This window comes from Camelina sativa, chromosome 9, assembly GCF_030686135.1.
Source record: "Camelina sativa cultivar CO46 ecotype springtype chromosome 9, ASM3068613v1".
Taxonomy (NCBI): Eukaryota; Viridiplantae; Streptophyta; class Magnoliopsida; order Brassicales; family Brassicaceae; genus Camelina; species Camelina sativa.
This window is the reverse complement of record NC_141888.1, coordinates 26,899,745-27,149,884: the sequence shown is the minus strand read 5'-3', so window position 1 is coordinate 27,149,884 and position 250,140 is coordinate 26,899,745. Positions and strand designations below refer to the sequence as shown.

The 250,140-nt window shown below is 34.8% G+C and overlaps 41 protein-coding genes, 6 long non-coding RNA genes and 6 pseudogenes across 78 annotated transcripts; 41 read left to right on the top strand and 12 right to left on the bottom strand.

The window, feature by feature from the left end:
* Nucleotides 1-9,121: 9,121 nt before the first annotated feature.
* On the top strand, nt 9,122-10,246 carry LOC104711564 (uncharacterized). The gene is made up of 4 exons (XR_015567188.1): nt 9,122-9,479; nt 9,559-9,681; nt 9,795-9,861; nt 10,201-10,246. It is a non-coding gene; the product is annotated as an uncharacterized LOC104711564 (long non-coding RNA).
* Nucleotides 10,247-23,455: 13,209 nt separating this feature from the next.
* On the top strand, nt 23,456-25,047 carry LOC104711563 (putative acetyltransferase At3g50280 pseudogene; annotated as a pseudogene). Its single transcript, XR_015565191.1, has one exon. The product of XR_015565191.1 is annotated as a putative acetyltransferase At3g50280 pseudogene (transcript).
* Nucleotides 25,048-34,237: 9,190 nt separating this feature from the next.
* On the top strand, nt 34,238-38,514 carry LOC147938843 (uncharacterized). The gene is made up of 4 exons (XM_087465779.1): nt 34,238-35,243; nt 36,299-37,057; nt 37,217-38,119; nt 38,231-38,514. The coding sequence occupies exons 1-4, from the start codon at nt 34,238-34,240 to the stop codon at nt 38,512-38,514; spliced, it is 2,952 nt and encodes a 983-aa protein (XP_087321905.1).
* A 9,577-nt stretch (nt 38,515-48,091) lies between these two features.
* Nucleotides 48,092-49,711, top strand: LOC104711562 (putative acetyltransferase At3g50280). 4 transcript variants are annotated; one of them, XM_087464267.1, is made up of 3 exons: nt 48,092-48,369; nt 48,445-49,231; nt 49,595-49,711. In XM_087464267.1, exons 1-3 carry the CDS (start codon nt 48,153-48,155, stop codon nt 49,617-49,619), a joined length of 1,029 nt encoding a protein of 342 aa, XP_087320393.1. In that variant the 5' UTR covers nt 48,092-48,152; the 3' UTR covers nt 49,620-49,711. The 4 variants fall into 4 exon arrangements, with proteins under 4 accessions (XP_087320393.1, XP_087320391.1, XP_087320392.1 ...); XM_087464265.1 differs by having other exon boundaries at nt 48,096-48,369; nt 48,445-49,711; XM_087464266.1 differs by having other exon boundaries at nt 48,098-49,231.
* A 3,961-nt stretch (nt 49,712-53,672) lies between these two features.
* On the bottom strand, nt 53,673-54,965 carry LOC104715499 (uncharacterized). The gene is made up of 3 exons (XM_019230010.2): nt 54,456-54,965; nt 54,006-54,216; nt 53,673-53,909 (listed from the first exon to the last, which is right to left on the bottom strand). The coding sequence occupies exons 1-2, from the start codon at nt 54,963-54,965 to the stop codon at nt 54,190-54,192; spliced, it is 537 nt and encodes a 178-aa protein (XP_019085555.1). The 3' UTR covers nt 53,673-53,909; nt 54,006-54,189.
* Nucleotides 54,966-56,049: 1,084 nt separating this feature from the next.
* On the top strand, nt 56,050-57,898 carry LOC147938842 (uncharacterized). The gene is made up of 3 exons (XR_015565791.1): nt 56,050-56,296; nt 56,875-56,937; nt 57,230-57,898. It is a non-coding gene; the product is annotated as an uncharacterized LOC147938842 (long non-coding RNA).
* Nucleotides 57,899-65,896: 7,998 nt separating this feature from the next.
* On the top strand, nt 65,897-72,092 carry LOC104711560 (kinesin-like protein KIN-4B). 2 transcript variants are annotated; one of them, XM_010428266.3, is made up of 23 exons: nt 65,897-66,395; nt 66,793-66,939; nt 67,033-67,182; nt 67,320-67,564; nt 67,792-67,979; nt 68,070-68,194; nt 68,340-68,376; nt 68,468-68,559; nt 68,732-68,839; nt 68,915-69,028; nt 69,118-69,208; nt 69,301-69,410; nt 69,501-69,596; nt 69,675-69,905; nt 70,009-70,089; nt 70,188-70,259; nt 70,377-70,470; nt 70,545-70,576; nt 70,655-70,752; nt 70,847-70,936; nt 71,036-71,251; nt 71,335-71,497; nt 71,593-72,092. In XM_010428266.3, exons 1-23 carry the CDS (start codon nt 66,216-66,218, stop codon nt 71,977-71,979), a joined length of 3,147 nt encoding a protein of 1,048 aa, XP_010426568.2. In that variant the 5' UTR covers nt 65,897-66,215; the 3' UTR covers nt 71,980-72,092. The 2 variants fall into 2 exon arrangements, with proteins under 2 accessions (XP_010426568.2, XP_087320351.1); XM_087464225.1 differs by having other exon boundaries at nt 70,545-70,752.
* On the bottom strand, nt 72,066-74,462 carry LOC104711559 (protein BRASSINOSTEROID INSENSITIVE 1 pseudogene; annotated as a pseudogene). The gene has a single exon (XR_015565586.1). The product of XR_015565586.1 is annotated as a protein BRASSINOSTEROID INSENSITIVE 1 pseudogene (transcript).
* Nucleotides 74,463-75,349: 887 nt separating this feature from the next.
* Nucleotides 75,350-78,076, bottom strand: LOC104711558 (putative inactive receptor kinase At5g67200). The gene is made up of 2 exons (XM_010428264.3): nt 76,553-78,076; nt 75,350-76,038 (listed from the first exon to the last, which is right to left on the bottom strand). Exons 1-2 carry the CDS (start codon nt 78,021-78,023, stop codon nt 75,467-75,469), a joined length of 2,043 nt encoding a protein of 680 aa, XP_010426566.3. The 5' UTR covers nt 78,024-78,076; the 3' UTR covers nt 75,350-75,466.
* A 6,862-nt stretch (nt 78,077-84,938) lies between these two features.
* On the top strand, nt 84,939-86,149 carry LOC104711557 (protein IRREGULAR XYLEM 15). The gene has a single exon (XM_010428263.3). It carries the CDS (start codon nt 85,028-85,030, stop codon nt 85,988-85,990), a length of 963 nt encoding a protein of 320 aa, XP_010426565.1. The 5' UTR covers nt 84,939-85,027; the 3' UTR covers nt 85,991-86,149.
* Nucleotides 86,150-86,256: 107 nt separating this feature from the next.
* LOC104711556 (homoarginine-6-hydroxylase 2-ODD-C23.1) lies at nt 86,257-88,505 on the top strand. Of its 2 annotated transcripts, XM_010428260.3 has the most exons (12): nt 86,257-86,413; nt 86,494-86,609; nt 86,706-86,824; nt 86,915-86,978; nt 87,056-87,123; nt 87,194-87,252; nt 87,356-87,515; nt 87,621-87,640; nt 87,728-87,774; nt 87,858-87,938; nt 88,014-88,103; nt 88,194-88,505. In XM_010428260.3, the coding sequence occupies exons 1-12, from the start codon at nt 86,380-86,382 to the stop codon at nt 88,332-88,334; spliced, it is 999 nt and encodes a 332-aa protein (XP_010426562.1). In that variant the 5' UTR covers nt 86,257-86,379; the 3' UTR covers nt 88,335-88,505. The 2 variants fall into 2 exon arrangements, with proteins under 2 accessions (XP_010426562.1, XP_087320350.1); XM_087464224.1 differs by lacking the exon at nt 87,858-87,938.
* An 820-nt stretch (nt 88,506-89,325) lies between these two features.
* On the top strand, nt 89,326-91,480 carry LOC104715498 (UPF0481 protein At3g47200; the record flags this gene model as incomplete). Its single annotated transcript, XM_010432899.3, is given in 5 exon segments — nt 89,326-89,829; nt 89,832-90,163; nt 90,274-90,737; nt 91,037-91,086; nt 91,088-91,480. Coding segments are annotated over 5 exon segments (1,743 nt in total), but the record flags the coding sequence as incomplete, so codon positions are not given.
* Nucleotides 91,481-93,453: 1,973 nt separating this feature from the next.
* LOC104711555 (UPF0481 protein At3g47200-like) lies at nt 93,454-95,718 on the top strand. Its single transcript, XM_010428259.3, has 3 exons — nt 93,454-94,152; nt 94,255-94,796; nt 95,165-95,718. Exons 1-3 carry the CDS (start codon nt 93,542-93,544, stop codon nt 95,605-95,607), a joined length of 1,596 nt encoding a protein of 531 aa, XP_010426561.1. The 5' UTR covers nt 93,454-93,541; the 3' UTR covers nt 95,608-95,718.
* Nucleotides 95,719-96,380: 662 nt separating this feature from the next.
* LOC104711553 (UPF0481 protein At3g47200-like) lies at nt 96,381-98,520 on the top strand. The gene is made up of 3 exons (XM_010428258.3): nt 96,381-97,194; nt 97,299-97,822; nt 97,911-98,520. The coding sequence occupies exons 1-3, from the start codon at nt 96,524-96,526 to the stop codon at nt 98,339-98,341; spliced, it is 1,626 nt and encodes a 541-aa protein (XP_010426560.1). The 5' UTR covers nt 96,381-96,523; the 3' UTR covers nt 98,342-98,520.
* A 4,242-nt stretch (nt 98,521-102,762) lies between these two features.
* On the bottom strand, nt 102,763-106,207 carry LOC109126177 (uncharacterized). 15 transcript variants are annotated; one of them, XM_087467327.1, is made up of 8 exons: nt 105,813-106,116; nt 105,257-105,699; nt 104,722-105,100; nt 104,354-104,531; nt 104,177-104,232; nt 103,877-104,047; nt 103,727-103,791; nt 102,763-103,347 (listed from the first exon to the last, which is right to left on the bottom strand). In XM_087467327.1, exons 3-4 carry the CDS (start codon nt 104,992-104,994, stop codon nt 104,361-104,363), a joined length of 444 nt encoding a protein of 147 aa, XP_087323453.1. In that variant the 5' UTR covers nt 104,995-105,100; nt 105,257-105,699; nt 105,813-106,116; the 3' UTR covers nt 102,763-103,347; nt 103,727-103,791; nt 103,877-104,047; nt 104,177-104,232; nt 104,354-104,360. The 15 variants fall into 15 exon arrangements, with proteins under 15 accessions (XP_087323453.1, XP_087323447.1, XP_087323444.1 ...); XM_087467321.1 differs by having other exon boundaries at nt 104,722-105,151; nt 105,257-106,116; XM_087467318.1 differs by having other exon boundaries at nt 103,727-104,047; nt 104,722-105,151.
* Nucleotides 103,071-104,068, bottom strand: LOC147938841 (uncharacterized). The gene is made up of 3 exons (XM_087465778.1): nt 103,727-104,068; nt 103,451-103,512; nt 103,071-103,347 (listed from the first exon to the last, which is right to left on the bottom strand). Exons 1-3 carry the CDS (start codon nt 104,066-104,068, stop codon nt 103,071-103,073), a joined length of 681 nt encoding a protein of 226 aa, XP_087321904.1.
* Nucleotides 106,208-106,626: 419 nt separating the features above from the next.
* LOC104711551 (UPF0481 protein At3g47200-like) lies at nt 106,627-108,570 on the top strand. Its single transcript, XM_010428257.2, has 3 exons — nt 106,627-107,343; nt 107,453-107,970; nt 108,073-108,570. The coding sequence occupies exons 1-3, from the start codon at nt 106,739-106,741 to the stop codon at nt 108,495-108,497; spliced, it is 1,548 nt and encodes a 515-aa protein (XP_010426559.2). The 5' UTR covers nt 106,627-106,738; the 3' UTR covers nt 108,498-108,570.
* An 8,073-nt stretch (nt 108,571-116,643) lies between these two features.
* LOC104715497 (UPF0481 protein At3g47200) lies at nt 116,644-117,892 on the top strand. Its single transcript, XM_087465777.1, has 2 exons — nt 116,644-117,164; nt 117,465-117,892. Exons 1-2 carry the CDS (start codon nt 116,672-116,674, stop codon nt 117,890-117,892), a joined length of 921 nt encoding a protein of 306 aa, XP_087321903.1. The 5' UTR covers nt 116,644-116,671.
* Nucleotides 117,893-118,347: 455 nt separating this feature from the next.
* On the top strand, nt 118,348-120,410 carry LOC104711549 (uncharacterized). Of its 3 annotated transcripts, none has more exons than XR_755319.3 (4): nt 118,348-118,845; nt 119,000-119,079; nt 119,432-119,587; nt 119,975-120,410. It is a non-coding gene; the product is annotated as an uncharacterized LOC104711549 (long non-coding RNA). The 3 variants fall into 3 exon arrangements; XR_015565350.1 differs by having other exon boundaries at nt 118,357-118,640; XR_755320.3 differs by having other exon boundaries at nt 118,422-118,924.
* Nucleotides 120,411-128,557: 8,147 nt separating this feature from the next.
* LOC104711548 (UPF0481 protein At3g47200) lies at nt 128,558-132,248 on the top strand. The gene is made up of 3 exons (XM_010428253.2): nt 128,558-129,331; nt 129,438-129,973; nt 131,695-132,248. Exons 1-3 carry the CDS (start codon nt 128,634-128,636, stop codon nt 132,117-132,119), a joined length of 1,659 nt encoding a protein of 552 aa, XP_010426555.1. The 5' UTR covers nt 128,558-128,633; the 3' UTR covers nt 132,120-132,248.
* A 2,107-nt stretch (nt 132,249-134,355) lies between these two features.
* LOC104711547 (UPF0481 protein At3g47200) lies at nt 134,356-136,768 on the top strand. The gene is made up of 3 exons (XM_010428252.2): nt 134,356-135,114; nt 135,189-135,718; nt 136,301-136,768. Exons 1-3 carry the CDS (start codon nt 134,471-134,473, stop codon nt 136,723-136,725), a joined length of 1,599 nt encoding a protein of 532 aa, XP_010426554.1. The 5' UTR covers nt 134,356-134,470; the 3' UTR covers nt 136,726-136,768.
* Nucleotides 136,769-137,016: 248 nt separating this feature from the next.
* Nucleotides 137,017-140,953, top strand: LOC104715496 (phosphatidylinositol 3,4,5-trisphosphate 3-phosphatase and protein-tyrosine-phosphatase PTEN2B). Its single transcript, XM_087464101.1, is given in 13 exon segments — nt 137,017-137,152; nt 137,526-138,150; nt 138,416-138,517; nt 138,614-138,670; nt 138,841-138,906; nt 139,053-139,229; nt 139,323-139,409; nt 139,496-139,560; nt 139,649-139,744; nt 139,746-139,848; nt 139,968-140,098; nt 140,173-140,242; nt 140,329-140,953. Coding segments are annotated over 12 exon segments (1,989 nt in total). The 5' UTR covers nt 137,017-137,152; nt 137,526-137,571; the 3' UTR covers nt 140,785-140,953.
* Nucleotides 140,954-141,095: 142 nt separating this feature from the next.
* Nucleotides 141,096-143,746, bottom strand: LOC104711546 (small RNA degrading nuclease 1-like). Of its 2 annotated transcripts, XM_010428251.3 has the most exons (12): nt 143,432-143,746; nt 143,152-143,331; nt 142,955-143,032; nt 142,810-142,878; nt 142,585-142,728; nt 142,369-142,485; nt 142,221-142,290; nt 142,044-142,144; nt 141,811-141,942; nt 141,626-141,733; nt 141,433-141,534; nt 141,096-141,347 (listed from the first exon to the last, which is right to left on the bottom strand). In XM_010428251.3, the coding sequence occupies exons 1-12, from the start codon at nt 143,462-143,464 to the stop codon at nt 141,252-141,254; spliced, it is 1,230 nt and encodes a 409-aa protein (XP_010426553.1). In that variant the 5' UTR covers nt 143,465-143,746; the 3' UTR covers nt 141,096-141,251. The 2 variants fall into 2 exon arrangements, with proteins under 2 accessions (XP_010426553.1, XP_019085699.1); XM_019230154.2 differs by lacking the exons at nt 143,152-143,331; nt 143,432-143,746 and having other exon boundaries at nt 142,810-142,883.
* Nucleotides 143,747-144,113: 367 nt separating this feature from the next.
* LOC104715495 (small RNA degrading nuclease 1-like) lies at nt 144,114-145,569 on the bottom strand. Its single transcript, XM_019230008.1, has 9 exons — nt 145,566-145,569; nt 145,472-145,506; nt 145,274-145,390; nt 145,123-145,192; nt 144,940-145,040; nt 144,720-144,851; nt 144,515-144,637; nt 144,323-144,424; nt 144,114-144,200 (listed from the first exon to the last, which is right to left on the bottom strand). Exons 1-9 carry the CDS (start codon nt 145,567-145,569, stop codon nt 144,114-144,116), a joined length of 771 nt encoding a protein of 256 aa, XP_019085553.1.
* An 814-nt stretch (nt 145,570-146,383) lies between these two features.
* Nucleotides 146,384-148,705, bottom strand: LOC104715494 (putative small RNA degrading nuclease 4). Its single transcript, XM_087467459.1, has 12 exons — nt 148,640-148,705; nt 148,422-148,468; nt 148,259-148,333; nt 148,087-148,155; nt 147,861-148,004; nt 147,654-147,758; nt 147,506-147,575; nt 147,306-147,406; nt 147,097-147,228; nt 146,896-147,018; nt 146,705-146,806; nt 146,384-146,601 (listed from the first exon to the last, which is right to left on the bottom strand). Exons 2-12 carry the CDS (start codon nt 148,434-148,436, stop codon nt 146,524-146,526), a joined length of 1,014 nt encoding a protein of 337 aa, XP_087323585.1. The 5' UTR covers nt 148,437-148,468; nt 148,640-148,705; the 3' UTR covers nt 146,384-146,523.
* A 902-nt stretch (nt 148,706-149,607) lies between these two features.
* On the bottom strand, nt 149,608-151,419 carry LOC104711544 (F-box/LRR-repeat protein 16). Its single transcript, XM_010428250.3, has one exon. It carries the CDS (start codon nt 151,311-151,313, stop codon nt 149,745-149,747), a length of 1,569 nt encoding a protein of 522 aa, XP_010426552.1. The 5' UTR covers nt 151,314-151,419; the 3' UTR covers nt 149,608-149,744.
* Nucleotides 151,420-158,012: 6,593 nt separating this feature from the next.
* On the top strand, nt 158,013-159,760 carry LOC104711543 (cyclin-D3-3). Of its 2 annotated transcripts, none has more exons than XM_010428249.3 (4): nt 158,013-158,676; nt 158,769-158,940; nt 159,044-159,174; nt 159,290-159,760. In XM_010428249.3, exons 1-4 carry the CDS (start codon nt 158,158-158,160, stop codon nt 159,572-159,574), a joined length of 1,107 nt encoding a protein of 368 aa, XP_010426551.2. In that variant the 5' UTR covers nt 158,013-158,157; the 3' UTR covers nt 159,575-159,760. The 2 variants fall into 2 exon arrangements, with proteins under 2 accessions (XP_010426551.2, XP_010426550.2); XM_010428248.3 differs by having other exon boundaries at nt 158,769-158,970.
* Nucleotides 159,761-162,940: 3,180 nt separating this feature from the next.
* On the top strand, nt 162,941-164,541 carry LOC104711542 (transcription factor MYB77). Its single transcript, XM_010428247.3, has one exon. The coding sequence runs from the start codon at nt 163,443-163,445 to the stop codon at nt 164,376-164,378; it is 936 nt and encodes a 311-aa protein (XP_010426549.1). The 5' UTR covers nt 162,941-163,442; the 3' UTR covers nt 164,379-164,541.
* Nucleotides 164,542-166,302: 1,761 nt separating this feature from the next.
* LOC104711541 (aspartic proteinase 36) lies at nt 166,303-169,681 on the top strand. Its single transcript, XM_010428246.3, has 12 exons — nt 166,303-166,756; nt 166,844-166,964; nt 167,050-167,477; nt 167,609-167,765; nt 167,852-167,934; nt 168,023-168,122; nt 168,299-168,371; nt 168,468-168,644; nt 168,752-168,876; nt 168,974-169,075; nt 169,159-169,256; nt 169,348-169,681. The coding sequence occupies exons 1-12, from the start codon at nt 166,488-166,490 to the stop codon at nt 169,532-169,534; spliced, it is 1,920 nt and encodes a 639-aa protein (XP_010426548.1). The 5' UTR covers nt 166,303-166,487; the 3' UTR covers nt 169,535-169,681.
* Nucleotides 169,682-170,097: 416 nt separating this feature from the next.
* Nucleotides 170,098-172,551, top strand: LOC104711540 (uncharacterized). Of its 5 annotated transcripts, none has more exons than XM_010428242.2 (5): nt 170,098-170,304; nt 170,694-171,343; nt 171,440-171,484; nt 171,578-172,008; nt 172,097-172,551. In XM_010428242.2, exons 2-5 carry the CDS (start codon nt 170,704-170,706, stop codon nt 172,265-172,267), a joined length of 1,287 nt encoding a protein of 428 aa, XP_010426544.1. In that variant the 5' UTR covers nt 170,098-170,304; nt 170,694-170,703; the 3' UTR covers nt 172,268-172,551. The 5 variants fall into 5 exon arrangements, with proteins under 5 accessions (XP_010426544.1, XP_010426545.1, XP_010426547.1 ...); XM_010428243.3 differs by having other exon boundaries at nt 170,187-170,304; nt 170,663-171,343; XM_010428245.2 differs by having other exon boundaries at nt 170,277-170,454.
* Nucleotides 172,552-173,632: 1,081 nt separating this feature from the next.
* On the top strand, nt 173,633-175,536 carry LOC104711539 (uncharacterized). Its single transcript, XM_010428237.3, has one exon. It carries the CDS (start codon nt 173,723-173,725, stop codon nt 175,352-175,354), a length of 1,632 nt encoding a protein of 543 aa, XP_010426539.1. The 5' UTR covers nt 173,633-173,722; the 3' UTR covers nt 175,355-175,536.
* Nucleotides 175,537-180,762: 5,226 nt separating this feature from the next.
* Nucleotides 180,763-181,439, top strand: LOC147938840 (uncharacterized). Its single transcript, XM_087465776.1, has 2 exons — nt 180,763-180,982; nt 181,048-181,439. The coding sequence occupies exons 1-2, from the start codon at nt 180,763-180,765 to the stop codon at nt 181,437-181,439; spliced, it is 612 nt and encodes a 203-aa protein (XP_087321902.1).
* A 1,427-nt stretch (nt 181,440-182,866) lies between these two features.
* On the top strand, nt 182,867-184,228 carry LOC147938839 (uncharacterized). Its single transcript, XR_015565264.1, has 2 exons — nt 182,867-183,644; nt 183,741-184,228. It is a non-coding gene; the product is annotated as an uncharacterized LOC147938839 (long non-coding RNA).
* A 3,128-nt stretch (nt 184,229-187,356) lies between these two features.
* LOC147938838 (inhibitor of trypsin and hageman factor-like) lies at nt 187,357-187,714 on the top strand (the record flags this gene model as incomplete). Its single annotated transcript, XM_087465775.1, has 1 exon — nt 187,357-187,714. A coding segment is annotated over one exon (228 nt), but the record flags the coding sequence as incomplete, so codon positions are not given.
* A 921-nt stretch (nt 187,715-188,635) lies between these two features.
* On the top strand, nt 188,636-189,939 carry LOC147938837 (uncharacterized). Its single transcript, XR_015565017.1, has 4 exons — nt 188,636-188,958; nt 189,042-189,196; nt 189,296-189,371; nt 189,579-189,939. It is a non-coding gene; the product is annotated as an uncharacterized LOC147938837 (long non-coding RNA).
* Nucleotides 189,940-196,249: 6,310 nt separating this feature from the next.
* On the top strand, nt 196,250-196,994 carry LOC147938836 (inhibitor of trypsin and hageman factor-like). The gene is made up of 2 exons (XM_087467718.1): nt 196,250-196,346; nt 196,710-196,994. The coding sequence occupies exons 1-2, from the start codon at nt 196,265-196,267 to the stop codon at nt 196,916-196,918; spliced, it is 291 nt and encodes a 96-aa protein (XP_087323844.1). The 5' UTR covers nt 196,250-196,264; the 3' UTR covers nt 196,919-196,994.
* Nucleotides 196,995-198,109: 1,115 nt separating this feature from the next.
* On the top strand, nt 198,110-198,870 carry LOC147938835 (inhibitor of trypsin and hageman factor-like). The gene is made up of 2 exons (XM_087463718.1): nt 198,110-198,241; nt 198,502-198,870. The coding sequence occupies exons 1-2, from the start codon at nt 198,160-198,162 to the stop codon at nt 198,708-198,710; spliced, it is 291 nt and encodes a 96-aa protein (XP_087319844.1). The 5' UTR covers nt 198,110-198,159; the 3' UTR covers nt 198,711-198,870.
* A 1,616-nt stretch (nt 198,871-200,486) lies between these two features.
* On the top strand, nt 200,487-201,355 carry LOC104711536 (inhibitor of trypsin and hageman factor-like). The gene is made up of 2 exons (XM_010428235.2): nt 200,487-200,625; nt 200,987-201,355. The coding sequence occupies exons 1-2, from the start codon at nt 200,544-200,546 to the stop codon at nt 201,193-201,195; spliced, it is 291 nt and encodes a 96-aa protein (XP_010426537.1). The 5' UTR covers nt 200,487-200,543; the 3' UTR covers nt 201,196-201,355.
* Nucleotides 201,356-202,414: 1,059 nt separating this feature from the next.
* Nucleotides 202,415-203,284, top strand: LOC104711535 (inhibitor of trypsin and hageman factor-like). Its single transcript, XM_010428234.2, has 2 exons — nt 202,415-202,554; nt 202,916-203,284. Exons 1-2 carry the CDS (start codon nt 202,473-202,475, stop codon nt 203,122-203,124), a joined length of 291 nt encoding a protein of 96 aa, XP_010426536.2. The 5' UTR covers nt 202,415-202,472; the 3' UTR covers nt 203,125-203,284.
* Nucleotides 203,285-204,400: 1,116 nt separating this feature from the next.
* On the top strand, nt 204,401-205,206 carry LOC147938834 (inhibitor of trypsin and hageman factor-like; annotated as a pseudogene). Its single transcript, XR_015566261.1, has 2 exons — nt 204,401-204,482; nt 204,844-205,206. The product of XR_015566261.1 is annotated as an inhibitor of trypsin and hageman factor-like (transcript).
* A 1,065-nt stretch (nt 205,207-206,271) lies between these two features.
* Nucleotides 206,272-207,149, top strand: LOC104711534 (inhibitor of trypsin and hageman factor-like). Its single transcript, XM_010428233.2, has 2 exons — nt 206,272-206,410; nt 206,771-207,149. Exons 1-2 carry the CDS (start codon nt 206,329-206,331, stop codon nt 206,977-206,979), a joined length of 291 nt encoding a protein of 96 aa, XP_010426535.1. The 5' UTR covers nt 206,272-206,328; the 3' UTR covers nt 206,980-207,149.
* Nucleotides 207,150-208,188: 1,039 nt separating this feature from the next.
* On the top strand, nt 208,189-209,057 carry LOC104711533 (inhibitor of trypsin and hageman factor-like). Its single transcript, XM_010428232.2, has 2 exons — nt 208,189-208,327; nt 208,689-209,057. Exons 1-2 carry the CDS (start codon nt 208,246-208,248, stop codon nt 208,895-208,897), a joined length of 291 nt encoding a protein of 96 aa, XP_010426534.1. The 5' UTR covers nt 208,189-208,245; the 3' UTR covers nt 208,898-209,057.
* A 1,055-nt stretch (nt 209,058-210,112) lies between these two features.
* LOC104711532 (inhibitor of trypsin and hageman factor-like) lies at nt 210,113-210,986 on the top strand. Its single transcript, XM_010428231.3, has 2 exons — nt 210,113-210,254; nt 210,618-210,986. The coding sequence occupies exons 1-2, from the start codon at nt 210,173-210,175 to the stop codon at nt 210,824-210,826; spliced, it is 291 nt and encodes a 96-aa protein (XP_010426533.1). The 5' UTR covers nt 210,113-210,172; the 3' UTR covers nt 210,827-210,986.
* Nucleotides 210,987-211,874: 888 nt separating this feature from the next.
* Nucleotides 211,875-212,755, top strand: LOC104711531 (inhibitor of trypsin and hageman factor-like). Its single transcript, XM_010428230.2, has 2 exons — nt 211,875-212,026; nt 212,387-212,755. Exons 1-2 carry the CDS (start codon nt 211,945-211,947, stop codon nt 212,593-212,595), a joined length of 291 nt encoding a protein of 96 aa, XP_010426532.1. The 5' UTR covers nt 211,875-211,944; the 3' UTR covers nt 212,596-212,755.
* A 3,852-nt stretch (nt 212,756-216,607) lies between these two features.
* Nucleotides 216,608-217,810, top strand: LOC104711530 (uncharacterized). The gene is made up of 2 exons (XR_755318.3): nt 216,608-216,876; nt 217,525-217,810. It is a non-coding gene; the product is annotated as an uncharacterized LOC104711530 (long non-coding RNA).
* A 264-nt stretch (nt 217,811-218,074) lies between these two features.
* On the bottom strand, nt 218,075-220,387 carry LOC104715493 (subtilisin-like protease SBT1.7 pseudogene; annotated as a pseudogene). The gene has a single exon (XR_015566312.1). The product of XR_015566312.1 is annotated as a subtilisin-like protease SBT1.7 pseudogene (transcript).
* Nucleotides 220,388-223,872: 3,485 nt separating this feature from the next.
* Nucleotides 223,873-226,653, bottom strand: LOC104711529 (casein kinase II subunit alpha-2). The gene is made up of 10 exons (XM_010428228.3): nt 226,250-226,653; nt 225,774-225,903; nt 225,363-225,557; nt 225,096-225,253; nt 224,887-224,977; nt 224,733-224,798; nt 224,561-224,643; nt 224,414-224,477; nt 224,246-224,314; nt 223,873-224,120 (listed from the first exon to the last, which is right to left on the bottom strand). Exons 1-10 carry the CDS (start codon nt 226,555-226,557, stop codon nt 224,061-224,063), a joined length of 1,224 nt encoding a protein of 407 aa, XP_010426530.1. The 5' UTR covers nt 226,558-226,653; the 3' UTR covers nt 223,873-224,060.
* Nucleotides 226,609-228,779, top strand: LOC104711526 (uncharacterized). The gene is made up of 2 exons (XM_010428227.3): nt 226,609-226,837; nt 227,049-228,779. Exon 2 carries the CDS (start codon nt 227,085-227,087, stop codon nt 228,606-228,608), a length of 1,524 nt encoding a protein of 507 aa, XP_010426529.2. The 5' UTR covers nt 226,609-226,837; nt 227,049-227,084; the 3' UTR covers nt 228,609-228,779.
* Nucleotides 228,780-228,993: 214 nt separating this feature from the next.
* On the top strand, nt 228,994-230,388 carry LOC104715492 (putative F-box protein At3g49980 pseudogene; annotated as a pseudogene).
* Nucleotides 230,389-231,195: 807 nt separating this feature from the next.
* LOC104715491 (putative F-box protein At3g49980) lies at nt 231,196-232,545 on the top strand (annotated as a pseudogene).
* Nucleotides 232,546-235,265: 2,720 nt separating this feature from the next.
* LOC104711525 (putative BTB/POZ domain-containing protein At3g49970) lies at nt 235,266-237,787 on the top strand. Its single transcript, XM_010428226.3, has 5 exons — nt 235,266-235,577; nt 235,684-235,753; nt 235,837-236,394; nt 236,481-236,984; nt 237,090-237,787. The coding sequence occupies exons 1-5, from the start codon at nt 235,522-235,524 to the stop codon at nt 237,615-237,617; spliced, it is 1,716 nt and encodes a 571-aa protein (XP_010426528.1). The 5' UTR covers nt 235,266-235,521; the 3' UTR covers nt 237,618-237,787.
* Nucleotides 237,788-243,318: 5,531 nt separating this feature from the next.
* LOC104711524 (peroxidase 35-like) lies at nt 243,319-244,858 on the top strand. Its single transcript, XM_010428225.2, has 4 exons — nt 243,319-243,634; nt 243,731-243,925; nt 244,067-244,232; nt 244,326-244,858. The coding sequence occupies exons 1-4, from the start codon at nt 243,419-243,421 to the stop codon at nt 244,730-244,732; spliced, it is 984 nt and encodes a 327-aa protein (XP_010426527.2). The 5' UTR covers nt 243,319-243,418; the 3' UTR covers nt 244,733-244,858.
* Nucleotides 244,859-245,718: 860 nt separating this feature from the next.
* LOC104711523 (scarecrow-like protein 32) lies at nt 245,719-247,198 on the bottom strand. The gene has a single exon (XM_010428224.3). The coding sequence runs from the start codon at nt 247,111-247,113 to the stop codon at nt 245,884-245,886; it is 1,230 nt and encodes a 409-aa protein (XP_010426526.1). The 5' UTR covers nt 247,114-247,198; the 3' UTR covers nt 245,719-245,883.
* Nucleotides 247,199-250,140: the final 2,942 nt, after the last annotated feature.

Below are 250,140 nucleotides of genomic sequence, written 5' to 3'. Positions count from 1 at the left end.
AACTATGGCAGAGCTTACCATGGCAACGACGAAACCAAAGGAAGTAGGAGGATCTTCTTCCATTACATGTCTGATGTTAAATACAAACAATTATACTGCATAGGCGATGAAGATGAAGATCGCGTTGAAAGTCCATAAAGTATGGGAGATTGTTGAAGCTGTTACAGACGATCTCGATGGCGAGAAGAACAACATGGCTATTGCCTTGTTGTTTCAATCAATACCAGAGAGTCTCATCTTACAAGTTAGAGAGCTTGATTCAGCAAAGAAAGTATGGGAAACCATTAGAGCTCAACATGTGGCAGCAGAGAGGGTTTGAGAGGCTAGATTACAAACCCTAATGGCTGATTTGATCGACTAAAGATGAACGACTCTAAGACAATTGATGATTTCGTGGGAAAGTTGTCTGAAATCTCTTCGAAGTCAACTGCTTTGGGTGCAAACATAGAAGAATCGAAGATAGTTAAAAGGTTTCTCAAGTGTCTTCCTCGAAGAAAATATATACACATAGTGGCGTCTCTATAACAAGTTCTAGATCTTAACACCACAGGCTTTGAAGATATTGTGGGGTGAATGAAAACCTATGAAGAACAAATCTTTGAAGAAGAAGAAGCACATAAAGATCAAAGTAAGTTAATGTATACAAGTACAGAAACTCAGATGGTTCAACCAAATTGAGATTTCAACGGAGATTACAGAGGAAGAGGTCGTGGACGCTACAGAGGAAGAGATTTATCACAAATCACATGTTTTAGGTGTGACAAGATGGGTCAATATGATTCACATTGTCCAAACCGATTGCTTAAGCTTCAAGAGACGCAAGAAGGTGATAACAAAATACACAAGATGCAGACAAACTTATGATGCATGAAGTATTCTACTTGAAAGAGAAGTGTTGCGTGCCCAATAAGTTTGAGACAAACACAGTTGAAGATAATATTTGGTATCTTGAAAATGGAGTTAGCAATCACATGACCGGAGGTATACAATATTTTACCAAGCTTGACCACTCTGTTACTAGAAAAGTGAGATTTGGAGACGATTCACATATTCATATTAAAGGAAGAGGGACAATAGCTTTCATTGATATGAATGGAAAGCCAAGAGTAATGTCAGATGTGTATTTTATCCTTGATTTAAAAAGCAACATCATAAGTCTTAGGCATGCTACAGATTCGGGCTGTGACATATGGTTAAAGGGAGAATATCTAACGATGTGTGATCGTGATGGAAATATATTAGTAAAAACAGAGAAATCCAAGAATCGTTTATACAAGGTTCAAATGGGACTACAAGATAATGAATGTCTTCAACTTTCTGCTACAAGTGAGTCAAGTAAGTGGCATGTGAATTTTGTGACTCTAGCCTCAATGACAGATAGAGATCTCGTTTTAGGAGTGCCAAAAATTTCTTTTGAAAAAGAAATTTGCAGTTCATATCTACTTGGAAAACAAACTCGGCATATGTTTCCCTAACCAACTACTTTCCAGGTAACAAAGAAGCTTGAACTCATCCATGCAGATATTTGCGGTCCTATAAGGCCAAGTACAAGTGCTGGTAGCAGATATGTTTTTGTTCTCATTAATGATTTCTCTTGTTACATGTGGACAATTCTGTTGAAAGAAAAAGGAGAAACTTTTGATAAATTCCAAATTTTCAAAACCATGGTGGAGAAAGAAACAGAGAAAGGAATACAAACTTTTAAAATGGACAGAAGATGAGAGTTTGTGTCTTTTGAATTTAATTATTTTTGTGAAGCTTCCGGCATTAGAAGGCACCTAATGGCACCATACACTCCACAACAAAACGGAGTAGTAGAAAGACGCAACATGACCTTGATGGAGATGGCCAGAAGCATACTAAAGCATAGGCATATGCCTAACTATATTTGGAGAGAAGCTTTAAGACATTCAACCTATCTTTTGAACAAAGTGGCGACAAAAGTTTTGAAGGACAAAACTCCATACGAGTGTTTTCGTTGATGGAGATGGCGAGAAGCATACTAAAGCATAGGCATATGCCTAACTATCTTTGGAGAGAAGCTTTAAGACATTCAACCTATCTTTTGAACAGAGTGGCGACAAAAGTTTTGAAGGACAAAACTCCATACGAGTGTTTTAGGGACAAGAAACATCAATCGAGCATTTAAGTATTTTTGGTTGCATTGGATATGCAAAAATAGACAAGAACTTAGCAACATATGGAGATGGAAGTTTTAAATTTTTGATTGATGATTTTGGAAATCATGGTTTACAAAAAAAGCGAAGAGAATGATGAAACCAGACAGAACAATGACGATAAGGTGTCTTCTAATGTTTTTGGAGATAACAAAGATAATGATCAATCTGAATCAGGGAATGAACAAGAATTAGAAGACGAGTCTGCAGTTTCACCTGCAGTTGCGTCTGCAGTACCTTTAAGAAGAACTGAAGGATAGAGATTTAAGCCTAAATATCTGCAAGATTATGTTTTACTTGCTGAATAAATAGGGGAGACCTTGCTATTATGGCTGAATAATGAACCAAGAACTTTTTATGAAGCAAAAGATTCTAAAGAATGGACACAAGCTTGTGAAGAAGAAATTGGTTCTATAGAGAAGCTTAGAACATGTGATCTTGTAGACTTATCGATCGGAGCAAAACCAATAGGTTTGAAGTGGGTGTTCAAGCTGAAAAGAAACTCAAATGGGAGTAAAAATAAATATAAAGCTCGACTTGTTGCTAAGGGATATGTGAAAAATATGGTGTTTATTTGGACAAAGTTTTTGCTCTAGTAGCTAGGATTGAAACTATAAGGCTACTTGTTGATCTTGCGGCTTCATATGGATGAGAAATACATCATCTTGATGTCAAAATAGCTTTTTTCTGAAACTTCAGTTTCTTAAATGTTCAAAGTAACCTTCTATCTATCGAAAGGAAGCTAGTAAGGATATTCTGATTGTAGGAGTATATGTTGATGATCTGTTTGTCACAGGAACAAGCTTGAATGTCATTAACAAATATAAAAAGGATATGGCCTCTAAATTTGAAATGAGTGATCTTGGGAGATTGACATATTATCTTGGAATTCAAGTGAATCAGCATCATAACAGGATAATACTAAGTCAAGAATGCCATGCTCATAAGATCTTGGAGGAAGCTGAAATGCAAAGATGTAATTCAATTCATGCACTGAACTTAAAATGTCAAAAGCTGAGAATGAAAAGGAGATTGATGCAATGAGTTACAGAAAGAAGGTAGGATACCTCTGGTATTTGTCGCATACTAGACCAGACCTGTCTTACTGCATGGGAATGCTGAGCCGGTACATGCAGAGTCCAAGAGAATCACATGGAGTAGTAATAAAACAAGTCTTGAGATACTTGAAAGGTACAACTACTCTTGGTCTGTCTTATGAAAGATCGATTTCGGTACCTAAGTTGGTTGGTTACAGTGACAGCAGTCACAATGTTGACCCGGATGATGGGAAAAGTACTTCAGGGCACATCTTCTATTTCGGAGAAAGTCCAATTACTTGGTGTTCACAAAAACAAGATGTTGTAACTATGTCCTCGTGTGAAGCAGAGTTTGTTGCAGGAACTAAAGCAGCAAAACAAGCAATTTGTTATTTGAGCTTACATGATCTTCAAGTGAGAAAATAACTATTCGAATTGACAATCAATCGGCCATTGCTCTCACCAAGAATCCAGTTTTTCATGGTAGAAGCAAGCATATACACAGACGCTATCACTTCATAAGAGAGTGTGTGGAAAGTGGACAAATAGAGGTAGAACATGTTTCGAGAAGTGAGCAAAAGGCGGACATTCTTCCAAAGCCTTTGGGAAGACTCGAGTTCAGAGAAATGAGGGAGCTAATGGGAGTACAATATCTGGCAAAGTTGGATTTCAAGCTTAAAGGAGACATTTTTGGAGTAAGCTTGAAGAAAGTTTAAAATAGAAGTTATCCTAATCCTATTGAGATATGGACTTAGGATTAGTCGGTTTGATAATATGTTAAGTTGCCTATTTGAATTAGGAAATTTTCTAGGTCTTTCTCTATATAAGAAGGTGCAAGATTGTTGCACAACTTATGAGTTTTGAGAAAGAGTTTGAGAGCTTTAGTTTTGAGTAATTTTCTAAAGCTAATAAAAGAGAGATATTCTTTTATAAACTTGTTTTCTCTCTTATCTTTCAATGCTAGAGTTAGAAGTTTAACCCTACTATCATGTGACATATTACAAAAAATATCATTATATTTTAATTAATTTAATAACTAACAAAATAAAATATTATATTTGTTTATAAAATAAAAAACAATATTTTCGAAATGATTTAGTGAAATTATTTAATAGATTCCATCTATTGTTTCAAAAATTTTAGTAAACAATAACAAACTATTTAGAACAATTATAAAACATAATTTTATTTATAAAAATAAGATTAAATATGTATATATATATATAATGACATATATATTTTAAAACTAAGATATAACATTGCTTATATTTAAAAATAAAATATTATATATAATTTATTTAATATTTTTGTGCACTTCTCATCGATGCATTAACATTTTATTAAAATCTAAAAATCACAAATGTTATATTTTATTCAATATAATATATACAACTAAAAAAGATAAACCAAAAAGTTAAATCGAGATTTCTAAACACGACCACTTCAATCCGAGTTTTGTTTTATTTTCTGGATTTTACCAAATTTATATGATTCACAGATTTGAAATTTGTATCATGTACCGAAGACAGGTTGAAATCAGAATATGAACCTAAATAAATTAAATGTAAAAGATTATAAAATGTATAGAGTAAATCAATAAAACTTCACTATTATTTTATAACCAACAAATTCTAATAAATATTACGCAAACTTTTTTTGTGTTGTACAGCACGGGTAAGTTCTAAGTTCTATCCATTAATTCTTTAAAAAAATATTCAATATATTTAAACCCCAATAAAAAAAGAAACGTGTGTGAGGATTTTTTTTTTCTTACATGTCACGAGAATTATTTTTGGCATTTTTTTGCAAGTAAACTTTGTAATTTTGGTATTTTTTATACAATATACATAGCTTAAAGCCTTAAATAGAATGAAAAACTTCACAAATCCTTTATACTATAAATTACAAGTTATCTGGCCAATTAAAATCTGTACATATATATTTTATTTTAAAAATTTATATAATAATTAATAAGAACAGTAAACAATTTTTTTCTGGTTTGGTTAACCAATCAAAGAATTTTATTTTAATTATTGTTAGGTTGAAAAAAACGTAAAATAACTTTTTGGTTTGTTCCAACTGCACATATATCTCCCCCCACCTTCCCACCTTTCTCTACGGTTTTTTTTTTTTTTTTTTGTCAACCATTGGGCCACAACAGACCGGTCCATTAGCCTAATCCCTACATTCGTAGGGAACGGGATTCGATCCTTGGTATGATGGTGTCTTGTGCATTAAAGACTTATCTTTGGCCACTGCACTAAGGTCACTTCACTACGGTTTTCTTCTTTAATAACTAAAGATTAAATCATTTGTCTCAAAACCAATAGATATTTAGGATCTGAATAGTGATAGCGGTTCCATCAGCGGTTTAGTCCGTTCTAAAAACAAGACGGACAAAAGACCGCTGCGGACCAACGTTATTTGTATACAAAAATAGTTCGCAGTTAGTCTACAGTGATTTTCTTTCTGTATCTTTTAGACCGCACCACTGCGGACTAAACTTGATGGTAATTAAAAAACAGTTTAATGCGCTGACTTATTTGTCCGCTTTGACTGCTGTCACCATTCAAACCTTTAAAAAGATTTTTCTCACCCTGTACATTTTGTCGCTTCATTGGAATTTGGAAAAAGGTTAAATATTTAATTTTTTGTGCAATGTGCAATTCTGGAAGAAAGTTATGCTTATGCCAAAGAAAAATGTATTTAGTTCAATTTTTTTTGGCATACTTCTTTGATTCCATTGCATTTTCTTAGTTTGGCTGTAAAACTAATACTATTGTTTTCGAAACTTGGTGAGTTCTTTAGTTACATGTCATCCATAAAAGCCTTAGCAAGACCACATAAATTGAGCCCTCTCAATATCTTTCATTTACCCCAGTTCAATTGTAAGAAAAAAGTATTTTGGGATTGCATTGAGCAAAATTTCTTCTCCTAGAAGTTAATTTTCAAATAAAGTTTGGCTAAAAACACTTCTCCATATATAACATGATACTTCGAGAGCATAAATATAGATTTAAAAATATTTTTGTTTGGAGAAAAAAAAAAAATTTATGTAGCGTTAGTACATGTCAAACTGAAAATGTAAACTTTATTTAATTTAATATTTAAGTGATTCTTAAACCGTAGTACGGGTAATAATACTAGTCTTCTAATATAGGCACTGTACACTTTTCGGAGGAAGAGATCAAACTAATTAACGTGGACTATATACAATTTAAGACTAGAATTATTTAAAATTTGGGTAAATTTCATAAAATAGCAACTGTTCATGTTTTTTATTCACTTTAAGTCAAAGTGAAAAACATTTTTCATATGTTAGCCACCTCCATAATTCTAGACAACTATACCCTTCAAATAAAGAAATTGAAAGCTTGTAGTTACTTTTTTTTTTTTTTCACAAGTATTATCTTTATTGATTGATCCAAGCAAGTTTACAAGCCCAAAATCAAGGCCCAAGAGATTACGTCAAAGAAAAAAGAAGATAACTCTTGCGCTTCTAACGTGTCAATAACAGAAACACGTGGTGTAACCATGTTGCAAGAGAAGCGATAGAACTTTCCGTCATCCTTTACCGTTGAAAACTCCGATACCGGTGAACACTATTGACGCTGGAAAATGTGTGAAGCATCAATTTTTGGTTGTTTCTCACCGGAGACTACAAAAACAGATAGAATGGATCCAAATACAGGGATTTCAACCCATCTAATTTTCCAAATCATCAAACAATGAGATCTGGTAAAATCAGATAAAGGAAAGAAATTTGATTGATCCACCAAAGCTTGTTCGATCGAAGCTCCATATACATCTAGAAAACGGCTACAGGCAATCCAAATATGCTGGAAATACGTCTTCTTTCCATTACCTTTTTGTCATAATCATATATGATGATTTGTTGTAAACCACAGATCTTAAGAAACAAAACCGGCGTGAGAACATCCGGCAAAGCCCGAGTCACTCGGGACAGCTAACTAACAGACAACACCGGCAAGGAAGCGCCGACAACAAACACGGCAAGGAAGCGCCGATAGTAAACACGGCAAAGAAGCGCCGACAGCAAACACGGCAAGGAAGCGCCGTTACCAACACGGCAAGGAAGCGCCGTTACCAACACGGCAAGGAAGCGCCGTTACCAAACCGATCATTGTTGCTTTGTAAGCCAATCAATATCGGACGAGACATCGACGTTCTCCCTCTTAGGCACATCTCTCTTTCTTAGTTTCATGCTGGCCTAAGAGGGGATAGACGGATAGACCAGCCCTTCTTTCTTTCGGGTACTCTTTCAAGGGTGGCTGCTTCTAGGCAAACCTCCTTCGCCTTGAAAGCCAGTAAATACTTGAGCCAATAAAACGGTAGCTAAGCTGTATTTCTAAGCTGGGAATGTTGGGTAAGAGTCCGCCTCTTTCCTTGCATTTATGCCGGGGACGTCGCCAGTGCGGAGGGCTTTGGTTGAAGATCTAGTGGTGCTACCCCAAGACTGGTCCCGTGGTTCCTATGCCGCCGCGTTTCCCTATCTGAGTTCACAGGTTTAGTTGCCTGTACTTTTTTTTGAATCGCAACCCGGAAATCATAGCCAGGAAGGGGATCCCTGGAAAATAAGTAAGATTCAGGGACTTCCGGCGCAGAAGCTCATTCTGAACCGCGGGAACCGCGGGAACCTTCGTCTCAATCTTCGCAAAGCTTCTACTTTGCTTGCACGAAAGTGCTTTTCGCTAGGTTACTAAAGTACCTCTCCAATCCTCGATCAAACTTGCCTCAAAAGAATCTACTCCTTACTCAAGTTCTCAATGAAGACCAAGGATCCCTCTGTGCTGTTCAAGGAATGAAGCAGCCATGGCTTCGTAGCTCTGTGCTGTGTTCTCATTTTCCAGAATAAAATTCTCTTTAGAGTTACTTAAGTCAGTTAAAATTGTTTCCCTTTGAGTGACTAAATGAATAAAATCTGGTTGCTACAGTAACCACATAAGGAAAAGAAAAAAATTATATTAGTCCGTTGCTATAGGACTCCCACAAAACAATTAAAAAATATTAAAAACAATTATATTATTTTAGTTTCTATTTCTTTTTGTTTTCATATTTTCTCTCTTTTCACTTTCCTAATTATTTTTTAGTTTTTAATTTTGAATTCTAATTATTTTTCTACATCTTTCAAGATCCATTTTACTATATTACTTTTTTATTTTGATTTATTATTCTATTTTTTTTCTTTAACTTTGAATCTTATTATGTTATTGAAGAAGACAATTTCATATTAATATTACTATGTACATGGTAATACACTGTGTTTTTATGTGTACGTACACATTTGAAATAATTTCTATGCATATAAAACCTTATTTGCAGCATGTATTTTACAAATATACCATCAAAAAATTTTCAATAATACGTTTATAAATTAAATCATCATTGTATTGAATATACCTCATGTACGCCTATCACTAAGTTATATATGGGCCCTGTTCTTTTCACGATCGCCACACCTCCGGCGACCAACAAATTACACTGACTTTCTCTTTTCCAGTCGCTGGTTTCTTTTTCATTATTTGCTTCTCTATTTTCCTTTGTTCATTTCATTTGCTGTCGCTGGTGTCACTCGTTTTCCCAGTGACTGTTGGAAAGACTAAAAATCACTACAAGAAATTTGGGCATTGGTAGCAGATCACGGTAGCGCTAATTCAACAACTGCTACTAAAAGTGTCAAAATTGAATGTCCAGTTATACGATAGCATTAAATTCGTGCTAGGAAAGATTTTCGTTAACCCGGGAAAAAAATTCGCTATTATAGTTGAAAATTCGTTTTGGAGGCAATACACTAACCCAATTTTTTTGTTTTTTCATGACGAGAGAAAAAACAGTCCTTTTCCGTCTTAAGTCTTAAAAACAAAAAAGTTCTTCCTCTCATCCATTAACCCTAAATCTTAAAATTCCCAAAAATAAATGTTAAAGCCGCAAACTCTTCTCACACAAATCCTAAGGCTTCTCCTTCTTCCCAAATTCCTCTATCTCTCTCTGTTTTTCTCTCTCTATCTCTTTTGAAGAATATGAATTCGGCATCTTTAGATGAAGTTGAGATCTGCTGGAGCAAGAGAACCCAAGCTTCCCGTCGAAGCTCCTTCCTCTTCGGGTATCACAATCGATGTTATAGGAAAAACCACCAACGACGCTTCCGCTTCCCTCCGATTCAAATTCTGGATCTGAGATTGATTACGACTCTGAGCGAGCTTGGTGGTGGTGGGTTTGAGACCAAAGATTTCTCTAATTAATGGTATCTAAAATCTTCTTTCTCTTTTAGTTTACTTTGGATTTTTATCCAGCGAACGCTTAGTATCAGCGGCGATTTATAGGAAGCCAAGTAGTCACCCTTGGTGTATCAAGATCTTGGTTTCGGACTATATACCAACTTACCAAGTGTTCCCATCTGTTGGAGCTTGTTGAAGAATAATAAATCCTGCTGATTTTGATCCAAGGTAAAAAAGTGTTTTTATTTCTTTTAAAGTTAAGATATTTAGGTGAAGTTAGTTTTTTTCTGGGATCTCATTGTAGATTGTTAGGTCTGCTAATTCGCATATTACCAATTCAGTGACTCTTGGTTCCAAATTCGTTTTGGTGGTCATAGTCTTCTTTAGTCATGGTTTGGTTCTAAGCGAGTAAGAATCTCTTTCCAATCTTCTCTGTTTTCTCTCTTGTGGTTATGTACCTCTTCACATCTGGAGTTTAGTTAGCTTTGTAGGAATCTGTACTCACATGTGATTTTTGTTCTTTGGATGTGTTTTGCAGTGTTCTTCACGAAGTGGTCAACAGAGCAGACGATGGTGGTATCACACCTCTTCATAATGAATGTAGAGATTCTCTAACTGAAAAAATTAATTATGTAGTTTTGTTTTCGCTTTGGCGCTTTGGTTATACATTGTAGGTGCTGGGGGAATCACGTAGTGTTTTGTTTCATTTGGATCATATATGAATTCATTTGGCATTTGTTTTCACAGCTATTGATCGATAAGGGGGCCTGTTTTAGCTGCCATGAACTCCAACGAGTTTGTTCTTCTCTCTATTTCTCCGCCTGTAAGATGGCTGCAAGATAGGAAGCCAAAATCACATCTGCTTTGAAGTCCCAGATTGAATAGCTACAACAGGAGAGGGATGGATTTCAAAGGATGGTGATTGGAAACCAAGTTTGTAAACACTTTAAATCCATTTTCCTGTTCTTCATATCTCTTGTTTAATCCTTTGTAACATTTGCGAATTCACCAACCTTAGGAAAGTAAGAGTTTTACCATTGCTTATGACCGATTCAATTTTATTATGCTGACACTCTTTTATTTTTCCCACTTACAGTTACTATAAGGTGATCTGCTGATGGTATGAGTGGAGATCTACTAGGGCTGCTTCGGTTTCTTTATTACTTGGTTTGGTGAAGAAATGTACCTTCTTTTTCTTTATGACTTGGTTGGTGATTCAAGCACTTGTATCTTTTGGGTATTTGATAGAATGATTCTATGTAAAATGTATGTTTTATAAATTTAATGTAGTATTAATTTTATTTATGAATCAATTTGCAATTTATATTTTATGCATTATAGGTTTCAAATAATTGAAATATAGAACATAATAATATACATTACAACAACATTATCAAAATGAACAAAACAATATTTTACAGCACGAAATGTTTGCTATAAAAACAAACATAATAGCACGAACTAAGCGCTAGTTAATAATATTAAATAGCGGAGTATTAGCGCTATAATAGGTCAATCTACCATAGCGCGTAAAAACTGCTACAGTAGGAGGGGGTCTATTATAACTCCTCATTATACAGTGTTTTCAAATGCGCTATGAAAGCCCTTTAGTAGCATTTTCCGTGTGCTAATAATGTCCATATTTCTTGTAGTGAATTGTCGTTGTGACTGCTTTTACGGTGTTGCCGGTGTACTCCTGCTAACTTGGATCTCAAGTTACTTGTAGTTTTTGGTCTCTGCCCGCTAATCCAGCGATCGTGAAAAGAACATGCACTACTAACTGTGTACATGAAGAATTATCTGAAAGAGAATCTTTTACGTAAACGATCACAAAAAGTATGGTATAGGTGAAGTGAATAGTTTAGGGTAAGGTTTGGAGGGTCATCAAAGAGGTTTTACATGTAAAATAAAGTTCTTAGAAAATTTAAGATAAAACATAGGTAAAGTATGGTTTCACGTCGAGAAAATGATTCAACAACATGTGGTTTCACTTGGTATAAAAGTGGATTTGACTTGTAACAAGTGATACAGATTCGAAGTCAATGCCATTCACTATTGCCTAACTGGTATGTAGTTAATCTAAAGGTTGCTAGGTTTAGGCTAGCTAGTTAAGTGTGAAAATAGTAAAAACGATATAATGTATTATACAAAAGAATAATCAAATTAGTTTATACAAAAAATATTATACGACCTAGATATATTAGAGAGTATATATACACCCTTTAAAGAAACAACATGGAGAACATGTACTTTTGAATCCAATATGATCTGTACGTATACAGTTTATGGTTTAATTTTTAGTGGTTATGTACTTTTAAGTCAGATGACCGTGTAACGTGTAGGGTTAATTTATTTAAGTTTTGTGTACATTTAAGTCAATATGAACATGTGCATAAACAGTTTAAGGTTTAAATGTAAATTTAAAATTTTTACCTAAACAATGAAAAATAAAGATACGTACATGAGTGATTGTGTACGTAAGGCCAATTAGTCAAACAATCATACACGAACAGATACGTACAATAATGATTATAAGTGAAGGTTACAATATCATATTTTCTCTCCCCACTCTCATGATACATGCTACGGTGGTTTGGTTTTATTTGATTTAATACTTTAAGTCAATATGATTGTGTACATATACCGTTTAATGATATTTTATTTATTTATTTATTTATTGAGAGCTTGTGTACGTTTTAATCAATATGATCGTTTACGTATATGATGTACCTAATTTCTAGGGGTTGTTAATGTTTAAGTCAATATGTTCGTTTACGTATACGGTTTAAGATTTTATTTTAGGGTTTATTTAGGGGTTGTATACATTTCAGTCAATATCATGTATGTTTACGGTTTAATTTTAGGGTTTGTTTAGGGGTTATGCCTGAGAGTTACAGAAAAGGAGAAAAAGTGTTAGAAAGTGTTCTTGAGAGATTTTTGGAGATTCTTGGCTTGTGTGGTGAGATCTGTCTCTGAGGAGTAGAGATCTAGTGCTAGGAATGAAGAAGAAGCCTTCTAAGGTGTTGGATTCGTAATTTTGGGGTCAGAAACTTCCTGCAAAAAGAGGTGAGTGCATGACCTCTTTTTGCAGGAAAAGTGTTAGAGAGTGTTCTTGAGAGATTTTTGGAGATTCTTGGCTTGTGTGGTGAGATCTGTCCCTGAGGAGTAGAGATCTAGTGCTAGGAATGAAGAAGAAGCCTTCTAAGATGTTGGATTCGTAATTTTGGGGTCAGAAACTTCCTTCAAAACGAGGTGAGTGTATGACCATGGCTGATCTAAGCCTGAGAATCCTTTTTTTTGCTTGTTTTGTGGCTGTTTCATATATTATTACTACCATGTACGTACATAGTAACAATTTGTGTCTTTATATATACGCACATATATATATATATATATACGTACACACATATATATACATACATATATAAATAATTTGTATTTATATTAAACAATTTTTGTAACATGCTTGTTTAGAGTTTTTATATGATTATATACATTTAAGTCAATTTTGTGTGTGCATATGATTTAAAGTTTATTTCTAGAAGTTGTGTACATTTGAGTCAATATGGTCGTGAATTGACATGTGAGCTAAGAAGATGACACTAGTGGGTTTATGGTGCCGGTAATCGTCTTATTAAACCCACCAATGAATGTAATTATAGAGATGTAGAAATTAACAACTTAAAAACCTTTGAAAATATTTGTAAACCTAGGGATTGTGTATATTTAAGTCAATAGGATCATCATGTACGTATACAATTTATGGTTGAATTTCCATAATTTATTTAGGGGATACGTACATTTAAGCCAATATAATCATGTACGTGTGTGATTTAGGGTTTAATTTGTATACTTGTTGGCAGGTGTAATATAATATCGTATACGTACACAGTTTAGGGTTTAATGTTTAGGAGTTGTTGTAGATATAATTCAATACAAAAGTTGTGTACATATCTTTTTGTCAAAGAGCTACGACTGTGTATGTATTTAGTCTAGGGTTTTATGTAGGCGTTGTGTACGTAATTATTCTTATTATGAATTGTTTCTTTATATACGATTTCAAATATTAACATAATAATGTATGTACATAATAATAATTTGTATGCTTTGTTTACATACACATTTAAATAGTTTTCTTCATTTTAATCAATTTTTGATGTAACATCCAAGAAAAAAACATTTAAAACATGTATGTACATTAGTTAAAATGGACGTGAGAGACGAGATAACGATCATGATAGGAAAAAGATTCATTAAATCTTGTGTGCGGCCAATTAGAGAGGTTAGTCAAACAATCATACACAAACATATATGTACACTATTGAGTAGTGCCGCATAGCCGGTCCCAACCACAAGCTGGTGAAGCATGTGTTTGCGGCCGTGAAATAATATCTAGATTTTCGGCCTTTTATTTCATAAAAGTTTCATTAGTGTAGTGGTTGAAGTTAAATAGAAAGCAAAGGAGGACATGTGTTCGAGCCTCATCAACAACTTTTTTAACAATTTTTTTTCTTCTTTCCTTTGGTTCACTAGAAAATCAGCCTTAAAATGATGTTGGGCTTGTGGCCTCAATATATTGTGCGACGGCTCTGAGTAGTGGCTATAAGTGAAGGTTATGTACGTTAGAACAATATATATATATATATATATACTAGCAATTAATCCGCGCTACGCGCGGTAGTTAGATTCAGGTGTATTTTGGGTTTTGTTGTGTATTTTATGAAGTGATTGATATAGCAAGCCAATCTATAGGTTGTGTATTTAGATTTCCTCCAAGAGTGTGTTTTGGGGTTTTTTTGTATATTATTTATTTGTTATGTTAATTTATCTTCCTGTTTGGTTTTCTGCTTTTTTTTTTTGTTTGTTTTGTTGATTTTTTTGGTTACTTTTAAAAAAACAATTCCTCGTCTTTGCATTAAGTACATTATAGTGAGATTTTTAAAAATATAATTTTAAATCATGTTGTGTTTCTTTACAAAATTGGTTTAGTTTTTGCTTTAATTTAATTCCATAAGTTTATATTCTATAGTGTATGTTCATTTGTGGCTATAGTTGTTTTTGGTCCATTTTTAAAAATTTCCCGTCATCCGTTAGTTAGATTGTTTATTGCATTTTTCTATACGTGGTTGTAGTTCTTTGTTTTTTTTTGGGTAGCTATTTAATAAAACGTGTGAGGATTGTTTGTGAATGCTTTATTGATTGTGCTACATTATTATTGGGTGAGTAATTTGCTTCAAAGTTTTAAAATTACTTATATTTGGTTGTTTATTGTGTTAATTTTGTGTGACATAGTGGAATTTAATTGAGTTGGGATTGTATTACTCATGTTTGAAAATGGCATGTGTCTTGTAACTGGTTGTCTTCTTCTTTGTCGTCGATCTCTTCCTGAACGGATAAGAGATAATCATTCTTTGGATCTACGGGACAGTAGAAGGCTTTTAAGCTTTTTTTTTTATGCTCGCACTCTGTTTTCAATTATCCATCGCATTGATGCTGATCATTTTAATTTTTCCCCCGTGTTTGGGTGATTTCGTCTTGGCTTCACATCCCTAGTGGGTAATTGGTTCTCCCTGGTTATTTCGTTGAGCATAAGTGTTAATTGGATTTCTATTTTTAACAAATTTAAATATGTAGTCTTCCTTTGATTCTCTGATTGATTAATCGATTCTTTTTTTGGTTGCTGTAATTTTAGATTCGTAAGGCCCATGTGTGCTTTTGTTTGGATTGAATGTGATTTGTGTTGTGCTCTATTTTAATTTTTAGTTTTTTTTTTTTGGTTTTGTTTGCGTTGGTGTTGATTTTCAAATTGTAAATATTGTTGCTCTTATTTAAATGTTTTGGGGAGGTTTTGTTCGGCTCGATTTGATTTACAGACATTGATTTTCTAGGGTGAACTAAATGTAGAACTCTAATTTGAGCATCAGTTTGGTGTAGTAACATTGTCAGCATCTCTTACCTTCTTTATGTTTGGTGCTGTTTGTATCAACGGTCGCCAAATTAAGATTAATTTTGTTTTAGTTTTATTACCTTGTGCGTGTGTTTTGGTTCTTTTTTTTCACTGTTTTGATCGGTATTTCCTTCTGTATTTTTGTATCCCTGCTTTTCTTAGCTGTTTTTTTCTTTGAATTTCTTTTTCCTGCATAACAATTTAATTTTTTAAAGGTATTTTTGTGACCACAAGAAGATTGTGCACTCCGGCTCACGGTGTAGTCCAAGAAGGACATGTGTATTGGTGTAGTGAAAGCATATAACCATTGTCTCATTTCTTGAAGGTAAAGACCACTTTGCTAATATCTTTCTCCTGGTGGTCATAATTGTTCCAATTCTCTGTTCGAGTTGTTTTGTGGCAAAATTCTAGAACATATTTCGATCTTCTTGTGATGCTACGCTTGGGTTTTGTTATAATTTTTTCCCATCTTTGATTTTTTTTCAAGACTTTTAGTTAGGACCCATCCATAAATAAAAAGAAATAGAACTGGTAAACAACTCGAACATTGTAAATATAGAAAGCATGATAACATTGGGAAACCTTATTGTTAGTCTTTAAAGCTAAAAGAAAAAGACAAACTTGATCATTTGTTTGAAGTAGTAGCAGTGTCTGCATCTATTTTCCATGTCATTGATGCTACAGATGATGTTTGATTGAGCTTCTGCCAATGTATGTAGTAGCATTTTAGTTTTGGTACATTGACTCAGAGTAACTACTTCTTGTTATCTTTCCAGCATTGATCACCCTTTGCTTTGTTTTCTTTCCAGCCTTGTTTATCCAGCCACAATTTTCCTTCCACTGTGTCACCCCTGCACCACTTCACAATTCCGTAAAGGTAAATACCATTTTCGTAACTACCTTCTGCTGTCTTTTTCAAGTGTTCCAACCCTTGTTCTGTGTTGTTCTTGTGAAAATACTCCTGGATTCCTTTGATGTAGTGTGCCTACACATTTCCACTTGCAATACATTTTTCCATGAGGTCTTGGTATTTGCTTATTGCTGCTAGTGGATTCATGGCTAGTGGCCTTAGGTTGATGTTCTTGTAAATTCGATGATCTTGTATTGCCTTTGCTAGGTCGGGTGATGCTTGCATAAGATGTGTGATTGTTGTGCGTGAAATCCGAGCTACTCGTGAGAATATATCTCCGAGCACATCGTTTGGTAGTTCTTTAAGGGAGTAGGGTGTGTTTCGTTGCATTTTTGCGAAGTTGGAGAGTATATTTTTTGTGTTTTCTGTAGCGTGCTTTATAGTGCGGACGTGTGTTACGTTTATGGGTGTTTAAAATATAACTCTTGGCCTCCCATTATTTAGTTTTAACTGGACCTTTGATGTAGAGGTGGTAATGAGTTTTGTCCGTTACCTTCTTAATCATTAATTTAAGACATCATTGTTTGAGTTATATTGCTGAGTGGGGATTGTTTTTAATTTTGGTGTCCTATATTTTGTAACATTTTTTAAATTATGAACAATTAGAAGGTTTATTTTAAAAATTTGAATGGTAAGACATATTTCGTACAGGTGGAACCCACTTTTTCTAGATTTGTTATCTATATGTATGATAAGAAAGGGCTGTAACTGAATAATTATTTTGATTGTTATAAACATTAATAAAGTTGTCAAGCGGCCGCTCCGACAATAATGATATATCTGCAACCTACAGTTAGAGGATACAACAATTTCCAACCGTATTTCATGTGTGGATCAAGATTGCCAAACAGTTTCCCTCCAATGCCTATCCCTAATTTCATGGTGCCACAACCATTTCGTCCAGCACTATACCCATCTGCTCCTCCTGTCGGCCTCCACCCTAGTTATAGTTGATGACGAAACAACGTTTGGTGGTGATAGGTTATTAAATCGAGTATGTAAATCATGAAACCTACGTTCCTCTTTACATTGTGCCAAAGAAACATAGATAGGTTTGTTTCCCACCATCTTCCCATCCATCTTGAGCATCTATGTTAAAAAAAAGAACGAAGATAATAATAATTAGACGTGAGTTTCTTGATTGAAAAGGCAACACTAAAAAACCATGTTTACAAACTTACAGCGAGAAGCTTCCTCGCTCGTTGAGAACTCAACAAACCCAACACCTTTGCTCATTCGATTGAAATGGACCATGACCTACAAAATTCATATGTTAAATTCATAAGTCAAATAAGAAAATTTACTAAGAGATTGCATACGTACCTTGCAGGAAGTGATGGTTCCAAACTCATAAAATAATTCTTGAAGCTTTTTGTTACCAACAGAATCCTTAAGATTCATCACCTGAAGATTCAACTCTTTACTGTTCTCACACACTACAAGAAAGCACGTCGATTTCAGACGAATTTTCTGACAGAAAAAATCCGTAGGAAATTTCTGACAGATTTGCGAGAGATTTCCGACATGTTTTCGAGGAAATTCTGAGGAAAAAAATTCTCTCATAAAATCCTCGGAAATATGTTAATCCGTCTGTAATTGCTTGGAAATTTTCGATGAAAACCAGGTCGTCAGAATATTCTCGGAAAATTTTTAACATTTCCGACGCATTTCTGAGGGACCAAGACCGTTGGTTTTTTCTAAGAGATATCTGACAGATTAGTGAGAACTTTGCCATTATATCCGTTGCGATTATAATATAAATATATGTAATATATAATACAAATACATATCATATATATATAAAAAACATCAGTCTCGGTATTACAGACGGATAACCAAGGAAACTAACATAGCGTCGCAAATCCGTCGGACATTCCCTTGGAAATCCGTCAGAAATTTCAGAGGGCTGCCCGAGGGAAGACGAATGTGGTCAGATTAAGAAAAAAAACTTGTTTCATAGGAAAACCCGTGGAAATTTCCGATGAATTACCGAGGCTTAAACCGTGTTCTCTGAAATCTGTCGGACAACTCCTCCGGGTCCTCTGAAATTCGTCGGAAACTTTTGACGGAATTCCAAGTGATTTTTATTTATTAAAGAATTTATAAGTTTTGACACATCTAATATGTTGTCTAATATTACAATAAGCCATATTTGATAATAAATAAGATTATAAAACATTGTACCACAAAAAAATATAACATTTGGAAGATTACATTATCTACACACTTAAGTGTTTAGAAGATGATATTAGAGATGTAGTTGTAATTTAGTGAGAGTTAATTGATTTTAAAAAACTATGTGATATTTTATCTATTATGATCCTAAATGTAATTGTGTTGACAATATGTCTTAGTCTAGTGTTAAACAACTCTTAAGATTAATCAATTTTTATAAAATTGTCATAAAAAATAATATCCGTCTGAAATCCTTTGGAAATTTCCGACGGATAACCAAGGGAGACTAAACTATCCGACGGAATTCCAAGGGATTTGGACTGTTCATATAAATGTGTTTTCTTCGGTTAAATAAATGGTATTTCAGAGGGATTTCCGAGGGAAGCCAAAATATTTTAGACGGGTTTCCGACGGAAGGTGAATTTCCGACGGGTTTGCGAGGCGATATTAAATACCCGCCTATTATTTCATTCACGCGGCAAAACCTAATTTTTTTCTAGGGATTTCCGACGGTTTAGTCCTCTGAAAATGTTTATATATCCATGTTCAAAGAATTTTTTTCCCATCGACAACTCTGAAAAACTGCTGAAATCGAAGGACAATCTCTTTCCTCCCCTGCTCCGCCGGTCTTTCCTTCCCTCCCCTGCTCCCAACGCCGCCGGCCATCTCTTCCCTCCCCTGGTCATCTCTTCCCTCCGCCGGTCATCTCTTCCCTCCGCCGGTCAGATCTGCTTTCTTCCGCCGGTCAGCTCCGTTTCCCTTCCCCCAGTCCGCTCCGCTTCCCTCCGCCGGTCAGCTCCTTCCCACCGCCGGTCACCATCTTCAAACATGTAAGTTTGATTTGTGATTTTTGGTTTTGTTTGTTAGAATTAGGTTTTTGAATATATTTATTTCAAGTAGGTTGGATTTGTTATTGAATTAGGGATTTGATATAGATTTAGACTGTAATTTTAAAAAGCATTTCTTTGTCTAAATAATTTTAGAAAGAATCTATTTTAGAATTAATTTATTTTAAGTAGATTGGATTTGTTATTGAATTAGGGATTTGATATATGTTTAGATTGTAATTTTAGAAACCATTTATTTGTGTAAATAATTTTAGAAAGTATTTATTTTAGAATTAATTTATTTTAAGTAGATTGGATTTGTTATTGAATTAGAGATTTGATATACTCTAGGTATGTTTAAATATATTGTTTTGTCTTTTTATTTATTTCTAATCATTAATTATTTTTTATTCTTCTAACTTAGGAAATTCCTTTAATCAAAGGTCAGAGACCCGGTTTAGGAAATCTTGTGTCACGAGATGGGAATGTCTCTTCAGTTTTTCCTCGGGACAATCAACTTGTTCAACAAGTTCAAGATCTAACCGGATAATGAAAGAAAAAGACGCGACGGTCGAGGAACTGAAGCAAGAAAATCTCATGATTAAAGAATTATTTTTTTTTTCTAAACTATTTTAATTTTATGAGAATTTTTATTTAGTTTGATAATTATGCATTGGGGTTTATATATTTTGTATTAGGATATGTATATATTTATTTTCAGCTTTTTGATATATTAGTTTTTATTTATTATTGAAGAATTTTTATTTTATATAAATTTATTTGTTTTTATTTCCCTTGCAAAGTTCTCGGGAACTCTGTAGTCGTCGGAAAATCCTCGCAATTATTTTCCTTCGGAAATTCCTCTGAAATCTTACCTCTTGGAATTCCGTCGGAAAAGATGTTTCCCTCTAAAATTCCTTGGTAATTTTGCGTCTTTGGAAATCCCTTGGAAATTGTACACCCTTGGAAATCCGTCGGAAATTTCCAACGGATTTCAGACGATTTCTAATTTCCGACAAGCGGTTTCTGAGGACTTTTATTCCTCGGTAATTTGTCGGAAAAAGGCTGTTTCCGAGGGATTACTGACGATTCCTTCTCTCGAAAACTGGCTGTTTTCTTGTAGTGACATCCCGTTATCTTTTCTCTACTTTGAATCTGACTTTCAAATCCTCAACTCTATTATTTTTCCTCTGAGCCCTCCTTCCCTCCCTCCCTTCCATTTCGATATGCTTTGGTGGAACATACTTGGCCCATGACATCTAATGTGCGACCAACAACAGGTGTCAACAGAAAATCATTAGGCTTAAAGATCTAAATTGATAAGAATAACTACTACGTTAATTTATTTCTAATACAAAAGGAGAAGGCGTACGACTATAAACTAATGTAGGCTTGCATTTGAAACTACCTTATCTAACTGGTGTTCAAAATAGATGCAGGCAAATCATGTTTTCAGATTTTTTTTTCCGAAAATTGACATCATTTTTTCCAAAATAAAACAACTTATCGGAGATAGTTTATGAAATTAAAACTTTAGAGAGATGGACTAAATATTGAAAGAGTGAAATACAGAAGGAGTTAAAAACGTGGATAAACCTGGGAGCTCTGTATTGGTGTTTGCAGGGAGATCAACTGATCATGAGTCCGAAACCAAAAAAACTCATTCGGAAAAAGACCGAGAGACTCGTCAACCTCATCTAAAACAGTGGAATGTGTGAAGTGTATAGAGAAAGGGGAATCAATGAGCTTTAAACGGGCATTGCTTCTTGTGACTTCAAAGTCCGATATTGCCCCTTCAAGCAGAGAATTCTCGAATTTGGGAAGGTGGGTGACTTTGATCGACCCTTGCATGACCCTTGCATGACCGTACTCTAGAGAACAACTTTAAATTATATTAAGTAAATAAGGTAGAATAATGGAAGAGGGAAATTGAGATGTTTAGTACCTTCTCATCAATGAGAGTAGGAAATCGACGCCAATGAGTTGGCCTCCGACGTTGCGGGCAGGCCATTGACGGAACATTCTTTCGACGATCTGTTGGTGAAGACAGTGGAATTCATGTTAGTCAGAGAAGAATTCAAAAACCAAGTTAAATCTAAGCAGCATGAAATTGCAGGAGATAAGATTATATAAGCCTGCAACTTACGCGAATTGAAGAAAGGGTAGTGGGTCGTGAATTAAAAGAGAGAACATTGAACGGCATGAATTTCCGTTATAGACTGAGCTGTTACTATGGAGATGGAAGACAGGGAAGGCAATGAGAAGGAGTGGCGGAGTGGCGTTTCTATGCATTAGAGCTTTAGTAAGTAAAACGGGAAGAACAAAGAATGAAGAAGGGGAAGACGGTTGGAGTCGGCGATCGTAAGACGGCGGAGTGGAGTTTGGGAAAGGGTATGCTTATTAGGCCAAATACAATATCTGTAAATTTTAAAGAGATTTGGGCCTTCAAAGAGATTTGGGCCAACTAAAATAGGAAATGGTTAGTGGATAATTTCGAAAATATGGCATAATTAAATAGAAAGATATGCTGACGACCTGACGTGGCTGCACAAGAAAAGAGAAAAAGGTAACTTTATATATATAGATTTATTTAATTGCTAAGTCAAAGTTATACTTATATTTTATATAATTTTATTTGGTTCACTTGATAGTTTGAAATTGAGTTAACATTAAAATATTTGTCGACAATGAAATAAAAAACAAAACAAAAAAGAGATATTTATGAATATGAGCAATTCCACTTTCTGTATCATCATCACCAATTTCATGTTAACATATCATATTCTTTCGTAGGAGTAGACATGGGTAAAATATCCAAACCCCATGATCCAATCCGAACCTGAATCTATAATTTTAAAATCTCAAACGGATTCAAAATCTCTAGACTCGAAAACCCAAATCCGGATCCGATCTATAACTTAAGTTTTTGTTGTATATACATAGCATCGTAAAAATTCTAACATACGTACACAACAATAAATACAATGACACAAAATAATTGGTGTACTAGATTTCCAATTTATCACCACATAATAAATCCATAAACACTTAGGGTTAATTTTACTCTTTTTCCAGCCATAGATGTCTTACAGAAATCATCAAGTTCTTAAACCTTTGGTGGAAACTTGGTTTTCCATTGATAATTGCTACAACAGTACATCCTTATGGTGTGGATCAACACCCTCAACCAGAAACTTGTTCACATGCGTAACATCTAGGAAGATGACATTGGTAGGTTCGTTGTGCATTTAACATTTCTATATATCTAGTTGCATAATACAAAATATTACATTCTATATATATATATATATATATATATAGGTAATATAAAATGACAAGATATTTAGCGCTTTTATTTTGCAAGACTTGGTATGAATGTGTACGTTTGAATCAACATAATCATGTACATATATGATGTATAGTTCGTTTTTAGTTGTTCTATATATGTTTAAGTCAATATAGTCATATACGTACATAATGTTTTTTGTGTCCGTACATAATATTTTTTTGTGTACGTCCATAAGTCTACAACGAATGAAGGGTATAATTGTAATTTTTAGTCATCTTCAACCTAAGCTCTCTCTTCTACACCCTAATTTTGCTGCCCTCATTTTCAGTTTTTTCATAATCCTTTGTTTTCTTTACTTTTTAATATTTTTTACACAAAAATCATGTAAATCTAACATATTTTAACATATTTTAAGTTTGATAAGCTTATAATTTTAAGTTTTTTGTTAATTATTAGGATGTTTAAGTCAATTACATAGGTCTAAATATGAATGAACTTTAACACTCCGACTAGAACTCTACTCGCCCATGAACAATTTCTGGTTTCCACTTCTCTCTATGATGAAGAACAATTGGTTTTTCACCACAAAATATCTCGACCTTTTGTTTTTTCTCCTCAATTTTTTTTAACTTGTTTATGTATAATTAAAAAAAACCAGCTAAAATAAAATTACATTACATTTGGAAAAGAAAACAAACTAATATAGTTTGGTTATATGGACATTATTGTCAAGAAATGACCTTGTGGCTATTTCATGAAAAGTGTAATTGACTTTGTCAAACCATGAAAAAAATGTTTTTTTGTGTGTTCGGAATAAGATAACTCTGTAGTTTTTTTTTATAAACAACAATATAAATAATAATATATACATTCGATAAGATTTGCTTTCTGCTTTTGGCATGTGGGTAGTAATTTTATAGATTGGCCATGTTAAACTATTTTTTTCCTTCAGAGCTTCACATTATATTACAGGCTAAAAATGGCAGGAGAGGTAGTTTTAGTGTCGTCGAGCATTGTTCGACCCGTAAACAGCAACCAAACCGGTCGAACTAAGATCCATCTTACTCCATTTGACTTCAGTCTTCTTCAATTCAGTAGTCCTCAAAGAGGTCTTCTCTTTCCAAAACCCGATCCCAGTTTCCATCTCATCTCTCAGCTAATGGCCTCTCTCTCTCTTGCCTTAGATATATACTTCCCTTTCGCGGGTCGTCTCGTGAAGACGGAGAATCTTGAAGACAATACGGTGTCGTTATTTGTAGACTGTGATGACTCTGGCGCTAGACTTCTCCACGCCGAAGCTAAATCTGTCTCGGTGAGTGATATTCTTCAACCTGATGGTTCTGTGCCTTGTGTCCTAGATGATTTCTTTCCCCGCAACGGTTTAAAAAACTGTGACGGCGCACCCGAGCCCGTGCTTGTTGTACAAGTCACCGAGATGAAGGATGGAGTGTTCATCGGTTACAGTTACAACCACTTGGTTGGAGATGGGGTTTCAATGTGGGATTTTTTTCATACTTGGTCCAAGATTTGCTCGAGTGGTGGTTCCGAATTCAAACGTAAGCCTCTTGTTCTCAAAGGATGGTTTCTCGAGGGGATCGGTTACCCGATCCATATTCCGGTTTCAATGACGGAGAGGCCGCCACCACCAAGCCGTGAATCTTCTTTGGTGCACAGTACGAAACATTGGATGCTTCACTTCACAAAGAAGAATATCTCAGATCTCAAAGCTAAAGCTAACAGCGAGGTCTCCAGTGACCTGGTAATTTCATCTCTTCAAGCGGTTTCAGCACATATGTGGCGATCAATCATCAGACACAGTGGTTTGAGCCAAGAACGAGAGACACAATTAGAACTAGTGGTTGACTTAAGGCAGAGGATAAATCCTTCGCTTGAGAAAGATTGCTTTGGGAATATGGTCTATCTTGCAACAGCCGTAACCACCGTGGAAGAGCTGTTGGATCGTGGCTTGGGTTGGGCTGCTCTGGAAATAAGAAAATTAGTGAGCTCGCAAATGAATGAAAACTGTAAAAGTTTTGCAGATGACTGGGTTAGAAATGTTAAAAACCTAAAATTAGGCACTGACAGTAAAGTAGACGGTGATACTATAGTTATCGCAAGCTCTCCCCGGTTCGAAATGTACAACAAAGATTTTGGTTGGGGAAAACCTATTGCAGCTCGATCTGGACCGTCGAGTAGTTTCAATGGAAAGCTTACACTTTTTCCAGGAATCAATGAAGGAAGTATTGATGTTCAGGCTACCTTACGATCGGATGTACTAGTGAACCTACTAGCTGATATGGAATTTTTAGAGCATGTTCGATTGATTTAGGGACATGTATACTCTTTGGCTTCCACATTTACCTCTTTTGTTGTATAACGTATGGTTCTGGCTAAGGTTATGGTCTTGATCATTGCTATTTGAAATGCATTTTATTGATATCCAAAACGGAAAGTAAACAGGACAAGATGAAACTGCCGACAATTCCATATGTCCACCCCATGTTCCACCATATTCTTCTATCAAAAATCGAACATTTCGCTTACCTAAAGAGTAAAGATCAAAGCCATACCATATAAGGTACATTAGGCTGGATCGGATTTTACCCAATACGCTTGAATAGCTGTTTACACGTGTCTGGACATGTTGCCACATCTCATTGGAATTGGGTCAACGATCGCTCTCCATCGATGTTCACATGTTAAATACGACAAAAGAAAAAAAAACAGAAAAAAACTATTGAAAGGTAGAAGTCGGAAAATTATTTGAATTGGTGGACAACATGCAATCGATTTATTTAAAATATTGCACGACCGACGACGCTCACATGATTACTGATTGAGCAGGTTAAAAAAACAACTTTTAATGTGAGTCTGTGACCAAAAAGAAAACACTTCCGTCAATGTCGTAATCCGAAACCTAAATGGACCGTTTTATCAATTCCTACGCCAACACTAAAGAAAACACTACCGTATAATGTTGGTGTAAGAATTGACACCCACAACATATAGGCATGTTAATTAGGACCAAAATCCGCAGCCTATCCCGGTCCGGCTATGAAAAGTAGTGGGTTTAGGATTAAATATATATGTCCAGAAAAAAATTGAGCCTTTTGAACTCAATCCGTTTGGGCATAGGGTTTTTCGGGTTTAGTCCGACCAGGTTCGGGCCAATCCGAAAAGTCCTTTAACAAATATATTTGTACTTTTTGTTAACATTTTTGTTTGATTGCAATATTTGATTAATAATTTATTGTAATTAAATTTTTAAACTCTAATCCTAGTTTTTATATTTACTTAATAACCATACTTAATACTTTAAAAAAATTTATCTATGATATTTTATATGAATTATATATTAGTTTATTTGGTTAAAGTATCAAAATTTTGTTTAGTCTTAAACTTTTTATATTAAATTAAGTTGATTGTAATGAATATAAATAAGTTATTAAATTTTTGATTGATTTTTTTTATAGTGCACCTTCAAACATTGTTTTTTAAGGCTTATCAGTTTGAATTTTTAATTGGTAAGATAAGTCCAAAAAGGCCCGAAAAGCCCTGTAGCCCTGTTAGAGTCGGGCTCGAGTTTTGAAATATAGACTCGGAAATATTTTGGACCGGGCTCAAATATATGCGGGCTTTACGAGTTTCGGGCTGGGCCGGGCCGGACTAGCCCGATTGACATCCCTAACAATATATCGACTTTAAACTACAATAAACCGAATAATCTTAAATTGGGAGATATCGGATAAGGCCTGATAATGGGTTTGTCGACAAGTCCATAAAAGCCGTCAAACCGACCTCATCTTCAAACCGATTTCCTACACAAAAAAAATGAAAATACACAAGATCGAACAAAAGAGGAAGATTTCTTTTTATGGCCTAAGAAAGTTTTAATTATCTTGTGACCCTAATCTATATAATAATAACAATCCGAATAAATGCGACCAACAGTTGTGTTTTTTCAATCGTACCTTTTGGATATTTTCTAAAAAGTCATGATGAATCATTAAAACGGTTATTTATGAAAAGTTACAACTGTTCACTGTAAAGTTATGTTGATTGGAACATTCATATCTTTTCAAATATATATATATATATATATATATATGTGTGTGTGTTTGAACTGTTTTCATTTTTTTGCCATGACACAAAATAATATAAAATTTTAATCTCAATAGTTTTTACAGCTTTCTAAATTATTTTCTAATATTCGTTTTTTTTTGTTTTGTCAACCATTGGGCCACAACTGGTCGGCCCATTAGCCAAATTCCTACATTCGTAGGAGCCGGGACTCGATCCCGGATGTGATGGTGTCTTCTACAAATGGACTTACCTCCTTCCACTGCACTAAGCTCACTTCACAGTATTCATTCTTTTATAAGTAAAGAAAATTTTTCAAAGATTTAACAAAAATGACTTTTCAATATGGTAATAAAGATGTCTTCTATTTAAAAACAGTTTATATAGGTGAAATCAAGTGCAGACACAACAGTTGTTATTTTTTGTAGTACATTTTCGTTATTTCATTTATATATTTTCATCACAACTTTTTGTTCTAATAGGTGTGTCAATTTAAATAGTCATGTCTTTTGAACTCTCTTTATATTTGTCTCTTCATCAGTAACTGAAAGTTCGTTGAAACAAATTTTTCATTTTATGTTGAATTTAACTGATTGAATATTACTGTCTAATATTCACCGTAATTCTATAATCTAACTAAATGATTATAGCAATAGAGAAATTTAAGACAACTTAATATAGAATTTACAGTTGCGTCTATTTATTGTAATGTTTAATTGAAAAAATAGTTTAATATTTAAAAATAATAATAACAATCTGAATAAATACAAACAACAGTTGCGACTTAGTATTTTTTTTGTAAAAAACATGTTTTTATTTTGTGTTTTAAACTCAAGCAGTTTTATCAATTCATTATAGAGTTGTGTCTTTTCACTATATTTTATTCAAATTTTTTCATCACAACTTTTCGTTCTAATAGGTCTGTCTATTTAAATAGTTATGTCTTTTAAACTTTCTATATATTTGTCTCTTCATCAATAACTATCAAATTCGTTGTAAATAAATTTTACGTTTTATGTTGAATCTAAATAATTTGAATATTAATATCTAATATTCAACGTTTGTAACACCCGCAAACCAATTTTTGGTAAATTGGTGGGGGTGTCGATCCACACCACAGGAGGTGTCGATTGACAGTGTTTGTTTTCCGGTTCGATCGGTTCGATTTAATTATCGATATTTGGTCGGTTTGGTTTGAGGAGAACCATTAAACCGTGATATTTAAGTGGGGGAACGACCTAGATCGTGTATTGTGGTTGTCCAGCCGCTGAAAACAAAGAGAAAGAGGAGAAAACATCGTTCTTGAGTTTTTGGGAGTTTTTGGGAGTTTTTGTGAGATTTCAAGGCTTTGTGGGTGAGATCTTGCTGTGGGAGTGAGGATTCAAGGCTAGGAACGTGTGGGAAGCTTGCTGGGAGTGTGGATTCGTCCATTGTTGGTCAGAAACTTCCTGCAAAGAGGTGAGTGCATGATCATGGCTAATCTAAGCCTTTGATTCCCTTGTTCTTGCTTGTTTGTTGCTTGTTTGTGTGTTTTCTTGCTGGGATTGGTTAATACAAGTTCCTACGGATGTATAAGGCTTGGGTTTCGAGTATTGGACGATTTGGAGGAGATTTGGGAGTGAGATTCGACTCTCGACTTTGCGCGGATTACAGTTGCAGAAGGAGTGTCGGTCGACACCACTTGGTGTCGGTCGACACCAGCAAATTGGGCATCGATCGACACCGTGGGGTAGTGTCGGTCGACACCAAGGCCAGTGTCGGTCGACACTAGGCTGGTGTCGGTCGACACCTCCTTTCCAGCGAGACGATGTTTGGTTTCCTGGTTTGTTTGTTTGTTTGTTGTTTGTTTTGGAACATTGGAATCATTGTTGCTTGTGTGTATACCCCAGTAGATGGGAGGATTGCCTCACTGAGTGTTTATCAAATACTCATGCATCTCAATTTGTGTTTGTGGTGCAGGTAAAGGCAAAGTGTGATCGTGGAATCAAGGCAATGAAGAGGAGGATGTTCTAGGGACTCGATTGGATGTTGTCTGGCATTGCTAGGTTGCTAGAGTTGAGTCATTAGAAACATTGCTAGGTTGCTGGTTCCTTGTTTCTTGTTGTTTGGTATTTGGTTATTGCTTATGCTATGATACTGGATTGTTATTGGATTATTATTGGTTTATTATTGGATATTGGTTTTCGTTATTCCGCTGTTAATTGTGAATGTGGTTAGGTAGCTAGTGGGTATGGGACCACTAGTTGTAGTATATATATATATATATTATTTATTATTTATTAAAAAAGAAGGTCGGTCGTTTCATTTTGGTATCAGAGCCCTTACGGTTCTAGGTTTGGGTTCACTAGGTTTCTGTTGTGATGTTTGGGATTGCATGTCTTGATTGATTATGTGAGTTAGTCAATTGTGTGTGGCATGGAGTCTCAGAACATCCTCTTCGAGCCGACTGTGTGATTCCACAGTGAGTTTATGTTTCTGTGCTGTATTAGAAATTGTTTGCTTAGTCTTCTGTTCATGGTAGTGCAGATTGCTATAGAGGATGCTGTGGCTGGTCGAGGTCGTGGACGCGGACGTGGTCGTGGACGCGGACGTGGTCGTGGTAGGGGCAGGGTCCCAGTGGTGAGTGAGACTGAGGACTAGAGTGTGACAGCTGATGGTGTTGGTGAGTCGCAGGGTGTTCCGGGGGATTCCGTGAGTGTGGCAGGAGGGGGCGGTGTTGATGCTCCAGTGGCCGGTGATGCTAGGGTCCCGGGTGTGGGAGTCCCAGCGGGTGGAGTCCCTGGTACTGACGTTGCGGCTATGCTAGCAGAGGTGTTAGCGCGGTTACCACCAATGGTACCGGCTCAGGCTCAGGTAGTGCCACCAGTGGTGGCGGAGGAGCGGCAACCAGTGGTTGCGGATGTGGGAGCACATGGACGTTATTTGTCTATGCTCAAGGAGATGAAGGATCTGTTCACTGAGAGGTTTTCGGGTGGTACAGATCCTACTGTTGCGGATGCGTGGAGGACGAGTGTGGAACGTAACTTCCATACTCTGAGATGTCCTGAGGAGTTTTGGGTGGACATAGGGGTCTACTATTTGAGTGGTGATGCTGAGTTGTGGTGGAGATCAGTGTCTGCTAGGAGCGTGCAGCGGGAGATGACTTGGGCTGACTTCGTCTTGGAGTTCAACCGCAAGTATTTTCCTAGAGAGGCATTAGATCGGTTGGAGGTGCAGTTCCTTAAGTTGTCTTAGGGGACACGGTCAGTGCGGGAGCTGGACTTGGAGTTCAGTCCACTTTTTTGTTATGGGGGTCGGGCTTTGGAGTCTGAGGAGGCTCAGATCAGGAGGTTTTTGAGGGCTCCACATGATGATTTGAGAGTTCACTATAGAGGGCGGAGTTATGCTATGCGTGCAGAGCTGGTTGAGACTGCAGCAGAGATTGAGGAGGATATCCGGGCACAGTCAGTGGCGGTAGCTCCAACAGTTCAGCCTAGTAAGGCTCAGCAGCAGGGTTGTTCAAGTAGGGGTGGTAGGCCTGCACAGGGAACCAAGAGGAGGTGGGATGCTACGTAGAAGCCGAGTGGTGCGAGTTACTTCGGTTGTGGGAGCAAGGATCACAGGGTTGCTAGTTGTCCCAAGAGGAGTGCTCCGACAGCAGGGCCTCGGGTATGTTATCATTGTAGGGAGACAGGGCACATCAGGCCTTTTTGTCCCAAGTTGCAGCCGGCAGCAGTGGCAGCGTTGCAGCAGGTGCAGCCTGGGGGTCAGCAGGTGGCACGGATTGAGCAGGCGCCACGGGTTTACACGACAGCAGAGACTGGTGGAACCAGTGCTGGGGCGATCACAGTTATATTTTCTGGTACTTAAACTTTGTGGATTTAGTAGGTTCAGATTGTATATGTTTCCTGTGATAAAGTGTTAGGTTCTCAACACATGAGGTTTGTGTAAGGACCTTGTTGGTGGGTGGGTTTAAGTCCATGTTATGTTTGATTCTGGAGCTTCTCATAGCTTCATTACTCCGGAGTGTGCAGAGTGTGCGGGGATCAGCGGGGATCCTGGAGAGCGTTCAGGAGTTGTCAGAGTTGCGGGAGGCGAGTTCCTGAGAGTGATTGGACAAGCTAGAGGAGTTGATATTCAGATCGCAGGGGAGTCATGGCCAGCGGATTTGCTTATCAGTCCAGTGGAATTATATGATGTTATTCTCGGGATGGATTGGTTGCATCGGCATATGGTGCATTTGGATTGCCATCGAGGTAGAGTGGAGTCTGAGCGTCCAGGAGGGAAGTTGGTTTTTCAGGATATTAGACCGACTTTGAGGAGTCATTGGTCGTTCAGCCATTCAGGCTGGGAAGATGATCGAGAAGGGCCGTGAGGCTTATTTAGTTACTATATCTATGCCAGAGTCAGTGGGAAAGTCTACGGTTAGCGGTATTCCGGTCGTGGAAGAGTTTGAGGATGTGTTTCAGTCTTTGCAGGGATTACCACCATCTCGGTCGGATCCTTTTCCCATTGAACTGGAACCGGGGACGATGCCGTTATCCAAGGCTCCTTAGAGGATGGCTCCAGCAGAGATGGCAGAGCTGAAGAAGCAGCTAGAGAACTTGTTAAGTAAGGGATTCATCCGTCCTAGTGTATCACCGTGGGGAGCGCCGGTGTTGTTTGTGAAGAAGAAGGATGAGAGTTTCAGGTTGTGCATTGATTATCGGGGTTTGAACCGGGTCACTGTGAAGAAAAAGTACCCTCTTCCTAGGATCGATTAGTTGTTGGATCAGTTGAGGGGTACTACTTGGTTCTCCAAGGTAGATCTGGCGTCGGGTTATCATCAGATACCGATAGATGAGGCAGATGTGAGGAAGACTGCTTTCAGGACGAGGTATGGGCATTATGAGTTTGTGGTGATGCCTTTCAGGTTGACTAACGCGCCAGCAGCATTTATGAGATTGATGAACAGCGTGTTTCAGGAGTTTATGGATGTGTCTGTCATCATTTTCATCGACGATATCCTGGTTTATTCTAAGAGTCATGAGGAGCATGTAGTGCATTTGAGGGCAGTTATGGAGAAGCTGCGGGAGCAGAAGTTGTTTGCCAAGTTGAGCAAGTGTAGTTTTTGGCAGCGTGAGATGGGCTTTCTGGGTCACATTGTTTCTGCAGAGGGGGTTTCTGTAGATCCAGAGAAGATTCAGGCTATCAGAGATTGGCCTAGACCGCAGAATGCCACAGAGATCAGGAGTTTCCTTGGATTGGCAGGATACTACAGGAGATTTGTGCAGGGGTTTGCGAGCAGAGCACGTCCTATGACTAAGTTGACAGGGAAGGATGTTCCTTTTGTTTGGTCAGAAGAGTGTGAGGAAGGTTTTGCAAGCCTGAAGGAGATGTTGACTAGTGCGCCAGTGTTGGCTTTGCCTGAGCAGGGAGAACCCTATTTAGTTTATACAGATGCATATAGAGTTGGTTTGGGGTGTGTTATGATGCAGCATGGGAAGGTGATTGCCTACGCTTCGCGGCAGTTGTGGGTGCATGAAGGCAACTATCCTACTCATGATTTGGAGATGGGTGCTGTAGTTTTTGCCCTAAAGATTTGGAGATCTTATCTTTATGGTGCAAAGGTACAGGTGTTTACAGATCATAAGAGTCTGAAGTATATATTCACTCAGCCTGAGCTGAATTTGAGACAGAGGCGGTGGATGGAGCTTGTGGCAGATTATGATTTGGAGATAGCCTATCACCCTGGTAAGGCTAACACGGTTGCAGATGCTCTGAGTCGGAAGAGGGTAGCTTCGGCTCAGGAGCAGGAGATGGAGTCTCTGGTAGGGGAGATCAGTGCTTTGAGCTTGTGTGCTGTTTCACAGGAACCGTTGGGTTTGGAAGCAGTTGATAGAGCAAATCTTCTGAGTAGGGTGCGATTGGCTCAGGAGAAGGATTTGGGGCTGGTGAATGCCTCTAAGGATGTGGATTCAGAGTATCAGGTCTCAGATAATGATACTATCTTGGTGCATGGTCGGGTTTGTGTGCCCAAGAATGAGGAGTTGAGGCAGGAGATTCTAAGAGAGGCTCATGCGAGCAAGTTGTCTATTCATCCAGGAGCGACTAAGATGTACCGTGACCTCAAGAGGTATTATCATTGGGTCGAGATGAAGAAGGATGTGGCTATTTGGGTTTTGAGATGCGATGTGTGTCAGCTAGTGAAGGCTGAGCATCAGGTTCCTGGCGGTTTACTGAGGAGTTTACCCATTCCTGAGTGGAAGTGGGATATGATCACCATGGATTTTGTGGTCGGATTGCCAGTGTCACAGACTTTTGATGCTATTTGGGTCATCGTGGACCGGTTGATTAAGTCAGCACATTTTCTAGCCATTAAGAAGACTGATAGAGCAGCGGTCTTGGCTAAGAAGTATGTGAGAGAGATAGTCAGGCTGCATGGGGTGCCAGCGAGCATTGTGTCTGACAGGGATTCTAAGTTTACTTCGGTGTTCTGGAAGGCATTTCAGGCAGAGATGGGCACTAAGGTGCATATGAGTACAGCTTATCATCCCCAGACTGATGGACAATCAGAGAGGACGATCCAGACGCTGGAGGATTTTCTGAGGATGTGTGTGTTGGATTGGGGTGGCCATTGGGCAGATCATCTGAACCTGGTAGAGTTTGCTTACAACAACAGTTAAGATGGCTCCTTATGAGGCTTTGTATGGGAGACCATGTCGTACACCATTATGCTGAACTCAGGTGGGGGAGAGGAGCATGTTTGGTGCTAGTTTTATTCAGGAGATCTCAGAGAAGATTCGGGTTCTCTAGCTGAACATGAAGGAGGCTCAGGATAGGCAGAGGAGTTATGCCGATAGTAGGAGGAGAGATCTTGAGTTTCAGGTAGGAGACAGAGTGTACCTCAAGATGGCCATGTTGCGGGGTCCGAACAGGTCATTGTCAGAGACTAAGTTGAGTCCGAGGTATATGGGTCCATTCAGAGTGATTGAGTATTGACAAGTGATCATGCTAGTCCGAACAAGTAGTGGTCGTCCGTACAAACTATGCTAAGGGCGTCCGTACAATTATGCTATGAGGCCGAGTCATCTACGAATATATGGAGTAGTGATGAGGCCTGGTTGCATTAAAGCCCATGAGAAGGTTCGAGATCCTCCTTGTAGCCGTTAGAGAAGAAGAGAGAGAGGAGTCACGGGTTGTGCTTCGTTTAAGGAAACAAGGAGGGGTCGCTTTCACTCTTGGGAAGAACCAATTCTCTTTCCTTATCTCTTATACGATCGGGTGTAAAGGGTGTAGCCCTAGTTTCTCTTAGTATAAATAACCTTTTGTAAACCTTTGTAAGATATACTTATGGAATATAACTTTCTCTCATTCTTCTTGCCGATAATTCTCTTCTTCCTCTCAACCTCTTGTGCTTAAATCCCAACATGGTATCAGAGCAGTCTTTCGATCTTTGATTCTCTAAACCTACTCTTATTCTCTCTTATATTCTACCCTCTTCAATCCTTCTCTCTATTCTCGGTTTACTTGTGTTCTATACTCGCTACTCGACATTCTTAGTTATCATTTCTCTCTATCTCTCGCGAATCTCGCTCATGGACACTACCAAACCTATTGTTACACCGGTGGTCTTAAAATGGGCCAACTATTTGTTGTGGAAAAGAACCACAAAGACCGCGTTGAGTGGCCGGGGACTATGGATTCACGTTGAAACAGACCAGTTTCCCAAGAAAGTCACCAAGAACGACGGTAAAGAAGGAAAGGAAGAAGACAAGGAGGCTGAACTCGATAAGGAAATCAAATGGTTCCAAGAAGATCAGACCGTGCTTGCCATTCTTCAAAACTCGCTTGATGCACCAATCTTTGAAGCATACTCTTATTGTGAGATGGCCAAGGAGTTATGGGAGACACTTGCGAACGTATATGGAAACGTAACCAACTTGACCAGGGTGTTTGAAGTCAGAAAGGCTATCAACTGTCTTCACCAAGAAGACTTGGAGTTCACAAAGCACTTTGGCAAGTTTAGGTCTCTTTGGGCCGAACTTGAGATGCTTCGGCCGACCACCATAGATCCGGCCATCCTTAACGAAAGAAAGGAACAAGACAAGGTCTTCGGTCTCCTTCTCACTCTGAATCCAGCGTTCAACGACCTTATCAAGCACATCCTTCGTGGTGACAAGCTTCCAACACTTGAAGATGTGTGTTCTCAAGTTCAAAAAGAGCAAGGGTCGCTAGGCTTGTTTAGCGGTAAGGAGGACTTGGCTACGGCTAACAAGGGAGTGTACAAGCACGAGGACCGAAAAGCAATGGTATGCGACCATTGTAAGAATAGGGGTCATCTGAAAGACAAATGTTGGATCCTTCACCCGCATCTCAAGCCGGCAAAGTTCAAGGCGAACTTATTGCAAGGAGGACCAAGCGGTCAAGGCACCGGAGCAGCAAATCAAGGAGACACAGCAGCCACGGCCATGGCAGCTTCCCTTGGAGAACTGGTGAGAAAGTCGGACCTAGAGGCCCTCATCAAGTCTATTGCCGCACTAAAGGACTCCTGTACCACTTTCTTTGCTTCAAAACCTAGTACCTCACTTGTTGTAGACTCAGGTGCTTCTCACCATATGATTAGTAACCCTAGTCTTATACACAACATAAAACCGGCACTAGGTAATGTTATTATTGCTAATGGAGATAGAGAATAGGTTAAAGGAATAGGAGAACTAAAATTGTTTGATAAAAGTTCTAAAGCCTTCTTTATGCCTTCATTTACTTCGAATCTCTTATCGGTAAAGAAAGCTACTACAGATTTGAATTGTTATGCGATTTTTGGACCTGACAGTGTACATTTTCAGGATATTGAGAGTGGAAAGGTTCTTGGAGAAGGAGATGGTAGAGGAGATCTCTATGTCCTAGAGAAAGCTTCAAGTCCTTCTAATTCGTTTTCTTTTGCTTCAAATCTTAGTAGTAGTTTAAGTGATGTGTGGCATGCTAGACTAGGCCATCCTCATTCTCGTGCATTTGAATTAATGTTGCCTAATGTTTCGTTTGATAACTCCACTTGTGAGTCTTGTATTCTTGGTAAACACTCCAAGACTATTTTCCCTAAATCAAGTACTATTTATGAACATTGCTTTGATTTAGTACACTCTGATGTGTGGACATCTTCTTGCCTATCTAGGGATAATAACAAGTATTTTGTGACCTTTATTGATGAGAAATCTAAATATACTTGGCTCACCTTGTTACCAGCTAAAGATAGAGTCTATGATGCCTTTGTCAATTTTCAGAATATGTTACTAATCAATTTAATGCAAAAATAAAGGTACTAAGATCGGATAATGGAGGTGAATATACAAGCCACAAACTCAAAGAGCACCTAGCTAAGCATGGAATCTTTCAACAGACCAGCTGTCCATACACGCCTTAACAAAATGGAGTGGCCGAGAGGAAAAATCGATACTTAATGGAGGTGGCTTGGTCAATGATGTTTCATTCGAATGTCACTAAGCGGTTTTGGGGTGATACGGTCATGACGGCGTGCTACTTGATCAAATGGACACCAACAAAAGTCTTAAATGACATATCACCCTATGAGGTACTAAACAAAGTTAAACCTTCTCTTGATCACTTACGCGTGTTCGGGTGTGTTTGTTTTGTTTTAGTGCCCGGAGAACAAAGGAATAAACTTGAGGCCAAAAGCACTAGAAGTATGTTCATTGGCTACTCAATAAGTCAGAAGGGGAACAAGTGTTACGATCCGATCACTGGCCACACACTAGTCTCTAGAGATGTGAAGTTTCTTGAACAACAAGGGTATTATGATAAGAAGGACTGGGAAGGCCTCAAAGACTTATCTCAATCCAATACTGACCGGGCGACCAACTTGCGGTTCCTCCTTGACCATTTGGGCGTCACCAAACCATCATATCCCGAGGCGTCTCTACCAAAACCACCCTTCGATGGGCCTACAATATTACCAGAATCTCCGGGAACTCATGATGCTTCTCCTTCCCGTACGGAGAACAATATTCAAGAGACAAGACAGACACAATCCGAAGAAGCCTTGACTACACCACCTGATCTATCACCTGACGATAGTACAGCTGAGACAGGCCAGCCCACACCATCTCTACCACTACTTCGGCGCAGTGAACGTTTGAAACAACCGCGGCGTAGTGAAAGGTTAAAGAATCAACGAGTCTACTACAACAATCAGGTTGTCACCCACCCTATTCAGGCCGTGTGTTCGCTTGACCTTATCTCCTCGGATCACTCTACCTTCCTCGGTAAGCTTGATGAGCACTTTGTTCCTCAAACCTACGAGGAAGCTAAGCAAAATAAGGAGTGCCTTGATGCGGTGGACGATGAAACGACGGCTATGATCCGGAATCGAACTTGGGACGAGGCTGATCTCCCTAAAGGTAAAAAGGCTGTCAGCTCCAAGTGGGTGTTCACTATTAAATATATGAGCACTGGAGAGATCGAGCGCTACAAAGCCCGCTTGGTCGCACGCGGCTTCACTCAAACCTATGGACTTGACTATACGGACACCTTTGCTCCGGTGGCCAAACTCTATACAGTCCGGGTCGTCTTGTCCTTGGCCACTAACCTCTCTTGGGAGCTTTGTCAAATGGACGTCAAGAACGCCTTTCTTCAGGGGGAGCTGACAGAGGAAGTCTACATGCATCCTCCACCGGGTTTAGAGCACATTGTTGCTCCGGATAAAGTTCTCCGGCTCCACAAGGCGATCTACGGTCACCAGCAATCTCCGAGGGCGTGGTACCACAAGCTTAGCTCTACCATACGCATGAATGGTTTCAAGCGCTCTGAGGCTGATCATACGTTGTTCACTCTCCGCACCAACGGTGGCCGAGTCGTCGTCCTCGTCTATATCGATGACATTATTATCACCGGTGATGATAAGGAGGGTATTTGTGCCACTAAGGCTCTTCTTAACTCTACCTTTGATATTAAAGATTTGGGTGAACTTAAATACTTCCTTGGGATAGAAATCTCTCGCTCTCCGGAGGGATTGTTTCTTTCTCAAAAGAAGTATACACTTGACCTTTTACATGAGACAGGTAAGGTGGGAGCCAAACCGGTGTCGACTCCACTTGAGGAAGGTTACCAGGTCAAGCAAAAGGGGGAGAAGCCAACACCCGGTGCTCCAGTTAACAAGTCACACGAGCCATATGAAGATGTGGGACGCTACCGTAGGTTGGTGGGCAAACTTATCTATCTCATGATCACAAGGCCGGACATATGCTATGCGGTGAACCAAGTTAGCCAACACATGAAGGCTCCAACAAACTTTGACTGGCAAACACTCGAGCGGATCCTATGTTATCTCAAGGGCAGTCCGGGGCGAGGCATTTGGATGGGAAAGAATGATAACACTGAACTTGTGGGTTACTGTGATGCAGACTATGCAGGTGATACAATTGATAGGAGGTCCACAACAGGGTATTGCACATTTGTTGGAGGCAACCTAGTAACCTGGAAATCAAAGAAACATAAGTTTGTATCTCAATCAAGTGCCGAGTCAGAATATAGGGCTATGAAGAAGCTAACCAATGAGCTCACATGGCTCAAAGGCCTCCTCAAGGATCTTGGAGTGGAGTCTGATCAACCAATCACTATGCATTGTGACAATAAGGCAGCGATTCACATAGCAACCAACTCGGTCTTCCATGAAAGGACGAAACACATTGAGGTAGATTGCCATAAAGTGCGAGAAAAGATTGAAGAAGGTGTAGTCTTGCCGTGTTACACTCCAAGCGAAGACCAACTGGCGGACATCTTCACCAAAGCTACTAGTCCTCAGATTTGCGAATACATTTCCAGCAAGCTTGGACTAGTAGATCCAACACATCCGTGAGAAACTCCTCTAACCTATGGAGATCACACTCTTTTCCTTAGCATAGTTTTGTCCCATGTGGTTTTCTATGTTAAGGTTTTTAATGAGGTGATCTCTCATGCGTTCCAATCCTAGCCGCTTCACCTAGCTAAGCTTGAGGGGGAGTATTGACAAGTGATCATGCTAGTCCGAACAAGTAGTGGTTGTCCGTACAAACTATGCTAAGGGCGTCCGTACAATTATGCTATGAGGCCGAGTCATCTACAAATATATGGAGTAGTGAGGAGACCTGGTTGCATTAAAGCCATGAGAAGGTTCGAGATCCTCCTTGTAACCGTTAGAGAAGAAGAGAGAGAGGAGTCACAGGTTGTGCTTCGTTTAAGGAAACAAGGAGGGGTCGCTTTCACTCTTGGGAAGAACCAATTCTCTTTCCTTATCTCTTATGCGATCGGCTGTAAAGGGTGTAGCCCTAATTTCTCTTAGTATAAATAACCTTTTGTAAACCTTTGTAAGATATACTTATGGAATATAACTTTCTCTCATTCTTCTTGCCGACAATTCTCTTCTTCCTCTCAACCTCTTCCGCTTAAATCCCAACATTGAGCGGGTTGGACCAGTGGCATATAGACTGGAGTTACCCGAGGTTATGCGTGCATTCCATAAGGTTTTCCATGTGTCTATGTTGCGGAAGTGTCTCCGTGAGGGTGATCGAGTGTTGGCTAAGATTCCTGAGGATCTTCAGCCTAACATGACTTTGGAAGCGAGACCAGTGAGGGTTCTCGAGAGGAGGATCAAGGAACTTCGGAAGAAGAAGATTCCTTTGATGAGAGTCCTGTGGGACTGTGATGGTGTTGAGGAGCAGACTTGGGAGCCTGAGGCAAAGATGAAAGCGAGGTTCAAGAAGTGGTATGAGAAGCAAGCCGCAACTTGAGCTTGTTTAACCTGGTTCCATCTGTAATCTGTGGCTGGAGCGGGAATGGAGTATTCCAGCCCATCTCTCTTGTTACTCGGTCGCTTGGGGTGGTTGGTTGTGCGACTCAGTAACAAGATGAGGTGGTGTTCGGGGTACAAAGTTTCTGTGAGGCGGGGCTTTTGGAGGAAAGTTTTCCTGAAATAGAAGTTTCCAAAAGTGGAAAGTTTCCAAAAATGAAAAGTGCTAAATATGGAAAGTTTTACGGGAGTTAGAATTTGTCCATTTTAGCGGTGGAGAGCCTTGGAGGGGCTTGTGTGTGCCCTTAGTGGCGGACTTTCGAGTCAGTGTGCCCGTTTGTGGCGTTCTTTTTAAACATTGTGTGGCCTTTGTGGCGGGCTGTTTAGCCGTGTGTGGCCTTTGTGGCGGGCTGTTTAGCCAATTGCGTGGCCTTTGTGGCGGACTGTTTAGCCAGAGTGTCTTTGTGACGGTCCTTTGGGACAGATGGTCTTTGTGATGGTCTTTCGGGACGAGTGGCCTTGGTGGCGGTCCTCTTTAGGACATTTGTTTGGCCTTGGTGGCGGTCCTCTTTAGGACATTTGTTTGGCCTTGGTGGCGGTCCTCTTTAGGACATTTTGTTTAGCCTTGGTGGCGGTCCTCTTTAGGATATTTTGTTTGGCCTTGGTGGCGGCCCTTGTGGCATGTATATGATCCTTGTGTGGTCATGAGATATTCCAGTGAGGGGATATGTGGTTGGTAGGACATTGAGATGTTTTACGCGAGCCACGGGAAGGAAACCTGGATAGGGATAGGACTCAGACGTGTTCAGAATCATTTGCTCGCGACTCTTGGGGGACTTTGGTTCTCCTAGTACTGCCATATTCGGAGACTTTGTGACTTGGGAGTATGGTTGGTATATCGACTTCGGATGATGGTCTGGAGGCGCGCTGTAGGGTGACGACACGAGAGACGAGTTGGATTTTTCCTTATATATTATGGCATGTTGACGAGCCAACATTTGGCATGCAGACTTAGGTCTGATGAGGAGCCAATAAAACTCAAGGTTTAGGCCTACGAGTAAAGAAAAGTCCAAAAGTCGAGAGCAAATGACGCCTGGAGCGCGAGTCTATCGCCTAGAGGTGACCTTCTGTAGATTAGTCGGAGAAGTGCGGGCCGTGGAAACGGATGGTTGCACGGGAGTCCTTGGCTGATGGTCGTTTGAGATTCGAGGACGAATCTAGATTGGTGGGGGAGAATTGTAACACCCGCAAACTAATTTTTGGTAAATTGGTGGGGGTGTCGATCGACACCACAGGAGGTGTCGATCGACACTGTTTGTTTTCCGGTTCGACCGGTTCGATTTAATTATCGATTTTTGGTCGGTTTGGTTTGAGGAGAACCATTAAACCATGATATTTAAGTGGGGGAACGACCTAGGTCGTGTTTTGTGGTTGTCCAGCTGCTGAAAACAAAGAAAAAGAGGAGAAAACATCGTTCTTGAGTTTTTGGGAGTTTTTGTGAGATTTCAAGGCTTTGTGGGTGAGATCTTGTTGTGGGAGTGAGGATTCAAGGCTAGGAACGTGTGGGAAGCTTGCTGGGAGTGTGGATTCGTCCATTGTTGGTCAGAAACTTCCTGCAAAGAGGTGAGTGCATGACCATGGCTAATCTAAGCCTTTGATTCCCTTTTTCTTGCTTGTTTGTTGCTTGTTTGTGTGTTTTCTTGCTGGGATTGGTTGATACAGGTTCCTACGGATGTATAAGGCTTGGGTTTCGAGTATTGGATGATTTGGAGGAGATTTGGGAGTGAGATTTGACTCTCGACTTCGCGTGGATGGCAGTTGCAGAAGGAGTGTCAATCGACACCACTTGGTGTCGGTCGACACCAGCAAATTGGGCATCAATCGACACTGTGGGGTAGTGTTGGTCGACACCAAGGCCAGTGTCGGTCGACACTAGGCTGGTGTCGGTCGACACCTCCCTTCCAGCGAGACGATGTTTGGTTTCCTGGTTTGTTTGTTTGTTTGTTGTTTGTTTTGGAACATTGGAATCATTGTTGCTTGTGTGTATAGCCCAGTAGATGGGAGGATTGTCTCACTGAGTGTTTATCAAATACTCATGCATCTCAATTTGGGTTTGTGGTGCAGGTAAAGGCAAAGTGTGATCGTGGAATCAAGGCAATGAAGAGGAGGATGTTCTAGGGACTCGATTGGATGTTGTCTGGCATTGCTAGGTTTCTAGAGTTGATTCATTAGAAACATTGCTAGGTTGCTGGTTCCTTGTTTCTTGTTGTTTGGTATTTGGTTATTGCTTATGCTATGATATTGGATTGTTATTGGATTATTATTGGTTTATTATTGGATATTGGTTTTTGTTATTCCGCTGTTGATTGTGAATGTGGTTAGGTGGCTACTGGGTATGAACTTAATATATGTTATGAACTATATCATAACATATATTAAGAAATTGAATAAAACTTAATATATGTTATATTAAGAAATTGAATAAAACTTAATATATGTTATGAACTATATGTTATGAACATATATTGAATAAAACTTAATATATGTTATGAACTATATCATAAGCTTGGAGGTAATAAGATGATTATTATGAGAAGGATCAAAAGAGAAGAGATCTAGAGAATGAGTGTATGGACTTTAGAGAGAAGTTAGAGGGAAACTAGATAAAAAACTTAGAGAGATAATAAGATTTCTCTTCTCTTCTTCTTATTATATCTACATCTCTCTCATTTTTCTCACATACATAAGCTCTATATATACTATTGATAAGATTATGATGACTCATGCACTACACAAGGTAACAAAGACAAGTGTACAAATATGAAAGACAAGTGGTGAACAAGTGTTACACCAAGCAAAGGCATATGTGTCATTAAGATGGAAGACACATGTGGTGATGGATAATCACACTTATTTCATAACACTCCCCCTTGAGTATCCATCACCAATAATGAGTTATGCACTGCCTCATTAAAAACCTTGTCACGGAAAAACCCGTTAGGATCAAAACCATGACGAGGGAAAAAGAGTACAATGACATAAGCTCCCCCTCGAAAAGACTTCAAAGACCTCGTAGATGACGCATTCCAATACTGTGAATATGCTTTCTCAATATTGAAGTAGGAAATGATTTTGTAGATATGCTTCGTAGTTTTCAACGAATAGTGATGCAATCTCCACCTTCATCATTGACATTCTCATTCAAGGTCGATCTTTTGCGTGTTATTTGCTGCCTCGTTAAAAACCTTGTCATGGAAAAACCCAGTGGGATAAAAACCATGATAAGGGAAAAAGAGTGCAGCCACGCGAATCATCATATTCTCCCCCTGAAAGTATTATCTTCAAACGATGCATTTTGATCTCTGAATATGCATTCTGAATGAGGTATTCAGAAGCATCTTTGTAAATAACTCTGCTACATTGTTACTTGAATTGATGGACTGGCTATCAACTTCCTTATTCTTCTCGAAGTCTTGAGTGTAAGAGAGGAATATGTCTTGTCTTGGCATTCTTGGTGTAGCTTCCTTTGATTTGGGGGACATATGCAACAGAGTCTTCAAACAGAGTTGTTGCCTCTCCATTGCTTCTTGTTAATGGGTCTCAACAATCATTAACTAGTTGATGCTGATCGAACCCTCAGTTCAAAGTTCTTCGCCAACATGTTACGAGGCTCCCGTCTTCAGCGGGTAACTATTGGTTGACGTTCGAGCATCATCTGAGCCATTATGGATTCTCGATTGGCATATGAAGCACAATTATTTTGGCATGACTTGAACAAGCAATGGCCAAAGTCTATCACTGAAACGTCGTGAAGTCGTTGTTTTGCGATATATCTTTATATTGATCCGATATAAATCTTCCATCTGCAAAACCAACTAAACCAAACTTGGGAGTTCCAAAATATATTAAGCCCAAGTTAATCATACCTTTGCAATAGGAGATACGTTTTAACTCATACTCAAAATCTACTCATAGAGAATGAGTTTTATGCTGCAAAGAGATTAGTAGAAAATGCTATGCACAATTCATAAGATACATAAATGCTCGTCAGCATTTATACATGATATTATATGACTATATATATATATATGACTTCTATTAGAATTGATTATTATAGCATCTATTTCAGAAGATGTTTCCAAGATCTTTTCTTGCAAATAACCTTTAAAGGTTTTGATGATCATCAATGAGTTCTCGAGAACATAATTATGATATTATATATCTTTCGGGATAAGCTTTAAGCATCCCATGAGATGTATTTCAAGTCATCCATATAGCATCCATTTTGTTTGATAAGGTATTTTAACAAAATATGGCGCGACACACCATTTTGTTATATATAATTATACCCTTCTGATGCTTGGACCAATAGTCCAAAAATTACTCGTTTTCATACGAGTTTATATAGACTTGATTACCTCTTTATTGGCCAATATATATCTTTATACGCTCACAGAGCGGAGATTTATGATCCTCATTAATCACATTGCGCCATATAATAATTTTATTGTTGACATTATGTCTTTGGTTCCATATTTCCCGTAATGACATGGTTAAACGAGATCTCTTTAATCATTATATAAATGACTTTATACAGGTACCTGATTTCATTATTAATCATATCAATTGGTTTCTCTACTCCTTTTGAGAAATATCTTGCTCCTCTTTAGGAGTCTATGTGCTCCTCTCTGGGAGTCTATTAGCTCTTCTTAAAGAGTCTATCTACTCCTCTTTAAGAGTTTATTTGCTCCTCTTTTGAGAGTATAATCCTCTTTTTAATTTGCTCCTTTTTCTTTTCGAGGATATTATATATCTTAGGAACCAAAGTAGTCTATCATGTTTCTTATGTGTCATAGACTTAGTATGTCATCCACCAGAGACATATTTTTATTGGAGCATTTTTAGCTAGGATGTGAGATTTTTTAGAACTTCAAGTTCATATTTATTTATGTGAGGATCAATAATTATATGAAATCTCATCCATCAGCTTATTGCATTTGGTTTGCAATATATGTTTTGAATAGTGATCTGTTGAACTTTTGAACTTTCAAGTTCATATTCATTGTATTCATTTGTTCAAAGATTCAAACTATTCAATGATTCTCCCATAATGAAGGGAAACTTTTATCATCCAACTTGATGATATGCAAATCTTACAATACGCACATCTCTCATAAGATGGCTCTATATTATTAGACCGGAGAGTCATCTCTGCATCTATATATTTAATCATCTTAAGATGATACTTTTATACGGCGTGGAGGAGTATTTACAACATATATCACACACGCATAAGATTCAACATGAAAAATATTTAATCTCCAACCATGAATATATAACATGGGAGAAATTTTTCTTATGAACCGTTGGCCTCATATATAATATATTTTACATGCAAAGTTGCATGTTCCATGTAAAAACATAGAGACTACATCACCATGAATCATTTTGCAATCTCTTGGAGTTGCACTATAAACAATTCATTATAGCTCATTTTGAGAGTAAACATCATGGATGTTATACTTTATCACATGTGACATATATATGATAAATTATGGGATATGACTTCACCAAAGTTATATCGCTATGGGTGTCAAATTCACCAAAATTTATCAACATATTGTCAATTTGGGATTCTTTAATTCTCTCCCTCGAGATGATAACTCTTGGAGTTCATTCATCTCGTACTGAATCCCACATTAGGATCAACAACATACCGATTTTGGTCATTTGTATTATCTTAGATCCTTATAAAGATGTGGGTATAGTATCATCCCCTCTCAAGATGATGACTTGTCATGACTATTCATCTTGCACCGAATCTTACTTTTAGATCGGTTGTATTCGGGGTTTAGTATGGGGAGTAGAAAAGAAATGAACCATCATATATATTATGAGCTTGTTTAAAAAATGGTGATTTTGGCCAAGATTATATGACTATTGAGGCATAGCCTACCAAATTATTAAGGAGGAAGTATACAACCATCGACTCCATAAATATAAATAAATTTAGATAAACAAATAAAAATTCAACATAAATTAGATGTTACCTGAAATATGAATGAAGTGGTGTGCTTACAACTTCATGGAGGCATGCAATACTTTTAAAACAACTTTTGTTTCTCAAAAAAAATTCACAATGATTTTTAATATCATTGATTGACCGGGATGGCTTGACCGGTAACACAATGCTTGAAGCATTAGAGAATATCATATTTATTGTCATTTTGCCATCTTTGTTTTTGCATGATATAATTATATATACATGTGTGTCTCCAATATGGTCAAACATGCGATACCATATTTATTTATAGTCTCAACTTAATAATTTTATTAAGACAGAATGTCTTTGAAACTTCATGAGTTTATTTGAGACTTTAGAGAACACTAGACATCGATAATTATAAATCTGATGCCTTTGGAAGTCGAGAGACTAACTCATCTATACCTTCCAATTAGTTTTGCACTGTCTAAAATATATTGACATGTGCTTAATATATTCTCACAAGAAAAATGTATTTTTGATCTTAAAGACATCTCATTAAATCTCATATAAAATATATTTATCATTTAGCGAATAAAATAAATAGATGGAAAATTTTTAAAAAATAAAAAAGAAATCATAGCTTCCCATGTAAGGATTCAAGAGGCCTCATTTTCATTTTAGTGAGGCAAAGACAAAGCCTTTTATTTGATCATAGATTAGGCAGAGCCTATATATGTATAATGATCAATCCGGAATTTATATAGCTTTATATTTGATCGTATATGAGGCAGAGCCTGTCATATAAAACAAACTTTCCGGAAAAGACATAGCTTTTTATTAATCGTGAAGGAGGCAGAGCCTACCATATATAACGATCAATCCAGAAAAGACAAGCCTTTTTTTTATCGTGAAGGAGGCAGAGCCTACCATATATCTCACAATCGGTCCGGAAATCACTTAGCTATATATTTGATTGTAAAAGAGGCAAAGCCTACTACTTATAACAATCAATCCGGAAAAATGCATAATCTCATGATTTCTATAATATTTATGTTCTATAAACATAAATTGAAACAATATAAACTTACTTACCTTATAAAAGCTCCAACAGTAAAGACATCGTGCTGATAACGTGTTATGAACTATATCATAAGCTTGGAGGTAATAAGATGATTATTATGAGAAGGATCAAAAGAGAAGAGATCTAGAGAATGAGTGTATGGACTTTAGAGAGAAGTTAGAGGGAAACTAGATAAAAAACTTAGAGAGATAATAAGATTTCTCTTCTCTTCTTCTTATTATATCTACATCTCTCTCATTTTTTTTTTTTTTTTTTTTTTTAGATAGAAAACTTAGAGAGATAATAAGATTTCTCTTATCTTCTTCTTATTATATCTACATCTCTCTCATTTTTCTCACATACATAAGCTCTATATATACTATTGATAAGATTATGATGACTTATGCACTACACAAAGTAACAAAGACAAGTGTACAAATATGAAAGACAAGTGGTGAACAAGTGTTACACCAAGCAAAGGCATATGTGTCATTAAGATGGAAGACACATGTGGTGATGGATAATCACACTTATTTCATAACAATATAGAATTTAAAGTTGCATCTATTTATCGTAATTTTTCGTTAAAAACTATTTTAATATTTAAAATTTATATTATTTTGTTTTTAATTACAATTATTTAATAGAAAATTACATTTACTCATTACAACCATTAGTTCAATATTCTCAGTTAGGATCACTTTGTCATAATGATTTTTTTAATTGTAGATTTACCATAATTCTTCATAAAATATCTTTTATTTAAAATACTTTAAACAATATTTTTTTGAAAATTTGCATCTATTCTACATAATATTTTTTGTTATAAGTTTTTATTTTGATGGTTGTGTTTTTAGTAACAGTTTATGTTTAATGTTTGTGTATTCAAACTATTCTATTACATTCAAATGTTTTTATAATGTATAATTTTAAATTTTATTTACTTTTTCTAAAATATTAAAATGATAAAATGATAATTAAACAAACAAAAACATAAAATGAATAATAAATTAAAATGAATTTGAAATTTGAAAACCTGTTTATCAATGCACAAATAGAACTTTCTTATCGCATATATCCAACGACTCGTATTTTAAATCCGAATACTTTTCTCGGCTTGGATCCGGTCTACTTCACATCTCCACTTATGGCTCTAGACTCTAGTTCATATAATGATATAAATAGAGAAACTTGTTCCTTGTAAAGAGGATCCGAACATTAATATTAAAAACTCTAGTTTTTCACTTGTTTTTTAGAGAAACCTACTTTATTCTTCAAAAGATTTCAAATTCTTTTCTATTCAAGCTTTGAATTTTGTTATCAAAAGAGATTGTTAAGTGAATTTGTTTTCACAAGTTCATTGTGTGAATCCTTAATTCTATTTACGTCATGTTAGGTCACAGGCTCACAGCACTCATCTGCCTTTCAATAATTGACATTTTTAAACACGTTTTTCATGTACAATACGCACTTCACACATAGAAAAAGACAGCAACAACGACAAAAATTGTTAAAGGGCGCATAAGTCGTTAAATTATATAAAATAAATCGAATCTTGTAAGTTGTTGGTTGTTTACTGATTGAGCCAGGTTAGAAAAACTTTACATAAATGACAATTATTAAACAAAAAATGTACTATCCCCATGCTGAAAAGCCTGAAATAGACAAAAAATTCTATGATAAATGATGGTGATGGTGTCAAATTACATTAATATTCTACGTTTTCACATTATATACAGTACTAATCTTGAGCTTTGGGATTACAGACCAAAAATGGCAGCCGTAACTCTTATTTCCTCGAACATTGTTCGACCTCAAATCATAAACCAAGAGGGTAGTGAAAAGATCCATCTAACTCCATTTGATCTTAATCTTCTCTATGTTGATTATACTCAAAGAGGTATTCTCTTCCCCAAACCCGACCCGGAAACCCATTTCATCTCTCGGTTAAAAACGTCTCTTTCTTCTGCTCTAGATATTTACTTCCCGTTCGCTGGTCGTCTTAGCAAAGTGGAAAATCATGAAGACGATACGGTGTCGTTTCACATCGATTGCAACGGCTGTGGTGCTAGTTTCATTCATGCCGTAGCTGAATCTGTCACGGTAAGCGATCTTCTCCCACCCGATGGCTCTGTTCCTGATTTTTTCAAGCTTTTATATCCCATGAACGGTGTCAAGAGCATCGATGGCGTCTCTGAGCCTTTGCTTGCTTTACAAGTTACCGAGATGATAGATGGAGTCTTCATCGGTTTTGGTTACAATCACATGGTCGCCGACGGTGCTTCGATCTGGAACTTCTTCAGCACTTGGTCGAAGATTTGCTCTAATAATGGTCAACGGGAGAATCTTGATCAGCCTCTAGCCCTCAAAGGATGGTTCTTGGACGCAATGGATTACCCTATCCATATTCCGGTTTCAGAGACAGAGACGCCACCACTACCAAGCCGTGAAGTTTCTCCGACGTTCACAGAGAGAGTTTTTCACTTCACAAAGAGGAATATTTCTCATCTCAAAGCTAAAGTCAACTGCGAGATTGGCTCGAGTGACCATATAGTCTCGTCCTTGCAAGCGGTCTCGGCGCATATGTGGCGATCAATCATTAGACACAGTGGTGTAAACCGAGAAGAAAAGACGCGTTGCGTTGTAGCAGTGGATCTAAGGCAGAGGCTAAACCCTCCGCTCGTGAAAGAGTGTTTTGGTCATGTGATCTATAACGCGTTAGCTACTACCACAGTTGGGGAGTTGCAGGATCATGGTCTCGGGTGGGCTTTTTTGCAAATAAATAATATGTTGAGATCTTTGACGAATGAAGACTATACAACTTATGCAGATGATTGGGTTAGAGAAATGAAGATCCAAAAATTAGGTCTTGGAAGTAAAATGACTAGGGATTCTGTAATTGTCTCAAGCTCTCCCCGGTTTGAAGTGTACGATTGCGATTTCGGTTGGGGCAAACCGATCGCAGTTCGTGCTGGACCGAGCAATATGTTTAGTGGCAAACTCGTGCTTTTCCGTGGGATCGAAGAAGGCAGTATTGATATTCATGCGTTTCTATTGTCCGACATACTTGTCAAACTACTAGCCGACGTGGAATTCCTGGCTAATCTATGATTTGATTGGTCGAGAAATAAAAACGAATCTTTTGTTTAGTTTTTGAATTTAATTATATATTTTTTTACTTATTTATTTTGTTGTCACCTGTTTTTACTTAATTAGTGCGTATATATATTCAAGTTTTGTCATGTGACTGTGCATGTCTTCTCCTCAAATCCTTCAATAATTAACTTTATGTAAATACGATACGCACATGTTGACAGAGAAAAAGAAAATGGATACAACTCCCATCCCATGAATATGATGGTCAATCCTCATATGTTACGAAAGAGGTTTGGACTCCCAAAGTGGAGTGAACTAAAGGTGACTGGAAATCAATAGGCTTCTTTTGTATTATCAAATATATTTTATGATTGAAGACCCTTTATCAAAGATAATTAATTTGGTCGCGAAATAAAATAGATAATTCGGACATACTTATTCTTGAAATGCATCCTATGTAAATGCAAAGTGTTTTGTGACAAAGAGAAGCTGCCTGTAATTCCATGTGTCCATCGTCTTGTTTGATTAAAAGGCTCCAACGTTTCACAATCTTTTGGTTTACCTGAAGATCAAAACATCATCAACATGAGATATCATAATCCTTTCCTAGCTTTTTCACCGAAGAGCCGAAGAAACCACAAAAAAACTACATTTTCCATTACCGGGAGGACGCATCACAAATTTCAGTGTATTATAAGAGCAAATCATATATCACACGACCGTGGATATGTATTAGATAAAATCAGTAACCTTACGACTAATTCAACGGAATAGATTAACAAATAGTACCTTAAATTTCAACGTTTTTTTTTTATATATATTTTTTTAAGTTCTAACGTTTTATTCATATAGAAAAAAGATTCTCATGCTCTGTTTTGTTACACTCATGACTCATACGATCATACCATCTCCAATGGTTTAGACCACCCCATAAGGGAGTCGTCTAACCATATTTATTATTGAAAAAAAATGTAAAATCAAAAATTTAGAAAATTGTCTCATTTTTGACATAGTCCAAATGGTAGAACAATTAGTGGGGTTCTAAAAGTTTAAATTTTACAAAACTTATGTATAAGTAAAACTCACAAAACTTGACATACACGACACACATACGTACATGCATCTATTCATTTTTTTCTTTTTTCCTTTCCCCTCTGCTTCTTATGCTTATTGTGCTTATTTCTTTTCCCCTCTGCTTCTTATGCTTATTGTGCTTGCGTCTTGTTTTGTACTTGCATGCTTCTTTTATTGTTGACATATACAAAACGTACGTACATACAAGTCATTTAGTATAGTCTAGGGAGATTTTTAGAAATAGCACCAATTTATGTATTTGTTCCAAAACTAGCACACGATCTTAATTATGGGGGAAATTACCTAAATAAATTAAAAAAATATATAATAAAAAAAAATAAAGGAAAGGGAAAACACAGTAATCGTCTATGCACAAAACCTAAAACTCCAGTTGAATTAGAGAGGCTTGGAGGAGGAGGAGACATCGAATGAAATCGGTTTGATTTTGAGGAATGATGCAGCGAATGAAATCAGAGATGATGATGCCACCAACGTTTCTCTCTCGCTGTAATGCTTTTCAATCTCAAATGATGTTTTATACCATGTGTGGCGTTTGTTCACTTGTAGTAACTTTGTAGAGATGCGGATTTGGTCAGAAGAATTGTAGCTGCAACAACACTCCAAGAGAGTAAGGACGAGCTGCAATAACACTCCAAGAAATTTAGAAAGGATGTCTCGAATTTAAGGAAGCCTTTCATTAAAAGGAATAAACAAAGAAAACAGAGCATACACGCCACCCTATTGAGTTTTGTTGATAGCTCGCAGAATTCTTTTGCATGTTCTTGTAACAATAAAAATCAGCACCCAACATCCAACATCAAACACTCCTTTGAAATTCAGGAAGGGTTCCACGGAATTCAGAAAATATTTATTGAACTTCAGGATGACCTTTATAAAAAGTTTGGATTTCATGATGAACTTTTAAGGTTGACCTTCATAAAAGCTTAGATATTGGTAAATATCCAGATATGTACAAGAATGATATCATTACCCCTCACCAATAGAGTATTCTTTCATATATTGAGGCATGTGTGGACAATTATGTTCAGTTTTACTTTCTCTGTGTTTAGACATGTTTGTAAAACTTTTTTAGATTGCTTTGGTAACTGTATGATGTATCTGCATCATATGTTTCTGTTAGCAATTTATTTTAACTGTGACTAAACTTCATGAAGGATTGTGTGAAATTCGGGAAAGATTTTATGCAATTCAGGAAGATTTCCTTGAATTGGACCAACCAATTTGATTCTCCTTGATGAATATGAATACATTGATCTATGTGAATTCAATATTAATCAAATCATGAACAATAGCCTAATTCTGTAATCATTGAATCATCAAATCAGATTTGTTTTGCTTTTACTTTTGATAACATAATTTGGAGTGATAGATTTTGTCTCCGACGAGATCTGAGTTTTATCCTTCATGGTGGTGTCGCTCTCTGGAGAAAAAAGCCACTATCTAATTCCGGTTACATGTCTGCCTCCACTGCCGCTTCTGGTAAATAAAGGTGTGTTTAATTTCATTCATTGCCTTTCAGAATCGAGAAGACGGTTGCTGGAGGAAGACGATGACGGAGGCTATGATTGTTGGAGATACCGGAGACTAGGCCTGGGCATAAAATCCGAACCGAAAAAATCGGATAAAAACTGAATCAATATTGAGGAAATAACTGATCGATTTTTGTTTTCATTACTTTTGGATATCGGATTTAAACCGATCCGAACCGATATCCGAATATAACCGAAAATATAAAAAACAACTTTATAAAGATAAATGTATACGTAACTATATACGATATACATGAATCGTAGATATAGATATACGCACCTAACTATATACAATATACACGAATTGTAGATATACTCCTATATCTACGTTATTGTTTACTTTGGTTTTTATTTTTTATCATTGACACGGTCTTATGTCTTCACTTTGGATGTTAGTACGTCGCAGTTTTATGTATTGTATAATTTTATGTTAGTTTGAACTTTAAACTTGTTATTTGTTTCATTTCTATTTTTTCACATACTCGGTTAGTATGGGTTTTTGGATACAATCGGATTAAAAAATATCCGAATAAAACCTTATCCAATAAATTTGATTTAATTTTAGTTATCGACAATATATCTGAACCGATCTGAAATTTAAATGATGATGCCAGGAGAAGATAAAAACGATATTATCATAACTATACGGAGAAGAAGACAAATAAAAAAAAGATATTTATTAATTTAATTTTAGAGAAAAACCTAAAATAGTGCTATTCTAGGGTATTTCTCTTTAGTCTATATATATATATATATATATATATATATATATATATCTTTTACTTCTTGACTATACCTATTCTCTTTAATTGTATAGCATGTTCTTCTTGCTTTTTTTGATTTTTGATTCCTCAAATACATGTTTAACTTATTCTGATTGGCTACATGCAAAAATTGCAAATACATTTTAATTCCTCCAAAATGAGGAAACACAAATAACACAAAAAAAAAATACAAATTAGGTAGATACATGCAGAAATTGCAAATACATTTTTTTTTTAAAAACGTATCAGCATAACAACATTCCTATTTCGCTTGATAAACAAATGACAACTTGAGAAGTTCTATATAATGATTTAAAATTATCTATAACAATGGAAAAACTCGACAAATCAGTACACTAAAAACACAATGTGTTTCTCTGCGGGTGATGACACATCAGTTTTTTGGAGTGTTTTGGGAGTGACATATCATTAAAATTGACATCCAATAAGAACATTTTAATTAATACAACTCATATCTCTCAATCAAGCCCGGCTTAGCATATGTGCTGAGGGTGCAAGAGCATAAGAGCATGTTTATCGGTGGGTTTGAGTAAGGTGAGTTCTTAAATTTTTTATGAATTAATTGTGTACTGTTTGGAATATAAGAACCCATGATATCTTAGATAAAATTTTCTCATTTATTGGTAGGTTCTTATTTTAAGTATCTTATTTTTGAAATATTGTTTTTTAAAATTTAAAAATTTTAAATAGAATAGAAGTGGTATAAATGTGTAAACATACAAAATTAGAAAATATTGCATTTTAATTAATTTCAAACATACAAAACATAATACAAATATTAATACATATTACAATAGAAGTGCAAGTTATGAAGTCAAAAACTATCATTTGAATCTCTTTCACTATTTTCCACCATTGATTCCCTTGGTTCTCTGCATCGACATCTTCATTTTCATTTGCTCGTTTCCCGTTATCAGCTTGATTCTCTTGTCCCTCTAAGCAAAAAAATAGAAACAAATTGGTTCAGCATGTGTTGTTTTTGTGATGCCCTCAGTTAACCCCATGACAAAGAGGTATAAAAAGCAATATACCTGGAAAGCAATATAAAAAGCAATGGCGATAAGCCAGATTGGTTTTTGCAAGGTCATGAGAACATTGTCGTCGACAGTGTTTCCAAAAATATAGTAGCAAACAAATGCAACGGGAAAGTAGCAGATGGCGACGACAATGTAGGCAACTACTACTCCTTTCCACATTGCTATGCTACCATCACCCTCATTCTCTGCTTCTTTCTCCTGTCGACTGCAACAAAAATTAGTACACATTATTGATAGAACATTCAACGTAATTTGTTCCATCCATCTGATCAAGCCATCTTTCAAAGTAACAACTATGTCTAGGTTCTAATCAAGATTTTTCCATAGTTAAAGATCACCTCCATAGTTAAAGACTAACACCACCAGGTCCAGCAAGGCGCAAGCAGAGCAACAAAAATACGTTTTTGGAACCTCAGGACAGAAGAAGATATATTAGTAACTTACCATTGGATCAAACTGCTTCCCGACTGTCTCCACATGGATAACACCAAGTGAGCCCAGAATTTCAACAAACTGTTTGTATATACTCTGATAACTATTAGTGACTCTCTCTTCTCCCTCAGTCTCCACCTTAATTTGGGATTTAGCTCTCTCGAAATTATCCAAAACAGCCAACAGATTCTCAACAACCTCTCCCTGAGCATTTGAAACAAGGTTTAGCCATTCCCTCTCTGTCCTCTTCCTGAAGTTGTCGAAATCTGCACTGATTCTTATGAGCCGATCCCTCTCCACTGATAAATCATTGGATAAAGACGCTACTTTATCCTCAAGCAGAAATTTTGCATCTTCTATAGATTTTAAAGATGCTTCTATCTCAGCGATCTTCCCATCATTGTTGTCTGCTAAAGCTTCTTTATATGAACTCAGCAACGCTGTGATAACAGCCGCTTCTTCTTCATCAGCTCCGACATTTTCACTCTCGACACCAACAGCACCATCCGTCTCCTGCTCCATGATTTCACAAGGAAGACAGAATCAGATGAAAGCAATACAGACATTTTCACATCAATTGCTGATAAAAACTGAGACAGAACAGAATATAATCTTAAAAACAAACACCAACACCTACACAATCAGAATTAACACCAAAAATATTCAGGACATTCTCTATGAACCCTCATACAAGAATCAAAGAGTCAATTCCATTTTGATAGTACACACCATGGTCCTAAAATGCTTGTGAAACTCCTTCATTTTGGGAATAGCCAAAGAATCTAAAACCCACCATTCATCAGACCTGATGTATCCTTAGAAACGTTAACAATCACCATTTACGAATCCTACTCATTACTCTTACTCATGTGAAACGTTACTTAAAGAGGAAAAACAAAATTAACCAAAAGCTTTAAACTTTACGCAAAGAACTAGCAAATTCTGCATTACCATATCAAAAATTCTCAAAATTTCATCATAAGATTCTAATTAAGTACATGAGACTCCCAATTTCGAAACCCTAAAACCTAACCCCTCCAGTAAACAGAAGTTAGCCAAAATTGAAAAACCAGGACTTCAGGTTTGTGATCTAAAATCAAAGAACCCTAATCATAAAACAATATGCGATTTCATAATATTCTACTGACAGACTTACCTTGTGATTCCAGATCCTTCGATTCCAAACCCTTCCTCTGATTCCAGATCCTTCGATTCCAATTCCTTTGTTGTTTCGGGAATTCGATCGCGAGAGAAAGAGAGAGAGGAAAAGAAATCAAATCGAGCTTCGCCAATTTTTTTTTTCTTTTGTATTATTTTATCGTCCAACAGAAAAACAATACGTATGAGTCTCTTACAACAAAATCGGGTTACTATATAACAACCTCCCTTAGCTTTTTTTTTAGTTTTGATTTATTTTATTCTTACAAAAGCCTATGAACATCTGTAAGAACTGACCACTAAACAAGGTCTAAGACCTTGTTTATCGGAGGTTGTAAGCGAGTTTTAAGAGGGGTTTTAAGGAAAAATAGGAAAAAAAATAAATCAGAAAGAAAAAAAAGAAAGAAGAGCTCCTCTTATATATAGTATACTCATTTTCATTGTCAACGCGTGGATGGGTAAAGAGTTTTATCGAGAGCAAAAAAAAATTTTCGACCGTGTTCTTTCTCTTCCTCTCTCTCTCGCTCTCTATTGCGAACCTCTCAATCCGGGGAGATTGAATCGGTCGGAATCGTTGGAGATGGAATCGGAGGAGTCTGAAGGAGATTGAACTTGGACGAGATTGAATTTGGAGTCTAATCAATCGGAGGAGATTGAATCGATTGAATCGGAGGAGCTTGAACCTATCTCTAATGGTAAGTTTCTCATTCTGATAGTAAGAATTCGCGACAGATTGAGGCTTTAAACGTTATTTTTCTTTTGTGTTATTTTGAGAAATATATTTGTTCTGTTTTGTAATCGTTGAATTATCAAACTTAGCTTAAGGTTCTCTCTCTCTTGGTTTGAAATGTGGTTCTGAATATGAAAGAAAGGATTTTGATTTTGATTTAGTAATTGATTATTGATATTAGTGAATCCTAATCATTAAACATTTTGATTTTGATTTTGATTTAGTAATTGATGATTGATATTAGTGAATCCTAATCATTAAACATTTTGATTTTGATTTAGCTTGCATCCTAATTGGACATTAGTGAATCCCTTGCCTAAGTAGCTTGCATCTTAATTGAACATGCTCCTCAGTTTCTGAACTGATTATCTTAGTCGATGTAAGTTTCGTATTAGGAACATGAAATGGAATGCTTAATTCTTGCGTTGAGCTTGTTGTGTGTTTTGCATTTAATTGAATAGTGCATTTGTTTGTTTTGATTGTAGTGTAGATTTCTCACAAAGTTTCTATCATCATTGAGTTCTAACTTATGTTCATCAACAGGTTGCTCGACACCCTGAAGCTGTAACTCTTGTTACCGGAATAGTTGGTTGTGCTGGCTTAAAGGTATATATATATATAGTCTACTTCTTCTTTTGTTATCAAACCCAATTAATTTCTGATTCAGTTAGTTGGTTCTTAATTTCTGTATCTCTCTATGTCGCATTAGAATGTTGGGTTTTAAGTGTTCTTGCATACAAAGAGGGCTTAGATTTAGGTGTCTTATTAATTATTACTTTCTTCTGGTTTTAAGATGCTTCAAAGTTTAGCCCTCTTTAAACTTTTATATTCTGCAGGAACCCTAGAGGAGTTAGTTGTCTTCTCAGTTGCTAATCGTTCCTTTGTTTTTTGATGATAGATACCATACCACTTCAAACAAGCTTCTTAGAAGGAAAGCTGTTTCAAAGACTTTGTTGACAGACTTTTTCCTCTGATGATGATACTGCATTTTCTTCAGCTTGTGCTGTTGTGAGTGTTGGTGAGAAGAGAAAGAGGAACAAATATGGTGCAAGTAGCAATCCTGGAAATCACGGTGTTTTACATAAGAATAGATTAGGGTCAAGTGATAATGGAGATGCAGGCAGGGTCATATGAATGAAATCATATTAACACTGATGTTATTTTTGGTAGACATGGTTAAGGGTTTCTCAGAAGCTTCACACGACAAGGACTGATGTTTGCTTATAGTCCCTCAGCCATCTACCTTGGTGACTTGTGAAGTCACACACACGGTTCTGATCATTTTAGTTTGCCTTCCTATATTGTTGTTTTGAATTTGGTTTTATATCCTTCAAGGAAACAAACTGCTTTTAAGGCGATCCATTATATTGTTGGTTCTGCTAGCACTTTGATCTCTTCTCTTATACTTCTCTACTCTCTCTTCCACAATTAGTTGATCTTTCTCCTATCAATTTGCTTCTGTAGATAGTAACTCTTGAAGATGTATTTGAGTTTTTTATTTTTAATATGTTTTTTGTATGTTTAAAATTAATCATTCTCTCCATTTATAAATTGCACTTCTGTTGTAATATGTATTAATGTTTTTATTATGTTTTGTATGTATGAAAATTAATAAAAATGGAATATTGTCTAATTTTATAAAATCTTAAATGTTTATACATTTATACCACTTCTATTCTATTTAAAATTTTTAAATTTTTTAAAACAATATTTTCAAAAATAAGAGACCCAAGAACCTACCAATAAAAGAAAAAATTTCTAAGAGATAATGAGTTCTTATATTTCAAACAGTACTCAATTAATTCATAAAAAAATTAAGAACTCCCCTTCTAATAACCCACCGATAAATATGCTCTAAGCTCCAACGGTCCAAAAAAAATTTTACATGTTAATTTTTTTTAATTAGCGTATATTTTGGTTTTTTTTATAAAATAGTACTGGGTCTACAGAAATTTTGAGTCGGGCCTACTCTCAACCAATTATAAATATTTCATGTTCAACATCAGTATTTCTGGATTTTAAGAAACTAGCACATAATTTATATTGTGTAACCAATCAAATTATAAGAAATAATACATATCATATCAATATTTTTTAAAAAAATGTTTAATTTATAGCTTAAATTTAAACTAAAATAATAAATCATACACAATATGTTTCTCTCCAAGTAATGACACATCAGCTTTTTGGAGTATTTTGGGAGTGACACATCATTTAAATTGACATCAAATAAGAATATTTCTATCAATACAACTAAATCACTCAACCAAAAATAATTATTTCATGTTCAACATCAACATTTCTGTATTTTAAGAAACTAACACATCATTTAAATTGAGTAACCAATCAAATTATAAGAAATAATACACATCACATCGATATTTTTCAAAAAAAAACAAATGTTTAAATTTATAGCTTAAATTTAAACTAAATTAATAAATCATTTACAATTTTTTAAAATTTAATAATATCAACCAAGTATATTAATCATTTTATGTCATATCAATATTTTCCAAAAACATAGGTTGAAATTTTAGCTTAAATATAAAATAAATTGATAAATCATTTACAACTTTAAAACATAGGTATAACAATACATCAATACAACATGCGTATCATATTAGTAAAATATAAATATAGAAAAATAAAAGATAAATCAAGATCAGCCAAAAACAACACAAATTCAACCTAAATATGTATGTGTATATTGACTTAAATATAATTATTATCAAATAAAACAAAACAATTAGACTTTACAAAAATAACAAAATAGAAATAAATAACTTCTTTGACAACAAAAAACTATAGAAAAATTAGGTGATTAAATTTGTATAAATCACAAAAATAATACACCATAATATCAAGCTACACTAATATATCTAGCTCTCATAACAAGTAAGAAATATAGAATTTGAGATTAATGTTGATAGTGATTTTATATATTAGAACATCAACTAATGACAAATTGAACAATATTTAAGTTCCAAAATTGAAGGTTTTATATTATAGTTTAAAACAGTGAAAACTAATTAATCATCTACAACTTAAAAGTTACTTTAAAAATTAACCTAATCCCTATGCTAAAGTTTTGATGTTTGCAAATATCATTCCATAGTTTGAAACTTCGAAGCGAGAGGATTCTCATTGTATCCATCAACTCATGCACCATACATCCATAAATGACCACAGTCAATAAATTTGCAAATGGTATGTAATTTTACTGCTTGCCCCCACCCTAACAACAAATTTACATTCATTTTGCGTAAAATCACATTTTCTGTGTTTGCACTTGAAGGTAACAAGATATCCCTTTGTAATGAAGATATGGATACTCTCAATGCACACACTAAATTTTTTTTTGATGATCATTACTATGGTGCTTCGATAAAGCTTTGTGTTATAAGTGGAGGTTAGTATTCTATATTTTTTATAATACTTTTTTACGTGCTAAATTTTTTAAGATATATTTTTTATTTAGAGAATAATGTAATATCGATTTAATGCAGATTCTCTTTTGTTCCTTGAAAATTGGGTGAGGAAACAGTTTAGTGGTGTTAAAAAATGACCAAAAGGTATTCATACGATCAACCCACCAAAGCCCATCTGGGATGCTAGTATTTATAAGGCATTGATTAAATTAATGGTATAGAGATATTTAAACTGAAATATTTTATTATATGAAGATAATAAGATATCGGTTAATGAATTTCTGTTACTTATTTTGTAAAAATATATTAATGTAAGAGATTTCACCATAAAATTGTAGGACATGTTTAGAAAATCAAAATTAGGTAATAGTAATGTTTTGGATGTATATACCATCAATTTTGCAATCTTTTGGACATATAATATTTAGCAATTGATAATAATAGTTGAACTGTACAAATTTTGTTTACTTATTTAAATTCATTTTTAAAAATGACATTCATTAATTTGAGGTAAGGGCATCTTTATAGGGGGAACTATTTTCGGTGTTCTTAGAGTAAATATATTATGAAAATAATGTAAGATCAGTAGTTAAGATCTTTTGTTAAAAAGTTAGTTATTGGGAGAACATGTTTAAGATCATAAAATTTAATAATATAGTATTCTTAAACATATTACAATTATAAAAACTTATGAAATAACATTTAAATTGCAAATTTATAAAACTTTTACTAAAATTCAAAATACAATACCAAATTTTTATGAAACAAAAAAACATTAAAGATAAAAACAAATAAGCAAACAAACATATTACTTAATTAAAGCACACAAACATTTTATTTAATTAATACATAGTTTAATGTCCAAATTTATTCCATATATTCTCAATCAAATCCTCTTTTAATTTGTGAAAAATTGTTTGCAAAAAATTGTATTCATTCACAGCTTGCCACGTTAGCTTAGAACTAGACCAATATCAGTTCTACATCAAGAACTGATCTTGGTGTTCTTATGCCACTATTCCTTATATTTATAATTTTAAAGGGTTAAGAACACCCCTCATATTCTCCTTATAAAGATGGCCTAATGACTGGTGATCTTATTGTAAGAAAACTAATATCAATAGTCTCTTTTTACTATCCAAGCTAAAAAGATATATGTTCATAGATTACAAACATATAGTTTATTGAGCTTATACTCAGAAGACTTAAAAATTAAGAATATAAATATAGTCATATAATTTTTGTATAATTAGTTTTCTTTCAATTTGGAGTAAAATACCCTTCTGCATGTAACAAATGGTTTACCGACATAATAAAATAGATATCTATGTTTTAATCTGATTTTAACAATTTATTCATTGCATATTTTAATAAAAGCATATTATTAGTTAGATGACTATATTAAGTGAACATGTTAACAATATATATATATATAGAGAGAGAGAGAGAGCAATAAATAGAAATCTATCGTTGTTAAATCATATTGTATTGTTATAATTGTTTATAATTTATATGATAAATTCATAATTATCATGTTAATTATGTATATGATATTCCTTTGCTAACATGGTTATTGGTTACCTATTTAGTTGTGTACGAAAACAAATAACAATAAAAAAAAGTTTTTCAATATTATATACCGAATACACTGTTCATTCGGATTCCAAAAACACTGTTTAAGAACACAATTTATCACCAAAACACAATTAGAAAATAGTAATCTGTGTGAATATTTATTTGATTAACAATAGAAAACATATTATATCATGATAAGTTATGTATATATAATGTTATGTTAGAGGTTATTAGTTATGTTATGTATATATAATATCTCATGCCAGATTGTCGAGAGTTCTTGAGGAAAAAACTGGTAACCGCTTGCTTCAGTGGAAGACATGGGTGAATTTTCCTATAGTTATTTCTTATGTAATTTTTTTCCCATTTAGAGAAACACCTTCGTTTCTATTCACAGGTTTATCATTTTATGGAGAGAGAGAATATTAATGAAAATGAGAAAAATATGTTAGAGGTTATTAGGACATTGTCTTATATATGTGTAAATCTATGTTAAATAGTGCCCATGAGAGGGAACTAATTTTTAAGTTTTCGATGACTCTTTCGAAATATATTTGTCCGGTTGTGTTTCCTCGTGCAAATGGCTCAACTATATGGGACTTTGAAAGAAAAAGATACATCGATTTTCTTGCAGCTTCTTCCGCAGTTATTCAGGTAAAATCATAGTTCCAAAAGCACCTTGCTTCACTTAAAAGATACAAAATGTGGAAAGTTTCATAGTTCTTCAATTCATTGTTTTTTTTTGTTTCAGTGTGAGACTTTATGTTTTTTTTTTTAATACCATTGCAGGGATATTGCCGTCCTAAGATCATGAAGGCATTGCAAGAACAAGTGGAGAAACTCACTCAGTGTTTGCAGAGTGTCTCACAAATAGATTTAGTTATGATATGGTGCTTCCTATGAACATTGATACTGAAGATGTAAAAAATTGCTCTGCATTATCACCTAATAGAAAGTGACTTTCTTAAAGAAGGAAACTGTTGCAAGGTTGGTAGTTTACCTTGTCTCTGTTATATACTTCTATGGTTTTCTTATTTGGATTGTGGTGATATTATGGTATGAAACTAACAAGAGATCGATGGGAAATATATTCCTTCTTACGCAGGCGTTTCAAGTTCACCACAGAGGGACCAGAAAGAGGTTGCACAGACAACCAAAGAAGAAAACGTGAGAGAGACAATTCACGGACTAGAAAAAGAAGAAAAAAAACGATTAAGGACAATCGAACGATTCGCTTGTTCCAGGAATCTTCCAAATCACATGACGTAGCCGAACGCAACACATGCAAAAAGCACTTACACATACATACATGCATGCATGCATGATGCATCTAACCATATACATACATGCATCTATTCATTCTTCTTATTTTCATGCATGTATACATACATACATACCATATGACATACATACATCTCTCTCTCCTCTCTCTCTCCCTCTCCATCCCATTTTTTTTAATTATAAATTTTTATTGGTCTCATACTTACTAACAACCTAGCAACATTTAACATCAGCGGATAACATAATCAATACCACATAATTCAACAAATAATTTCATTAACAAATAATCCAACTCCAACAAAGTCAAGAAGCAATCACCAGCATCCTACGATATTCTAATGACTCAACTCTAGCAATCTAACAATAGTTAGACCACAATCAATCAAGCCTCTAGAACATCCTTCTCTGTACTGCCCTGATTCCACGATCACATTTTGCATTTCCCTGCGTCACAACACAAAAGAGAGGCATAAGTATTAGCAGAAATGCTTAGTGAGGCAATCCTCACATATACTGGGCTATACACACAAGTAATAAGAACTCCAAACACAAACAACAATCACAATAAAACATAATCAACCAAACCACAAAGCATCGTCGGTTGAGCACTGCAACGACCGACAAACGCCTTGTGCCGACCGATGCACGTTTTGGACATTCCCTAAATCACAGAGAAACGCAAAAAAACTCAAAGATCTCATGCTCATATAAGCCATGGTCATACACTCACCTTTATCAAAAAGATTTTGACTCTAGAACCAGAAAAATCAACACCACAGCAAGCCCAACACGTCCTCAAACCCATATCTCCACTCCCACAAACAGATCTCTCGAGAAACAACACCAAATCTCACAAAACTCTATGGCAAACCTTTCTCTCCTTCTTTAACTCTCAAGAACGGCCAAAAACCCTTATGGACATCGACTCTCGACCTTAAATACTCGGCTCTGAAGTTTCCCAACACAACTGGACTAACTAGAGTACATCAACAATATATTGTAATGTCCGCGAACCGGAATCCCGGTCTAGAGGTGCATCGGTCGATGCAAAGTTCGGTTTGTGCGGAACGTTTAAATGAAACGCTCGTTTTTGTTGTTACGAAGAGATGATTGATGTAATGATGTGTAATTTACATCTAGTCTTCTATGAAAAACTATGTAAGTTAAAATCGTATCAATGTTATGTTAATTTTAAAAAAATTGCAAGTTTTTGTATCAACTAGGAGATATCCCGTGCTGTACAGCACGTATCAATATATTTTTAAAAAATAATAATATAATAATAATAAACTTATCGTTATATTTTTAAAAAAAAAATTATTTCGTTTGAGGTAGTATTTATTTTTAATATTGTAATTGTTCGGTAAATCTATATATATTTTTTGAATACTAATTGTTTTAGAATATTATAGTTTTTAATTTGTTTGATGTATAATATAATTTTATATTGCTTGTTTGTATTATTTGCATCATTATTTTGTGAAATATTTTGAAGTAGTAATTATAATATTGTAATTATGAGTAAATAAAATTTATAAATTTATCAGCCACATAAATTTAGTTTTACCAATCCACAAATGTGAAAAATTAAAATACACATTTTTCTCATAGATTGAGTAATATATCTTTGATTTTAAAAATTCAAATCACAACATATGCAGAAATTTTACATATTTATTAATGATAAGTATTATATGATAATTCAAAACAATTTGTAAATAAAATAAAAGAAAGATGATAGGAGAACTATAATTTAAAATCTTAATTAAATCTTCCAAATCTAGTTATTGAAAATAATCGAATTATCTACTTGGATATAAAATTTTTTAGTTTTAAAAATTCTGATTGGTTATATATTTTTAAAAATAAATAATAATTTTCGTCCATAATTATAATTAGAAAAAACAATTTTTTTAAAAAATTAATAATTATTTAAAAAAAATTATTAGAAAATTCTGATATATTGTTTATATTTGGTCAAAGTATTTATTATATTTATTAAATTAAGTAATTAATCTTTATTAAATATTTTTATTGGCATTTAGATGTAATTTTTTACACTTTTTAAAGTTAGTTTCATATTTGTACTTCTCAATTAATATAGTAGGATGTTATGTTTATTTTTAAATTTACAAATAAGAAGAGCCCGAGGTTGAAGAGACAAAAACAGGTAAAAAAATACCACAAAGAAAAACAACACAAATACTATAAAATTAGGTACTGCTACATACATGCAAAACTGCAAATATTATATATATATATATATATATATTAAACGTATCAGAATGAAAACATTCTTATTTCGCTCAATCGCTCGATAAACAAATGGACAACTTGAGAAGTTATCAGACGAAAACCAACATTAGAAGCTATATAGACGTCTGGTGGCTGGTGCAAATTGCTTTAGCATCAAATGATGTAATACATAACAATTAAAATTATATAGAATTACGGAAAAAACTCTACAAATTTAAGAAGAACAACAACAACCACCCATGACCCATGACATCAAAAAAAAAAAAATTCCTTCAATATCAAGGAACTAACATTTATTTAAACAAAAATAGAACTTCTATTTTTTTTTAAAAATGGAACGTTTTTAGTGAATTCACCTTTAACAAGGAAGTTAAAGGCCACTTTAGTGGACGGGGACAAATAAAAAAAAGTGAAAAGATAGCCATGTGTTTCAAAGCGATCATGATTAATATAATTATGGTTTCAAGCAGAAATGGGTAGAGTTAGCTTTATTACTCAACAACTTAAAAAGCCACTGCAAAAATACGTATATTATTTCGTCTAAAAAGACCAAAAAAAAAAATGGATAAAGTGATGCAAACCAAGTAATGAGACTTGCAGAAAGACATGTGAGGTAGGGCCTGATAAAGGCCCAAATGGAGCGTACTGCGGTCCCTACATTTTTTGTACTTAATTAAGTTTTTTTTTTAATATATTTGTGTATTCTACTGTTGGGATTTTCCCGCGCAGAAGAAGAAGGACCAGAAAACGAATGTCTCTTGACTCCTTCCTAATTTATTAGTTTTTGTCTTTTAACCAAAGAGACGCGATGCAACAAAAATTAAAAAACTACCAAAAAGCTTTGGAACCATCGACTTTGACATACACCCAGTTGTCTCGATTACACGCACCACACCAACACCATAATTAAAATTTATTTAATTTAACTCGTCTAAATTTAGTTTTTGCAACAACATTATTATATGAATAAAAGTGTGGTAGACAGATCTGAATAAATAAAATCTGATTTTTTTTTTTTTGTTTTCAATACACACGGACCAGTGGATTATAAAAATAGAACAAGTCAAATAATAGAAGAAGAAGAAGAAGCTGACGTGGAGGGCAATAAAGGTAATATTAGATTTCTGTAAAGGGTAGAAAAGGAAATATAAAGATACCTCGTATACCCACAAACCAGAAAGAGAGAGCAGTGTGAGAAAAAAAGAGAGAGTAAAAGCTTCTTCTTCACTTTTTCTTCTCCGTTTCTTCTTCCCGAGGAAACGACGACTGACTTCGTCTCGTTGTTTCAATTGAAGAAGACGAAATCGAGACTCGATTTCAACGAAGAAGAGTGGAGCTTTCTCGATGGAATCACATTCGTCCTCGTTATCGTCGTCCTCTTCTCCTTCTTCTTCTTCTCCTCCACCGTCGTCATCGTCGGAGAGTTGCTGTGTAAAAGTGGCGGTTAACGTTCGTCCTTTGATCGGAGACGAGATAAATCAAGGTTGTAGGGAATGTGTTTCCGTTTCTCCGATTACGCCTCAGGTGAGTTTTTTTTTTTTTGGTTTTGGAGTCAGTTTCGTCTCTGCTCCTCCGTCGTTTTAAGTTTATTTTTATTTTTGCCGATGGTGTTTAAATGCGACCGTCGTTGTTCACCACTATTCATGGATCCGGGATCAAATCTCTGTTCTCTAACTCTGACACATTCATTTAATTTTGTGTTTTTCTTATAAAACAGTGTCAAATTTTTATTTTATTTTTACTATATAAAATAGATAAGGGTATATAATGCTACTACTGTATTGTTGTGATTGATAAGTCAATGAGCATTGTTTAATAATGTATTAAAATACCATATTTTTTTTAATGGGATTTTGATTGAACCCAAAGATTATAGCTTTATTGATTTCTTGTTTGAAATGAGTGTTTCTTGATGGTGCAGGTGCAAATGGGAACACATTCTTTCACATTTGATCATGTATATGGAAGTAATGGTTCTCCATCTTCATTGATGTTTGATGAATGTGTTGCTCCTCTTGTTGATGGTTTGTTTCATGGTTACAACGCTACTGTTCTGGCTTATGGTCAGGTACATATTTGTTTCTCAAATTTTTGGATTAAGAATTGGTATTAGCTGCTTTTTGTTATTTTTTTTTCCATTTGAGTTACACACCTTATGCAGACAGGATCTGGAAAAACATACACTATGGGGACTGCTTTTAGAAATGGTACAAGCAATGGGTTGATTCCTCAAGTTATGAGTACTTTGTTCAACAAAATTGATTCAGTGAAGCATCAAATGGGGTTTCAGTTACATGTCTCTTTTATCGAGGTATCATCCGTTTGGTTGGTCATCATAGACATCCTTCAAACTCTTATTCTCTTCACGTTCTAACTCATAAGACATGAACAAGTGTAGAACTCATTCTGCCTTTGCATGGATATTAACTGAATGATCTTCATATGTAGATTTTGAAAGAAGAAGTTCTGGATTTGCTGGACAGTGTGCCATTAAACAGGCTGGCCAATGGAACCCCTGGAAAGGTTGTTCTTAGTAAATCACCTGTGCAAATTCGTGAATCACCTAATGGGGTCATAACACTATCCGGTGCAACCGAAGTTCCTATAACTACTAGAGAAGAAATGGCTTCCTGTCTAGAGCAAGGATCTCTAACCAGGGCAACTGGGAGCACAAATATGAATAATGAATCGAGGTGAGAATATTTATATCACGCTCCATAAGAAGCAATACGTTGCTTAACTTACAGTTACAGTTAATGATGCTTAGCCGGTAGTAAAATGTGGGTTATATTGAACATTACCATAAGTGAACATTTGTGGGAAAGTTAGAAATGGTATAAAGAGGCATCTTAATTAGTTCTTCTTCCAGTAATTTTTGCGTTTCTATATCCATGATAGAGTAAAACTTCTTCTTATACAGTCGGTCACATGCCATCTTCACGATCACCTTAGAACAGATGCGCAAAATCTCTTCGACTTCAGTGGTTAAAGACACAGTAGATGAAGATATGGGTGAGGAATATTTTTGTGCCAAGCTTCACCTGGTAGATCTTGCAGGATCTGAAAGAGCTAAACGAACAGGTTCAGGCGGTGTTCGATTAAAAGAAGGTTGGAAAAACTGACATCCCATCTTACATCCTTTTGAGAACGTTGACTTACATTTTATATAACGCAATTCTTCTCTGTTCTCTGAGACAGGAATTCACATCAATAGGGGGCTTCTTGCACTCGGTAATGTTATCAGTGCTCTTGGCGATGAGAAAAAACGAAAAGAAGGTGCTCATGTTCCTTACCGTGATAGTAAACTTACTCGGTTATTGCAGGTTCATTTCTATCTTTGCACTTCTAGATCCTAATATGTGTAGCTACTTATTATCACTATAGGTAAAATTTGTAATTGTATTATCTTTATTGGCATGTAACTTTAAGTGTAAAATTTCCATTAAAGATGTCCTTACATTACTGCAGGATTCTCTTGGTGGAAATAGTAAAACAGTCATGATAGGTAAACTTCTACGTTGTATGAGTTAATTTCCTGAAAATCTCATATCAGTTCACAAATTCAACTTTCCTCTGTGTTTGTGTTACTCTTGTAGCTTGCATTAGTCCTGCTGACATCAATGCTGAGGAAACTCTTAACACTCTCAAATATGCAAATCGTGCTAGGAATATCCAGAACAAACCTGTTGTAAGTACTGAGGAACTATCTTAGATGAGCTTTCAATTTTTTTCTGCCGACAAAGCTCCACTATCAGCTAACAACACACTTTGAAGTACATGAGGCCAAAAAAAAATTAAAAGAGGACTAAGATTGTTCACTTGGGAGCTCTAACAGGAGAGGCTTCTTTATTTTGGTGCAGGCGAATAAAGACTTAATATGTTCTGAGATGCAAAAGATGCGTCAACAGCTACAGTATCTACAAGCTGCAGTTTGTGCTCGTGAGGAAACCCCAACAGAAGAAATGCAGGTATATCTTCTGCTGATATCCCTCAGAAGGTTTATAAACTTCTCATCAATAATAGTATATAGTTCCATTTTCAAGGTTATGCGAGAGAAAATCATGAAGCTAGAGTCTGCCAATGAAGAGCTTTCTCGAGAACTTCACATCTATCGCAGAAAGAGAGCTACTCTTGATTATTGCAATCTTGATGCACAGGTAATTTCTGTATACAATAGGCAATCACAATAGATTTTATTTGGCACATTTCTTTACTGCTTTTTACAAGAGTTGTTCTTTTACCTCAGGAAAATGGTGTAATTTTTCCAAAAGATGATGGCCTTAAAAGGGCTTTTGAAAGCATGGATTCAGATTATGAAATGAGTGAAGCAACATCAGGTTTTGGACACTGGCTTCTCTAAAAACTTGTTTCATGAAACGCATCTGCATTCTCCTACCCTTACTTAGCTTAAAATCTTATCTCATTCAAGGTGGAATTTCTGAAGATCTTGGTGCAGCAGAAGAGTGGGAACATACACTTAGGCAGAATAGCATGGGCAAGGAATTAAATGAACTAAGTAAACGTCTGGAGGAGAAAGAGGTTTAGTCATTACTCATATGAAGTTTCCTGTACCTATTAATTAGGATTGGATTATTTTGAGAATCTTATGATATATTTTTATATTTGCAGTCTGAGATGAAAACATGTGGGCTTGGAACTGAAACTATCAGACAACACTTCGAGAAGAAAATGATGGAACTTGAGAAAGAGAAAAGAACTGTACAGGTGAGACAAAACATTCTAAATTCTCTTGTTAATATTTTATGTAAATTTTAAAACCCGAGTCATGAGTAACTTTTACAGGTTGAGAGAGATCTATTGTTGGCTGAAGTTGAGGAACTTGCTGCTAGTTCCGATAGACAAGCACAAGTTGCAAGAGATAACCATGCACAAAAACTAAAAGCACTCGAGACACAGATTTCAAATCTTAAGAAGAAACAAGAAAATCAAGTTGAGGTCTTGAAACAAAAGCAAAAAAGTGAAGACGCAGCGAAGCGTTTGAAAGCTGAAATACAATACATCAAGGCTCAGAAGGTTGCGCCTTGTTCAGCTGTGTTATCGGATTCCTTTTCTATATTACTAGTTCACATAATCTAGCTGTACATTTTGACTTTTATTCTGTTTTTTTGTTATCCAGGTTCAACTACAACAAAAGATGAAACAAGAAGCTGAACAATTCCGGCAATGGAAAGCTTCTCAAGAGAAAGAGTTGTTGCAGGTACTTTATCTATATCCACTTCATCACCTCTTTATTGTCCGTCGAATCTTTAAAGTTGAACTGATCTCATGTTGCACGTTTTAATTGTTTTTGCATAGCTTAAGAAAGAAGGAAGAAAAACTGAGCATGAAAGACTTAAACTTGAAGCTCTCAATCGACGTCAGAAAATGGTAAGAATCTTATGAAATATTTTTCTCTTTCCTGCTTGAGAGAATCACTTACTAGAATTATCCAATCCTAGTAAAGATAAAGAATCTCAAGAGAATATGTATCTTGATGTCTTGCAGGTTCTTCAGAGAAAAACAGAGGAAGCAGCAATGGTTACCAAAAGACTTAAAGAGCTGCTAGAAGCCCGCAAGTCTTCACCACGTAATATATCAGGTAACTTATGCCAAAACATAATCTTTTCTTGTTTTGTTCTTGTTTCGATCGTAATCTTTTTCCTTTCCTTCCAGTGACTACCAATGGTCAACCACCAACTAGACAGGTATCAAGAACTCCTAATTTAGATATGGATTTGTCATCTTGCACAAGTATCAACTGTTTCTTTTCTTACCCTTTGCAGATGAACGAAAAAAATCTTCGGAAATGGATTGATAACGAGCTAGAGGTTGTGACAAAAGTACATCAAGTTCGTTTTCAATATGAAAAGCAAATTCAAGTGTGCGTCTTCAAAAACTCTGTTTCAGTCATGTTGTTAACTGCAAACTTTCTCCCAGAGTTTTTCTAATCAATAATCTACTCTTGTTGCATATAGCCGAGCTGCATTGGCTGAAGAATTAACCTCGTTGAAACAAGAGATGGAGTTTCCTTCAAGTCCCCATCAAGAGATAAATGGACAGTTCAGGTACAACTATGAACATGCCTCAGTAGCGTAAACTACGAAGTTGCTTGGCAGTGAATTGATTCACTCTATGACCTGTTTATCTTTTTCTTGATGCGTCAGATTTTTATCACCAAACACAAGATTGGAGAGAATAGCTTCTCTTGAGAATATGTTGGATGTTTCTTCAAATGCTCTCACAGCCATGGCCTCTCAGCTCTCAGAAGCAGAGGAAAGAGAGCATAGCCTACATGCTAAGACTCGGTGGAACCACGTTCAGTCCATGACTGATGCCAAGTATTTGCTTCAATATGTGTTTGATTCTGCTGCTGAGGCAAGGTAAATAACTCTTAAACCCGAACAGGACCTAAACTATGCTTCTTTCCCACACATGGGAGGTTGATTTTGTCCTACTTAAACAGGTGCAAAATCTGGGAGAAAGACAGAGACATCAAAGAGAAGAAAGAACAACTCAATGACCTCCTTTGCTTATTACAGCTATCCGAAGTCCAGAACAGAGAAATCATTAAAGAGAAAAAGACAAGGGAACAAACAGTTTCCATTGCGCTGGCTTCATCATACTCGGTTTTTAAACTTAATTCTTATTTCCAAACTAAATTCAAAAACTCTTTATAAGGAATTTCTCCTTTTAAAAGTATGCAAAATTTTACTTCTTGCAGGGAAGTTCAAGAAGCTCATCAAAGCACTATGGAGATAATAATGCTAGTGACCCATCATCTCCATCTTGTTATCATCGAGCAACAAAGCATCTCAAATACGCTGGGCCAGGTATAGTCAATGTCTCAGTGAGAGAATCAGAAGCTTTATTAGAAGAGACGAGGAAGATGAAAGCAATGAAGAAAATGGGACAGAGTGGGAAGCTATGGAAGTGGAAGAGAAGTCACCATCAATGGCTGCTTCAGTTTAAATGGAAATGGCAGAAACCATGGAAACTCTCAGAGTGGATAAAGCATAACGATGAGACCTCTATGCTCTTCATGTCTAAGACTCATGATGACGATGATGATCACTCGTGGAACCGACACTCAATGTTTAAAGGTGCTTAAACATGACCCTTTAGTTTTTTTCTGTCAACAGATTTAGATTTGGTCCATGTGGGTTGTTATACCGAAGCTTAAGAACATTGTTATACTTTCAATACAAAAATTCGTTGATATTATGATTGACTAGTACAGAGATTAACGATTTGCAATCAATGGCTGGAGTAGAGTGCAAGGATATGAATGTAACTGTGTTTGATAGTTTTCTGAAAATGTTAATAGAAACTCTAGAGTGTTAATTCCTCGATCCCAACCATATCTTCATTATTTCTATATCTTGATTAGTTGTCTCCACCGTTCAATCTTGATCTCATCGATATTCCAGTACCACCAAGTTAATCCTAACGGTTTCTGCTCTTTCTAAGGCCAAAAATTTTGAAGAACCACTCCGGCTTGTATGAAGCAATGACTTGTGCTATTGCCAATCCAAACAACACCCCAAGAGCATATCCTATAGCCACTGCTTTCCAGCTCAACACCTCTCCTTCTTCTTCTTCTTCTTCTTCTTCTTGCGCGTATCCGTTTGCGTTCACGAGATCACACCGTGGAAGTGGATAACCGCAAAGACCAGAATTGTTCAAGAACTTCTCCCGCGGAAAAGTCTCGAATTGACCAACCTCAGGAATCTGACCAGAAAGATTATTGTTGGACAAATCGATTTCCATAAGCATAGTAAGCGCTGACATCGCCAGAGGGATGGTCCCGTCGAGCTTATTGCTTGAAAGATCAAGAATGTTTAAACCTCTCAGATCACCTACCTCGTCAGGAATCGAACCAGATATAAAGTTATGACCCAAATTGAGGACAAACAGGTAACGCATCGAACCAAACTCCTTTGGTATGTAACCAGACAACATGTTATAAGACATGTCCAAAAACATCATCGAACCGTCGTTATCAAACATGGGCGAAGTATGACCTCCATAGACTCTGGTGAAATTACAAGGGCTCCTCTTTGAAACCCGGTTAAGTTGCTCTGGTCTAATTACTTGGAACTCAAGCAACTTACCAGCTCCGTGACACTGTTTCGTCACCCCAACGTTTTTGATGTAAACGTACCTCTTACCCGCCATAAGATTCGCAACGATTCTCCCGGATTGTTTGAACATTTCAGCCGGGATCGTACCGTCGAAGGAATTGGTGTTGAGATCGAGCCAGACTAAGCTTTTGCAGTCACCGAGCTCAGCAGGAATGTTCCCGTGTAACGTATTGATGCTTAGATTGAGGATGGCGAGATTCTCTAACCGGCCGATCCAGCTTGGAATCTGACCGGTTAAGCGGTTATTCGACAGAGAAACCCAGATCAGTTTGGTACAGTAACTTAAACCGGAAGGGATTTCACCGGTTAAGTAGTTGAAATCGAGAATCAGAGTCTCTAAAGTCTTGACATACATGAGCTCCTGAGGGATCTCACCTTCTAACATATTCATCCATAGCTTCAGATCTCGAAGCTTTAACAAAGAGCCTAAGCTCGACGGGATTGTCCCGGAGAGGTAATTGAAGCTTAGGTGAAGCGAAACGAGGTCAGTACAGTTGCTTAAACTTGGTGGAATCTTCCCGGTGAAGCCATTGTTCTGTAGGTGAAGCTCTTGGAGAGTGTTTTTAGGGTTCTGGCAGAGATTTGAGAGTATCGTACCGGAGAAATTGGTGGAGCTTAGATCTAACGTTAGCAACGAAGCTGATAGATTCGTCAGAGATTCCGGTAATTCGCCGGAAAACTCGTTGAAAGACAGATCGAGTACCTTGAGACCTCTCATCTTCAGTAACGTATCAATCGGTAACGTGCCGGAGAAGTTGTTACTAGACAGCACGAGTGATTTCAGGAGAGAACAAGAACCAAGGCTAGTTACAGGACCCGAAAGAGAGTTTCTTGATAGATCCAAGGTGGTTAAAGAAGCAGAGCACTTGAAGGCAGAAATGGAGCCATTGATGTTTGAGTTTGAGAGAAACAGAGACTCTAATCCGGCGAGAGTCATTAGAAATGCAGCCACAGCACTGAATTCTACGTTGAGAGGCTTAGAACTGAGATCAATGGAAGTAACCTTGTCGTCTCTGCAAGTAACGCCATCGAAGGTACACGGGTTTTTGTTGGAAGACCAGTCTGGGAGAAGAGTCTTGTCATAAACAGCGTTTTTGAAGTTTATAAGCTGATGGACTTCTCTGTACAGAGACTGTGATGGTGAAGCTTGAAATGAAAGAGAGAAGGAGACGAAGTAAAGAGTTGTTACAGAGAGAAAGAAGCTTGAAAAAGTCTTCATTCTCTAAGAGTTTGTTTTAGAGAGAAAGGTGTGGAAGTAGAGAAGATGAAAGGGGGAATCTAGGGTTTTTTTGGTTCGACCATTAGAAGAGGAAGTGGAAGCTCTAGAGAGAGAGATTTAGAAAAGCTTAAAGAGAGTAGTAGAGAAGACAGTCAATAGACAGAAAAAGGAAGATAAAAGAAGGTATTTTATCAAATGGTGAAGAGAAGATTGGTCAAAGCTTCTCGGTGCACTCACACCTGCCATGTTACCTCTTCTTCTGATTATTATAAAGATATTGATTACAACATGTTTTCAAACAAACAAAAAATAATGCAAGATGATACAGGTAATAAATAATCGCATAAGTTTAGTTTGAAAAGTGAGGTCTTTGTCCATGAGAGGTGTTTTTTACATTTAATTAACGTGAGATTAGGCCGGATGGAAATCAAGTCTTCCTATTTACCCTTTTGAAACTCATTAGACTTTTATTGAATTATTTGTATATATTTTACCCAACCACCTATATATCTCTTCTCATATCACAATATACAAGTCTAATTTGCTATATGGTTGTTGGTGCAGTTTTTATTTTTTCCTATAAGCATATATTTTTTAGCTAATCTTACAGTTTTGGTGTCACATATTATTACATCGTATATAAACTTCAACTACAGAAAGAAGAAAAAGAAAAAAAAAGTAAAGTAGAGTGGGTTCCGGATGATCACTTGATGGTGGTGGAACTAGTGAAAATTATTGGATCAAAAGTTAAGTTCAAATGATTATCATAAATCCGAGGCTTTTGAGATTCTGTCCTCATATACTTACTTATTTTAAGACTGAGTTTGATATACACTTCCACTATGATTGGTAGGCAAAATAAACTATGATTGATCTTTGAAATGATTTGCAACCAAGTGTATTTTATTTTCTATTGATCCCCTTTAGTACATTAAAGTGTAGCAGCGTTTAATCTATTTTTAAATAGCTGAATAAATCTAGATTCCCTAACCAAATGATATCTGACCTGTAGAGAAGTCCATTAGCTTTGGCGCCGAATATAAAACAAATCTCAACTTGGTTTACCATGTTCGTGGTTTACGTTAGCTCCACCGCCCAAAATTTGAGTTCTTTCCAAGTTTCTTAAACAAACATAACCTTTCTAAATTTAAGAATATTCCCTCCCCATCTTAAGAAAATTTACACTTTTACTATTCTCCCAAGTTTGGAACCTTTGAAAAACACACATACATGTATCAGAGGAATTTATCGTTATCTTCACTCATCACAACGCTCTCCTTAATCTCTTGAATCATTTTGATCACTTTTTTCATCGTCGGCCTTTGCTCCGGCGATGTCACTCGACAAAGACAAGCCGTTTGAGTCATCATCTCAAGCCCATTCTCTTCTTTTGACCTTTCCTCTTCTTGCCTCATTGCTCTAACCCAATCCAACATATCTTCTGGCTCCATAAACGGTTGCCTTGAAGCGGTTTTACCAGTCAAGAGCTCTAAGAGAAAGACCCCGAACGAGTATACATCGCATTTGGACGTGGGACGACGACTATCTGTTGATTTCCTTATCTCTGGTGCTTTGTATGAAGAGAGATCCGGGTCATTAGGAAGGACTGATGAGTCTGTTAAGACACTTAGACAATAATCTGTGAGACAAGCTTCGAAGTCATGACCAAGGAGGATATTTGTGGACTTGAGGTTTCCATGAAATTGTGCAGGTGATTGGTGGATGTAATGTAATGCTTGAGCTACATCTTCTGCTATCTTCAAACATGATGTCCAATGTAATGGCTTTGCCTTGGATGTTCTTGAACCTGGAATTTTAAGGGATAAAACAGTAATTTAGTTATATACACTTCCAATGGTATATGAGACCAAGAAGCTATTTCGAACTCAAGTCCTAGCTAAGACAAACACACCAAATTCCTGACAAGTGACAAATGACTGGAGTTTCACGTGAAAATAGCACAGATATCTAACAGATTCCTCTGTCTTATATATCTACAGTTGTTCAACTTGGGAAAAGACAAAACATATTTTAATTATAAACTCGGCCATTGTCTCTATGTGGTTTAAGTCTAACTAGAGTTCCTTCAAATGATAAAGCTGCACCAAAACCCATCAACGAGACATATCTACACACACAAAAAGTCTCTAGCTGATTTATACTAATAGAGATTAAGTGTCTCTACACCTCAGTTTGATTAAAACCAACAGAGTAATTGTTCAATTAGACCTAAAAAGCAACAACTCAGAGGTGACTTAGTGTATTCAATTAAAACCCTACCAAAAAAAAAAAAAGATAGAGAAGATTAAGATTATTATTACCGTGAATGAGATTGAAGAGACTACCATTAGGTTGGTAATCGTAGATGACAAGTCTCTCTCCATTAGACTGGAAATAAGCTTTAACCGGCACAAGATTCGGATGCCTTAGTCCACCAACTATCTCCATCTGATTCTCAAACGCTAAATCACTAGTAATCGCTGTTTTAGACGGAGCAAATCTCTTAACCGTAACGATCAGTTGATTAACCATCACAGCCTTATACGTAGTCCCTACTGAACCTCTACCTAGTAGCTCCGCCGAAGCTCTCATCAGCTGGTCAAGTGTGTACATAGCTTCTCCTCCTCCTTCATCCTCACCGCAGAAAATCAAATCTCCGCGTCTAAGGATTCGCTTTTGCGGCGAGGACTCTTGGATTTGGATTTTGATTTCTTTGTTTTCCTCTTCACGTTTCTGAGATTTGAGAGGTTCTGTAACTGTTGACGGTTGCGTAGTCATCACGTCATCGTCTTCGTCTCTCCGGTTCTTGATAACTAACGAGAACATGACGAGGCAGAGACCTAGAACTATCAAAGAAGCGAGAACAATGGTGAAACCGAGAACTAACCAACCATTTTTAACCTTTTTAACCACCGGTGGAGGATTAGTCATCGTTGCTTCACCGTTCTGTTCAGTTTGACTAACCGGTGCTTGAGACGAAGAAGAAGAAGATGATGACGACGATGTGGCGTTCGGTTTAGTTGAACCAAAGAACGGAGAAGAAGAACGTGAACCGCAGGATTTGTTAATGATCTCACCGCAGAGACCAGGGTTTGACGAGAAAGAAGACTCGTTGAATCGTAACAGAGTCGGTGTGACCGGAACTAAACCAGTGAGATTGTTACCGGAAACGTTAAACGACGTCAAAGAAGAATGATTTAACGGCGGGAGAGTACCGTTGAATCGATTATATTCGAGATGTAAAGAACTGAGTCGACTCAGAGCATTGATCTCCGACGGAATCTCACCGGAGAAGTTGTTATACGACAGATCGAGTTCGACTAACCGACGAAGAGAGAGTATCGAACCAGAGAGCGTACCGGAGAACTCGTTCTTGCTTAGGGTTAAGGATTTGAGATTGGTTAAAGGAGATAGATCAGGGATTGAACCAGAGATTGAGTTATTCTCAAGGTTAAGAACGCGAAGCTGGTCAAGACGAGTAAGAGTCTCCGGAGAGAAACGTCCTCTGAGACCAACGCCGTCGAGAAGAAGACGAACGACGCGATCTTGAGAGCACTCTACGCCGCGCCATTGACAGTAATCGTAAGGCTCGGTGAGAGAGTAAAGAAGCTTGTTGTCGAGATCTGCGGTGGATTTGAAAGAGAGAAGGGCCACGGCGTCGGTTGGTAAGAAGGAGTCGAAGTAGTTCGTCGCCGGGGAAGGGTATGCGGCGGAGATACGGAGGAGGATGAAGAGAAGAGAGTAGAAGAAGAGTGTCATCTTGTGTGTGTTTTGTTTTACGGAGCAGAGCATCTGTGTCAGTTATTATTCTAAAAAGAATATGTATTCTTGTGGCACGCGTGTGTATGTAATGTATGTGTTAATGTATATATGTACGCGTCGGACTATTTTTTTTTTTTTTCTTTCAATAATTTTACTGTGTTTAAAAGCAAAAAAAAACTAAGTGAAAACAATTTGTTCTCTTGTAAGTTATATAATAGATACCATCTATATATAATAGCAAACCCACTTTTTTGTATCAACTTTTAATCCAACGGATGAGATTGATTCCAGTTTTAATCCAACGGTTTAAAATTATTAATCGTGTCTTTTCGTCGCACCTCCCATCTTTCAAAAATCACACCTCTTAGTCTTTGCATCTCTTTGTTGTACCTCCTGGTTTCAAAAATCACATCCATACATTTTTACACCTTTTAAATCACACATCTTAGTCTTTGCACCTCTTTGTTGTACCTCCTAGTTTCAAAAATCACATCCATTCATTTTTACACCTTTTAAATCACACCTCTTAGTCTTTGCATCTCTTTGTTGTACCTTCTGGTTTCAAAAATCACATCCATTAATTTTTACACCTTTTAATTTCACACCTCTATGTGTTACACCTCTTTGTTGTACCTCCATGTTTCACATCTATTAATTTTTACACCTTTACATTTCACACCTCTATGTCTTACACCTCTTTGTTTATTATATATAAACTTTTTTTGACTACATAAACAAGTTTTGAAAAATTGTTTTATGAGTATTAAAGAATTGTATTATTGAAGTGTTTTTTAACTTTCAAGCATCAATCTCTAATTCAAGGTAATTTAATTTTTTTCTGCGAATGACCTGTAGTGTTTCTCTGTTAGATTATTATTACTGTTAGTCGACACTATTAAGTTCATACATTAATCTTAGTTTTGTTAACTTTAGTCTCTTCAAAAATTTTAGCCTTTCCGGTTTTCATGTTTTTGTATGGCTAATGTTATTAAGTACGTGTGCCATATTTTTTGCATGGCTAATGTTTTTGATTCTCAATGTGCAAGTTTTTTTACTTTCTGGAAAAACCTATTTATTTTTTCTAACAAACATGGTATAAATGTTAATTTTTTTTTGTAGGATGTCCATTAGATGTTCATGATCCAGGTTAGTTTATATTTTTTGTAAATTCAGTTTTTAAAAAATTTAGTTGAATTATAATTTCTTATACTTTCTGGGTTTCAAACATTTTGATAATATATAGAAATATTACAAATGAACATGGAAATAGAGAGTGCCGAAGAAAAAGCCAGACATACTTATGACAACACAAAATCAAAATCTAGAAAGCGTAAACAAGACCAAATGACAAGTCAAGTTAGAAAGAAAAGATCTACTAAAGGTAACTTATTTAGTCTTTGATGACTTTCTAATTTGTATATACAACTTTTAAAAAACATAATGTATAACAGTCACTTTTAGAGTGATCTAGAATCAGCCAAAAAAAAAAAAAAAAACAAGAAATATATAAAACTAGTGTTTAACTCAGAGAAGAGAACATCAAAAGGTGAGATATTATTATCACTTGTTTCACCACATCGACTTCGTTTTCGCTGTCGTTTATTGAAGAACATGATGGTACCGATTCATAGACATAAGTGGGAATTCAATTCCTAATATATGGTTGATATACGGAAATAAACTACTCACTACTACAGAGCTAAAGTTCTCCATAAGAGCTCTCCGCTTTGTCTCTCTCTCTCTCTTAATTTTTTTTGTCCAATAATCTTGTTTCTTCGTCGTACCCCCATCTTTTAAAAATCGCACCTATTAAACCATTTGTTAATGATCTCAAAAGTTGTAATGTTTCGGTCTAACAATTGCGTTTCTTCATTGCACCCCCAGCTTTCCATGTTGGCACCCGTTAATTTTCACACCTTTTTGTTTTACACCTCTTTGTTTATATAAAGTTGCAATGTTTTGATATAACAATTGTGTTTCTTCGTTGTACCCCTAGCTTTTAATGGTTGCACTTGTTAGTTTTCGCACCTTTTTGTTTCACACCTCTTTGTTTTCACACTCTTTGTTTTTATATATATACAGAATTTTATGGACTTTGAAAAGAGTTTTTCTTCTTTGAGTATTACTAATGATCTCACCCTTTGTTAATGATTTCAAAGTTGCAAAGTTTTTGTCCAAAAATTGTGTTTCTTCGCTGCACCCCCAACTTTCCATGTTAGCACCCATTAGTTTTCACACCCTTTTGTTTTACACCTCTTTGTTTATATAAAGTTGCAATGTTTTGATCCAACAATTGTGTTTCTTCGTTGTACCCTTAGCTTTCAATGGTTGTACTTGTTAGTTTTCGCACCTTTTTGTTTCACACCTCTTTGTTTTCACACTCTTTGTTTTCTCTATATAATAGCAAACCCACTTTTGGGGGTCAACTTTAATCTAATGGATGAGATTGTTTCTATTATCTCATCAAACGGTTTAAAATTATTTACGATCCCAACAGTTGCAAGTTTTTTTTCCAATAATCGTGTTTCTTCGTCGTACCCCCATATTTTAAAAATCGCACCTATTAAACCCTTTGTTAATGATCTCAAAAGTTGCAATGTTTCGGTCCAACAATTGTGCTTCATCGTTGCACCCCCAGCTTTCCATGTTGGCACCCGTTAGTTTTCACACCCTTTTGTTTTACACCTCTTTGTTTATATAAAGTTGCAATGTTTTGATCCAACAATTGTGTTTCTTCTTCGTACCTCTAGCTTTCAATGGTTGCACTTGTTAGTTTTCACATCTTTTTGTTTCACACCTTTTTGTTTCACACCTCTTTGTTTTCACACTCTTTGTTTTTATATATATACAGATTTTTACGGATTTTGAAAAGAGTTTTTGTTCTTTGAGTATTATTAATGATCTCACCCTTTGTTAATGATCTCAAAGTTGCAAAGTTTTGGTCCAATAATTGTGTTTCTTCGTTGCACTCCCAGCTTTCCATGTTGGTACCCGTTAGTTTTCACACCCTTCTGTTTTACACCTCTTGTTTATATAAAGTTGCAATGTTTTGATCCAACAATTTTGTTTCTTCATTTTACCCCTAGCTTTCAATGGTTGAAGTTGTTAGTTTTTGCACCTTTTTGTTTCACACATTTCTATTTTCACACTCTTTGTTTTTATATATATACATATTTTTGTGGACTTTGAAAATAGTTTTTGTTCTTTGAGTATGATTAATGATCTCACCCTTTGTTAATGATCTCAAAAGTTGCAAAGTTTCGGTCCAACAATTGTGTTTCTTCGTTGCACCTTCAGCTTTCTATGTTAGCACCGTTAGTTTTCACACCTTTTTGATTTACACCTCTTTGTTTATATAAAGTTGCAATGTTTGATCCAACAATTGTGTTTCTTTGTTTTACCCCTAGCTTTCAATGGTTGCACTTGTTATTTTCAACTCTTTTTGTTTCACACTTTTGTTTCACACCTCTTTGTTTTCACACCTTTTTGTTTTTATATATATACAAAATTTTATGGATTTTGAAAAGAGTTTTTGTTATTTAAGTATTATTAATGATCTCACCCTTTGTTAATGATCTCAAAAGTTTCAAAAACTCGATCCAACAATTGTGTTTCTTCGTCGCATCCCCAACTTTTCATGTAGGCACCCGTTAGTTTTCATATCTTTTTGTTTTACACCTCTTTATTTATATAAAGTTTCAGTGTTTTGATCCAACAATTATGTTTCTTCGTTGTACCCCTTGATTTCAATGTTTGCACTTGTTAGTTTTTGTATCTTTTTGTTTCACACCTTTTTGTTTCACATGTCTTTATTTTCATATTTTTGCATCTCTTTGTTGTATTCCCATCTTTCAAAAATCGCACCTATTAATTCTTTCACATTTTTTTCACACCTCTATGTTTCAAAAATCGCACTTTTTTGTTTTATACCTTTATTATTTTTATAAATTTTGATAGAATAATGATTTAATTTTTATTCTATGTGAATATCTTTTAAAATTGATTATCTGAGTATAATTCAGTAAGCCTAGATTTATATATCTTTAACATTATTATCTTATTGTCACTGAATCGATTTTTCATTTTTATATATATAACAAATATTGAGGAAAAAATAATATATATATAACAAATATTTTAACTAATTTAGTTAATTCATCTTAGTCATTATTTATGACTTTTATATTATACAGTTAAAAAATTACCAAAAAATTTTTACTCGAAATATGAAATTAACAATGTTAATCATTTCAAGTTTTCACTTTTCCGTGCGGTAACGCACGGGCCAACATCCTAGTTTTCATAATTGCAATTTTGGAGTAGCCTTTTTTACGAACAATAAATACATTATGATATTAGAGAAATGAACTCAATAACTAAATTATACGTAAAAGAACCCTAATAGATTCATAAATTAAACAAACAGCCCTTAATGTTGTTTCAGAACCGTCCATGTGTAACGTGTTAATACGATATGATTTGTTGTTGTACGTAGACCATAGACATATTTAAATAGACGATGAGAAAGAAAAAAAAAATTACACGAAAACGAGATAGAAGCATAGCTTGTTTTGCAAATTATACCTAACAAAATTGGATTGTAGTTGTATAATTTTTGTATTGGTACAACGAAAAGGACATCGTACGTTCATATCCGTTCTTTCTCAACACATTGCTATAGTTTTTCCTAACCATCAGTTCATCGTACATAATAATCACGAAAGTATAAATTATTCTGCCATTACAATTATATGATGGGTTGCACTTGGGCTTGTTACTATACACGGTTGTGAGGTGATTGGGTTTTTTAGACCTCAAAATTCTGAACAGGCCAAATCTTGTTTTTGGTCAACAGAATAGGTCCACTCCGATAATGGGATTCTTGTTTAATGCATTTCATTAGAGCAGGCGCTTTAGTCCAAACTCCAAAGGCATAAATAACCCCACCCCACATACGATATGTGGTTCGTTTCCTATAGAATGCGAATTGTGCAGTCTATCGTCAGTCGTGAGTGTAGTGTACGCACGTAGTGCTGTATTGTATAGAATTAGTTTTGCTCATTGCGAATTAGAAAATCATTTTATCAAAAAAAAAAAATTAGAAAATCATCATTTTCAATTGATAGAATATAATTAAGATACTGATTTAGTGATGACATAATATATTAGACGATAATAACAAAAAAAAAAACTACTGTTTATTTTCATATGTGTAAGGGAATTCAACTTCTTGTAACTAAAATATGATACTTATCAGTAAGTGTTCAAATAATTAAGATTATGACCCACTTGATTTTTTTTGTATGAATAAATACATACTAGATTAGGACCCGTGCTAGATCACGGGTTAAAATTCTTTTTATTTATATTATAATTTTAGAATAAAATATAATTTATATGATTGTTCTTAAAAGTTTTTTTGGATAAACATTATTCAATAAAATCATATGCTAAATATGATAGCTTGAAAAAACATATATTTTGTAAGTTTTGTATTGTTAATTTTGTAATTTATGTATGAGAAATAGTTATGTTTGTTGTTTGTTTTTATTTTAATTTTTGAACATGTTTGGTGAAAGTTTTTTAATATGATCCGTGCTTATGTAAGATTTTATTTTCAACTGCACAATAAGATCTCAGAATTACGATTAAGTGTGATAAATTGCCAAGATTTTATTCCTTTTTACGCCTAACAGTATATTTTTATGCTTAAAAGTATATATTTTGTAACAATACATGGAATACCAAAGATTTTATTTTGAAAATTGTATAAATCATTGGAATATTTTTTTTAAAATAATTTTTTGGGATATTCTTAAGTGTATTCATATAGCCTACAGATTGACCAATTAATCTATAATATTTTCTTGTAACCAACCTATATTTAATCAATAACTTATTTTGTAACCAACTTATAAAAATTATATATTTTACAAAAAATGTTGTGTACTCCCATTTTATTATATAGGGGATTATATTTTTTCTTATAACGTAAAACAAAATAAAGAACAAAACTCTTTTTTCTTTAGTTCCTTTAGAACTTGTAAGATATCTTTTTCGAACATTTTTTGAGTTAAAATTTACGAACAAAATCATTTGCTGTTTATTGAAATGAACTCAATGTCCCAATCCAAAGGTTAGTCAAAGAAAACGAAATGATTTATTATTATTTAGATTCAATATTAAATTGTTTCTATCTTATGTGCGTGTGTGTATCTCGTTGTTTTGGGCTGTTTCCTTAAGAACTAAACCAAAGCAATAACGGACAGAGACTTTTGGTCTGTAATCAGATCTTGGGTCTCTCGCAATGACCAAAAACTCGTACACATATGCATACAACAACCACCTCACACATCCTCTTTTATATATTTTAATACCCTTAAACTATTGCAGTTAATTATTTTTTCACATAACAAATAATATTTTTGGTTTGGTTAAAATATAAACTTATAAACTCAAGAAGTAAGATTTGTACACTATTTGGAAATTTACTACTAGTTATATTGAAATACAATTAAATGCAAAAAATGTCATTAATGGACTAAACAAATTTTTTTGGAAATCATAACTGTGTAACTAAAAAATAACTAGAGACTGAATTTTTAATTATCCCACCTGTTTTGATATGTTGGGTTTATATAAATAAAAATAATAATTTTAGAAAAAATGATTTCCAAGTAAACACATCCGCACTATGTTATTTACCTAAACAATTGTCTCATTAAAGCTAATCTTTTAAAGTTGTCTCAAAATTGGTTATTTGAGTTAATCTTTTATAGTTGTTGAAAAAAGAAAGGTAAATAAATTCAAAGATTTGAGTTATTTGAGTTAATCTAGAACGCTAAAATAAAAATAAATACATCATAATGTTTTATTCGTTGCTCTGTTAGGTTACTACAAATTTTTGCTTATAATATACATTTCATGAGACAGCTTTGCATTCACTTCCTTTTAAATCAATCCCATCTTTTCATCCTCTATTCCTCTTCTTAAGAAAAGGCAGAGAAAAAAAGTAATAAGAAGAAAAGTACACAATGAAGAACGGGTCAAGTAACACAAACACAAAGCTCATCCTTCTTCATCCTTACATCCAAAAACAAACGAGCACGACTCGTTTATGGCTTCTTGCTTTCATCTCATTCTTCACCATCGTGTTCCTCCTCACTCTCCTCTACACAAGAGACACAATACCTTCCAAAAACACATCCGTTGCAGCCGCTGTAGCCGCCGTCGTCACTGGAGGATCATCATCATCAACTCCGATCTCCAACACCAATCTACCAACGAGTGCAATCAACACATTGCTTCACTACGCGTCAAGATCCAACGACAGTTTCCACATGTCTTACGGTGAGATGAAATCTATCTCCGACGTCCTCCGCCGTTGCGCTCCGCCGTGTAACCTCCTCGTCTTCGGCCTTACGCACGAGACTCTCCTCTGGAAATCTTTAAACCACAACGGTAGAACAGTCTTCGTCGAGGAGAATCGTTATTACGCAGCTTACTTCGAAGAGATCCACCCGGAGATAGACGTGTTCGACGTTCAATACACGACGAAAGCTCACGAGGCCGGAGAACTCGTCTCCGCGGCTAAAGAAGCCGCCGGAAACGAGTGCCGTCCCGTGCAAAATCTTCTCTTCTCAGATTGCAAGCTCGGTCTCAATGATTTGCCTAACCACGTCTACGATGTTGATTGGGACGTAATCTTTGTGGACGGGCCACGTGGCGACGCTCACGAAGGACCCGGGAGGATGTCGTCTATTTTCACGGCGGCGGTTCTTGCTCGGAGCAAAAAAGGCGGGAACCCGAAGACGCATGTGTTTGTGCATGACAATTACAGAGACGTTGAGAGGCTTTGTGGCGATGAGTTCTTGTGCCGTGAGAACCTTGTCGAGTCTAATGACTTGCTTGCGCACTACGTGTTGGATAAAATGGATAAAAACAGCACGCAGTTTTGCAGTGGTCGTAAGAAACGTTCGATTTCTTCCTTGTCTTAGAAGTGACGTGAGAAGACGTTATATAACGTCATATACTGTAAAAAATAAAAAGTTTTTTTTTTTTCCCTTCAAGGTTTGATTTTTGTGCTGTTGTAAAATTTCCAATCTTGGATATATTGACGACTTTAGTTTAATCAAAATCGTTTATTTCCCTTTTAAGGTTTGAGTTTTTAAAATCTTGATTAGTATAGATAACCAAAAGTATCCGACTAGTGGTCTAATAATAGTGAGTTCATCCAAATAAAGAAAGCCTAAAAAATTCACGAAGTTTTTTTCTATTATTATTTTTTGTTGTTGTTGTTGACTTGCTTGTTGTTAAACAGAGATAAGATTCCCCAATTTCAAAAAAAAAAAAAAATTATTCTCAAGATTCTCAAGGACAGAGAAAAATGGCGACGGACTTCAAATCTTTACCAGTCATCGGTAGTAACGAAACCCTAAATTAGATTATCTTTACTCTGATCAAGCTTCACTCAAATTTGATGATGATGATGTTATTGCAGACATATCTCCTCTACTGCTCAAGTGTGATGATCCCGACATGGCAGAGGATGCTGGCGTGGCAGAGGTTGTCCGGCAACTTGATAGAGCTTGTCGGGATGCCGGATTCTTCTACGTGGTACGGAACTGTGTTTAGTTTGTTATTAGCTTTAATTATGTTCCAAACTGAGTTCATTTTCGAGGGTTTGATAAAAAAATCTGATTATTTAAGCAGATAGGTCATGGGATCTCAGAGGATCTTATCAATAGAGTGAGAGAGATCACGCGTGAGTTCTTTAAGCTTCCTTATGAAGAGAAACTTAAAATCAAGATGACTCCAGCTGCTGGCTACAGGTTTGACTTTTTACAAGGAAAACAACACTCTTTTTCCAAATTTGAATCAGTTAAAGAGATGTGGTTCATAGATCAATGTTGTGTGAACAGAGGATATCAGAGAATTGGAGAAAATGTAACTAAGGGAGTACCAGATATCCACGAAGCCATTGATGTAAGTGTTTGTGTTTGTGTCTTCATTAAGCATTAGCCATGTGATTCTCCTCATGTGCTTTATTCTCTTATGGACAGTGTTACAAAGAGTTAAAGCAGGGAGAGTATGGTGATACAGGAAAGGTTATGGAAGGTCCAAACCAGTGGTAATCTATAACTGGATTTCATTTCTTATTCAGTTTATGTTGCTTCTCTCCTTCTGACCATTTCTTGAAGGCCAGAGAACCCTCAAGAGTTTAAAGATTTGATGGAAGAGTATATAAAGCTCTGTATAGGTGTGTTTTACCATTTCTCTCTGTTTCTTACTATATGTGTGTTATGTTTCCGAGAGTGTTGTTTCTCGGAAATATTCTTAGTCATTTCATTTCATGGTTTCAGATCTTTCTAGAAAGATCTTGAGAGGAATCTCCATAGCTCTTTGCGGATCACCTTATGAGTTTGAAGGAAAGATGGCTGGTGATCCTTTTTGGGTGATGCGTCTTATTGGCTATCCAGGTGCTCCTTTCACAAATGGCAAACCCGAAAATGATATCGGATGGTAACGTTCTGCTACTTCTCATTCTGATTACTACTATCCCGTTTCCGCTTATCGGCTAACTCACTTTTTCTGAATAACTTCTGGCTTACGACGCTCTGGTTATAGTGGAGCTCACACTGACTATGGTAATTAAGTTTAACCAAATCATGTTGAACTTCTGATTCTATGTTCATTGTTCTGTCTCAATAGGAAACATTTTTTTTTCTATGCAGGCTTGTTAACTCTTGTGAATCAAGATGATGACAAAACTGCTCTTCAGGTTAATATTTTTATGATGATCCTCCTTTGATTTTATGTTTATGTAGTGAATAAGTGGTCTTGGCTCTAAAATCTTTTGAAAAGGTGAAAAACTTGAGTGGTGATTGGATATCAGCAATTCCAATCCCTGGATCATTTGTTTGCAACATCGGTGACATGTTAAAGGTTTTGCTCTTCCCACTCTCGCCATCTCTTTCTCGAATAGCCGTTGATGAGAACCTGGTTTGGAATCATATGCAGATACTTTCAAACGGAATATACGAATCTACACTTCATAGAGTGATCAATAGCTCTCCTAAATATCGTGTCTGTGTCGCATTCTTCTACGAGGTTGTTATAAACTTATAACACTCTTGTGTGTCTTTCCACATTTGGATTTGAAAATAAGGTTTTTAAACAAAAAACATCTTGAATGAGCAGACTAACTTCGACGCGGTGGTGGAGCCATTGGATGTATGTAAACAGAAGTACCCTGCTGGGAGAAAAGGATCCCAAGTTTTCAAAAGAGCTGTCTATGGAGAGCATCTGGTAAGCAAAGTCCAGACCAACTTTGCTATGTAATGTGAAGATAGATCGTCTCACCTTCTTTGTACACTTCTGTGTAATAATAAAAAGTTTGATTTGTAATAATAGTAAGGTGCTTCTTCACTTCTGTGTTATCAATCGATACACATGTTGATCTGTTCAAAAAAACAAAAAGGTTGTTTATAATATCAGTTTCATAGTTGATCCTTTGAATATCTCGAAAAATAATACATAAACTTGTTATTTCTAAAAAAGAACAATCATATAAGTAAAAGGTAAAAAGATGATTTTGCATTCATTTGTTTGGATGAGAGAGTATGGGTGCTTGAACAACAACAACAGTTACTTGAGTCTTTTTCTAAAAGAGCATAAACAACAACATTTATTTGAGTCTTTTTCTAATAGAGTTTTGTAACTTCAAAATACAGGCAACACACATGGCCAAATCAGAGCTTTTTATTTGCTTTGACATTTCAAAAGCTTTAACCAGCAAAAAACAGTTGTTCATGTGTCATTGATGGTCAACCACATGTGTTCATATTGATGGTCAACCAATTTTCATCAGCAACGACATATTATAATTGCAATTTAGTTTTCGACAATGCTATAAGATTAGTATACTCTTGCCATATTTTTATATCTTGGTATACAGTTTATGGTGGGATATTTCGATCTAGTATATAACAAGAACTTGTTAATTGAAGTTTACGCTTCGTCAGTCTCAATTGTCAAATATAAGTTTTATACAATCATTAATGATGAGAGTCATTTTATAAGAACGTAGTCTTTTATAAGTGTTTTGTAGTAAATTTTTCCTTCCAAAAAAATATAATAACAGATTATGGCCAGCTTGTAGCTTTAAATCGTTGACAAAACAAGATTTGTCACTATATAAATCAGTTACGTCGTTGGTTGAGGTTCAGCCAAGTATCTATTAGTACTCGCTTCCTCTCGGTGAAGCTTTTAACCAACAAAATGGAAAACCTTCCGCCACCACCGCCGCCGCCGCCACCACCACCATCAATACCACGGAGACGAAGACTACGAGTACGACCACGAACGACCACAACTATTACCACCAACGCGGCCACCACCACCGCCCCCACCACCACCACCACCACAACAACTAGGACCATTTCGCCTAGTAGGACGAAAACGACTTCGACCGTCACTACCGCTACCTGAAACACTGCCACGACCATCACGAGCGATTCCTTGGCTTACTTGGCATGATGTCAAAAAAGGAAAATCGTACGACAAGTTGAGAATATACCTTGAAAAAGTCCTTAAACAAAACCAAGAATCCGAATTGGCTACTCAAGATCAAGAAGTCCTTGTATTACCTAAAAGTATTAGTCCCTCTCAAGACGAAAACCTACAAAACCACCAACACACTCGTTCCGATCCTGGAGTAAAGGAGATGGCCGAAGGGAGCGGGACCACACGACATGATTGGGTGATCTCGATAAAAGACAAGCTCGAGCAAGCAAATAGAGAAGATGACACAACTAGCTGGGGCAAGCTCTCTATGACTCTATATACAAAGTTCCACGTCACCTGCATGGAAACGACACGAAGTCGTATTTCCCTCAGACAGTCTCGCTTGGTCCGTACCACCATGGGGTACAGCAAACGCGGTCTATGGAGTGCCACAAATGGCGTGCCGTCAATATGGTCTTGAAACGTACGAACCAAGGCATTGAAACGTTTATCGATGCCATGGCAGAGCTCGAGGAGAAGGCTCGTGATTGCTACGAAGGTCCCATTGTTTTGGACAGTAACGAGTTCACAGAAATGCTTGTTCTTGATGGCTGTTTTGTTCTCGAACTCCTCCAAGGAGTCGCTGAAGGATTCTTGAAACTCGGGTTAGCGTGATTCAATTTCTTGTTTTTCTTATGTTACTTTGCTAATCCGGTCTGATTTCATCGGCTTATCTATATAAACTACTAATTTGTATTATTTTGGTGTTATGTAGATACGATAGTCACGATCCAGTTTTTGCGGTTCGAGGATTGATGCATTCGATTCAACGTGACATGATAATGCTGGAAAATCAACTTCCTTGGTTCGTACTCCAACGGTTATTGGAGCTACAGCCTGGTACACATAACCAAACTGGTTTAGTGGAATTAGTGGTTCGGTTCTTCATTCCACTAATGCCAACGGCCGAGACATTGGCCGAGAACTCGCCACCAAGAGGCGTATCCAGTGGCGAACTACACTGTCTTGATATTTTTCATCGAAGTCTACTCTTTCCAAGGTCACCAGGCAAAGCAAACTCATCACGCGTGGCTGACAAACACCTACAACGAGTGATACCTACCGTGACCGAACTAAGGGATGCCGGTTTTAAGTTCAAGCTAAATAAAACCGATCGGTTTTGGGATATTAAATTCAACAACGGTTATCTAGAGATTCCTAGTCTACTTATCCATGACGGTAAATTTTTGATTTTTTTATCAATGTTAACTTATACAACTATCTTTATGGCCTTTCTTCTTTGATTGCACTCCATCATGATTTTTTAAGGTATAAAGACTAGTATTTTGTTTGTCAAGAACTATACGTTACATAAACTTCTCTCATGTCTATGGTCAAACAAAAATTTATGTCATTAAAGCAACGCCAAAAGTAAATTTAAAAAATGAAACGATGAATGTATTTTATAAAAAATAAAATAAATTTCGTCCGGTTACTTCTCAAACTTACAGTTTCACCCCCTGTAAATTATTCTGTAGGTACCAAATCCCTCTTCTTGAATCTCATAGCTTTCGAGCAGTGCCACATGCATCGAATCGAGCAATGATATAACATCCTACATAATTTTTATGGACAATCTAATAGACTCTCCCGAAGATATTAGTTATTTGCATCGCCGTGGTATTATCGAGCACTCACTAGGAAGTGATTCTGAAGTCGCGGATATGTTCAACCAGTTATGTCAAGAAGTTGTTTTCGACACCAAAGATATTTACCTATCTCAATTGTTGATTGAGGTTCATCGTTGTTATAAGCAGAACTACTCCAGGAAGTTGAATTCGTTGATAAGGACCTTGAAACACAAGTACTTGGATAACCCTTGGGCGTATTTGTCTTTCTTTGCTGCGATTATTCTACTAATTCTTACATTTTCTCAAAGTTATTTTGCTGCTTATGATTATTTTAACCCATCATCCTCTTAGTCTTCGTTACTATTCTGTTTTTTTTTTCTTTTTTTCTTTCCAGTTTGTACTTTGTAATGCTTGGTTTTTGTGACAATATATTTGTATATTCATCTTATCAAAATAAAAGTGATATTTTTGTAATTATTTGATTCGGACTCTGATTTAACACCTATGTCCTCATTGTTACAGACTATTGTATATAGAAATTAGAAGTCACATACTAAAATGACAAGTTCACTTGGTACAAAGAATGCTGTTTTAGAGATTTATATTTGTTTCGCGAAAATTGTTATTCTAAAACTCTACACATATACTATGACGAGATAACATATCTCAAAATAAAGGTTGGCAACCGTCAAATCGAGAACACTCACATTGGTTTCCATCTTCGCCGAAACAAAACTACCATCGTCGTAGGTGAACTAATTTGCTTTCTCTGACTAGTTTTGGTTCTGATTTCATTTTCATATTTTTATCTTGTCATCACTAAATTTGTGGTCTGGTCAGAAAAGAAAAATAAGAGAAGTAAAGCGGAGGAAATAAAAAAAAAACTACTAATTGATAAGCAAATATGGTATTATTGTCTTTACTTTTATGCTGTAGATCTATGTTGCATGAAAACTCTTTTTAAGATCCGTTTGCCATTTTCGAAACGTTTCAGAAACGGAAATTTGTGGAATTACGGAAGCAAGCCACGAAAACATGATTCCTAGAAATTTCTGTTTGGAAACATGATGGAAACTCCATTTTTGTTTTAAAAACTTGACGGAAACTTTTTTTAGCTTATAGAAACTTAATAAATAAAATAATTTGAAAATATATATTCATAATAATATAAATATATAATACTTTTAGTGTTTTAATTCAACTATTTAATATTTCTGTTTTGATTTTGTGTTATTTCAAATATTCCTTTTGATATAGGTTTTATGATTGGTGTTTTATTATATATATATATATATACATATATATTAAGATATATATATACATATATATTAAGATATATATATACATTTTCAAAACGTTTCCAATTCTTAATTTTAGAAAAAATCGTTTTCCGTTTCTGAAATGTTTCGCTTCCGTGTATCCGTTTCCGTTTCCTAGCTGTAGATGTCATATACTCATCGAAAAATCTATATACTGAATGCTCTTGTCATGTTTTATAGATATAAATAAACCTCGAAAAAGTACTGTATACTTTGTTTTTAACGAGTTATTTTGTTTTCGAACATGTTGTGTAGTTTTTTTTTCCTTTTCTTCTGTTTAATAATTTGTAATTTCACTCGTTGACTACATACATACTACAAGCATTCATGAGTCTTTTAATAAGAGTGTTTCGGTGGTGGAATCTCACTCGTTACTGTTAGATATACTATAAAACTACTACGAACATTTATTAGAGTCTTTAAATAAGAGTTTTGCAGAATCCAGATCCAAAATAATCGAACACATGGCCAAATCACAGTTTTAAATTAGTTACACCTAGCATTTGACATTTCACCCTTACGTTCTCGCTCTCAATCTCTGGAAAAAGCTTCAACCAGTAAAACCATGGGATTTGTAATAGTTAATTTGCATACTTAATTTGACCTTCCAGGCGGCTCCAACCTGTGCTCCGCATAGGTCCAGTCAGTTTAGTCGAGATAAAATTTTAAATATTAGCTAATACTTGGAAAAAAAGTTTTTAACATTAGCTAATTTCTTATAACTTTAGGAAGAACTATCGGTAATGGATTTTAATATATTGGGAAATCCAAACACAAATCATGTGTTATTGGATTTGTCAAAGTTTTAAATTTAATAATTGAATAACACAAAAAAAAAAAAAATTTGTTTACTTTCTAACAAAACAGGGCCCGCCGAGGCATTTTAAAGATTGTTTAACATATCATACTGTAGAAGTATGATTAAATATTTTAACTACGGTAGTAGTCACAGATCAAACAGATCCATAATAAATAATTAAATATGATGTAAACTAATCCATAGCTTCAACTCAGCTGTTACATATTTGCTTTTGACTTTCTCTTTCTCTCTCTCTCACTCTCAAATCTCCTACAAAAGCTTCAACGTACAAAAATGGAGAATCTTTTTCCATCACCACCGCTGCTACCGCCACCACTCCCATTCAGGTCCAGTCTTCCTTTAGGGAATATTATATTAGAGAGAATAAATCGTAGAAAAAGAAGGTTGATCTACAAAGAGAGGCTGGTATGGTACTTGATCACTCTCGTGCTGCGCCAAGAACTCCTAACCCGAAACCAGAAACCTAGAGAAGAATGGGTAATCACGATCAAAGAAAAGATGGATCAAGTACTTAGAGAAGACGCCATAACAAGCTGGGATAAACACTGTATCTACAGAGTTCCACACTATCTTCAAGAGAACGACAAGAAGTCCTATTTCCCTCAAACTGTCTCGCTTGGTCCGTACCACCATGGCAGTAAACATCTCCTCCCCATGGACCATCACAAATGGCGGGCGGCCAATATGGTCATGAAACGTACAAAACAAGGAATCGAAATGTATATTAACGCCATGAAAGAGCTCGAAACAAGGGCTCGTGCTTGCTACGAAGGTCTCATAAGTTTAAACAGTAACGAATTTATCAAAATGCTAGTTCTTGATGGTTGTTTTGTTCTTGAGCTCTTCAGAGGAGCCTACAAAGATAAAGGATTCTTGGAACTCGGGTAAGCATGGTTCAGTTCTATGCTTAACTTCTGACTTCAGATCTACTTCAGATCTCCTGTCGTCTAAACCGTTGACTTTGATTTTGTTTTTGTTTTATATAGATATGATCGAAACGATCCCGTTTTCGCGATGCGGGCATCAATGCATTCGATACAGCGTGACATGGTAATGCTGGAAAACCAACTTCCTTTGTTCGTTCTAAACCGGTTATTAGAGCTACAGCTCGGATCACGGAACCAAACCGGTTTAGTGGCACAATTAGCAGTTCGGTTCTTTGAACCACTTATGCCAACAGACGAACCGTTGACCAAAACCGACCAGTTAAATCTCGAGTACTCGTTGGCTACAGATAAAGCTTTTGACCCATTCGTCATGAACTCACTTGGCGACAAGAGTGGGTTGCATTGTCTAGATGCATTCCGTCGAAGCCTGCTTCAGTCAACGAGAACAAAACGGAGCTTACCACAAAAGAGAGTGTACGGGGGTCTGCGCGTGGTGGACAAGCGCAGAAAACAAATGATAAACTGCGTCACTGAACTAAGGGATGGTGGTTTAGAGTTCAGGAAGAGGCAAAGCGACCGGTTTTGGGATATTCAATTCTCTAATGGTTATCTTGAGATACCCAAACTATTTATCCACGATGGTATTTTCATTTATCTCGCTCCTTGTAATTCTGCATTCATATAGGATTTGAATCACTAGGTTACCACTTACATATTACATGTTTTTATTGTTTTGGAACTTACTATAAAATACATATATAGATTGGTTTAATGTTCCTTTATCAAAAATATCAATGTGGCAGAGGTACATAAAGGTCACCAATTAATGTACTATTGCCCATTGCTATTGACTAGTTTATAAATCGAGTAGAAATGTTGACTAGGCCACTAACGGAATATAAATTTAGACAAATTATGAAAGAAATGCACCTCTTTTTTTTTCAACTTCATCATTTCAGAAACTTGAAGGTTGCAATACTTATACCACCCCTTTTCGTGTGTTTTGTAGGTACAAAGTCTCTCTTCCTGAATCTCATAGCTTTCGAACAAAACCATATCGACTCGAGCAACGACATAACATCCTACATAGTTTTCATGGACAATTTAATAGATTCTCCAGAAGATGTTAGTCACTTACGTTCTTGTGGTATCATCGAACACTGGTTAGAGAGCGACACTGAAGTTGCCGATTTGTTCAACCGGATAGGTCAAGATACCATTTTTGACATCAGTGATAGTCATTTATTTGACCTGTCGGTTGCAGCTAAGCGTTATTATCTTCAACATAATAAGTACTACAGGAAGTGGAATGTTTGGAAGAAGACCTTGAAAGAGAAGTACTTCGATAGTCCTTGGGGATATATCTCTTTCTTTGCTGCATTTTTGCTGTTACTTCTTACGTCATCTCAAAGTTATTTTGCTGCTTATTCTTACTATAAACCACCTTCTTAATCTTCAAGAATACTATTATGTTAGCTTCTTATTTTTTCATTCAATTTACAATACTTGTATTTTCTCAAAGTTTTGTTTGGCATTTAATATTTCCATCTATTTGAATTAAAATATCTCAAATCTCAATCTAGTGATAGTGACACGTTTCCTTTCTCTAAAATATCTAAATCTAGTGATAGTTGACTAGAAGACTGAAGACGTAAAGTAAAAATCTTCATCCCTCCCCCGTCCCAAGGATTTCCGCTTGGAACAACTTTGTTGTCGTTGGGCCACCTCCAGACTAGTCGGACTTTGATCCGGAAACCAGATTATAACCAAAAATAACTTTTGCATTGTGTAACATATGGGTTTCGAAATACTTACGGCACTGTAAAACATTTCCAAAAAACTGATTTATGAAGATAAAAAGAGACATAAAGAAGAAAAACAACATAAGAGAGATATAGAAACGAGATGGCCATACTTTGATGTAATATGACCCTTGAACAAAAGAGGTAAAATAAAATTGTTAGTTTTACCTAGGGACTAAATTTTTTTTTTGAGATGGGCATGTGCAGCAAACCTACTATCTAATTCATTCATTGAATATAGATATAGTTATATACGACTACTATACTACAAGCAATTATATGAGTCTTTTAGCAAGATTATAGTCTTTATTATGAGTAGTTGGGTATTTGAATTTCATTTATGATTTATGGAAAATACTACAAGCATTTATGATAGTCTTTTAATAAACGTACGAAGTCTTTTTAAAAGACTTTTCACTTTGTATATTGGGAAAGGGAAAGGGAAACAAGCAAACCCTATGGCCAAAATCACAACTTTAAATTAGTTACAGCGTTGTACATTTAACATTTTGCTATTACAGCTCTCGCTCTCAATCTCCTGAAAAAAACTTCAACCAGCAAAAACAATGGTTTTAGTTAATGTTCATTCCGATGGACAACCACTTTTCATCAACAAAGACATGTTGACCTGGTACTTGCTCAGCCTCAAGCTCCGCCAAAAATTTCAAACCAAAAACAAACACTCGGAACCGGTTCAAGATCAGAACCTCCACGGTTTACACGATATTACCAGACCGGATCAAGACCAAAGTTTGCAGAACCAGAAACAGACTCATTCCGAGCCTGGTAAGGAGGTGATAGAAGAGAAGCCAGGAGACACCACAGGAGACAGTTGGGTGATCTCAATAAGAGACAAGCTGGAGCAAGCAAATAGAGACGACGACACATCAATATGGGGAAAGCTATGCATCTACAGAGTTCCACATTACCTGCAAGAGAACGACAAGAAGTCGTATTTCCCTCAGACCGTTTCCCTTGGTCCGTACCACCATGGTAAAAAGCGTCTTCGGCCTATGGAGCGCCATAAGTGGCGTGCGGTCAATAAGGTCTTGAAACGTTTAAAGCACCGCATCGAAATGTATACTAATGCCATGAGAGAGCTTGAAGAGAAGGCTCGTGCTTGCTATGAAGGTCCTATAAGTTTGAGCAGTAATGAGTTCACAGAAATGCTTGTTCTTGATGGCTGTTTTGTTCTTGAGCTTTTCAGGGGAACCGTTGAAGGCTTTCCTGAAATCGGGTAAGCGTGAATAAATTTTCAGGTTTATTCCGGTTATCTAATCAATTTGCTAAACCGGTCTTATTTCGGTTCTTTGATTTTTATTTTTTTTCTGTGCTGAGTAGATATGCACGCAACGACCCGGTTTTTGCGATGAGAGGATTGATGCATTCGATTCAACGTGACATGATAATGCTGGAAAATCAACTTCCTCTGTTTGTTCTCGACCGGTTATTAGAGTTACAGCTAGGTACACAGAACCAAACCGGTATAGTGGCACATGTAGCCGTTAAGTTCTTTGACCCACTAATGCCAACGGGTGAGGCGTTCACCAAACCGGACCAGGCAAAACTCATGAACTGGCTGGAAAAAACCTTGGACACACTTGGTGACAAGGGTGAGTTGCACTGTCTAGATGTTTTCCGTCGAAGTCTACTCCATTCTAGTCCTACACCGAATACAAGATCTCTACTAAAGAGATTAACTAGGAACACGCGAGTGGTGGACAAGCGACAACAACAGCTTGTACATTGCGTGACGGAGCTAAGGGAAGCTGGTGTTAAGTTTAGGAAAAGAAAAACCGACCGGTTTTGGGATATTGAATTCAAAAGTGGTTATCTAGAAATACCTAAACTACTAATCCATGATGGTAAGCTAAAACATCTTTTATTTCTTACTTTTTTCTCTCCTTTTACCCATATATGTTTGTATAAAAATCCCTCTCATGTTTATTGTAGGTACCAAGTCTCTCTTCTCAAATCTTATAGCATTTGAGCAGTGCCATATGGAATCGAGCAACCACATAACATCCTACATAATATTCATGGATAATCTAATAAACTCTGACGAAGATGTTAGCTACTTGCACTACTGTGGTATCATCGAGCATTGGCTTGGGAGTGATTCGGAAGTTGCTGATTTGTTCAACCGGCTGTGTCAAGAAGTGGTTTTTGATCCCAAAGATAGTCATCTATCTCGACTGTCTGGTGATGTAAACCGTTATTACAATCGTAAGTGGAATGTTTTGAAGGCTACCTTGACACACAAGTACTTCAATAATCCTTGGGCATATTTTTCTTTCTCTGCTGCAGTTATACTGCTTCTTCTCACATTATGTCAGAGTTTCTATGCTGTTTATGCTTATTATAAGCCAAATTCTAAACTTTAGTCGTTTTTTTTTTTAATTTTCATTCAGTTTGGAATGTTTGTATTTTCTTGTTTTCAACATTTTCTTCTTCGTCTATCCCAAATTTGGCATTGTAATAATTGGGATTTTGAAATCTTATATAATACTAGTATCACCATCATGATCTCCTCTTCAGAGGGCATCTAGATGTAATTCATATTGTTTCTCGTTGCACGAAACAATCATGTATCTTTTAACCCCCAAAATCCTAAACCCCTAACAATTGTCTTAAGCTTTTTTAAAACTCATAAGTGTGGCCTAAGTTAATTTTATGAAAATGATTGCTTAATTTAAATAAAAATAATGGGTTAGCTTTATTGTAATAATAAATGCTTAATTTAAATAAAAATAATAATTTAATGAAAATGTTACAAAATTTAAAGTAAAATGGGTTAGTTTGCTATTTTTTTTATGTGACTTTGCCATTTTTATAAAAAAAAAGTGTTAATTGTAAAATAAAAATAGTATCTATTTAGAATATTCTTTTTTAGAGAAAAAAAATAGGGAAAATCATTAGATCAAAACTCATCTCTATTATAGAGATCCTTTATTATAGAGGAAAAAATAAGGAAAACCATTGGAGATGGTCTTACGTAAATGCAAAATCTTATCGGTCAAATTAGTTGAAAATACTTAATTATATGTAATATTTGTTAATATTCAAGATATTCACTCTCCGTGAGAACCTGCGTCTTGGTTATCCGCTTGCCCGACAACATTCTCGAAGAATATCTTGGAGACTTCCTCTCGGACGACGTCAACAGCTTTGTTGGCTTCCATGAAGAGCCACCCTTTGTGCCGGCAAATTACCACACGACGAGGCAGCTTGGAGTTCATCTCGTTCATCTCTATCAGGTTGTGAGAGCTCTAATTATAAATAGTTTTAGTTAGAGAAAAAATCATATTCATTTTTACCTTAATACACTAATTTCTATTTTAGATTTAATATAGCAAATATTAAAATAATTTAAAGCTAAATTCAAAAACTTCCAAATATAACAATTATTATGAATATTATTATTGCCAAATTCAAAAACTTCCACAACTTATGCACAAAATTTTTACATGCAAACAATCTGTTAAAAATTATTCTTATTAGCATCCACATACAATTTTACTCTATCTTTTAACACTAAAAATATCTTCTTATACACAAATTATTTAATTGTTAAATTATGCTCTTTATCGTCACTTATAAAATGTCTCTATGAACAAATTAAACATATTTTATGTCCCTTTACTTTTACTTTGACATAGTTCCTATAACCACTAAATTATTTTGTGACATAGTTTTCTTAACCACTAAAATGTTTTGAATGAGAAATTGGAGGAAAATGTCTACATGATTGCAATGAGTTTATGAGCAACCCAATAAAACTTAAGAAATTAGAAGAAAGTTAATCTTACAGAATAAAAATAAAAATGAAAATTATAAGCATGATAGTATATAAGTATTAGATTAAATAATTCAGATATAATATATGGCAAGTTTGATAAAATGTTTGGCAGATTCAATTTTTACAGTTATTTCAGATTTATTTAAAAATCTGACGTGACGTGACATATTTTACAGAAAAATAATTACTAGTTTAACGTATACTAACAACAAATTTATTTTAGGTTACGTCAAATTTTTTAATTTAACCAAAAATCTACCGTTTGATAAAATTTTTTAATATTTTTAAAAAATTACTAAAATAACCTACATGAAGAACATATGTTATGACATATTTATTTAGGTTATAACAGTTTTTTTATTGTTTCTAAAAATCTGGTGTTTGATAATAGATTTATTAGATGTAAATATAGTGACAACATATTTATTTTATATTATGACAGATTTTTCCAAAAATCATATTTTTATATAATATATTTTAAAATTATATTTTTAAAACATCATATTTTGTGCACTATATTTTTTATAAATCATATTTTACAAAATCTTTTTAACATCATATTTTATATATTATACTTTTAATAAAGGGTGAGTTACTAGAATATTGCATAAAAGCTTCCTTATTACAAAAGTAACATACAATTGTTTGTTATTACTAGACTAACCCATTGTACCTATACTACCCCTGAAACTAGTGTTGGGAAAAAACGTAATTACGGCTAATGCCATTAGAAAAAAAAAAAAACATTAGAAGTTGGGACTAAGTCTACCTATCCTTTGATGGTAGATTTATACACGTGGACTGATTAAAGGTGTACGTCAGATATTTTTGGTACACTTAGTTGTAGTCTTGGTACACTTATCGGTCACTGTAGATGGTACACTTAGTTGTAGTGTTGGTACACTTATCGGTGGACGTACATGAAATCGATTCGGTAGATTAAGTTGGTAGAGAAATTTCCCTTTGATGATAGACTTTTGTTTTTAGCGCGTGTAGCGGCAAACGTAAAAGGGTGGGAAGATATTTATGCTAGACTAATGGCCTGTTGCGACAGATTTTTGCGACAGCCTTCTCTCCTTACAGATATTTTTGGTATACTTGTTTGTTTTTCTGAAATAGTTTTCGGAGTGTGATGGTAGGTTTCTTGTCCGTGGTAGATTTAGTAAGCATTTTTGACAGCTGTAAAGTCATACCAGAATAACACGAATTTGTTTGAGCTGTCAAAGACAGTCTAGCGTTGCGATAGACTTATTGGAGGTAGATCTAAACACGTTTGCTGTTCTTCCGATCTATGGTGTTCATGTAATAACGTTTGTAGCAGATTCATCAATCGTATTCTGTTTGTCGGCCGGAGCAAACGTCTTTTTCCTACTCTGTTTCGTTAATCTTTCCTCTGGGTTCATCCATGGAAGAGCTAGATATCTGTTCGAAAATCTATATAACTCACTTTTTATAGGTTTTTAATTTAGAAATCAGATATTGAGATGAAAATCTATAATAGTTGAGTAAAAAAACCCACAAGTGAAACCAAAAAAATAGACATAAGTCGTGAAAAAATAAAGTGAGGCAGGGAACATTAGGGTTTTCAGTCGTATGTTAGAGGTAGAAGACGAGGATATTCTGGTAATTTCGGGTTCATTAAACCTAAAATCGAACGTGTACGTACATATAAACGTGTACGTACATATGAACGCATACGTACATAATGTTCTTGAGATTAGAGTACGTACATAACGTTCTTTTGCTTAGTGTAGGTCCATAAATCCGTTTTAATGAACAATATTATTGTAATTTTGTAGTCATCTTCAACATATCTTCTTCTATAACCCTAGCTAATATTGTCGTTGTTGTTCACCGGAAATGGAACAAGTAAGAGATGTTACTAGAAAAAGTAAGAGATGTTACTAGAACAACCTATGTAATTCGTAATTGTTTATTTATCATATTTTCGAGAGGTAATGAACAATAACCATACAAAATTACATTTTAACTATAGAGGGTAATATTTAGATAACATAAATATATAGTATTCAGTTCAACTAGGTACAACTAAATATATATTTAGATTTGCATTTATATTTAAAATATGAAAATGATAATTAAGGTTTATAAGAATTTCTAAAACATATTGAACTATTAAAGAACCATATTTAATCAACAATACAAGAATTTATCACTTTCTAATATATACTATCGTCTTCACATAAAACACTCTTTATAGTATAAGGAAGACTTAGTAAGTGATCACCTCAAATGAAGCAAAAGAGGTGAAACCTAAGTTTTTATGAACATTGTGTTATGAAAACCTTGTATATGCTAATTAATAGTGATAAATCTTTTGGCCAGCTGCTAATTAATAATTTATATTATAGTCTAACTGGAAATACGAAAAAATGCAAAAGGTCAACTATGGATATGAGAGTATAACTGGATAACTATGTACAATTATGTGTATACCAAATAATTTTTTACTAATATCATGTTGTCTTTGGTTCATTTTACCACAGTGTGATGATTTTAAATGAATATTCCGCCGCCAAAATCTATTTTTTATTCGTTTTCACATGATCCATATTGAAATTAAATTTTAATAATTCTAGTACAGTTGCACCAAGTAGTTCAAGTTATACTGAAATTTTCTACCTAAGTGATCTAGTTATACATCACATTCACCCTAAAATTCTATTAATTACAACCAAACAAATCTCTCTCTGTTGCAACTCTTTTATCTTCTGCAAAGGCTCCATCTTCTATTCCTTCTAGTTTCTAAGTAGATATTACAGGATACCTTAAGCAATCATGACTTACAGGATACCTTAAGCAATCATGACTGACCTAAACTTGCGAAACTGACTACACTCAAGTGATAGAATTTACGTTCATACTTAGGACAAAATTTTGAATTTTGAATTATTATGACCAGACGGTCTAAAGTTTACTCTACATAAAAGGTTACCTGAAAACCACATTATATACCAACTTTAAAATATTGTGAAAAGCACTAACAACATAAAATATGTGGCTAATTTTATTAGAAACACTTGAGAAAAGTAAGGAAAAAAAGGTGAAAATACAGAATGGCAATCATCACCATACCTAAAAATAGAACTGTCTTTCCAAAAGAACTTAAAACTTGAGATTCAGTCATAAAGAAAAAAAGGCTATAGATCATTTCCAATTCCCCCAGTTTGGTGATTCATTCTTCCTCTGGCAACAAAACTTTTTCATGTGTGCCTCAAATGAACAACATAACCTCACTGTTGCTCTTTCATGGACTCTGAAAATTGTGACATTTTAGAGGTTTTGTTGGTTATTTAAGAGGCAGATGCAGCCACCTTCTTCCTCACAATCCTTTTTTGTCTAGCCTTTGGAGGTGCAGGATCTGAAACTGAGTCCTCTTGCTTCTTCCCAAGTAGCCCTGAGACAATTGCATTCTTTGAGATAAACCATCTTGAAGATGGCTTTGCTACTGCTTCCTCTGAGGGTCGGTTGTATGCCTTTGCCAGCAGATCATCTGACTGCGCCAATGGGTCTGCCTCCACACCTAGCCATGCCTGTCTTGAATTTTCCCCTAATTGAACGTTCATAATCCTGTACCAAATCCATCCATATTTATCAACGTTCTTGATCCACAGATTAAAGGTTTCCTAAGCCCTAAGATAGAGTTTTGCAATACATGCTGATATAACCAAACCATAGATAAAACAAAGATGTTAATACATGCTGATATAGTTTTGCAATACATGTTAATACATGCTGATATAACCAAACAAAGATAGAGTTTTGCAATACATGTTAATACATGCTGATATAACCAAACAAAGATGATAAAACAAGCAACGACATGCTGATATAACCAAACCATAGATAAAAGAGACATCCTTTAGAGAGAATTTCGCCAAACTAGTTCTTAATTCTTGGATTAGGATTGTTATAATGAAAATTCTTGCAAAAAGAGAGAGAGTTGAACCTCAGGGCTGGTCTCAGATATCTTCAGGGTCATATCAAGCTTCCCCTTTTCCAAAGTAACAGCTCCTACGGAACCAAAATTGCCTTTCATCATAAGACACATCTGAGTACTAGCAGAGAAGGAACCAGAGGAAGAAGGGCGTAACTCAACTCCGGTAGGCAATTGTAAGCAGCGCTCGAGACCCGAAACTGAATCATCAACAAGAAAAGAGGAGGAAGCCCTAACGAAGCCACGACGGAGCTTACAAGGCAGATTGGGTAGTGGACGAGGGATAGGTAAACAGGGTTTGAGTGGAGATAAGGGTTTGGGAGCAACGACGCTCTGAAACACCATATGCGACATAGTAGGAACTTAAAAGACATATGTATCAACAAGTGTATCCAACAAAGATGAAATGAGGTTTGAAGTTTCAAGCTTTTTGTTTCAGCAGGAATTTAAAAGTAATGGTACCATTTCCCCAAGTTGGTAGTTTGCACCATTTCCCCAGCTGAAAACCTCTGTAGCCACTACAAAAAAGAAGCAAAAGAATGAACATAACATTTCAGCTTCTCAAAAGTAGTCTAAAAAAGAAGGACCAGAAGAATCATGTTTTCCTTTAAAGGTCAAGGTTGAGAAAAGATTAGTTACCTGAACTCTATTGCTCGCCAATAACCTGAGCAAATGGACCTGAGACCAAATCAACCGGTGTCTGCAGTTTTATGTCTTCTAGAGTAAAAGAAGCACCTGACTCGATGAGTACGCTAGCTACCGTAAGATGTCCAAAATGCAAAGCTCTGTGAAGACTACTCCAACCAGATTCTCCATCCTGATAAGGACATTGTACAATATAGAGCAAGCTCAATTTCCTAAGCATTATGAATACAATATTTGCAACAAACATAGAGACAGAAACCAAATAACTTACTGAAAAGAGACGTAAAATAGATAGGACTAAGTACAAAGAAGAAACAAATACTTAGATATATAAACACACAAACAGAAGAAAGGTCATAAACCTTAGCATCTGGATCAGCGCCAGCTGCAAGAAGTCTACTAATAATAGGAATGTGGTTTCTCCAGATAGCAATATGCAGAGGAGTCAGACCATAGGCATTCCTTAAATTAATATTGCCACCGCTCTTCTTCAGCGTGGTCAGTGCTGAATCCACATCAACCAATGACCCTTCTCGAATAGCAAACCACAAATCTTTCCTAGACCCTGAAAGTGAGCTTTTACGGGGAGTTTGCAAGTTCATCTTCTGGGTTTGAGGAGAGACGGACAACTCCATATTTCTAGACGGAAAAAAATCCCACTAAAACCTTAAGAGAATTTGCATTAAATCAATACAGACCCCAAATCTTCGCTCCGTTGAAATCTCTAGGACACCTCAGATCCTGAAATTGCTCCAAATTACATCCGAACCCGTATCTGCGACTATATAGCGACTATATAGAAGCATCAAATTGATAGATAACGTGACCAATTTAGCATCAATCGAGAGCAAATCCAGAATCGGAAAACAAAATTAGGGGTAATAAAAGATTAGTTACCTAAAATTCCGATTTGTTTGCCGCATAAGGTGAAATCGCGGCGGTTGCCCTCCGCCAAGCGTGTAATCGGCGATTAATCGGTCTTGGCAGCCGCGTTTTTGAACACGGAGATGCATTCAACTCGTCACCGACTCATCCCCGACTCGTCTAGGAATCGTCACCGACTCAGTCTTGACTCGTCTTGGACTCGTCACCGCCATCACCACCATGGCTGACCTTCGATCGAATCCAGAATGGATTCTCTGAAATCAGCTACTCTTCAGAATCACCACCTTAACTCCTTTTGCAGATTTCTCCGGGCATGAATAAAGAGAGATCCCAAAACCAACAAGAGTGAATCGCCGGAACCGATGACAAAGCAAGAGGCTTTAGACTCAGCAGCAAAACACGCTCTTCTGAATCTGTTGAATCTGTCTTCACCAGCCATCAAGTTTCCAATCATCCTGATCACAAACAAAGAAAAAGACCTTCATCCTAAGCCGATTACGGCACCAATAGGGTATGAAGGATTTATTCTTTCTTGCAAGGAAATCAAGCAGTTGATGATCTTCTGAACCTCTGATCTTCATTCTCGGCGTTTGTCTCCTTCACTTGAATCAATTGAAGAGATTTTGTTTCTGCAAAAGGGGAAAACCGAATAAAATAAAAGAAGATAGCCAAAACGGCTAAAACAAAACTCGTACTTAGACGAGAGAGAAGATCCAGACTAAGCTGGATAATATGTTACAACAAAAAAAACCAGATTAAAATCAAAGAGATTTCGATTTTAATCTGAAAGAACTTCCTCTCTCTAAAAGATGCGAGAGAGATAAGAGAGAGAAAGTTAATTATAAATTGTGTGTATCAGATCTGAGTTGTGTGTATCAGATCTCAAGATCAAAAGCATAAAATCTCAAGTTTTTTTTTCAACCAAATTTAATTATAAATGGTATAAAACGTAATAAAACATACAACTCAGATATAGAAGTAATTTGCAAACTTTTATGTGTTATTCTAGTAAGACAGAAATCTCAACGTGTTAGTCTAGTAATAAACCTACTTTTATGCAATATTCTAGGTAATTTCCCTTTAATAAATCATATACTGAATAATATTTTAAATTAATATTTTAGTCTTTCTACATAAAATTTATGTCATTCTAGTGATAGGATAGGTTGGACTGTTGGAGTGTTAATCTAGCAATTAATTGTTAAATTTGGGTCATGTGTGTTTTCACTATAAATTAAGTCTTTTTGTTATGAAAGTTTAATTGAAAAAAAGTCGTCTATGTTATTTGTAGTTTGGATATTTCAGTCTCACTTGTTGAATTCATATATTACAATCATTAATGATCTTTCATGCATTCTATTTTTTTATTTAGAATTTTGTACACATAATATATGAGAAACAAAGCGTGGCCAGTTACATCTTTGCATTGACATTTGACATTGCTATCTTCTCTTTCTCTCTCTCGATCTCCCCAGCTTTCAACCAGCAGAAATCATGGTTTTGTTTTCCGATGGTCGCTCAACTTCCACCCACAGAAGGTACAGACGGTTGTCATGGTTCGTGCCTATCCATAGTTTCCGTGAAATTACCAGACGTGATCAAGGCCAAAGTTCGCACAACCATAATGAGACTTACGCGGAGCCCAGTGAGATCGAAGTAAAAGAAGAAAAGCCAAGAGAGACACGAGAAGAATGGGTGATCTCGATCAAGGACAAGATGGATCAAGCACTTAGATACGACGCAACAAATAGCTGGGACAAGCTATGTATCTACAGAGTTCCATTTTATCTTCAAGAGAACGACAAAAAGTCTTACTTGCCTCAAACTGTCTCTATTGGTCCATACCACCATGGTAAGGAACATCTAATGCCCATGGAGCGTCACAAGTGGCGGGCAGTCAATATGATCATGGCACGTACCAAGCACAACATCGAAATGTATATTGACGCCATGAAAGAACTCGAGGAGGAGGCTCGTGCTTGCTACCAAGGTCCTATTGATATGAAGAATAGTAATGAGTTCACAGAAATGCTTGTTCTTGATGGCTGCTTTATTCTCGAGCTCTTCAAGGGAACAGTTCAAGGGTTCAAGGAAATCGGGTTAGTGTTACTAATTTTTCCGGTTTTATCCCGGTTATCTCATCCATATTGCTGAATAGATCCCATTTTCTAAACTATTAAATATATTTTTTAATTGTGTGTTAAATAGCTATGCGTACAATGACCCGGTTTTCGCGAAGCGAGGATTGATGCATTCGATACAACGTGACATGGTAATGTTGGAAAATCAACTTCCTTTGTTTGTTCTCAACCGGTTATTAGGGCTACAGCCGGGTACACCGAACCAAACTGGTATAGTGGCAGATGTAGCTGTTCGGTTCTTCAAAACACTATTGCCAACAAGCAAGGCGCTGACCAAATCAGAAAGTTCGTTGGGCTCTCAGTCTAATGGAAAATCCGATGAACTGACTGACAACGGCGGGTTGCACTGTTTGGATGTTTTCCATCGAAGTCTCATCCAATCTAGTGAGACAACAAATCGTGGGATTCCATATGAAGATATGAGAATGGTAGTAGTAGAAGACAAGCAACAACAACAACTGATACATTGTGTGACAGAACTAAGAGACGCGGGTGTTAAGTTCATGAGAAAAGAAACCGGCCAGCTTTGGGACATCGAATTCAAAAACGGTTATCTAAAGATACCCAAACTACTAATCCATGACGGTGAGTTAACCGGTTTTTCTTCTCATACTTTTCTATAGGCCATAACTCCATTGTAAACTTATAAAAACTTAAACCACCAAGGTCTCATGTGTTTCTTTGTAGGTACCAAGTCGCTATTCTCAAACCTTATAGCTTTCGAGCAGTGTCATACCCAGTCAAGCAACAACATAACATCCTACATAATCTTCATGGATAATCTAATTAACTCTTCTGAAGATGTTAGCTACTTGCACCACGCTGGTATCATTGAGCATTGGCTAGGGAGTGATGCTGAAGTTGCGGATTTGTTCAACCGGTTATGTAAAGAAGTGATCTTTGACCCCAAAGATGGTTATCTATCTCAACTCTCTGGCGAAGTGAACCGTTATTACAGTCGTAAGTGGAACTCTTTGAAGGCTACCTTAAGACAAAAGTATTTCAATAACCCTTGGGCATACTTTTCTTTTTCAGCTGCAGTTATTCTGCTAGTTCTCACATTTTTCCAAAGCTTGTTTGCTGTCTATGCTTATTATAAGCCACCTTCTTAAATTTCATTTAATTTACAGTATTTGTGTTGTATTTTCTTCTATTAAAAATAAAACAGTGACGTTGCATGCAAAATTTGGATTCTCAAATAGGTAGAGAATCTGCATCGGTTAATAATCTCTTTTAAGTTTTTAAAAATTAAAATATCATTATTTAGTCTAAAAACAATTTAGACCACTTATAACAAGATATGCAAGTATAAGAGTTTCTGGTTAGCATACCTTCCACTTTTAAACCAGAAACTCTGAAAAATTATCTTTTATCCCTTTCATACTCTTTCTTTATTTTTTATATTTTTAATTTTTAGAAACACTTTGAGAAATCACCGATGGGTGGCCAAAAAAACCGTAATCCAAAAAACCAAACCGAAATAAATGGTTTGGTTTGGTTATGGTTTAGTCTAAAAATCTATTTGTTGTCATTTTTATTAACCAAATAGTTTAGGTTTAGTTTGGTTAAAAACTGTAAAACCAAATGGTTTTTTTGATTTTTTATAAAAATTTAGGATAATTAGATATATATAGTTTCTCAAGCTTATAAATTTATATCGTATAACAATTTCAATAATTTTTTTTCTTTATTGAGCTTATAGTTATTGATCTCCTATTAATCTATCGAAAACCCCTAAGTCTCTATTTCCTAACATATATATATATATATATATATATATTCATAATTACTTGTTGTCATTGTCTTTGTTCCCCTACGTGTGTCTCCGCAACTCAAACTATCAAGGGTTTACAAAACTAAATCTGGATTCTCTCTTTTTTTTTTTTATGTTTAGGTTTTACTTTTATGCTTATTTTTAGTTATGTATCAACTATTTATTTTTTAAAAGCATAGAATAAACGTTAAAAACCGGAATCAAACCGAAACCGAACCAAACAGTGATACATATGATTTTTATATGGTTTCATTTTTGATGAAACCGAAAAAACCATAAACCGAAAAAACCAAACCGAATTACATACGGTTTCTTTATGGTTCTATTTTTATAAAACCGAAAAAACCGAATCGAAACCAAACCAAAAAACCGAACGCCCACCCCAAGATAAACATAAACATGGTCTTATTGCATTGAAATCATTTTTTAAAGATTAATTTTGGACGACTTATATATCCTACACGTAGGCATGACCACGGTTATGGTTTATTAATCATCGGTTACGGTTAGAAATTTTGTTTAACTTTAACCATAACCTTTTAATAAACAGTTACGGTTAAATACAGTTCCGGTTCAAACGGTTACGGTTATATACGGTTACAGTTATTTGATAATATGATAAGGTTGATATTATTTGATGATATAATATAATTGGTATTGTTTATTTATAATTAATATGTTATTTTAGTATACTCATATTTCTATATATCATATGATTCATATTAAATAAATAATTATTAGTATATTTTATTATGTTTTTAAAACGGTTACGGTTAACAAATTATGGTTTAACTATGCGGTTAACCAACGGTTTTGATATGGTTAAAGTTAATTAACAGTTATAATTAATATAATTTAACTATATATTTATGGTTAACGGTAACGGTTTGTAACCATTTTATATGGTTACGATCTGGTTACGGTTCGGATACGGTCCGGTTACAGTCAAAAATACGGTTACAGTGTAATTTTGGTCATGCCTACTTACACGTAGTGAATATTATAGAAGTGGTTAATATTGTTCAATCATTAAAACGAAAATTTTAAAAAGATGACAAAAAACTAAACAGTTACTTGGATTATAGTAATGAACGTGGTCGTGAGTGTAGAATTTTAAAATGGATTTCACATAGACAGTGAAAATGTGTTGGTAAGGTCGAGGTTGATTGGGTTCTCTATGCTTGGAAATGGATTTGCATGTCTGAGCACTAAATTTTAAACGGAATATTTAAATCATAAAGATATGACTTTCTTGGAGTCTTTTGGGTTTGCATGTCTGAACATTATTTTTGGTTGGTCGATTTTTGTGTTTTTTTAAAGGCATAATATCGAATACTCAAATATATTAGGTGACTTTGTCTTTTTTATCAGAGCACCTCATCATTCATACGAGAATGGTGAAGTCGTGCCATGTGCCAAGTTTCCCATGTCTTTGGTTGATAACATCTAATTGATAACATATAACCAAAGAATGTGACCGAAACAATAAAAGGGATAACATTTAAGATGCTCTCAAAAGTCGGATTTCTCTCTTTTTTTAAGAGACAAAATGACCAAAGAAAAGAGATGTTAGTCTGGATAATATTGTTATTGATATACTTGCTGCTTCTATTGATAATTCGAGAGAAAATATAGTTTTTTTTTTTTACTTTTTAACAAGAGTTAGGAGAATTCAAATCTCAATCGTAGTCTATAATCTATTATAGTCTTTTCTAAAGTGTATTGAGCATTTTCTTGTCTTAATAAGAATTTGAATGTTTCAATATATATCTCAGTAATCTCACTCCATGATATATATATATATATATATATATTTCCTTATAAAGACTGTAACTTTGACATATTTCACGCAAATTAAAAAAACATTAAAATATACATATATACTTTTATTTAATAAGTGTTTAATAGGTTAATTTAGTTATACATTAAGGATAAAACTAAAAAATCTAATACAAAAAATGTATTGGAAATATAAAATGATGTATTGCAAATGTAAAATGATATTTTTTGTGAAACAAAAATAAAATTCCAAAATGATATTATTTGTGAAACAGAAAAAATATATATATATATATATATATATTTTATGAAACAAAGGAGTATATATATATATATATCTACTGTCACACGACTTTTAGAGTATTTCTCTATTTAAGAGTTGTAGAAGAAACGTCAAACAAAAAACATAACTCGCCGAGGCATTATCCAATACGTCCAAAAATTGTTTAACACATTTTAATGTATAAGTATGATTAGATGTCAAACTTAGTAACGTGTGTATGCATAATAGCACATATGTATTATGTATAATAATGGTTGTTGTCATTACAGATCAAACATATCCATAAATATAAGCAACCAATCATAGTTTTAATCCAGTTGTTACATCTTTGCTTTTCAACTTTCTCTCTGTCACTCTCAATCTCCGGAAAGAACAAAAATGGTAATTCCTAATAAGGAACTGTTGGACCTTAATTTATTTAAGCTTAGTGGGCTTAATAAAATTGGATTGTGTGAATGAGAAATTAGGCCTTAATGGTTTGGCCTTGCTTAAGATGGAGCTCCAAGAGAAGTGGGTCAGATTGGATAGAGTCAAAACTCTGTTTCACGATCCGTGAGACTTGGTCTCTTTGTTTTCGTGATCAAGTGGAGAGTTGTGGAGAGTTGGATTTCTTTGAGAGATCGTCGCTTCTTCACGTCGCCCACCTCCTAGATTTGCGATGGACTAGGTAAGGTTGTGGAGAATCTATTTCAAACCCAAGTCATCCAAGACCTCTATATAAACACAAGTTCAAGTCTCATTGAAGCCGATCACCGATCGAGAAGATAAAAAAAGACTTAGAACAGAAACATCCAGCAATCTCTCTCTCAAAAAGTAAGTTTCGAGAGTATCGTAGAAGTGAAGTTCGTATAGAGCCGGTGTTTGAGTGATTAGCAAACCCGGTTGTGTATGGTTGTATCCTGGGACTCTTGTAACCATTAATCCCGTCGCACTGCGGGGGTTTCAAAGAGTTAAGGAAAGAGATTTCGGTCTCGCCTCCATTCTTCCCTTAACGTTTGTGTTGTTATCTCTTATTCAATACCTCTTACGTAGTGTGGCAAATTTCTAGCTCCTACATTCTTAACTCTTTGAATTCTGTTGTTGTTCTATAAACATCTAACAGATTGATTTGAGATTTCATAAACGTTTAAGGAGAAGTTGTGTGTATATTCACAAGTTTTTACCACAGTTGCGATTGGGTAAAAAAAAAAAACGTGACGAGAGCTTGAGAGCCTCGGACCTGTTCTGTTCTTTTGTGAAAGGAGAAACAGAGTGTGTATTGATTATAACCCAGCATAAGATCGTGATTTTAAGGCTGAGTTAAAACTGCAATTGGTTTAGATTTCTTGTTTGTAAAACCTGCTGCTTGCATTTGTTTTATTTGCTGTTAAGAATTGCGATTCTAAAAGCTATTTTGAAACCAATTGTTGTGTTATTCAAAACCTGCAGTTTGCATTGAGTTGCGATTCATAAACTGCAGAATTTTTTGTTTGGATTTATTTGCAAATTAAAAACTCCTAAATCGACATAGGGTCTTGATTTTTTTTTAAGTTTCTGCAAATTAAAAGTTTAAGAGATTTATAATCTCTTGCTTTGAGAGTTTAACGAGAACTGCAACTAATAATAAACTAATCAAAAGTGTTTGACTAGTGTTGTATTGTTTAGCACACAAGCATCATATACTTAGTGGGTTGCTTGTGTTATTTATTTATTTATGCAACTCAAAACAATTAACGTGAACAAGTTTGGTTTTGCGAAACCCATATGCATGGTCTTGCTGGTTTTTTGTTTGTTTGCAAATAATATATACCGAGTGTTGTTTTATTCACTTGATTATTAGAGTCATTTCACGACTTGATATACTGTTCTGAACAAAGCTTTGTGTTTGTGTTTCAGACATGGCCAGTGAAGACTTGAACGTCTCCACCGGAGCTGACGTGTGTGTGGTAGTCACAGAGGCTAATGTTGCCGAGACCACCATCAATGGGACTGGGACTGAAATCCAGTTTTGTACTCTTCCTCCGGTGAAAGTAGCGGTACTTGAGCCGATACCAGCTGCAGTCCCTGAACCGATGACTACTTGTGCTATAAGCGCAGGATGGATGCCAGAAAAGTTTGATGGGAACGGGTTCAAGGCGTGGCAACAGAAAATGTGTATCCTTCTGACCATGTTGAACCTAAATAAGTATGTGAAAGAGGACGCACCAGTTCTCTCACCGGAGAATAAGGATCCGCTCTACCTTGCCAGCGTGAATACGTGGAGCCATGCAGATTTTCTATGCAAGAGTTATATTCTGAGCTGCTTGACAGACCCGTTGTACGTTGTATACAATAAGGTCAAAACTTCTAAAGACCTTTGGGATGCTTTAGAGAAAAAGTATAAGGTCTCGGATGCAGGCTTACTAAAATATGCTATGGCAAACTTTTTTGACTTTAAAATGGTCGATTCAAAACCTATCATGGAACAAGTGGAAGCACTGCAATTTCTTAAGAACGAGATAGATTCTGCGGGGATGTTGATTAGTGAAAGTTTAATGGTCAATCATCTTATTGAAAACCTCCCTACAAGTTGGTTGGATTTCAAGAATTATCTTTTTCATAAAAAAATGTTATTTCCCTCGAAGACTTGATTGTCAAACTGCGAGTTGAATCACTAATCCGCATCGAGAAAAATGTGGACGTGGTGTAGCATGGATAATAATGGATTTGTTTGTGATGGGTTATCTAAGGTGTCTACAATAATGATGTAACCGAGGCTTTCCACCTCGAAGAAGAATAAGTTACAGTCTCGAAAGAGAAGAATAAATTGTAGTTGGTTTCTCTTTTCTTAATAATGGAAATTTCAGTTTAGTTTTCATTTGGTGAAGTCTTTTGACTTTTGCATGAATGTTTTTTAACTCAAATATGCAAAGTGAGTTAACGTGAGATTTGCATGAGACTTACGCCATCACCAACATGAGAAAATGGAATATATATATATATATATATATATATGTATATTGTTTAAATTCACATTAATTGGTGTGATTTAATTTTGTAACTCTCTTTAATGATTGTACAAAATATTTTTTGTTTATGTGGCAAAAGATGAATTAAATGTTGAAGGGTTAGTCTATAAAATGTGGGGGGGAACCGTTGCTTACCACAAATAATAATCTCAACATGATACCACATAAAATTATTAGAAAGTTCATTATTTTGGATAAAGCTCAAGACGCTATGTGAATTTTTGAACTTTGAGGATGAGATATCCTGAAGTAGGAAAATTCAGTGTCAATATTATGTGTACACTATTATAGCAATTAGCTATTTTTTGGACACTGAATAAATGATTAAATGATAAATCATTGGATTATCAAGAGGAATGGGTAGCCTAGAAATATAAATTCAGCTTGGTGGAAACCCAACCTAAGTGATTGGAGATCCCAAGATCTAGGTTCAAAAGGGACAACTAAATCAAGTTGAGTTAGAGTTGAACACTGTAAGACTATGTCTATATCCAGTTCCTAAAGATAAAAATAAACAGTGTTACCTGTATGAGTTGAGGTTAAGTATTAGCTTTTAATGATATACCATAGTTTTGAGATATTCATGGAGTATTTACAGGATGCTTCTAAAAACAAAACTGATGGAAGGTCACCTAGTGAGTGTGAAATGGGGCCGTTTCTAGGAGAATGAAAGAGAGGCTATATTCTCCAAGTTCACTCATGAACCCAGGAATGTCCAAGGCCAAAATGGACACAATAGAGAACTAAATCTCTACGAGAAGATGTTGTTGCGCGATACCTGTTGTCTAGGTTTACATTAAAATCTTGGTGGTTCAAGACATAATGTTCACCTCCCGGCCAAGTAAATCCGACAGATATTAAAAATGATGGGTTCAAAGCTGAAAAATGCTACCTTTCAGATACAATAACATTTTTGTATACTCTCGAACGTCTGTCTAGTCTAGTCTAAGTTGTGTCTAGTCTAGTCAAGTCTAGTTAGTAAAAGTTTTTTATGAGTCTTCCTATATTTAGTTAGTAATTTCTATTCATGTGGGGGATTGTTGGACCTTAATTTATTTAAGCTTAGTGGGCTTAATAAAATTGGATTGTGTGAATGAGAAATTAGGCCTTAATGGTTTGGCCTTGCTTAAGATGGAGCTCCAAGAGAAGTGGGTCAGATTGGATAGAGTCAAAACTCTGTTTCACGATCCGTGAGACTTGGTCTCTTTGTTTTCGTGATCAAGTGGAGAGTTGTGGAGAGTTGGATTTCTTTGAGAGATCGTCGCTTCTTCACGTCGCCTACCTCCTAGATTTGCGATGGACTAGGTAAGGTTGTGGAGAATCTATTTCAAACCCAAGTCATCCAAGACCTCTATATAAACACAAGTTCAAGTCTCATTGAAGCCGATCACCGATCGAGAAGATAAAAAAAGACTTAGAACAGAAACATCCAGCAATCTCTCTCTCAAAAAGTAAGTTTCGAGAGTATCGTAGAAGTGAAGTTCGTATAGAGCCGGTGTTTGAGTGATTAGCAAACCCGGTTGTGTATGGTTGTATCCTGGGACTCTTGTAACCATTAATCCTGTCGCACTGCGGGGGTTTCAAAGAGTTAAGGAAAGAGATTTCGGTCTCGCCTCCATTCTTCCCTTAACGTTTGTGTTGTTATCTCTTATTCAATACCTCTTACGTAGTGTGGCAAATTTCTAGCTCCTACAGGAACCACCACCACCACAGCCGCAGCCGCAGCCGCCCCTTCCATTGGCGTTGCCACAACTGCCGCCGCCACCACCACCTCTGCCGCCCCAGCTACCATTAGGACCGAATCTTCCTCTCCGGCATATAATTATAAGAAGAAAAAGAAGAAGAAATTATCAACCACGACCGATGTTGATTTGGTACTTCCTCACCTCTATTATGCGCAAAAAACTCCAAACCCAAAACCAACGACCCGAAGAGACACGAGAAGAATGGGTGATTTGGATCAAAGACAAGATGAAGCAAGTACAAAGAGACGACGCCACAACTATTTGGGACAAGCTCTGTATCTACAGAGTTCCACAGTCCCTTCAGAAAAACGACAAAAATTCATACATCCCTCAAACCGTCTCGCTTGGTCCGTACCACCACGGGGATGAACATCTCCAGCCCATGGACTATCACAAATGGCGTGCGGTCAATATGGTCTTGAAACGTACCAAACAAGGCATCGAAACGTATATTGACGCCATGAAAGAGCTTGAAGAGAGGGCTCGTGCTTGCTACGAAGGTCGTATAGATATGAGCAGTAACAAGTTCACCGAAATGCTAGTCTTGATGGTTGTTTTGTTCTCGAGCTCTTCAGAGGAGCCGATGAAGGATTCTCGAAACTTGAGTAAGCATACTGATACCGATTGTCTAAACTTATTGACTTTGACTTTGTTTTATTTCTTGTTTTTTATTTATTTGATGTTGTGTAGATACAATCGAAACGATCCCGTTTTTGCGATGCGAGGATCCATGCATTCTATTCGACGTGACATGCTAATGTTGGAAAACCAACTTCCTTTGTTCGTCTTAAACCGGCTATTAGATCTACAGCTCGGTACACAGAGCCAAACCGGTTTAGTGGCGATATTAGCAGTTCGGTTCTTCAATCCGTTAATGCCAACTTATATGCCATCAACTAAAATCGAGGACTCACAAGTAAACAATAAGTTCTTTAACCCAATTGCTGACAAGGACAAGGAAGAATTGCACTGTCTGGATGTTTTCCGTCGAAGTGTACTCCAGCCTAGTCTAAAACCGGAACCGAGGTTGTCCCGAAGTAGATGGTCTTGGAAACCGCTCGTGGCGGACAAGCGCCAACAACAACTGTTACATTGCGTGACAGAACTAAGAGAAGCCGGTATAAAATTCAAAAGAAGAAAATCCGACCGGTTTTGGGATATTCAATTCAAAAATGGTTGTCTAGAGATACCAAAACTACTTATCCATGACGGTAAGTTCACTTTTTTTTGTTTCCTTCTTATTAGCTTTATGAATTTATATCAAAATCTTTTTTATCCATTACATTTTCAATTCTTGTTTTACATTTTCGCTTAGGAATCATAATGAGATATTCATATGATATGAACAGTATGGTATATTCATATGATATGAACAGTATGGTTTTTAATATTACGTACTAACCATATTTTACATTCGAACGTGATATATTTTCTGTAAAAAATTAAACTATCAGAACCAAATTTTTTGCGACACGTAAAAACAATCTATGGCCTCTCGTATTTTTTTGTAGGTACCAAGTCTCTTTTCTCAAATCTTATAGCTTACGAGCAGTGCCATATCGATTCAACCAACGATATAACATCCTACATAATCTTCATGGACAATCTAATAGATTCTGCTGAAGATGTTAGGCATTTGCACTATTATAATATCATCGAGCACTGGTTAGGAAATGATTCAGAAGTAGCTGATGTGTTCAACCGGCTATGTCAAGAAGTGGCTTTCGACCTCGAAAACACTTATTTATCTGTATTGTCGCATAAGGTGGACAGTTACTATAACCGGAAGTGGAATGTCGTGAAGGCAACCTTGAAACACAAGTACTTCAATAATCCATGGGCGTACTTCTCTTTCTTTGCTGCAGTTATTTTGCTACTTCTCACATTATTTCAGAGCTTTTTCACTTCTTATCCCTATTTTAACCCACCTTCTCCATAATTCATTAATTATTATTTATCTAGTATCTTTAATTCGATCGACTTGGAAAGTTTGCATGTTTTCACGCTATTTTTACTATTGTATCACAACAATAAAAATAATTTATATTAAATTTGATTTCACTGTATTTTCTTAATTGGAAAAAATGTCATTTAAACAATGAACTTTCAAATTTTGGTCATTTAAACCATGAATTTTGTTGTAGGTCATTTAAAAAAGAAAGAATTACTCAAATGTTATCCAAAAGTTGGTTTATTACTCATATCTATAAATCTTTTAAAAATTACTAGAATGTTTAGTGTTCTGGGTGTAATTACAATTTACCCCTTAAATTTAGATTTTCGATTTTAACTAAAAAATATTAAAAAAAAATACACATCAGCAAATTAAAATACACATCATTTTCAATTTTCTATGTCATTAAACAGTTTTTTTTCAGAAGTTGAATTTTTCTTGTTTATGTCAAATAGAGAAATTAAACAGTTTCCACTGTTCATAAAACGGAAAAAAAAAACCTCTCTCGTCTTTCGTTGCATAAACCCTAGTTCCCATTCTCTATCGTCGTCGTTGCCCAAAGCCACCGCCAACGATCTTATCTCCGTTCTCGGACCATCCTACGCCGCGTCCTCCCTTAACCCGATCATATCTCGAGATATCAAATCGTGTCTCAGATTCCTCGTCCCTTTCAAACCGGATAAGCCTAAATCCGATTTCGGGCGATGTTCGCTTCGTACTGGACTCTGTTCAGGTAAAATCGAAGCCGTTGAGAGGCTGAGAAGGATCTATAAAATATGATTTTGGCAAGTTTATTCTACTTATCTAAGAAGGATCTATAAAATATGTGATTATTGATTCTCCTCTCATGGCTATCGTTGCTCCTCCTAATAAACAAGAGAGTCTACCTCCTATCAAAAATCTCTAATTTCGTCATGCCCTCATAGATTCGATATGGTGTAAGCTTCTGTTTCCTCTCTCTAGATCTAAGCAGGCATACTCTCTCGCTCGATTCTTCTACTTTATTTAAGTCTAAAAGTGAGATTTGCTTATCCTTTACTTTGATTCTCTTCTTCGATGCGTTTAATTACTTTTGTTTGTTTTCTGTTTTAGGGTTTTATCGGTTGAGTAATTGATGAAGATCGATTCAAGAAGTAAGTAAGTCTCCAGATCTGAAGAAACTCCAAAATAAGGTAACCGAGAGTTTATGGGTGGAGAATTTGAATTGGGTTTTTATTTGTGCAAAGTTTCTTATCGTTGCTTAGAGTATTTGAGACTGGAAGTGTTGTGTGACACAACTTGTGTCAATCTCTTCTATTTCTGGTTCTATCTCGCTAAAAAACTTAGGGGTATTGTTGTTTGCTTATAAATTTGGGAGAGTCAGAAACATAGAATCAATATAGTGCTACAATTGTATCCAGAAATGATATAGGTTTGGTATTAGTTGTGTTGTTGAGTGTATTCATAGGTTCCAATTTCATTTTGAGGAAGAAAAGTCTTAAGCGTGCTGCTGCTAATCTTACCCGAGCTTGCTTGATTTTTCAGGGAGATTCTTTGAAGAACAACGTTGATTGCAGGAAGAAGCTAGTCCAAAGACTCTTGTTGGATCATAGTGCTGCTAAAGATAATCATGAGAGATGCATCCTTACTAAGCTCAAGCAACAATGTGGTGGACACTTTACTTCTAAGATGAAGGGCATGGTTAGTTTACCTATGTTTCTTATCTTAAAGCGTTACTTGCTTTAGTCATTTAATTTATGCTTTCCGTATCATTTACTATGTTGGCTGCCACTTATGGATTTGACATTGGCAAGACAAAACCAAAACAATGTCAAGGATTACCTAGGCAATAACCTTATGTGTTTCAAATGGGTTTTGGTTTTCCTTATTTGTTTTGTCTGTTTCTAGATTCTCATTACAAGAGCTATGATATTAACTTCATTACTTGTGTTATTTTGTCGTATATATAGAGGACAAACACTGTTAAGCATAGATGGCTGAATGATTGTATAACTCAAGTAGTTCTTGTTTCTTGTTTTTTTTTTCAAATCCAGCTTACCTATGTTACCATTTCATTAAACGTTACAGGCTTCAGGAATTTGGACTTGTTTGTTCGAGGTACAGATAAGAACGAGAGAGCTGAACCCAAAACATTGAGCCAGTTTATGTACTTGTCTTGCGGAGGAAATGGTGTGTCTTTATGAGTGATGACCAGTTTATGTACTGATTCAGAGAGTTATAGACTTATGTTTTCGGTTCTTCATTTTTATACAATTTTGTTACAATTCTGGTGTTACACGGCAGGCCATGTTTTGGGTGCAGCCATGTTTATGGTAGATATAGCTGGTGTCTGTATCCTCTACACTGGCGTAAGGACCCAAGAGATACCATCACGTTTACACTCTTCGTGACTATGCTCAGTTCGAGATGAATTGTACTTTCAAAATTATGGCTGATTTACGGTTAAGTTACGGCTGAGTTATGAATTACGGAGTTATAAGATGTTAGTACGTATTCTTCTTTCTTTCTTGGGTCTTTTGTTCTGTCAGATTACAAAAAGTGTTGTTGGGTAATTGCGAAAATTCACTAATTCTGTGTCTGCTTAGATTCACACATAATAAATACATAAAGTTAGCTTTTCTCACAATATATTATTCAAATTAATTAAAAATTTGAATTCGAATTGCGAATAAAAGAAATAAAAGTATTTCTCAAACAATTGACTGATATGGCTGAGTTATCGAAATAACGGCTGACTTATGAAATATTTGTAAATTAGAATTATTATAACTCAAATTTAAAATATAGAATGAGAAAATGAATATTACAATCATTATAAGCAATAAAAAGTAATAATTATAGACAAAGATTGATTTTTACACAATATGATTAAATTGTGTAAAACATTCAAATCATGACATTTAGGGGTTAGGGTTAGGGTTAGGATTAGGGTTTGAGGTTTAGGGTTCATATTTCCAACATTATGAGTTTTAATATAACAGTTTGGTTTTGGTTATATTATGTTTGGTTTAAGGTGGTAATTTGGATATACTAATATGAGAACCATTTGAAAATTTAAAAATTTTTGAAATTATTTTTTGGTTATTTCCGGTTATAGGTCGGTTAGATGAATATATAACATAAATAATCCAAATGTTATCCACATTAGGTCGATTAACTTAATATAACCGATAGCAAGCCAAATATAACCGTAATTAATCGAAAAAATAATGTAAAAAATAGTTTTCGGTTTGGTTCGGTTTGGTCGGTTATTTAGTCATTTTAATTTGAGGGTTGGCTGAGTTATGGTAAAGTTATGGCTGAGTTATGCAACGGATATATTAATTTATTATATACCTTCTCAAGAATACAAAAAGTGTTGTTGGGGAGACGCAAACAATAATTATGTTTATTGTTAAGAACCACATGCGTAATAAATGAGATTTTAGCGATTTTTTATTTAAAAAAAAAAATCAAAATTTGAATTTGAATTTGAATTTAATTTTTTTTTTAATAAAAGTATTTCTCAAACAATTGACTGATATGGCTGAGTTATCGACATAAACGGCTGACTTATGAAATATTTGTAAATTAGAATTATTATAACTCAAAAATTAAAATATAGAATGAAAAAATGAATATTACAATCATTATAAGCAATAAAAAGTAATAATTATAGAAAAAATTGATTTTTACACAGTTTGATCAAAATGTGTATAACATTCAAAACATGACATTTAGGGGTTAGGGTTAGGGTTAGGGTTTGAGGTTTGGAGTTCATATTTCCAACATTATGAGTTTTAATATAACAGTTTGGTTTTGGTTATATTGTGTTTGGTTTAAGGTGGTAATTTGGATATACTAATATGATAACCATTTGAAAATTTAAATTTTTTTGAAATTACTTTTCGGTTATTTCCGGTTATGGGTTGGTTAGATGAATATATAACCATAAATAATCCAAATGTTATCCAAATTAGGTCGATTAACTTAATATAACTGATAGCAAGCCGAATATAACCGTAACTAACCGAAAATAATGGAAAAAATAGTTTCCGGTTCGGTTCGGTTTGGTCGGTTATTTAGTCATTTTAATTTGAGGGTTGGCTGAATTATGGTAAAGTTGTGGCTGAGTTATCGTTCAGGGTCTTTTCAATAATATGAAAACGTATTATTCTTTCCTGGGTCTTTTGTTGTGTCAGATTCCTAATAAGTATTGAAACATCTCTCGATATTACAAAAAGTGTTGTTCGGGAAGCGCAAAAAATCACTAATTCTGTGCCTGCTCAAATCCACACGCATAATAAATTCATAAAGTGAGATTTTTATCACAAGATATTATTGCAAATAATTAACTAATTATTATCCTTTGTAAAATTGTTAACTCAAAAGATTATTTAACATCATGGAAATTTTCATGAGTTAAAGATGTGGTAAGTTGAGTTATCTATTTTTTTTTAATTAAAAAAACGAAAATTCAGTTATATAATACAAAAAAATTATTTTTTCGTTTTTATTTAATTCATATATCAAGAAATTTTTTTTTTACTGTTTTTCTTTTATTTAATAACTTTTTTTAATTAGTTATTTTATTTCTCCTAAATTATTATTTTTTATTATTTTTTGAAATGAAAATAGACATAGACCTAAATTTTATTCAAAAATGTTACCAATCACTAACAAAACTAATTTTTTTGAAGTTGTTTTTGAATAATCATGTGTTATGGTTGATGTACAACTTTGAGGTATATCCTTTGTAAAATTGTTAACTCAAAAGATTATTCAACATCATGGAAATTTTCATGAGTTAAAGATGTGGTAAGTTGAGTTATCTATTTTTTTTTTAATTAAAAAAAAAAAAGAAAATTCAGTTATATAATACAAAAAAATATTTTTTCGTTTTTATTTAATTCATATATCAAGAAAATTTTTTTTTACTGTTTTTCTTTTATTTAATAAATTTTTTAATTAGTTATTTTATTTCTCCTAAATTATTATTTTTTATTATTATTTGAAATGAAAATAGACATAGACCTAAATTTTATTCAAAAATGTTACCAATCACTAACAAAACTAATTTTTTTGAAGTTGATTTTGAATAACCATGTGTTATGGTTGATGTACAACTTTGAGGTATATCCTTTGTAAAATTGTTAACTCAAAAGATTATTCAACATCATGGAAATTTTCATGAGTTAAAGATGTGGTAAGTTGAGTTATCTATTTTTTTTTTAATTAAAAAAAACGAAAATTCAGTTATATAATACCAAAAAATTATTTTTTCGTTTTTATTTAATTCATATATCAAGAAAAATAATTTTTACTGTTTTTCTTTTATTTAATAACTTTTTTAATTACAAGATATTATTGCAAATAATTAAATAATTATTATTCGAATTTAGAATTTTATTTTTCTAAAAGTATTTCTCCAACAATTGAATATTAAAATTATTATAACTCAAAATTTAAATTTAGAATGGAAATATGTCTATTATTAGGTTAACTGATGGTTTCCCGCCAAAATATCGCTTTACGGCTGAGTTATAATCATTACGGGAAAACGAAAGGTCATGTGACGGCTGAGTTATAGTGAGTTATGGCTGAGTTATCAGAAGAACCAATCTGAAAGTAAATGGATGATATATACGACTTTACGGCTGAGTTATAATATTTACGGAAAACGAAAGGTCATGTGACGGCTGAGTTATAGTTAGTTATGGCTGAGTTTTCACAAGAAAAACCTGAAAGTAAATAGATGATATAGGCTATAACTGGTAACATGTGTTACTATTGACTTAAGTTGAGTTATGGACTTAACTCAAATTTTATTCTAAAATGTTACCAATCACTAACAAAACTAACTTTTTTAATTAGTTATTTTATTTCTCCTAAATTATTATTTTTTATTATTATTTGTAATGAAAATAGACATAGACCTAAATTTTATTCAAAAATGTTACCAATCACTAACAAAACTAATTTTTTTTAAGTTGATTTTGAATAATCATGTGTTATGGTTGATGTACAACTTTGAGGTATATCCTTTGTAAAATTGTTAACTCAAAAGATTATTCAACATCATGGAAATTTTCATGAGTTAAAGATGTGGTAAGTTGAGTTATCTATTTTTTTTTTAATTAAAAAAACGAAAATTCAGTTATATAATACCAAAAAAATATTTTTTCGTTTTTATTTAATTCATATATCAAGAAAAAATTTTTTTACTGTTTTTCTTTTATTTACTAACTTTTTTTAATTAGTTATTTTATTTCTCCTAAATTATTATTTTTTATTATTATTTGAAATGAAAATAGATATAGACCTAAATTTTATTCAAAAATGTTACCAATCACTAACAAACTAATTTTTTTGAAGTTGAGTTTGAATAATCATGTGTTATGGTTGATGTACAAGTTTGAGGTATATCCTTTGTAAAATTGTTAACTCAAAAGATTATTCAACATCATGGAAATTTTCATGAGTTAAAGATGTGATAAGTTGAGTTATCTATTTTTTTAATTAAAAAAACGAAAATTCAGTTATATAATACAAAAAAAAATTGTTTTAATTCATATATCAAGAAAATTATTTTTACTGTTTTTATTTTATTTAATAATTTTTTTAATTAGTTATTTTATTTCTCCTAAATTATTATTTTTTATTATTATTTGAAATGAAAATAGACATAGACTTAAATTTTATTCAAAAATGTGATAAAGTAGAAGAACAAGGTGAATAAGAAGGTAAATAGTTCACTTATTAAACCAGTTGAAGAACCAGAGTCGAACGACGTTTCGTATTTCCGGAGAAAAAAGATGATGACATGGAATGCTGACATGGATGCTGCATCCGACGTGGCAAATCAGCCATGAAACAATACCATAACTCAGCCTAACTAAAACTCAGCCACAACACGAAAAACATTACAGTAATTAAAAAGCAAAAAAAATTGCTGTCAAACTCAGCCGCTTCATGAACTGAAAATATGTAACTCAGCCGTATCGTTTGATAAGTCAGCCGTAACTGAAAAACATTCTAGTAATTAATCTTTTGCCAATAAGTCAGCCGTCAAACAGCTGACTTGTCGATAAGTCAGCCTATTACGGCTGAGTTATAGTTTTTTACCATAACTCAGCCGTAACTACATCTCATAAGTCAGCCATTTTTCATAACTCAGCCAGTCGGAAAATGGCAACTCAGCCGTGTCGTTGTGATAACTCAGTCAAAATTTTGACAACTCAACCGTGTCGTAGCGATAACTCAGCCAAAATCTTGACAACTCAACCATCAGGTGAAAACTCAGCCATTACTACAGCTGAGTTATGCGCATAACTCAACCAAATTTAATAAGTCAGCCATAACTCTTGGCTGACTTATAAGCGTAACTCAGCCAGATTTTCATAAGTCAGCCGTCCGCTCTTACTCAAATGTTTTTTTGAGTAACTCAGCCGCAACATACTATAATTCAGCCGCAACATACTCTGTATCGCGTTACGGCTGAGTTATGGTACACGTCAGCAATTTCTGACGTGGCGTCTGACGTGGCAATGGCATTTTTGTAATAACGTTTTTTCCGGTAACATAAAACAGGGGCACGCTGGGTATTTTGAAAATACCCGAAACATTCTAGTAATAAAAAAGTTTTTTGTAGATTCTGGTAATATTACCTAAAATGAGTAACATTTGAGTAATTCACCCTTTAAAAAATCAACTTTTGCTGACTAGTTTTTTTAAATATGAAGTTTTGTTGACCAAGTCAAAAAAGACATGACGTTAAATCCGATAGTTGACCTACTAACAGACGTTACTATGCCGTTAATCACTCCGTTACTAACAAAACTACGTCGTTTTAATGGAAGTTTTAATTCGAAAAATGTCATTTAAACCATGAACTTTTAAATATAGGCCATTTAAACCATGAACTTGTAAATGTATGTCATTTAAACCATGAACTTTCAAATTTATGTCATTTAAACCATAATACATGAAAAAGGCGATCAATCCTTCAAACTCTAGTGTAGTGTTCTAAAAGAAGATGATCAATCCTTCAAACTCTAGTGTAGTGTTCTAATAAATGAAAAAGACTCAAGACGAATACAAAAAGACACAAAATACATGACAAATATCGAAAAAGAAGGATGAATTGATGTTCTTCTTTCTCTTTTTCAGAATCGCATCATGAGGCAGAGTCAAAGAAAGAAAAAAGAAGGAAAAATGATGTCCAACTACTTGAAGTATACACCAACACATAGCCACACATACAAACAATATAAATGTCTTGTTAACTACGTGAACTATTGTCATCACATAAGAACATCCATAAACAAACATATGTTATGTCTACAACACCATAAATATTCGAGGTTAGCCGGAATCCGGTGTTGACCGGTATTGACCGACGTTGACCAATATTTACCGGTGTTGACCGGCGTTGACTGCTGTTGACCAGAAAAAAATATTCAAAAAAATATATTTTTTCCCTAATAATAATAATTTTTGTTTTTATGTATTTTGAAAATACAAAATTAAAAATGATATTTAAATAGAAAGAGTATAAATTTGTTATTGTTTATGAAAAAATCTACTACACATCAAATTTTGGTGGTATAGTTTTATTATATTATTTTTGGTATATTTTCTGTATTAAGAAACAGACAATTCGTAGGTTCACCCTTATGGGCGAACCTTCTTATTCATCCCCTTTAAATTAAGGAAAAAAATCTTAATTAAAGAACCAAAATATGTTGATCAATCAAATTTAAAATTGTTAATTTTAATATTATATTACAGTTTTTAATTATCACATCTAAAACCCTAACCATTTATTATAAATTCAAACCGACATATAATTTTGTTTAATTATAAAATCTAAACCCTAAACACTCTTTTATAAATCCAAACAGGCATATAATTTTATTTAATAGTAAAATCTAAACCCTAACCACTCTTTTGTAAACCCAAACCGACATATGATTTTGTTTAACTGTAAAATGTATACCCTAACCACTCTTTTGTAAACCCAAATTGACATAATTTTATTAATAAAAGATCTCATTTTTAAAATATGATATGACATGTCATATTATTGTATTCTTATTTGTTAATTAAGAGGGATGAATGAGAGTTGTTCACTGTATTCTTATTTGTTAATTAAGAGGGATGAATGAGAGTTGTTCACGCCTAGGCTTAACAAAATTAGTTACTTTATATACCACAAATTTTGTTCTTCATATTATTTTTATTTTTATTTTGGTAAACAATTTTTTTGTATTTTTTGTTGTTATATGTTGTTTTTGTAAATTATACAAATCATTTATCTTTTTTATTTATTTATCAAAAATACATAAAAACAAAATCATTATTATTTTTAGAAAAAAAAAATATTTTTTTGAATATTTTTTCTAGTCAATGCCGGTCAACACTGGTCAACGTCGGTCAACTCTGGTCAACGCCGGATTCCGGCAGATCTCGAATGTTTATGGTGTTGCACACATAACCTATGTTTGTTTATGGATGTCCTTATGTGATGACACTAGTTCACGTAGTTAACAAGACATTTATATTGTTTGTATGTGTGGCTATGTGTTGGCGCATACTTCAAGTAGCTGGCAATCATTTTTCCAAGAAAGAAACTAAACTAGGGTTAAACGATTTAGCCGGTTAGGCTTATATACTTTTGCGGTTTCTAATAAACCAGTCGGTCCGATTACCAAATCGAACCGAAATAAGATTATCTAAATCAATTGCACCGAACGGTTAGGCTTTCTCTTTTCGGTTTGCTTCGGTAACCAAAATTTTCAGGTTGTCTAGTTTTCACCGAACGCCCATGGCAAGTTCATAGTTTATATAACTAAAATTTGAAAGTTCATGGTTTAAATGACATACATTGACAAGTTTATGGTTTAAATGGCCTATATTTAAAGATTCATGTTTAAATGACATTTTTTCGAACTAAAACTTCCATTAAAACGATGTTGTTTTGTTAGTAACGGAGTGATTAACGGCATATTAACGTCTGTTAGTAAGTCAATTATCGGATTTAACGTCATGTCTTTTTTGACTTAGTCAACGAAATTTCATGTTTAAAAAAACTAATCAACAAAAATTATTGTTTTAAATGGCCAACAACAAATTTCATGGTTTAAAAACCAAAATTTGAAAATTCATGGTTAAAATGACATTTTCCCTTTCTTAATTATGTTTAGAACTACGGAAGATTGTTCAATTCAGATATTCGCTAATTTACTTATTTTTTTTGTAATTGTCATCGTATGTTAACCCAAAAATGTTTGTTGTGCCTTATTGTCGTAGAAGAACAAAAAAAAACGTTACAGAAACTTTTTTAATTGGTAAGTTGCAAAGTTGTGGTAAACTTTGGATGTTCCAAGCTCATTGCTCAATCCTTGAAATATATTACCAGATCATAAGAGTCTCGATTACGTCATAATCTCATCGTGACTTGTCAAGATTAAATTAGTCGTGTGTGTCTTCTTCACCATCCAAGACTCAGAAATTCAGAATTGTGATATTGAGCACTTTTACTTTAAGGCGCTCATAATACACCAACTGAAGAATTAAAAAAAACAAAACAAAACGTGGCCCGTCAAGGTGTTAATTTACAGCTCAATAGTTTGACAAACTTATTAAATGTTTTTTTCAACAAAAAAATGTGTGTTGCACAGATCTATCATGTTGTTAAATTTTTGTTTTTCAACATTTTTCTCTCTTAGAGCTTCAACCAACAAAAATGGTGCGTATTCTTTCTTTTCCACCACCGCCTCCACCACCACCATCGTTTAGATCAATCCCACCTCGGCGTTATTTTTTCAAAAGAAAGAACAGAACTCCACCACAACCACCGCCGCCACCGCAGCGACCATTTGGACCGATTCTTCCATGGCGGTATTCTGTCAAAAGAAGAAGAAACAATCCACCATCATCTTTGATCCAAAAAGACATGTTGACATGGTACTTGATCACCCTCCTCATGCGCCAAAAACTCCAAACCCGAAACCAGCAACCAGAAGAGACAAGAGAAGAATGGGTGATCTCGATCAAAGACAAGATGGAACAAGCACTTAGAGAAGACGCCACTACTAGTTGGGACAAGCTATGTATCTACAGAATACCTCAATACCTTCAAGAGAACAACACCAAGTCCTATTTCCCTCAGACTGTCTCGCTTGGTCCGTACCACCATGGCAACAAACATCTCCTGCCCATGGACCGTCACAAGTGGCGTGCGATCAACATGGTCATGAAACGTACCGCACAAGGCATCGAAATGTATATTGACGCTATGAAAGATCTTGAAGAAAGGGCTCGTGCTTGCTATGAAGGTCCCATTGGTTTGAGTAGTAACAAGTTTAGCGAAATGCTGGTTCTTGACGGTTGTTTTGTTCTTGAGCTATTCAGAGGAGCCGATGAAGGATTCTCCGAACTTGGGTTAGAATTCCGGGTTTATCCGGTTATTAATATACTTGCTAAGCCGGTATTATTTAAGATCCGGTTATCTAAACTGTACGTTGACTTTGACTTTTTGTGCATGTAGATACGATCGTAACGATCCAGTTTTTGCAATGCGAGGATCAATGCATTCGATACAACGTGACATGGTAATGCTGGAAAATCAACTTCCTTTGTTCGTTCTCGACCGGTTGTTAGAGCTACAGCTTGGTCCACGAAACCAAACCGGTTTAGTTGCACAATTAGCAATTCGGTTCTTTAATCCGTTGATGCCAACCGACGAGCCGTTGACCAAAACCGACCAGTCAAAACTCGAATGCTCACTGGCAAAAGATAAATTCTTTAACCCAATTGCCGACAAGGACAAGGGTGAGTTGCACTGTCTGGATGTGTTCCGTCGAAACCTGCTTCGGCCTAGTTCGAATCCAGAGCCGAGGTTATCACGAAGGAGATGGTCCTGGAAGACTCGTGTAGCGGACAAGCGCCAACAACAACTGATACATTGCGTGACAGAGCTAAGAGAAGCCGGTATCAAATTTAGGAGAAGGCAGACCGACAGGTTTTGGGATATTCGATTCAAAAATGGTTATCTTGAGATACCCAAACTACTCATCCATGACGGTAATTAAGTTGACAGTTCAAATCTTCTTTTTACACTAATTTCTCGTTTACATATGGTATGGGTTGATTCCCTTTTTAATAAAAGGGAAGTACACAACACTGTTTTGGTAGACATTATAATTTTAATAAATGGTTATAAATGGTTACAAATAGGTTATACATAGGTTATAGATTAATCCACATATTAATTGGTTACAAGTTGATAGTTCATATATTAATGGTAACAAATAAAACCTTAATTGTAACCGAAAATCTTAAACGGGATATTCCAAATTGATAGTTCATGGATATTCCAAACTTTATTTTTGAAAGATCACGTTGTTACTAAAAATCTACAATCACAATATTACCAATTTATTTTCCTAAGATTTTATTGATAGACCACAACGTTAACCAAATTATTTAAGGGAATAAAAATATACTCTCAATCATAAAAAGAAAGTACACAACTTTTTTTTTGGTATAATAAAATGGAAATACACAACTTTTTTGTAGAATATATAATTTTTATAAGTTGGTTACAAAATAGATAATATATTAAATATAGGTTGGTTACAAATTACGAATACACTTAAAAATATCTCAAAGAATCCTCTTAAAGATAATATTCTAATGATTTATATATTTTCCAAAAAAAATCTTGATTATTCCACATATTGTTACATCATATATAGTGTTAGGCATACAAATATATTGTTAGGCATAAAAAGGAATAAAATCTTGGCAATTAATCACATTTAATCGTGATTTCCGAGATTTTATTGTGGATTTCAAAATAAAATCTGACCTAACACCCTTCCAAGCTTTTAATATAAATCAATGTCTTTAAAACCGGACCGGAAAGTGAACAGAAAGTCTTTCGGGTCATTTGGTCAACAAGTCGGACCGATTGAATTATGGGTCAATTAGTTTATTAGTTTGATTACATTTTATGAATATAACATCTACTTTTCTATAAATATATGAACAAAACATACATAGTTAAGTAAGTACTAACCAACTAAAATTAAACTTTTTAATGGTTAGATAAAATAACTAACTGATTCTTTTATAAATAACAACATTTATTTTTAATTTGGTTTGAGTTTAAAGTGTGACCAAAATAAAAAATTTTAATTTGAGACCGACAACCCGGTCCGACCCGCCGGTTCAACCACCGGTTCACGGGTTTTTTGCGGGTTTTTCTGGTTTTTTGCGGGTTTTATTTGTTAAGTTTTTAGAGGTTACCCGGACCGGAATACCTATCGGATTGTGGTTGGATCGAACCGACCGGCCGATCCGATCCTGGTTAAAAAAACATTGATATAAATCATTGAGATCTCCATTAACCAAAATACATCTCTCATATTCATACAAAATAATAATAATAATAATAATAATAATAATAATAATAATAATAATAATAATAATAACAATCGTTTCTCAGTTTACAATGCTAAACCGTCTTATAAGTTATATTTTATTTTGAAATTATAATACTGATAAAAGGAATTTCAATCCGTCCTCTAGCACGGGTCCAAATCTAGTAAATAACATATATTGTAGTGGTCATGGACCGTCACTAATTTCTCGTTTATATATAAACATCAACTATTCGTTATTTGACCAATTTAGAATAATTTAAGCTAAGAAAAGGAAATAAATACACTGCTTTCTATAGGACCTTATAACTCCTTAAAACTTACGTAAATACTAATGCCATCGTCTTGTGTTTTTTGTAGGTACAAAATCTCTCTTTTCGAATCTTATAGCTTTTGAGCAATGTCATATCGAGTCGAGCAACGACATAACGTCTTACATAATCTTCATGGACAATCTAATAGATTCTTCCGAAGATGTTAGCTATTTGCACTATTGTGGTATCATCGAGCACTGGCTAGGAAGTGATTCTGAAGTTGCGGATTTATTCAATAGGTTATGTCAAGAAGTGGCATTCGATCCCCAACATAGTTATTTATCTCAGTTGTCAAATAAAGTCGACCGGTATTATAGCAGAAAGTGGAATGTTTTGAAGGCTATCTTGAAACACAAGTACTTCAATAATCCTTGGGCATATTTCTCTTTTTTTGCTGCACTTGTCCTGCTAGTTCTCACTTTATTTCAAAGTTTTTTTACTGCTTATCCTTATTTTAGGCCACCTTCTTAGTTTTCATTATTATTCCATAGTTTCCTTCATTCGACTTGGAATGTTTGTAATTTCTTTTTTCCGAACATTTTTGTACTTTCTTCATTTTCTGTTGTATTGCATAAAAATAAAATCAGAAACTAAACCAAACAGCACATTTTTCCATCACAACCAAACTAGTTCACTCTCGATGCTTACTAAAGAGTAATTTATGTCGTACACTACCCATCAGCCCGGATACTAGAACTTGGCATCTTTAAAAGTTATATTAATTCACGACTTCTCCAACTAATGATGATATTTAGATTTGAATTTGTTCCTAAACATTAACGAATCGTTGTCTATTAACGGATATTCTAAAGTTTGACTCACTTTCCAAAACTCTTTTTTTCTTGACCAAAAATTGATGTAGCACCTTTTTTACCATTTTTCTTTTATATTATAGTCTCTCGGTCACACCCTATAATGTGTCCGGTTTACTAATAAATCATCATCCATACGAGAAATGGTGAGGTCGTGCCATGTGCCTCACTAGCTGTGTAGTGTACATGTTCCGTGATGCTCTCACATTTTTCTTTTTACTTTATATTTTCTCTTAGTCGTAATTTGTGCTTGTGATATAAGAAAAAAAACTACCATAATGCACCCCAAAAACCCCCCACAATATATCAAAAACCATGATGAAAGATGAATTTCAAGTTGACACAGAGAGCCAAAGGAAAAAAATTGTGAAAAAACAAAAAAAAAAACAAAAGAAAAGCTTTTCTTATTTTGTGCTTTTTTATCTTTTGAATTACCCAAATTTGACAAGACAAATAATCTTATCTTGTCCAACGACTCTCATATTCTCCATATGTGCGCGTTTCTAGTATGGTTGGCAATTATACCTCTTGCGTTTCTAGTATGGTTGGGCAATTATACCTCTTACCCATCTTGGACGCGTTATGGATTCGTCGTACTCAAACCAAAAAGATGAAGAAAGCATAATTGAATTGCAAAAGAATAGAAAACAGGGTTTAGAAATCTTCTCCAAAGTGTTAAAGAAAGATTAGGAATCTTCTCTCCTAGCTCTCAATCAGAGCCGTGCCTAGAGTTTTCAAGGCTATAGGCAAAATTATTTTAAAATTTTTCAGTTAATATACTAAAAAATATAACAAAAGTTTTCCATATAGTCAATACCATATATAATATATGGTCTCTATATAACATAGTTTTGTGTATCTATAAAGTTGTCAAATACACATTAAAAGAACATAGATGATAAGGATTTAGCAAAAAAAGGTCCATTTAATAAAAGAAAATGAAAGAGTGAGTGGACAAATACAAAGAAAAGAATGCACTAAACCTTTTTTTCTAGAAAACTATGGATTAGCCATGAGATATTAATGGAAATTTACCTACGTTAGTGCAAGCAAAGTTTAAATGTGCTTACAGTTTTACATGAAATATAATTAGGCCGTAGGCGAATGTTTCTTAATTTCTCAAGTAGGCACGGCTCTGCTCTCAATACAGAATAGTCTCAGAAAAATAAAGCTTATGTCTCTGTTCTGGAGGCCGAATCTCTAACTTAAATATCAAAATAAAACCCTAAAAGTCGGTTTAAAACGAAAAAGGAAAAGTTGCTTCGGGTACGGAACTGGTCGATCCCAAATGCGGATCCGCCGATCCTGGATGCTTTTCTCTGTTTGCTCCATCTGCTTGCTAGTCCGATCAGTCTTCACCAAATTGGCTTCAGATGCTTGTTTTCATCCTCAAAACACTCAGTTTCCTTCCAAAGTAGCCTAGAACCTGTACAGACTCACAAAAGACTAAAAGGATTCTAAAAGCACACTTTGACTTAATAAAAGACTCAAAACTAACCTAAAAACTATGGTTAAAATCCTATAAAATACAGACACATCAAAAGGGTATTTAGTTTTCAAATAGAATGGTGAATATCAAATTTCTATTACCCTTGATATATATTTATCTTATTATAAGTTGACAACAAACATTTACACTATTTTTATTTTATGTCAAAAAAAAGAAAAAAAGGTTGACACTATTATAGTTACTCATAACTTTACATTGATCCAAGTAAAATTTTCTATAGTACGTACATGACCTCCTTTTGAACCCACACGATTCCAATTAATTTGTGTATTTTTAGTAGTTAAGAGAAATGGTGTATTTAATTTTTAGTTGTAACTTTATTTTCAAATTTGTAAATGTGTGTGTGTGTTATAGAAATATCTAATTATGGTTGTTGTCATTACAGATCAGTTGGGTCCATGAGTACTACAATAAGTAACCAATTATAGCTTCAAATCATTCACATAGAGTTGCTTCTCTCTTCCTCTCTCATTTTTCTGAAAAGCTTTCAACAAAAGAAAATGGTGGCCGTCTTCTACAAAGACATGTTGAGCTGGTACTTACTCACCCTCAAGATCCGCGAAAAACTCGAAACCCAAAACCAAGAATCCGAACCGATAAATCAAGATCAGTACCTCCCGGGTTTACCCGAAATTATCAAATCCGATCAAGGCCAAAACAATCAAAACCACGAGCAGACTCAATCCGAGACCGGTAAGATCGATGTGATCAAAGAGAGCCCAAAAGATTCACGAGAAGATTGGGTGATCTCGATTACAGACAAGCTCGAACAAGCACACAGAGATGATGACACGACAATATGGGGAAAGCTCTGTATCTACAGAGTTCCATATTACCTTCAAGAAAACGACAACAAATCCTACTTCCCTCAAACCGTCTCGCTTGGTCCGTACCATCACGGTAAGAAACGTCTCCGGTCTATGGACCGTCACAAATGGCGTGCGGTCAACAGAGTCTTGAAACGTACGAACCAAGGTATTAAAATGTATCTCGACGCCATGAGAGAGCTAGAGGAAAAGGCTCGAGCTTGTTACGAAGGTCCCTTAAGTTTGAACAGTAACGAGTTTATCGAAATGCTTGTTCTTGATGGTTGTTTTGTTCTTGAGCTCTTCAGAGGAGCTGTTGAAGGATTCACCGAACTCGGGTAAGCCTCATTTTTCAATCGCTGGTTATTTCCGGTTCTTTCAAATAACTTCTTAACCGCTGATGTTTGTGTAGATATGCACGTAATGATCCAGTTTTTGCGATGAGAGGATCGATGCATTCGATTCAACGTGACATGGTAATGTTAGAAAATCAACTTCCTTTGTTTGTTCTAAACCGGTTATTAGAGTTACAGCTTGGTACACGGAACCAAACCGGTTTAGTGGCACAATTAGCAATTCGGTTCTTTGATCCACTAATGCCAACGGACGAACCGTTGACTAAAACGGACCAGTCAAAACTCGAGAACTCGTTGGCAGGAGATAAAGCCTTTGACCCATTCGCCGACATGGGCGAGTTGCACTGTTTAGATGTTTTCCGTCGCAGTCTGCTTCGGACTAGTCCTAAACCGGAGCCAAGGCTAACAAGAAAGAGATGGTCTCGTGACACTCGCGTGGCGGACAAGCGCCGTCAACAACTGATACATTGTGTGACGGAGCTAAGAGAAGCCGGTATAAAATTCAGGAGAAGAAAAACCGACCGGTTTTGGGATATTCAATTCAAAAACGGTTATCTAGAAATACCGAGGCTACTTATACATGACGGTATGTTCACGTTTTACGCATTTTCTTCTTTTTAATTCCTGCCCCCCATATGCTTTTATACAGTTTTTATTTTCTCATCTGTCACCTTTTTGATTGATCAATCCCACATCAAATTGATACTTTCTCGTTTGTATCGATTGATAAAGAATACATTAGTTAGGGATCATGATGTCATATGCAGCATACAATTACTACCATGTCACGTTCTTTATGTCATATATGCATGCAGATGGATAAAGAATAATTATATACTATTTACGGATCATGATTTGGTATGCAGCATAAAATGTTACTTTTGAATTATGTGATAACTTAAAATTCCAAAATTAGATTTCCTTCTTCTTCTTTTATACTTTCATCTATCAAAATAACAATTTGTGTGTGACATATATAGACTGATTTATTCGACTTTTCTAGCTGGAATGACTTAAGTAAGCAAATGTCATCAGTTATCCCCTACTGACTAATTCAAAATGATCTAAGCAATGGAATAGAGTATCTTCTAACTGGAATGAAATTTATATAGAAACAAATACACTTCAACAAAATTTAGTAATTCCTCCTTCATTGTATATTTTGTAGGCACCAAATCTCTTTTTCTGAATCTTATAGCTTTCGAGCAGTGTCATATCGACTCGACCAATGACATAACATCCTACATAATCTTCATGGACAATCTAATAGATTCTCACGAAGACGTTAGCTACTTACACTACTGCGGTATCATCGAACATTGGCTAGGGAGCGATTCCGAAGTCGCGGATCTCTTCAACCGTCTATGTCAAGAAGTTGTATTCGACACAGGAGATAGCTATCTATCTCGGTTATCGATTGAGGTTAACCGTTATTACGATCATAAGTGGAATGCTTGGAGGGCGACCTTGAAACATAAGTATTTCAATAATCCATGGGCAATTGTTTCTTTCTGTGCTGCAGTTATTCTACTAGTCCTCACTTTGTCTCAAAGCTTTTACGCTGCATATGCTTATTATAAGCCACCTTCTTAACCTTATACATTGTTTTGATAATTTCGAAGGATTTTTTTGTGTTTTGTGTTTTGTGTTTATATGTGGTACATTTTATTCAAGCTTATAAAATGATATTGTAACACTTGGGTTAAGCCATGGTATATTATTTTGTCATGATAGTAATTATTTTTAAAAAAGTTTGTGATTACATATTATTCTGAATAAAGAAAATAATCTCCAGCAAAATCTATTTCGAGCCCATATACGGCCCAGCCCAATAAACGAAGGACAAAAAATTCTGACCGGCAAGAGCGGGGGAGATGATCGTTGATCTCCGCACGTTCATCGGAAACATTCGTACGGTGCTGCTCCTCTGAATCAACCCCCAAAATCTGCTTCCTCCATTGACTCTCTTCTTCGCTACGCAAGAACTCGAATCTAATCTTTCCTGCATTCTCATTCTCCGGTAAACAATCTCGAGTTTTTTTTGTAGTTTCGCCTCTTGATCTGCTTTGATAATTTTGACTCGCTGTTTATGAATTTGAGATCTGTTTCTTCGAATCCGTCATTGATTTGGCTTTGTGAGATGTGTGAAAATTAGATAATCGAATTGTAAAGCAATGTGGCACTAGTACGGTCTTAGGTTCTTCTTCATCCTGTGAAGCAATTTTTTCGTAGTGAGTGCTCTTTCAGATGATTCTAGAAGCGAATTTAGCCAATAGCTTTAGCGAATTCAGACGTGTGTGGTGTAGTGTACACACAAACATGGATAATGTGGTGATTTGGAGTAGTGTTTTGATTTCATGAGAAGCTAAGCGTGAACTTTTCTTTGTTTTTAGGTTGTTTGTTTTGCTCGTCAAGTAGGTTAATCATTGGACTGCTGAAATGGAAACTGATCCTGCTGACTCTTCATCTCAGTCTCCAGCTATAGTATCTGAGAAAGATGTGACCATTCTTGGTAATTCTGCACCTTCTGAAAATGTTATGGGTGTTGAAGAAGGTCCCGTGAGCTCTGTAGGAGAGGCTCCTAAAGATTCTATTAGTACAGAAGCTTCAACTGTAAAGTTTGATACTCAAATGCTTTCTAATGGCTCTGAACCTTCGAGTAAAACTGTGGATATAGTTCCATGCCCGCCAGGTTCCTCCCCACGCGAATCGCCGTAATCTATATTTTCTTCTTCTGGTCTTTCTTCTTGGGCCAAAAGTTTGAAATTCCCGCAGCAAGATCCAAACGCTGCAGATTCTGGGATGTCATCAGCTTTCACGAGATTTACCTCTGAACTTGGTCTGCATTTGCCAACGAAAGGTTCAGATGATGTCAGTGACCCTAGGGCACCAAACACACAAGTTGGTGGTGCTTTTGAGTCGCTCACGAAAGCAGTGGTAGATTCATCTCGTGGTGCTGTAAAAGCAATGCAGGTGAAAGCACGCCACATTGTCTCTCAGAACAAAAGAAGATACCAGGTATAGTAGTTTTGGTCTCCCTTGGTATTGTTAGATTCTTGAAACTGTAGTGACGCACATTATAGTCACAACAGTTTGTTTCAGTAACACTATCCTTTCATAGGGGCTTGCACAAAATGTTTTCCCAAAACTAGTTGTAATCATATTTTTTATTCATGCTTTTCTACTGTAATGTATGACTAGAATCTAGTTTATATGAGTGCCCAGATCAGTATCACTTACATCACTTGTTTACATGGCATTTGCCATCTGGTCCATTCTCCAGGAGGGAGAATTCGATTTGGATATGACATATATAACTGAGAATATAATCGCAATGGGGTTCCCAGCTGGTGACATAAGCTCTGGTCTTTTTGGATTTTTCGAGGTAAAATAGCTTTCTTGTGGTCTGAAATATAAGTTCCCCAGCCAATTCTTTTCTTCTCTCGGACTTGAGTTTCTCATTGACAAATGTCATATCCAGGGACTATATCGTAATCACATGGAAGAGGTGATCAAGTTTTTTGAAACTCATCACAAGGTAACCATTGACACAGACTGGAAGCCTCTTAAACTGTATGAGTTTCTGACGATTCCACCAATTCTTATATGTATCATACCAGTTGGATTTTATTAGGCTGCCTTATAGTGTTACTTGGCTATGTTGGATCATCTCGTTACTGATCTTTAAACCTTGTTTCCAATATGCAGGACAAATATAAGGTCTACAACCTTTGTTCAGAGAGATTGTACGATGCTTCAAGGTTTGAGGGGAAGGTATATATATATATACAAACTCTATGCACTTGATATCTCAGACCAGATATCTTGCAGGCAGTTTCTGTTGTTGTCCTTGTTTTAAAAGCTAGTATTTATAGACCTCTTACATCTTTTGTTTAATCACTTGTTTTCCTTTTCTTCAGGTTGCATCTTTCCCATTTGATGACCATAACTGTCCTCCTATCCAATTGATACCATCATTTTGTCAAAGTGCATACACATGGTTGAAGGAAGATATCCAAAATGTAGTGGTAGTTCATTGTAAAGCTGGAATGGCAAGAACCGGATTAATGATTTGCTGTCTTCTTCTATATCTCAAGGTGAGACTTTAATGTAGCAAAAGTCTTGGCCGATGCACTCGTTCCTTCTCTGTATGTCTTCTGTGACTGATCTGATTGATAACTCCATTGCAGTTCTTTCCTACAGCTGAGGAGGCTATTGATTACTATAACCAAAAGAGATGTCTTGATGGGAAAGCTCTCGTTCTCCCAAGTCAGATTGTAAGTTCTGAGTTCAAACCTCTCTTTTTAATGTGCTTATTCGATTCTCCCTCATCCTATTAAGCGAGCTTTCGTGTTTCCTTCAGCGATATGTCAAGTACTACGAACGTGTTCAAAATCAATTTGACGGGAAAGTTCCACCCGAACAAAGGTAGGCTTCAGACGTATCTCACCAATCAGATAGTTTGATTTGTAGTGGTATTCATATATCCCTAACCAGAGAACAAACATTTATGCAGATGCATGCTCAGAGGGTTTCGCCTAATCAACTGCCCTTACTGGATTAGACCTGCCATTACGATCTCCAACCACACTGGTGAAGACCTAATTTCTTCTCGTCTTTTGTAAATTCGCATACGTCTGAAAATGTTCCATTTTCTTTTATTGTACAGATATACTTTTCTCTACGAAGAAACATCAGAAAACCAAGGATTTGGGGGTAGGCATTGTTCTCCTTGGTTCTTCTCTCTCTCTCTCTCTCTCTCTGTCGTCTGATGTTATTTTTTACATAACCACAACTCGTCTTGACATTTAAACTTGTGTTTTTGGGCTGTGTAGCCTGAAGATTTTTGGATAAAGGCACCCAAAAAAGGAGTTGTTGTCTTTGCAATACCTGGTGAAGCTGGTCTAACAGAATTAGCCGGCGACTTCAAAATCCACTTTCACGATAGTGATGGAGATTTCTACTGGTATACCCTCTCTTCCTTCACAGACATCTTCCAAATCGCAAAAAATCACTAACTTTTACTGTCTCTGAACTCAGTTGGCTAAATACTACACTGACTGATAACAGAACAATGCTGAAAGGTAGTGACTTTGATGGCTTTGAAAAGGTAAACGAGATGCTCATAACCTTGATGATCTAAGATGCAAACCTGGTTGCTTTCCTTTAGACCTGATCCCTTGACGGTTTTTGCAGAGAAAACTGCCTGCACCGGGCTTCCATGTTGAGATCGTAATGATAGAATCCGACAATTCTCAACCAACGAAGCCCAAATCTGACTCATCCCAACAACCATCTCAAAGTAGTTCTGAAGCTGATTCCAGCAAACTCCAGTCTGATCAGAACAAAGACGATGATGTATTCTCCGACAGTGATGGGGACGACAACGGAAACTCGAAACCCATTGAGACTAATTCAACTACCGAGAATACAGCAGGCTCGATGCACACAACTAGTAAACCTCATCAGATCAATGAGCCACCAAAGACAGATGACCCTTCTGCAAACAGAAGTATCACAAGTTCATCATCCTCAGATCTTCATAATCCATTACCGAACCACTCATTAGCAGTTAGTGATATCAAAGCTATTGCTGCAGATGCATCGGTCTTCTCTTTTGGAGATGAGGAAGAAGACTATGAAAGCGACTGAGCCTGAAAACTCAGGTTTTATCACACATTCACACTTATTATCATACACACACAAGTATAACAGATTCTGTATTGATTCCTTCTATATAGCTTCCCATTACAGAAGAAACATTTGTAACAATTTTCACATTGTAAAACAAAATAACAGAAACATTTCATTGGTTCCCAAATGCATTTCTTGTTGGCGATAATCTCATTCCTGCATACGAACTTACAACTTTTATTTAATTTCACTATATCTCTTCTATTTCCTTTATATCATCTTCACAAAGGTTAGTTTTGTTAGCGTTGTAGTATAATACTGTGAGTCTGTGACAATAAATACTAGTTTTGCCATTGATTCTCGAATATCCAAAAAAAAAAAGAGTCGTTGAATTTCAAACAATTATAAATCAAGGTTCAAACCAGCCTAGAAATACTGAATTATAATACTACAATACGAAATAGTTAAGCTAATCGTAGGTTGCATCATTCATCTTTAACCATTTTACGGACATATAAACTAGCTCTTGATCCCGAACTCCGCTTCAAGACGACCAGTTTTTGTGGCAAACCCAATGAATCCTTAAAAAAAATACACCAATGCAAAAACTTATTTCAGCTTTCAATCAGATAGTTTAGGATCTCAAAAGTAGAGATTCTAAAATACCGTCATTTGGATTCCATCAATGTTTTCAAATGCTTGATCTGCTTCTTCTGAATTATCAAAAACAGTAAATGCACAATAGTAACCTCTCTCCGTTTTTGCTGGCTGCCAAACGAGAAATAACAGAGGTCAAAGATAGGTTTTAACGTTATGGATCCGTAGAGAGAAAAAAAGTACATGGTTTTGATTTGTCAACCTTAACATCAAGTGTAAACTTTCCAGAAAGAAGTTGTTCCAGCTCTTCAGATGTCACATTGTGAGGGATTTTATGTAGAAAGAGTTTTGCTTTCTCAACCTCCAGCATCTATGGAAAAAAAAATTGCAGACATTTGTTTTTGTATTTGTAACTAATAAATGATAAAACTATCCATCTTTGCTAACCTCTTTAGATGGTTTGATTGTTGTATCAGCTCTTTTCTCTATAACAGCAAGTGCAAGTTTCATCGCAGCTGTTGCATCATGTACACAATCATGAGGAACGTCAACCTTTCGGACTTCGTAACCCAATATAGACTGAAAAATACAAAAAAAAAAAAAAAGTACTTTAAAAAGTGTTATCCTTTTTTGTGATATTCACCTTTAAGAGTAGAGAAACACATTATAGACTCACTTACCTTGCTAAGGTTGTTAAGTGAAGGTCTTCTGAGCTTTCGTGCATTTGAATACTTGAATACAAGTGCGGTATCAATTACTTTGGGATGATCTATCTTCAACACTGGGATCAAAAATACCCATAAGTTTGTAGCTAAAACCCCAATAAATATAACTCTACTGTGAAGTTTTTCACTTACCTTGCAAATCTCTGTTCAAACTGTGACCTACCAAAATCGTACCCTCAGAAAGAAGAGGCTGCAAAGTTTCCTGCACATTTCACAAACAGTTAACTATACATTATTGCTGGGAAGAAGATAAACCAATACAAGGACTCTACACTGGTACCTGTATATCTGCCACAGAGAGTGTAGCATTTTCGATATCTTCAGCAGTCACACCTGTTATGTGTGCCCTGTAGTCAACAACAGGTTTGTCCGGTTTCACAAATTTGTCAAGAACCACCTAAAGCCATCATGAACATATTTGATCACTCAAGGGTCAAGAAAACAGGTCCATTGCGAAAAAGGCGGTCACTAAAGATTCTCTAAGCTCTATCTATACCTTTAAATCACGGTCTACAGCGCCAACTCTAACTAAACCTTCAGTCCCATCTTCACAAAGAACCATCTCACAATCAAGAGCTACAATTTGAGTTGATTTCATCACCTCTGACATCTTCAATCCAACATCGGATACAAACCAGTCCTGCTTAGCAAATTCAAGAAGTCTTAAAGAACCGCAATAAAACATCAAGATCCCATTTGTTAAGGAGAGAGGGAAACAAACCTCGGAGTATGGCTGGAATAAATAGTCTAGAGGGTAATTCAGATGCTCAAAGGTCAATCTAACTAGCATCTGTACTGCCAAACAACAACATTTTCATTAAAGCTCAAACAGACACAACATATCCAAACAAAAATCATTCCCCAACCTGCTCAGGAGTGTCTTTATCTTCGGATTCCTGCTTCATATTTTCAATGAGAAGATGATTGGCGTGAAATTTCAGAACCTTACCAGCAAACAAACAAAAAAAAAAGAAAAACCAAAACTTCATTAGTAACAGTAAGCATTTGGTGGCCAAAAATTAAAATCACAATTGTGTATTTCTCTTGGGGTTGACACACTTACTTGCAAATCTTGTTTCTTCTTAAAAGTAGACAGAAACTGGACCAAATCGTCACGGGAACGCCTCGAAGGGTCAATAGGTGACTGGAGATTCTTGTCGTAAACATTCAAAAACTCCTTCCAGTTCCCTTTTTCTCCTCGCAAATCTCGACTCTGCAGTAACTTCACCAACTCCTCAAGCACCTAAATCGGAAAAAACAAAAATTTTAAACGGAATTTTAAGAGATACAGAGTAAGGTTATATTCAAGGCTTCAAGCTAAGGTAAAAACAAAAGACACCAACTTCTTTCTCAGCGGTGGCTAGTTGAAGCTCCATAGTAGTACGAGAAACAATGCCGAGGCGGCTCAAACCAACACTGTTTGTGGAAGAAGAAACAGAGAGAGTTTAGGGTTTCTGTTTTTTGATTTTGTTGTTTCTTCTTGTATATCCCCTTGAATTAATTGGTCAAGTCTCAAGTGGGTCTGACCGTCTGAGACCAAACTGGTTAAAACTCGAGGGGGACAGTACTTAATCATGGAGAAGTCACAAAAGTCAAAATTTTCAAGTATGCGTCCTCTGTGACATCTTTGACTTCCCATATAGTGACATTTTTTTGACATTATTATATTAAAATCCATCTTATGTTTTTATGATTTTTATCGTTTTTTTTTAGCTTCTTCCGTTTTTTTACCAAAACCTTTTTTTTCTTTTGGTCCAAAAAAAAAAAAAAAAAAAACTTTTTCTAGAAAAACACATTTAATTTTCGTTACTATATGAACACAATAAATCTCACGTAGATGAGTTTAACTGAAGTATGAGGACACCACTACGATGGAGGGTCCATAGCATACGGAGTTGTGGACAAGGGGAGAAGATATAGAGAGGACCATTTTCATCACTTTACATCGATTCTTGTTTTATGATTTTTGTTTTATGAAAGTTCATATAGTATCTATATACCAAATCCTAGGTTACATCATTCCTCTTAATCCATTTTACGAACAAATAAACTACCTCCTGGACAACAACTCAGCCTGAAGACAATGCGTTTCTGTGGCAGCCCCGACGAATCCTGATAAGCAATATATGTAACATGTAACAACGCATATAAACTTATTTCATCACTCTAGCTCCATCACAAAGTTTTCAGATTCTTTAACAAATAAAAAACAAAGATTCTAATAAAAAAAATACCTCAAGTTTGTTTCCAGCAACGTTTTCAAATGCTTTATTCGCTTTTCTTGAGCTATCAAAATTAACAACCGCACAATAGTAACCTCCCGGTGTTTTTGCTTGCTGCCAATAGAAAAAAAAAAAAAAAAAAATCCGAGGTCAAAGAAAAGTTCGATGTTAAGACAAAAGTACATAGTTTTGATCGCTCGGTACCTTAACATCGATTGTAAACTCTTTAGAAGAAAACTCTACAGAAAGAACTCGTTCCAGCAGTTCAGATGGCACATTGTGAGGGATTTTATGCACAAAGAGTCTTGATTTCTTAGCCTCCAAATCCTATAGTTAATTTTTTCAGACATTTGTTAATTTTAGTTAATGATATTAAAACCTATAAGTTTGGTAAGAATCTTTTTATAACCTCTTTAGATTGGGAGATTGTTGTGCCAATTCTTTTCTCTATAAGAGCAAGTACAAGTTTCATTGTAGCTGCTGCGTCGTGTACGCAATCATGAGAAACGCCAGCCTTTTGGACTTCGTAACCCAACATAGACTAGTTTAAACAAAATAGAAAAAAAAAAGTATCAAAGATGTTATATACTCCCTCAAGAATAGTAGAGAAACCCCATTATAAGATTTACCTTGCAAAGGTCATTAAGTGAAGGTCTTCTAAACTTTCGTGCATTCGGATACTTAAAAACAAGTGAAGTATCAATTACTTTTGGATGATCTATCTTCAATACTGAAATCAAAACACTCGTGATTAGCTTAGCCAAAAATAACTTAACATGGACTCAACTAGAGATTTTTAACTTTTTGCTTACCTTTCAAATCATGGTCCAAACTGTGACCTACCAAAATTGTACCCGTAGAAAGAAAGGGCCTCAATATTTCCTGCAAAGTTCACACAATTAACATAACTTGTATATGTGTTTTCTTAAAGGACAAAAAAAAACTACATGGTTTATATATTACCTGTATATCAACCACAGAGAGAGTAGCTTTTTTAATATCTTCAGCAGTAACTCCTGAAATACTTGTCATATAGTCAAGAACAGGCTTGTCCGGTTTCACAAATTCGTCAAAAATCACCTAAAGCCATAAACATTTGATCACCCGTTAAAAGACGCTCACTAAGAAATACAAATCACCAACTCTAATAATATTAATTACTTTTAAATTTTGGTCTACAGCACCAACTCTTTCTTCTTAAAAGTTGCTAGAAAAGTGACTAAATCATCATCATAGGAATGTCTTGAAGGGTCACTCATGCTTGATCCATACTTTTTGTCGTAAATGTCTGAAAACTCCTTCCATACTCCGTTTTCTCTTCGCAGACCTAGACTTTGCACTTCCTTCACCAACTCTTCCAACACCTAAAATTGGATAAATTTGACGGTTTTAGATACAGAAAAACTCAACCTTAAATGCTAAGAACGATTTTATTCACACAAGAAATATAGCTACTCGGCCTGAGAAGTTAGAGAAACAGATTAAAAAAAAAAAGAAAGAGAGACGAACTTCCTACTTTAGGCTCCATGATACTAATAAGCAGTGCCGTTGAAACTGCAAAAAAAAAATTCAAAGCCAGGTGAAAGCTTGAGGAAGAAGGAACAGAGTTAGGGTTATAATTTCTTCGCCTTTTGATATGAGAGATTTTTTTTATGTTTTTCAATATAACTTTTTAAAAAATATAGAAAACTTATTTAGGAAACTTTCCTGAATGCTTTTTGACATAACTTTCCTAAAATTCGTAGTTAGCAGATGAGGAAGAAGACTATGAAAGCCAGTGTGCTGTATTGACTCTGTTACTTCTATAGATTCCAAAAAAAAAGTGATTTATTAAGCTAAAGAAATATCAAATATGGGACACTTTTTATTATTTCCCAAATGTATTTTGTGGTTGGAGAAAATCTTATACTTGCATCTGAACTTGAAGTTTACTCTCTTTAGTTTCTGCTTCAACTCATCGAATTCATTTAGATGACTTTCACAATTGTATATTATTTATTACAGTTCTGTTTTGATATTGTGACAGTTTATTAATTTTGCCACAGATAAACTCGAAAATCTGAAAAAAAAAGATTACTAAAACTTGGAATTTTATTATTATTAAGCAGTGTTAAAACTGCTTCAAAAGTCAAAACATAGAAAATAAGAAAGCATAATTTATAAGAACATTATAAGCTTCAACCGATCGAATCCTAGGTTGCATGATTGCATTATTAATCTCGAGTCATTTTACGGACATAAAAGCTAGCTGCTGGACCAGAAATGAGCTTCTGTGGCAACCCCAACGAATCCTGATAAGCGAAACATAACGTCGTAACTTACTTTATAATCACTCTTGAACAATGAGTTTAGGATCCTTTCAAACAAAAAAAAACAACAGAAATTTTAACATACCCTCTCTTGGCTTCCACTAATGTTTTCAAATGCTCGAATTGCTTCTTTTGAGCTACGGAAAATAACAATTGCACAGTAGTAACCTCCTTGTGTTTTTGCTGGCTGACGAAAAGGAAAAAAAAAACAAGGTTAAAATAGAGTTCCGTGTTATATATTTATGTAAATTATACTATGGTTTTGAAAATCCCAACCTTAACATCAATCTGAAACTCTCTGGAATGAAACTCTCGAGCAAGAACTTGTTCCAGCTCTTTACTTGGCAAATAGTGAGGGATTCTATGTAGAAAGAATCTTGATTTCTCATCCTCCAGCATCTATGAAAAAAAAAATGAATAGAATTAAATTGTAATTTAAGGTAAACAACAAATGTGGTAAATCAGACTTTTTCTAACCTCTTTAGTTAGTCTGATTGTTGTGTCAACTCTATTCTCGATAAGAGCAAGTACAAGTTTCATTGCAGCTGCTGCATCATGTACGCAATGATGAGAAACACCAGTCTTTTGGACTTCATACCCCAACATAGCCTGAAATGTTTTTTTTTTTAAATAGAAAGTATTAAGAATGTTATTTAATATTCGTATGTGAAGACATAAAGGCTAACCATGCAAAGGGTATTAAGTGAAGGTCTTCTGAACTTTCCAGCATTGGGAAACTTGAATACAAGTGAAGTATCAATTACTATGGGATGGTCTATCTTCATCACTGGAATAAAAATAAAAAAATAAAAAAAAAACTCAAGATTTTAGCAAATATCCAATAGAAATAAACAAGGATATCAGTACTAGGAAATTATTTACTTACCTTCCAAGTCATGGTTCAAACTGTGACCTACCAAAATTGTACCCATAGAAAGATACGGCCTCAATTTTGCCTGCACAAACATGCAGGTAAATATGTGGTCTCTAAGAAAAATAAATAAATAGAAAGACATCTTCAGCAGTATATCAACCAGAGAGAGAGTAGCATTTTTGACATCTTCAGCAGTAACTCCAGTAATAGTTGTCCTATAGTCAACAATAGCCTTATCCGGTTTCACAAATTCGTTGAGAATCACCTAAAGCCATCATGAACATTAAATCACCCGAGTTAAGGTTACATTATTGCAAAAGACATCAATACAACATAAAGATTCTAAAAAAAAACTCAAAAGGTATACCTTTAAATTGCGGTCAACAGCACCAACTCTAACCACACCCTCCCTCCCATCTTCACAAAGAACCATCTCACAATCAACAGCTACCATTTGATTTGAAATCATCGCATTCGACATTTTCATTCCCACATCGGATACAAACCAGCCCTGCTTAGCAATTTAAGTAAGTATTAAAGAACCCCATAAAATACACAAATAACTTGGATTTATTAAACAGCAAAAGACAAACCTGGGAGTATGAAGAAAATGAATAGCCTTGTCGGTATTGCGGATGCTCAACGGTCAGTCGAATTAGCTTCTGTACAACCAATAATATTTCAAAGATATTACTATCAAACTAGTATAGACATACTATCAAACTTATATATACAGACATGTTTATTGATTTATTTCCAACACACCTGCTCAGGAGTATCATTAACTGGAGATTCCCGCTTGAACTTTTCAATCATAAGACGATTCGCCTGACGATGAGCCTTAGAGAACAAGAAAAAAAAAGAAAAGCAGCGATTAGAAAACTAAAACTCATTAAATTATCAATCACATTGCGTTATCTTGACTTACATCTTTGTTCTCCATATGGTACCAGTCGATTTTTCTAGAGCCGGGGGCTGTTCCATAAAAATTAAACAGAGTTAAGTTGAGACAATAGTATTTGTTTTACAACACATTTTTTAACAGATCCTCATAATATAATTGCAGGATATGAAGATCAAAGAAATATAAATTGTTACAATTACAAAAACAAAAAAAAATGTTTGAAGATGCAATTACGTACATACCTATAAGTGAGTTTGCTCGCTCTTGAGTAAGTGTATCAAATTGCTTGTGTAGTTTCTAGTTTATGCAGGAACTTCAAGTGACGATGTTGGTATTTATAGCTAGCGTTAGTGCATGGTTTCGAAACTATTTAATGGTTCCGAAACTAAATTGTTCATTTGTTGACTTCGCTGATGGGGTGTATGTAAATTAATTATGAGTGTAAATGTGTTTGATTATCAGTGAAAATTTGAAAACAGCACGCCCGCACCCCTTTGACGGGGAAAAGAATCATTAGGGAAAATAATCATTATTAATGTCAAGAGATAAATATAGATAATATCATAATAATGTTACATCTTATAAGAAAATAACCAATTATCAGTGAATCTTGTTAAGAATATTTTATATTTCTAGAATTGTCATTTATGCTGCGATTTCAAATGAAAAAGTGAAATTTAAACTTATATTTTTATCGGTCAACCATTTGGTTTTGTTTTATCTAGAGATAAATAAGAGAAATTAATGTTATATATTGCTTTTTAGTTTCACGATAGCAAACGTACATAACTAGCAATGTGGGAAAAGAAATATAACATTTTTCAAAAAAAATTGTAGTGCATGCTTTCCTTTCCTTGACTTTAAATTGAATTGTGAAGTTCAAATAATGAATGAATAAGTAATTAGTAATAAATACAGAAGTAGGCATTTGTTCTATATCAAAATAAAATAAAATAAAAAGGTTAGGTTAGGCATTTGTTTTTGAAGAGATGCAATGAAATTACAAGAACTAGTTGCTTCACTTTGAGACCATCTCTTGCACGGTGCAAGGCACCAAGTTCTTTCAAAATGTTCTTTAAAAGCATTACTATAAGAGATGTTATATACACACTGTTTTCCGAGTCTCAAGACTCCAGCATCTTTATATGAAAACATAGCTCACATTGTAATTGTTGGAACTTATGATTAAAGCTAAGTGGAAAATAACTAATTTCGTAATAGTAATAACCTTAAGCCATGAAATCTTGAAAATGAAATGTGAAAATTAAATACAGAAACAAAGACATAATATTACAGAAGCAAGTTTTTGTTTTGAATGCACAAATCTTGTAATAAAAAGAGGTGCAATCAAATGGAACTAGTAGCTTCACCTTGAGACCATCTCCTAAACGTGCTAGCCACCAAGTTCCTTCCTGCAAGTAACCCTAACTTTGTTTTCAACATAGCTAACCCTAACCTACTACCACCTGCAACTTCCACACCGCCATTACCATCAGCCACCGGCGGCGGGTCCTCAACAACAGTCTCAAGAACTCTCTGATCACCACCATCCACCATCCCCGAGTCATTGGTTTCATCACCATCCATACTCACTACCAATATACTCCGTTCACGCAGCCATTCCCTGACTTCACTCGTAACCAATTTACATTTCTTCACCTTCAGTTTCACCAGCTTAGGACACCCTAAAGCCAGCGCCTTGATCCCGACATCTGAAATAAGACATCCCTTGATACAGAACTTCCTCAACGCCACACATTTCTCCGCGATGCAACCAATCTCCGTGTCTCCAATCGTACCACTCCCACAAAGAGCTAACCGTTCAAGCTTCTTACAGTTCGAAGCAATGGCGGACAAGCTCGTATGTGTAGCATTCACACCGATGAGCACAAGTTCTTGCAAATTCAAGCAGTGTTTAGCTACAGCCATCAGACCATCATCACCGATTCTGTTAGTCCTCCAACCATCAATGTGAAGCTTTCTCAATAACTTACATCTCTCAACAACACTAGCTAATCCTAAATCCGAACATTCAGGAGTTTTCACTATATGCAAAGTCTCTAAATTGTTACATTTAGATATAGCAGAGAGTCCAACATCACTCACTTGAAGCCTCTCGAGATGAATCTCAGTTAAAGAACTATTCCCATCTCCGTTCATTTCAAGAACACTATCCCAATTACCTAAACAACGAAAGATTCTAAGTTTTTTCAACGTTCTTGTAGCAACCAAAGATTCAAAGACCTGACCATTAACAAGCTCCTTCAAACAAATCGATCTAAGCGAAGAAGACAAACTCAGCTTAATAGGTTCAGCTAATTCATGAATACCCCTAATCCTCTTCACAGATAACTCCTCAAGAACCTTACAATGCTCAAGCATCGCGTTTAATCCCTTAGCACCGAAATTACAAGAGCCACACGATAGCTTCCTCAAGTTTTTACAGTTTCTAGCGAACGAATCCATACCTAGATCCGTAATCTCGCGACAACCACGAAGCTTGACTCGAGTCAGATTCGAGCAACGAACCGAGATCATAACCAAAGCTTCATCGCTCAAGCTAAAAGACCTCCGATCACAACGAAGAGCGAGCTTCGTCACGGAATCGAACCGATCGAACATACAAGGCAAGAAAGGGAGGATCTCAGCTTTAGCGTCGAGTGATAACCGGTGACGATTCTGACCGTCGACGAATAACCACCGTTTACATACGAGAGAGCTTCGTTTCCGATCTCCGGCGCTGAGAAATTGAAAGATATGAGCGAGGCAATCGTCCGGCAGATCTGCCGTGAAATCGTAATCTCCATCTTCGAAACCGATCGATTCGCAGTCGAGAAACTCCGGTGGTGACCTGAGAAACAGAGAAGTATGATCGCGTACGCTTGGTTCCGCCGGAGACGACGGAGCTTGTCCCATTCTTTTTTTTTTTTTTTGTGGTTGAGTAGAGCTGTAGAGAGGGTAAGGTTTGCGTTGAGTCGCGAGTCACACGAGTCACGACGACTCGTCAGATTTTCCTCTTTTCAAGTTTTTGTACGTGTGTCAACAACTCTCCTTTTGAGGCCTTCGTACGTTTGGCCCGTTGGGCCTTCGTGATCAATGACACAATTAGCTTATTGTTTATTCTAAGCCTGAATTTAAATTGAATCACTGAAAAGTTAGCTATTCCATTGTTTTGGTTGATTACTGTTGCGACTTGTTGCTTGATGATGATAGTAGTTGCTACTCGGAAACGTACAACGTTTAACCGCGGTTGCTGATCGCAATTTTCAGAAACTCTATATATCTCTTTTGGTTATGTATTATTGCGAAAACAGTAAAACACTTAAACACTGATTCTGATTTTGTAAGACGCAAAAGCTTTGTTATAGTTTGATCTGTAATAATATTCTTGTGAAAGTAGTTTAATATTCCAAAAGATATAGCTTTAAGGCTCTTGCCATTATATGTAATAATGGGCCATTTTGGCCCAATTATGATACAATTTGACAATTTGATACAAAACCATCTTTTATTTGCTTTTTTTTTTCCTACTAACTTCTCTCTATCCTCTAGTTCCAAATTCCAATAGACAATAGTTTCGGTTTCGGTTTTTTTTGATGCAATACTACATTATTAAAAACTAGAAGAGCAAACGTGAATAATTTATTATGGGACTAAATTTCTTAAAATGGAGAAGAAAAGAGAAAATATGGTATTTATGGTAAGACCATTTGTGAAAAGTTTTTGGAAGTTGGGTGGGTTTTGCTGGAATACACTTTACACTAGGTTGAGAACTTGAATCTCTCTCTCCACATCTCGCTTAGATTCTTGGGCCATCGAAAGTAAAATAAGGAATGAGGTTGATATAATACAGTAATATGCCTTTGAAATAATTTTTTAAAATGACTACATCTCACGACTCACATTATATATACAAAACTCAACCCCCAAAAAAAGATTTGAGATCTACAATTCTAGAGGAGATCAAATCAAATTTCTAAATAAAAGGTAAGGTAAGATATGAAATAGTTGTCTTCTTCTCTACTAGGAAATCAAGTTTTTCTCTATCATAGTGTAGTAATGGTATCTGATACATGTTTATGTTAAATTATATATCTTTCTCTATATAAACAAATGTAACTTGTATAATTATACTTATGAGAGTTTAATACAATTTTTTAATATCACATTTGTGTTATTTACTCTTATTAATAATAATGATATGTTAATTATTTTCATAATCTTGATTAATTTTCATGATCGATCTCTTTATAATTAATTCAACATAATAAATTTTTTGTTCAATCTCTTAATAATTACTTCAACATAATATATTTTTTGTTTTTTTTTTTGTTTCTCCATTTCGTTTGTGGATAATAGTTTGTATTATATTGATATGGTTATTTAGATTTTAATAATACTCATACGTTAAAAAAAGAATATATGTTTTGAAACCAGTTTCTAATATTACAAGTATGTTTTTAATAATTATCGAGAGATACTTGGAAAAAAAAAACATAAAAGATAAAAGATATAATGGAGAACAAATAGTTAAAATATTTTGAAATAGAGCATATGGTCGTTAGCTACTTAAAAGACAAACTAAAAATCTAATAATACATCATTAAACTAGAATTTAACTAATGTTTATTTATGAATGATTCAAGCAACACAACACAACATTTTGTTTAGATTTCTACATTAACCAATAAAACCACTTTTAACATTATCAATTTAGCCAAGAAGTAATACTCAAAAAGAAAATTTCACATTTTTACCATATTCTAAAAAATAATTTTAAAAGGAACTAAGAACTAAATGTTTCATTCGTATCCATTAAAACTAAAGAAAAATATATATAATTTTTTCTCTTTTCTTTTTTCAATGGTTTTTCTATTTTCTTTTTATTATAAAATGTTTGTACTATTTAGAGAAAACGAATGGCAGGCAGCTGTATGTAACTACTATTTCAATTTGAATTCCATTTTTCGTCGCTTTAGAAAATTGAAAATTCACCCATGCTTCAGGGTTCAGCTGTGCCTCTGTCGTGAAGTTACAATTTGATTATTATTATTTTTAATTGTTATATAAATTTTTAAAATAAAGTCATGGCCCCATCAGACCATCACCAGCCTGTTTTTTTTTTTTTTTTTACTTTTACCATCTAATTCTTTTTTTTTTTGGAAAAGGTAAATAAACGTTTAATTTCTTGTTAAGTAACAAAACACATGTTTCAGTTTTCTAAGATGTGTTTTGATGATATTCTTCTTTTTATCAAAACACTATATCAAATTGCAATACGTATTTCGTTAACAATATGAAAATCATTACAAAAAATAATACTGATATTTATTTACATGTTATTTTTGTTGTCTCTTATCTTCCAACCGGAAAAATAATTATTTATAACACAAGAACAGTGATGAGTGCTATAAACGGATTAACTTTTCAGAGTTGACTCAAATAATTGTGTTGAGATTCAAATGAAATCTGACACACATAGTCATTTATGTATTTATCTTAATACCATATGCATTATTATGAACTGGTGCCAGTAATTAGGTTGGTGGTAATGATGTTAGATTGTGTAATAATGAGAACGTACCAAAATGATGAAAAACTGTGACTGTATCTAACGGATTTATTTGGATTGGAGCTAAGGTATATAATGTTACCTAACATTTGTATCATCATGCATTTCATGCTTACTATATCCAAATTGCAAAACATCTAAGTGTGGAAGGGTAAAATTATGATATTTAGTACTGTACTACTATATTTTTTATTTTATTTTATCTTATCAACTGTAAGAACTAAATTAAATAGACTGGAGACTGATCCACACACAAAAAAAAAAAAAAACATAGCATACATATCCAAAATATTTTGGCTAATGTTAGGAATATAGTGAACCATTTGCAAACTAAATTATTTTATATTTGAAACTCACAATAATTTTATTGCAAACCAAGTTTATTTCTATATAAAAACGGTTTATAATTGATATTCTTATGATTTTTTAGAAATTTTTTGTCATGTACACATTAAGTATTACTTACCGGTAAATAAAGAAATAATTTAATTCAAATACATTTTTTAATCTCATTCACCGTAATCATTCGAATTTTTGAGTAACATTACCAAATCAATAGTCTACCCGAATATTTTGACTGTCATAAAGATAAAAGTAAAAAAAACACCATTAAACCATTTTTAAAGAAATATGAACTTATTAATGTCAAAATAGAAAAGAAAAAACAAGTATGATAGAGACTGTAAAATTGTTAGCCACTATAAATTTGATCAAACATCTTTATTTTTAATAACAAAATTGAAGAAATGTAAATATTTTTTTTTGTTATTTTCTTTACATATAAAATGCAAAATTAATTACATAATCTGAAAATTATTATTTCTCCATTTCTTATAGTATAAACATTGATGTATCTTTTATTTTATGTAAAGAAATTGCAAATTTTATGTGAGTGTTAATCAGTTTGCTAACACAATTGCAAATGACATGATTGGTAATGAAATCTATATACATAATTGGGTTACACAATCTTATATGCAAATTTCAATTTATTACGTTTTGTAAATATTCTATTATTTTATTTCCTAAAACGCATATATCCTAATTTTCAAGTGATTAAAAAACATACAGTATAGCTAACACAACCTAAGGAGATGTTATGATTTTTTGTTATATCTTATTGAAGAAGAAGAAGAAGATTATACTCATTCCGCCGGCCCTAGCCACAACCTAATGAAGCATGTGAAATACCTCTTGTCACCTCTAGATTACAACCCAACCCCCATACTTGGCTACTTGCAAGATGCTTAGACATTTGTTTTTTGAGTATGAAATTAGGCTTTCTTTTGTCTTTGGCTTGTGGCCCTAAAAATGTCAGAGACGTTTCAGTATACATTGGATTAATAACTATGAAGTTTTGAAGTAAGACTACTGTATGAACAAGACTAAGCGTTACATGTTATGTTCTTTGACCAGGTATGAACTAATGGTAGGTGTCACTCCATTCTCTAGTCTTTACATGTTATGAACAAGAAGACCAAAACGCATGGACCTTCTTAAGTATTAAAAAACAAAAAGATGCACAAAACACTATAAGGGAATAGGAGCAAAGCTAGGCAATACATTTAACAGTAAATGGGTGACACCTAACATCAAAATAAGTTTTACTACTATTATAGTGTGTAGTGTACATACATTCATGTATTAATAAATAGTAAAAACAAAGGGGTTAGAGTAGGAAGAGGGATATCGAAAGTTAGCGTACGGCGTTGGTCTCTGGCAGACAAGACGCCATTATTAATTATGACCCAAAAAAAACTTCTTCGATCTAATCAAAAAAACAACACAACACAACACTTACAGACACATCCTCTTGTTAATCTAACCAAACTTCACTCTGGTTCTATTTTATTTTATTGTGTTATTTGTCATTAAACAAAAATACCCTCTCACACTTCTTTATCTTCCTAGCTTCTTGACCATTAAATAAAAAGGTTATCGTCCGGATTCTTGGACCATTATTATAAATAACTCTTGTCTCCTCTAGATTACAACCCAACCCCATTTTTTCCCTTATTTCTAATTTTATATTCCTTTTATCCTCTTTATTTTAATACTAGATAACTAGTTCCCAAAATTTTAGCGTAAAAGTTTAAAAAACAAATTTCTATTTAACATACATATATTTACAAATTTTTAATACAGTATAAGATTAACATAAACATAATTACAAGAAAAAAATGAACAAAATAAATTTGTGATTACCAAATTTGATCTTACAGTATTATTACTAAAAACCTGAAAAATGGTATCACTCAAATGTTTAACTAGCAAATTTATCAGTAAAATTTTTAATAAAATTATGTGATTGGTAAGAAAAATTTACATATTTTAGAATTATCGACAATTACACAAGCTATCAACCAATAAACATTATAAAACAAATGGAATATTTCTTATAAAGACGACGAAACAAACAACATTTTAAAAGCGATGATAAGGAATTTGTTTCTTTTTATTTTAAAGTTATGAAATGTGGAAATGAGAAGTCGCTATTAAACTTTTGTACAAATCTCAGACTCTCCCGCTTGTTACCAATGGCCTTAGCTTCCTCCTCTCGTGATTTACTTTTCCCCATTCCCTTATTTATATTTGTCTTTTGCTTTTTTTCATTTCTCTATTTTTTTTTTACCACACATTGCTTTCTTTCACAATCGATAAAGATCATCAATATATATATTGCTTTGTTAACCGCGTCTAGAGGAAGTAGGAACTGAGTGAAAACGTGACAACAGATTCATTTACTGTGCACTTGTAACACTTTTTCACTATTATAAGAAAATTATACATGTACAAATATTTACCGACTCAAACCATTATACATTATATCTTTCAGTTTACTATTCTGTTCAACATTTCTTATACATTTTTTTTTTTGTAGTACTAAGTAATAACTATAATGTTTGTTACACAACTAGTAGTAATAGAAATGGACTAAAAAATATGATATCTTATATGATAGTATAAGTTGCATTTATGTATCGTGAACGCCTAGTACAACGAATACAACATTTACGTTTTTAATCTGCTTTCTGGGTCCTTCGTCAGTCTTATAGTTTTTAACTTTTAAGCATATAAAGCAGCGAGAATTAAAATTGATTTGCTCATCAAGATCAAGCTATTACTATTAAAAAAAAACTTTATAGGATACATAATTTAACTAGTTTTAATACTTAAAGCTCGAGCGTTTTTAACAGAACGAGGTCTTTTTAATTAACTTAAAATAATTAAAATATTGTTTTGATGTTTTGCTTTTTTTTTTCCTTATGTTTATGTCAGCTCGTTGACCATATATAGCTTCCCATTCGTCCACGTGGATTTTTCTCTGACATATGTGACCCCACGAGTAATTTTGTATGATTAATATATCAATTTGAATCTCCCTTTCCGTATATTAAAAAAAATCACGACAAAGGGTGAAATTGAAATGAACTGGTTTTCAAAGTTTCCATAAATCTTAAATAGCTCAAACTATGTTATAACATAACCTACAGTATTATACGAAATCAAAGTACTAATGACAAAGAAAAATAATAACAATAAAAAAAGCTTTGCTTGTAATCATCGATGCTCAAAACCGAAAGGTGACAAATTGCAATTAATGGTCAACGCATTTATCCAAAACTGAAAACTCCAACACCATCTCATAAGTGCGTGAGTCATACGCTCTGACCGAGAGCATCTTCACTAGCATCGAACGAACAGGGATCAAAAGCGTGTTACCACACATGCACAAAGCGCGTAGTTATATTTTTTTCCGTAATAATACGTACTGTATTGCTTAAGCTTTTTAATTAAAATATAAAATCAAAACAGTGTAATTAACTCAATTTTTATATTGTAAGTTCATTAAATTAAAATTATATTTTTTATATTTTTCCATTTCTGTGAATAAAAACAAAGAAGAAGTACGGTTTCATCAATTTTCTCGCGCGCCAAACATCCGAATAATAAAAGACAAAAACAAAAAGGATAGAAAATAAAAAAAATAAAAATAAATTAAAAAAAATCTTTAATAAAAAAAGAAAAAAAAAAAAAAAAGAGGACAAGCGTGAAATAAAACCCTTCACTTTCTTTGGCATTTGTCTTCACTTCTTTTTATCTCTCTCTCTCTCTCACAGTAAGAAGAGAGTCTCTCTAATGGCTGTAGAATGAACAAACGATTACACAACAATCTCCTTCGTCTTGATGGCTTTAGAAGAAGAAGAGAGTCAAAACGCACCGTATTGCGTTGTTCTCGATGGTCTCTTCTGTGAGGAAGAAAAGACTGAGTTCGATGATGAGGGTGGGGAACAACAAGTAGATTTGTGCTGCGAAGAGGGTGTCAAAAAGTTTCCGTTTTTACAACTGGGTTTGTCTGATCAAGATATGTTTTGGGATGACGATGAGTTGTCAAATCTGATTTCGAAAGAAGCAGAAGAAGACTTGTCTAGAAAAAAACCGAGTCTTTATTATGACGAAATCTTAGATGATGAGTTTCTTGTTCTGTGTCGTGAAAAGGCTCTTGATTGGATTTTTAAAGTGAAGTCTCACTATGGTTTTAATTCCTTGACGGCTCTTCTAGCTGTTAACTACTTCGATAGGTTTATTACTAGCAGGATGTTTCAGTCTGATAAGCCTTGGATGTCTCAGCTTACTGCTGTCGCTTGTTTGTCTTTAGCTGCTAAGGTTGAAGAGATCCGTGTTCCTTTACTCTTAGATTTTCAAGTAAGTCTTCTTTCTTACTCTTTCCCTCAGATTCACTTTTAATGTCAGCTTGAAAATTTCCGATTTTGAGACTTTTCTCTTTCTTTATTAAGGTGGAAGAGGCAAGATATGTCTTTGAGGCTAAGACTATACAGAGAATGGAGCTTCTTGTTCTGTCTACTCTTGAGTGGAGGATGCATCCTGTTACTCCAATCTCGTACTTTGATCACATTATTCGACGATACAGCTTTCAATCTCATCAGCAATTGGATTTCTTGACTAGATGTGAATCTTTGTTGCTCTCCATCGTTCCTGGTAAATGTTTTAGACCTCTTTAGTTGATTTGAGTTTAGATCTCTAAATTCTTGTTCTTGTTTGTTTTTGTCAGATTCGAGGTTTCTGAGTTATAGTCCTTCTGTGTTAGCCACTGCAATAATGGTCTCTGTCATAAGAGATTCCAAGATGTGTGACGAAGCTGTATACCAATCTCAGCTCATGACTCTACTCAAAGTTAATAAGGTTTGTGGGTTTTGTTACTCTTAAAGTGATTATCTTTGGAACTTTTAATGCCTAAGGTGTAATTAGTATAAGGATCGAGAACTGATTCAATCATCATTTTTTACTTTAAAAACAGGAGAAAGTAAATAAATGCTATGAGTTAGTGTTAGACCACAGTCCAAGCAAGAAAAGGATGATGAATTGGATACAACAACCGGCTAGTCCTGTCGGTGTATTCGATGCATCATTCAGCTCTGATAGCTCGAATGAGTCATGGGTTGTGTCTGCTTCTGCTTCAGTCTCGTCTTCACCATCTCAAGAGCCTTTGCTCAAGAGGAGAAGAGTTCAAGAGCAGCAGATGAAGGTGTCTTCAATAAACAGAATGTTTCTCGATGTCCTTAGTAGTACTAGTCCTCGCTAATAATAATGATGTCTACAACTTTATCAAAAAATCTGTCGATTTAGAAAAAACGTTTAAAATCTGTTTCCATGTTTTACATATTATCCGGCTATGGTTAAATTCAGAAACATTATGTGTTTTTACTTGGCTCAATGGTGTCTGTTTCGTTTATTTGATTATCGAATAGTAGAGATCTTTTCCCATTTACATTAGAAGTTCCATTATGATCTACCTTGTTTCATCTAAAGATACAAGTCAAAGATTAGATCTTCAGATGCATCAGCAATACCATTACACTACTGGTACATATCTAAAAATATGACATACATTATTGGTTTGTTACTTAGTACAGATATGAGGGACTTTGTCCTTTGAATTGAAGAAGACAACTATTGAGTTAGTTGGACGACCAATAGTGTTGGACAACTATGGAGTTTGTTAGCTCCTCCATGATTTTTATTTTCCATTCAACTTTTTAAGTATTTTTGTTTTTGTTCCTTTTTCTGGGAGGGTTTTGATTTGAGAGGAAATGCGGAGAGACCAACACTTGGGTTGGTCCAAGTACTTGTGTTGTATTCAGTTGTGTGGTGAAAAGCAAAGTAGCAAACTTGTTGAGATATACACATAACAAACGTACACATATCACTTTATCTACTTCTTGCCATTGCTATGTCATGTCAAAACATTAAATAAATACCTTCCATGAAGAGTCTTGTTATTACACAGGACCAAATAGCATTGAATAGATTCAAAAGAAAATAAAATAAAATAGAAGCTTTTGGTTGAATTAGAATGAATGTACCAAAACCAAACCACTCATAAAAACTTTTGTTCTGTGATCTCTCAGAGATCTTGTGTGTTTCTTGAAACTCTAAGACAATTTTTTATATTATTTAGTACTTTAATTCAAGAAAGAAAGAAAAAAAAACACTAAAATTCTAAACTCTAATGAGATAATAATAAAATAAATCTTTCCCCTAAGGCAAACATGAATTTAAAAATTCTATTCTTCCAAAGGATTAATTACTGTCTTATGTTGAAGTTGAGCACCGGCCGTGGCATACTCCCACACACCAATATGAGCCGGCCTTGGGGGATGGTAAACGTCTTAAACTTCAATGGTCTATCAATTGGTGGGACCTCGATTTATATATCAACATTCATTACAAAACCAAAGTTTTCGTCATCATTTCTGATTATGAGTTCATTGAAAATCCAACATTAATCTTTTCAATATTCATTACTACTAGACAGCTAAGACCACTAATAAAAACAGAATCCTCTCATCTACAGTAGTAAAAGCTCAAAGCCTACAAAGATTTGGAAAATTCAAAATCACCGTTGACTTTCAATTATCACAAAACCTCAAATAAAGCTTTAAGATGTAAACTAAGCGTCACAAGAGATTCTATAATGCTTGGTCTTTCACACCGACTAATCTACTACCATCCATATGTTAGTTAGTATTATCTTTTTGTTATTTAAAAGCCTATCGACGCCTTAAGTACATCAAACATTGATACTGTGTTAGGCAAACCCTACCAAAACCGATTAACAATTAAAAAAAAATTAGCAGAACAAACCCGACAATCGAAGTATGGATCGTAACAACAAACATTATATTATAGTATAGTTTATTATATTAGGTCTCGCAATATAATATATATATATATAGTCCCATCGTGCACCGTCTTGTTCCTTTTGACAACAACCTATTTACAAATTTTTTTTAAGACACATTATTGGAATTATTATCATCCCACATCTCAGATATGTGTTCACCAAATGTTCACGTGCATCTCTCAAAATCTAGCTCAGTGTACAGCAAAGTTGTCAATTATTGCTAACTTACCCAATTTTAAAATTACCAAGAAAATTAAAAAATCTTCGATGTTTATAATGTTAAATCAATAAAGTTATGAAGTTTGTAACTAATTTGACATAAAATACGGAAAAGGAAATGAGAATAAAAAAAAAAAAAAAAAAAGTTATGAAACGGTTCGAAGAAGGTTGGGGAGAAGGTGCAAATGACGTTTGAGTGCGTTACTACGTTAGAGAGAAGAGAAAGACAGTTTACACACAAAACAGTCCCCCAAAACTGACACGTGGCAGTTGGCTCAATGGATGACAGTTAGTTGTTTGTTGAAAGATTACAGCCTGGATTTTTGCCATACACACAATTTATATATATTACTATAAAAAAAATTGATTCTCTCAATTGGCCAAACACTCTTTTGTCGTTTTGTCCATGTCATCCAAACTCTTCATCAATCTTTATTTAAAATTTTTTTCCGACCACTTACTTTTAATCCTTTGTGGCCGTTTCTTTGTAACAAGTTTATGAAACAGAGAATATTATTTATGAAAATCGTATCTCTAATCATATAATGTAAGTTTCCTTTGTTGTGTGACTTTGAATTTGGACATTTTAAAACGTACCACATCTAATTTTCAAATGTTCATTCAACAGAAACTGAACCTTTTTATAACTTTTTTTTTTTGTTGTTGTTAACCATGAAATCAACAAATGTTTTTCGTGTTTTGTTATATCCCAAATTTGTAGCATTAGGCAGTTTTATACCTTTTTGCAGTTAAGGATAAAAAAAACACTAACCAATTGAAAAGTTCTAGGAAAATTAATTTCATTTCTCAAAACAGTTACAAATCTTGTTTGGGTCAGTCAAAAAAATTAGTTAAAAAATAAAACTGTACTCCAAAACTTAACTTGACTAGTCCCTCTCCATTCCTCTCTTGGTGCAACATGTAACTACTTTAAAGTCCATAAACTTATATGATTAAAAAATAAATTCAAAATCAGACATTTCATGTTTTCAAAATAAATTAAATAATTTTTTAAAAATTTGGCTAGACGTTTCATATTTTTGAAAAAAAATTCAAAACTAAACAATCATAATCTGAAAAAACTAAATAAAGTTTAAATTTAAGCGTTTCGTATTCTCAAACGTAACACGCGTGTTCCTTAGTTTAAACTTTGAACCCTTTTACAAAAAAATAATGAATTTTCAAAACAGTTACAAATATTACTAGTTTTTCACTCAGCCAACATATGTTAAAATTTTACTTACCACAAGCTAACTAAAATTTTATTTTTTAAAAATTCTTCAAAAACTGTAATCAAAATTTTTTACCCCCTCAAATAATTCCAATTCAAAAAAATTCAAATTAGATATGTTTGCATTCTCAAAAATATAAATAAAAAGGAAACAAATTAGTAGTACATATCAGAAAAAGGTACAAATATTGGTATACAGGCTGGCTTTTGTCCAGTCAAAAAAGTCAGAAGTTTGCATAAAAAACTGTCTTTACCCAAACGGCCAAACCTAACCGTTATCTCTCCTCTTTATTCATCCCCCTCAGATATTTTTTTTTTAATTAATTATTTTCAAAAAAATTCAAAACTGCTTTTAATTTTTTTTTTTGTTCACCTCAGATTGTGCGAATAATATCAGAGCTTTCCTTGTAGGTTTCCGTGATTTTGTCGCCTTTAACTTCCCATCCTACCCCACTCGCTTCTCACGCGCGTTTCCCTCACTTCCTCTTTCAAACTAACTACTGTATATTACACGCTCCATCATAAAAAAAAAAACAGACGCAGCCCACAGATGATGACACGTGTTAACCTACAGCTGTATCCCAAAAACTTTCAAAACCGCTTGCGTGGAAGAAGCGGTGCCCTTAAGGCCATGACTTTCTCCACCGTCTCAACCGGTTTCCGGTTCAATTATCCTCTCTCTCTGTTATAAATATCTTTTTCCTCCTCTCTTCAGTTTCCTCTCATCTTCTTCTTCCTCTACAACCAAAAACAAAACCGAAACAAACAAAAAATATATATAAATAAAAGATTTTTTTTTTTTTTTCTTTCTCAAAAATGGCGGATCGAGTGAAAGGTCCGTGGAGTCAAGAAGAAGATGAGCAGCTACGAAGGATGGTGGAGAAATACGGACCGAGGAACTGGTCTGCGATTAGCAAATCGATTCCAGGTCGATCTGGTAAATCCTGTAGGTTACGGTGGTGTAATCAGTTATCTCCGGAGGTTGAGCACCGTCCTTTCTCTCCTGAGGAAGACGAGACTATCGTAACCGCTCGTGCTAAGTTTGGTAACAAATGGGCTACCATTGCTCGTCTTCTCAACGGTCGTACGGATAACGCCGTTAAAAATCACTGGAACTCGACGCTTAAGAGGAAATGCAGCGGCGGAGGCGGTGGTGTGGGGGCGGCGATGACGACGGTTACGGTGGAGGATGACGATGAGGAGGATTTAGATCGGCCGACGAAGAGAAGATCTGTGAGCTTTGATTCTGCTTTTGCTCCGGTTGATACTGGGTTGTACATGAGCCCTGAGAGTCCTGTTGGAATCGATGTGAGTGATTCGAGCACGATTCCGTCTCCGTCGTCTCCAGCGGCTCAGCTTTTTAAACCAATGCCGATTTGCGGCGGATTCTCGGTGGTTCCGCCGGCGTTATTACCGGTTGAGATGTCTTCGTCATCGGACGATCCGCCAACTTCGTTGAGTTTGTCACTACCTGGAGCTGAGAACACGAGTTCGAGCCACAACAACAACAACAACAACAACAACAACAGTGCGTTGATGTTTCCGAGATTTGAGAGTCAGATGAAGATTAATGTAGAGGAGAGAGGAGGAGGAGAAGGACGTAGAGGTGAGTTTATGACGGTGGTGCAGGATATGATTAAAGCTGAAGTGAGGAGTTACATGGCGGAGATGCAGAGAACAAGTGGAAGTGGTGGATTCGTCGGCGGAGGAGGTTTCAGGGATTGTGGCATAATAACACCTAAGGTTGAGTAGTTTTTTGTTTTTGGTTTAGGAGAAGGAAGGAACTCGAATCGATTTGGGATTTCCAAAAAGAGTATTCTTTTTTTTTTGGGGGTTTATGGTTAAATTAAAAAAAAATGGAAAAAAAAATGTACAGAGGAATTAAAATTTCTATGGAATAATCTTAAATCTCAAATGTTTTTCATTTACAGATTAGTGATGATATGGAACAGAAGCTTATAAAAACAAGTTTAGTATATACATCAAATTAGTGAGACATTCTTGTCACATAACACTGCCACCTAGATAGAGTCAGTCAACAAAAAGTAGGATAACAAGAAATATTCTACATGTACATTACTCTCTAATAGTAATGGTGATTAGTGAGTGAGACCTTGTAACATGTTACATGTACATTGTCAAAATCAAATATTATATCTATAGTAGTAGTATAGAAGAATTTTTATAGGTAGGTTGGTTAGATAACTTCATTTTTGTATAATTCATATTACTATTTACTTACAAAAAAATAATACATTTTACAGAAAATCAGTTATTTTTGTTCTTTTTTAATTATACAAAATCCTGTCAAGTTTCAATAATATACTGTATACATTTCTTTGTTCAACTCTAAAAATAAACTCCTTACCACATGATGAAAAGTGTCATTAAAATCATGAACTTTCAAATTTTGGCCATTTAAAACATGAACTTTGTTGTAGGCCATTTAAAACATTAACTTTCGTTGACTAGCTTTTTTAAACATGAAGTTTCGTTGATTAGGCCAAAAAAGACATGACGTTAAATCCGATAATTGACCTACAAACAGACGTTACTATGCCGTTAATCACTCCGTTACTAACAAAACGACGTCGTTTTAATGGAAGTTTTAGTTTGAAAAGTGTCATTTAAACCATGAACTTTTAAATACAGGCCATTTAAACCATGAACTTGTAAATATATGTCATTTAAACCATGAACTTGTAAATGTATGTCATTTAAACCATGAACTTTCAAATTTATGTTATGTAAACCATAATACATAAAAATGGTGATCAATCTTTCAAACTCTAGTGCAGTATCATAAAACAAGATGATCAATCCTTCAGACTCTAGTGTAGTGTCCTAATAAATGAAAAAGACTCAAGAAAAAAACAAAAAAACACAAAATACATGACAAAGATCGAAAAAGAATGATGAACTGATGTTCTTCTCTCTCTTTCTCAGAATCGCATCATGAGGCAGAGTCGAAGAAAGAAGAGATAAACTAAACTAAGGTTAAACGGGTTAGCCGATTAAGCTTATATACTTCTACAGTTTCTAATAAACCAATCGATTCGATTACCGAGTCAAACCAAAATACGGTTATTCAAATCAATTGCACCGAACGATTAAGCTTTCTCTCTTCGATTTGCTCCGATAACTAAAATTTTTAGGTTGTCTAGTTTTTACTGAATGCCCAGGGCGAGTTTATGGTTTAAATGACATAAATTAAAAGTTCATGATTTAAATGACATACATTTACAAGTTCATGATTTAAATGGCCTATATTTAAAAGTTCATAGTTTAAATAACATTATTTCAAACTAAAACTTCAATTAAAACGATGTCGTTTTGTCAGTAACGGAGTGATTAACGGCATAGTAACATCTGTTAGTAGGTCAACTATCAGATTTAACATCATGTCTATTTTGGCCTGGTCAACGAAACTTCATGTTTAAAAAAACTAGTCAACGAAAGTTGATGTTTTAAATGACCTACAACAAAGTTCATGTTTTAAATGACCAAAATTTGAAAGTTCATGATTTTAATAATATTTTTTCCGTTATAAAGTTTTGAAGATTTTGATTTTTAATAAGTTTATGGAGTAAATAAAACAACTGTACGGTGTGATGTACTGATTTTAAAATAAAATAAAAAAGTGCGTTACTAATAAGTAATAAAACACAAAAACTACGTCGTATTGGTTGCTGGGTTTTGTCTCAAAGCAAAAGCGGCTTTGGTTCCCCGTAGATCTAAAGTTAATACGTTCGTCTCGCCTCTTCCCTCACTCAGCTTCTTTTTATTCCTTCCCCCCCTCCCAAATTTCTCCGGCGGTACGATCAAATCACATCGGATATTATTAATTCTGCCGGCGATCAAATGGCGCTGTCGTCAATCGCAGCGACGGTCTCAATCCTAATCTATCTCTCTCTCCCTTATTCAATCACAGCTGGTGGTGAAAACATCCTCCACCAATCTCCCACCGCTGGATCACGGCGTCCAATGGTGTTCCCATTGTTTCTCTCCGAATCAAATTCATCTTCTTCCTCGAGATCTTTATCTCTTCCCCATCGGAAACTCAACAAAGCCGACTCAAAATCACTGCCTCACTCTCGCATGAGACTCTACGACGATCTTCTTCGTAACGGGTTAGTAAATTAATTTTTCTTCCTTCGTTCCGATCCGAGTCCGTGTAGCTTCGCTTCGATTGATGTTTATCGAATTCATTTGTATAGGTATTACACAACGCGGCTTTGGATTGGTACGCCTCCACAGATGTTTGCTCTTATTGTTGATTCTGGGAGTACTGTTACTTATGTTCCTTGTTCTGATTGTGAACAATGTGGCAAACACCAGGTACTTTGCTTCAACTTCTTCAAACCAACGTAAAGTTCAAGTCTTTTGTAAAAAGTTCATATTTTGATTATGCCCATTGATTCAGGACCCCAAGTTTCAGCCAGAATTGTCAACTACTTATCAACCTGTTAAATGTAACATGGATTGTAACTGTGACGATGATAAGGAACAATGTGTTTACGAGAGAGAGTATGCTGAACACAGTAGTAGTAAAGGTGTGCTTGGTGAAGATCTCATTTCGTTTGGCAATGAAAGCCAGCTGACACCTCAACGAGCTGTTTTCGGTTGTGAAACTGTCGAAACCGGTGATCTTTATAGTCAACGAGCTGATGGCATTATTGGATTAGGCCAAGGTGATCTTAGTCTTGTGGATCAGTTGGTGGACAAAGGTTTGATTAGCAACTCTTTTGGTTTGTGTTATGGAGGGATGGATATTGGTGGAGGTTCGATGATTCTTGGAGGTTTTGAGTATCCTTCTGAGATGATATTCACTGAGTCGGACCCTGATCGTAGGTATGTTTGTTTTTTTTCCCAAGGGACTGCTTTTTGTCTGGTTGACGAAATGGGGATCTTTTGTATTAAAATCCTAACGGGATACGTTTAATACCTTTCACACATTTACTCTAGTTTCGGGATGGCGACAGTCCATATTACAATATAGATTTGACGGGGATACGTGTTGCTGGGAAGCAGTTGTTGCTCAACTCTAGAGTCTTTGATGGAGAACATGGCGCCGTTTTAGACAGTGGTACAACTTATGCTTATCTCCCGGATGCAGCATTTGAAGCATTTGAGGAAGCTGTAAGACTTTTCTAAATTATATTATACCTTATAACTGTTAGGTTGTGCCTTTTCTTACATTGAGCTTTTATCTTATTGTATGGAAGGTTATGAGAGAAGTTTCTACATTGAAGCAGATTGATGGTCCTGATCCAAATTTTAAAGATACTTGCTTCCATGTGGCTGCAAGGTATTATTATTTTGCAAAACTTTGTGATCTATATTATAACTTTTCAATCAAGGGAAGTGACTGACTGTTAGATTGGTTCATGCTCAAGTAATGATGTCTCTGAACTTCCGAAGATATTCCCATCAGTCGAGATGGTATTTAAGAGTGGGCAGTCGTGGCTGTTGTCCCCCGAGAATTACATGTTCCGAGTAAGTAATTTATCCCTTAAATCTCTTAAAAACGTTCCATTTTCTCTCTATTAGCTAGCATTATAGTAGGTTTCTGAAGTAGTATATATTAGTCTCTATGTGTCTGGTTTTGGTTTAGCCACTAATTTGTAGCTGATATCAAGTTGCTGATGTGATTACCTTTTTGTTCAACAAAGCATGCCAAGGTGCATGGCGCATATTGTCTCGGTGTATTCCCAAATGGAAAAGATCATACAACTCTTCTAGGAGGTAAATAGATATCAATACTCTTATTTTGGCTACTTTGATTTTTTTGAAGAAGAACTTTTCATTTTATTGGTTACATATATAATCTTATATTATCAGGAATTGTGGTCCGCAATACGCTTGTTGTGTATGATCGTGAGAATTCTAAGGTTGGATTCTGGAGAACAAATTGTTCAGAGTTATCCGATAGGCTTCACATCGATGGTGCAACACCACCTGCCACTTTGCCTTCGAATGATTCAAATCCATCCCAAAATTCATCAAGCAATCTCTCAGGTTAGCACCGACAGCAGTAGATTTTATCTAAACTCTTTCGTCTTGGAAGTTACCAACTGAAAAGAAACTAATTCTGGGTCTGATGTTTGTGGTACTTGATTCCTCAGGTTTGAGTCAAATTGGTCAAATAAACCTTGATATTCAACTAACAGTCAATTCGTCCTATTTGAAACCTCGGATTGAAGAGCTCTCCAAGTCATTCTCCAAAGAGCTCGATGTCGAATCTTCACAGGTGAGCTAAACTGATAAAACACGCAATAACTTGTAAGCCTTATGCACTGATGTTGCTAATATTGAGTAAGACAAATGTATAACTGTTTCCATCTCAGGTCATTTTATCCAATCTCACGTCCGAAGGAAACAATACTCTCCTCAAAATGGTTGTCGTCCCTCCTGAACCTTCTACGTGGTTCTCAAATGTCACAGCAACGGTATATGATTTTACGATAAACTTTTCCTTGCATTACTCTTGATTCGATTACCTACTTAGACTTTCCATTATGCTTTCTTGTAGAGTATAGTTTCACGGTTTACCAACCACCAAATCAAGCTTCCTGAAATCTTTGGGAACTATCAGCTGGTTAATTACAAACTCGAGCCTCCAAGAAAACGGTACGCGCCAAATTTTCATTCTTAACCGTAGTAAAAAGACTATCACTCGTTGTCTCAATAAAAATAAAAGTCATTTCCTTTCGTTTTATAGGACGAACAACAGCATTGTCGTGATCGTGATTGGGATCATCGCTGTAATTATGGGGTTATCAGCTTATGGAGCTTGGTTGATATGGAAACGGAAGCAAACATCAATACCTTACAAACCTGTGGATGAAGTCAATCAAGTCATAGTCGCTGAGCAGGAACTGCAACCTATACAAAGAAACAGTTTTTAAAATTTTATTCTCTCTTAAATCATACAAAAGCTGTTTGGTCTTGTTCAAAAGAAAAAACAGTATCCCAACTGTCTTAATGATCTTTATTGTTTAGTAAATAATGCCAACTTTTTCGTTTTAATTTATGAAAGTTCTCGTTTTATTTAATTAATTTGTTTTGGTTTTTTTCTCTCTTAGATACTCTCACATATGTAAAAAATTAACTTTATATTTGATTCTTTCAGATTTAAATATTTGAATAGAAACAAAGAAATTGTCTTTTCTGTTTTAATGCTTGGCGTAAAACTAGGTGAATCGTTTATTTTGTATTAATTTCCTAGATACTAAAAATGGATACAAAACTTGTGGAATGGGTCAAATTCAAACCAAGAGAAAAAAGGGAAACATTTAGTAAATTTTTGAACTTTTAGGCAGAAGTGAATTAATTGCTCACTACTGTCAAAAACTGTATCGAGAAAGTAATCCCAATAAAATAAAAAACAGAAAGATAGTATAAGAATATGGGAAAAAAGAAGAAGACCAAAAGGAAAAGATATAAACAAATAAAGGAAAAAAGAATATTTACAAATATCAGTTTACAAAAATTAAGAAAAAAAAAAATACAAATAAAAATCAACATTTAAAAATAATTTTGTAACAGATTTTTACTTATGAATTATAAAAATCAAAAATCAAAATTTACAACAGCCATTACTAAAGTAAATTGGGATTAAAACCACAAAATTATCGTTTTGGATTCAGTAATCGGTGGTCTCTCGGAGAAGTAGTTGGTGAGTATCTCTCTCTCTCTCTCTCTCTCTCTCTCTCTATCATCTCTCTTCTCTGTTTCTTCTTCTCTCTATCTCAAAGGGTTTAGGGTTTAAGACTCTCCAAGAAATTTGGATTTTTTCTAACAGATCTGATCACCAAATCTATTCCGGGTTTGTGTTATTATCTTCTAAGATCACCGAATCACTTAATTTTCGCGAAAAGTTTCTTGCTTTTCCCCTTTTTTCTCGGTTGTAGGATTTGAACAAACTCTTTAGGCTTTGAGATCAGTAAGAAGAACCAATTTCACTGCTTTATCAGAATTAGATTTCATTAAAGTTGAAACCTTTATGTTCGAATATTTTGTTTTTTCGATTGTAGAAGAAGAAAGTTGAAAGCTTTTTTTTTGAAGGAGGGGCTTAATGGCGCTTAAACCAAAGCCAAGATCTGAAATCGATGTCTCAGATTGTTCTGGGAAACAACAGTCTGATGATGGTAATGGAGTTAGGTGTGAAGAGGAGGACGAGGAAGTTGAAATCATGGAGTGTTTTAATCTGATTGATGATGTGTTTCCAGAAGAAGAAGGAGAAGAAGAGGGTTTGTGTGAAGTGTCGTCTTCTTCGAGTTCTTTTGGTGATTCATTGTGTGATCGTGATGCTGATGATTTTGGTTTTGGTGATGGAGATGAAGCTCAGTCTATGTTGAGCAAAGATTACCCATTGCCTGATGGGACTGAGTTTTTGGGTTTGACTAAGAAGAAGACTGATGAGAGGTGGAAGAGACTAACTAAGTCTTTGATGTGGAGATGCAAGTGGATAGAGCTTAAGGTTAAGGAGATTGAGTCTCAAGCTAGAGGGTATGAGAGAGAAGTTGAAGATTACTATTTGACTAAACAGTTTGATTTGGAGAAGTCTAAAATGGAAGGGCTTGATGGGAAAGCGATTCCTTTTCGTGAACACACTGAAAAGAGGAATGTTTTTAAGAGAGGAAGAAGGAAACGAGTGGAAGAGACTACAGATGTTGCAGCTTATATGTCTAACCATAATCTTTTCTCTTATTCCGGTATATCCACATTGCAGCTTTTCTTTGCTTCGTTTAACTTTCTGCTTCATCTCGAAAACAATGGTCTAACTTTGTGTTCTTTAACTTTGTGATCAGAGAAACGGGTGCCAGTAAATGTTAAGTCGCAGTATCTTGATTCAGGTAAGATATATATTATATAGAGTTTATCAAAATGAGGTGGTTGTTTGATGTTAAATGTCTGATCTTGGCGATGAATCTTGGATGTTATATTAGATATTGGTACAGGCCGCAAAGCTACAGGCAAGCAAGATGGAACTGAAGATGATTGTCTTCTATCTGAGTTAGATTGTTCTGATGATTTCTTAGCAAAGCTTCTGATTAAGATTGATGAGGCACAGGTCAAAGCAAGAAGTTTAAAGAAGCGTGTTGATCAGTTGATGTTGGATTCTCAGACTTCATTGATCCCTGAAACGATAGCTCCCTGTCATCCAGACTTTAGGATACAGAATGGCAAACAATATGCTCTTGTTGAAGATCCGTTGACTCGTAATCAGAGAGAGGCGAGTGTGCAATGTATACCTGCTGATCATACCGAACATCTATTGGTGCCTCAAATTCCTCCCACTCAAAGTGGTGGGCAATGTTTGACTAAAAACTCTCCAATATCATCTAATAGCTTAAGATTTCACCCTATCCTTGAAGACGTAAGAATTGTTTCTTAATCATTTCCTATTATAATGTTTTGGTTGGAGTTGAAAGAGAGTTCAAATATATGAATGGTTTGTTGTGCAGCTGCTAATGGATGACAAAGAGATGAATGATGAGGACTTGGAAGCAGACGAGGAGAAGCTTGATTACTTCAGGAAGCTAATCAATGAGATTACAGGCGTGGTATCACCAGAAGAATCAAATGCAGAAAAAGATCCTCAACCGGCTACCAAGAGGTGTAAAACTTCTCACTGAAGCTCTTTCTCTGTACAGGAGCCTTATCTTCTTGCTTGGTGAACCATGTCCATAAAGCTCTTAGAAGATAGTAATATCGTATATTTCGTTCATTCTTCTCTCTCTCTCTCTCTACTAACTCTTTGGATTTGGTTCTTTGAGAATTCTGAGACCAAAATAGGTTTCAGAGTTTGTGCACAGTTTATGTGACTTAGATCCGTATCATAGGCTATCTATCTATCTTTCTTGTTCTATATGAGTCGTAGACCCTTTATTACTCTAAATGCAAATCTTCTTGAGCTTTCTTTGTGGAGTATTCATGTGCACAAGAATCCAAAACACATAAGCACGCCGATTAAACAACCTGTGATTAAACTAAACATGACACTAGACTCTGTTTTGGTTTACTTTAATAACCTTGAGAAACTTTATCCGACACATACACATGTCAAGTCGAGAACTTAGTCTGAACTCTGAAGTGTTTTTCCTAGAAAAGGGCTCTTTCTTGATTTTCGAATCTTGTAAAAGAAATGATTAACATGAAAGATGAGTCAAGTTAGTGGTCGTTTATTACCTGTAAAAGCCAAATATTAGTGATAATTAATTGAGTTTAAAGAGAGGCTTTTTAGGTAGCCGCATTTTCTTGAGACCCAAACAAACACTTTGATATTTGTAGGACGACGACAGTTTCTTCACTTTCATTGGCTTACTTGTTGAGGGGACCGCAAATCCATTTTCACTTGCTCTCTTTTAAAATTCCATAGTCTTTACATTACAAGTCTTGAATTTGTACGCAAGACATTAATCAATTATTCCCACAGGCGTAATGTCGTACTCGGGACTTGCATTCTATAAAAACATGCTTAAGCTTCCTTTTCTTATCTTGAAAAGTCTCAAATATCTGTCTAACCATCAATTTATGTTTGGTATCCAAAAACTTTATGATTCCATAATTCATACCATAAGGTTCACTACATGGAAAAGTCTTTAGCTGTCACCATTTTAGTACACATGAAATTATTCACTACATTTGGACATGATTGATTGATAACATCATGATGTCCATGGTTCCATTACCTATATCTAGAGTTTTGTGTGAACGCAAACATTTTGGTTTCTTGGTTTACCTAATTTTGGGTAAAGAACACGAAACCTTGATGATGCATATCAGTATTCTGATTCATTACGTTATACTACTAACTTTATACTATAATTAAGTCAATAATCTTGGAACTTGAAGTGGAAAGTTAAAGGCTAAAAGAGGAGGAGCCGCCATAAACTTTCCACGCCGGCGAATATTTATGGAATAAAAAATTTCTTTTGTGTTAGCAATTAAAATATAATTAACCCAAAAGAGAAAAACTTATTTGGTCTTTTTGGCCTTAAAGCATAAGTGATTTGTGCCTTCTTCTCTTTCAAGATTTATTAGTTGTTACCTTCTTGAAAAACCAAAAGGCAAATCAAAGAAGAAGAAAGATGCTCAAATTCGATGAACCACAGTGCACAAACCCATCATGTTTCTTCTGCAGCATGAAAGAGACCAACCCTTTCCGTCGAAGATCCAAACTCGCCGCAATTTTCAAAGAGATCCCTCGTACGGAGTCAAAAGACCATGTCTTGGTCTTGAGTGGTCTGTGGAATATAGCCATGTCCGAGCCTGACGATCCTGAGTTCCCATCACTAGGTTTGTTCGAGTGTATGTCAAAACTCATACAAAAGTCAATGAAAAACAGTGCTTGGCTTCTCAAAGACCAGAACATATTCATCCCTTACTACGCAGCTCATATCATCGGATCATATGTTATGAACAAAGAGGATTTGGCTGCAAGAGCGGTTGATTCAAAGGCTTTTGTTGTTCCTGCTTTGTTGGAGCTTTTGAGAGGGAACATCAGTTGGGTTGAGCAGCGAGCCGCGGCTCGAGCACTTGGTCACTTAGCTAGCCATGAGAAGAGCTTTGAAGTGGTTTCTTTGTTCGAAGAAGAAATCGTGAAGCTTTCGATGGAGATAGCTACTAGTTGTTTGAAGAATGTTTACATAAGCTTTCTTGGGGTTGAAGATAGCGAGAGGTTGAAGTATCATAGCGACTTGTTGACGAGAGGGCTTGGTGGGTTAGAGACAGAGAATCAAAAGGCAGAGGAATGGGGGATTCAACTACAATGTTGGTCTTTGTTTCTATTGAATAGTTTCGCATCGCGAGGTAGGTCTATTGACCGAATCTGCGAGGAAGGGTTCTTGAAGAAGGTGGTTGAAATGTGGGGAGGATTAGTAAACCGGAAGTCTCCTGGAGGAATTGGATTGATAAAGACTCTTTGTAAAACAGAGTTGGGGAGAAAGAGAGTTAGTGAGGTTAAGGAAGTGATTAAGAGACTTTGCGATCTTTCAAGATCGTCTGATGATTGGAAAGAAACTGCTTTAGATACTCTTTTGTTGCTTCTTAAAGACTCAAACGTTAGGTATCGAGTTATTGATGTTTTAGGTTATTGTTTAGTGGATTTAGCAGAAGATAGAATCGTTGGAGAAAGAGTAGCTCAGATAGTTTTACAAGATTATCACAAGATTAAGTATAGTGGCTTGAAGATGAACAGCGAGGAGGCACATAGAAGTATTGAGAATCTATGGGAGATTAAAGTAGAGAGGAAGAAGAAAGAGAAGCTTATGAGTGACATAGAGCTTGAAGAAAGAAGAAAGATGGTGAAATCGTTGAAGAAACAAGGGAAGAAGAAGTTTCTGATGGGTTTTGTTAAAGAAGCGATGGAGATTTACACAGTGGGAATAGATTTGTGTCCGTTGGATATGATACGAGATAGAGTTGTGTTGTTTAGCAATAGAGCACAGTGTTACTTGTTGTTGAAGCAAGCTGAGTATGCTATTAGTGATGCTACTAGAGCTTTGTGTTTATCTGGTGTGGATGATCCTCACGGTAAGAGTTTATGGAGAAGATCTCAAGCGTACGATCTTAAAGGATCGGGGAGGGAAAGCCTAATGGATTGTTTAACGTTCGTAGATCAACGACACAAGCATTCCAATACGCAAAGGATACCATACTACGCTGCGCAGATGATAAGAAAGCAGATGCGTAGATTTAAAGATATCTATGTCTCATTGTAAAATACTAGATTTTAACCCGACAGAGTATTTGTGACTAATATTTTTATATTTGAAGGTGTATTTGTTTGTCAATTTTGTTTGCTACATTTAGTGTTTAAAATTGTATAATTGTATTTTGTTGTTAATTTTCTGATTATGAAGTGAAATATAATGAAATATAATTAAAAGGATATATTACGAAATGTACTTCAAAAATACTTGAGTTTAAAACATGAAAACATAAATGATTACTAATTACCAACTGCACTGCACATAACAGCGTACATAACAGTACAAAACACAATCATTCAATTGATTAAGAATAGACTGCAACGCTGCGTTGGTGTAGAATTGGAGATCATCTAGCAAAATTGAACCGTCTACCTTTGTTGTATTTTTACCGTACACTATAAGCAACTTTTTATTTGGCAAAGGAGTCCCTTCGAACAACCATTGACTCCCCAAAAAAAGACTTCCCATTCTATTGGATTATAGTAGCCGATAATTTTAGATCAAGAGTCCTGCACCAAGGAGACACATTCAACAAACACTTCCCATTTCCTAGGGTTAAATTAGCCGGGATAACATAAGAAAAAACAATACGCCGGAGAAAAACATGGTTGGAGAGGTTTTTTTGTTGTTGTTTCAAATCCATTTTTTTATAATTATTTAAGACGAGCAATGATTTCACTTTCATCATTTTTCTTTTAATTATTCGAGAGATAAATTCCTATAAATGTAAATGGAGGAATGGATTCTTAAAAAATAATGCAATATTAATTCAAAATTATTAAAAACATGCAATATTACTGATTTCGGTGAGAAGTTGCTAAGGGCATGGTTATAGGTGTATAGCAACTCAGCCAATTCTGAGATTGATCGAACGCGAGCTTCGTACCATTGACTCTTTTCTTTGTAGTTCGTTGGCATCTCCTGAGCCATATGAACAATGGATGCCATTCATTCTGCATAATTAACGGAGGATAGTACAAGAAGAAGCACGACGTCGGAGAGAAATGGTTAGAGAGTTTTTTCTTTGTTGTTTCAATTTTTTTTTTTATATAGTTATTTAAGAGGAGCAGTGATTTCACTTTCAAGATTTTTTTTTGAATAATTCGATAGAAAGATTTGTATTTCCATAAATGTAAATTAAGCAATGGATTCTTTAAAAAATAATGCGTAGATTAGCATTTGAATTCGCAAAAGACATCATACTATACGTAGATTTAAAATTTTAAAATACTTACGCTGAGTTATATAATATGTGGTATTTCTTTTTATTTCTTACAATATATGTATATATAATATATGTCGTTTTTTGTTCAAACATATGTTTCTTTACGTATCACTGAAAGTTTCTATTGTTCTAATAGAAATATGATTTTAAAATACCAATTATAATTTTTTTGTTGGGTCAATATATCATAATATCTCTACAGTTGTATTTATTTACAGAAAAAAACCCTTAACATCCTATACTGATCCACTCAGTCTATATGACTATATATTTAACAAAAAAAATTTATATCTTATGTATCTCTCTCTCTCTATCCATCCATATTGCTATTGACTCTTTCTTGATTTACATGCATGGAAACTAATTAACCACCTGGTTCATAACCGCCTCCCTTTGTGTTATGTCACTGAAGTGTTCCGTGCTATTAGCTTTGATATATTAGTTTGTGTTTACAATGATTAATGATATTTGGTTTAGAGTACTACTATATTAATATTTCATCATGCAATCTTGTTGACTTGTTGTAGTGGTTAAAAAGTTAAGAAAATAAACTATAGATATAATGTATATATAATGTGGTCCTTAATTACTTAAAACTAGGAGATATCCCGTGCTTAAAGCACGGATCAACATTTTTTAAAAAAATTATAATATAATAATAAAAATTATTTTTATATTTTCTTTTAAAAGTTATTTTGTTTGAGATAATATTTATTTTTAATTATTCTACAAATCTATTGGTTTTTTGAATACTAATTATTTTAGAATATTATAGTAATTTATTTTTGACGTATATTACAATTTTACATTGTTTGTTTGTTGAATTTCCATCATTATTTTGTGAAATATGAAGTACTAATTTTAATATTGTAATTGTTAGCAAATAAAATATAATTTCTCATCTATATCAATTAAGTTTTACCAACCCGCCAATGTGGAAATTAAAACATATTTTTTCATAGATTGAGTAATATATCTTCGTTTCTAAAAATTCAAATCACAAAATATGCTGAAAAAATTCTGCATTTTATTAATCATAAGTATGATATGAAAATTTCAAACAATTTGTAAATAAAATAAAATAAAGATGATAGTAGAATCATAATTTCAAATCTTAACAAAATCTTCAAAATTTAGTTATTAAAAATAATTATATTGTCTAATTGGATATAAAATCTTAGTTTTTGAAATTCTGATTGGTTTATATATTTTTCTAAATATTAGAGAGAGAAAATATTTTTTTTTTCTAAATATTAGAGAGAGAAAATATATATTTTTTTTATTTTTCTAGATTATATTTGATCTGTCAGTTTTTTTTAATTAATTACTTATATTTAATTAATTTATTAACTTTATTAAATTTTTCTAATGGCAATTGAATGTAATTTTTTACACATTTTAAGGTTACTTTTATATTTGTACTTCCCAATTAATATAGTAGGATTCTGTGGCAGCCTACAGTTACCCTTTTGATAACATGAAGACTCTGGTCATCATCTTAAATGTTTTTCTAAAGCACCGATGTTTTAGTGATAGATTATTTTTAGCTATAACTCCATCAAAACATTACAATAGTTCTCAAAAACTTTGAAATAAGAAAAGAAGAAAAAAACAAATTGACAAAGTTTTGTGAAAGCAAGAATATAAAAATGTAAGTAAAAAGTAAGCAAAACATAAGCAAAATATAAACAAATTTTAAGAAAGTTTTTTAAAATAAAAGATTTGTATTCCCTATATATGTATGGATATGCATATATCAAAATCAATATAAAACTACAAAACCACATTTTAAAATCTGTTAGCACATCCGGTTTGGGCTACCAACCTTGGAATCTCTTTCTAATTAGTGTTTGGTTGACAAAAAAAAACAAACTGTTAGCACAAAGCGACTAAACTAGGTTTACAAAACGATTAAACGAAAAATATCAACAATTAATTAATAATATAAATATATTATCTCTAACTTTGACCCTGAGAAAGGATAGCTTAGTTATTTGATTTTTCTTTGAACAAAAAAGAGTTATTTGATTAAGAAAAAAAAAATACAATATGTTTTGATCATCTCTCGAGAAGGGTTGTTTGTAGATATTTTTTCATTACAATGTACTCACACATTCATAGGATTAGGCCACCGTTATCAAATATAAATGTAGATTATAAACTTTTCACAGTTTTGGCAAAAGTGTCATAGTTCTATACTTCTATACATGTAACGTGTAGTCTTTAGCTTGTAAACTACCTCGGGCACAACTGCTAGTATTCCGGGTTTACCAGAGAGAATCTCTACCTCTTTAGGAGTGAACCACGCCGAGAACCCATTGATCGCATGGTAGTACTTGTACAGTACTTCCCGGAGGCTGAGATGGACTTCACCGACGACTCGTACCATTTGGATTTCTCTGCAGAGTTCATTGTCGTTGTAGCAGTGTGAACGATGTAGCTTGACCGTTCACACTGGAATACATGGAGAAGAACGAGCAAAACTGAACGGAAGAGAACCATGGTTACCCAAATTTCTAGAATTTGAATACTCAGATTAAGAATATAAAAGCTCTTCTTTTATTAACTTTAGAAAAACTGACTCAAAAAACTAAAGCTTCTTAATCTCTATCTCTCAAATCCCTACAACTTATGCAGACCTTAACACCCCTTTTATATAAAACACCAAAACCAATTCGTAATAGGAATCACCTATTTGTGTACATTAACACATAAGTGGAAAACTGATGGGTACTTAAACTAAGTTTGCGGTTGGGTTTGGTACAAAGTCTCCATCCCATTTAAAAACAAACATTCAACAAGTATTAGTAATGAATGTTTTAAAGAATAGTAATAATTAGCATATGTTTTGAGGATATATATATAGTCCATATGTATAATTAGTGCAACTTGAGGTTAGATGATATTAATGATTTTATAATATATAGAATTAGTAACCAGTCATATTTTTGTAGCTCTGATTTTTTCACCTGTAGAAAAAGCAAACACATAATTATTGGACTGTCCTGAGCAAAAACAAAAGTAAAACTGCTAATCTTACCACGTAGTATCGTTTACTATCATTGAAACTGACGGCCACATGCAAACTATCTTTGTAAAAATCATCTAGCGGTCCAAGATCCAAAAGCTGCAGTGTTATATATTACGTTTCATTTTGTAATCAATGTTAGTATGCATGGTTGCAAAAAAAATGTTAGTATTGTATTAGATACTATACTATAAGTCCATGAATGTTTTTGGAAGATTTTAAATTACTTACTGGTCGTGAAAAGTAGAAGAATCCATAGAGTTAATTGCAAATTTTAACATTAATGTCCCTTCGGGGACATCCGATGAGACATTAATGGCTAGCATTTCAGTACACGTCAAAACAGCTTGTCTCAGCTCATACAATTCTTTGTTGAGTTTATAGACATTTTTCCCTTCACCTTTCTTCTCAAATCCTTCTGGCTGCCGCGTTGCCACGTCACGTCAAAATAGCTTGTCTAAATTCAAATCCGTATCATAGGCTATATCGATCTTTCTTTGTTCTATATGAGTCATAGACCATTTATTATTATAATTCAAATCTGCTTGAGCCTTCTTTGTTGAGTATTCATGTGCACAAGAATCCAAAACCCGTAAGCACGCCGATTAAACAACCTGTGATTAAACTAAACTAACACTAGACTCTGGTTTGGTTTCTTTAATAATCCTGGTAAACTTTATCCGACACATACACATGTCAAGTCGAGAACTTAGTCTGAACTCTGAAGTGTTTTTCCTAGAAAAGGCTCTTTCTTGATTTTCGAATTAACATAAAAGATGAGTCAAGTTAGTGGTAGTTAAATTAGCTGTAAAGGTCAAATATTAGTGATAATTAATTGAGTTTAAAGAGAGGCTTTTTAGGTAGCCGCATTTTCTTGAGACCCAAACAAAGACTTATTTTTTCCTAAGGGACAGTTTCTTTACTTTCATTGGCTTACTTGTTGAGGGGACCGCAAAACCAATTTCACTTGCTCTCTTTTAAAATTCCATACTCATTACATTACAAACCTTGAATTTGTATGCAAGACATTAATCAATTATTCCCACAAGCCTAATGTCGTACTCGGGACTTGCATTCGATAAAGAACATGCTTAACCTTCTTCTCTTTCAAGATTTATTAGTTATTACCTTCTTGAAAAACCAAAAGGCAAATCAAAGAAGAAGATGCTCAAATTCGATGAACCACAGTGCACAAACCCATCATGTTTCTTCTGCAGCATGAAAGAGACCAACCCTTTCCGTCGAAGAACCGAACTCGCCGCAATTTTGAAAGAGATCCCTCGTACGGAGTCAAAAGACCATGTCTTGGTCTTGAGTGGTCTGTGGAACATAGCCATGTCCGAGCCTAACGATCCTGAGTTCCCATCACTCGGTTTGTTCGAGTGTATGTCAAAACTCATACATAAGTCAATCAAAAACAGTGTTTGGTGAAATCGTTGAAGAAACAAGGGAAGAAGAAGTTTCTGATGGGTTTTGTTGAAGAAGCGATGGAGTACACAGTGGGGATAGATTTGTGTCCGTTAGATATGATACGAGATAGAGTTGTGTTGTTTAGCAATAGAGCACAGTGTTACTTGTTGTTGAAGCAAGCTGAGTATGCTATTAGTGATGCTACTAGAGCTTTGTGTTTATCTGGTGTGGATGATTCTCACGGTAAGAGTTTATGGAGAAGATCTCAAGCGTACGATCTTAAAGGATCGGGGAGGGAAAGCCTAATGGATTGTTTAACGTTCGTAGATCAACGACACAAGCATTCCAATACGCAAAGGATACCATACTACGCTGCGCAGATGATAAGAAAGCAGATGCGTAGATTTAAAGATATCTATGTCTCATTGTAAAATACTAGATTTTAACCCGACAGAGTATTTGTGACTAATATTTTTTATATTTGAAGGTGTATTTGTTTGTCAATTTTGTTTGCTACATTTAGTGTTTAAAATTGTATAATTGTATTTTGTTGTTAATTTTCTGATTATGAAGTGAAATATAATGAAATATAATTAAAAGGATATATTACGAAATGTACTTCAAAAATACTTGAGTTTAAAACATGAAAACATAAATGATTACTAATTACCAACTGCACTGCACATAACAGCGTACATAACAGTACAAAACACAATCATTCAATTGATTAAGAATAGACTGCAACGCTGCGTTGGTGTAGAATTGGAGATCATCTAGCAAAATTGAACCGTCTACCTTTGTTGTATTTTTACCGTACACAGTAAACAACATTTTATTTGGCAAAGGAGTCCCTTCGAACAACCATGACTCCCCAAAAAAAAGACTTCGATGTCACTGAAGTGTTCCGTGCTATTAGCTTTGATATATTAGTTTGTGTTTTTCCCTTTTCCCATGTCATTTTTTTAAAATAACCTTTCATGTTGGTTATTTTCAAAAAATTTTTTTTTCTACATATACAAATTCTAAACCCTAAATTTCAAATTCTAACCCTTTAAAACTATATCTTAAATGTAAAATAGAGAATCCAAAGCTAAAAAAAAGAAAATCTAAAAATTAATTTAACATATTGGAATTGTAAAAGAGGGTGAAAATAAAAATGTTCAAATTTTTTTTAAAAAGAGTATCCAAAAAGGGTATTTTTAACAAATTCTCTTTGGTTTTAGAGTACTACTATACTAATATTTCATCATGCAATCTTATTGTAGTGGTTAAAAAGTTAAGAAAATAAATTAACTATAGAAATAATGTATATATAATGTGGTCCTTAATTGCTTAAAATTTTATGTCTAGATCAATGTCTATTATAATATTTTTATTTAATTAAAAATATGTATTATTTAAAAAAAATACTAAATGAACCAATAAAGAAAGATTGAAACCTTACTTTTATGTATATGATTAATAATTAAATGTTCTATATCAGTAATATTAATTTGTTCTCTATAAATTTGTTAATATTCAGAAAACCTTAACAAATTATTTATTTTGGAGTTTTATCTAAATAATGTTGGTGAGGAATTATACCCGTCTCTAAACAGTTGTATATTGGTTTGGGGATCACTAAGAAGTTTCGGGGATGACTTCTTTTTCTCTTCGAATTGGGATCAGTCAAACCATATATGGCTTGAACTTGAACTTGAACTTGCGATTTTGAGGAACTTTTTGTTATTGGACGGATCTATGTCGGTTCAAGTTTAACCGCATGTGTAATTAGGTTATAACACCATGCTAAATTAAATGTATTTTTAATTTTAATGAATAAGGTACATGTTGTAACATTCGTGAACCGAATTTTCAGAAGGTGCATCGATCGATGTAAGGCCGGTTTTTTGCGAGTCAATTTAGGTTAAACGCTCGTTTGGTTGCATTTTGGGTTAGGAAAACTCTTGAAGTCGATTTTAAAAGGAGTTTTTGTCGTCATTCGTCGATTTTAGCCGTTTTTGAGAGAAAAAAAAGAGAGAAAGTGTTCTTGAGAGTTCTGGTTAGTTTTTGGGAGATTTTTAGCTGTTCTTGAGAGATATGAAGTTATGATTGTGCGGGAATCTTGCTAGGAGTGTAAATCCGTCAGTCTAGAGTCAAAAGCTTCTTTGGCAAAGGTGAGTTATGTGTTTGTGTTATGTGGTAGATTTCTTGGCTTGTTAGAATGTTTTTGAGTCGCATGGGGCTTTGTGAGTCTTCTTTGTGGCATTGGACCGAGTTTGATATGTTTAGGAACGAAGATCTGGCGAGGAGCTTCGGGGAAGACGATGCTCGACATGTGCGTCGATCGATGCACTAAGTGCGTCGGTCGATGCAGTGTGAAGACGAAACGATAAGACCTAGGAGCATCGGTTAATGCCGTTTGGAGGTGTCGATCAATGTAATTAGGAATGTCACAAAATGTCGAGTATGCATCGGTCGATGCAGTTTTGGTGTCGGTCGATGCAGTCAAGTCTCGCATCGGTCGATGCAAGCTTGGTGTTGGTCGATGCAACCCAAGTCATTGTCGGTCGATGCAGTGGTTTGGTGTCGGTCGATACAGTGGTTTGGTGTCGGTCGATGCAGCTTCCTGATTTGTTGTTGATTGTTGTTTAATGGTTGGAGATTCTCAACTGCTTGTGTTTATAGCCCAATAGATGGGAGGATTATCTTATGACAATACTCATGCATCTCAATTTGTGTTTGTGGTGCAGATAAAGGCAAAGTGTGATCGTGAAATCAAAACAATGAAAAGGAGGATCTTTTAATGGCTTGGTCGTTTGTGGTATGGTTTCTGCTAGATTGCTAGAATGGAGTCCTTAGAAGGTTTTCTAGGATTGCTGGTTCCTTGGTTTTTGTTGAATTGATTCATTGGTTTAGTTGTTACGGAATTGATAATGGGTATTTGATTATTGGTTAATTTATTGGTTTAATTTTGGTTTTCCACTGTTTGGTTCACTACAAGAATATTGGGTATTGATAGCATCTGAATAACGCTGTCTAACGAAACCATAGTGTTTTAACAAACGCTGTATCTGCCCCCGTTATAATAGGTCAGCCACTTTTGATAGCGGTTTTTGGCATAGTTATCATATCTTCATTTAATATTGCATATTGTTATACTTTATAATAGTAATTGTATATTGTTATAAATTTTTTTATTTATAACATTAAATTATAATATATTATATGATATATGAAATAATTTATTATCACTAAATTATGAGATCATTAAATTATTATGATATCACTAAATTATTATCATATATATATATATATATATATAAATGGGTCGGTCGTTTCACATGTATTTTCACCCTCAAAACCATAGAATAAGAAAATTGGTCATAGTGTTGTAAATTGTACACTAGATTTTAACCCGCAGTATATCGCAGAACAAGTTATTTGTAATTAAAAAATTTAAATTTTAAGTTGTATTTCTTTGTTAATTTTGTTTGCTTTGTTTAGTATTTAAGATTGTATAATTGTATTTTGATTTTTAATTTTATGATTTAAGCCGCGCATACCGAGGGACAATTTGATTTTTGATATAATATTAATTTAATCAACTTAATTACGTATGTCTATTATTCTAGTATTGATAGTATTAATAAAATAATAAAATGATATTTTATTCGTGTAGTTCTGAGTTAATGATATTTTAACTTTTTAAAGTTTTTTTTAATAAAGAACTGTATTAAACCAAATAAAATTTATAAATTTGAATCTCTAATAAATGAAGCTCCCTGTTCATTCATATTCAGAATTATTTTAATTTTTTTATTGTTTCGCTTATTTTTCTAAATGATATGAGACATTGTATACACATTTCTAATGAGTAATATATGTTTGTTTAAAAAATATTTGAATTATATCATATAGAGAAAAAGTTACAAATTTTATTAAGTAAATGTATTATATAATAATTTAAAATAATTTAAATATAAGATCAAAAAAAAGTGAAAAGAGAATCATATATTTATGTTCGAATTATGTAGAGAGATTTATGATAATTATATAAAATTTAAAAATATTTTTTTCTACAGACATTTTATGTAATTAAGTAGCCCTGGGTTTTCGGTTCGGTTTGTTCGAAACGAACCGAGTAAACCGATTGTTTCGGTGTTCGGAAACCGGGAGTGTAGAGGGAGATAACCGATCGGGGAAATTAAAATTGACAATTCGGTTTCGGGGCAATTCGGTTCGGTGCCTGATTTCCGATCGGTTTTACTAAACCGAAGTATAAATACCTAAACTCATTAACCCTAATCATTTGTCTCTCTCACGCGGCTGCTCCCTTGGTTCTCTCTCGAAGGCGATTCATCGAGCAACCAAAACTCGATCTCACGTTTATCTTCTTCTTCTGTTCTTCTCCGTCTTGTAACATCAAAAGTTCTTATTCTGTTGTTCTCCTTCATCTTCATCGTCTTACATCGAATCGTGGTTGAGAAATCATCTGTTGGTTAACCCTAATTTCGAAAATTCGAAAAGGTAACCTCTTCTTCTTCTAATATTTCTTGTTTATGTATTTAACTTGGATTTGTGTTCATTTCTTCGAGTAGTTTAACCCCAAATCGTCGAGTAGTTTAACCCCAATTTTTTTGAAACCGATTTATTTTCCTAAATTTCTTCTAGCTTCGTCTTCTGGGTTGTTAGTTTTGGATTTGAAAGATGAAATTAACAACAAACTAGGGTTTCTGTTAAACGCTTGTTTTGTTTTGCTTTAGTCAGAGATGGGTTATTTGTTTTGAACTTCTTTAATGGTTAACTTGTGATGTTTTGTAGATGGATGCTGATGGTCACGAGGCTAACATGGAGGAGGAAGCTGGATGCTGATGAGCAAAGTCTCAATTTTTTTGGCTAGTTTGGTTTAGAAAAACCGAAATCTATTGTATCTCGGTTTAATTCGGATTGACACTTTATTCAGAAAACCGAACCGATTACCCCGACTACCGTTTAACCCGACCCGAAACTTTGTTCGGAATCATTCGGATCAGTTTTCAGATTACCGATTAAACCCGTAAACCGAATAAGCCGTTCCGAACAAACCGAAATTTCCGAAAACCCAGGGCTATAATTAAGTATAACTAAAAGGGTAGATTGCCAAATGTACTTCGAAAATGTTAATATAGATGTGAGATTACTAAATAATAGTTGTATTGTATCTCTTAATCTTCCTGTATACTAAAAGAATGTTAGGGGAGACAATGTTTGCAATTTTTTGTCATATCAATTTGTTGAGAATTCTACTATCTTAAATATTTCAGTTTAAATTTTAGATTTTTAAAATATGTTTAAACAAGAAAAAAAAAACTTGTGTATATATGGAAATAGTTAATTAGAATTTCAATTTATAGACATGACTATTTTGATTGTTTCACCGATCAGTAGAAGAATCTTGTATTTAAAATAAAAAGGGAAATTAAAAAATGAAAAAAGTTAAACACTCACCTTTGAGAAGAAAGACAAAAAAAATTAATATAATGGAATTTTTGGATTTTCTTTGGAAATAGATAAAATATAACATAAAGCATTTAATAAATTAAAAATTCTACTTACTATATAAACCTCAAATTTTTGACTGAAATCTCTGATGATCAAATAAAATCAAATAGCCATTAATATCAGTTAAAATCAAATATTCGACTTTGACTGATACTATTAAAAGCTTAAGAAATCTAAACTAAAAAATGAAAAATTGATTGGCTATTATACTTAAGGTATATTAATTCTTTCTTTTAAAATTTATGATTTTATTCAACGACAATTTAATATATGAGAATTTTCCTAACCCTATCTATGTACTTATATATAAATTGACTATTGACCATCTAGCCCAAAATCATAAGAAGAAGAAACTCAAAAAAATCAACCAGTTTTTTTTCCGAAAGAAACAAAAAAGTTGAAATGAGTTTGAAGTGTCCGTTCCCTCATATCGGATGTGAAAACTGTGATTGTACGGGAATTACGTGCCAACATCTATTTCCACGTATTGTTTTAAAAGTTTTTGGTTCCGAACATACACGATTATGGTATAAGATTTTTGTGTAAACTCACAGTTATTAATCCGTTGGTGTATATTATGCAAGTTGTATATAACTTGTTCAAAAAAAAATCTGAAATATTAGCTAAATCCTTTGTTAATTATAAATTTATAACCAACTATATTAGCTGATCTTTTTTATGAAAAAATATGTCAAAGATTAATACTTTTGCATGCTTTCTATCAAAAAATCCTTTTGCAGCCCAAATCAAATATATTTTTTAGTTCATATATTTTCTATAGAGAAAAAAAATCTCAAAACATAGCTTCTTTTATTCTTTTAACATTTGGGATTATTGTGTGTAGGGTTGAAGGTGGAGTGGCCGGAACTAAGAGGAGTAAGTGGACTTGAAGCAAAGAGAATAATTGAAAATGATAATCCAAAAGTGACTTGTGTTTTAGTTCCACAAGGTGATGGTGTGCTCCACATCAATTGTTGTAACCGTGTCCTTCTCCGTCTTCCTGCCAATGATTGTCCCAACGGTCCTGTCCTTAATCTTCCTCAAGTCGGATGATACTATTTTCTTACTCTTCTACAAGATGATTCAGTTTGATCTTTTGTTTCAATAATTTGCTAGCTATGTCTTGTTTTGTTTGCCGGTTGTAATCTGGTTGTATCCAGATTGAGTTGTATCCTTTGCTTTTGAATAATAATAATGGAGATATTTTATTCTACTTTTGCATATTTGAAATTTGATACTACTACTGTTTATAATCTCCAAAACCGTGTAACTGAGCCAAAGGCATCGTTGGATCTCTTCACTTCCGTATTCACTAATAAATGTCATCACTTACTCTCTCTATTTCTATTAATAAAGAGTATCATTTTGACACAATGCACACATATTAAGAAAAATATATAAATTTCTATTTTACTCTTTATAAATACACTAAAACAATTTCTCTTTCTAATTAATAAGCTAAAATGATAGGGATAAAAATGAGAATTATTATTAAAAACTGCATTAAAAATAAAAAATGACAATCTTTTTTGTAACAAAAAAATTTGTGTCAAAATGACACTCTTCGTGAAACAGAGGGAGTATAAATTAGTTTTAAAGATGTTATTTTAGATGTGAGATTACTAAATAATAGTTGTATTGTATGTCTTAATTACAACCATATATACTAAAAGAATGTTCTGGGAGACAATGTTTTTGGATTTTCTTTGGAAATAGATAAAATATAACATAATAAGAATCTCCAAATTAAAGCATTTAATAAATTGAAAATTCTACTTATTATGTAAACCTCAAATTTTTGATTGAAATCTCTGATGATCAAATAAAATCAAATAGTCATTTATATCAGTTAAACTCAAATATTTGACTTTTTGACTTTGACTGATACTATTAAAAGCTTTAGAAATCTAAACTAAAAAATGAAAAATTGATTGGCTACTATACTTAAGGTATATTACAATTAGTTCTTTCTTTTAAAGTTTTTGATTTTGGTCAACGACAATTTAATATATGAGAATTTTCCTAACCCTATCTATGTACTTATATATAAATTGAGTATTGACCAGCTAGCCCAAAATCATAACAAGAAGAAACTCAACAAAATTGTAACATCCTCTTTCTAAAATTGGGATGTAGGGAAAACCGAAGGAATTGATTTTTAGTTTAATTAAATTCTGGTTTAATTTAATAAAACCAAAAACTCTTATTTCTCCTTCTTTTTGTAGACACTTCCTCCTTTTTGTGCTTTGGTCGACATTTTCATCAGAGAGAGGGAGAGAAAGAGAGTTAAGTGTTGGTTTTTGGTGTAAAGGAGAAAGAGAAGGAGATCAAGCTTTTTCCTTAGAGTTAAGAGAGAAACAGAACTGTCAGGGTTTGGGAGAAGGAGGATCCGACTGGTCAAATCATTTCGAAAAGTACTGATTTTTGGTAGGGTTGTAGCTAAGAGATTTTCGTACACTCTCCTTTTTACAGAAGTGATTTTGAGTTAATATTCTAGGAGATATTGGCAGTTTCGTGGGGTGTTTCTTCTCATTCGCGGATTGAGACCAGCGGGTGTTACGAGGACGATTGCGGTTTCATCTATAATCTGATCGTGCTGAAAATTTGTGGGAAGCTTCTGCACGTTTATACCTTGCTTTTCACCGGAGGGATTAGAAAGTTAACGGTTAGTTTTGGTTTCGTGGTTTCACTTGTGAGGTTGTTCTTTTCTGTTTTTTCTGGCAGTTTGTTTTCAATATTTGTTTGTTGTCGCGATTGGTTGTAGGAACAAGTTTGGTTGTTCTTGGATATTGGAAAGCCTCTCATTTGGTTGTATTTAGTTTTGTGAATCACTTGTTAAGGTAAGTGCAGGACCATGGCTTATCTAAGCTGGAGATTATTTCTAATCTGCTTGTTTGGCTTGTTGATTGTTGATTGATGATTGTTGGTTGATGGTTGATGGTTAGAGATGTCTCTATTGCTTGTGTGTATAGCCCAGTAGATGGGAGGATTGCCTCACTGAGTGTTTATTAAATACTCATGCATTGCAATATGTGTTTGTGGTGCAGTTAAAGGCAAAGTGTGACCGTGGAATCAAGGCAATGAAGAGGAGGATGTTCCTGTGGTTCGCTTGGTTGTCTAGCTTCTGTTAGGTTGCTAGAGTTGAGTCCTAGAATGTTGCTTAGGATTATTGGTTCACTGGGTTATGTCGTTTGGATCATTGGTTTATGATTAGAATTATACTGAATATTATTAATATTGGCTATTTATATTTATTGGATATTGGTAATGTTTTCCGCTGATGATTGTGATTGTGGTTAGGTGGCTAGTGGGTATGGGACCACTAGTTGTAGTTTATTATTATATTATATTATATATTTATTATTTATTATTATTATTTATTATTAAAAAAAAAGGGTCGGTCATTTCATTTTGGTATCAGAGCCCTTACGGTTCTAGGTTTGGGTTCGCTAGGTTTCTATTGTAATGTTTGGGATTGCATGTCTTGATTGATTATGTGAGTTAGTCAATTGTGTGTGGCATGGAGTCCTAGAACATCCTCTTCGAGCCTTCAATGAGATTCCACGGTGAGTTATTGTTATGTTTCTTTGTGTGGTATTGTTTTGTTTTATGCTTGTTAGCCTCTGTTCTTGGAAGATCAGTGGTTAAGGTGTTTGAGTTGTTGGTCGTGGACGGGGACGTGATCGTGGTCATGGTTGGGTAAGTCCCGAGGCCAGTGAGTGTGTGGTCCAGAGTTCCACGGGGAGGTACGTCAGAGGGTCGCAAGCGTATCAGGAAGGACCAGAGTGTTAGCCGGTGAGTGTGCCGGGGGTGCTGGGAACCCACATTTGGGGTTGCAGCGGGTGGAGCCCAAGGTCGAGATGATCACTTAGCGGATCTGTTGGCGTGCGGTGGGAGCGGTTACCGAGAGGGGTACCAGTGTAGGCTCTAGTTGTGCCGCATGTGGCGGGGTGCAGTCGAGGGCTGCGGATGTTGAGGACTTTCCACCTTACGTTAAGAGGATGGAGCGGTTGTAGATGACCGGTATGAGATTATTCTCAAGAGGTATCGGGCCTAGAGAGGCGGATATGTGGACATATGCAGTTGGAGCAGATATTTCTCTGCTTGGTGGTTAATCCAGTTGGATATTAGAAGTTTAGTGGGCAGGTGTAACATTGCAATGTTATACTCGGACCACAGGAGGTACTTGTGTCGAGAGATGTTTATAGTCGTTAAGGATTGTTGCTCCTGAGGGGATGGTGATTCCCCTGAATACCGATAGCTCGAGGGGTTGAGGGCTCCGAGAGTGGCAGAGGGGATGTTGTTCTCCTGAGGGGATGAGTAGTTCCCCTGATATCGAGATCTTGAGGATTGTGGTCCAAGAGTGAGACGGTATAACTCGAAGACGCTGGTCTGAGAGTGAGATCGGTATAACTCGAAGGTTGCGACCTAAGAGTGGAAGAGTTGGGAGCAAGCAATGTATAGAACGTGAGTGTAAACATAACGACGGAATGTAGGCCTCGAGAGTGATGGTGGTTTAATCTTGGATTTTAGGATTATGTTGGCCGGTGGGACAGGGTTTTATGACCAGAGCGGTTATAAATGTTTGGCTGTGCGCCAGGATTGTGAGGCCGGTGGTGCTGGAGTCCCGAGAAGGGGAGTTACAGCAGGTTTGAGCCGGGAAAGGCATGTTTGCCAGATACATAAGTTCACGAGAAGCCTTCATGGCAGGATAAACTAATCGTTGCGACGATACTGGATGAAGTTCATTGGTGATGGACAGGGTTGCTAGATTCAAGGTTTTGGTAAGCTTGTTGGAGGGAATAAGTCAAGTGGTTTGAGTAAGCGGCCTGCAAAGCATTTGAAGCGGTGAATCAGAATATGCGAACGTATGGTACTTGTTTGTTTTATTACGTTCGTATTGATGATTTGCTGTGGAGAATTGCCAAGCGGAAAGCTATCTTTGGAATAAGCTAACTTGTGGAAGTTTCCCTAACTGGCAAGTAACTAGAGGTTCTTGGAGGAACAAGAGGGTTGATATTCAGGTGGCGGTGAGTTGATGTCGGCATACTTGAGTATTTGTTTGGTTGAGCTGAGTAAGTAACTAGAGGATTTATGGAGCAAGGGATTCATACGCTCTAGTGTATCACCGTGGAGAGCACCGGTGTTGTTTGTTAAAAAGAAGGACAGAAGTCTCCGCTTGTGTATAGATTAATGGGGTTTGAACCGTTACTGTGAAGAACAAGTACCCTCTTCTCAAGATTGATGAGTTGTTGGATCAGTTGAGGGGTGGTACTTGGTTCTCTAAGGTATATCTGGCGTCGGGTTATCATCAGATACTGATAGATGAGGCAGATGTGAGGAAGACGACTTTCAGGATGAGGTATGGGCATTATGAGTTCGTGGAGATGCCTTTTTGGGTTGACTAACGCGCCAACGGCGTTTAGATTGATGAACAGTGTGTTTCAGGAGTTTCAGGACGTGTCTATCATCTTTTTCGTTGATGATATCCTGGTATTTTCTAAGAGTCCTGAGGAGCATGCAGTGAATTTGAGGGCAGTTCTGGAGAAGCTGCGGGAGCAGAAGTTGTTTGCTAAGTTGAGCAAGTGTAGTTTTTGGCAGCATGAGATGGGTTCTCTGGGTCACATTGTTTCTGCAGAGTGAGTTTCTGTAGATCTGGAGAAGATTCAGGCTATCAGGGATTGGCCTAGACAACATAATGTCACTAAGATCAGGAGTTTCCTTGGTTTGACAGGTTACTACAGGACCATGAGATGAAGTCTCTGGTAGGAGAGATCAGTGCGTTGAGCTTGTGTGTGGTTTCTCGAGAACCATTGGGTTAGGAGGCGGCTTATGGAGCGGATCTTCTGAGCAGGGTGTGGTTGGCTCAGGAGAAGGATTTGGGGCTGGTGAATGTATCTAAGGATATTGATTCAGAGTATCAGGTCTCAGCTAATGGTACTATCTTGGTGCACGGTCGTGTGTGTGTGCCCAAGGATGAGGAGTTGAGACAGGAGATTCTGAGAGAGGCTCATGCGAGCAAGTTATCCATTCATCCAGGAGCGACTAAGATGTACCGTGACCTCAAGAGGTACTATCATTGGGTCGGAATGAAGAAGGATGTGGCTAGTTGAGTTTCGAGGTGTGATGTGTGTCAGCTAGTGAAGGCTGAGCATCAGGTTCCTGGTGGGTTACTGAAGAGTTTACCCATTCCTGAGTGGAAGTGGGATATGATCACCATGGATTTCGTGGTAGGATTGCCAGTGTCGCGGACCTTTGATGCTATTTGGGTCATTGTGGACCGGTTGACTAAGTCAGCACATTTCCTGGCCATCAAGAAGACTGATGGAGCAGCGGTCTTGGCTAAGAAGTATGTGAGGGAGATAGTCAGGTTGCATGGGGTGCCAGCGAGCATTGTGTCTGATAGGGATTCTAAGTTCACTTCGGTGTTCTGGAAGGCATTTCAGGCGGAGATGGGCACTAAGGTGCATATGAGTACAGCTTATCATCCCCAGACTGATGGACAGTCAGAGAGGACGATCCAGACGCTGGAGGATTTGCTGAGGATGTGTGTGTTGGATTGGGGTGGCCATTGGGCAGATCACCTGAACCTGGTAGAGTTTGCTTACAACAACAGCTATCAGGCGAGTATTAAGATGGCTCCTTATGAGGCTTTGATTGGGAGGCCATGTCGTACACCATTATGCTGGACTCAGGTGGGGGAGAGGAGCATATTTGGTGCTAGTTTTGTTCAGGAGACCTCAGAGAAGATTCGGGTTCTCAAGCTAAACATGAAGGAGGCTCAGGATAGGCAGAGGAGTTATGCAGATAGGAGGAGGAGAGATCTTGAGTTTCAGGTAGGAGACAGAGTGTACCTCAAGATGGCCATGTTGCGGGGTCCGAACAGGTCATTGTCAGAGACTAAGTTGAGTCAGAGGTATATGGGTCCATTCAGAGTGATTGGGCGGGTTGGACCAGTGGCATATAGATTGGAGTTACCTGAGGTGATGCGTGCATTCCATAAGGTTTTCCATGTGTCTATGTTGTGGAAGTGTCTCCGTGAGGGAGAGGAGGTGTTGGCTAAGATTCCTGAGGATCTTCAGCCTAACATGACTTTGGAGGCGAGACCAGTGAGGGTTCTCGAGAGGAGGATCAAGGAACTTCGGAAGAAGAAGATTCCTTTGATGAGAGTCCTGTGGGACTGTGATGGTGTTGAGGAGCAGACTTGGGAGCCTGAGGCAAAGATGAAGGCAAGGTTCAAGAAGTGGTATGAGAAGCAAGCCGCGACTTGAGCTTGTTTAGTCGGGTCCCATCTGTAATCCGTGGCTGGAGCGGGAATGGAGTATTCCAGCCCATCTCTCTTGTTACTCGGTCGCTTGGGATGGTTGGTTGTGCGACTCAGTAACAAGATGAGGTGGTGTTCGGGGTACAAAGTTTCCGTGAGGCGGGGTTTTGGAAGAAAGTTTCCTAAATTAGAAGTTTCCAAAAGTGGAAAGTTTCCAAAAATGGAAAGTGCTAAATATGGAAAGTTTTCCGGGAGTTGGAATTTGTCCATTTTAGTGGTGGAGAGCGTTGGAGGGGCTTGTGTGGCCTTAGTGGCGGACTTTTGAGTCAGTGTGCCAGTGTGTGGCGGTATTTCTTTTGTTATGGTGTGGCCTTTGTGGCAGTATTCTGTTATTATTGTGTGGCCTTTGTGGCAGGCTGTTTAGCCAGAGTGCCTGTTAAGGCGGTCCTTCGGGACAGACGGTCTTTTGGGACTGATGGTCCTACGGGACAGACGGTCCTTCCGGACTGATGGTCCTTCGGGACAGACGGTCTTTCGGGACTGATGGTCCTTCGGGACAGACGGTCTTTCGGGACATATGGCCTTTGTGGCGTGAATATGATCCTTGTGTGGTCATGGGGTATCCCGGTGAGGGGATATGTGGTTGGTAGGACATTGAGATGTTTTACGCGAGCCACGGGAAGGAAACCTGGATGGGGATAGGGCTCAAACATGTTCAGAATCGTTTGCTCGCGACTCTTGGGGGACTTAGGTTCTCCTAGTACTGCCATATTCAGAGACTGTGGCTCGGGAGTATGGTTGGTATATCGACTTCGGATGACGATCCGGGGGCGCGCTGTAGGGTGGCAACCCGAGAGACGAGTTTGGACTTTTCCTTATATATTTTGGCATGCAGACTTAGGTCTGATGAGGAGCCAATAAAAACTCAAGGTTTAGGCCTAGGAGTAAAGGAAAGTCCAAAAAGTCAAGAGCAAATGACGCCTGGAACGTGAGTCTATCGCCTAGAGGTGACCTTCTGTAGATCGGTCGGAGGAGTGCGGGCCGTGGAGACGGTTGCGCGGGAGTCCTTGGCTGATGGTTGTTCGAGATTCGAGGACGAATCTAGATTGGTGGGGGAGAATTGTAACATCCTCTTTCTAAAATTGGGATGTAGGGAAAACCGAAGGAATTGATTTTTGGTTTAATTAAATTCTGGTTTAATTTAATAAAACCAAAAACTCTTATTTCTCCTTCTTTTTGTAGACACTTCCTCCTTTTTGTGCTTTGGTCGACATTTTCATCAGAGAGAGGGAGAGAAAGAGAGTTAAGTGTTGGTTTTTGGTGTAAAGGAGAAAGAGAAGGAGATCAAGCTTTTTCCTTAGAGTTAAGAGAGAAACAGAACTGTCAGGGTTTGGGAGAAGGAGGATCCGACTGGTCAAATCATTTCGAAAGGTACTGATTTTTGGTAGGGTTGTAGCTAAGAGATTTTCGTACACTCTCCCTTTTACAGAAGTGATTTTGAGTTAATATTCTAGGAGATATTGGCAGTTTCGTGGGGTGTTTCTTCTCATTCGCGGATTGAGACCAGCGGGTGTTACGAGGACGATTGCGGTTTCATCTATAATCTGATCGTGCTGAAAATTTGTGGGAAGCTTCTGCACGTTTATACCTTGCTTTTCACCGGAGGGATTAGAAAGTTAACGGTTAGTTTTGGTTTCGTGGTTTCACTTGTGAGGTTGTTCTTTTCTGTTTTTTCTGGCAGTTTGTTTTCAATATTTGTTTGTTGTTGTGATTGGTTGTAGGAACAAGTTTGGTTGTTCTTTGATATTGGAAAACCTCTCATTTGGTTGTATTTAGTTTTGTGAATCACTTGTTAAGGTAAGTGCAGGACCATGGCTTATCTAAGCTGGAGATTATTTCTAATCTGCTTGTTTGGCTTGTTGATTGTTGATTGATGATTGTTGGTTGATGGTTGATGGTTAGAGATGTCTCTATTGCTTGTGTGTATAGCCCAGTAGATGGGAGGATTGCCTCACTGAGTGTTTATTAAATACTCATGCATTGCAATATGTGTTTGTGGTGCAGTTAAAGGCAAAGTGTGACCGTGGAATCAAGGCAATGAAGAGGAGGATGTTCCTGTGGTTCGCTTGGTTGTCTAGCTTCTGTTAGGTTGCTAGAGTTGAGTCCTAGAATGTTGCTTAGGATTATTGGTTCACTGGGTTATGTCGTTTGGATCATTGGTTTATGATTAGAATTATACTGAATATTATTAATATTGGCTATTTATATTTATTGGATATTGGTAATGTTTTCCGCTGATGATTGTGATTGTGGTTAGGTGGCTAGTGGGTATGGGACCACTAGTTTAGTTTATTATTATATTATATTATATATTTATTATTTATTATTATTATTTATTATTAAAAAAAAAAGGGTCGGTCATTTCAAAAATCAACCAGTTTTTTTTCCGAAAGAAACAAAAAAGTCGAAATGAGTTTGAAGTGTCCGTTCCCTCATATCGGATGTGAAAACTGTGATTGTACGGGCATTACTTGCCAACATCTATATCCAGGTAATGTTTTAAAAGTTTTTGGTTCCGGACATACACAATGATATGGTATAGGATTTTTGTGTTAACAAACAGTTATTATTCCGTTTGTGTATATTATGCAAGTTGTATATAACATGTTCAAAAAAAAAAATCTGAAATATTAGTTAAATTCTTTGTTAATTATAAATTTATAACCAACTATATTAGCTAATTTTTGTTATAAAAAAATATGTCAAAGATTAATACTTTTGCATGTTTCTATAAGAAAATAATTTTGCAGCCCAAGTCAAATCTTTTTTTTAGTTCATATATTTTCTATAGAGAAAAAAAATCTTAAAACATAGCTTCTTTTATTCTTTTAACATTTGGGATTATTGTGTGTAGGGTTGAAAGTGGAGTGGCCAGAACTAAGAGGAGTAAGTGGACTTGAAGCAAAGAGAATAATTGAAAATGATAATCCAAAAGTGACTTGTGTTTTAGTTCCACAAGGTGATGGTGTGCTCCACATCAATTGTTGTAACCGTGTCCTTCTCCGTCTTCCTGCCAATGATTGTCCTAACGGTCCTGTCCTTAATCTTCCTCAAGTCGGATGATACTATTTTCTTACTCTTCTACAAGATGATTAAGTTTGATCTTTTGTTTCAATAATTTGCTAGCTATGTCTTGTTTTGTTTGTCGGTTGTAATCTGGTTGTATCCAGATTGAGTTGTATCGTTTGTTTTTGAATAATAATAATGGAGATATTTTCTTCTACTTTTGCATATTTGAAATTTGATACTACTACTGTTTATAATCTCCAAAACCGTGTAACTGAGCCAAAGGCATCGTTGGATCTCTTCACTTCCGAATGTCATCACTTACTCCCTCTGTTTCTATTAATAAAGAGTGTCATTTTGACACAATGCACACATATTAAGAAAAATATATAAATTTCCATTTTACTCTTTATAAATACACTAAAACAATTTCTCTTTCTAATTAATAAGCTAAAATAATATGGATAAAAATGAGAATTATTATTAAAAACTGCATTAAAAATATAAAATGACACTCTTTTTGTAACAGAAAAATTTGTGTCAAAATGACACTCTTTGTGAAACAGAGGGAGTATAAATTAGTTTTAAAGATGTTATTATAGATGTGAGATTACTAAATACTAGTTGTATTGTATGTCTTAATTACAACCATATCTACTAAAAGAATGTTCGGGGAGACAATTTTTTGGATTTTCTTTGGAAATAGATAAAATATAACATAATACGAATCTCCAAATGAAAGCATTAAATAAATTGAAAATTCTACTTATTATGTAAACCTCAAATTTTTGATTGAAATCTCTGATGATCAAATAAAATCAAATACTCCCTCCGTTTCAAAATATAGGATGTTTTAGATAAAACACACAGATTAAGAAATAGTTACTTTTAAAAAGTTTAACCAATCATAAACAACACTGCATAAAATAAAATATAAAAGTTGCATAGAAACTTGAAAAACAATAATATCTCTCCAAACATCCTATATTATGAAACGGAGGGAGTAGTCATTAATATCAGTTAAATATTTGACTTTGACTGATACTATTAAAAGCTTTAGAAATCTAAACTAAAAAATGAAAAATTGATTGGCTATTATACTTAAGGTATATTTCAATCAGTTCTTTCTTTTAAAGTATTTGATTTTGGTCAACGACAATTTAATATATGAGAATTTTCCTAACCCTATCTATGTACTTATATATAAATTGAGTATTGACCAGCTAGCCCAAAATCATTAGAAGAAGAAACTCAAAAAAAGCAGCCATTTTTTTTTCGAAAGAAACAAAAAAGTCGAAATGAGTTTGAAGTGTCCGTTCCCTCATATCGGATGTGAAAACTGTGATTGTACGGGCATTACGTGCCAACATCTATTTCCAGGTACTGTTTTAAAAGTTTTTGGTTTTGGACATACACAATGATATGGTATAAGATTTTTGTGTTAACCAACAGTTATTATTCCGTTTGTGTATATTATGCAAGTTGTATATAACTTGTTCAAAAAAAAAAATCTGAAATATTAGCTAAATCCTTTGTTAATATTATCTTTTTTTTAGTTCATTTATTTTCTATAGAGAAAAAAAAAAATCTCAAAACATAGCTTCTTTTATTCTTTTAACATTTGGGATTATTGTGTGTAGGGTTGAAGGTGGAGTGGCCAGAACTAAGAGGAGTAAGTGGACTTGAAGCAAAGAGAATAATTGAAAATGATAATCCAAAAGTGACTTGTGTTTTAGTTCCACAAGGTGATGGTGTGCTCCACATCAATTGTTGTAACCGTGTCCTTCTCCGTCTTCCTGCTAATGATTGTCCCAACGGTCCTGTCCTTAATCTTCCTCAAGTTGGATGATACTATTTTCTTACTCTTCTACAAGATGATTCAGTTTGATCTTTTGTTTCAATAATTTGCTAGCTATGTCTTGTTTTGTTTGCCGGTTTTAATCTGGTTGTATCCAGATTGAGTTGTATCGTTTGCTTTTGAATAGTAATAATGGAGATATTTTCTTCTACTTTTGCATATTTGAAATTTGATACTACTACTATTTATAATTTCCAAAACCGTGTAACTGAGCCAAAGGCATCGTTGGATCTCTTCACTTCCGTATTCACTAATAAATGTCATCACTTACTCCCTCTATTTCTATTAATAAAGAGTGTCATTTTGACATAATGCATACATATTAAAAAAAATATATAAATTTCTATTTTACTCTTTATAAATACACTAAAACAATTTCTCTTTCTAATTAATAAGCTAAAATAATAGGGATAAAAATGAGAATTATTATTAAAAACTGCATTAAAAATAAAAAATGACACTCTTTTTTGTAACAAAAAAATTTGTGTAAAAATGACACTCTTTGTGAAACAGAGGGAGTATAAATTAGTTTTAAAGATGTTATTTTAGATGTGAGATTACTAAATAATAGTTGTATTGTATGTCTTAATTACAACCATATCTACTAAAAGAATATTCGGGGAGACAATGTTTTTGGATTTTCTTTGGAGATAGATAAAATATAACATAATAAGAATCTCCAAATTAAAGCATATAATAAATTGAAAATTCTACTTATTATGTAAACCTTAAATTTTTGATTGAAATCTCTGATGATCAAATTTATATATTTTTCTTTATAATCTCCGAAACCGTGTAACTGAGCCAAATGCATCGTTGGATCTCTTCACTTCCGAATGTCATCACTTACTCCCTCTGTTTCTATTAATAAAGAGTGTCATTTTGACACAATGCACACATATTAAGAAAAATATATAAATTTCTATTTTACTCTTTATAAATACACTAAAACAATTTCTCTTTCTAATTAATAAGCTAAAATAATAGGGATAAAAATGAGAATTATCATTAAAAATATAAAATGACACTCTTTTTGTAACAAAAAAATTTGTGTCAAAATGACACTCTTTGTGAAACAGAGGGAGTATAAATTAGTTTTAAAGATGTTATTATAGATGTGAGATTACTAAATACTTGTTGTATTGTATGTCTTAATTACAACCATATCTACTAAAAGAATGTTCGGGGAGACAATGTTTTTGGATTTGCTTTGAAAATAGATAAAATATAACGTAATAAGAATCTCCAAATTAAAGCATTAAATAAATTGAAAATTCTACTTATTATGTAAACCTCAAATTTTTGATTGAAATCTCTGATGATCAAATAAAATCAAATACTCCCTCCGTTTCAAAATATAGGATGTTTTAGATAAACCACGAAGATTAAGAAATAGTTACTTTTAAAAAGTTTAACCAATCATAAACAACACTGCATAAAATAAAATATAAAAGTAATCTAAAAGTTGCATAGAAACTTGAAAAACAAAAATATCTCTCCAAACATCCTATATTATGAAACGGAGGGAGTAGTCATTACTATCAGTTAAATATTTGACTTTGACTGATACTATTAAAAGCTTTAGAAATCTAAACTAAAAAATGAAAAATTGATTGGCTATTATACTTAAGGTATATTACAATCAGTTCTTTCTTTTAAAGTTTTTGATTTTGGTCAACGACAATTTAATATATGAGAATTTTCCTAACCCTATCTATGTACTTATATATAAATTGAGTATTGACCAGCTAGTCCAAAATCATAGGAAGAAGAAACTCAACAAAATCAACCAGTTTTTTTTTCGAAAGAAACAAAAAAGTCGAAATGAGTTTGAAGTGTCCGTTCCCTCATATCGGATGTGAAAACTGTGATTGTACAGGCATTACTTGCCAACATCTATTTCCAGGTAATGTTTTAAAAGTTTTTGGTTTCGGACATACACAATGATATGGTATAAGATTTTTGTGTTAACCAACAGTTATTATTCCGTTTGTGTATATTATGCAAGTTGTATATAGCATGTTCAAAAAAAAAATCTGAAATATTAGCTAAATCCTTTGTTAATTATAAATTTATAACCAACTATATTAGCTAATTTTTGTTATAAAAAAATATGTCAAAGATTAATACTTTTGCATGTTTTTATAAGAAAATCATTTTGCAGCCAAGTCAAATCTTTTTTTTAGTTCATATATTTTCTAAAGAGAAAAAAAATCTTAAAACATAGCTTCTTTTATTCTTTTAACATTTGGGATTATTGTGTGTAGGGTTGAAAGTGGAGTGGCCAGAACTAAGAGGAGTAAGTGGACTTGAAGCAAAGAGAATAATTGAAAATGATAATCCAAAAGTGACTTGTGTTTTAGTTCCACAAGGTGATGGTGTGCTCCACATCAATTGTTGTAACCGTGTCCTTCTCCGTCTTCCTGCCAATGATTGTCCTAACGGTCCTGTCCTTAATCTTCCTCAAGTCGGATGATACTATTTTCTTACTCTTCTACAAAATGATTCAGTTTGATCTTTTGTTTCAATAATTTGCTAGCTATGTCTTGTTTTGTTTGCCGGTTGTAATCTGGTTGTATCCAGATTGAGTTGTATCGTTTGCTTTTGAATAATAATAATGGAGATATTTTCTTCTACTTTTGCATATTTGAAATTTGATACAACTACTGTTTATAATCTCCATGAGCCAAAGGCATCGTTGGATCTCTTCCCCTCTGTATTCACTAATAAATGTCATCACTTACTCCCTCTGTTTCTATTAATAAAGAGTGTCATTTTGACACAATGCACACATATTAAGAAAAATATATAAATTTCTATTTTACTCTTTATAAATACACTAAAACAATTTCTCTTTCTAATTAATAAGCTAAAATTATACAGATAAAAATGAGAATTATTATTAAAAACTGCATTAAAAATATAAAATGACACTCTTTTTGTAACAAAAAAATTTGTGTCAAAATGACACTCTTTGTGAAACAGAGGGAGTATAAATTAGTTTTAAAGATGTTATTATAGATGTGAGATTACTAAATACTTGTTGTATTGTATGTCTTAATTACAACCATATCTACTATTAGAATGTTCGGGGAGACAATGTTTTTGGATTTTCTTTGCAAATAGATAAAATATAACATAATAAGAATCTCCAAATTAAAGCATTAAATAAATTGAAAATTTTACTTATTATGTAAACCTCAAATTTTTGATTGAAATCTCTGATGATCAAATAAAATCAAATACTCCCTCCGTGTCAAAATATAGGATGTTTTAGATAAAACACGCAGATTAAGAAATAGTTACTTTTAAAAAGTTTAACTAATCATAAACAACACTGCATAAAATAAAATATAAAAGTAATCTAAAAGTTGCATAGAAACTTGAAAACATCCTATATTATGAAACAAAAATATCTCTCCAAACATCCTATATTATGAAACGGAGGGAGTAGTCATTAATATCAGTTAAACTCAAATATTTGACTTTGACTGATACTATTAAAAGCTTTAGAAATCTAAACTAAAAAATGAAAAATTGATTGGCTATTATACTTAAGGTATATTACAATTAGTTCTTTCTTTTAAAGTTTTTGATTTTGGTCAACGACAATTTAATATATGAGAATTTTCCTAACCCTATCTATGTACTTATATATAAATTGAGTATTGACCAGCTAGCCCAAAATCATTAGAAGAAGAAACTCAACAAAATCAACCAGTTTTTTTTTTCGAAAGAAACAAAAAAGTCGAAATGAGTTTGAAGTGTCCGTTCCCTCATATCGGATGTGAAAACTGTGATTGTACAGGCATTACTTGGCAACATCTATTTCCAGGTAATGTTTTAAAAGTTTTTGGTTTCGGACATACACAATGATATGGTATAAGATTTTTGTGTTAACCAACAGTTATTATTCCGTTTGTGTATATTATGCAAGTTGTATATAACATGTTCAAAAAAAAAATCTGAAATATTAGCTAAATCCTTTGTTAATTATAAATTTATAACCAACTATATTAGCTAATTTTTGTTATAAAAAAATATGTCAAAGATTAATACTTTTGCATGTTTTTATAAGAAAATCATTTTGCAGCCAAGTCAAATCTTTTTTTTAGTTCATATATTTTCTAAAGAGAAAAAAAATCTTAAAACATAGCTTCTTTTATTCTTTTAACATTTGGGATTATTGTGTGTAGGGTTGAAAGTGGAGTGGCCAGAACTAAGAGGAGTAAGTGGACTTGAAGCAAAGAGAATAATTGAAAATGATAATCCAAAAGTGACTTGTGTTTTAGTTCCACAAGGTGATGGTGTGCTCCACATCAATTGTTGTAACCGTGTCCTTCTCCGTCTTCCTGCCAATGATTGTCCTAACGGTCCTGTCCTTAATCTTCCTCAAGTCGGATGATACTATTTTCTTACTCTTCTACAAAATGATTCAGTTTGATCTTTTGTTTCAATAATTTGCTATCTATGTCTTGTTTTGTTTGCCGGTTGTAATCTGGTTGTATCCAGATTGAGTTGTATCGTTTGCTTTTGAATAATAATAATGGAGATATTTTCTTCTACTTTTGCATATTTGAAATTTGATACAACTACTGTTTATAATCTCCATGAGCCAAAGGCATCGTTGGATCTCTTCCCTTCCGTATTCACTAATAAATGTCATCACTTACTCCCTCTGTTTCTATTAATAAAGAGTGTCATTTTGACACAATGCACACATATTAAGAAAAATATATAAATTTCTATTTTACTCTTTATAAATACACTAAAACAATTTCTCTTTCTAATTAATAAGCTAAAATAATAGGGATAAAAATGAGAATTATTATTAAAAACTGCATTAAAAATATAAAATGACACTCTTTTTGTAACAAAAAAATTTGTGTCAAAATAACACTCTTTGTGAAACAGAGGGAGTATAAATTAGTTTTAAAGATGTTATTATAGATGTGAGATTACTAAATACTTGTTGTATTGTATGTCTTAATTACAACCATATCTACTATTAGAATGTTCGGGGAGACAATGTTTTTGGATTTTCTTTGGAAATAGATAAAATATAACATAATAAGAATCTCCAAATTAAAGCATTAAATAAATTGAAAATTCTACTTATTATGTAAACCTCAAATTTTTGATTGAAATCTCTGATGATCAAATAAAATCAAATACTCCCTCCGTTTCAAAATATAGGATGTTTTAGATAAAACACGCAGATTAAGAAATAGTTACTTTTAAAAAGTTTAACTAATCATAAACAACACTGCATAAAATAAAATATAAAAGTAATCTAAAAGTTGCATAGAAACTTGAAAACATCTTATATTATGAAACAAAAATATCTCTCCAAACATCCTATATTATGAAACGGAGGGAGTAGTCATTAATATCAGTTAAACTCAAATATTTGACTTTGACTGATACTATTAAAAGCTTTAGAAATCTAAACTAAAAAATGAAAAATTGATTGGCTATTATACTTAAGGTATATTACAATTAGTTCTTTCTTTTAAAGTTTTTGATTTTGGTCAACGACAATTTAATATATGAGAATTTTCCTAACCCTATCTATGTACTTATATATAAATTGAGTATTGACCAGCTAGCCCAAAATCATAGGAAGAAGAAACTCAACAAAATCAACCAGTTTTTTTTTCGAAAGAAACAAAAAAGTCGAAATGAGTTTGAAGTGTCCGTTCCCTCATATCGGATGTGAAAACTGTGATTGTACAGGCATTACTTGCCAACATCTATTTCCAGGTAATGTTTTAAAAGTTTTTGGTTTCGGACATACACAATGATATGGTATAAGATTTTTGTGTTAACCAACAGTTATTATTCCGTTTGTGTATATTATGCAAGTTGTATATAACATGTGCAAAAAAAAAATCTGAAATATTAGCTAAATCCTTTGTTAATTATAAATTTATAACCAACTATATTAGCTAATTTTTGTTATAAAAAAATATATCAAAGATTAATACTTTTGCATGTTTCCATAAGAAAATCATTTTGCAGCCCAAGTCAAATCTTTTTTTTAGTTCATATATTTTCTATAGAGAAAAAAAATCTTAAAACATAGCTTCTTTTATTCTTTTAACATTTGGGATTATGTGTGTAGGGTTGAAAGTGGAGTGGCCATAACTAAGAGGAGTAAGTGGACTTGAAGCAAAGAGAATAATTGAAAATGATAATCCAAAAGTGACTTGTGTTTTAGTTCCACAAGGTGATGATGTGCTCCACATCAATTGTTGTAACCGTGTCCTTCTCCGTCTTCCTGCCAATGATTGTCCTAACGGTCCTGTCCTTAATCTTCCTCAAGTCGGATGATACTATTTTCTTACTCTTCTACAAGATGATTAAGTTTGATCTTTTGTTTCAATAATTTGCTAGCTATGTCTTGTTTTGTTTGCCGGTTGTAATCTGGTTGTATCCAGATTGAGTTGTATCGTTTGCTTTTGAATAATAATAATGGAGATATTTTCTTCTACTTTTGCATATTTGAAATTTGATACTACTACTGTCTATAATCTCCGAAACCGTGTAACTGAGCCAAATGCATCGTTGGATCTCTTCACTTCCGAATGTCATCACTTACTCCCTCTGTTTCTATTAATAAAGAGTGTTATTTTGACACAATGCACACATATTAAGAAAAATATATATATTTCTATTTTACTCTTTATAAATACACTAAAACAATTTCTCTTTCTAATTAATAAGCTAAAATAATAGAGATAAAAATGAGAATTATTCTTTAAAACTGCATTAAAAATATAAAATGACACTCTTTTTGTAACAAAAAAATTTGTGTCAAAATGACACTCTTTGTGAAACAGAGGGAGTATAAATTAGTTTTAAAGATGTTATTATAGATGTGAGATTACTAAATACTTGTTGTATTGTATGTCTTAATTACAACCATATCTACTATTAGAATGTTCGGGGAGACAATGTTTTTGGATTTTCTTTGGAAATAGATAAAATATAACATAATAAGAATCTCCAAATTAAAGCATTAAATAAATTGAAAATTCTACTTATTATGTAAACCTCAAATTTTTGATTGAAATCTCTGATGATCAAATAAAATCAAATACTCCCTCCGTTTCAAAATATAGGATGTTTTAGATAAAACACGCAGATTAAGAAATAGTTACTTTTAAAAAGTTTAACTAATCATAAACAACACTGCATAAAATAAAATATAAAAGTAATCTAAAAGTTGCATAGAAACTTGAAAACATCCTATATTATGAAACAAAAATATCTCTCCAAACATCCTATATTATGAAACGGAGGGAGTAGTCATTAATATCAGTTAAACTCAAATATTTGACTTTGACTGATACTATTAAAAGCTTTAGAAATCTAAACTAAAAAATGAAAAATTGATTGGCTATTATACTTAAGGTATATTACAATTAGTTCTTTCTTTTAAAGTTTTTGATTTTGGTCAACGACAATTTAATATATGAGAATTTTCCTAACCCTATCTATGTACTTATATATAAATTGAGTATTGACCAGCTAGCCCAAAATCATAGGAAGAAGAAACTCAACAAAATCAACCAGTTTTTTTTTTCGAAAGAAACAAAAAGTCGAAATGAGTTTGAAGTGTCCGTTCCCTCATATCGGATGTGAAAACTGTGATTGTACAGGCATTACTTGCCAACATCTATTTCCAGGTAATGTTTTAAAAGTTTTTGGTTTCGGACATACACAATGATATGGTATAAGATTTTTGTGTTAACCAACAGTTATTATTCCGTTTGTGTATATTATGCAAGTTGTATATAACATGTTCAAAAAAAAATCTGAAATATTAGCTAAATCCTTTGTTAATTATAAATTTATAACCAACTATATTAGCTAATTTTTGTTATAAAAAAATATGTCAAAGATTAATACTTTTGCATGTTTTTATAAGAAAATCATTTTGCAGCCAAGTCAAATCATTTTTTTAGTTCATATATTTTCTAAAGAGAAAAAAAATCTTAAAACATAGCTTCTTTTATTCTTTTAACATTTGGGATTATTGTGTGTAGGGTTGAAAGTGGAGTGGCCAGAACTAAGAGGAGTAAGTGGACTTGAAGCAAAGAGAATAATTGAAAATGATAATCCAAAAGTGACTTGTGTTTTAGTTCCACAAGGTGATGGTGTGCTCCACATCAATTGTTGTAACCGTGTCCTTCTCCGTCTTCCTGCCAATGATTGTCCTAACGGTCCTGTCCTTAATCTTCCTCAAGTCGGATGATACTATTTTCTTACTCTTCTACAAGATGATTCAGTTTGATCTTTTGTTTCAATAATTTGCTAGCTATGTCTTGTTTTGTTTGCCGGTTGTAATCTGGTTGTATCCAGATTGAGTTGTATCGTTTGCTTTTGAATAATAATAATGGAGATATTTTCTTCTACTTTTGCATATTTGAAATTTGATACAACTACTGTTTATAATCTCCAAAACCGTGTAACTGAGCCAAAGGCATCGTTGGATCTCTTCCCTTCCGTATTCACTAATAAATGTCATCACTTACTCCCTCTGTTTCTATTAGTAAAGAGTGTCATTTTGACACAATGCACACATATTTAGAAAAATATATAAATTTTTATTTTACTCTTTATAAATACACTAAAACAATTTCTCTTTCTAATTAATAAGCTAAAATAATAGGGATAAAAATGAGAATTATTATTCAAAACTGCATTAAAAATATAATATGACATTCTTTTTGTAACAAAAAAATTTGTGTCAAAATGACACTCTTTGTGAAACAGAGGGAGTATAAATTAGTTTTAAAGATGTTATTATAGATGTGAGATTACTAAATACTAGTTGTATTGTATGTCTTAATTACAACCATATCTACTAAAAGAATGTTCAGGGAGACAATGTTTTTGGATTTTCTTTGGAAATAGATAAAATATAACATAATAAGAATCTCCAAATTAAAGCATTAAATAAATTGAAAATTCTACTTATTATGTAAACCTCAAATTTTTAATTGAAATCTCTGATGATCAAATAAAATCAAATACTCCCTCCGTTTCAAAATATAGGATGTTTTAGATAAAACACGCAGATTAAGAAATAGTTACTTTTAAAAAGTTTAACCAATCATAAACAACACTGCATAAAATAAAATATAAAAGTAATCTAAAAGTTGCATAGAAACTTGAAAAACAAAAATATCTCTCCAAACATCCTATATTATGAAACGGAGGGAGTAGTCATTACTATCAGTTAAATATTTGACTTTGACTGATACTATTAAAAGCTTTAGAAATCTAAACTAAAAAATGAAAAATTGATTGGCTATTATACTTAAGGTATATTACAATCAGTTCTTTCTTTTAAAGTTTTTGATTTTGGTCAACGACAATTTAATATATGAGAATTTTCCTAACCCTATCTATGTACTTATATATAAATTGAGTATTGACCAGCTAGTCCAAAATCATAGGAAGAAGAAACTCAACAAAATCAACCAGTTTTTTTTTCGAAAGAAACAAAAAAGTCGAAATGAGTTTGAAGTGTCCGTTCCCTCATATCGGATGTGAAAACTGTGATTGTACAGGCATTACTTGCCAACATCTATTTCCAGGTAATGTTTTAAAAGTTTTTGGTTTCGGACATACACAATGATATGGTATAAGATTTTTGTGTTAACCAACAGTTATTATTCCGTTTGTGTATATTATGCAAGTTGTATATAACATGTTCAAAAAAAAAATCTGAAATATTAGCTAAATCCTTTGTTAATTATAAATTTATAACCAACTATATTAGCTAATTTTTGTTATAAAAAAATATGTCAAAGATTAATACTTTTGCATGTTTTTATAAGAAAATCATTTTGCAGCCAAGTCAAATCTTTTTTTTAGTTCATATATTTTCTAAAGAGAAAAAAAATCTTAAAACATAGCTTCTTTTATTCTTTTAACATTTGGGATTATTGTGTGTAGGGTTGAAAGTGGAGTGGCCAGAACTAAGAGGAGTAAGTGGACTTGAAGCAAAGAGAATAATTGAAAATGATAATCCAAAAGTGACTTGTGTTTTAGTTCCACAAGGTGATGGTGTGCTCCACATCAATTGTTGTAACCGTGTCCTTCTCCGTCTTCCTGCCAATGATTGTCCTAACGGTCCTGTCCTTAATCTTCCTCAAGTCGGATGATACTATTTTCTTACTCTTCTACAAGATGATTAAGTTTGATCTTTTGTTTCAATAATTTGCTAGCTATGTCTTGTTTTGTTTGCCGGTTGTAATCTGGTTGTATCCAGATTGAGTTGTATCGTTTGCTTTTGAATAATAATAATGGAGATATTTTCTTCTACTTTTACATATTTGAAATTTGATACTACTACTGTTTATAATCTCCGAAACCGTGTAACTGAGCCAAATGCATCGTTGGATCTCTTCACTTCCGAATGTCATCACTTACTCCCTCTGTTTCTATTAATAAAGAGTGTCATTTTGACACAATGCACACATATTAAGAAAAATATATAAATTTCTATTTTACTCTTTATAAATACACTAAAACAATTTCTCTTTCTAATTAATAAGCTAAAATAATAGGGATAAAAATGAGAATTATTATTAAAAACTGCATTAAAAATATAAAATGACACTCTTTTTGTAACAAAAAAATTTGTGTCAAAATGACACTCTTTGTGAAACAGAGGGAGTATAAATTAGTTTTAAAGATGTTATTATAGATGTGAGATTACTAAATACTTGTTGTATTGTATGTCTTAATTACAACCATATCTACTATTAGAATGTTCGGGGAGACAATGTTTTTGGATTTTCTTTGGAAATAGATAAAATATAACATAATAAGAATCTCCAAATTAAAGCATTAAATAAATTGAAAATTCTACTTATTATGTAAACCTCAAATTTTTGACTGAAATCTCTGATGATCAAATAAAATCAAATACTCCCTCCGTTTCAAAATATAGGATGTTTTAGATAAAACACGCAGATTAAGAAATAGTTACTTTTAAAAAGTTTAACCAATCATAAACAACACTGCATAAAATAAAATATAAAAGTAATCTAAAAGTTGCATAGAAACTTGAAAACATCCTATATTATGAAACAAAAATATCTCTCCAAACATCCTATATTATGAAACGGAGGGAGTAGTCATTAATATCAGTTAAACTCAAATATTTGACTTTGACTAACACTATTAAAAGCTTTAGAAATCTAAACTAAAAAATGAAAAATTGATTGGCTATTATACTTAAGGTATATTACAATTAGTTCTTTCTTTTAAAGTTTTTGATTTTGGTCAACGACAATTTAATATATGAGAATTTTCCTACCCTATCTATGTACTTATATATAAATTGAGTATTGACCAGCTAGCCCAAAATCATAAGAAGAAGAAACTCAACAAAATCAACCAGTTTTTTTTTCGAAAGAAACAAAAAAGTCAAAATGAGTTTGAAGTGTCCGTTCCCTCATATCGGATGTGAAAACTGTGATTGTATGGGCATTACTTGCCAGCATCTATTTCCAGGTAATGTTTTAAAATTTTTTGGTTTCGGACATACACAATGATATGGTATAAAATTTTTGTGTTAAACAACAGTTATTATTCCGTTTGTGTATATTATGCAAGTTGTATATAACATGTTCAAAAAAAAAAATCTGAAATATTAGCTAAATCCTTTGTTAATTATAAATTTATAACCAACTATATTAGCTAATTTTTGTTATAAAAAAATATGTCAAAGATTAATACTTTTGCATGTTTCTATAAGAAAATCATTTTGCAGCCCAAGTCAAATCTTTTTTTTAGTTCATATATTTTCTATAGAGAAAAAAAATCTTAAAACATAGCTTCTTTTATTCTTTTAACATTTGGGATTATTGTGTGCAGGGTTGAAAGTGGAGTGGCCAGAACTAAGAGGAGTAAGTGGACTTGAAGCAAAGAGAATAATTGAAAATGATAATCCAAAAGTGACTTGTGTTTTAGTTCCACAAGGTGATGGTGTGCTCCACATCAATTGTTGTAACCGTGTCCTTCTCCGTCTTCCTGCCAATGATTGTCCTAACGGTCCTGTCCTTAATCTTCCTCAAGTCGGATGATACTATTTTCTTACTCTTCTACAAGATGATTCAGTTTGATCTTTTGTTTCAATAATTTGCTAGCTATGTCTTGTTTTGTTTGCCGGTTGTAATCTGGTTGTATCCAGATTGAGTTGTATCGTTTGCTTTTGAATAATAATAATAGAGATATTTTATTCTACTTTTGCATATTTGAAATTTGATACTACTACTGTTTATAATCTCCGAAACCGTGTAACTGAGCAAAAGGCACCGTTGGATCTCTTCACCTCCGTATTCACTAATAAATGTCATCACTTATAAATTAGTTTTAAAGATGTTAATATAGATGTGAGATTACTAAATAATAGTTGTATTGTATGTCTTAATTACAACCATATTTTCCTGTATAGTGATGTATACTAAAAGAATGTTCGGGGAGACAATGTTTGCAATTTTTTGTCATATCAATTTGTTGAGAATTCTACTATATTATATTTTAATTTAAATTTTGGATTTTTAAAATATTTTTAAAATACTTGTTTAAACTCCATTATGTATGAAAATAGATTAGTTCAATTTACAGACATGACCATTTTGATTGTTTCACCGATCAGTATAAGATTCTTGTATTAAAAAAAAAAAGTAAATTGAAATATGAAAAAGTTAAACACTCACCTTTGAGAAGAAAGACAAAAAGAAAACTAATATAATGGAGTTTTTGGATTTTCTTTTGAAAAAGATAAAATATAACATAATAAGAATCTCCAAATTAAAGCATTTAATAAATTGAAAATTCTACTTATTATGTAAACCTCAAATTTTTGACTGAAATCTCTGATGATAAAATAAAATCAAATAGTCATTAATATCATTTACACTCAAAAACTTGACTTTGACTGATATTATTAAAATCTTTAGAAATCTAAACTAAAAAATGAAAAATTGATTGGCTACTATACTTAAGGTATATTACAATTAATTCTTTCTTTTAAAATTTTTGATTTGGGTCAACGACAATTTAATATATGAGAATTTTCCTAACCCTATCTATGTACTTATATATAAATTGAGTATTGACCAGCTAGCCCAAAATCATAAGAAGAAGAAACTCAAAAAAACCAACCAGTTTTTTTTTTGAAAGAAACAAAAAAGTCGAAATGAGTTTGAAGTGTCCGTTCCCTCATATCGGATGTGAAAACTGTGATTGTACGGGTATTACGTGCCAACATCTATTTCCAGGTACTGTTTTAAAAGTTTTTGGTTTCGGACATACACAATGATATGGTATAAGATTTTTGTGTTAACCAACAGTTATTATTCCGTTTGTGTATATTATGCAAGTTGTATATAACATGTTCAAAAAAAAAAATCTGAAATATTAGCGAAATCCTTTGTTAATTATAAATTTATAACCAACTATATTAGCTAATTTTTGTTATAAAAAATATGTCAAAAATTAATACTTTTGCATGTTTCTATAAGAAAATCATTTTGTAGCCCAAATCAAATCTTTTTTTAGTTCATATATTTTCTAAAGAGAAAAAAATCTCAAAACATAACTTCTTTTATTCTTTTAACATTTGGGATTATTGTGTATAGGGTTGAAGGTGGAGTGGCCAGAACTAAGAGGTGTAAGTGGACTTGAAGCAAAGAGAATAATTGAAAATGATAATCCAAAAGTGACTTGTGTTTTAGTTCCACAAGGTGATGGTGTGTTCCACATCAATTGTTGTAACCGTGTCCTTCTCCGTTTTCCTGCCAATGATTGTCCCAACGGTCCTGTCCTTAATCTTCCTCAAGTCGGATGATACTATTTTCTTACTTTTCTACAATATGATTCAGTTTGATATTTTGTTTCAATAATTTGCTAGCTATGTCTTGTTTTGTTTGCCGGTTGTAATCTGGTTGTATCCAGATTGGGTTGTCTCGTTTGTTTTTGAATAATAATAATTGAGATATTTTCTTCTACTTTTGTATGTTTGAAATTTGATACTACTACTCTTTATAATCTCCGAAACCGTGTAACGGACCAAGAACAAATAACTGAGCAATAATTAACCTCAAGGCATCGTTGGATTTCTTCATCTCCGTATTTACTAATACATATCATCACTTATAAATTAGTTTTAAAGATACGCAACCACAACAACAAGTTCTTAATTTACTATATAATAACATTTTTTAAATTATGTTAAAAACAGTCCTTAAAATACACAAATATGAATTCTCTTACAAATTACTAACAATTATGAATAACAAAATATCAAAAAATATTATTTCAAATTAACTTCAAATAAAATATTCAGCTTATGGTCTGTCATGGGTTAATACCTAATTACATGTATTTTCTGACCTAGAACCATAAAGCAAGCGAAATTGTCGCAGTCTAGTGCCATGTCAATTTTGATGTGAGATTACTAAATATTGTATGTCTTACAACCATTTTTTATTGTATACTAAAAGAATGTTAGGGGAGGCAATATTTGCAATTTTGTGTAATATCAATTTGTTGGGAATTCTATTTTCTTAAATATTTTGGTTTAACTTTTAGATTTTTAAATATGTTTTTTTTCAGGTCCAGATTTATTATAAATTTATTCTGATCCTATTAGATCATAAGAAGAAGAAACTCAAAACATCAACCAGTTTTCTTTGAAAGAAACAAAAAAAGTCAATGAGTATAAAGTGTCTGTTCCCTCATGTTGCCTGCGGTGGCAGTACGTGCCATCCAGGTACCGTTTTTAAGTTTTTGCTTTCTTATTTTCTGTATATTAACCAACAATTATACTAATCCAATAATTTTTCTGCAATTATGCAATTGTATATAGATTTTTATTATAATAAACAAAAATCTGACTACTGGATTAAACCACCATTTACTATCGGATACAATATAACTCTTTTACTGTTGAAATAAAAGATATATCCATTACAATATATAATTAATCGATTTGATAATCACTTTTCATAAAGTCCTATAATTTATATACTAAACTAGTATTCAACCTGTACTACGTACGGGAAACCTCACTTACTTAGTTACTTTTTGTATTAAGTTTGTATGTCGTATATGTATAATGTGTTATCAGTTCCTTTATTTTTCTGATCATCTATAGTAAGGTGTAATTCGTCATCTTTTGATTATATGGAACTAAATAATTAAAGATAGCTCATGACTGATGTAATAAGATTATCACAGTTCACAAAGTGCGGATAAATACGTCTCTAGCTAGAAACATATGAACGTGTCAACTCAATGTGAAGACGGTGAAAGTTGACACGGACTAAATATAATTTATGTGTCATGACTTGAGCTTTTTGTTGTGTAGAGAAGATTGAAGCTTTATGTTGTGTTAAAAAAATTGAAGGCTAAAAAAAAAAAAAAAAAAATTGAAGGCTTTTCCTTCGGCGTAATACCCATGTGATTTTTCTTCAGCTTCCTTTAATGCTTCTTTCGTTTAGCATTCTTGTTTGTAATTTGTCTGCTTCTTAATGCTTCACTTTTGTATCTCAGTGTACCAACTTGGTTCAGTTCCAGTGCCGTGCTTACTTAATAAAAGATGGGGCAATAGCCCTAGGCCACATCCTCGATCATATTTTTTTTAGGCCACATTTGATAAATATATTTATAGATTTATTCAGTTAATTTCAATGTTTAAGTGTTTTTAACTACAAATTTGAACTTTATCATCATAATAATTATTCTTTTTGTTATCATCTTTTATAATTCTTAGTATTTGATTCAAAAACTCTATAAATTTTTAGTTTAACACAAATTTTAGGCGATATATTGTTAGTTAAGTTTTCTAAAATTTTACATTACAAAATTTCGCCCCAAGCCTCTAGAATCATTGGCACGGCACTGTTCAGTTCTTTGCATGTTCTGAAATATTAGGTCAATAAAAGGCGCTAGATCATCAGAAATAGACCATGATGAAGATAATTAATACATAGTTCGGCAAGAGCCGGGCAAACTTGTGATTATCACAACTCAACAACAAAAATAATAGCTTTGTATTCTTCTTTTAACTGAAAAAGGACAATAAGAGGAAGATGTTAAGAAAATCAATGAGGTTAATTACAAAAAGAAGACATACGAAGGACTAATAATATTGATTAAAGTCTAAAGCTTTCGAAAAGCTAGGTTAACTCAAAAAATCAAAGTCCGGAATATGTGTAACACTAACGACTAAAAGACATTAATTTTCAGTAAGAAGAAGATGCAGTAAGAAATGATGATTACCATTAATTTACAGAGAAATCAGAAATCCAGTTTCTCATAGCTCTTTGTTGTTGTGTTTTATGGTTCCAAACAACCTGGAAAATAAACTGTTATAATTCATCGTGAAAGACTCAAAATTACTTTTTGTATTAAGTTTGTATGTTATATTTTGGAGTATTTATTTAGTGAAACCCCAAAATATTACTGATCTTCTTAACATTTGGGATTATATAAATTTTCAAAAAAAAAAAAAAAAAAAACATTTGGATTTGGAATTATTGTGTTGAAGGCAGAATGGCCAGAATCATCCCGGGAAAAGGGCCATTTCCGACCTGTACAATGTCAAAAGTGCCAATTTATACCTATACAAACGATTGGTATCAATTTCTACCTATACTCTAAAAAATTCAAATTTCATACCCAATTTTATAAAATAGTGCCAATTTCAAAGTCAACATAAACAAATATTAGTCAACAGCTGACTCAGATGACACGTGTTTGAGGAGGTGGCATCGAGCATCGAAAACGACATCGTTTTGATGCTTTAGTTTCGTTTAAAAAAAAAATGTAACTACCTAGAATCGAACCCTAGTCAATTAATCTTTCTATCAATGCTTTAACCAACTGATCCCACAAAGTTACTCAAAACATTAAGGAACTTTTATGTTTATAACTATATATTTGTGCGATAATCTCTACTTCATCTTCCTTTTTTTTCTTCGCATCGTCAATGGCTGCTGTGTTCTCCATCTAAATCCGCCTCCGTTGGCCCAGTCGCTGATTTTGGTTTATTGTGGTTTTCCAAGATTTGTGGTTTCCGTTTATTGTGGTTTTCCAAGATTTGATTTTTACTTTTTGATTCTTTTAAATTTTGGAGATTCTCTGTTCCTCTCTGATCATCATCATCATCATAAATAGGGTTTCTGTTTTCCAGTCAATTTTGAATGAGGATGCCAAAATTATCAAAACTAGAGAAGATGGAAAAATTTGATATGTTCGTCTCTCTTAGCAAGCAGAGATCGGTTCAAATACTATGGAGAAGGAAATCAAAGAACCATGGCGGAGCAGCCATCGACAATGCCAACAAAGAAAGGAAGTGGAGAAAGGAGGGAGATCGGTCAATATAGTTATAAACATAATCTTTCCATATTATTTCGAATAAGTTTGTGGGATCAATTGGTTAAAGCTTTGTTTAAAACTCTGATAGGCCAGGGTTCGATTCTACGTTGTTACATTTTTTTTAAAACGAAACTAAAGCATCAAAATGACATCGTTTTTGATGCTCGATGCCACCTCCTCAAACACGTGTCATCTGAGTCAGCTCATGACTAATATTTGTTGATGTTGACTTTGAAATTGGCACTATTTTATAAAATTGGGTATGAAATTTGAATTTTATAGAGTATAGGTAGAAATTGACACCGATCGTTTGTATAGGTATAAATTGGCACTTTTGACATTGTACAGGTCGGAAATGGCCCTTTTTCCGAATCGTTCCTAAACAGATGGTAAGAGACGCATATGTGGCACTATCTGGTTGGTTATTGTTTTTTAGGAAAAAGAAAAAAAAAATATATATTATTCCCTTTCTCTTCCTCGACTTTCTCTCTCCTTCTTCCTTTTTTTTCTCTCTCTTGGTCGACAGTCGGTGATGGCTAAAACAAACAGAAACGAATCGATTTGCCTCATCCGCCGTCTGGGTCATGAAATTGGACGAGTAATGGCAAATAATCTCTTCTTTCATCCGTCTTGAGCATCATATAAACATACGGTGGTTACTATCTGTGAAGTCGATGAGCCTAATCGGCGATTTTGGGATTCCAAATAGGAGAGTTTGGTGAAACGATGCTCTAATATGCTTTTCCTGGTACTATTCTACCTGTTTTCGTTTGTAGATATTGATGAATTGTGGTTGTTTGATGTGATTAATATTAGGGTTATCTGAATTAGGGTTTGGTGTTAGGATACTTATGGTTCTTCGAATCAATAAGCAGCGTCTTTCTTCGTTCTTAGTCATGATTGAAACGATTTTTGCCATAGTTTCTCTGTTTTTTTTGTTGGAAGATTGTATAAGGTTTGGGTGTGTGTTAAGCTAAAGCTAAAAGCCAAAGCCATCGTTTCTTTGTTTTTGTTAGCAGATTGTAAAAGTTTTGGTTGTGTGTTACTGTCATATTTGAATTGAATTTGATATATATCGATGTTTGAATATGTTCTTGATCACAGTTTGTATCTGTTATTGATCAATCTTTGTGTCTGTTTCTGTTTCTGTACTTTGAGTGCTTCATTTAGTTTGTGTAACATGTTTCTGTAATTAGAGAAGATCAGTTGTACTTGTATGTTTGTGGTCTTGAATGAGTGTATGTGTTCTTGAATGAGTTTATTTTCTTTTAAACCTTGAATCTTGAATCGGAGTTATGTTATGTGATACAATGATTAACTTTGATAGCTTTGAGTTTAACTTTGACTTCTCTGTGAAAGCTTTGTGGTGAGATGATGGTTTGTTGCTTTGCTGCAGATCAAAGGAGACAAAATTGGCTACTGCAGATGGTTTTGTGTTTTATTATGTTTTCGGTTTCAATCAGTTTTGGCAAGTTGACAAGTAAAAGAAGATGGCAAGCTGACATGTAAAAGAAGATGGCAAGCTGACATGTAAAAGAAGGTGGCAGGAAGGACAAGTTAAAGAAGATGGCAAGGCAAGCTGTATCTTTTTTTGATTCATTTTGTTTTATTTGGTTCAGTTTGTTTCAGTATTACAAGTTAAGCAAATTTAAATTTTCAAAATATTCATTATTTCTAAGAAACCTTCTACCTTTTACCATTGGAGGAGGATAAATTTTAGAACAACTTAGGGTATCTAAACTTCTTTTTTTTTTTTTTTCAAAAATTAAACTTAAAATAATGGTAACAGACCATAAGGGTTTCTCACCATTCTAATCTCCGAAACCGTGTAACTGAGGAAGAACGAATTTGGTGTAACTGAGGAAGAACGAATTTGGTCTTCTTCGATATGATGAATGAATCGAGAAGCAAATTAAGCAACACGGTTGGTACGATGCAACTACAAATACCCACGACAAAATTATTTATTAGCTTAACACTTAAAACACATAACAGAGGACATTACATTAGCATCTGTGATTTCATAATGATCCCTTCTAGTCAGTCAGTCAGTCAGTCACCCACTAATTCCATCTTAGTGCCACGGGGCTTCTAACCACGTGTCTTCCATCTGACCACTGGATGCTCCCGAAGCTATTGGTCCCCAAAGGCATAGATGGATTCACAGTGAATTTGACAACATACGATTTCTTCTCATTGACTCTATTGAAATCCAAAACCGCCGGTTCGACCGAAATGTTGACTGCCTTTGCATCAGACAAGACTTTGACCTTGTAAGTCCCAGCTCCTCCCACGCTCGTTACGATGCGCGTGTATGTGTACGCGCCGCCGCCTTCACCTCGTGACTGGTTGAACGTGAGTGCAAACGAAGGGTAGTTAAGGTCTGAGATTATGTATCTCTTGCTTCGATCACAGGCGAAATCACGTCTAGCGACGATCTTTATCTGGGAAGCCGTGTAATTGGACGCGCATAAGAACTGGAGATAGTCCTCGACCGTTAGATCGTAGATAAGCCCTGGATTGAGAGCGGATATAGGTGACACGTGTCCAGCACCGATAGCAAACGGTGTAGTGGGTTCACCGGTGGCGCCGTCGATGATCGGCTTGCCGTCGTTGCCGTTTGTTTGGGCTGTCGTCATAAGAGCCGACCGAACCGCCGCGGGACTCCACTCGGGATGAGCTGCCTTGAGAAGTGCCACCAATCCGCTCACGTGAGGGGACGACATTGAAGTTCCAGACTCAATGCTGAACTCCACGTAGCCTGTGTCGGATTCTGGTTCTGTTGCTCCGGTCCAAGCAGCGAGGATGTTCACACCTGGTGCAATCAGATCAGGTTTCAGAATATCCGGTGTGACTAGATTCGGACCCCGTGAACTAAAGCCCGCAACCACCGGTGAAGGCTTGACACCGACAACAGTTCCTTTGAATACGATCTTGGCCGTTGGGTTCGAGTCCGTCAATACATAGTCCCTGATCTTGTCACCGGATCTTTTGTCCACGGACATGGATGGTAACAAACTGTAAGAAGGAGTGGTCTCTTCCCCCAAAACTAGTGCTGGCATAAATCACCCCCCAAGGCATCGTTGGATATCTCCACCTCCGTATCCACCTCCGTATCTACGAGGACAAGTTTCCCCGTGCGGTTACCACCAAATTGATCATAAACAAGAGGTAATGGTTTATTAGGGAAACCACGGCTGTCTTTGAACAACCCTGAGACGCCGAAGAACTTTTTCCCGTTGCCTAAGGTGATCGTAGCTGGGAAATCACGATCTATGGTGCTAGCGCCTACAGTGATTATCCAAGGAGCAACATTTTGTAAACTAGACTCGCTAGGACCAGAGTTTCCCGCAGAGACAGAGACAACGATGCCTCTCTCCGTGGCGGCTAAAGCTCCGATAGCCAAGTCGTCTTCGTAATAAGCCAATGCGCCAAGCCCGAGCGAGAGGGACAATACATTTACGTTGTCTTGAATCGCCTGATCAATTGCCGCAAGAACATCCGATCCCTTGCAGTCACGAAACCAACAAGCTTTGTAGACGGAGACTCTAGCTTGTGGAGCCATGCCACGAGCTACACCGGAGGCATACCTCAAGAAGTTTGCTCCTTTCACGACTGATCCGACGGCCGTGGAAGAAGTGTGAGTCCCGTGACCATTTCTATCCCTTGGAGACCTAAACTCCTTAGTTCCGCCAATTGGACCCATCTCTGCTTCATAACCCTTCACGAAGAATCTTGCTCCCACAAGCTTCCGGTTACAAAGCAACGCCGTGAAGTTTTGACCTTCTTCACATCTGCCTTTCCAGGATCTCGGCGGCGGACCAAACCCCTTGTCGATGAAGCTTCTGCTCTCCGGCCAGACTCCCGTGTCTATAACCCCAACGACCACGTCGCCGATCGAAGCATTAAGCGGGAAATTCTCTGCACCAGTCACAATGTCGTCAAGGCCCAGGAAAGACGGACTCCTCGTCGTCTTCAGTTTGTAATGTATTTCAGGAGATATCCATAAGACTTCTGGGAGACGACTGAGCAGGTGTACCTCGTCGGTGGTTAACCTTGCGGAGAATCCCCGAAGGGCATGGCTGTAACTGTATATGAATGGAGCGGATGTTGAAATAGACCGAAGGCAATCTTGATACCACACAGCCTTCTCTTTGAATTGGGCTGGCGTCTCCGCCATATGAACTATGAAATTGTGGCGCTCTGCGTAAGTCAGCGGCGATAGCACTAGAACAAACAAAATTGCAGAGAGCAGCATTTTTTTTTTTTTTTTTTTTTTTTGTTTCAGAAAATGTGATTTGAAGTTTTGAACATGTGAATGTATTAAGTATTCTTGTTTCTTAAAAACATGCGAATTGACGTTGTACAAAGATGCATGGGAATTTGGGTTTTGTATTTGCAAAAAGTTTGTGGGGTTTTGCTTAGGCCTGGGCACTAATACCCGTTACGCGTACTCGACCCGTTACTCGGGACGGGTTACTCAGCTCGTACCCGTCCCAAAAAAAAAGGTACCTACAGCTTTAGGGTCGAGTAAAGGGTATTATAATTATATTACTCGTGAGTAAGAGACGAGTATAGGGTATTAGTTTAGTTTTCAATACCCGTCCCGTTACTCGGCCCTTTACCCGTTTTGCTACTCGACCCGTAAATACCCGTTGATATTTGGTATTATTATTATTATTTATTATTAATTTATAGAGTTAAAAGTTAAAACCTAAGTTCAACTTAGCCTAAATAAATTAATATATTATTTTTATTTTCAAAATTTGTAATTTTATAATTTTTGGAACTATATATTGCATGAATTTATGAATTTTTCTTTTTTCGAATTTTAGAATATAAAATTATTATTGCGATTATTGACATTTTTTTATCAGGTACTCGTTTTTCCAGGTAATAATAAAGGATCGGGTATTTAAAGGGTCAACTATTTTTTACCGGCTACCCGTTATTTAAGGATCGAGTATGAGTAAATTTTTTCTATTACCCGTTAGGGTCGGGACGAGTAAAGGGTCTGAGAAAATTCAAGGGTACCCGTTCCGTGCCCAGCAAAACTTTTGCTGATATCGCACTATATCACGATACTGTTGTTTAGATATTTAAATTGTTACAAAAAGATATATCAAAATTTACTCAACTTTCTTCACATAAGAAAATTTTAATTTTCGAAGAAAGTATTAAACGAGTTAAGATTTTATAATTAAAAAAAAAAGTTATGTAAACGAAAACAAAAATAAAAGTATATGTATAATATGGTTTGAGATAGTCCTAGGCATTCGGGTCTCGAGTCACGTTAGGGTAGGAACCAATCGGGTTCAGGTCTTTCGGTTAGAAGAGTTTAGAACCCAATAAGATAAATAGAAAATATTGGTTCGGGTTCGATTCGGGTCTTATCGGGTTCGGGTCTAAAATTTCAGAACCTATAAATATCTGGGAAAAAAAATCGAGTATCATTCGGGTTTGGGTATTTTGTACCTGGTTACCCAAAATATCCGACTTTTATCCGATTATCCGAAAATTTTAATGCTTAATATTCAGAAAAAACTTTAATATTTAAGTTTTAAAAGTTTTGGTTAGTTTTTTGAATATATTAGCTAAACATTTCAATATAATTTTGGTTTTTTTAAGTATTTTGATTTAGAAAAAATAATATTTTTGAATTTTAAGCTATAGTTTTGAATAAGTATGTTATAAAGAAACAAATTATAACTAATATTTTATGAATATTATTTCATTTCGGGTATATCATCTACCCATTCGGTTCTCGGTTCGGTCCTGAGTTCGGTTTTGAATTTTTCGGTTTAGGAGATTAGGATCCAACAAGATATTTTACAGGTTTTGGATTCGGATTCGGATCTATATTTTTGGATCGATTTTGGTTCGGATTTTTGGTTCCAGTTTTTTTGCCCATGCCTAGTTTGAGACACGAGTATCTTGACCCCAGATTTCTAATACCCTTATTTGTAGCCGTACATGAAAGTATTTGCATGGAGCTTCGTAAGTACATCGCATAAGTGATAAGTCACTATTAAGACATATTATTATTTTATAGTTTAAATGTTAAGATTTCATTACTTATAAATTTAATTAGTTATAAAATAGATTGAAACGCATAACATATCAAATTGGATATTTCGAATTAAATTTTTACGAGGACGATATTAATTCATACAAAATCAAATTATCGTGGAAAACTGCTAGCGATGGGTACATAAGTGTGGTTGGGTTTGGTATAAAGTCCCCATCCCATTTAACCCCTCTATTTGTAATATATACTTATATAGAATCAGTAACCACTCCTATTTTTGTAGCTCTGATTTTTTCATCTGTAAAAAAAGCAAACACATCACTATTGGACTTGCCCTGAGCAAAAACAAAAGTAAAACCACGTGATATCGTTACTATCATTGAAACTGACGGCCACATGCAATGATGCAAACTATCTTTGTAAAAATCATCTAGCAAATGCTGTAGTGTTACATCATTTATGTAAGTGACTAAAAAAATGATTAATCAGATCGATTGAAATAAATAATATTTATGTAAGTGACTAGTTTTTAGTCGTTTTTTGTAATTAATCATTGTTTTAGTCACTTACATAAATGATGTAACACTGCAGCATTACCTAATTGTTAGTAAAAATCATCTACCAGTTCAAGATCCAAATGCTGCAGCATTGTTACATATTACGTATCATTTTTGTAATCAATGTTAGTATTCATGGTTGCAAAAAATGTTAGTACTGTTTTTGATAATATAAGACCATGAATGTTTGGAAGATTTTAAATTATTTTACTGGTGGTGAAAAGTAGAAGAATCCATATCTAGGCCTGGGCATTCGGTACTCGTTCGGGTTCGGTTCGGGTATTTCGAGTTTTTGGGTTTAGAGGTATAGAACCCGTTCGGGTATTTCTAGACTTCGAATTCGGATCGGGTTCGGTTCGGGTATTTCGGATTCACAAAATTCAAAATTTTAGTATCTAATTTAGTGTAAATTATTCAATAATACACAATTTATCTACAAAGTTAGAGTATTTTTTACCCAAATTTACTAATAAACAATTTAAATACTCCAAATTATCAAAAATATCTAAAAATATGAATATTTTGGACATTTATATTATTAAATTTATAGATATTACAAATATATTACTACTATATATTAATAATGTGGGTATATTCGGATACCCATTCGGATTTCGGTTCGGATCGGATTTGGATTCGGGTTTTCGGATTTAGAGATTTAGAACCCGTTTGGGTATTTTACAATTTCGGATACGGATTCAGATCGGGTTTTTTGGATCGGGTTCGGATCGGATCTTCGGATTTGGGTATTTTGTCCAGGCCTAATCCATAATGATACTTGTTCTGGGTATGGCCTATGGATGCCATGTTAATTGAAATTTTTATCATTAATGGCATGCATTGTTTTGTTAGTGAGTAGTATTTACAGGTGGTGGACATTACTTCCGCTGATATAGCCTAAAACCATGTGGCGTTTATATATATTTAAAAATCTGGTCACTAAACATTTTAACAAAACTTCCAAGATTTCTCGAATAAAATACGTAAATGTTAATAAACTTTTAGAATTCTATATTTAAATAATTGACACATTTCAGAAGAAACACATGGACTTGAAATTGTTTTTAATAGGCAACAAGAGAAAACGCCATACATTTAAAAATCTGATCACTAAACATTTTAACAAAACTTCCAAGATTTCTCGAATAAAATACGAAAATGGTAATAAACTTTTAGAACTCTATATTTAAATCATTGACACATTTCAGAAGAAACACATGGACTTGAAATTGTTTTTAATAGGCAACAAAAGAAAAGAAGAGCACACCGGAGAAGAAAAAGGAAAAAGAAAAATCCTCAACAACACAGTAATGTCTCAAATACTCTCAGACATCTCTCTCTCTCTCTCTATTGAGTCCTCATTCTGCTGCTTTCTGCAGCCCTGACTTGCGCAAAATACGGGTGAGCCTGTCGATTCATAGAACCATCAAGATTAGTTTACTATATTCTCATTATTCAGGCAAACATAACATAGTTTCTGACCTAAAGTAGACTAAGAAAGAGCCAATGTTGAGTTGTGTTCTGATACGTACCATTGCTTCTTTTGCAGTTAATCTGTCTTGATGATCATACCGAAGGAGCTTGTCCAGGTAATCAATCGCCTACATTGTAAAACCAGTTACGACTCAGGGAGAGAAACCATGGTAGCAATAGACAAAGGTGTTTGTGTTTCTAAATGAATGAAGAGAACAAAGTAAAACCTCAGGTGAGACCAAATGACGATTGTCAGCGTTGATGAATTTGGACCAAGGCTTCCTGCTATGTCTGTGAGAAAAATCCCAAGAAGTCATTGGCATTGGCTTTTAATCTTACTCTTCAACTATAGAGGATATGTAAGCTCAGCTTACCTCCCAACAAGTCCCTCTAATTGAGCATCAAGTTCTAACTGATACTTATTCAGGTATGCATTCAATTCATCGGTTCCAAGGACCTGAGTCAAGAATCAAACATACACTCTTAAGATGTCAAAAAACACTCAATCCTTCCCAGAATCTAACGTTTAACCACACAGTTGATTACCTTGGCAATTTTGACAAGCTGATCCTGGTTGTCATGGCCATAGAAGAAAGGTTCCTTACGGAATATCTATAAAGAAAATAAAATTGATAATTAGCAAATCGGATAATCATATAAATGTAGCATATGAAGACTTCAAAATTCACAAGGTACTCACCATCCCAGCAAACATGCAACCGAGGCTCCACATGTCCAAGGAATAGTCATAGTCTTGTAAATCCACTAGGAGTTCGGGTCCCTTGAAGTATCTGATATAAGAGATAACATTTCATCGAGCTTACTTAATGGTAGAGACTACATATTGTAGTCAGTTTTATTTTAAAAAAGGGATAGCAAACCAAGCTATATTTGAGGTGCCTATCATACCTTGATGCCACACGGACGTTGTACTCTTTTCCAGGATGATAAAATTCAGCGAGACCCCAATCTATGAGGCGAAGTTTACGCAGCTCATGGTCGATCATGACATTGTGTGGCTTGACATCTCTGTGCATTATTCCTTGTGAGTGGCAGTAGTCCAAAGCCTGCAGCAGGTCATAGCAAAAATTGCAAGTTTATCACTGAAGTAAATTTGTTGTGGAACCGCCACAGATCAGAAGTCGTTATGGAATTATAAAACGCTACATAAATTACCTTCAACAGCTCGTAGATGTAGTACCGGATGTCATAATCAGTCAATGTCGGATACAGAATCTTAAAGTCAGTGCTGTTAACATACTCGAATATCAAGCTTGGGGTTTTAGAGTGTTGATCTCTGACAACATCAAGCAGCTTGACAATATTTGGCCCTCCACAGAGATTCTGAAGAATTTTAATCTCTCTCCTAATCTGTAAAAGGATCATATAAATTCAGAACGGCAACGTAAAACCAAAACTGACTAAAAGGCAAGAACTTTGTAAAAAGCAACACCCATCTTCTGCTCATTAATCTATCTGCAGAAGAAAGTTTAGCCTTTTCATTCTTTTTCGCTACATCAAAGTAAATCACAGCAGATACAATCCAAAAATTTATAAGTCACCTATTGAAGTAACGTAGACACTCACCTTCTTCTTCTTAACAGGCTTAAGAATCTTGATAATACACTTCTCGCTGCTATTCATGTTAATCCCCTCAAAAACCTCACTGTACTTCCCTCTCCCCACTTTCCTCACTACCTCGTAATCATCTTGCTCCCTGACAACGGAAAAATACACAAATAACGAAAAAAACTCAAAACTTCAACATAAGCATCATCTCACCTATCATGATCAAATCTCAATTTCTACATCAATTCCAATAAAGATTCAATTTTTATCTCTAGGGTTTGCCTAAATAATCAATCTTACCCCAACTCAACATAAGCATCATCACCTATCATGATCAAAGATCATTAATAACCAACTAACTCAGATTCCAAATCAAGAAACAACAACAACAACAGCTTAATTTTTTTTTTTTTTTTTAAAATCAATTTCTACATCAGTTCCAATAAAGATTCAATTTTTATATCTAGAGTTTGCATAAAAAAATCGATCTTTACCCCCACTGAACAATGAGAGATTCGTAATCCCAATAATCCTTGGGTCGGATCACGTTAACATCGGTATAAACACGAGCTTTCGACATCGCTGTAGCAGAGGCGGAGAGAGAGATCTCGCCTGGATCGAACTTGTTACCAGCGACGTCTGATTCAACGGAGGTGACGATGGTTGATGGTAAGATAGGAGAATGAGCCAACGGCGCACGTAAGACCAAGATGCCGCACAATAATAACAGGCACCGTCGAAGAAGAGATGCAAAGAGACGAGAGTAGGAAAAAAAGAAGAAGAAGAAGAAGATTAAGCGCATGTAATCATTCGGTGCACTCCCCCGCAGTGGATTATTTCCCTTAGTGGCATACACTCAGACACACTGAGTTAAGGAAATAAAACGAATCTTTTATTTAACTTATTGCATTAAAACGGTGCGTTTTTTGTCTTAAATCTACAAAAACGGTGCGTTTTGTTTAAACCCTAAAATGATGCGTTTTGGCATACCCTAAAAAAGCTTCAACAACACCACCGTTTCTGTTGTTGTTTCATCGTTCATCATCGTTCTGCGCCTCTCTCTCTTCTCTCAAACTCTTCAGGTAAGCTTCTTCAGTTTGTTCCACTTATTTCATTGAATTAGTCCTTTCGAATCGTTTCTAGACTTAAAGTTTATCCCTTTTGGATGATTTGTGTTGATTGATTAACCTTAATTATAGAAAAATTTCACCTTTAGTTAGGCAGGATTGAACCGTAGTCTAGTTTTGATTGCTGTGAGTTCGAAACTCTCATTTCTGTGCAATTTTTTTACAGTTTGCAAAACACTCAGAAGCGGTTGATTGATTTACAATGGGGAAGAAGAAGTTTATTGATAAGAAAAAGGCGGCGACTTTCGAGTTGTGTCCTCGTGATACGTCTGACCCAAGATACAGTGACGCACCTGGTGGTGATAAGATCTTCTTACGAGTTGATCAGAACCCTGTTAACATCAATGCTTTTGTTGAAGAAGAAGAAGAAGAAGAAGAGGTAGAAGACTACTCAAAGTTCGAAGATGCTCCTGAAGAGTTGGCTTACGGTTACTCCAGTGATTCGAGTAATCCTTTACCTGCTCATTTGAGGAAGGAGATTTTGGAGTTAGGGTATCCTGATGATGGTTATAATTACTTGGAGCATCTGAGAGAGATTAAGAACACTGGTGGTGGTTCTAATTTCTATTCAAACCCCAAGCTTGAGATTGATCAGTTACCTCGTGATGTCAAGGCTTATGATGCGTCTCGTGTTAAGATCTCTGGTATGCTGAATGAAGAAGGTAATGATAAGTTGATGTATAATGTGGCGTCTAAAACTGTTAACGTCAAGGTGCAGAGAGCTATTGATCCTGAAGTTGCTGCTTTGCTTGAAAACAGTGATGGGTCTGAGTTTGGTTCTGATGTTGAGGATTTGGAAGAAGATTTTGTCATTCAAGCTAATCTTACTCAACAGGGTGAAGCTTCTGGTGTGAGCAATAACAATGTTGAGTTCTCTGAAAGACGTGAGGTAAGGGATAGAGAAAATGTTGTTGGGTTAACTGATAAAACTGTAGCTGAAAACCCGAGAGTTCCTCGTCCACTTGATGAGCATTTTGATCAGCTCGTACTCAATGAATATGGCAGTGACAGTGACTGTGATGGATACATAGCTGAAGAAGGAGAAGAAGAAGAAGAAGAAGATGAAGGGTACATGGCTCAAGACATTCAGAGTCTTATTCATGAGAAGGCAAAAAATTATGAGCTTGAAGAAAAATATATGAACCCTGCGGATATATTGAAAAACAGTGACTCTGTAAAAGATAAAGAGGAAATGGACACTGCTGCTCATGTTATCCGCAGAACTGTAGAATATGGTGAGAATTATGATAACGGGAATGAAGATGAATTTGTAGAGATTACTGATGAGAGCAGCGACGAAAGCGAGAAGTATGATTGTTGCACCATAATCTCAACATACTCGAATCTTGATAACCACCCTGGTAAAATCAATGCTCCATTGTCAGCTAGGCAGAAGAAGCTTAGTGAAACAGTAGGTAAAGCATTGAGTTCAAATGGCAATATCATTACCCTAGGAAAAGGAATGCTTCCAGTTGAGTTTCTACCCGGAAGGAAAGCTGAACAAACCGTTGTTGAACCGGAAATCCCGAAAGCTGAACCGATCAAGAGGAAGCCTCATGGTCAAGAGTCGAAAGAAGAGAAGAAAGAGCGCAAAAATGCTGTAAAAACCGAAAGGCGAGAAGCAAGGAAGATGAAGAAAGGGATAAAAGAGCTGTATCGCGGTGAAACGCAGCGTGCTCAGAGAGCTGTTGCTGTTTCTGGTCCATCTTCGATTCCTCTAAAATAAGTTATACAAGGTAAAAAACAAAAGGGCAAACTCTCTGAACTTGTTAAGAAACAGTTTTCTTTTATCAAGACCGTTGTAATATTTTCTGTTTTTCTTGTTTCATCAAGATTATATCTTTTTTGGATGTGTTGGACGTATTTAATATTTATTTTTATTACTTTATAGTAGAAAGTGATGAGAGCAAAAGGTACCAAAGTTTGCGTTGGTGTCTCAATTTCTAGTCTAGCCTGTGCAAGCTTATTTATTCTTCCTCTTTGTCTCTTTTTTTTACTTTCAGTCGTCATGCATCTGTGAATCTTCTTTAAACTGTATGGACCATTAGACTTTGGAATTTTTGTTAATCCTTATAAAATTGAAAACTTGGAGAAAGAAGCAAGCGATAGAAGTTCGACATACATACCTTTTTTGGACAATCTTTTGGCCATAATTAATTCACATTTTGTTTCTGAAAATTCAGTTGTCCACATGTTTTTGATTTGTAACATAAAATTTATGCTACTTTACCATGCCGGTTTCTCGGTTAAGTATTTCACAACTTTATATGGAATGATTTAGAGGAAGAATACTACTATACATACTAGAAACCAAAAAGGAAAAGGAATTAGTTACTTGTTAACATTGACTTAACCCTATTATATATATTAAAAATAAGCCGCCGATACTTTCTTTCACAATGATGATGTCGAACCTTCCAGATGATTTGTTAGAGGAGATACTCTGTCGCGTTCCGGCCACATCTCTAACACGGTTACGTTCTACTTGCAAACAATGGAACCGTTTAGTCAACGATAGTAAATTCGCAAGAAAACACAATGATAAAGCTGCAAAACAGTTTCTCCTTCTCATGGTAACGGAGGAATCTAGGGTTTTTTCCTTGAGCATGAATCTCCATGGAACTCCTTCTGTAGAGGCTACACGTGAACTTAGCCTAATCCGTCCCGAATTTAACTCAAATCAAGTCAATATAAATAATGTCTTTCATTGCGATGGCTTGTTGTTATGCACCATCGAAAAAGACACTAGAATCGTGGTTTGGAATCCATGTACTGGTCAAACCAAGTGCATCCAAACCAGTGATGATCGTCCTTACAACTACGTTCTTGGATACTACCAAGACAACAAGTCTTGCAATAAGAGCTACAAAATATTGGGATACAAGGGTTATTATTGGGTTATCAAAAATTTCAAACTCTATGACATTAGCTCTGGTTTATGGAGGAATCTTGATGTCGTCACTCCAGACTTACACATCCTTCCTAACTACCCCGTGTCTTTGAAGGGGAAGACTTACTGGTTTGCTGAAGATGCCAAAGAGGAACCACAGCTAGTCAAATTCTTACTCAGTTTTGATTATACAACAGAGAGACTTGAACGTCTACGTCTTCCCTATCAGTTCACTAATTATGTATCTATGGCTCTATCAGTTGTTAGAGAAGAGAAATTATCGGTGTTATTACAGCGCACAATGACATCAATGAAAGAGATATGGGTGACAACAAATAAAATTGATGATGGGACCAAAGTGATGTCGTGGAGCAAGCTCTTTGTAGTGGAAGACAGTCGACGTGATATTTGGCGTGGCATAAGTTTCATGGTCGACGACGAAAAGAAGAAAGCCATCATCGTGTGTTATGAGAAGAGATGTAATATACAACTCTGGATTACAACACTATCCATTGTTGAGGAGGATAATAAATCCACACAAGTGGTTTTTCCAGTTTTGACAGAGCTTTCATGTCAGCCAAAATTCTTAGTCAATTATATTCCAAGTTTGAATTAATTTGGGGTTTAACTTTTACTTTAATTACTCTTTTTTTATTGAATCATTATGCGGTTTAAGAGTTTTTTTACTCTATATCAAGTCTTTACAGGTTTTTAGATTGTTTTTTTAAAAAAAAAATTATTTTGGAGTAGAAATGTGTAATGTATGATGGGGTCAAAAAATCAAGAAATTTTTACATTAGTTGCCTTGGAAGGCTTCAACGTTTGCTTATTTACTCTCCCTCCTTTTTACTTCATTAGTCTTCATGAATCTATGAATGATTTATAAGCTGTATAAACCATTAAACTTTAGAATTATTAATAGTCGTCAGAAATTATAAAATCTTCTACTTTGGAGAAAAAACGAAAAAAAAATTATAACGCATAATTAGGCCATTTTTTAAATCGGATTATCATTGATAAATTCTGTCATTCCATATGTTTTCGTCGGTAGCATAATATTTATGATTTTATTATGCACTGTAATTCATAATTTCACTATTCTGCATGGTGATAGATCAAAGATTAGTTTTTCGGAAATCGTTTCATTAATTTTTGCCTAAGTTATCTAATGAGGAAAAAAATTAAAAAATTACGTCTCACACTCCAAAACCAATGTTGATCTTGAACTTTTCGTGTAATGTATATATTTTTTACTAACACTAACATTAAAGAAAAGTAGAAACCAAATAGGAAAAGGAGAGAGTTATTTAACAACCCCAAGTCCATCAAGATAACTTCGTCTATAGTAATACGGGAACACTAGAATAAGATTAAGAATGAAAAGTTCACAAGGCGAATCTTAGTCTTTGAATAATGTTCGGTGATGAACATGTCGGAGCTTCCACATGATTTGTTAGAGGAGATACTATGTCGCGTTCCGGCCACATATCTGAAACGTTTACGATCTACTTGCAAACAATGGAACCGTTTATTCAACGATAAGAAATTCTCAAAAAAGCACTCTGATAAAGTCGCAAAACAGTTTATGGTTCTCACGCGCGCTAACAAATAAGTTTGAGCTTTGTTTACTGAACGTTAGTCTCCATAACGGAGTTCCTTCTCTAGAGGTTACATGTGAACTTAGCTTAACCAATCATTCTAATTCGAATCATGTCAACATAGATCAAGTCTTTCACTGTGATGGCTTGTTGTTGTCAGTGGCGGACCCATGTAGAGTTTAGGTGGGTCAACTGACCGGGTAAAATGTTGAAATAGTATTGTTTTGCATGTAAAATTGTAAAATTTCAGTAGCATAATTGGTTTTCCCTTAACCCCCAAACCTCGGTTCAACTCCCCCTTACTACACCAATTGTCTCTTTTTTCTATTTAACTAGCTTTTAATTTTTTTTTTGACCTGGGTAAAATTTTCTCCTGGGTCCGCCACTGGTTGTTGTGTACCATCAAAGAAGACAATAGAATCGTGGTGTGGAACCCGTGTACTAGTGAAACCAAGTGGATCCAAACAAATTGTAGTTTCCATGACTTTGTTCTTGTATACTACCAAGACAACAAAACCGGTAACAAGAGGTACATGATATTGAGCTACAAGTGTTATAATTGTCACGACCAAGAATTCATAATTTATGACATTAACTCTAAGTCATGGAGGATTATTGATGTCACTCCGATTCCAAACTACCGCTTCGCATATCCTTATTACCGCGTGTCTTTGAAAGGAAAGACTTACTGGTTTGGTCATGATGAGAAAGAGGAAGAGCTCGGTTTAATCAGTTTTGATTATAAAACAGAGAGATTTAGACGTCTAAATCTTCCCTATATGTGCGATCGTTACGAAGATTTGTATCTATCAGTTGTCGGAGAAGAGAAACTTTCGGTATTATTAGAGCGTGAAGATACATCAAGGAAAGAGATGCGGGTAACAACAAATAAGATTGATGATGAGACCAAAGAGATGTCGTGGAGCAAGCTTTTAGAAGTGGAAGTCCATACTGCTGGACGTGATTGTTGGCGTGGCATAAGTTTCTTGGTCGATGAAAAAAAGAAAGCCGTCGTGTGTTGTGAGAAACGTTTATTTAACAACCTTTCAGTTAAAGCAGTGTCCATTGTTGAGGAGGATAATAAACTCAGACAAGTGGCTTTTCGAGTTATAACAATGACTTCATATTGGCCATATTTGGTTGATTACGTTCCAAGTTTGATTCAAATCCAATAATAACCTTTCTTGTGGTTTTCTTAATTTATCTTGTCCTTTATTTGATTCAAGTTGGATCGATTTTACGAAGAAGTTATATTTATTAATTAATTAATACCTTAGTTTTAACATCTGATCAAATCATGTTTCCTATATATATAATCGCATGTTTCCTTATATAAAAAACACTTATCATTTTTGAGTTTTTTTTTTTTAAATTCACATTTCATGTAATGTTTCTGTTTTATATTTATCACTATTACAAGTTGATTTATAGCAAAGGTTGATTTGCGTCTCAATCAGGAATTAAATTATCAAACAAAATAAATAAATATGATTATCAAAGATTTGTGGGGAATGGGAATACAATATATACATGTCCTGTCACAAAATCCAACCTGTACGTGCAGCTTATTTAGTCTAATTCATGAATCATTTATTCATGTTCGGTCATAATAAATTGGTGAATATTCTATTATAAAGTTGTATGGACAAGAAGATTTTGGAATTATTGATAGTCTACAAAATTTAAGATCTTAAGCTTTGGAGAAAGAATTAAATAAAAGAAGCTTTATGTGTGCCTTTGTGGACAAAAGTTCCAGATTTTGATTGGTAAATTCTGTCATTCCAAATGTTTTTGTCGGTAACATAAGAATTGTGCTACGTTATGAATATGATACGGTTTCACAGTTAAGTAAATTCACAATCTCACTATTTCGCGGTGTGATCGACTGATCGTTCAAAGATTTAAGATTGGATAACTAATTTCTGTTTTGATTATTTTGAAAATATGTCTCAGATCTACAAGGACCCTTACCTCTTTAAAGTACACAAACTCCAAAAACATTCTTTCGATCTTGAACTTTTTCGTGTTATCAACATATCTACCGTTCGTACGTCGTGATGACTTTCGTCCCTTGCTCTCTCTCGTTCACTAAAGGGCAAATGCTAATTTAATTTTGTATTTCGTAGTTTCATTAATTAGAGGAATTTATATCAGCAAAATTTAGGGATTAATTTTGTTTGATCATATTCTTATGCAAAAGTTATGATAGTAAAGCCACACGAATGTATTATCCGGTAAAGACTTATATACCCTTCACGTCGGCCATTTTTGGTTTGCCTGTGTTCCAAGCTTGATTCAAATCCAGCAACCTGGACCTGGACCTGGAGGCAAAAGAAAAAGAGGTGAATAATTTACCTTCTATTACTAACTTTTTCTTGTCCTTTGATTAGTGTAATGGATCTAAATTCATCAAGTAGTAATCAAATCATGTGTTCTTACGTGTATTCTCTTTTGTAGAAGGGAATGCTAACAAATGTTATATCAGGTTCTTTGTAGACTGTTTTTTTTTTTTTTTTTTTTGTCAACAAAATATTAGCTCAAACGAGCTAATGTGAAGAGAAATTGTTTACATACAAAATATTATGCGGAGATATGCGCGCATGGCGTGCGAGAAAATCCACTTTTACATTTGCGTTTCTAGAAATAAAAGATAAGGAAAAAGAAGAAAATTCCTCTCTATTTTAATTCATTTATCATTTTTGAGCAAATTTCTTTTTTTTAGTTAATATTTTATTGCTTAGTTATCAAGACTTAAATCTTGAATCATTTTTTTGGATGCGGACGTCTTTAATAGTATTTATTCCTATTACTAGTCAAACTTAAACAAAGTGACAGAGCAAGAGACCCCATATATATAGCAAAGGTTAAGTTGTGTCTCAATCAGAAATTAAATTATCAAACGAACTGTATAAATCGGGTAATAAAAGCTTTGTAGGGATACAAGATATATATGTTCTGTCACAAAATCCATCCCGTACATCTTATTTAGTCTTCATGAATGATGATATACTTCATGTTAGGTCACAAATTGGTTGATTGTTCTATAATAAAGTTGTATGGACCATAAGATTTTGGAATTATTGATAGTCGACAAAATTTAAGATCTTAAACTTTGGAAAAGGAAATATAATACTATGCAGTAGAGCCATTGATGTTTTGTTGATGACAAAACCATGAGAAACAAATGCAACAATAGCACCAAAAGAGTTTTTAGCCTGGATAAAGCTCACTCCTCCGCATGGTTCGTTTTGTGAAGACATGTCATTTTTGGAAAGCATTGTGCTCTCGGTGTAGTTGAACAACATGGCTCCATCCCTGTGGTAGACGAAATGATCGAAGTGGGAATTTGATGGTGCTAGTTGGTATCTGTCAGACACTTTACATGTCAAGAATTCAAAAATGGCAAATCAGCCAAACCAATTGTGACAATTGTAAAATGTTGTTTAGGCATGTCCAAATGAATAACAAAACAATATTCAAATACTAATGTGCATATTAAGCACACGTCCTTGACTTTGAGAGACATCTTACATATTAGTTTTCTAAAGCAAAATTGTACATAATTCTTGGTAATCTCTAAATATTATACACATTAACCAAAAATTAGGATTCTAAACAGAAAAATAAGGATATAGAGAATCTAAATAAACAACAATATATATATATATATATATATATATATATTTCTAAAGTAAAGAATAGAAGCTTTATACTTGCCTTTGTGAACATAGTTTCAGATTTTTATTAGTAACTTCTATAATTCCACATGATTTTGTCGGTACCATAAAAATCATTCTATGTTATTTAAGTGGTTTCACAATAAAATATTTTTAAAATTTCACTATTTTACGTGATCGTTCAAAGATATAATATACTTGCAAATTATTATTTGTTTGGATTATTTCGAAAAGAGACGTTTCAGATTCACAAGGACCCTTACCTCTTTGAAGTCTGAACCATGTACAACACTCTATAAACAGTCTCCATATACTTTTGGTGGATCATATCCGTCATCGTCTCTTTTGATTACGTGTAAGAATGTCAAACATAAAACTATATCTATATATGAATGAGAAAGGTCTTTGAATTAGTTCTAAGGTTGATTTCTTGAGCAAGAAGAAACCATTTCTCGTCGTCAGGTGTTCGAATCTATGTCTGCAAAGAAAAAGGAGCTTCTGTCCTCAGCCATGAAAAGAACTAGTGAATGGTTTGGTTTCTCACTCTCTTTCTATACATTTCTCTCATTTTCTTTTGTATTTTTCACTTCCTCTGTTTGTGAATCATCTTCTTTTGTCTTACAAAATAAATTTCAGGATTTCTTCTCAAGACATACCAAGTGACGTTACTGTTCATGTTGGAGAGACTTTGTTTTCACTCCACAAGGTGATCTTTTTATTTTTCAAGATCTACTAATTATAGACAATGAGATCACTTTTTCTTATACATAGTCTATGTGATATATGCAGTTCCCACTTGTTTCCAAATGTGGGTTTATAAAGAAACTTGCTTCCGAATCAAGCAACGATTCGAACATAACCGTTATCAAGATCCCAGATTTTCCCGGAGGTGCAGAAGCATTTGAGCTAGCAATCAAATTCTGCTACGACATAAGCTTCGAGATAAACACAGAGAACATTGCGGTGCTACGATGTGCAGCAGAGTATCTAGAGATGACAGAGGAACACTCTGTTGAAAACCTTGTGGAGACAACAGAGGTTTACTTAAACGAAGTGATCCTCAAGAGTTTATCGAAATCGGTTAAAGTTCTGCGACAATCTCAGGATTTGTTGCCTGTAGCCGAGAGAGTAAGACTCGTGGACCGGTGTATCGATTCAATTGCTTATGCAACTTGTCAGGCAAGCCAGAGCAATGCGGGTATAGTTGAAGGGTTGGCTGAAGATATATCTGCTCTAAGGATTGATATGTTTCGACGTGTCTTGATCGCAATGACTGCTAGAGGGTTTAAGCAATACGCTCTTGGTCCAGTGCTTGTGACCTATGCTCAAAAAGCTCTTACAGGGTTGGTGAGGTTCTTGATTCTTTAACTGAACAATGAGTCTTATTTACAAATAACAGAGAAAGATTTAATGAAGTGTCGGTTTCCCTGTAGGACATTTTTGGGAAGGGGACAAAGAAGATTGAGGCAGAACAAGAACATGAGAAAAGGTTGATTCTTGAAACAGTTGTGAGTCTTCTTCCAAGGGAGAGAAACTCAGTCTCAGTTACCTTTCTTTCGATGCTTTTAAGAGCTGCGATATACCTCGAAACCACGGTAGCTTGCAGGCTTGATTTAGAGAATAGAATGGGATTACAGCTAAGACAAGCTGTTCTTGATGATCTCTTGATTCCTTCTTATTCATTGAATGGTGACAGCACAGTGTTTGATGTTGACACTGTTCAACGCATCCTCATGAACTATCTTGAGTTTGAAGTTGAAGGAAGCTCTGCTGACTTTGCTAGTGATATTGGTGAATTGATGGAGAGTTATCTCGCTGAAATCGCTTCTGATAGAAACGTAAACTTGGCGAAATTCATCGGTTTCGCTGAATGCATTCCGAAACAGTCTAGGATTACTGAAGATGGGATGTATCTAGCCATAGACATCTATCTCAAGGTATATATTTTAAAGACTAAAACCTTAAAGCTTTAACATTTTCAGAATGTTTTGACCTAAATCTTGAAAAGTTTAAAGATCTTATGTTTAATCTTGTTGGTGCAGACACATCCGAATATAAGTGAAATGGAGAAGAAGAAAGTGTGCAAATTAATGGACAGTCAAAAGCTATCACGAGAAAAGTGTGCTCACGCAGCTCAAAACGATCGTCTCCCTGTACAAACCGTGGTTCAAGTTCTCTACTACGAGCAAAAAAGTCTCCGTGAAATTTTAAGCGATTCAGATTCTCCACCAGCAGCAGCAGCAACCGTAGAAGATACTCTTCCTCCTCCTGAGCTCAGAACCTACAACAATGAACTCTCCAAACTAAACCGTGAAAACCAAGACTTGAAGCTCGAGTTGATCAAAGTGAAAATGAAGTTCAAGGAGTTGGAGAAGGAACAGAAAGATTTTGAAGTCACGAGTGGTTCAGATTGTTCTTCTTCGGTTTCTATTGCTTCGGTGGTTAAGCCTCGATTACCGAGAAAGTCATTTATGAGCTCTGTTTCTCGACAGCTCGGAAAGCTTAACCCTTTTGGCCTCAAACAAGTACAAACCAAACCAGCTAAAGGCCGAAGACACTCTATATCTTGAACACACATGTTTTTTGTTAGAGATTTTCAATATCTAGGTCAAGGGATGTTTCTCTGTTTTGAGTTTCTGAATTGAGTACTATCCTAAAGTCATATATAGAGCAGTTCTTATGTATAAAACAACTACGAGGCAATTAATAAGAAGAAAACCTTTATTTAACAAATAAGAAAGATGTAATTAAATAGAGATTAAGCTTGGAAGATATGAAATAGCTCGATCCAAATTATCAAATTTGGAATATAAACAATACGAGTTTAGTATAGTATCGTGCACCACTAAACCTTCACCTGTATAAGAATAGTAATGAAGTATGAAGTATCAACTTATTTTCTTCGAAAAGCGTGACCGGTATTGTGAAATAAACCGACGACTCACCAATCCGGGAAGAAACAATGTCTAGATTTAAACTATAAGTCTTCTCCCATATCTTTTGTGAATTTAATGTCCATAACTCTTGACTTCTGCCTTTTCTCATCGCCACGCAGAGACAGCTGTTGACATTGCTAATGATTGCCCAAAATGCTTCATATAAAAATGGAGTTTCTGAAATAACTTGGAAAACTTCGGTATGAAGATCGAAATTAAAGATATAGTCTTTGTTTTTGTAAACCAATAAAATGATCCATCGGCATGTACAGGACATCTTGATTGATTACCCGAATGTACCGTGCCAGTTACGTATCTCCAAGTGTTGGTGTTAAAATCAAAAACCTCGCATGTATTGCTGCGACTATCAAGATCTAAGGAATTCATATATAAGCAAACCATTTTGTATTTGCCTGTCAATCTATCTTTACCGAATCCGAGGCTTTCGAATCGGATTTTATCTGTGTAAAAAGAGCAAAACAAACATCATTAATCAGAAGAAGAAAAAAACACTAATGAAAGGCGAAAATTATATATATATATATATATATATATATATTAATATATACTAATATTGAACCTAAAAAATACTACTAATTGACCTTAAAAAAAAATTAAAGTGAAACTCACCACAATCAACTTGCTGAAACTTAGGCAGAGGAAGACTTCGATACCATCTAGTTGCGGGATTGATCACAAAAATCAATCTTTTAAAACTAAAGACACATATTAGACCATCACAACTCTCGGTAAATTTATAAGAATATGCTCCGGGGAAAATGTACATCTTTTCAGAATCCGAAACCCCTAACGTCAATGTCCTTAGATAGAGATCTGTTTTTAACTCACCCTTATAGCCTTCTCGACTACTAAAGAGATATCTGGATTTCTTGACTTCGCAAGAATAAGATGTTTCGACGCAAAGTATTGTGTCCTGATCATTGATATCCATAGTTTGGAAACGGATACGAATCTGATAAGAGATTTCACGGGAAGTCTCTGTAAAATCTCTTCTACAAGAACATCGAGCAAGAGTTCCATAGCCTTTTTTATTAAGACTTGTTAGGATTTTTCAAGGGCTTTTAAGGTTAGACGCTAGGGTTCCTTTTTTATAGTTAAGACTTAAGACTTTTTAGGGTGTTTTTTTCTGATGGTAAATATTAATTGTTTCACTTGCGCCTAGTTGGGATTTATGTTATTCTTTTAAGATTTTTTTTGTTGGACTTCAAATTCTATACTATTAGATTTTAATGCCTTTAAATGTGAAAAATTAATTAAAACTTAAGTCTTTGGATAAATTATATTCTTTTAAAATGTTTTAATTAAAAATATAGAAACTTATATAAAATAATAAATTCCACACAGAATATCGATCTGATTTAACATTATAAAAACAAAAAACAAAAGTTAAATGAGTGATGTCTAGTGGTAGTATCCGAATCTTCAATTTCAGGTAATTTTTTTGAATGATCCGACCCGGATTTAATTTTGTACTTCTATTTTATTAATATAGAGATTAAAATGCCTAGACCAGTGAAAAGTTGGTAGTTACCGAAGATATTTTAATGGGTTTGACATTAACCAAGTTGTCAACACAAACAAGGAGCGTGGCTTGCACAATCTTCTCATAACCTTTTATTAAAAGAAAAATAGCATTGCTTTAATCATTGCAAGGCGTGTTAGAGCATAATTATCGGTAGTATATTAAAAGGGGAGTTCTTAAATTATTTATGAATTAATTGTGTATTGTTTGGAATATAAGAACCCATAATCTTTTAGATAAAATTTTCTCTTCATTGGTAAGTTCTTATTTTGGGTCTCTTATTTTTGAAAATATTGTTTTTTAAAATTTAAAAATTTTAAATAGAATAGAAGTAGTATAAATATGTAAACATTTAAGATTTTATAAAAAAAAAGAAAATATTGCATTTTACTTAATTTTCAAACATACAAAACATAATAAAAAAATTAATACATATTACAATAGAAGTGCAATTCATAAATTGTAATACCAAATACATAAAACATGCATACCTAAAGTCAGCTAGAGACAAAAGATAAGAAATAAGCAGATATATATATATATATACATATATATAAGCATGTCTCAAATTACCCCCTCCATATCGCTGCTTGTTGTAATCTTTGTTGTTCAGAAGTAATTCCAAAATATCTCACCATCAAAGTAAGATCATGGCAAGCATTCGAAAAAAAAGCCCTGTGATGAAAAAAAAAACAACACACCATATGAGAAAGTGAGCAGGGTAAAGATAAGAAACGATCCGTCACTGATCGACCATCAAAGCATCACTGACCGACCATCAAAGCATCCTTCACCAATCTACAAATAACAGAGAGAAACTGAGATCGGGAAAAAGTCACACAAAACAAAACATCAAGGCTCATCGAAAAGCACCGAGCAATATGATTCCACAACTATAAACACTCAACTTTCACATTTTAGCACTGGGCGAGAAAGAGTGGTGGCAACAAATACAAGACTTGCTAGTTGCTACCAATATACAATACTTCGAAACTTACAACAAATGATGACTGAACATTATATATGTCTACCAAAGGTATAGCAATTACATTTCAAGTATTGACCAGATCTTATCTCCAAAATCATCAGCAATACGAACAATCACCAATTCACCACTATGGAAAAACACACACACATAGAAACACAGAACAAGAAGTACCTTCATTTTAACAATCTTGACCAATTCCCCTAACAAGTTTTTCTCTACAACTTGATGGTGCAAATAATCTCCACAGTTCTTCACTAATGTCTCCAAAAGCTATTAACAGAAGAATACACATAAAGAGTTAAGGAGAGAGAGAGTCAAAAACAATGCACAGAATAAATCGGCCGAGTAACCAAAAATTGACTACAAACATCATATACCGTAAGAACAAGTAGTTGAACACTAGGACTCTTATGATGTAGCCTCTTCTTAACAGCTTTAACTACATCTTTCAAAAACTCATAGACGCAAAAACCGTTAATCGCAGATGCGAAGTAAACTACAAATCAAAGAACTAAAACTGCGACTAATCCCATTGATGGAGGCAATGATTACCTGCGACTAATCCCATTGATGGAGGCAATGATTTCACCAGCCTGATAAGCTCTTTGTGTAATGGAAGGCCAAAGCCAACAGTTTCGATCACAAGCTTCCATTGCCTTTAACTGTAACGCAGCTCTCATAGTCTGCTTCTTACCTTTATCTGATAATCCGCTATCAACCGATGTTTTGGCCACCGGGTTTGTGTTGATGATCCCCAAGCTTTCGTAATCAGATTCCCCAGCTCTCACCAGGTAATAACTTGATTCAAGAAAAAAAAAACACACATTGTTTCTTATTAGCTCACAAAGATTACATATGATTCAAATCAGTGTCAGTTGATATTTTCAAGAAACAAAATCAAGAACAAGAATCAGGAGCTTGGATCAACTCTTCACAAATTTGGAATTTGACCAAAACACAACACCTTCACAAGAGCCTTCAAAGCTAATTACACTTCCAAAACTTAAATCTATCAAACTCTAACTTAGTGCTAAGCAAAAGAGCGAAAATACAAATACACATTGTTGTATACAGAGAAACTAAAAATTAGGGTTTTCGAGAAAAGTGAACTACCGATTGAGACGGAGAGGCGGCATTTGAAAGAGGCCGCTTGCGTTGGCTGGTGCGACGGTGAGTGATGATGGTGTGGCGATACATAAGGAGAGAGTCTTGAACAGGTCTCGGCGGGTAATAATCTGCGGCGACGGCGAGGATAATAAACTCAGAGGAATTTGATACCTTTCCGACGACGGAGGAGGATGTGCGGCGGTGGTGATCGCCGGCGATGATGATAACATAATCCAAACTCTTCCTCTGATTCCAGCTCCTTCGATTTGAAACCTTCAAGCTTCTGATTCCAAATTTTTCACGTTTCGGGGATTCAATCGCAACCGAGAGAGAGAGAGAAAGGAAAAAAAAAATCGAGCAGAAATTTTTTTTTTTTCTCTTTTGTATTAATTATTTTTTTGACCAATAGAATGACGACACGTATCGCCCCTTCAACCTAGTCTCTTATATAAGGGAAGATCTTACCATTTTTTTTTTCTGTTTTATTTTTTTTGGCCAAAAGACTAAGAACTCTCATATAAACCCCCGATAAAGAAGGTTTTAGAATAAAGATCCAAATTCTATGTATGGTTTCGACTTTCGAGTGATCTTGCACAAACTTTAAATAACAAATCTAAGACTATTAAGCATATCTCTGTGCGGAGTATGGCTGAGCTAAGTTTGTTTTCACGCGGTCAAACTACCTATTAATTTCTATGCTCATCGATCCTAAAGATCCATTTTGAACACACATACCAATATGTTACATGATGGTATAATATTCGCTGTTTACATAGGAATATACTCCCTCTATCCTATAAAGATTGATGTTTTGGGATATTTTTTTGTCCCACAAAGACTGATGTTTTGTAAACTTCAAAAAATAATCATTGAAAATATTTAAAATTTTGAATTGTTATTGGCTTAAAATTAAATAATATCTCTTTAGTCAAATAAAAAAATATATTTAAACTTAGTAATCATTGTTTCTTTAAAATGTATTATTTTCTTAAAATGTGTAAAAGTTTATAAACATCAATATTTTAGGGACAAAGAGACTAGAATATAACATGACAGGGGACAAAATTTGCTATTATGCACCAATGAAGTGATAATCGTAAAACTGTCCAAAACTTCACCATTTGATATATAAATAAAAATTACATAACATAATAGGATGGTATATTCATTAACATGTTGTACTACTACTATTGTTCTTATTATTTTTCATTATGATGCTCTCACTCACTTTCATGTAACGACGTGCAAACCACATGTCCACTTTTAGTAATGGTAATCCACTTTTACTTCCTTTTTGTTTCGGCGATCCAATTTTTTGTTATATTGTTGTCGGCGATCCAGATTTACCTTTTTACACCTGATAAATCCATAATTACATTCATACAATTTATCATATAAGTACACGATTAATTAACTGAGGCAAATTATCCCAATTATCAATTGGATGTTGGTCAATATGTTTCATTCTCACTTGAGAACTCATTGCAAATTTCCCACTCTTGTCAGATTTTTTTTTTTTAAGTAATAGAATTATTATATATCATGCTAACAAGTAACACGTATACAATGAAATGAGCAAGGTAGGCCTGGTGCAGTTAACCAAAAATCGAATAAAAGTCTAAAATAAAACAAATGGATCTTCTTTAATAATTTGTTATGTCCTCCAAGCCCATCATTATATAAACCATTTATCGTGCAACTTTTACCATCATCAATTCAAAACATTTCTTCTTCTTGTCTTGGCTCAATTTATATACAAGTACAACACACACTCTCTCTCTCTGTTTTGTCCAAAATATGGCTCGCTTCGGTATGGTTCTAGTCGTTGCACTTTGTCTCACAATCTCTGTCTTTCCGGATACAACCACCGCGCAACTAAGTCGCGGTTTCTACTCCAAAACTTGCCCCAACGTCGAACAAATCGTGAGAAACGCTGTCCAAAAGAAAGTAAAGCAGACATTCGTCACCATACCTGCCACTCTCCGTCTCTTCTTCCACGACTGCTTTGTCAATGTATGTTTTTAGTTCAAGCGTTCTCATATCTTCGTTATTCTCCTCTTTTGTTAGGCGATTAATTGATTTCTACCTTCGGTGTAATTGGCATTGTAGGGTTGTGATGCCTCCGTCATGATCCAGTCAACGCCTAAAAACAAGGCAGATCATCCAGATAACATTTCGCTAGCAGGAGATGGATTTGATGTGGTGATCCAAGCTAAGAAAGCCCTTGACGCTAACCCTCATTGCCGGAACAAGGTCTCATGCGCCGATATTCTTACTTTGGCCACCCGAGATGTTGTTGTTGGCGTAAGTATCCGTACTCACCATTCTATTACCAGATAATCCTACACTAATTAAATTTCATATTAATCTTCATATTCTACCAATACTATATGTTGTGACCGACAAAAAACATTATTATATCTCATTGCTTGTATGCATGTATAGGCTGGAGGACCATCCTATGAAGTCGAACTCGGTAGGTTCGACGGATTGGTATCAACTGCGTCTAGTGTTGAAGGGAACTTACCAGGACCTTCGGACAATGTAGACAAACTTAACGCTCTTTTCAAGAAAAACAAACTTACCCAAGAAGATATGATTGCTCTTTCAGGTAAACCAAATTTTAAACAAAACATATCTTATAGTATATTTATATCACCAAAATGCATCGATATCTTAACCGATAGATTCATATATAATGTAGCGGCTCACACCCTTGGATTCGCACATTGTGGCAAGGTCTTTAAAAGAATCTACAACTTCAACGGCATCAACTCCGTGGACCCAACTCTAAACAAGGCTTACGCTATAGAGCTTCAAAAGGCTTGTCCTAAGAATGTGGACCCAAGAATCGCAATCAATATGGACCCAGTCACGCCCAAGACGTTTGACAACACTTACTTCAAGAATCTTCAACAAGGCAAAGGTCTGTTCACCTCCGATCAAGTTCTCTTCACGGACGGTCGCTCAAGGCCCACCGTTAATGCTTGGGCCTCGAACTCTACGGCTTTTAACCGCGCTTTTGTGACAGCAATGACTAAACTCGGCCGTGTTGGGGTTAAGAATAGCCGCAATGGAAACATTCGTCGTGACTGTGGTGCGTTTAACTAGAGATGATGATGATGGGAATTAAGTTATATTATATTCCCCTTTTTTTTCTCTTATCCAATTCAACTTATATTCTTTTCGTTTGATTAATGTTTGAACGTTCATTTGAATATAAGTATTGTTTTTTCATTTGTTCTGTTTATGTCTTTATTTGTATTTTATCCTCTCTACCTTTTTTTTCTTCCTGGCATGTCTTCTTTGTATCCTCCAAATGTTTCATATCCTTTTTTTAACTAAACTAGATTAGGACCCGTGCTAGAGCACGGGTTGAAATTCCTTTTATTTATATTAAAATTTTAGAATAAAATATGATTCTAAAGATCATGATTAATGCTAGATTAGGATCTTAAAAACTTTTAAAATCAATCATATAAATTATATTTTATTCGAAAATTATAATATAAATAAAATAAATTTTAACCCGTGCTCTAACACGGTCCTAATCTAGCATTAATGTTTAATTTTTAATTTCTGAATACAATCCCGAAGATTACGATTAATCTTGTTAAATTAGCGAGATTTGATTATTTTTTATGATTGAGAGTATATTTTTATCCCTTTAATAATTTTTTATTGATGTGGTTTATCAATAAAATATGTGGAAAATAAAATAGTAATATTGTGATTCTAGATATTTGGAACCATATACGTGATCTTCCGAAATAAAGTTTGAAATATCCATGAACTATCAATTTTGAATAACCCGTTTAAGATTTTCTGTTACAATTAAGATTTTATTTGTTACAATTAATATATGGATTAATTTATAATATATGTAGAACCTATTTGTAACCATTTATTAAAATTATAAAGTCTACCAAAACAATGTTGTGTACTTCCGTTTTATTATAAAGGGGATCGTAAAATTTAATCTGTTTTTGTGATATTTCTTCGTATAAAGTTTTAATTGTTATCACTAAACCTATACACCCCCAAACAACAAAAAAACCAATAATGGTTACCTTAAAATATGTTTGCAAATTTTAAAATATGTTTAATCACAATAACGGTTACTTTTTGCTCCTTTAATGTTGGAACTAATACAAAACAAATCAACTAGAAGGAAAAAAATCTTATAAAAATTTAATTAGATCAGAAATCAGAGCAATACTAATCTACTAGTATCCAATAAAATAAAATCAAATCAACCCGATTTAAATTGGAACCCAAACGGTAGCGAACACTACACTATGACCTTTCCACGTCAGGACTAGACTATTGTCGTCATCTTCCTTCTTCATTCCCCACCCGACGGCGTGTTCCTCCAGCATCGCCTTCACATCCGCCACCGCCTCTTCCTTAACTCTAACTCCACCGAACTCAGCCTCTCTCATCCTCTCAAACCACCGTCTCTTCGTTTCACTCCTCTCCACCCTTTCCGCACCTTCCTTCGCCACCACGCTTTCTATCTTCCAACTTATCTCCGCCTCGTACCATCGCCTCTGCTCGCTCATAAACGTGTCGGTTGTATCAAACGGTATCCAGAAGTAGTTAAACGCCGATCTTAACCTGTTAACCAAGTTCCCCGATGTGAGATCTACGTCTTCTTCTATTAGGGTTACGATTCTTGGATTCAAAGATCGAAGTTGTTTCAAGAAAACTGTTCTAAGCGATGACGATGATGAAGTTAGGGTTTCGTCAGGGATGTAACGGAGCATCATGTGGCAGTTAACGACTAGAGCTTCGTTGAATGAAGAAGGGTAAACCCGTAGTTGTTGTAGGAGGGAAGAGAAGCCATCGGAGTAAGTTGAAGGTATGATTGTGAACTCCATTGTTATGTTTCTTGTGGTGGCGAAGTTGACGAGTTTGGATCCGAGTTCTTCGTAGGAGATGTTGATGAACGGTGGGAAGTTATCGGAGGAAGAGACGACGGTTAGTTTAAGAAGCGGAGGAGGTTTGTTGAGTCGGCTTGCCATGGCGTCTATGAGAGTAGGGATTTGCATACAATGAGTCAAACTTAAGTCAACGATGTGAACTGTTGAGTAACCTTCCACGGCTGTTAAGATAGCCGCGTTGGCCGCGATGAATCCGAACCGGTGCCAAGGAGTGAGGTCGACGAACGCGGCTAGCTCCACTACTGAGAACCGGTGGAGTTCATCTGCCGGAGGTAGGAAACTAATGGTGGATGATAATGTAGGGGTTTTGGAGACGGCGCGTGAGAGCAACGCGCGGAGGAAGGCGGAGGTTAGTCGTTGGGTCGAGTCACCGTCTGGTGGAGCAGTGTTGTTGAGCACCCAGAGGATTTGGTGAGCCAGTGCTGCGTCGTTTGAGTCGATGGCCGTGGCGCAGTGGAGGAGGAGCTGTTCCATGAAGTTGGCGTCGCCCCCGCGTAGTGGTTTGGGAGAAGGGAGTCGGGTCAGGTTACGAATCCGGGTTTTGGTCATTTGGGCAGAGTTTTAGAGAGAAATGTATATACGTTTAATCTTCTTCTTGTTGTGGGCTGTGGCTCAAGAGGAAACAAAAAGAACAAAAAGAGTAGAGAAGGGTGATGAAAACGACATGTCCATAATATTTACGTAAAATAATTCTGAAAAGTGAAGAATAGAGAGAAAGGAGACAAAGAAGAGGGATGAGGAAAGAAAGAGACGAGACAGTAGAGAGAGTCGTGTAAGTATGTGTGGTAACCTTATCATTGGGAAACGCATCGCTACGGTCGCTTGTGTTGTGTAAGACAAATACATAGATGAGCAATATCTGTATGTCCGATATATATGACTTAAATAGCTAAAAACATGAATCAGTAATTAAGTCGAAGGTTGCATCTTATGCCGAATCTTGTAGTCTGTGTAAACAATGTATATGTTATTTAAGGAAAGTATTACATTTGTAGTAACATATTTTAAGCGAATTATTGTAACATAATATACGACCAAGAAGTTGAGTGTTTTTGTTATTACATAGAAAGTATCAAGTCTGTGAAGGGGTGCTTAATGGTGGGTGACATGTGAAGTGGCAGGTTTTGTATTTATGTGTACATGTACGGCTGAGTATTTGTCATCTAGGTTAGTATTATTCTCTTTCGCCGCGCTATCGCATTCATGGATATAATCACTGCATGCACTTTGCAACAAAAACAAAATTTTATACCCCCATGAGGGCATGTGAGGGTGTTCTTAGAGGAGAAATATTGTAAAAATATTGTAAGATCAGTTTTTAAGAACTTTTGTTAAGAAGTTAGTTATTGTGAGAACAGGTATAAGATCTTAAGATTTAATAAGATAATATTCTTATAGAAATTTAAGAATGATTAATAAATAGAAAGATTAATGTTTAATAAATAATTTAAGAATGTTTAAAACTATTTAATAATATAATGTTTAATAAATAATTTAAGAATGTTTAAAACTATTTAATAATATAATGTTTATTAATATTCTTATTAAACATATTACAAATATAAAAATATATAAAATAACATTTTAATTGCAAACTTATAAAATTTTTATTAAAATAAAAAAAAAACAAACATATTACTTAATTATTTAAAGAAGACAAACATTTTATTTAATTAATACAAATGACTAAATTTATTCCAAATATTCTCAATCAAATCCTCCTTTAATTTGCGATGTGCTTGTTTATCACGAATTAATGTATGGCCATCACCTAAACCTTCAAGATTTGAAGACATAGTTACTGAAAAGGTAAGATCCGGAGTAGTTCCAGTTCCATCTTCTTGTTGGAATTCCTGTTCGTCATAGAGTGTGTATGAATCTCGTTCATCTTCGACAATCATATTATGCAGTATGAGACATGTTCTCATTATATATGCAATTTTACCCTTTGACCATAAAAGAGTTGGATTTTTAATCATGGCGAATCTAGATTGCAAGACTCCAAATGCACGCTCAACATCTTTTCTTGCACCTTCTTTTTTTTGTGCAAATAAACGATGTTTCGGATGTTGTGGTTGTGGGATGGATTTAACAAATGTCGCCCACTCTGGGTAAATACCATCCATCAGATAGTAAGCCAAATTATACTCATTTCCGTTGACATAGTACGTAACTTCGGGAGCTCGACCGTAAATAATGTCATTAAATACTGGTGATTGATCAAGGACATTTAAATCGTTACAAGTACCTGGAGCTCCAAAAAATGCGTGCCATATCCAGAGATCTTGTGAAGCTACTGCCTCCAAAACAATTGTTGGCTTATCGGTGCCTCTTGAATACATTCCTTTCCAAGCGGTTGGGCAATTTTTCCACTGCCAGTGCATACAGTCAATGCTTCCAACCATCCCGGGAAAACCCCTCTGTTCTCCATAAAATAGTAGCCTTTGAAGATCCTCTGGTGTTGGTCGGCGTAGGTATTCAGTGCCAAACAAGTCAACTATCCCGACCACAAAATGTTCTAAACATTTACGAGCAGTACAAGCAGCAAGACGTATGTATTCGTCAACCGAGTCCGTCGCAGTCCCATACGCTAAAAGTCAAATTGCTGCAGTACATTGTTGTAGGGGTGATAGACCATTCCGGAAGGTTGCATCCTTTTTTGGCTTAAAATATGGAACTTCTTCACTGAGACGATTCACAATACGCAAGAACAACGGCTTGTTCATTCGAAACCATCACCGGAAGTGGTGAGCATTGTAAGTCGGATTATCAGAAAAATAATCGTTCCACAAACGTTCATGCCCTTCTTCTCGTTTTCTATCAATATATTCACGTGGTTTCCTTTCCACCGGAATTTCCTCTTCAACAGCTTCAAATTGGTTATTAAATTGCTCTTGAAAGTATTGGTTGAAACTATCATTATTTGGGTCATAATGGTAGTGAAAATTGTTGGAAGAAGATGCCATAGCAATGAAGAAAAGAAAGAAATATTTGTTTTGGGTGAGAAGAAAATGATAGTTTTTTAAGAAAATAAATATTTGAGTTTGGTGAGAGAAGGAAATGTTTGTGTTTGATGAAAGAAATGAATATTTGAGTTTGGTGAGAGAGGGAGAAATTTGTGTTTGTTGAGAGAAATGTTTATTTTTGATCTTGGGAAACCTTGTGCTCTTCTCATATATATAGAGTGATCATCACGGGTTTGAGAGAGTAAACATCACGGGATAAATGGAGAGTACATCACGGGTTCACCAAACTAAACATATCAACCTAGCCTAAACAATTCCAAAAAAAACATGACTCGGTTCACTTTGTGACAAAACATCAAGGGTTCACAAGAGAGTACATCACGGGTTTTACAAGAAGAAACAACAAGAACCAACATCACGGGTTGCAACACCAAAAGAAACAACAACAACCCAATTATCCAACACAATAATTTACTTGAGCTGGTTCACTTTGTCCGTCAGCTGGATCACTCGGTCCTTGAGCTGGATCACGTGATCTTTGAGCTGTATCACAAGTACCTTGAGCTGGATCATTTGGTCGTTCAGCTGGATCACTTGGTCTTTGAGTTGG

Bases quoted from the DNA above. Each gene is read 5' to 3' on its own strand.
- LOC104711540 (XM_010428242.2), top strand. From the start codon at position 170,704: ATGGCGCTTAAACCAAAGCCAAGATCTGAAATCGATGTCTCAGATTGT. The intron at 171,344-171,439 runs GTATATCCACAT...CTTTGTGATCAG, and splicing joins TAATCTTTTCTCTTATTCCG to AGAAACGGGTGCCAGTAAAT. The intron at 171,485-171,577 runs GTAAGATATATA...ATGTTATATTAG, and splicing joins GTCGCAGTATCTTGATTCAG to ATATTGGTACAGGCCGCAAA.
- LOC147938836 (XM_087467718.1), top strand. From the start codon at position 196,265: ATGAGTTTGAAGTGTCCGTTCCCTCATATCGGATGTGAAAACTGTGAT. The intron at 196,347-196,709 runs GTAATGTTTTAA...TATTGTGTGTAG, and splicing joins TTGCCAACATCTATATCCAG to GGTTGAAAGTGGAGTGGCCA.
- LOC104711551 (XM_010428257.2), top strand. From the start codon at position 106,739: ATGGTTTTGTTTTCCGATGGTCGCTCAACTTCCACCCACAGAAGGTAC. The intron at 107,344-107,452 runs GTTAGTGTTACT...TGTGTTAAATAG, and splicing joins CAAGGGTTCAAGGAAATCGG to CTATGCGTACAATGACCCGG. The intron at 107,971-108,072 runs GTGAGTTAACCG...GTTTCTTTGTAG, and splicing joins CAAACTACTAATCCATGACG to GTACCAAGTCGCTATTCTCA.
- LOC104711548 (XM_010428253.2), top strand. From the start codon at position 128,634: ATGGTGCGTATTCTTTCTTTTCCACCACCGCCTCCACCACCACCATCG. The intron at 129,332-129,437 runs GTTAGAATTCCG...TTGTGCATGTAG, and splicing joins GAAGGATTCTCCGAACTTGG to ATACGATCGTAACGATCCAG. The intron at 129,974-131,694 runs GTAATTAAGTTG...TGTTTTTTGTAG, and splicing joins CAAACTACTCATCCATGACG to GTACAAAATCTCTCTTTTCG.
- LOC104711542 (XM_010428247.3), top strand. From the start codon at position 163,443: ATGGCGGATCGAGTGAAAGGTCCGTGGAGTCAAGAAGAAGATGAGCAG.
- LOC104711523 (XM_010428224.3), bottom strand. From the start codon at position 247,113: ATGACCAAAACCCGGATTCGTAACCTGACCCGACTCCCTTCTCCCAAA.
- LOC104711526 (XM_010428227.3), top strand. From the start codon at position 227,085: ATGGGGAAGAAGAAGTTTATTGATAAGAAAAAGGCGGCGACTTTCGAG.
- LOC104711544 (XM_010428250.3), bottom strand. From the start codon at position 151,313: ATGGGACAAGCTCCGTCGTCTCCGGCGGAACCAAGCGTACGCGATCAT.
- LOC109126177 (XM_087467315.1), bottom strand. From the start codon at position 104,994: ATGGAGTTGTCCGTCTCTCCTCAAACCCAGAAGATGAACTTGCAAACT. The intron at 104,532-104,721 runs GTTTATGACCTT...TGTCCTTATCAG, and splicing joins GCGCTGATCCAGATGCTAAG to GATGGAGAATCTGGTTGGAG.
- LOC104711543 (XM_010428248.3), top strand. From the start codon at position 158,158: ATGGCTTTAGAAGAAGAAGAGAGTCAAAACGCACCGTATTGCGTTGTT. The intron at 158,971-159,043 runs GTAAATGTTTTA...TGTTTTTGTCAG, and splicing joins GTTGCTCTCCATCGTTCCTG to ATTCGAGGTTTCTGAGTTAT. The intron at 159,175-159,289 runs GTTTGTGGGTTT...CTTTAAAAACAG, and splicing joins CTCTACTCAAAGTTAATAAG to GAGAAAGTAAATAAATGCTA.
- LOC104711546 (XM_010428251.3), bottom strand. From the start codon at position 143,464: ATGGAGCTTCAACTAGCCACCGCTGAGAAAGAA. The intron at 142,729-142,809 runs GTTTGTTTCCCT...TTTGCTAAGCAG, and splicing joins TATTCCAGCCATACTCCGAG to GACTGGTTTGTATCCGATGT. The intron at 142,145-142,220 runs GTAAGTGAAAAA...TTTTGATCCCAG, and splicing joins TTTGAACAGAGATTTGCAAG to TGTTGAAGATAGATCATCCC.
- LOC104711535 (XM_010428234.2), top strand. From the start codon at position 202,473: ATGAGTTTGAAGTGTCCGTTCCCTCATATCGGATGTGAAAACTGTGAT. The intron at 202,555-202,915 runs GTAATGTTTTAA...TATTGTGTGTAG, and splicing joins TTGGCAACATCTATTTCCAG to GGTTGAAAGTGGAGTGGCCA.
- LOC104711532 (XM_010428231.3), top strand. From the start codon at position 210,173: ATGAGTTTGAAGTGTCCGTTCCCTCATATCGGATGTGAAAACTGTGAT. The intron at 210,255-210,617 runs GTAATGTTTTAA...TATTGTGTGCAG, and splicing joins TTGCCAGCATCTATTTCCAG to GGTTGAAAGTGGAGTGGCCA.
- LOC104711558 (XM_010428264.3), bottom strand. From the start codon at position 78,023: ATGCTCTGCTCCGTAAAACAAAACACACACAAGATGACACTCTTCTTC. The intron at 76,039-76,552 runs GTAATAATAATC...TTAAAATTCCAG, and splicing joins TCTCTTCAATCTCATTCACG to GTTCAAGAACATCCAAGGCA.
- LOC104711553 (XM_010428258.3), top strand. From the start codon at position 96,524: ATGGTTTTAGTTAATGTTCATTCCGATGGACAACCACTTTTCATCAAC. The intron at 97,195-97,298 runs GTAAGCGTGAAT...TGTGCTGAGTAG, and splicing joins GAAGGCTTTCCTGAAATCGG to ATATGCACGCAACGACCCGG. The intron at 97,823-97,910 runs GTAAGCTAAAAC...TGTTTATTGTAG, and splicing joins TAAACTACTAATCCATGATG to GTACCAAGTCTCTCTTCTCA.
- LOC104715499 (XM_019230010.2), bottom strand. From the start codon at position 54,965: ATGGAGCAGGAGACGGATGGTGCTGTTGGTGTCGAGAGTGAAAATGTC. The intron at 54,217-54,455 runs GTAAGTTACTAA...TTTTTGTTGCAG, and splicing joins GGAAGCAGTTTGATCCAATG to TCGACAGGAGAAAGAAGCAG.
- LOC104715495 (XM_019230008.1), bottom strand. The intron at 144,852-144,939 runs GTAAATCTTATA...TGTTTAAACTAG, and splicing joins CACTTAATGACCTTTGCAAG to TCTATGTTGGGTTACGAAGT. The intron at 144,425-144,514 runs GTACCGAGCGAT...TTCTATTGGCAG, and splicing joins AGTTTACAATCGATGTTAAG to CAAGCAAAAACACCGGGAGG.
- LOC104711529 (XM_010428228.3), bottom strand. From the start codon at position 226,557: ATGCGCTTAATCTTCTTCTTCTTCTTCTTTTTTTCCTACTCTCGTCTC. The intron at 224,799-224,886 runs GTGAGTACCTTG...TTTTCTTTATAG, and splicing joins GTTGCATGTTTGCTGGGATG to ATATTCCGTAAGGAACCTTT. The intron at 224,315-224,413 runs GTTTTACTTTGT...TTTACAATGTAG, and splicing joins GTCATTTGGTCTCACCTGAG to GCGATTGATTACCTGGACAA.
- LOC104711539 (XM_010428237.3), top strand. From the start codon at position 173,723: ATGCTCAAATTCGATGAACCACAGTGCACAAACCCATCATGTTTCTTC.
- LOC147938840 (XM_087465776.1), top strand. From the start codon at position 180,763: ATGCTCAAATTCGATGAACCACAGTGCACAAACCCATCATGTTTCTTC. The intron at 180,983-181,047 runs GTATGTCAAAAC...TGAAGAAACAAG, and splicing joins ATCACTCGGTTTGTTCGAGT to GGAAGAAGAAGTTTCTGATG.
- LOC104711534 (XM_010428233.2), top strand. From the start codon at position 206,329: ATGAGTTTGAAGTGTCCGTTCCCTCATATCGGATGTGAAAACTGTGAT. The intron at 206,411-206,770 runs GTAATGTTTTAA...TATTGTGTGTAG, and splicing joins TTGCCAACATCTATTTCCAG to GGTTGAAAGTGGAGTGGCCA.
- LOC147938835 (XM_087463718.1), top strand. From the start codon at position 198,160: ATGAGTTTGAAGTGTCCGTTCCCTCATATCGGATGTGAAAACTGTGAT. The intron at 198,242-198,501 runs GTACTGTTTTAA...TATTGTGTGTAG, and splicing joins GTGCCAACATCTATTTCCAG to GGTTGAAGGTGGAGTGGCCA.
- LOC104711524 (XM_010428225.2), top strand. From the start codon at position 243,419: ATGGCTCGCTTCGGTATGGTTCTAGTCGTTGCACTTTGTCTCACAATC. The intron at 243,926-244,066 runs GTAAGTATCCGT...ATGCATGTATAG, and splicing joins CCCGAGATGTTGTTGTTGGC to GCTGGAGGACCATCCTATGA. The intron at 244,233-244,325 runs GTAAACCAAATT...TATATAATGTAG, and splicing joins AGATATGATTGCTCTTTCAG to CGGCTCACACCCTTGGATTC.
- LOC104711533 (XM_010428232.2), top strand. From the start codon at position 208,246: ATGAGTTTGAAGTGTCCGTTCCCTCATATCGGATGTGAAAACTGTGAT. The intron at 208,328-208,688 runs GTAATGTTTTAA...TATTGTGTGTAG, and splicing joins TTGCCAACATCTATTTCCAG to GGTTGAAAGTGGAGTGGCCA.
- LOC104711541 (XM_010428246.3), top strand. From the start codon at position 166,488: ATGGCGCTGTCGTCAATCGCAGCGACGGTCTCAATCCTAATCTATCTC. The intron at 168,123-168,298 runs GTAAGTAATTTA...TGTTCAACAAAG, and splicing joins CCGAGAATTACATGTTCCGA to CATGCCAAGGTGCATGGCGC. The intron at 168,372-168,467 runs GTAAATAGATAT...TTATATTATCAG, and splicing joins TCATACAACTCTTCTAGGAG to GAATTGTGGTCCGCAATACG.
- LOC104715497 (XM_087465777.1), top strand. From the start codon at position 116,672: ATGCGAGGATCCATGCATTCTATTCGACGTGACATGCTAATGTTGGAA. The intron at 117,165-117,464 runs GTAAGTTCACTT...ATTTTTTTGTAG, and splicing joins AAAACTACTTATCCATGACG to GTACCAAGTCTCTTTTCTCA.
- LOC104711536 (XM_010428235.2), top strand. From the start codon at position 200,544: ATGAGTTTGAAGTGTCCGTTCCCTCATATCGGATGTGAAAACTGTGAT. The intron at 200,626-200,986 runs GTAATGTTTTAA...TATTGTGTGTAG, and splicing joins TTGCCAACATCTATTTCCAG to GGTTGAAAGTGGAGTGGCCA.
- LOC104711557 (XM_010428263.3), top strand. From the start codon at position 85,028: ATGAAGAACGGGTCAAGTAACACAAACACAAAGCTCATCCTTCTTCAT.
- LOC104711555 (XM_010428259.3), top strand. From the start codon at position 93,542: ATGGAGAATCTTTTTCCATCACCACCGCTGCTACCGCCACCACTCCCA. The intron at 94,153-94,254 runs GTAAGCATGGTT...TGTTTTATATAG, and splicing joins AAAGGATTCTTGGAACTCGG to ATATGATCGAAACGATCCCG. The intron at 94,797-95,164 runs GTATTTTCATTT...TGTGTTTTGTAG, and splicing joins CAAACTATTTATCCACGATG to GTACAAAGTCTCTCTTCCTG.
- LOC147938843 (XM_087465779.1), top strand. From the start codon at position 34,238: ATGGACACTACCAAACCTATTGTTACACCGGTGGTCTTAAAATGGGCC. The intron at 37,058-37,216 runs GTAAAAAGGCTG...AACTCTATACAG, and splicing joins CGAGGCTGATCTCCCTAAAG to TCCGGGTCGTCTTGTCCTTG. The intron at 38,120-38,230 runs GCAACCTAGTAA...CATGGCTCAAAG, and splicing joins GTATTGCACATTTGTTGGAG to GCCTCCTCAAGGATCTTGGA.
- LOC104711562 (XM_019230185.2), top strand. From the start codon at position 48,153: ATGATGGTGATGGTGTCAAATTACATTAATATTCTACGTTTTCACATT.
- LOC104711560 (XM_087464225.1), top strand. From the start codon at position 66,216: ATGGAATCACATTCGTCCTCGTTATCGTCGTCCTCTTCTCCTTCTTCT. The intron at 67,183-67,319 runs GTATCATCCGTT...CTTCATATGTAG, and splicing joins TACATGTCTCTTTTATCGAG to ATTTTGAAAGAAGAAGTTCT. The intron at 69,209-69,300 runs GTTTTGGACACT...ATCTCATTCAAG, and splicing joins AATGAGTGAAGCAACATCAG to GTGGAATTTCTGAAGATCTT.
- LOC104711531 (XM_010428230.2), top strand. From the start codon at position 211,945: ATGAGTTTGAAGTGTCCGTTCCCTCATATCGGATGTGAAAACTGTGAT. The intron at 212,027-212,386 runs GTACTGTTTTAA...TATTGTGTATAG, and splicing joins GTGCCAACATCTATTTCCAG to GGTTGAAGGTGGAGTGGCCA.
- LOC104715494 (XM_087467459.1), bottom strand. The intron at 146,807-146,895 runs GTTGGGATTTTC...CCTTTTCGTCAG, and splicing joins AGTTTCAGATTGATGTTAAG to CCAGCAAAAACACAAGGAGG. The intron at 146,602-146,704 runs GTATGTTAAAAT...TTCGCTTATCAG, and splicing joins TTAGTGGAAGCCAAGAGAGG to GATTCGTTGGGGTTGCCACA.
- LOC104711525 (XM_010428226.3), top strand. From the start codon at position 235,522: ATGTCTGCAAAGAAAAAGGAGCTTCTGTCCTCAGCCATGAAAAGAACT. The intron at 235,754-235,836 runs GTGATCTTTTTA...TGATATATGCAG, and splicing joins CTTTGTTTTCACTCCACAAG to TTCCCACTTGTTTCCAAATG. The intron at 236,395-236,480 runs GTGAGGTTCTTG...GTTTCCCTGTAG, and splicing joins AAAAAGCTCTTACAGGGTTG to GACATTTTTGGGAAGGGGAC.
- LOC104711556 (XM_010428260.3), top strand. From the start codon at position 86,380: ATGGCGACGGACTTCAAATCTTTACCAGTCATCG. The intron at 87,641-87,727 runs GTAATTAAGTTT...TTTTCTATGCAG, and splicing joins TGGAGCTCACACTGACTATG to GCTTGTTAACTCTTGTGAAT. The intron at 88,104-88,193 runs GTTGTTATAAAC...TTGAATGAGCAG, and splicing joins GTGTCGCATTCTTCTACGAG to ACTAACTTCGACGCGGTGGT.
- LOC104711547 (XM_010428252.2), top strand. From the start codon at position 134,471: ATGGTGGCCGTCTTCTACAAAGACATGTTGAGCTGGTACTTACTCACC. The intron at 135,115-135,188 runs GTAAGCCTCATT...ATGTTTGTGTAG, and splicing joins GAAGGATTCACCGAACTCGG to ATATGCACGTAATGATCCAG. The intron at 135,719-136,300 runs GTATGTTCACGT...TATATTTTGTAG, and splicing joins GAGGCTACTTATACATGACG to GCACCAAATCTCTTTTTCTG.
- LOC147938841 (XM_087465778.1), bottom strand. From the start codon at position 104,068: ATGTCGCATATGGTGTTTCAGAGCGTCGTTGCTCCCAAACCCTTATCT. The intron at 103,513-103,726 runs GTTCAACTCTCT...TGGTTATATCAG, and splicing joins TATCTGAGACCAGCCCTGAG to CATGTATTAACATGTATTGC. The intron at 103,348-103,450 runs GTTTGGTTATAT...GATTTGGTACAG, and splicing joins ACATCTTTGTTTTATCTATG to GATTATGAACGTTCAATTAG.